The sequence below is a fragment of the Thalassophryne amazonica genome, chromosome 7 (assembly GCF_902500255.1).
Source record: "Thalassophryne amazonica chromosome 7, fThaAma1.1, whole genome shotgun sequence".
Taxonomy (NCBI): Eukaryota; Metazoa; Chordata; class Actinopteri; order Batrachoidiformes; family Batrachoididae; genus Thalassophryne; species Thalassophryne amazonica.
Window position 1 is genome coordinate 73,839,991 of NC_047109.1, and position 224,727 is coordinate 74,064,717.

Consider the following 224,727-nt stretch of genomic DNA (forward strand, 5'->3'; position numbering starts at 1 on the left):
TGTTGTAATATGCCGAGTACCTCAAAACATTTTGGGCATGCACAATATTTTCGACATATACCAGCATATATCTCATACGTTCCGCACATGTGGGAAATAAGTTGTAGGTAAGTTATGCGATTGTTGACACACATTTCTTGTAAGTTACTTATAAGTCAAAATACGTCCAATGATTGGCTCAACGCTGCAGTCCTCATGCAAACAGACTCTTTCAAATATTAAACAATTCACACACAGAGTAAATATAAAGTCTTAGTCTTACCTGTTCATTTCAGTCAGCTTCATCACCACAGCCTGACAAAATCTTAGTCACATAAAGAGTCCTTATTATGGAAAACATCATCTATAAATACTTCAGTTCCTTGTCATGGCATTTTGCATTTTGCCACTCATGCCTTCATAGCGGAGTTGCACAGAAAATAATTATCTTTCAACAAAATAGATCAAATCTATGCTTGAATCTCCGATGAGCCTTCTGGCAAATTGTAGCTGAACTTTCAAGTATTACTTTTTTGTAAATGAAAGCGTTCTCTTTACCACTTCATCATGAAGCTGTATAACTGGTGATGCAAAATTCAAAACTTGCACTATGCACAATTTCTTCAGTCACAGAAGTCTAACTTCTTCAGGGTTGTCTGGGTGTCTTGGTGGCTTTCCTCTGTAATCTCCTTCTTATGCAGTCACTCACTTTTTGAGAACTGTCTACTCAACACATATTTAATATAGAGTACCATACTGTTTGTGTTTCTTCATAATTCGAGTAAATAAAGTCCAATACATACAGTGTCTTGGGAATGTTCATGTGTCTATCGCCTGACTTGTCCAAAGAAAACTGGATGTAAAAGTTTTGGTTTACATGTGCTACACTAAAGGGGCACTTACTTATTCACACCATCATTTTGCCTTTTAGATTTTTATTTATTTTAATTCATGATGTAGGGATTACTTTTCACTGCTAGTTTAAAGGGTGTAATTTTAGAAATTTTAATATAAAGCCTGAATTTTTTTATTTGTTTTTTGATGTCCTAAAAAATTCTAACATGTGAAAGCTCAAGGGGGCAAACACTTTTTCACTCCACTGTATATATACACATATAAAACTTACAGGAGTCTAATGGATTTAAATAAGCACGAGTGATATTTGTTTTACTTGTTTTATTTTTACAAAAACAACCTGATATTAACAACTTGATATTAATTAACTCTGATCATCATCAATGTACTATATACTGACATTTGTGCATTTTACAAGCAATATATTTGTAAGTATTTATAGAAACAAATAACCAAGACAATACTGATCATCATAGCGAAAGGTACAGAATATCTACAAAAAGATTATTGTAAAACATTTGATATAGCACATCATAACCATTAAACAGTAATGATCATATGGTAACAATAAAGGCTAATTAAATGGAAAATCAGTTTCATATCAATTGAATGTGAAATCCTAAGAGAGAGATTTAATGATACATTTCAAATACAAAGTGTCCCACTTGTTCTGTACAAGTGTAAACTACATTTTGCTATACCAGGCTTATCAACATTCCAACATGATTGAACTCAGTTTTAAACTTCCAGCTCTGATTTCAAAGCAGCAAATACAAAAGAGGGGAAAATCTATCCAAGCTTGCTGTGGTGTGCTACTGAAAATGTCTTTCTTGGTTCTGGGAGATGCTATGTTCTGTAGAATCCTTTTGGCTTTGGGCTGAAAGAAAATATCACATTTCCATTTGAGTTGAGTTTTGACAACAAAAGAATCACAAAAAGCAAAATCACAGTAGACCAAAGCTAAAAACACACCAGATGTATACAATACTGTAAAAACAATGTACAAAAAGAAAAAAGGTTGACAAAACTTAAAAATGCAGCCATCAACCCCCACCCCTGCCACATTTCTCCATGTAATGTGGAGTTGCGTCAGGAAGGGCATCCAGTGTAAAACTTGTGCCAATTCAACATGCAGATCCACCTCAGATTTGCTGTGGTGACCCTGAGTGCAAAGAAGGGAGCAGCCGAAGGGTCTTACTTTTACTGCACAGACCTCACTTGACTTGAAGACAGGGGCGTAGGTTTGCATATGGACCATAGGGACAAGTCACAACCAATATTTTGGGATGGCAAAATAGTCCCTACCAATATTTAGCATTTTTTTATATATATCAAAATCATTCACTATTTTTTTGCGAACTCGATACTATAATTTTAGTCGTCACGTTTTGTGTTTTCGACGTGCCAGAGTGACAGGGTTACCCATGTTGCAATTTCATTGGCTCACGTTCTTCTCACATGGACGTAAACAAAGCGCATCTTGTGGCAGGCAGTACTTAATTTGTAAAGTGGGAGGTCCCGGAGCACAGAGGATGGGTGGCTCCGGTGCAGTGTTGCCAGATGTACGATAATTATCGTATTTGTACGATAGTTTTGCCCTCTGTACGATGTACGATCAATAATGGGAAAAAATCCAATATGTACGATAATTTCAGTTGGTTGCCCAAACACGCATCTCTCTCTGACACCCAAGAATCATTTTGCAGGCGTTGCACTCAGGCGGCATCAAAGACACAACAGACACAGGGCTGCTGCTGGCTTTGGGCGACCGGGACAAAGTCATTTGAAAGCCCGCCCCCTCTCTATACAAGTTCCCATCCAATCTGTGCCGTGACAGGAAGATTCCCCAACCAACATCTTTTTTTTTTTTCGAAACTTTATTTCAACAAATGCAATAACAAACGAACAAAACACAAGAGCAAAGAGATATACAAGAAAAATAAAAAAAAAAGGTTCAAGTTCCTTATGGAGGTGTCAACATTTTTTCTGTGTTCAACAAAATCTGCACAAGTGGCCATGGCAACGGATGACGACAGCGACCTCGAGGTTGAATTCGACTCTTTCTAGTCTGGTAATTAACACGTTTGTGTCCCTTCACAGAAAAAAAAATCTTTCTAGTCTGGTAGTGCATTTGCTTGTGCATTTGTGTTCTTTCTGTGCCATAGTTTCCCCATTACTATAATTACTGTTTAAAAATGTGACAAAATTCTTTGTAAATTAAAAAAAAAAAACGCAAATATAGCTACGTTGTATGCGTTTTGTTTGTGTACGATAATTTCTCCCAAAATACGATAATGGTGAGGTTTTGGTACGATAGTTTCATATTTCATATCTGGCAACACTGCTCCGGTGCAGAAAAACAAGAAGGGCGGGGCTTGCGAACAATACTGTGCGCCACACTTAAAATAAACTGCACACCCACACAAACACATCTTCACAAATGACTCTAACACCCTGCCTTTTCCTCAAAAATTACTACATTTATGTTTGCTGTCTGTCTCTGTACTTTTCTGTCAGTTTTGCGCTCTTTTTCATACTTTTACCTCGCTTCAAAAGTCACCGAACGCACTTTACCGTAATATATGCAACATATAGCACACTGTTGGAAAGCACGGGTTCTTGGCTTGCTGTCAGTGTTGAAATTTTTCAGAGTGAGGGCTTACATGAGAACTTACGGTAATGAGAATCAGCGGCGCACTAGTGTGAAACTTCCGTGTTTTTCCTCTGCGTTATGACCTCACAGGCTTACGTTTACCGCAATACACCATATATGTTATTGGAAATCCCTTTTTTTTTCTTTCTTTTTTTTGGCAAATTAGGTTGCCAGATACTTACAACTGCATTATTGATGAAGAGAATAAATTATACATCTTGGTTGCAAAAACTTTTTTTTTTGTTAGCTCCACAAGTATTTTTTTGTTGTTGTCTTGTTCTCTCAGGTGTAGGCCTATAGAATAGATTCGTGATTTTGGGTGCAATTTTGTTATTTAAGCTATTTGTTTGTTTGCCTACACACTTAATATTGTAAATAAAGTGTTAAATTATTCAGCATTATGTCGTCATATGTTATGTATTATGCTGTACTTGTGCGTCTAATGGTATGAGTGGGTTAGGGGGTGGTGGTGGGCAGGGGGGCCGGGGGGGTGGGGGTGGTATTGTCCCTACCAAAGCTGAGACCAAACCTACGCCCTTGCTTGAAGATACTAGATGATTTAAATTACCAGATTTAATGATATGTTACAATCATCCATCGTGAATGAATTATTTTAGTTCAAATCAAAACTTCATGTTCTGTTTTTCTTGGAATGAATTTACTGAATTGTTGGTGTTACAATATAATATATGATGTTTGGAGTTTGAATGTTCTCCCCATGTTTGCGTGGGTCCCCTCAGGGTGCTCCGGCTTCCTCCCACATCCAAAGACATGCAGGTTAGGTGGACTGGAAACTTTAAATTGTCAGTAGGTGTGAATGTATTTGTTTGTCTGTATGTGGCCTTGCGACAGACTGGCGTCAGACTGCTGAGATAGGCTCAACTGCCCAGCACGCCCGTCTGTCGCATACAATGTCAGCCCAGTCTCACGGTTCATTTCATCCCCCCGTCATGAAATGAGCCACATTTTCGTGATGTGGTTTTTTGGTTATTTTACTTTTTCTAACCCTACCCCTTCCCCTAACCATAAACTAACCCTCTCCCTACCCCTAACCATAACCCCCACAGACCGCCTGGCATCACCCCCGCATTTCGTGATACCATTAAGAAATGAATTTGTGCTCTCGTCACGAAAACGTGGCGCTTCTTGCGACTGTATCATAAACCAAAAGATTAATTTACATTTCATGAAATGATGTGAGATCGGGCTGATAATATAATTTACACACACACACACACACTCATCTTCAATCGCTTATCCAAGATCAGGTCACAGGGGGCTGGAACCTATCCCAGTGGTCATAGGCTCCAGTTCCCTCCAGGTCCTGCAGCTTCATCCCACTTCCAAAGACATCCAAGTTAGGTGAACTGGAAATTTTAAATTGTGCGAGTGTGATTGAGTTTGTCTGTCTCCATGAGGCTCTGCGATAGACTGGCTTCCTGTCCAGGGTGTACCCAGCCCCTTGCTCTATGACTGCTGGGTTAGGCTCCAGCAAACTCCAGCAAACTCATTACTAACCCTACTCCTACCCCAACCCTAACCTTAACCATAACCTAACCCTACTCCTTCCCCTAACCCTAACCATAACCATCCTGACCCCCCGGTGCATATTTAATTACGTGCACCTGTCATGGAATGAATTAGAATGAATTCATGCTGCCATGATGAAAATTTTGCACTTTTCTTGACAATATAATGAACCAATAGATAAATGTATATTTCATGTTGCTGAATCACAACAAGCCGTGAGACTGGGTTGACTATAATATGGGCTGTGTGGTGGCCAAGCAGTCAGTGAGCTTGCTTTAAAATCAGATAGTTCCACTTCAAGATCACCTGTGTCCATTCTCCCTGTAATGTGGAGTTGTGTCAGGAAGGGCACCTGGTGTCAGACTTGTGCCAAATTAACATGTATATCCATGTCAGCTTTGCTGTGGCAGTGAAAGAAGGGAGAAGCCGAGAGAACCTAAGGGCCCCTTCACACATAGTGCGAAGTTTGGACAAAGTGCACACTTAGTGTGCATGATGCAGGAATTGTGTGCAAACCGTGTAATGTCGTCCCTGCCTCCAATGCCTCTGTTCCACATGACGCGGTGTCCTGCGGCGTCCACAAGACACGCGTGTGCGGCAAGTTGGAGACACGCCAGCAGATGTGGACATGAATGAGACGAGCAAACTGCTTCTCATTCATGTCATTTCATGACTGTATGTCTGTGACCATGGGTCATTTACAGAGAAACAGACAGATCATATTTGTATTGCTTGCTTGTTAAATGCAGCGTTTTTATATGGTGTGTGATTTAAATTTTTTTGTAATACTTCCATGTCCTTCCTGATATGAGGCAGATTCCCGCAGCTTTCAAAGAACAGCTCTGTAGCTCAGTGGTAAAGTTGCTGACTGGCAAACAGAGCTTTGAAAGGTGTGAGTTTGAGTCAGGGGCGTGGTGTGTTTTTTTTATTCTTTTTTTATATTAATTCCACATAAGCGGCGCGATGTGCCGCAGCTGGCACTGTGTGTTCTGGCCCGAAAGACACCGGCACGTGCACAAACCTTCGCACCGGGTTTGGGCATGCCAGCCGATCAGCGTGATGGTTCGTGGTGCGCTCATTTCAAACTGTTTTGCTGTTCGTCCAAACGCCGTCCAAACTTTGCACTATGTGTGAAGGCGCCCTAAATTTTGTGTTGGTTAAACTCAATATATCAATTTGAATAAATCTGTGGTCCTTAAATTTCAAAAAGTCTGTGGAGCTGGATGCTTTAAATGTTTGAAGTTTTCTGTACTTTTTATTGTATAGATTATGGTTATATTCATAGGTCGGCAATCCCAGTTTCAGTGAGTAAAAGTCCTATCTTGTATTGCTTCTTCCTGTGCATCTAAAACAGACCTTCCAGAAATTTGTGGAATTAATTCAACAACAGGACTGGAACCCTCCCCCTTCAGTGCATCTATGAGCAGTGTGTCTATAGGCAAGCACAGAAAATACTCCGTGATCCGTCTCACATCCTCCATCAGGAGTATGAACTTTTACCATTTGGTAGACGACAGAGTCCCCACGTGCAAACTGAACAATAAGACCTCAATTAGACTCCTGAATGCTACAGGAGTTATCCAGGAGCAGCATTAGGGGCTTTGTGCACAGACATATATATGTGTGTGTATATATATATATATATATATATATATATATATATATATATATATACATATATATATATATATATATATATATATATATTTCCTTCTGTGTTCGGTTTATGATGTTCTGCCAACCCCATCAGTTTGGTGGAGAGTCCCAACTGCAAGCTCTGTGGGAAGCCAGCAACCTGGAGCATGTCCTCTCATCTTGCCAATCAAGCTTGGCCGATGGAAAATTCCGGTGGCGTCATGATAAGATTCTGTCGCAGTTGGCAGATGGGGTTGAGCAGTTGAGCTCTGCTTTATCAATTTTGTCAGGTCAGGCGAGGCAGCTGCCGCAGGACGTAGGAACAGAGGCATTTTGGCCTCAGCAAAGGACTGGGAGATGCAGGCAGACCTGAGGAAGCAGCTCAAATTCCCAGAGGAGATAGCCCTAAAGCACTAAACAGGTAGTACTCATAGAGCTGACCGTACCCTGGGAAGAGAGGATTGAAGAGGCACATGAGCGCAAGAAGGGGAAATATCAAGGCCTGATACATGACTGCCAGCAAAACGGGTGGAAGGCCTGGAACCTTCCAGTAGAGGTTGGCTGTAGGGGTTTTGCTGGGCAGTCACTTTGGAGGATGCTGGGGCAGTTGGGAATTGAAGGGGTGGCTAGGAAGCGCTTGATAGGCAACATCACTAGGCAGGCAGAGGCAGCATCCAGATGGATTTGGATTCATAGGGATGTGAGGTGGCAGAGCCAGGCTGTGGAAGGATCAATGGTAGAGCGTTGAGTGGCGGTCAGCGGGAGTAGATTCAAGACGCTGGATTTGCTGTCAGGCCCTCCCGATGTGTCATGGGCTTAATTTGACGAAACATCAAAAGAAGGGAGGGTGCCCATCTGATGACCTGCGGTAGCCACTCAACTCCTGTCATGTGCTGGTGCCTGAAAAGATGGAAGGTGAGGAGAGAGCGATGCCACTGGCCCACAGATGGTGCAGGGCAGAGTACCTGTAAAGGTGGGCCAGTTGCGATAACCCTATCGTATTTTCTATATATATATATATATATATATATATATATACTGTATATGCCTGTGTGTGTATGTGCACATGTACAAGTAAGGTGAGTATTTTAACTTTTTATCTGTTTTAATCTGGTTTTTATCTGTTTTATTATGCTGTTTTAATTGTATATTATATTATGGGTAACATGTAATATGCTGATGAATTTTCCATAGGCATGCAAGCAGTGTACTGTTTGTTGTTGTATTTATTGATTTTTGAGACAGAAATGTTTGCAGAGCACCTGGAATCAAAGACAAATTTCCCCTTGAGGACAATAAAGTGTATCGTATCGTATACATAGAGAGACATATAGATATGTTGGTTGAATTATTTGTTGAATAAATTGATGAAGTCCTGACATCACAAATTTCTGAAGGAACTGAAACTGGTAGGACGTTTACTCAAATAATTTGGGACTGCCCACCTCTGGTTAGATGTACAAATAACAGCGTTTTCTCCTCTATTTGAGTGTTTGCACTCATTAAATCAGTCCAGGAAATGGCTGATACCTACTGTTTGCATTGGCAGAGTCGACGCCTGGGGTGTTTCATCTTCTGCTGAAGAAAGAAGGTGACCGGAGAGATTAGTCTTAATAATGTCACAGCAATAATGCAGTGTGAACTGATGGGAAAACTCTTCACATGTACCTGTCTGTGTCGGCAGATAAGGATGACAGCGAGGATGAGGAGAAGAATGACGATAACCGTGACACCGCAGATGGTCACCAGGAGCCACACACTGTGCCTGGGTTCTGTGTTCAGCACAGATACAGACATCAAACCATAATGTCAAACACACCATCCAAAAAACAGGTTTCTGTTAAACACTGTGGCCACAAGGTCATGCTCGTATCACACTTCCTGCTCTCTTGTCATTTCCTGCACTCACTGATTCTCAGAGTTGTCACGGCTGATGTCAACTGTGCACTGCTCTGCCACAGCTCACACCTCCACTTCCCGCTTTCTCCTCTACTCACTTCCGGGATCGTGAGACGGTCGGGGTGAGGAGCAGATGCCAGAGCCGATGGGGACGACGTCGCCGGTGGGAACCATTTAACGTGCAGTTGAGGAGGCAGGGTGTGGCTGAGGCTGCAAGTCAGATTAACTGGCTGACCTTCTGTGATCTCTGTGCCTGCAGAGGAGACGACTGGACAAACATGCAAAGATCAGCAGAGAGAATCAGTGCAGAGAATATGAAAATGGTTGAGAAAGGTTATGTTTTTGACAAGATACAGAGTTGAACAAAGTTTTCAGTGGTACTCTTAACATAAGATTAAAACTGAAGAGGCACCACAACAGTGCCTTCAAATCAGTGCCCTCAAATCCTACTTCTGAGCCCCATGTGCTTTTTAAACAATGCATATTTGCAATTTCAAAAGAAAACTAATAGATAAATTTGAACATTGCTCATGATGGGCAACCAAACGTATCCCAGTTTTTTAAAAGTCAAACAGACATACTGTAATGTGACGTGTCTCCAAATGAAATGAGATTTTGTACAGTATTTATTGGCTAATTTGATTTGACCATTTGATGATGGTCAGGACTTTACCAGCATGTGCACAAACATTCCATTACATGGTGGACAAACAATTTGTCATGAATTTGTCTCACTCCATCTCACTCCTATTATGACCAAATTCAGACCAGAATCACAGCAATGTGGGAAATGTCTAATGGAGATTTTATGACATAAGGGCTTCACTGATCTGCCAGATTCCTTTGATTAAATTAATTAATAAGCAGTCTCATCAGAGTGGTGAATACATAAAGAAATATTTTACTATTTTCTGAGTGACAGGGAGCAAAATAAAAATATAAAAATAAATTGTTTTTTGCATATATCTGGTATTTTTGCATGAGCACAACATTTTTCACTTCAGTGTTACTTCAGATACGGTTAAATAAATAAATCATAATAACATTCCTTTTGATCAGTTTTTGAATAATGGAAATATAATTTTGCTTAGTGAAAAATGGTAAAGGTGCAAAACTTCAAACACACACACACACACACACACACACACACACACACACACACACACACACACACACACACACATAGGTCCACTGTTCAGGTCCACCGAGCCTGACCAGCATCTGCACCAAAGGGATGACAAAAAAGGTAACAAAGCAAAAAAAAAATATATATAAGCCAAAGCCCACAAACAATGACAGGAATAAGCCGTCTACAGGTCACAGTGCAGGCTGCATGAAATGAGCCCAGAATCCACACACCATGACAAACAAACTGAAACCAACAAACCAAAACAAATAGTGAACAGTCCTCATGATCCTGACCTTTAATCATGAGTGTTGACTTTTTATCCTAATCTTTGGTCCTGATTTTTTGACTGTTGATGTTGTTAGATATATTTGTGTGTTTAATTATTGTTTTCTTTATTTGTTTTGTTTATTTGTTTTGGTATTAAAGTAGTTATTTTACGTAGGAGTGTGTCCTTAGTTTCATATACTTTTCTCTGCTATCTGTTGGAATGTGCATGTCGAACTGGATTTAAACAGTTTTACCACTTAGGACAAAGAGATTCAGATTACATTATAAATCATACATGTCCCATTATCACGCGGGTCAGTGGCAGGGGGTGGGACCTCCCTCGAATGCCCATGGTCCGCCTTTGTTACGCCCATGGAGTGTTTTATAAAACTGTTTGTATCCATTGTTCTTGGTTCTGAATGGATGGATCTCATGCATGAGAGAAACTCTTCAGAAGCCAGGCCTGATTTCCATTGTGACTTTGAATAAATTTAAAAGTGCGGAATAGTTTGAGTTTATAGCCAGGGGAAAAACAATCCTCATCACTGAACTTTGACAAGTCAACTCAAGTCTGGGAGCATGCACTGGTGCCGCAGTTTACCACATCCAAAACACCATAGATTCATATCAGTTCAGGACCCGGAGCGGTTCTTAAGTGTCCAGTCCCACATCTCTAAAATAACCATCTATCTGCTGAAGCTGTCCATGGCCTAGCCCCAACTCCTCTGGAGGAATTTATTAGACATAGAGATCCTAACCTCAGGACTCGGTCTGCTTCTAGAGGGGACTGTGAGGTGCCCCTCAGACGAACTGCCACAGGACAAAACACCATCTCTGTGAAGGGTTGTACAAACTGGAACAGCCTTCCAACAAGGATACGAGACAGTCCCACCCTGAGTGCTTTTAAAAATGAGCTTAAAAAATGGCTCAAAAACAATCAAACCTGTCAACACAGGTGAGATGTATTGTACATAATGTCATGTTTTGTTTTAATTTATTTATTGTAATCGTTTGTTGTTGTTGTGTCTGAGGACTACAGATGGAAAGTAGCTTTTAGCTAAATCTAGCATATTTACACTAAGGCATGAAAATGTATAAAGTGTTCATTAATGTGCATCATCAAATAAACAAAGAAAAAGCCAGGTAAACTTGGACCATGACTAATCTTTGGTAATGCTGTTGACTTTTAATCCTGGAAAATCCCTGAATCCAGTCTTTGGTCTGGATCTGCACCAAAATCTAATGGGGTCTACCTTGGCCTATGTCCCACCCCGCCAGCAAGTTGCATTAAAATCATTTGTGTGATCACATAACCTCCTGACTGCAACAACACACAGGGAGCAATGCCTTATAGACCCAAAGGAGCCCCAAAATACAAGACATCCAGAGTCCATGCAACATAGGGACCCAAAAATGGGAGGAAGACCCCCCCCACCCACACACACACACAGCTGTACTCAGAGCCTGATCCAAACCATGAATGGTGAGACCCAGTGAATAGACAAAAAGTGCACACCCACAACTAAATCACCCAGCTGTGACCCTCCACAGTCCCAAACGTTTCTAAGCACCGTGGTTAAATAAGAGTTAAAATAAAAATGTGAAATAGTGTGAAAACATGAATCCTCTGAACACAGAATCCAATTAACATTATTGTGTGGCTACACTTGTCTGGCAAAGGCAAGATTCATTATACTTTATTAAAACTAGTAGAGCATGAAAAGCATATTATCTGCCAAATTAGAAACATGTTACTCCAGGGACACCTCCCAATAAACTCTGCAGCAGAGACACAGCACAACAGACAGAAACAGAGAGGCGGCAAAAAGATAGAGATCTGTTCTGAAGGACCACCAAATGGTCCTGTAGAGTGCAGGTACAGGTGCTCAGACACTCACTGACATTTGAAGCTTCCCTAAACTATATCAAAATGAACAAAGATCTATTTCTATGTGTTGACCCAGATTTGACCTAGAAAAACTAGGCCAAGTCAGAGCTTCTGAACTCAAGAGGGTTGTGAGATGAACTCCTATCCCAAATGAGTTGTATCCATGAGGATTTGGAGTTGAGTCGTTGCACAGTGATGGCCATGGATGGATGGACACAGTGACAGACACACAGAAAGAATCCATTCCAAACTGTGTGCAGCTTATTAAGAATGACATTTATGAAGGAGCAAAGGAACCAAACAAGAGCTCGGAAAATAAGTGAGGAAGGTAAAAATATACAAATGCACCTACAGAAGACACTCTTTGACTTACTTTGGAGCATCTCGAGCTGTATGGTCCTGTTAATGGACAGACCATTTTCAAAGTCCAGGCTGCACACGTACTCTCCTTTGTCAGCTTCTGTTGCTTTCCATTTAGTCAAAGTCAGATTTCCTTTCTTGAGGTCTGATGTACGTAGCCCTCGGTTTTGCTCTGGAGTCCAGGTGAGATCCTTCAGGGAGAAAGAGAAGAGGATCTCTGCACCATTAGAAAGGCTCTTTGTTCCTGTGAGGACGCTGGCTCTTCCTGCGGGTTCTGGGAGGAAGAGCCAGCGTCCTCCTTGGAGGTCTCTGGCTTTAAGCTGTTCCCAGGAGATGTAAGCAGGAATAGAACATGGAATGCTGAAGGATGATGACTGCGATGTATACTGATGGCCTGAAGGATGTGGGGAGAGGTCTGAGCACAGAGAAATGACAAAGTTAGCATCTGAGTGAGAGCACTGCACTGCTTCTAAAGCGCAACAGTAACTCACCTATAACCGTAACAGAAGTTTTGGCGCTGGTTTGACTACCACCTTTCACAACACAGGTCCACACCCCACTGTCCCCACCTGTGGCTGTCACAGTCACTTGTTTGTTTTTTACTTCTCCTCGAGGATTCACCCAGTGTATTTCAGGAGCCTTAAATTCAGGAGGAGCGTCTGTGTTGCAGGACAAAGACACAGATTCCCCCAGCAGCAGGACAGGACCTGGAGTCACACTCACTGCAAAGTAATGAAGAACCTCTCAAGCTGGGATGCATTGACACCATAAAGCAGATCAATATCAGAGATCAGATTGATCAGAAAAGTTTTTCATGTACAGAAGTTATACAGCCTGTATAAAATTATTTCTTACCACCTGCAAAGTGAATGAGGTGCAGTCGATGTCCAGACTCTGTGTCCACATGTGTTTCTGTGTGTGTGTGTGTGTGTGTGTGTGTGTGTGTGTGTGTGTGTGTGTGTGTGTGTGTGTGTGTGTGTGTGTGTGTGTGTGTGTGTGTGTGTCTGTGTCTGTGTCTGTGTGTGTGTGTGTGTGTGCATGTGGGAGAAACCAAAAGAGAGAAATATTGAGAGAGAGCTTAATTTAACTTTTAAAATTTGTAACTTAAGGACCTTTGAACTTTCCTGGACCATATTTTTTCAGGTACAGAATTTTCCAAAATTCCTCAGTTGCATTTGCATATAGAGGTCACAGTTCAAAGTCGGGGGTGGTGTAGACGTACTTCTAAATTGTAAATTCTGCAGTATTAACACTGCAGTGTGAGCATATATTTCATTTAAAATATTGTGAATTCACCTATGTCACAATGCAAATGAACTCTGTCATTGTTTTGAATGGAATATATGCTCACAGTACATTGGAAATTTAATCTCACAGAATTTACTGTGCACAAATATGATGAATCATCCAGATGTTCCGGCTTCTTCTCGCTTCTAAAGACATGCAGGTTAGGTAAACTGAAAACTCTAAATTGCCCGTAGGTGTAAGTGAGCATGTCTGTCCATATAATAATAATAATAATAATAATAATAATAATATTGTTGTTGTTACCAACAAAACATTTGCTTTTTTTCTTACCGGTAATTTGGGATAGTCTGTATGTGGTGATGGAGAAATCTTTCCCAAACTTCATCAGTTTACAAATGAATATTCCAAAGTCTGTCTCTTCAATGGCTTTGATGGTCAGTGAGTAGTCAGACAAGGACACCCTGCTGCGCCATTTGTCTGAAAGAAAACGTTAAATCACAGTGGTTGTTACCATGGACACATCTGTTTCACTGGGTCACTGTCCAAATGTCTTACCTTGATTTACTGTCATGACAAATGTATTGTAGTAGATCAGCAGCGTGTTTAAGTCTGTGTGGTACCAGTACACATAAGTGCTGCTCCTGTCAGCCCCTGCTGTTGTCTTAAAGAAAGTAGCCGTCCCCCCCACCTGAGCATATATCACCTCATCAGCAGCTTCTAAGAAAGACAGAGGACAGGTGTTTTGTCTCAGCGACGCAATGTCCATTATTATAACATGATGTGCAGTGAGTGCGTCCTACCTGTTACTGAGAGGAGCACAGCAGCGATGATGATGATGTTGGGGGTCTGAAATAACTTATTCATCTTGGTGACATCTCTAAAAATAACAACAAAAAAATATTACAATAAAAAAAAAATGATGCATGCTAAAGTGCCAGTTTATTATACGGCAGTGTGCACAATCGTCAGGCACTCTAGAAATTTGCTGAGTTGGATAGTTTACCTCCTGAAATGTTCAAATATTTCTATTCCATCAAAAATCTATTGTTTTTTCATTTTCATTACAAAAACCGCACGATCATCAAATTAGACATCTTGTTATCATTTAATAATAACTACACCAACAACAAAATATTTTGTGCAAGTAGATGTACTGCTTAACATTATTTTGTGAAAACCTGATTAAATACAACTTGATTTTCTTATAAATTGGAGGAAGTGGAGATTTAACTACCTAAAATAAATGAATGAATAAATTTATTTTGGAAAATAAAAAGTGGTCATATATTGTCAGTGGTTAATTTTTTGTAGCTGCTGTGTGATTTTTTTTTTTTTTTAACTATCATTGCCGGATGACATAATTTGTTGTGAATGTATAAATATGCATTTTAAAGTCGATTTCGAGTGTGTGCTAAACACGAGCCAATACATTTAGTAATTTCACTGAAAACCTTGACGACCAACAATAAACCCTACATTTATAAAGACTGTATCATTTGTTGTTGTGTCTCTTTATTTGTTTGTTTTTCATTGTGTTTAGTTTATGTTAAATTGAAAGATCTACCTATGTTGTTTCGTACCTACATGATAGTAAATATTAGAAACACTTCGCAATGGATGATTTTATAACAGCCCAGTCTCACGGCAGTTCATGATGGCATTATGAAAAGTAAATTAATCTATGGGTTTGTGATACTGTCACTAAAATGGGCCGCTTTTCATGATGGAGACAGGAATTCATGTCGTGACGGGGGCACGAAAATGCAGGGTAACTGGAGGGGTTATGGTTAGGGTTTGGGGAAGTGAGACACTTATGTTATGGTTATGGTTAGCGTTAGGAGAAGGGGGAAGATTATAAAGAGTAAAATAAAAATAAAAAATGGGGCCCCAAAAAATGGGGCCCCAAAAATGGGACGCTTTTTGTGATGGGGACACGGAAAAAGGGAGAGTATGAACAAAACATAAAAAACCTTCACTTGTAAATGTTTTATTGTAGATATATGATGTATGCATATTTTTATACAGTATATTTGTAAGTGAATGTTGTAAAGTGATATGTCAAAACCTATTTGAGCATGATATTGATAAATTTAGCAAAAATCAGTTTTTACTTGAAAACCAGTCTTCATTTCTTTTCAATTTTGAGTTCCGCTGTGATAGAGTCAGAAGCTTCGTTGGGCTTTGTGGTGGTCTCAGATTGAGAGAGATTTGTGAAGATAAAAGAGTTGAGACAGCAGAGAGTAGGCGGCCTGCGGTGGGCTTTTGGATGAGAAGAGACAAGATGCGTATGCTGGGTTTGTGGTGGGCCTTGATTTAGGTAAAGTGCAGATTGTCATCCCGATCCTCCCCTCCTGTGCCTCTCACACCCCCTCTCTTCCTCCTGTGTTCCACGAAACACGGATCTCTGGGCGCTTACAGAGAGAGAAGAGGAGACCACAGTCTGTGCCAGCACACTGACACTGTGGTTTAAGGGCGACGTCTCACTCCCTCATCTTTCTCTTACTCCTGCTGCTTGAGCTGTGATGTGTGTTTGCCATAAAAGAAAAAACAAAACAGCTACACTAAGATTTTTTACGGTTCTTCTTACATTCACTCAAACGCTGTCAGATCTGAATTTGGATTCAAACTGCAGCTCTACTTTCAGATTTGATTGGTTGAGGAAGAATAAGACAAAACATCAAGAATAATTCAGAAGACGTGAGGATGAAGTCTGATCATGTTTTATTAAGTCTGTCTCAAGGACAAAGCAAAAAGGAGCCTCAATGGACTAGTGTCATAAAAGTTTTTTGTTTGTTTGTTTTTGTTTTTAGGACATATTTGACATTAATGTAAAATAAAATCTTTCATAATTGATGCAGAACACTTGTCAGCAATGTTATTTCATGTTTTAGATGAAAATGGCGATACTTTAAAATACGGGTACATTAATTACAATTATTTGATACAGCAATAATCAGTAAGTAACAGTTTATTAAGCGTTACGTCCGTCTACTGATCATTTAATAATGGTGTTCACTATCTTTATAAATGATTAAATATGAGTTAATACCTGAGTTAACATAAACACCACTAATAAATCATTAAGAAACACTGAAATCTTAGATCACTATTAGTTCATGCTTATTACTGTGTTACTAAAATTACCATTTATAAGTTATTAATAAATGTATTAACTCTTAATTAGCTATTAGCTATTGCTTATTACTGCATTAACTAACATGAACACTATTAATAAATGATTAACATACCAGTAAGTTGACTCTTAATTCATTGTTAGTTGATGTTTATTACTGCATGAATTAATATCAATTGATGTACCCTTTTTGTAAATTGGTACCTGAAGACACCTTGAAATAGAGAAGTTGTTTCTGTTTTCAGTAAATTTACATTTACAAAGCAACATATAAAATAATACAGACAGGAAACCTACAGTGGCACTCAGTAGAGCACCAAGGCACAGTAGATCCTTCAATCATCGCAAATGAAGAAGTAAAATGGCCCGAGCATAATCGGTCACTTTCACTGACAAAGTCAAAGTTTTTTTTTTACCGCTGTTATTTTCTTCCTCACACTTATATTAACAGATTTCTGGATCCACCTCTTTGTCCAGATCTGTTCCAAGGGTTTTTCGTTTTGTCCCTGGACCGTGACGCACTTCTTTGCTGATTGTCTATTGATGCTCTCAGTTGACCGGCTCAGAGATATCTAGAAGATTCCTCACCAACATCCAGACTTCTTTTTTAGTCTACAAGATGTTTCATCATTCAAGTAACTTCTTCAACTGAAGTTTTTTTTTTTTTTTAAACTGAAGTTTTCATCAGTCTTCCAGATTCCTCTGAATGGCTTAAAAATCACTTTAGTCATTTCATTTACTGCTAACATGCAAACATACAAACCAACAAACAAACACAGGCAACAATGTAATGTAATAATAGTTTTAAACGAAATACATTTGCAAAATATTTTGACAAATATATTTTTATGCATTTGTGTTATTCTTAACCAGAAACAAACAATATCTTCAACAGTATTTATCATAATTACAATTTGTAACAATGTATAGTACTGTATATGTTTTCAAGCAATTAACTGTCGCTGATTATCCTGTTTTTATATTTAAACAGAAGAAGCCATCCTATACAGACCCTGAGGACCATTGAGTCAGTACTTAACCGCAAATACCATAGCATGAAGCGGATAAAAGACTCCAGTCCATCAAGTACATAAATATAAATATATTATCAGTATATACGTAATGCTCACATTTTAATTTTGGGGAGGTCTTGTTGTAGTTAATAAACTTTTTATAATATTTTTGTGATTGAATAATCATCAATACTATCTTTGCGTTGTCATGTACTGATAACTACATCGACAAAAAAATCCATTGTTATTGTTCTTTTATTATTTTTATTTTGTTCTTTTTTAATTCCAAAATGAGACTTGACCGTGTTAATGTCTTGACAGCTCTTTAATGGAATTTAATTATTTATTGGAATAGAAATGGGCATTATAAACTGGGTTTTCTATTGCTGATGTCACTGACAAAGGAAATAGAAAAAAGAATCACCACCTGGTTGCGTTTTTGTCCAATTCTGTGGTGCCTAAAGATTCTGCACATGACTTAATATCTGTTAATGTTGTAGATTTTTGGGGGGTGGACACTTATTTTTATTTGGTATTAAAATGTCAATATTGTCATTAAATTAATCTGTCCTGTCATCATACGTCACAAACTGTTTAGGTTGTTTAAAAAAAGAAAAGAAAAGAAATGTTCCAAAACAAATATTTCAAATTTATGGTCATTTATGTATTAAATTGCAACAAGGCAACTTCGGTCACATTTCACATTGGATCTGGTGGAAAAGAAAAAAAAAAGGTACATTAACGAAAATCACTGAACTTAACAGGAGGTGAATGTAGATTGAAAATGGATGTTCAAAACATTACACCCGTGGACGTAACCCAGGAACTCACACACACAACACCATCATGAAATTAAACTGAACTGTATCTAATATTTATGATCATAAACATAGTTTATATCTTACCCCGTTTCAGCGGTAAATAATGTTGAAACCATTTAACATATTGTGAAGAGCTTCACACTTTTGATATATTTCAACATTTGCATAATACAAAAATATTTTCAAGCAGTACTGTTTCACTTTTGTTAGAAGAATATAAGTCAAGTCCACATTCTTTTATTGTGTAAATTCAATGTGCAGTGCATCGATCAGTCAATGTGTACGTGCGTTATAATCAAGCACAAAGGAAGGAATAAATTAAACATGAAGTTAAAGTCTTATACTGTAAGTGGTGTATGGCATTATGACCTTTGGCTTTGCTGGGCATCCTGCTTGTTGTCCAAAGAAAAAAGTCCACATAATACTTACAAGTACTGATGACTGGTGACTGATCTTCTGCAGTGATCTGGAGTTGTGTTGAAATGAAGAACCCTGATCAAACAAAACCCTCTTTTTTTAGTGTTGTGTCTCCTCCCTCACAGGTGATTGGTCTGCAAAAACAGTACATAGATATTAATCAACCCTAAAAAGCAGAATAATGACCTGCGAATGGCTGTCACACAGGAAGATCGTCACACACGGGAGTTTTTCTAAACTTCAGTGGCATAAGACTGTTTGTCCTAATAACATAATACGTCTTTGGATTAACACATATATGATATTGTGCAAATAAAATTAAGCCATGATTACAAAAAAATCTATAAAACAAAGACGCTGCAAAAATAATGAAAAATTTGTCAATATTAATTAATTTGTGACAAAAAGTTCTAAGCAAAAATAATCAGCTTGCATTAAAATGAAAGTCTTTGGTGGCTTATCTCGAGTGAACATCATGTTGATTTATTCATTATTCATTAGTTAATATTCTCAATGTTTTCTGTCTGTACAGAATTGACCTTGAAAGTAATTGGGATTTTATTATTATGATTTTTTTTTAACAGTGAGAAATCTTTTGATCTGTTATTCCCATACTAATGTAAGGGGAACAAAAAAGAAAAGCATTTTTATGTATAGCAGCAGATGGGTGCTTAAAACGTTCACTGAGTTTTACATAGCGATTGAGAAACATAGGTTTAATTATGTGCCATTTTAGGCAGAAGCAAGCATGTATGTTGTTTCTGAATTTTTTACAAAATGTAAATAAATTAAGAGTCTTAACTGCCTAACAATAATTTGATTCACTGCCATCTAAGTCACACATTCTGTGAAGCGTCTCGTTGGATTCATTATCTATCTTTAGCACATTCCAAACAGCACGCCTGTGGCTTTTTTTTTTTAATTTATTGTAATTGCTCTGATGATTTTCCCCAGTCACATAAACACATTTAGCTGCACAATTAGTGCATCAGGATTCAAGCTATGAACTGGTGCACCAAACCAGGTGATAAATGCAAATTAAAATGAAACATTTGCTCGGAAGCAACCCTTAAATAAAGTGTTAACAAGAAAAAAACAAGTAAGTCAACAAACGTATGCGCACAGAATATATATATATATATATATATATATATATATATATATTATATATATATATATATATATATATATATATATATATATATATATATATATATATATATATATATATATAAATAAGCAGAATGCATTTCATCTTTTGACAATTACCGAAGCTTGCCAGGTTTTGTGTCCAGATCAAATTTGTTTCTTCAATGAATAAATTGTGTTGTTGCATTTGTATTAATGGTGAATTCTTTAGTAATTTTTAGATCAATGTGTCTGCATGATAGCCTCCAAGCATCTGAGACAGAATTAAAGATCACCAAAAGACAAATAGTGATTAAAGAATTGTGCAAGTCATTTAACGGCACATTGTATAAATTCTCTGGCAAACAAAACAAATCACCAATCAACAGATTTCATCTAAATATATAATTGACAGCTAAAAAAGTGTGTTTCTGCCCCATATTAAGTTATTTTCATGTTTTTATATTAGGCGTCAAGAGTGTTTCAGCAAACTTTGCAGCATAAAATTAATTCTGCTGGAACAACATTTGGTTCCACACCAAATACAGAAAAATGGTAAATGGACTGTATTTATATACTGTAGCTCAGTGTGAAATTGACTCCATCACTGTGCTAAATGAAGTAGTTCAACTCTAATAAGACTCATTTATCCTACGATAGAGTTGATTTTGCTCTTTGAGAGTGTTTATGCGACTATTTGAAATGAGGCCAAAGACTAAATTTGAACTGTGTACATAACAGACGGTGCTGTAATCTGCACTAACCGGTAAAGAGACTGCATTTTTTACATTTTTACAATGTCACCTCGCATTCTCACACAGGCACACACACACATGCGCGCACACACACCGATGACGGGCTGCTGTCCAGCAAGGCTCGCAATTGCACACTGGGAGCAACTTGGAGACTGAGAACCATGTCAAAGGTCTGACGGGGAGCTGACACGAGGATCCTCTGTTCACAAGCCCACCAACATCTCCTCCTCAACACGTCTGTCAGCCAGCGACATATGAATTTAACCAAATTCTGGGTTTCAGTTCTAACTAATGAGACATAATCGATCAAAGAAGCTGATTAATATAAACTGGGCCGCATTCTGTAATTTTAAAATGTGATTCCAAAAAAACACAGTTGCAGGTTTCATCTGTCAACTAAGGGACATACGTATTTGATTTGATACATAGAAATATATTTGCAAAACATGAATATGTTTGTTAAATGATTCACTCACTCACAAATTATGTGGTTCTAATAAAACACAAGACAAACTGATTGTAGTCAGTACGATAGGCCATGATTTAACAGCACTCATTCAACTATTCTTTTTTTTTGTTATTGTAACACAAATATGAACTAAACTGATTGTTATTATTGTTGCAGTCTAACATCAACTGCATATATTTTTATGCAGTTTAGAGAAGGATTTATGTTTGGTTAATCATCTGTTACACTCCGCACGATTCCAGTTCACACTCTTACTGTATATTAACACAATGTACACCTGCAGGGAGCCAAACATCTGCTCGTGCTTATCTCTGCCCTTAACCTGCGGCCATGCCTGCACTCAATATGACAGAAAAACAGCATCTGTGCATCTCTTTTCTGAGTTTGTATCAGATGTGATCCTTACAGTATTGTAAGGAATGCTTGTATCATATACACACACACAAACACACACACAAAGCTTCAGGTGTATAACTGTACATTTTACAGAAATCCTAAAAAACGACGGCACTGAAATAACAGCCACAGTCATCACCAGTTCAACGTTTTTGATTCGTCCCCTTAAAACATTAAAAAAAATGATTTTCACACGTCCTCTAACTCCTTGTACACTGAAAAAAATTATACTTTGGATCAACTTAAAAAAAATTGATGTCATTTGTTACAGCTAATTTTTTTTAGTTTCTCACAATGTATATTTATGATTTTGTTATGTGATTCCAGCAGATTTAAACTGGGAACCACAATTTTCCATTAGACCAATGTAAATAAGTACTTTGAATGAAGTGCACTGTGTTTCACTTTTTTCAGTGTAGGTGACAGTAAATGAAAACATTTCGAGAGCTGAGCTCAGTAGTTTGGCGGTTAAAATAAAGTTGTTAAAACATTGATTACTCGTGGACATTTTCCCCGTGTTTAACTAACAGCTACACGGATCCACCAAGGCCTCAAAAAGCACAAACACACTGCTGAGGTGGTTTAGAGACACGAACCACAACAAGGACAAACAAACATGTCGTACTCGTCTCATGTGTCTCTCTGAGGTTTTTCACTTCTCTGCTCGCCGCTGAAGGCCTCACACCTGCTCCTCTCTGAGCTCATAATGAGACCGTAGTTTTGCTCTACAGAACAAAACGGATGCAAGACGACAGAAACCTTCACTGTTGGGCTCCTGCTGGATGGAGATCTGGAGACAAACGGTCCAATTTGATGTTTTTGGTGACTGGAAAACACCTGAAAGTGAGGACTCCCTCATTAGTCAGTGCACCACATCATGTCATGACTGAAAAAGAAAATCAAAAAGTGTGGGCCAAAAGGAAGATTGTTGGGTGATTCACTTTTTCACATACATCTCCTGCTTCCTCTCACTTCGCCCTCCGTTCTCTCCTACAGAGGGTTTCCCTCTTCGCCCTGCTGCCTCCATTTCAGTTCTCTCTTTGCACCGTTCATGTGAATTTTACGTGATTTAAGTGAATAAGGTCTCAAACACTCTGGAGGATGTTTGAGGCCATGCAAAGATGAGAAGTAAGTGATTGTGTAAGCATGCGCACGGCTACCTACGGCTGCTCTGACGTTTCACAAATCTACTAAATGTCAGTGGAAAAGCGACGTTCTGCTCAGTGACAGAAAGCATTTTGGTCTGTTACGAGTGGAACTTCATTCAAGTAGGTTTGAAACCTCACAGTTGTAACAGAGCAGATAAGACGTTTTTGTCTCTATCTCTCCCACTCACTACTTCACCGCCATCATGTGCCCGCTGACGTCCTCTTACTGTAATGGCTGTAGGCTGCTGCAGAATCACGTCACCAGAATGGAAAGTTTTGGTGTTTTGCAGCTGTTAGCACAGATTTCTAGGTAAGAATGACCGGCAAATATAAATAAATCGTGAACTGCAAACTGAAGATGAATATGCGATCATCTCCCATGTATTGGAACAGTAAATCCCATTTGTTTGTGTTCGCTACACATTGAAGAAATGAATATGAGAAGAGACTTTAGAATGTTTGTTTTTATTTATGGGTATTTAGACGTACACTCTAGAAAGGAATACACTGGCTCAACTTAATAAATTAAGATAATAATTTGCATGGATCATTTTAAGTAAGTCCAACTCAGCCAGTGACTGAGTAAATGCTATGAGACATTTATAGTCGGACTACCTCAAGCATAGCAAAGTACAGTGGGGAAAAAAGTATTTAGTGAGTCCCTGATTGTGCAAGTTCTCCTACTTAGAAAGATGAGAGAGGTCTGTAATTTTCAACATAGGTACACTTCAACTGTGAGAGACAAATGAGAAAAAAAAAATCCAGGAAATCACATTGTAGGATTTTAAAAGAATTTATTTGTAAATTATAGTGGAAAATACGTATTTGGTCAATAACAAAAGTTCAACTCAATACTTTGTAACATAATCTTTGTTGGAAATGACAGAGGTCAAATGTTTCCTGTAAGTCTTCACCAGGTTTGCACACACTGTAGCTGGTATTTTGGCCCATTCCTCCATGCAGATCTCCTCTAGAGCAGTGATGTTTTGGGGCTGTCGCTGGGCAACATGGACTTTCAACTCCCTCCACAAATTTTCTATGGGGTTGAGGTCTGGAGACTGGCTTGGCCACTCCAGGACCTTGAAATGCTTTTTACGGGGCCACTCCTTCATTGCCCGAGCGGTGTGTTTGAGATTATTGTCATGCTGGAAGACTCAGCCACGTTGCATCTTTAATGCTCTCACTGAAGGAAGGAGGTTTTGGCTTAAAATCTCATGATACATGGCCCCGTTCATTCTTTCCTTAACACAGATCAGTCAGCCCAGTCTCATGTTTTTTTTTTTGTTTTTTTTTTGTGCTCCCGTGACGAACTGAGCCAAATTTTCATGACAGAGCTTTTTAAACTCACGATTCCTAACTCTACTCCCACCCCCAACCCTAACCTTAACCATAATCTAATCTTACTCCTTCCCCCCACCCTAACCATAACCACCCCAACCCCCTGCTTCACTTTTAATTTCGTGCAGCCATCACAGAATGAATGAGAATGAATTCATGATGCAGTGACGAAAATGAGGCGCTTTTCATCACAATATCATCAACCAATAGATTAATATATATTTCGTGCTGCTGAAGCACGACTTGCCGTGAGACCAGGTTGGATTAGTCATCCTGTCCCCTTTGCAGAAAAACAGCCCCAAAGCATGATGTTTCCATCCCCATGCTTCACAGTAGGTATGGTGTTCTTGGGATGCAACTCAGCATTCGTCTTCCTCCAAACACGACTAGTTGAGTTTTTACCAAAATGTTCTATTTTGGTTTCATCTGACCACATGATATTCTCCCAGTCCTCTTCTGGATCATCCATATGCTCTCTGGCAAACTTCAGACAGGCCTGGACACATACTGGCTTAAGCAGGGGGACACACCTGGCATTGCAGGATTTGAGTCCTTCTCTGTATAGTGTGTAGCTTTTGTTACTTTGGTCCCAGCTGTCTGCAGGTCATTCATCAGGTCCCTCTGTGTAGTTCTGGGATTTTTGTTTACCGTTCCCATGGGATGACGTCTTGCGTGGAGCCCCAGATTGAGGGAGATTATCAATGGTCTTGTATGTCTTCCATTTTCTTATAATTGCTCCCAGAGTTAGTTTATTCACACCAACCTGCTTGACTAGATTCAGTCTTCCCAGCCTGGTGCACATCTACAGTTTTCTTCCTGGTGTCCTTTGACAGCTCTTTGGTCTTGGCCGTGGCTGACTTTGGAGTCTGACTGTTTGAGGCTGTGGATAGGTGTCTTTTATACAGATAACGAGTTCCAACAGGTGCCATTAATACAGGTAACAGGTGGAGGACAGAAGAGCTTCTTAAAGAGGAAGTTACAGGTCTGTGAGAGCCAGAAATCTTGCTTGTTTGTGGGTGACCAAATACTTATTTTCCGCCATAATTTACAAATAAACAGTGTGATTACAGTGTGATTTTCTGGATTTTTTTCTCATTTTGTCTCTCATAGTTGAAGTGTACCTATGTTGAAAATTACAGACCTCTCTCATCTTCCCAAGTAGGAGAACTTGCACAATCAGGGGCTGACTAAATACTTTTTGGCCCCACTGTATTTTGTTCAGAAATTCAGTATTCTTGATTTGCTTTGTCCTCCACAAGGTTAAGTTGAACCGACTATATTAAAGTGTTTAAGTGTTATTTAGTCATCAAATTATTTTGTTTAAGTTATTTTAACTTCTTTATTTTGTTTCCATTCTACTCAAAAATGTCCATTAATAGGAGAATCTGAGAATCTGTAAGTTATTTCACTGCGGTCAGAATAAACAGCATGTTGCAATTCTAGATTTATAATCAAACGTTTATTTTAAAAACAGTGTCCACCTATTGACTTTTCTACTAACATCTTGTCATAAGTTGTCAGCTTACTAAAATATGCACACATTCTTTAGGGCCCCTTCACACATAAAACGAAGTTGGGCGAAAGAAGCAAAAACCGGCTGAAAATCCGCAAACAAAAAAACAAAATGGGGAACCGCAAAACATTCCACCTGCTGTCAGGAGGACGCGTGTGCACGATACAGCAGCGCCGGTTTCAGTGTGAGCAGCTGGAACGTGTGGCATCACATTGCGCCGCTGCTGTGGAGGAAAAAAATTAAAACCATACACCATAAAAAACTCCACAATTTCTAATATTTTATCTCTCTTATGGAGCGGACGATACAAGTATGATCCTTCTGTTCCTGTGTATCTGACCCATGGTCATAAGACGCACAGTCATGAAATGACATGAATGAAGCAGTGCACTCTTATCATGTCCACATCTGCTGGACCGACATGTCCAACCGGCCCCGCATGTCCAGCGAGCAGTGCGCAAGGACAGACATTGCATCATATGGACCATAGCTTACGTGGGTGACGTGACATTTAGATTGCCAGCTGAGTGTTCACATGATCAGATGGTCCTTTTCATCTGGCACAGTCTTCTGATGTGCATACTGACCATTGCAAAGGTGATATATGTTTTCATGTATTTCCACATGTGGACAGCAAGCACACACATGTGCCTCATGGTGTAGAGTTGTAAGGTTGTGTCCTTCATAACGCGGTACATATTCTCAGCTGTGACTTGCGGGTCCAGAGATCTCAACAACAGCAGCTGTTTGCGGACACACCCACCTGTTCGATCAGCCCACAGAACAAAGTGTCACTCTCTGTTTTTTGTTCTGTGATTATTTATTTTAGATATTTGTTATGTAATTGTGTATGTAGTTATTGTAGTTTTTATTTATATACCTGTCATGGCTGTGTTCTGTCTGTTTTTAATTTAACACTTCATGTGCACTGAGCCGTCATTTCCAGCTGTCAGTGAGTGCCTGGCCGGCGATCAGCTGAGAGGCACCTTGCTCATACATGGTTGGATGGTCCCCATGTGATCTTGTCTGTACATAAATATCAGCATGTCATGCAAGTGTGCCCCCCCACCCCACAAGCTACATGTGTTGCAGGGGAGACGTGACACACATGCAGGCTACATGTGTGTGTGAGCGGAGGAAGCGGGGGAGAGCGCAATAAACACGCATGCCACATGTGTGAGGGGAGCTGACACACTGGTGTGTGTTGCTTAGTTATGCCACACTTGTGTTGCACTTAGACAATTTTCACAGACAGCTTGAATGTGGTCATCTGCACTCTACTCTCATGCCGGGAGCATGACTAGCCTCGCCTAAGTGCAGAGCAAGAGGGGTTGGATGTTCGTGTGTGGCACCTGGAATTTGGCCGACACCTACAAAGAGGGGGGTCGAATGGGCACTTGCAGGGCACTCTGTCTTTCGGCCGCTGGTGTGCGTGAATGGTTGTGGCGACAGCTGTACGAGGCGTTTGAGGTGGCTATAATTTTTCACAAGTGGCATGCGATTCCTCCTTCGTGTGCCAGTCAGCTTCAGTCGTGTATGTGTGAAGGGGCCCTAATAATTGAATATTTATTTTCATGCAGAAAATGCTCCACAATTTACGCCAGACGTACTAACCCAATGAAGCATTTTTTTAGACTGTCTATGTGTTAAACAACAGTGGCGTGTTGTGTGGGCCGCTGAAGAGGAGGTACTGCTGGCCCACCACCACCAGAGGGCACCCTGCCTGGAGTGCAGGCTCCAGGCACCAGAGGGCGCTGCCGCCTCACAGGAGCAGCCAGAGTGACAGCTGCCGCTCATCATCTTTGACAGCTGTCACCATTCGTCGGATCAGTGTCGGTATATCAGCCAGACGACATCTCCACCTCTTTGCCGAGATATCGTTCGACCCAGAAGGTAACATATCCAGCCAGCGAATTATTCTTTGACTAGAAAATACTTTTTGCCTTTGTACAGAGAGAAGAACAGCAGGAGATTGCTACACGGATAAGTACTTACATTCCTGCAGTGTTTTTCCTGACTAGAGGTGGAGGTGGTGTTTCACCCCACGTGTTGCTGGGTGCAGACGCACCCACATCTGACTGTTTCTATTCCTCGCCAGCAGTACCGGATCCGACAAGCGGAGGCAGTGGCCACCTGGAGTTCGGGACTTGGCGGCTCCAGTATTCCCGGGGTTCGGTGGCGGAGGAAATCGTGTGGTTCCGGTTCGGCTTGGACAGACGTCTCCTACCTTCGAGCCTGCCCACACGACACCGTTGTGATTGACTTATCGCTACAATTATTATTATTGGTTGTGATTGTTGTGCTTGTTTCACAACAGTAAAGTGTTGATATTTGACTTCCTCCATTGTCCGTTCATTTACGCCCCCTGTTGTGGGTCCGTGTCCCTACACTTTCACAAACAGGATATCTCGGCCAACGTCATGGATCCCGAGGGGCGTCAACCGGCTGTTGAACGGCCAATGGAAGACCAGGGCGCGCAGGCGTCCGCCGGAGGGGTGATCGGTGAGTTGCAGCGGATCCTCACCGCTTTCACGACTCGGTTGGATTTGATGACAGAGCAGAACGTCCTCCTGAACCGCAGGGTGGAGGCTCTCGCCGCGCAGGTGGAAGCGCACCCTCCGGGCGCCGCTGCGGCTCTCCCTCCCGTCGACCCTGCGCGTAACAGCGACGTTCCACTGGTCGTTCAACGACCCCTCCCACCTTCCCCGGAAGCATACATAAGCCCCCCAGAGCCGTACGGAGGCTGTGTGGAGACGTGCGCGGATTGGGCTACAGCGCTCTGGGAGCAAAATTCACGGCTCCTTCAGACATGTGATGGGTTTGTGAGGGAGTTCAGAACAGTGTTCGATCACCCAAATAGAGGAGAGACCGCTTCAGCCGTGCTGCTGTCAATGAGACAGGGGCGCCGGAGCGCAGCTGCCTATGCAGTCGACTTCCGCATCGCGGCTGCGAGGTCAGGCTGGAATAGCACTGCCCTCCGCGCCGCCTTTGTAAACGGACTGTCATTGGTTCTAAAGGAGCACCTGGTGGCTAAGGACGAACCGCGGGATTTAGATGGGCTTATCCATCTCGTCATACGATTGGACAATCGGTTGGAAGAACGCCATCGGGAATGAGACGAAGGGCGTGGCCGGGCACGCGCCGTCCCTCTCCCTTCCGGTTCCGATCGCGCTCCGCCCTCCCCACGCTCCACGGTCCTTGCGCCCCATGTGGTTACAGCTCCCCCTGCTGACGAAGCTATGGACACGAGCAGGGCCACATTTAGAGCACCAAATAGACAGAGGAGGCTGGACCACGGGGCGTGTTTTGTTTGTGGCTCGATAGAGCATCAATTGAGAGACTGCCCCGAGCGGTTAAACACCAACGCCCGCCCCTAGAGACTGGGCTAGGGGTGGGCCGAGACATTCACGTGGGACACACCCACATTGCCACTCGACTCCCAGTTACAATCCTTTATGAGGATTTAACCCTGAAGGCCCCAGCACTGGTGGACACGGGCTCTGAAGGGAATCTGTTAGACAGCAGATGGGCCAGGGAGATAGGGTTCCCTCTGGTGGCGCTTACCTCGCCTGTGCAGGTGCGGGCACTAGATGGCTCCCTACTCCCTCCAATCACTCACAAGACACCACCAGTAACCCTGGTGGTGTCGGGAAATCACCGGGAGGAGATCGAGTTTTTTGTGACTCCAGCCACCTCCCGTGTGGTTTTAGGATTTCCCTGGATGTTGAAACACAACCCCCGGATCGATTGGCCGTCCGGGGTAGTGGTTCAGTGGAGCGAGACCTGCCATCGGGTATGTTTAGGTTCCTCGGTTCCTCCCGGTTCCCAGGCCAGGGAGGAGGTCAGAGCCCCGCCCAATCTAGGGGCGGTGCCGGTGCAGTACCATGACCTTGCGGAGGTGTTTAGCAAGGACCGGGCGCTCACCCTTCCCCCGCACCGCCCGTATGATTGTGCCATTGATTTGGCTCCGGGCGTTGAGTTCCCGTCCAGTAGACTGTACAACCTCTCACAACCCGAGCGCGAATCAATGGAGACCTACATCCGGGACTCTTTGGCTGCCGGGTTGATCCGGAATTCCACCTCCCCGATGGGTGCGGGTTTCGTTTTTGTGGGGAAAAAGGATGGCGGGCTACGTCCATGCATCGATTACAGGGGGCTGAACGAGATCACGGTTCGTAACCGATACCCCTTACCCTTGTTGGATTCTGTGTTCACGCCCCTGCATGGAGCCAAAATATTCACCAAGCTTGATCTGAGGAATGCGTATCACCTGGTTCGGATCCGGAAGGGAGACGAGTGGAAGACGGCATTTAACACCCCATTAGGTCACTTTGAGTACCTGGTCATGCCGTTCGGTCTTACAAACGCTCCTGCGACGTTCCAAGCATTGGTTAATGACGTCTTGCGGGACTTCCTGCACCGATTCGTCTTCGTATATCTGGACGATATACTCATCTTTTCTCCGGATCCTGAGACCCATGTCCGGCATGTACGTCAGGTCCTGCAGCGGTTGTTGGAGAACCGGCTGTTTGTGAAGGGCGAGAAGTGCGAGTTTCACCGCACTTCTTTGTCCTTCCTGGGATTTATCATTTCCCCTAACTCCGTCGCTCCTGATCCGGCCAAGGTTGCGGCGGTGAGAGACTGGCCCCAACCCACTAGCCGTAGGAAGCTGCAACAGTTCCTCGGCTTGCTAATTTCTACAGGAGGTTCATTAAGGGCTATAGTCAGGTAGCTAGCCCCCTGACAGCCCTGACCTCACCAAAAGTCCCCTTCACCTGGTCGGATCGTTGCGATGCCGCGTTCAAGGAGTTGAAACGGCGCTTCTCGTCTGCACCTGTTCTGGTGCAGCCCGATCCTAGTCGCCAGTTGGTGGTTGAAGTGGACGCCTCTGACTCAGGGATAGGAGCTGTGCTCTCCCAGAGCGGGAAGACCGATAAGGTCCTTCACCCGTGTGCCTATTTTTCCCGCAGGTTGACCCCGGCCGAACGGAACTATGACGTCGGCAATCGAGAACTCCTTGCGGTGAAAGAGGCCCTTGAAGAGTGGAGACATCTGTTGGAGGGAACGTCCGTGCCATTCACGGTTTTCACTGACCACCGGAACCTGGAGTATATCAGGACCGCCAAGCGGCTGAACCCCAGGCAAGCCCGCTGGTCACTGTTCTTCGGCCGTTTTGACTTTCGGATCACCTACCGTCCCGGGACCAAAAACCAGAAATCGGATGCTTTGTCCCGGGTACATGAAGATGAAGTCAAGGCGGAGTTGTCGGATCCACCGGAACCCATCATCCCGGAGTCCACTATCGTGGCCACCCTCACCTGGGACGTAGAGAGAACCGTCCGGGAGGCCCTGGCATGAAGCCCGGACCCCGGAACGGGGCCGAAGAACAAACTCTACATCTCACCAGAGGCTAGGGCTGCAGTCCTGGACTTCTGTCACGGCTCTAAGCTCTCCTGTCATCCAGGGGTGTGAAGAACCGTGGCAGTTGTCCGGCAGCGCTTCTGGTGGGCGTCCCTAGAGGCCGACGTCCGGGATTACATCCAGGCCTGCACCATCTGCGCCAGGGGCAAGGCGGACCATCGCAGGGCTTCGGGACTACTCCAGCCGCTGCCTGTGCCTCATCGCCCCTGGTCCCACATCGGCCTGGATTTTGTCACGGGCCTCCCGCCGTCCCAGGGCAACACCGTCATCCTCACGATAGTGGACTGATTCTCCAAGGCGGCCCACTTCGTGGCCCTCCCGAAGCTCCCGACGGCCCAGGAGACAGCGGACATCCTGGTCCACCACGTTGTCCGGCTGCATGGGATCCCAACAGACATCGTCTCCGATCGCGGTCCCCAGTTCTCCTCGCAGGTCTGGAGGAGCTTCTGCCGGGAACTGGGGGCCACGGTGAGTCTCTCATCCGGGTACCATCCCCAGACCAACGGGCAAGCAGAACGGGCCAATCAAGAGGTGGAGCAAGCCCTGCGTTGCGTGACAGCCGCGCACCCGGCGGCCTGGAGCACCCATCTGGCCTGGATCGAGTATGCCCACAACAGCCAGGTGTCTGCAGCCACCGGCCTCTCCCCTTTCGAGGTGTGTCTAGGGTACCAGCCTCCTTTGTTTCCGGTGGTTGAGGGAGAGGTCGGTGTGCCCTCGGTCCAGGCCCACCTACGGAAGTGCCGTCGGGTGTGGCGTGCCGTCCGTTCTGCCTTGCTGAGGGCCCGGATGAGGACAAAGGCCCATGCAGACCGTCGGCGGGCCCCGGCCCCTACGTACCGGCCAGGGCAGGCAGTGTGGTTGTCTACAAAGGACATACCCCTACAAGTGGACTCCCCTAAGCTGCAGGACCGGTATATCGGTCTGTTCAAAATCGTCAAGGTACGCAGTCCAGCCGCAGTGAGGCTTCAGCTCCCAGCCTCACTGCGGATCCATTCAGTTTTCCACGTGTCCAGGATCAAGCCCCATCAGACCTCACCCCTCTGTGCTCCAGGTCCGGCACCACCTCCTGCCCGGATCATCGATGGCGAGCCGGCTTGGACTGTGCGCCGGCTCTTGGATGTCCGTAGGATGGGCCGTGGCTTCCAATATTTGGTGGACTGGGAGGGGTACGGACCTGAAGAACACTCCTGGGTGAAGAGGAGCTTCATCCTGGACCCGGCCCTCCTGGCCGATTTCTACCGCCGCCACCCGGACAAGCCTGGTCGGGCGCCAGGAGGCGCCCGTTGAGGGGGGGGTCCTGTTGTGTGGGCCGCTGAAGAGGAGGTACTGCTGGCCCACCACCACCAGAGGGCACCCTGCCTGGAGTGCGGGCTCCAGGCACCAGAGGGCGCTGCCGCCTCACAGGAGCAGCCAGAGTGACAGCTGCCGCTCATCATCTTTGACAGCTGTCACCATTCGTCGGATCAGTGTCGGTATATCAGCCAGACGACATCTCCACCTCTTTGCCGAGATATCATTCGACCCAGAAGGTAACATATCCAGCCAGCGAATTATTCTTTGACTAGAAAATACTTTTTGCCTTTGTACAGAGAGAAGAACAGCAGGAGATTGCTACACGGATAAGTACTTACATTCCTGCAGTGTTTTTCCTGACTAGAGGTGGAGGTGGTGTTTCACCCCACGTGTTGCTGGGTGCAGACGCACCCACATCTGACTGTTTCTGTTCCTCGCCAGCAGTACCGGATCCGACAAGCGGAGGCAGTGGCCACCTGGAGTTCGGGACTTGGCGGCTCCAGTATTCCCGGGGTTCGGTGGCGGAGGAAATCGTGTGGTTCCGGTTCGGCTTGGACGGACGTCTCCTACCTTCGAGCCTGCCCACACGACACCGTTGTGATTGACTTATCGCTACAATTATTATTATTGGTTGTGATTGTTGTGCTTGTTTCACAACAGTAAAGTGTTGATATTTGACTTCCTCCATTGTCCGTTCATTTACGCCCCCTGTTGTGGGTCCGTGTCCCTACACTTTCACAACAGTGGCGTATTGGTTAGCACTGTCACCTCACATCGTGAAGGTCCTGGGTTTGCTTTTAACTATGTTCTTTCTGTGTGGAGTTTGCATGTGCTCCTTGTGTTCACGTTTGTTCCCTCTGGGTGCTCCAGTTTCCTCCCACTTCCAAAGATGTGCAGGTGTGAGCATGTGTTTGTCTGTCCATATGTGTTGGCCCTGTGATGGACCGGCGGCCTGTCCAGGGTGTACCTCGCCTTTCACCCAACGATCGCTGGGATAGGCACCAGCCACCCTCATGACCATTAACTAAAATAAGCAGGTACTGACAATGAATGAATGTGGTGAAGAACTGGGCACCTGCCTTTTTTGAGCTTTGGGTTTCCCCTGCAAAGACCGTAAGTGTTGTTGAATGGTATAAACCACATGAAGATAAAAAAGCTGTTTATGGGAGAAAAGCGAGCCTTTTTGAGGCTAATAAAATATGGAAAATCAATCAGGGGCATTGCACAAACACTGGGCATAACCAATGCATCAAGTTGGAATGTCCTTAAAACCAAACGGCTGGTGCATATTTCATTATGGAGTCATGAGGTTGCTGGACAGAAATGTTCAGCCCAGTCTCAGTTTTTTTTTGTGCTCCTGCAGGAAATGATTCCAATTTTTGTGAGAAGGTTTTTTTTTTAAACTCACTATTACTAACCCTACCCTTAACCCCAACCATAACCTTAACAATAGCCTAACCCACTCCTTCCCCCAAACCTAACCATGTCCCCCTCAGACCCACCGCATCACTTTTAATTTCATACAGCTGTCACGTAATGTATTAGAATAAATTTGTGCTCCCATTACAAACATTTTGCACTTTTTGTGACAATATCACAAACCAATAGATTAATGTATATTTTGTGCTGCTGAATTACGACTTGCTGTGAGACCAGGTTGGAAATGTTTGGTGATGGTGATACCTTTGAGCAAAGGTCCAAGTCTTTGGGGTCCTGCCTTACAATTTGGAAGTGAGGCCTGGATCCGAACCAAAGACCTAAAGTCATGACTGGATACACTTGGTCTCTCATTAAGGTTCCTTGGATACTGCTGGGATGACTTTGTGTCAAAGTAGCAGTTATTTTGGAAGACTAAGATGAGGTGTACTGTTCGCATTGTGAGGGCGTGTCAGCTATGATATTATAGCAACATGGCACATTCCCCTGCACATGATCCAAGTGTTGAGGACCTCAGCAACTGGAAAAGGACAAGGGGATGATCATATCATGTGTTTCTGGCAAATAGACAGCATGATCATCCCAACTCACGTCAGTTCTGTGGTGTGGTGGATGCTGTGATGCACAGCGCTAATGCATACACCCAGAACTGACCTGACTTGGTGTATCCTGAGATGGAGCATATTGACCAGGGACACCAACAACAGATGATAGAAACATTGTGACAGCTGTGAAGAAAACCTCAAAACAACAGTTAGTGTTGCCACCAAAGGAAGTGAAGGTGTAACAATCTGCTTTGAGAAAAAAACTCAAGAGCAGAAATTTAAAAGATACAAAAAACTCAGTAAGTGTCAGAAAGCCTCATTGGAATTTACAAAAACCTACAGATGAGCCACAACAGTTCTGAGACGAGGTTTTAAGGGACCATAAAGACGACCATATGGTGAGACCATCAACAGAGTGTTCAGATTCATCTGCTCATGATCCAAAACACACAAGCTGATGTGTGAAACATGGTGGAGGTTTCATCACAGCTTTGGTTTGAATGCCTATACAATCCTTCTGGAGTAGACACCCTAATCTTTATTGATGAAGTAACTCATGATGGAAGAAGTAGAATGAATTTACCTGTCTACAGGAACATTTTCAGAGAAATGCACTGAATAATTTGGAGGAACTTCATCGTACATCATGACCCAATACAACCTTCTCAAAAAAGAAAACTGAGACATTCTTGACTGGCCGAGTCAGTCAGATGTTCTTAACTCCAGTGAGCATTTCATCTTCTGAAGAGGACACAGAAGGCAGAAACCTCAAGAATCAAACAATAACTGATACAAACTGCTGGAAAAGCAGAACAAAAGAAGAACTTGATAATTTGGTGACATCAGTGATGCAACTATTGCAATGATGTGATATAGACCTAATAAGAAAGTCCTTCAGCTTATTTTTTCCACTCAGGTTCACCACAGCAAGATGGACGTACACGATGATTTGGCACAAGGTTTACGCCAAATGCCCTTTCTGGTGCAACTCCACGTTACATGAAGAATGGGTAAGGGGTGGACCTAATATTAAGTGTCTTTCTTTAAGATTTATCTGTTCCAGTATTTTTTCTCTTTTCAAACTTGGGTGGTGCGATAAAAAAATCTGCTATATGTTATTTGTAATTTAATGCAGCTACATGTAAAAACAGGAACTAAAAGCTGACATTTTAAACTCTCTTCTCTTATTGACTTAAAACTCAGTTGTCTCCAGCATTTAAGAAAAGGAAAAAAAAACTGGTCTTGTTGTTCCAATACGGAGGAACAATACGGAGGCTGTACGTGTCGTATGTTCATTATTCCTGTGAAAGGGAAGTTTTGAACTAGTGACCTGGCAGAATTATTTTCATATAAGAACCTGCATCGTGGTTCAACAGCTGACACAGCAGATTTGTTGTAAAAGTTCCTATAAAGATCAGTCTGAGTTTAATGATGAAACTAGTTTACAGTGGAAAAACTGCTTCAGTGTCACAACACGTAAATTATACACAATGGTAAGAAGTGTGTTCCTGGAAACAAGTGGTCAAATTTGAAGCACAACAAAAAATTCATCTGTTTCATGTTGGAACAATTATATATATATATATATATATATATATATATATATATGTGTGTGTGTGTGTATGTATGTATGTATGTCATCATCCCCAATATAATAGCTGAATAAAATATTGAAAGAAAATGCATTTATTGAAAAACAAACTAAAAAAAAAAAGCTTCAAAATGGAAAAATTCAGGGACCGCCTCTGTGAATAATCAAGAAAACCAGGTTCTTCATCCAAATTATATCCCAGAATAGAAATTTAATCTCAGTCACTTTCAGAATTGAGGCAGTGACCCACTTCTGAGTCACGGCAGAGGTTAACTGGGTCATGGAAGAAGTTCTCTAAAGGTCACCAATTTAAAAATAAATAAATAAGTAGAAACAGTAACTGCTGTAAAATATTTATTTTTGTTCAGTGTAACGCAATAAAAATATTCAATGATCCGAGGTTCATTTTAAAGTGCAGTCATGCTCAGAATTACTAGTAAGTTCCTTCAGTTGCTCCCGTGTTTCACTCGGGGTCACCACTGCAGATCTGAGGTGGACCTGCATGTTGATTTCGCACAAATTTTACACTAGATGCCCTTCCTACAACTCTACATTACATACAGAATAGGCAGGAGTGGGATTTTTTTATTTATTTATATTTTTTTAGTTTTTAAGGACAATTGTACATACAATTTATAGTGTATTCCATTCATCCACACATAACATCCATTTTTTCCAAATACAAACAAAACAAGATAAAAATAAAACAACATGTAGCTGAACTATATGGGGGAATACAGATTTATATAAAATCAGATCTTATTGACTTTACAGCCGCTAACCATCCCCTCCATATTTTCTCAAATTTTTCTTCCTCAAATCTCAAATAATATGTCAATTTCTCCATACAGTATATACTGTGCAACACCTCTATCCAATTTTCAAATTTCGGCGCCTCTTCCTTCCTCCACATTTTGGTGATCCCCCTTTTCCCTGCTAAAAGCATGATTCTGAACATCTTATTGTTGAGATAATTCTTATTATTTGCCTCAGGTTTTCCCAAATAGAATACCTCAAAAGTAAAAGGGAGGTCAGCCCTCAATACTTTATCTATACATTTTTTTAATTCGACCCAATAACTTTGTATTACCGGACAAGACCAAAAGACATGTACATGATGTGCCATTTCTTCCCCACATTTTCTCCAACAACTTGTGTCTAGATATTTTGTCTATGCCGGAGTTCTAAAGAATCGTACAATATTTTTCCATCCATGCTCAGGCAGGAGTGGGATTTAAACCTGGAACCTTCTGCACTAGAAACAAGCACCCGAAGCACTTGGCCACCACCCTCAGCGCTATATTTTAAATACATATTTAAAAGCATGTTCACAAATAAATGCAAACCAGTCAGTTTCTGTGAGCAAAATATTTTAAAAAAATGTCCAAATATATTGAAGAGAAATAACTAAACAAAATACTTTCATAAACTGAACTAAGGTAATAATTCAACATGGCCAGTGTAGCTCAAAGCAAAAAACACAGCAAAACTCTGAAATAAAAACAGAATAAAGTGATTAAAATAAAATTCCTCAGTGCAGAGAGAAAAGCAAAAAACATTCAGGAATAACAAAAGCACACGTTAATGATTCAAGTGTTAGAAAGAATTTTAGATACACTCTAAATTTCCTAAATCCTCAATGTACCCCGCGACAGGTGTTAAATCAACAGAGCAAATCGAAGCAGGAACCACACATCTGCGACTGCTGGGAGTTCCTGCTACTTTAGTCCCTAATTACCTACAGGTAACTACCCTAATTACAGTATTCCCTGAAAACTCCCTTCTGTCTGATCATTTCTTAATAACATTAACATTTACTCTGAGGACTACCCAGCAGTGGGGAATAAGTTTCATTACACTAGAAGTCTTTCAGAAAGCGCTGTAACTAGGTTTAAGGATATGATTCCTTCTTTATGTTCTCTAATGCCATATACCAACACAGTGCAGAGTAGCTACCTAAACTCTGTAAGTGAGATAAGAGTATCTTGTCAATAGTTTTACATCCTCATTGAAGACAACTTTGGATGCTGTAGCTCCTCTGAAAAAGAGAGCTTTAAATCAGAAGTGCCTGACTCCGTGGTATAACTCACAAAGTCGCAGCTTAAAGCAGATCTTCTTATGACATCAGACAGTGGACTCATCTCTGTGCTTGTTCTGTTAGACCTCAGTGCTGCTTTTGATACTGTTGACCATAAAATTTTATTACAGAGATTAGAGCATGCCATAGGTATTAAAGGCACTGCGCTGCGGTGGTTTGAATCATATTTATCTAATAGATTACAATTTGTTCATGTAAATGGGGAATCTTCTTCCCCCGCTAAGGTTAATTATGGAGTTCCACAAGGTTCTGTGCTAGGACGAATTTTATTCACTTTATACATGCTTCCCTTAGGCAGTATTATTAGACGGCATTGCTTAAATTTTCATTGTTACGCAGATGATACCCAGCTTTATCTATCCATGAAGCCAGAGGACACGCACCAATTAGCTAAACTGCAGGATTGTCTTACAGACATAAAGACATGGATGACCTCTAATTTCCTGCTTTTAAACTCAGATAAAACTGAAGTTATTGTACTTGGCCCCACAAATCTTAGAAACATGGTGTCTAACCAGATCCTTACTCTGGATGGCATTACCCTGACCTCTAGTAATACTGTGAGAAATCTTGGAGTCATTTTTGATCAGGATATGTCATTCAAAGCGCATATTAAACAAATATGTAGGACTGCTTTTTTGCATTTACGCAATATCTCTAAAATCAGAAAGGTCTTGTCTCAGAGTGATGCTGAAAAACTAATTCATGCATTTATTTCCTCTAGGCTGGACTATTGTAATTCATTATTATCAGGTTGTCCTAAAAGTTCCCTGAAAAGCCTTCAGTTAATTCAAAATGCTGCAGCTAGAGTACTAACGGGGACTAGAAGGAGAGAGCATATCTCACCCATATTGGCCTCTCTTCATTGGCTTCCTGTTAATTCTAGAATAGAATTTAAAATTCTTCTTCTTACTTATAAGGTTTTGAATAATCAGGTCCCATCTTATCTTAGGGACCTCATAGTACCATATCACCCCAATAGAGCGCTTCGCTCTCAGACTGCAGGCAAATATGTAGGACTGCTTTTTTGCATTTACGCAATATCTCTAAAATTAGAAAGGTCTTGTCTCAGAGTGATGCTGAAAAACTAATTCATGCATTTATTTCCTCTAGGCTGGACTATTGTAATTCATTATTATCAGGTTGTCCTAAAAGTTCCCTGAAAAGCCTTCAGTTAATTGAAAATGCTGCAGCTAGAGTACTAACGGGGACTAGAAGGAGAGAGCATATCTCACCCATATTGGCCTCTCTTCATTGGCTTCCTGTTAATTCTAGAATAGAATTTAAAATTCTTCTTCTTACTTATAAGGTTTTGAATAATCAGGTCCCATCTTATCTTAGGGACCTCATAGTACCATATCACCCCAATAGAGCGCTTCGCTCTCAGACTGCAGGCTTACTTGTAGTTCCTAGGGTTTGTAAGAGTAGAATGGGAGGCAGAGCCTTCAGCTTTCAGGCTCCTCTCCTGTGGAACCAGCTCCCAATTCAGATCAGGGAGACAGACACCCTCTCTACTTTTAAGATTAGGCTTAAAACTTTCCTTTTTGCTAAAGCTTATAGTTAGGGCTGGATCAGGTGACCCTGAACCATCCCTTAGTTATGCTGCTATAGACTTAGACTGCTGGGGGGTTCCCATGATGCACTGAGTGTTTCTTTCTCCTTTTGCTCTGTATGCACCACTCTGCATTTAATCATTAGTGATTGATCTCTGCTCCCCTCCACAGCATGTCTTTTTCCTGGTTCTCTCCCTCAGCTCCGACCAGTCCTAGCAGAAGACTGCCCCTCCCTGAGCCTGGTTCTGCTGGAGGTTTCTTCCTGTTAAAAGGGAGTTTTTCCTTCCCACTGTCACCAAGTGCTTGCTCACAGGGGGTCGTTTTGACCGTTGGGGTTTTTACGTAATTATTGTATGGCTTTGCCTTACAATATAAAGCGCCTTGGGGCAACTGTTTGTTGTGATTTGGCGCTATATAAATAAAATTGATTGATTGATTGATTACCTCCACAATATAGTTTATAAGTGTTTGTTACCTTTGGGTGTTTATTGGTTTTTCTGTCAGCAGGATTGCAAACAAACTAACAAGTTCATATTGATAAAACTACAGTACACGGCGCACGGGGCAAGGAAGAATATAGTCTAGGATGCCCCCCCCAACCCTGGTCATGGGGGAGTCGTAGGCTCTTTCCGGCTTTGCGTGATGGGATTCAGTTAAAGTACAGGCCTGATGGGCCTCAGACCTTCTTTCTTTAACATTGCAAAATAGCACAAATTATTTACACACACACAAAATTATCAGAAAATGTGAAATGGATTTGTCTGTGTGGGGGAGAAAAACAACCTGTAGAACAGGTTCCAGTCCCCCATGATCCTTGACTTGAATAAGTGGGTTTAGATAGTAAATTGACGGATGGATACATGAAAAACATCTGACACAATTATAGTGATAACTTCTGTGAATCTGATCTCTACTACTGTCCTTCTAGTTACCTATGGTAACTTTTAAATAAAAACAACTACAAATTATTTGCCAGTAGATATTTCGCCATTGGACTTCTTTCAAAGGTATTATGATGTGGCAGCGCTGGATGATTTCCAGACCAGAGTAACATTAGAAAAACTGAGACTGTAGCTGCAATAAAGAGTGACACAACTTTCTATAGATGTACATTTACTGCAAAACCCATTAAGTTATTTTAACTAACAAAAAAAAAAAAAAAAAAGAAAAAGAAAAAAACCCTGAAATTGATTATATGCAAAAATTTCTGTGGCACCGACTAATTTTTAAAATTTACTTTATAAAGACTGCTCTTTTAACTAAAAATTATTAGCTGGGGTCACTTAAAAATGTTTCATATCTAATCAGTTTAAACATTTAAAAAAAAATCTAAATTAACTCCAGTTTTATACTGTATTTAGTTTTTTTGTACGCACTGGCAGTTTGACACAAGAGGACACACCAGAACACATAGAAGCAAGTGAGGAAATGCAGACGTGTCACAAACATGTACATGATCAGACAACAGGGTTCAACTACATTTCTTTTTTTTCCTTCATTTAATTTAATTTTACTGTTGCATTTTGGATCTGATATAATCATCAGGTTCCTTTTAGATTAATGCACATCCAGTTGAGACAGGATTTCTACCCGTTTGAAGATTGTTCATTCACAGTCTTTCATCACGCTATGCGTCTCTGCGATGCCACAGACACTCAGCACAGAGGAGAAGCGATCATTAGACATCGACGTATGAATTGAGAAACTGTGGGCCCTTTCCTGGAAATCCATAATGCACAAACTGTTCATTCAGGATGCGTCCACTCCACTTGGCAATTAGCTCTTTAGAGTGCACGTAATCTGAGTGCAAAGTATAATACTACACACAAAGGGATAGAATTTATTTACTTAATTGGTTATGGGCATAACATGACATAAGCCCATCAGAGTGTCATCCCCTCCAAGACACAGCACTCTTCTATTTGGACAGTGGACTGAAGTTACACATCTGCACCAACACATCACAGCACGCCACCAAAGCTACCTGAGGTGAAGCAGTGAAGTGAGGTTTGCATTTTTTGATTACTTTTTACATTTTTCATTTAATAGTTGTTTTCAGTTCAGTTTCATTGTGTATACAAGCAGGGTGGAGGTGTGCTGTAAACCCACTTAAGTATGATACATTAGAATATTGTGTCTTTTAAATAACAGAACAGCTCTGCACTTGACTTTAGACAAGGTTTTTGTTGGTCTATGAGGTAATCACTTTCTGCAGTTCACCAGAACTGTAACTGTTCACCCCTCATTATTTTAGACCTACATGGGCACACAAATGAGTACAATTATACTCAGTATTTTAAAGCTGTGGTCACTGGGCATAAAACTGACAACTGTGTTGGGCACACACTAATGATTACACATGTATTGTACTGCTTTGCACCAGATAGAACATAGGGCTCTTTGTCTGAAACATGCAAAGTGGACTAATATGGAAATACTGTGACAAAAATACATGGACATGCCTAGTGACCAACTGTTATGGGTTTTTCAGCAACCAGTGCTGATGTAAATTTTTATGCAAGTTTTTTTTTTTATATGATACAGTACAACAACAATAATAAAGGACACTCAAAATAGCTACACGTAAACAATTAATACTGCTATTGTCTGCATTGTCTCTGTTCAAGTCTTAATATTTTCTGTTAGGTAACATTAAATTTAGCATTGGCACATTTCCCTCTGTTTTAAAGCACCTGTGTGCATGCAAACTGACACGGGGAAGTCCGAGCACGGTTTCAGAGAAGCCTCACTGACACTCCTTTCTGTCAAATATGACTACAGATTATGGCTGATTATCTCAAAAATGTGTTTAACTGGGTATCCAATTCAATACGTATTGGCTACAAAACTTAACATCAGTTTTTAAGACACCCGGTGACCCATAAAAGGTGCATAATATGACCCATTCTATTTCTTTGCTGGATTGTGGAAAATTTTATAACAAAGCTATTTTCCCCACTTTGAGTTCACATCGCTTACACGTTTCTGCAGGACAGCATGAAGATCAACGTAATGTACACATTTCTATATTTTTCTCTGACATTCACCAACTGATTTTGTCTCCTGGTTTTCTGCACTGTTTAAATAATACCTGCGTGGAAACACATGAAGGTGGGACACACAGCTGTTCAACCATCTCTGTTTCACTTTGAATGACAGCGTGTGTTCATTTAGTGTGTCACACATAGACAGACAATGAAAAAGAGAAGAGTAATGTGGGCCTGAAGCCATGAAAAGGGAATCCCGATGTCTCATATGAAAACACCCCAAGTGCACCAAAGACTTATATTGTCACAAAAGAGTGTAGGAAACAGTTTGGTGACAAAAAACAAAAAAAACAAAGAAAACGAAAACGTTGCACCTGGATTCTAATTGTGACAGGCTGTGCACAAGTGAACCCAGATAAAGAGAAATGTTTATATGACTAAACTGCATAGAGCATTAATGTGCACTGAAACATTTCATATTTGTCACTGTGGCACATTGGATTTGAAATAAAACAATAACTTTGAACTTTAACAGTATAGCTTTAAGTGTAATTAGTACTTGTTTACTTCCACACTAGAACAACAGTAAAGGATGTTTTCTTCTTTTTTTTGTATTTTGTAAAGTTTTAGAGCAACAGACCCTTAACAGACACAGCACAAGCAAAATCCACCTGCGAGTGGATTTCACATCATAAGGACAGAACCAATCCTGGTGCAGTACAGGACTGGAAGGGGGTTCCCAAGGAACGCTCCGAATAACTGCTGCCTGGCTGTGAAGCAAATATAAAATATAACTAGCATGTTACCCGTGGGGATCCGCTGGCTCTAGATTGGTTAACGTTTATAAAAGAGGTAGCAGATATTTATCAAGGGTGGTAATAAATTACGTTAAGTTTCTATAATGATATGGAATGGTAGTGTGAGTCCAGAAAGTAATTATCAACATCCATTGTTCACTGTTGTTACATAATATCTGTAATTTCTTAAAAAAATATTAATCCTATCAATGTTCCATTTTGGTGGCGTTCATCCTTGACCCAAAATGCATAAGCATACCAAACGGCAAATGTCGGCTCTCCCCTGTTTCTCCATATTTGAAGCCAAAAACACGCATGCATACAGCGGCTACTTGGTTATTAATATATAAATAACTTTATTTGGGTTCATCTAATTGGTGCTATTAATTTTTTTCCAGAACAGATCATGTCTTCTGCACGTATGTCTGTAAATTGCAAACGGCAAAAGTATAAATGGGTACATAAAGTAAAGTAGGCACGAAAACCAAAAACAGATTTCTGTGAAGAAGCTCACAAAATATTATTCCAGTGGTAGTAAAATATTTGTGAAGAAATACCTGAATCATCAAAAGACTCAACCACTGTAAATCTGACAGCTTGAGACATGTATTAGAAACAACAAACATGTAATTATTGCCCCTTCAAGACATCAGCGCTTTATGAGTTGCACTTATGAAGTCAGTATCACTGAGCATGATACATCCATTAAATACAAAATTCCAATGATTTTTACTTGACAATGTCAAACCAGAATTATTTTCCTTCATTCCAGATCTTCATATAGTGAACTACATTGTTGTGAAGTTTCACTGAATTCCATAAAGCACTTTATTGGTTTTGCGCTTATGAAGTCAGTATCATCGAGCATGATACTTATTCCCTTGATGATGTCAAACCAGAATTATTTTCCTTCATCTACATCTTCATATGGTGTATCACCATTGTGCAAAGTTTGAGCAGGCATTGTGCTTACAAGATTCATGGACAGACTGGGTGATTCTGGCATACCCCGCCAATTTTTGCTTACGGGCGATATAAAAACGTTTTGTGCTCACAGTACAATATTAAATAAAGTCACAGCTTGGTGCAACTGTTCTACTTATAAATATGGCCATGTCAAGATTAGCTGTTGTAGTACATACGAGTACCACACAGACTAACTGATATCTTGTATACTATATCCATTCTACTGCATATATTAACACACTACTATTTTGACTAAGATGAGCTAAACTATTCTGTGTTCTGAAAAATAGTTATATTATTGTTACATTATATATTACTTTAGATTTTTGTTTGCAATAATTCAACTCCGACAGTCCACGTTAGCCATGGTGCAACGCAAGGATCCATATTAGGACAGATATCATATACTTTGGATACCACATCTCCTTCCATTGTTATGTGTCTCTGCATTTACACAGATCCTTAATAATGTTGGTTAATTTTACATTTAATACTGTTATATTTAAAAGACTTGTCTCATTCTCGTATCTGCAAATCTAAAGCTGGCTGTCAGAAATTTGTTAGTTAATGTAAATATTAGAATGGTATGTCCCTGAGGGTGACAATTACATTTTTAAAATATTCAAATCATATTCCTGACACCTTAGAAATTTTTTTTAAAAATACTTGACTGTAGCAACTTCCTGAAATGAGCTTTTGTGACCCAACATGGGACTTTTAACATAATTAAAAAAAAAAAAAAAAAAATGTCATAAGCACCTCAGTGCTTCTGCAGAATTATATCTCTCCATTGGTACTGTATGTCAATTAAAGACCAAATCTGAAATTTCCAAACGTTAACAGAGGGGATTAAGGGGTTGTATCTCATAATTAAAGCACTATAGCGTTTTCAAATGAGTAAAAATCTTATATTTTGCAGGTTCACAGCTCAATACCTGATTTTGCATCAGCTAAAACTTAAATATGGATTATTATTATAATCAATTAACAATGAACTAATCAACATGAGGTTCTTGTAAAACTAGGGGATAGTTCACCCAAACATAATTCAGTTTAAAAACTAAAGGCTGGCCACATCAGATATATAATGCTTTGCACTCTTCCTATATTATTTATATTTGGTATATTTCAGCACTTAGATTTTCATTTCATATTTTTTGCTTTGACGTTTGCTGTTTTTGCACAATACCGTATATATGTCAGTAAAAATGTTTAGTGTCTGAAAACATGAACAAGATGAACAATTGTAATAGGTTTTGTAAAAATCTTTTAAAGGACAATATGGTTTCTGCTGTATTTACTTATACAAATAGCAAATTATATGGTACAAAGTATTTGTTTGAATTTATTGAACTTAGTGTAGGTTTAGAAGACATTTTTATTATTTATTTTGAAAAGTCTTGTCAATGATGTATGTGTGTTTCTCAACAGAAAATAGTTTAAAATTTTATTTGGATAAAGTTTATTAATGCTTCAGTAATTACAGTGTAACAGTCAGATGTATCGCTAAGCAACAGTTGACACAAACCATGAATAAGAAGGGCTTATTAATAAACATACATTGTAACATACATGTTTTATACAAAAAAGTTTCATTGCAAATAAGATCTGTAGAAAATCTCCAACTTGCACAATCAGACATAACATTTTAAAATTTTCCTCAAAGCTGGTGTCAAAAGCAGAACAAAACAAAAATTATCTCCTACTAAGTCTGACAAAGTCTACAAAGACAAGTCGAGACAAAAACGATGAAGATACAACAACGTTAAGGCGATAAAACAGAAAATAATTCAACAAAGTTCAACTTTGTCCACGTCGTACGTTTTTAGTGTCGGAGCAAGTTTTAAAGCGAGGCCTCACTTGTTGTTTTGCATCACTTTACTTCCATCTTTGCTAAAGTTACAGGACATTTGTCAAGATTTTTATAAAAATATTTCAGATTTAACAGTGAGATCTGAAATCAGCAGCTGTCATTGTGTGCAATACTCACGCGTGCTGTGATGTGCTCAGTGCAGCGATCAGTTCTGCTCTGACATTTGGTGGCTTGTGTGCACATGACTCTCTGAGACGCACACACACACACACACACGATGACACCATGATGTGAAGTGCTGGAGCTCAGTATAAACAAATGAAATACACAATGAGTGTAGAAGTTTTGTATTTTTTGTCTTTCTGTTGCAAACACAAAAAGAATAATTTTTGAATTTGCCTGACAGCTCGGGCTGAAACTGTGCCGTTGGTGGTCTGTGTGTCAGCAGAACGTTACTGCAGGTGTGTCAGTGTGAGCTGCACTGTCCTCCACACCTGCACTCAACTGCACCAATTTGGAGGAAAACATAACTTCATCTCCTGATGCACTCAAAGTCAACAAAGACAAAAACAATTGTGGAAACATACAGAAATATGTTTTATTTGTAAAATACAGGAAAAGTGAAATTATATGAAAATCATATGAATAGAAGTAAACAGTGAACATGTGGTTATTACACTGACAAACTGCTCAGTGGTTAATTGTAAGCTAAGCACAGACGTGTTTGCACTCTCTACTTGGTGCAAAAGCTCAAAGTGTCCACACGATTGCATCTCATTCATTTTTCTGCAGGATTAATCATTTTCATTCATGTCATTTCCACCCCGGCCTCCGTTCATCTTTATTGCTATCTGCTGCTCTTCTCTCTCTCTCTCCATCTATTTCTTTGCCTCCATCTCTTTCAGTTCACACCATTAGGGGGGGTTGTGGCTTCTCTCCGCGCCGCCCTTGGTACCGCGGTGCAGTGGCAGCTGTCGGGCTGCGATAAAGAAAGCAAGAGGAGACGTTTTCACACCAATTACAGCACAATAATTAAGTGCTGGATGAAAGGCAGCGTGAGTGTGAAGGTCAAACTGCCATTAATGTGCTGCAGCCAAAAGAGTCTGACAGAGAAAACATCTGGAAAGTGAAAAACGTGTAGAGAGGAGAAAGATAATAGATACCATTTTATTCATGAGCACAGGAAGGATTCCAAAAGTAAGACTGTGTGTGTGGATACTGTACAACTGGCATTATTATTAAAAACAAATTAATTATGCATATTAATCTTGTAATGTATTTGCGTTTATCAAGGTAACATGAAGAAAAAACCCCACAGTGAGGAATAAAAAGTTACCTGTCCAAATTTGGTTAAATATTAACTATAAAACTGAACTAAGTTTGAGATGCATTTCAAAATAAAAGCACATCTTGTGACATATTGAGAAGTTTGTGTTTTGGGGAATTTTTATCTATTTTTGTAACACACAAGTGGACGTTACAAAGAAACAGCACCCATTTAATATATAAGGATGACCGCGCGTGCGTGTAAATGGATTGCATTTATATAGCGCTTTTCCATCTGCATCAGGCGCTCAAAGTGCTTTACAAATAATGCCTCACATTCACCCCGATGTCAGTGTGCTGCCACACAAGGCGCTCACTTCACACCAGGAGCAATAGGGGATTAAAGACCTTGCCCAAGGGCCTTTAGTGATTTTCCAGTCAGGCTGGGATTTGAAGCGAGGATCTTCTGGTCTCAAGCCCAACGCCTTAAACCACTAGACTATCACCTCCCCCATGTGTGTGTGTGTGTGTGTGTTTGCTATGCACAGCCACATAGATTAAGCAATTGACACCAAACTTGCTATGGTGACTGGGGGCATCAAAGGGGAGGTCACTGGGGCCCTTAGGTTGAAAGCATACATAAGCTGCCTAGTTATGCTTCGTTGCAGCCTACATGCCCCAAAACTCAATAACTAAACATCCTGAGTCTGGGGAGCAATGTGAGCAGATCCAGTTCGTTGGGGATGGTGGATCACCTGAGCCGGAGGCTCATATTGCTCCCCAGACGATGGGTGTTTTGTTTTTTATACCTTGACCATTACTGCATTTTTACAAAAATGATACATTAAACAAGATTGGGCATCCATTTTGTGTGAAACTATTGTCCTTCTGTCAACAAAGATGGCCCGAAGGAAAGTAGTTCGGCACAATGTGGATCCACTACAAAGGATCCGGGGGTACTGGATCCATTTGTAAACCCATGGATCCACATCCGGTTAAAGTATAATGTACTGGATCTCGGCTGGCCATTAAGGAAATGGCGGCACGTGTGATTGAAGCCAACATATTAACAGGACATACTAAGGGTGAAGATATGTTTATTCCAAGGATTCCCCATCACCCCAACCCTTCCAGTTCAAACAGCTCCAGTTTCCTCTGCAACGTGTTTTGCAATCGCAGGGACAGTCACTTAAAGTTGGTTGGCCTAAATCTGCAGACACCATGCTTCCCACACAGTGAGTTATATGTAGGATGCTCCCGAGTTGGTCACCCTGACAGACTTTTCATTTGTGCACCTGAAGGTCACACTAAGGATATTATATATCCCGGAGCATTGCAGTGATATGACATGCTATTACTGTTTTATCATCATTCACTTGAGTCTCATGAATGTCACAAATGGCTCTATGAAATTTAATGACGACAACATACACACAATGCAGCTTACTACACCTTAATTAAAGTGACATGAAGTGTACAATGACATGGATAAAATTCTTCTCTATTACTCGTGCGTAAAACAGGTAACTCAGCTAATATACGTTTGACGCAGAGTCATGTAAATATTTTTTTGGTTGATCCAGTGTTTCCATAACATATGGTTTGTTATGGTTTCTTGACATTTGATCAATTCTGCCAAAATTCAACCAATTTAACCTGGACTACGGTGCATCTGGAAAGTATTCACAGCGCTTCACTTTTTTCATATTTTGTTATGTTACAGTCTTATTCCAAAATGGAGTAAATTCACTTTTTCTCTCAAAAATTCTACTCACAACACTCCATAATGACAACAGAATTTTTTTTTATTTTTGCAAATTAAAAAACAAAAACAAAACAAAAAAAACAAATGAAATAACATGTACATACGTATTCACACCCTTTGCTCAATACTTTGAGATGCACCTTTGGCAGCAAGCTTGGTGCACCTATCTTTAGCAGGTTTGCCCATTCCTCTTTAATTCTTTCCCTCAAAATTCTACTCACAACACCCCATAATGACAACATGAAAAGTTTTTTGAAATGTTTGCAAATTTACTAAAAAACTAAACAAAACTAAGAAATCACAGGTACATAAGTATTTACACCCTTTTCTGAATACTTTGTTCATGCACCTTTGGCAGCAATTACAGGATCAAGTCTTCTTGAATATGATGCCACAAGCTTGGTGCACCTATTTTCGGGCAGTTTTGCTCATTCCTCTTTGCAGCACCTCGCAAGCTCCATCAGGTTGGATGGGGAGCATCTGTGCGCAGTCATTTTCAGATCTCTTCAGAAATGTTCAATCAGGTTCAGGTCTGGGCTCTGGCTGGGCCACTGAAGGACATTCACAGAGTAGTCTTGAAGCCACTCCTTTGATATCTTGGCTGTGTGCTTAGGGTCATTGTTCTGCTGAAAAATGAACCGTCGCCCCAGTCTGACGTCAAGAGCGCTCTGGAGCAGGTTTTCATCCAGGATGTCTCTGTACATTGCTGCATTCATCTTTCCCTCAATCCTGACTAGTCTCCCAGTTCCTGCCGCTGAAAAACATCCCCCCAGCATGATGCTGTCACCACCATGCTTTACTGTAGAGATGGTGCCTGGTTTCCTCCAAAATCAACACTTGGCATTCACTCCAAATAATTCAGTCTTTGTCTCATCAGACCAGAGAATTTTGTTTCTAGTAGTTTGAGAGTCCTTCAGGCACCTTTTGGCAAACTCCAGGTGGGCTACCATGTGCCTTTTACTAAGGAATGGCCTGATTGATGGATTGCTGTAGAGATGGTTGTCCTTCTGGAAGGTTCTACTCTCTCCAGAGGAACGCTGGAGCTCTGACAGAGTGACATTCGGGTTGCTCATCTCCCTGACTAAGGCCCTTCTCCCCCAATCAGTCAGTTTAAAGGGGCAGCCAGCTCTAGGAAGAGTCCTGGTGGAGCTGAACTTCTTCCATTTACAGATGATGGAGGCCCTTGTGCTTATTGGGACCTTCAAAGCAGTAGAAAGGTTTCTGTACCCTTCCACAGATTTGTGCCTCAAGACAATCCTGTCTCAGAGGTTGAAAGACAATTCCTTTGACTTCATGCTTGGATTGTGCTCTAACATGCACTGTCAACCATGAGACCTTATATGTAGACTGGTGTGTGACTTTCCAAATCATGTCCAATCAACTGACTTTAGCCCAGGTGGACTCCAATTAAGCTGTAGAAACATCGCAAGGATGCACCTGAGCTCAATTTTGAGCTTCATGGCAAAGGCTGTGAATAATTATGTACATTATGAACATTAACATTGTAATTACGTACATTAGTTTTTTATTTTTCCTAAATTTGCAAAAATCAAAAACAAAAAAAAAAAATCCACATTGTCCTTATTGGGTGTTGTGTGTAGAATTTTGAGGAAAAAAAATGGATTTCATCTATTTTGGAATAAGGCTGTAACATTACATTTCAATTTATTTTCATTTATATAGTGACAAATCACAACAAAGTTGCCTCAAGGTGCTTCACACAAAAAAAAAGTGGAAAAAATGAAGCGCTATGAATACTTTCTGGATGCACCGCGCCAAGCTTATGGCATCATATTCAAGAAAAATTGAGACTGTAATTAAAAAAAAGTATTGTGCAAAGGATGTGAATACTTACGTACATGTGATTTCTTCATTTTTTAAAAAATAAATTTGCTAAAATTTCAATAAATGCTTTTTTATGTTGTCATTATGGGGTGTGGTGTGGTGAGTAGAATTTTAAGGGAAAAAATTAATTTATTCTATTTTGGAATAAGGCTGTGTTGACCCCCAAAATGTGAATTTGCTGCAAATCATGAACTATCCTTGAAACATTAATAAATTTGTTGCAAACCATGAATAAAATATCCCACAGAATGTCAGTGCAGGTCTCGTAAAACGTGAATATCATTCATATATATTTTCTTTACGTTTAAGTAGTTTATGGATGTCAGTTTACCGATCAATTACTTCAGGAAATCTTGATCGCAAGCCCTATCTCTGCAACAATATTCTATCTTTGGAGGAGGGGGGGGTCACTATACCTCATGAGGTGGGGGGGGGTCAAGTCCCAAGCGGACTCACGCTTCTGGTATCAAGTGCCCGGCCCCGCTGGGCGTAATCCACTCCAGGGACAGTGACAGGTGAGGAGTTTGACTGGGGCGGTACACCTGTGAAATGGTAATGTGTGCGAGTTAGGTTAAGTGAGGATGCGCTGTCACGATCCCACAGATAGCTTTGCACCATTGGCTCCTCAGCCAAGCACATATGGTACACCAAATGTGAAGAAATTCATGTTTTGCAAGATGTGCATTCACGTTTCAGGAGATATTTTTCAGTATTCATGTTTTCTAATTCATGTTTTGTGGATAATTTGTTTTGGGGGTTAACAAGTTATGACATAACAAAATGTGGAAAAAGTGAAGCACTATGAATACTTTATGGATGCACTGTACTTGATATGTTTTCTTATCATAACTACATGGTACACCCTAAGACACACAAACCACAGTCCATCATCACCAGTTACACAGCTTCATGGTGAAGTGAGAATGAAAAGAATTTTCTTAAAAAGATGTGAAATTTTAGCTATAGTTTTCAAGAAGACACACTGAAAGCTTGTGCCTAGATTTGATCTGTTTTCTTGTATAAAATTTCTTGTCTGCTCCAATCCATCATGAAACTGAGTGGTGCTGCCTCATACAAAAGTTACGCTATGCAAAGGTTTCCTAGTCACAGCCACAGAAGGCTATACAGTGCTTTGCAAAAGTATTCACCCCACCCCCCTTGGGTTTTTACTCATTTTAACAAATCATGTCCAATTAACTGAATTTACCCTAGGGGGACTCTCCTATTAAGCTGTAGAAACATCTCAAGGATGATCAGTAGAAACAGGATGCACATGAGCTCAATTTTGAGCTTAATGGCAAAGCCTGTGAATACTTACGTACATGTGATTTCTTTGTTTTTATTATTAGTTTTATATATAAATTTGCAAACATCTCAAAAAACTTTTTTCACATTGTCATTATGGGGTATTGTGTATGGAATTTAGAGGAAGAAATGAATTTCATCCATTTTGGAACAAGGCTGCAACATAAAATGTGGAAAAGTGAAGCGCTGTGAATACTTTCTGGATGTACTGCAAAACAGAACACTTCCACTATATTAATTATTAATATTAATCCATATTGACTTCAAACTGCTTGATTAAAACAGTTATGACCTCAAGTATAACCCCTCAATGCCACCCAAGGTCAAGTGTCAAATTGCTTAAATATAACTATATAACTATACATGTATCTTTAGCCAGTTCATTGAAATAGTCATTCTAGATATCCCCTATACTGTATGTATAGTCAGGAAGAGCATGGTAATAATTTCCTTCGGGATCAATAAAGTTGATCTTATCTTACCTCAAATGTGTATGAGACTGTCTGATAGGGTGATGAGTGTAGAGTTGGAAATTGAAGGGGTGATGATGAATATCATCAGTGCATATGCCCCACAGGTAGGTTGTGAGATAAAGGAGAACCATTTGTGGAGTGAGTTAGATGAGGTGATGGAGAGTGTGCCGAAGCATGAAATAATGGAAATAGGATTGGACTTCAATGGGCATGTTGGCGTAGGGAAGAGAGGTGATGAGGAAGTAATGAGTACATATGGTATCAAGGACAGGAATGTGGAAGGGCAGATGGTAGCTGATTTTGCAAAAAGGATGGAAATGGCTGTGGTGAATACCTACTTTAGGAAAAGGGAGGAGCACAGGGTGACCTTTAAGAGTGGAGGAAGGTGCACACAGGTGGAATACATTCTTCATAGGAGATGCAAGCTCAAAGAAATTGGAGACTGTAAGGTGGGGGCAGGGGACAGTGTAGCGAGACAACATAGGATGGTGGTTTGTAGGATGACTTTAGAGGTGGCGGAAGAGTCAGATCTCAACAAAGGATCAGATGGTGGATGTTTTGAAGGAGGAAGGTGAGCAGGTGAGAGAGGCACTGGATGGAGGGGAAGCAATTGTGGCCAACTGGAAAAGTACTGCAGATGTAGCCATGGAGACAGCTAGGAAGGTACTGGGTGTGACATCTGGATAGTGGAAGGAAGACAAGGAGACTTGGTGGTGGATTAAAGATGTTCAGGAAAACATGAGGATGAAGTTAGGAGTACCAGGAGATGTGGTGTAAGGCAAAAATAGAAGTGGCAAAACCCAATACCCTGTCACACATAGCCGGAATCACGCAGAATGGTGCTGAAATTATGAATGATGAAAATGAGAGAGAGAAAAGGCTGGAAAAGGCCACTGGTGGTTGGCTCTCACTGCGGTATTGTATCACTTCCTGTTCCGGAGCACAGCGGTGTTTTTCTGTATCTGTTAGCTGTTTAATCTGCGCAGTTAGATTGATCTAGTTATCTAGATTACGATTTGTTTCCCAGTGTAATCTTTACGTGCCTTAACTAAAGCACTCCTTCTGCTGAATCACCTCTAAATTATTTACACATTATTCACTTTGCGTGTTTTTAGGAATCCGCTAGCTTAGCGTAGCTACTAGCTCTTAGCCGATTTAGCATGGCGGCTTCTCCTGTCTCTCCCGCACTTTTCTGCTCTGGGTGTGAAATGTTTAGTTATTCCTCGGCCTCCTTTAGCAGTAACGGTACTTGTAATAAGTGTAGCTTATTCGTAGCTTTGGAGGCCAGGCTGGGCGAATTGGAGACTCGGCTCCGCACCGTGGAAAATTCTACAGCTAGCCAGGCCCCTGTAGTCGGTGCGGACCAAGGTAGCTTAGCCGCCGTTAGTTACCCCCTGGCAGATCCCGAGCAGCCGGGAAAGCAGGCTGACTGGGTGACTGTGAGGAGGAAGCGTAGCCCTAAACAGAAGCCCCGTGTACACCGCCAACCCGTTCACATCTCTAACCGTTTTTCCCCACTCGACGACACACCCGCCGAGGATCAAACTCTGGTTATTGGCGACTCTGTTTTGCGAAATGTGAAGTTAGCGACACCAGCAACCATAGTCAATTGTCTTCCGGGGGCCAGAGCAGACGACATTGAAGGTAATTTGAAACTGCTGGCTAAGGCTAAGCGTAAATTTGGTAAGATTGTAATTCACGTCGGCAGTAATGATACCCGGTTACGCCAATCGGAGGTCACTAAAATTAACATTAAATCGGTATGTAACTTTGCAAAAACAATGTCAGACTCTGTAGTTTTCTCTGGGCCCCTCCCCAATCGGACCGGGAGTGACATGTTTAGCCGCATGTTCTCCTTGAATTGCTGGCTGTCTGAGTGGTGTCCAAAAAATGAGGTGGGCTTCATAGATAATTGGCAAAGCTTCTGGGGAAAACCTGGTCTTGTTAGGAGAGACGGCATCCATCCCACTTTGGATGGAGCAGCTCTCATTTCTAGAAATCTGGCCAATTTTCTTAAATCCTCCAAACCGTGACTATCCAGGGTTGGGACCAGGAAGCAGAGTTGTAGTCTTACACACCTCTCTGCAGCTTCTCTCCCCCTGCCATCCCCTCATTACCCCATCCCCGTAGAGACGGTGCCTGCTCCCAGACCACCAATAACCAGCAAAAATCTATTTAAGCATAAAAATTCAAAAAGAAAAAATAATATAGCACCTTCAACTGCATCACAGACTAAAACAGTTAAATGTGGTCTATTAAACATTAGGTCTCTCTCTTCTAAGTCCCTGTTGGTAAATGATATAATAATTGATCAACATATTGATTTATTCTGCCTTACAGAAACCTGGTTACAGCAGGATGAATATGTTAGTTTAAATGAGTCAACACCCCCGAGTCACACTAACTGTCAGAATGCTCGTAGCACGGGCCGGGGCGGAGGATTAGCAGCAATCTTCCATTCCAGCTTATTAATTAATCAAAAACCCAGACAGAGCTTTAATTCATTTGAAAGCTTGACTCTTAGTCTTGTCCATCCAAATTGGAAGTCCCAAAAAACAGTTTTATTTGTTATTATCTATCGTCCACCTGGTCGTTACTGTGAGTTTCTCTGTGAATTTTCAGACCTTTTGTCTGACTTAGTGCTTAGCTCAGATAAGATAATTATAGTGGGCGATTTTAACATCCACACAGATGCTGAGAATGACAGCCTCAACACTGCATTTAATCTATTATTAGACTCTATTGGCTTTGCTCAAAAAGTAAATGAGTCCACCCACCACTTTAATCATATCTTAGATCTTGTTCTGACTTATGGTATGGAAATAGAAGACTTAACAGTATTCCCTGAAAACTCCCTTCTGTCTGATCATTTCTTAATAACATTTACATTTACTCTGATGGACTACCCAGCAGTGGGGAATAAGTTTCATTACACTAGAAGTCTTTCAGAAAGCGCTGTAACTAGGTTTAAAGATATGATTCCTTCTTTATGTTCTCTAATGCCATATACCAACACAGTGCAGAGTAGCTACCTAAACTCTGTAAGTGAGATAGAGTATCTCGTCAATAGTTTTACATCCTCATTGAAGACAACTTTGGATGCTGTAGCTCCTCTAAAAAAGAGAGCTTTAAATCAGAAGTGCCTGACTCCGTGGTATAACTCACAAACTCGTAGCTTAAAGCAGATAACCCGTAAGTTGGAGAGGAAATGGCGTCTCACTAATTTAGAAGATCTTCACTTAGCCTGGAAAAAGAGTCTGTTGCTCTATAAAAAAGCCCTCCGTAAAGCTAGGACATCTATCTACTCATCACTAATTGAAGAAAATAAGAACAACCCCAGGTTTCTTTTCAGCACTGTAGCCAGGCTGACAAAGAGTCAGAGCTCTATTGAGCTGAGTATTCCATTAACTTTAACTAGTAATGACTTCATGACTTTCTTTGCTAACAAAATTTTAACTATTAGAGAAAAAATTACTCATAACCATCCCAAAGACGTATCGTTATCTTTGGCTGCTTTCAGTGATGCCGGTATTTGGTTAGACTCTTTCTCTCCGATTGTTCTGTCTGAGTTATTTTCATTAGTTACTTCATCCAAACCATCAACATGTTTATTAGACCCCATTCCTACCAGGCTGCTCAAGGAAGCCCTACCATTATTTAATGCTTCGATCTTAAATATGATCAATCTATCTTTGTTAGTTGGCTATGTACCACAGGCTTTTAAGGTGGCAGTAATTAAACCATTACTTAAAAAGCCATCACTTGACCCAGCTATCTTAGCTAATTATAGGCCAATCTCCAACCTTCCTTTTCTCTCAAAAATTCTTGAAAGGGTAGTTGTAAAACAGCTAACTGATCATCTGCAGAGGAATGGTCTATTTGAAGAGTTTCAGTCAGGTTTTAGAATTCATCATAGTACAGAAACAGCATTAGTGAAGGTTACAAATGATCTTCTTATGGCCTCGGACAGTGGACTCATCTCTGTGCTTGTTCTGTTAGACCTCAGTGCTGCTTTTGATACTGTTGACCATAAAATTTTATTACAGAGATTAGAGCATGCCATAGGTATTAAAGGCACTGCGCTGCGGTGGTTTGAATCATATTTGTCTAATAGATTACAATTTGTTCATGTAAATGGGGAATCTTCTTCACAGACTAAAGTTAATTATGGAGTTCCACAAGGTTCTGTGCTAGGACCAATTTTATTCACTTAATACATGCTTCCCTTAGGCAGTATTATTAGACGGTATTGCTTAAATTTTCATTGTTACGCAGATGATACCCAGCTTTATCTATCCATGAAGCCAGAGGACACACACCAATTAGCTAAACTGCAGGATTGTCTTACAGACATAAAGACATGGATGACCTCTAATTTCCTGCTTTTAAACTCAGATAAAACTGAAGTTATTGTACTTGGCCCCACAAATCTTAGAAACATGGTGTCTAACCAGATCCTTACTCTGGATGGCATTACCCTGACCTCTAGTAATACTGTGAGAAATCTTGGAGTCATTTTTGATCAGGATATGTCATTCAAAGCGCATATTAAACAAATATGTAGGACTGCTTTTTTGCATTTACGCAATATCTCTAAAATCAGAAAGGTCTTGTCTCAGAGTGATGCTGAAAAACTAATTCATGTATTTATTTCCTCTAGGCTGGACTATTGTAATTCATTATTATCAGGTTGTCCTAAAAGTTTCCTAAAAAGCCTTCAGTTAATTCAAAATGCTGCAGCTAGAGTACTGACGGGGACTAGAAGGAGAGAGCATATCTCACCCATATTGGCCTCTCTTCATTGGCTTCCTGTTAATTCTAGAATAGAATTTAAAATTCTTCTTCTTACTTATAAGGTTTTGAATAATCAGGTCCCATCTTATCTTAGGGACCTCGTAGTACCATATCACCCCAATAGAGCGCTTCGCTCTCAGACTGCAGGCTTACTTGTAGTTCCTAGGGTTTGTAAGAGTAGAATGGGAGGCAGAGCCTTCAGCTTTCAGGCTCCTCTCCTGTGGAACCAGCTCCCAATTCAGATCAGGGAGACAGACACCCTCTCTACTTTTAAGATTAGGCTTAAAACTTTCCTTTTTGCTAAAGCTTATAGTTAGGGCTGGATCAGGTGACCCTGAACCATCCCTTAGTTATGCTGCTATAGACGTAGACTGCTGGGGGGTTCCCATGATGCACTGTTTCTTTCTCTTTTTGCTCTGTATGCACCACTCTGCATTTAATCATTAGTGATCGATCTCTGCTCCCCTCCACAGCATGTCTTTTTCCTGGTTCTCTCCCTCAGCCCCAACCAGTCCCAGCAGAAGACTGCCCCTCCCTGAGCCTGGTTCTGCTGGAGGTTTCTTCCTGTTAAAAGGGAGTTTTTCCTTCCCACTGTAGCCAAGTGCTTGCTCACAGGGGGTCGTTTTGACCGTTGGGGTTTTACATAATTATTGTATGGCCTTGCCTTACAATATAAAGCGCCTTGGGGCAACTGTTTGTTGTGATTTGGCGCTATATAAAAAAATTGATTGAATTGATTGATGATGCAGAGAGAGTAAATCAGGAAGTGCAAGAGATTAGTAAGGATGAAATGAGGGTATCTATGAAGTGGATGAAGAGTGGAAAGGCAGTTGTTCCAGATGACATTCCAGGGAAAGCATGGAAATGTCTAGGAGAGATGACAGTGGAGTTCCTAACCACAGTGTTTAATATAATCTTGGAAAGTAAGAGGATGCCTGAGGAGTGGAAAGGAAATGTGCAGGTTCCTATTTTTAAGAACAAAGGTGATGTGCAGAGCTGCAATAAATACAGGGGCATAACGTTGATCACCCATAGCATGAAGTTATGGGAAAGAGTAGTAGAAGCTAGGCTTAGAAAACAGGTGAAGATCTGTGAGCAGCAATATGGTTTCATGTCAAGAAAGAGCACTACAGATGCAATGTTTGCTCTGGGAATACTGATGGAAAAGTTTAGAGAAGCCCAGAAGGAGTTACATTGTGTGTTTGTGGATTTAGAGAGAGCTTATGACAGAGTGCCAAGAAAAGAGTTGTAGTATTGTATGAGGAAGTCTGGAGTGGCATAGATGGATGTGAGGGTAGTGCAGGACATGCACAAGGATAGTGTGACAGCGGTGAGATGCGCTGTAGAAATTAAAGACTCATTCAAGGTGGAGGTGGGAATACAACAAGGATCATCTCTGAGTCCTTTCTTGTTTGCAATGATAATGGAGAGGTTGATGGTTGTGATTCTCTTGAGACATGACGAGGATGGACAGGATTAGGAACGAACAAATAAGAGTGACAGCTCAGGTGGGACAGTATGGAGACAAAGTCAGAGAGGCAAGATTGAGATGGTTTGGACATGTGCAGAGGAGGAACCCAGGGTATATCAGGAAAAGGATGTTGAGGATGGAGCCACCAGGCAGGAGGAGAAGAGCGAGCCCAAAGAGGAAATTTATGGCTGTGGTGAGGGAGGACATGCAGGTGGTTAGTGTGACAGAGGAAGATATAGAGGACAGGGTGAGATGGAAACGCCTGACCTGCTGTGGCGACCCCTAACGTGAGCAGCAGAAAGAAGAAGTATGTACAGTCAGCACTGGGTTCAAATATAGACACTGACCTTTAATCTAGACTTTGTTCCCACATGAACAGATGGATCAACAAGAAGCCCCCCCCCCCCCCCCCCCACATGCACATACAAATGCATTGATGTGCTACTGCACGAGAGTGGGGGAAAATGAGTGTTCTCTGCTTAACTGATGACTGGGGCTTTTGTGAAGGGTTGTGGAAATTCTGAGTTGGATTACAACAGATGAAATGTAAAGAAACAAAAATACACCATTTCATAATATGCAGGGGGATTAAAAAAAGTGGATGGGGGCTTTAACCCCCTTGTTCCTATGCCCATGTTTTGAGGACACAGAATTGAGCTAGGAGCCTTTACCGGGCACACTGGCAGTACTGTCTGGGTTGCGGCAGTTGCATCTTCTGGAATCGTCTCTGTTGCAGAAAACAGTTCAAATTAATAGATTAATTTTCTTGACCAGTGCACCATCCTTCACCACACCTTTTTACAAAACAGCTTTTATTTCTTACCTTCTGCTTTCTCATCCTCTTGTACAATACAATAACACAGACCATCAGCAGAACCAGAACCAGGACACAAGCACCCAGTACGACCCAGATCCACCAGCTGAGGCCCAGCAGTGGCGGCAGAGGAGCATTCGGGGACTGAGGATCAGTACCTGGTTGAGCCGTGAAAACAGTCCACGAATAATAAATCAAGGCCAAGAATCATTTCAGGTTTTATGCATCATTATTTGGTGTCTGCAAACATATGAGCAATACACACAATTATGGCAGGCTGACTCAGCTTGGACGTCTGTTTTTTTGTGTAAAGGGGGTGTAGATGGGATTGTAGACTCTGAAAGAAAATACACACCTCATATCAGAAAAGGGGTGAAAAAACCCTCAATCACTGCTGTATGATGAGATGTATCATTGTATAATGTGTGGCACCTTCAACACGGACATTCAGGTTTCTCCTGTACACCTTGTCTTCGTAGGAGAACTTGCACACCCAGTTTCCCTTATCTGAATGGGTGACAGACTGGAGTTGAACTGTCTGTGGCCCTCCTGGACTTCCATCTGGTCTCTCCCACTCCACTGTAATGTCCGGGCTGAGCCCTTTGACCTGGCACTGGAGCGTCGCCGCACTGCCCAGCTGGAGGTCAGCGGAGGGGCTGACTGACGCTAATCCCAAGAGAGAATCAAACTTCAGTCACAGTAACAAATCAGCTTTTCTCCATTTTAAATTTAATTGTCACCATTTGTTATTTTCAAATACCTGTTTTTTTATTCTAATTGGCAGTGAAATGGGCAAAATCATTCTGCAATACCTTCCCACAAGTACAGCAATATTATACTGTTTTTGTTAATAAAACTTTTTATTGTATCATAGTATACTGCAGCAATAATAAGGATTATTTTTAGCTGCAGCTATGAGATGCTCATTGGACCCTCTATATCATACATGTAATAACGATTCCACTCTGACCAATCAGTAGAAAAGTGTTTTGTCTAGACTGGTTTAGCATCTCACATCAAGTCAACCTGAGCTGGGGTTGAACAGGTCTTGGATCAGATGGGAGAGAAATCTCTAAATAAGCCTCTTTTGTGATCCCTATGATGCCCACATTTCAACTAGCTGCAGCAGACAGATGGTTATTTTTGGGATGTTGGGATGCACGGTTGTCTGCCTGGGTGGTTGTCATCCAGGACTCAGGGTGGTTCTGTAATGTGGTGGATGTGGCAACACATGGCATCAGCGCATGCGCCCAGACCTGACCAGACAGCCCTCCAACAGAATGAAATTTTTGTTGTTGTTACTGACAGGATCCCTATGACGCCCTCTCTGCATGTTTCACTCCCATCCTGCTCAATGCCATTGTTATGCCTCAGTGAACAGTCAGAGAAGCTTAATCATGGAGCTCCATTTTCTGCAAAGACACCATCTACTCCAAAAGAAGTACTTCTGACACTACATGCTCATGCTGGTGGGATGCAGCAGACTATAAACTGGATATTCCATTTATTCCAACAAGATGATGATGGAAAATTCTGTCACCGCTGGCTCTGAAAGCAGCAGCCAGACACCATGATGGTACAGTGCATCCGTAAAGTCTTCACAGCACCTCACTTTTTCCACATTTTGTTTTGTTACAGCCTTATTCCAAAATGGAGTAAATTAATTTTTTTCTCTCAAAATTTTACTCACAACACCCCATAATGACAACATGAAATGTGTTTTTGAAATGTTTGCAAATTTACTAAAAACAAAACAAACAAAACTAAGAAATCATATATACATAATCATTCACACCCTTTTCTCAATACTTTGTTGATGCACCTTTGGCAAGTCTTCTTGAATACGATGCCACAAGCTTGGTGCACCTATTTTTTGGGCAGTTTTGCTCATTCCTCTTTGCAGCACATCTCAAGTTCCATCAGGTTGGATGGGAAGCGTCGGTGCACAGCCATTTTCAGATCTCTTCAGAGATGTTTAATCACATTCAGATCTGGGCTCTGGTTGGGACACTCAAGGACATTCACAGAGTTGTCCTGAAGCCACTTCTTTGATATTTTAGCTGTGTGGTTTGGGTCAGTGTCCTGCTGAAAGATGAACCATCGCCCCAGTCTGAGGTCAAGAGCGCACTGGAGCAGGTTTTCATCCAGGATGTCTCTGTACATTGCTGCATTCATCTTTCCCTCAATCCTGACTAGTCTCCCAGTTCCTGCTGCTGAAAAAAATGATGCTGTCACCATCATGCTTCACTGTAGGGATGGTGTGCCTGGTTTTGTCCAAAATAAACACTTGGCATTCACTCCAAAGAATTCAATCTTTGTCTCATCAGACCAGAGAATTTTGTTTCTTATGATCTGAGAGTCCATCAGGTGCCTTTTGGCAAACTCCAGGTGGGCTGCCATGTGTCTTTTACTAAGGAGTGGCTTCTATCTGGCCACTCTACCATACAGGGCTGATTGGTGGATTGCTGCAGAGATGGTTGTCCTTCTGGAAGGTTCTCTTCTCTCCAGAGAGGAATGCTGGAGCTCTGGCAAAGTGAGCATTGGGTTCTTGGTCACCTCCCTGACTAAGGCCTTCCCCGATCACTCAGTTTAGACAAGCAGCCAGCTCTAGAAGAGTCCTGATGGATCCAAATGTCTTCCATTTATGGATGATGGAGGCCACTGTGCTTTTTGGGACCTTCAAAGCAGCAGAAATGTTTCTGTACCCTTCCACAGATTTGTGCCTCAAGATAATCCTGTCTCTAAGGTCTGCAGACAATTCCTTTGACTTCATGCTTGGTTTGTGCTCTGAGATGCACTGTGTGACCTTATATGTAGACAGGTGTGTGCCTTTACACATCATTTCCAAGCAACTGAATTTACTCCAGGTGGACTCCAATTAAGCTGTTGAAACATCTCAAGAATGATCAGTGTCAACAGGATGCACCTGAGCTCAATTTTGAGCTTCCTGGCGAAGTCTGTGAATACTTATGTACATGTGACTTCTTAGTTTTTTATTTTTAAAATACCTTTTTCACATTATGGGGTAGAATTTTATGGGGGGAGTGGGTGGAGAATTTCATCTATTTCATAATAAGGCTACAACATAAAATGTGGAGACAGTAAAGCGCTGTGAAGACTGCCCCTCCCTGAGCCTGGTTCTGCTGGAGGTTTCTTCCTGTTAAAAGGGAGTTTTTCCTTCCCACTGTAGCCAAGTGCTTGCTCACAGGGGGTCGTTTTGACCGTTGGGGTTTTACATAATTATTGTATGGCCTTGCCTTACAATATAAAGCGCCTTGGGGCAACTGTTTGTTGTGATTTGGCGCTATATAAAAAAAAAATTGATTGATTGATTGATTGAATACTTTCTGGATGCACTGAACGTGCCTTGGAAGTTAATTTTCAACATTTTCCAACCAGGACAAATTGGAATAGGGTTTACCTGGACATATAATTGTTGCATGCAAGGCAGCAAATATAGATTCAAAACCATCAGCTGGAAAACCATTTTGTGCATGCAGTGCTAAAGTGGAGGTGTTTGTGATTTCTTTCCTCCTCCATGATAGAAACGTGGATCTCAAAAGAGTCTAATCATTGTATGTCAGTAAAATATAAGCGAGCCGTTAGAAAAGTATGTGATTCCACAAATACAGATTACTAACATTCGAGGAACCTGTTCTGACTATGAGAAAACTTATGTAATTTAGTCTTTTGTCTGTTTTTGGAAAAAAGTGTCACATTAAAATGGAAATATAGTGAACAATCTACATTGCAGAAATGAATGTGTTCCCTGAGAAAAAAAATAAAATGAATAAAAATGACTAATTGGCTCAGAAATATGACCACCTGCTCTTTATTATGTTAAGACTTCAGGAACAATTAATTGGTGTGTGTGTGTGTAGGCTCTGACTTGAGACCACAATAAGTGTGTGGCGGTGAGATGTCCCATCAGCAACGCAGATGAACGCTCCAGCATCGTCCTCAGTCACAGCAGAGATCTCCAGATTTATACCTTTCAACTTTGACCTTTCTGCTATTTTAGCACCACCTGAGAACACAAGCAATGCAGTTACTAAAAGTTTTAACTTCCTAAAAACTTGACATACACAGTTGACCCTCTGAAGCCTCTTGTACCTTTGCGAGGGAGGCCATTCCACTCTGTAATAATAACCACTTCATCTCTGTCCATCCATTTTAGTCTGTTGGAGGGGGTACCGCCACACTTGATGGTGACACGCATACCTGGTTCAGTCAGAAACACTTCGCCTGCAGCACAAAGTGCACTAAGCACTTAAAAGACAATAAAGAATAATTAGACTCAGCAGCATGCATTCTGTGCTTTTATGGACACAGAGTTGATCAGCATTTGTAACGAGGAAGGTGGAAATATCACGATAGTGTTCATTATTAAACGATATTGTCACTTACAGTGATGTTTCACAAGTGTATTAACTCACCCAGCCCAAAGCACACAATGGTCTTCATTTTGAAGGATCTGAGGGGTGACACATAAATCATCTTTATCTCAGGCTGCTTTTCTGCAAAGGGGACAGGACAACTGCACCGTATTGAAGGGAGGATGGATGGGGTCATGTATTGTGAGATTTTGGAAACAACCTCCTTCCCTCAGTAAGAGCATTGAAGATGGGTCATGGCTGGGTCTTCCAGCATGACAATGACCCCAAACACACAGCCAGGGCAACTGAGGGTCTCCGTAAGAAGCATTTCAAGGTTCTGGAGTGGCCTGGCCAATCTCCAGACCTGAACTCAATAGAAAATCTTTGGAGGGAGCTGAAACTCGAACCCTGAAAGATCTGGAGATCTGTATGGAGAAGTGGACCAAAATCCCTTCTGCAGTGTGTGAAAACTTGGTCAAGAACTACAGGAAATGTCTGACCTCTGTAATTGCAAACAAATGTTTCTGTACCAAATATTAAGGTCTGTTTTTCTATTGTATTAAATACTTATTACATGTAATAAAATGCAAATTAATTATTTAAAAATCATACAATGTGACTTTGATTTTTATATATATATATATATTCTGTCTCTCACAGTTGAAGTGTACCTACGATAAAAATATAGACCTCTCCATTCTTTCTATGTGGGAAAACTTGCAAAATCAACAGCAGATCAAGTACTTATTTACCTCACGGTAATCCAGAACATGCGGTTTCTGTTTCAAACATTTTATCCTTTACCACCACGGCTTCCTTCCTCTGCTTCTCATACCAAAATATATAAAAACATAATTTATTTAAGGTCATAAAATAAAACGTAAGCCAATAAGCTCAGTGTGTGGTTTTACATTCTTTTGGAAAATTAACCAGCAATGCTCCCCAAAGCAGAACGAACATATTTCTAAAAGGGTGGTGGGGGGGGGGGGGGAAAGTTTATACAAATTAAATCATTTAAACATCATTCAATCCATTTTTACAAAAATCAGGATCAATTTCTTCAAATTTTAATACTTAAAATTTGATTCCACATTTATTAAAAGAACAAACTGTTTTTGTGTTGACAACTTTTCAAGCTCATAAAATTGAGCAACCTGTCGATATTAGTGTTTTATGATTAATCTCAATTTGTTTTCTTAAGTGATGAATTTAAGTCAACATTCAACATCATAAATTATCTTTAAGCCTTTTAGTCTAAACTGGTTAGATTATTGAAATAATTGCCATTTTATTTTTGAGAAAATCAGGCCCCTACATAAAAAGTCTTTATATTTCATGATTTCAAAATAATGTAAAAACAGCTTCAATAACAAATTTAAATTCATTTTTAAGCCAAAGAATAAATGTTACATTTGTTGCAGCCATACTTCGTGTGAATTATATCACACACGCTTGGCTTCTTTGCAATGTTCAACTAAAACTTTTAAATACATCTAACAAATCCTTACATTTGATTTGTTTAGCATTAAATCTTACCTGAATATAGAAGTAATGCAGTGTAGGATGTAGCATTAATGAAGGCCAAAATCTGTTCCTCAATCTTTTTTACTTCTTCAAAAAATAAGTGCACAAGGATGCAGAATGTGCCGAATGCGGAAGACGTAAAAAGACACCCCAGCTCTTTGTGGGTTTGCATGTCGTGCTCGAGCTTTCTTGCAAACTAGGCCTGGGATTCCACACAGTGCAGCTTTTAGCTGAAACCGAATCAAGTTCAGCTTCCTCAAAATGTATTTACAAATAATCCAAAGCACCACTTGTTGACAGAGTGATGATTTGTTATTTCCCCTCAAAGTGTTTGATCAGACAGAAGGACTCGTTAAAAACGGACTGACAGTTACTGCAATGTGATTAAACAAAAAATAGCAGAATAACACAATGACAAATATTTTATTTGTCACAGCAGAAACAATTTTTGGAAAAAAAAAAAGGAAAAAGAAAAAAGATCAAGTTGGTTATGCTTAAACTGTGAACAAAATACTATTTTAAACCTATTTATAAATGGTTGTTTTAAAGACATTTGCCATAAACTGGTGTCTGGCTGAAGGGTTGTCATAAAAGTGTCCAAAAACAGGCAGCAGCTAGAATCAACATGTTTCTACACAAAGTGAAAGTATCCACTGGTGGTGAGAGAAATTAACACTGACACAATAAACATCACCGACTACTGGAGGACAAACCTGTCAGTGAGCCAACAAAAGTCCTGTTCCATGAAGCAGGTTTATTGAATCATTTGGTTAAATTTGCTGAGGAAAATCCATAAAATGTCATAGCATAGTCCAGATTTTTTCTGTTCAACAAAGTGGTCATGTTAAACTTGCTTATTTGAAGAAGTCCATGTGTATAATTCAGGGAGGATTAAGAAACACCTCTCAAAACCGTATCTTTACATTTGCACTTAGTTTAACTATCTGAATACACGAGCTGTCAGAGGCATATCTACAGTTTTGTTTTATATAATTTTCAGTTGTGAAGCACTGTGGGGGAATTTGCAGTATCTTGTTGGATTGTGACTGTAAAAGTGTTGTAGGTTTATGAGAGCGTCCACATTCTCCTCCTCAGTTTCATTCAGCCACTCTTCTGTAGAAGTAGATGTAGCCCAGGTCTTTGGGAGGTTTTTCTGAAGCACACACCTTCTGATCATTGAATATGACCCACCTGAAAACACACACACACACTTCATAAGAACTCAGCCAGCCACACAATCATGGTTTCATTCTGTATTCAAACACAGCAATATTTTAAATGACAGGCTCTTAACATAAAATCACACCCACAGCACAGTAAATAAAGTGAAACTTGAGGTTATCAAACCATAAACAGCATAACATGACTTTATGAGTGAGTGCACCTTAATATGATTAAATTTGAGTAATGACTTCCTTTTAAAGTGATCAGTTCTACATGGACTTCGCTCCTTCACAGCAGCAGCTCCGGCAAACCTGGAAAATAACGCCCTCTGCTGGCATGCAATGACTGAGCTTAATTGGACTAAGTGGTTGAAGATGAGTGTTTCTCTGCCTGACCAGCAAGCTGACCTGAGAAGCTTGGGTCTGCTCTGAACAGAACTAGTAAATGTTGAGGTGTGCCTACAGAAGGGGCAGTGCAAGGAAATACAGAATTTTTTGGTGTCATTTCAAATGACACGGTATGTCATGTATGACTGAATTTCATGAATATTAGCAGCTATTGCAGAAGGAATTCTTTGCTCTTCCAAATTAAACAATTCTTTAAATGATGAAAAACTTGGAGTTACCTGGACTAGGAACCAAGAATTTTTAATCTCTTTTTTTTTTCCTCTCTTGCTCTCTCTCAGTTACAGTGTGGAGGACTTAGAGTCTGCACCAGCAACTAGCAGACAATGTATAGGGAATAGACATGTGAACCTGACAATTCGATACGCATCTCGATACACTACCAGCGATATGATACATAGCAACACTGACGATACGATGTAATACGATGCACCCCTGTTCCCAATTCGATGTGATTTGCTATGTAATTGATGACGATTCAAGTCTTCACAATGCGATACGACGCGATTTGGTGCAATACGATGCAATTCAACATGATGCAAAGAAATTACAACCCCTGGCAAAAAATATGGAATCACCGGCCTCGGAGGATGTTCATTCAGTTGTTTAATTTTGTAGAAAAAAAAAAGCAGATCACAGACATGACACAAAACTAAAGTCATTTCAAATGGCAACTTTCTGGCTTTAAGAAACACTAAAGAAATCAAGAAAAAAAAATTGTGGCAGTCAGTAACGGTTACTTTTTTAGACCAAGCAGAGGGAAAAAAATATGGACTCACTCAATTCTGAGGAATAAATTATGGAATCACCCTGTAAATTTTCATCCCCAAAACTAACACCTGCATCAAATCAGATCTGCTCGTTAGTCTGCATCTAAAAAGGAGTGATCACACCTCGGAGAGCTGTTGCACCAAGTGGACTGACATGAATCATGGCTCCAACACGAGAGATGTCAACTGAATTGAATTAAAAGAGGGTAAATCATCACGCAATATTGCAAAAGATGTTGGTTGTTCACAGTCAGCTGTGTCTAAACTCTGGACCAAATACAAACAACATGGGAAGGTTGTTAAAGGCAAACATACTGGTAGACCAAGGAAGACATCAAAGCGTCAAGACAGAAAACTTAAAGCAATATGTCTCAAAAATCGAAAATGCACAACAAATGAGGAACGAATGGGAGGAAACTGGAGTCAACGTCTGTGACCGAACTGTAAGAAACCGCCTAAAGGAAATGGGATTTACATACAGAAAAGCTAAACGAAAGTCATCATTAACACCTAAACAGAAAAAAACAAGGTTACAATGGGCTAAGGAAAAGCAATCGTGGACTGTGGATGAAAGTCATATTCAGTGATGAATCTCAAATCTGCATTGGGCAAGGTGATGATGCTGGAACTTTTGTTTGGTGCCGTTCCAATGAGATTTGTAAAGATGACTGCCTGAAGAGAACATGCAAATTTCCACAGTCATTGATGATATGGGGCTGCATGTCAGGTAAAGGCACTGGGGAGATGGCTGTTATTACATCATCGATAAATGCACAAGTTTACGTTGATATTTTGGACACTTTTCTTATCCCATCAATTGAAAGGATGTTTGGGGATGATGAAATCATTTTTCAAGATGATAATGCATCTTGCCATAGAGCAAAAACTGTGAAAACATTCCTTGCAAAAAGACACATAGGGTCAGTGTCATGGCCTGCAAATAGTCCGGATCTAATCCAATTGAAAATCTTTGGTGGAAGTTGAAGAAAATGGTCCATGACAAGGCTCCAACCTGCAAAGCTGATCTGGCAACAGCAATCAGAGAAAGTTGGAGCCAGATTGATGAAGAGTACTGTTTGTCACTCATTAAGTCCATGCCTCAGAGACTGCAAGCTGTTATAAAAACCAGAGGTGGTGCAACAAAATACTAGTGATGTGTTGGAGCGTTGTTTTTCATGATTCCACAATTTATTCCTCAGAATTGAGTGAGTCCATATTTTTTTTCCTCTGCTTGGTCTAAAAAAGTAACCGTTACTGACTGCCACAATTTTTTTTCCTGATTTCTTATAGTGTTTCTTAAAGGCAGAAAGTTGCCATTTGAAATGACTTTAGTTTTGTGTCATGTCTGTGATCTGCTTTTTTTCTACAAAATTAAACAACTGAATGAACATCGTCCGAGGCCGGTGATTCCATAATTTTTGCCAGGGGTTGTATACCCAAAATTTAAATAGAAAATAAGAAGCTGCAATTCAGTATGGTACTATGGTATTCTTCTTCTTCTGATTCTGCTAGAAGCAGAGGATTTGTTTTACTCCTTATAAGCAGCAAATTTACCAGATTCAACATTATGGAACAGGAATCAGTTCCCTCATATGTGGAACCTGCTTCATCACACTGTCAGACCTTAAACACTAAGACAACATCACTGTCAAAGTGAGTCACTCACTGAAAGAGTAACATGGCAAAAGTAATTTGAGATACTTTTCTCACCAGAGATTTGCTGGAGGTTTACAATCTGAGGAATATCCAAGTGGAGCAGCAGTGGCCGTATGGTTTAGTAGTATGGCATTCTTTACAAACGACCTGCGAATTGTGAATTTTTCCATCTTTTTTAAAAACAGCCAAAACATCTCCAAATGGCTGATTTAAATCTTTTAGGTGCATCAAAAGTCTCCAACCGCTCGCGGACCTCCATGTTTGTTGTGGTAGAAATGTGCTTTCAGGCTTTTCAGTCCATGTTCAAAACAAAAGATGAAGCAGGGATGGTGCAATTCAATGTGCTTTGGGGGAAAAAAGAAAAAGAAAAAATCAATGCAAGCACACACCAAGCTATGTGATCACGATTTCACCCATCAATTGAATTGATGCAGTGAATGAATCGATATACTCGCATCGCGCACGTTTGTATCTAGATACCGATTCGTACTGATTAATCTCCACATGCCTAATAGGGAAGTAACCACTGATTACACCCCCCCCCCCCCCCCGCTCAAAACACACACACACACACACACACACACACACACACACACACACACACACACACACACACACACACACACACACACACACACACACACACACACACACACACACACACACACACAGAGAGATTCCTCTGGCCACTCTGCAAAAATGCTAAAGATGGAATAAGCATGTTACGGCAGTGCAACATGGCAGCCTCCATGAGGTATCCCGCTCTGATAAGCTTATGAAAACAAGCCCTCGACCCCCCCACCCCACCTCCAAGCCCAACACACACTTTGTTGCAGGTACAACCCTAAATCAGTAAAGGTTGACATCAAGTTTGACTTGTATTTCATTGCAGAGAGTATGAACCAAAGATACTTCATGTTTTGTAAATGAAATTTGTTTATATGCCACTTTTTATGGCCAAAGTGCTTTATAGTGAAGCCTCACATTCACCCACTGACACACTAACGTCAAGTGCTGCCATGCAAGGTGCTCACTACACACTAGGAGCAATATGGGGTCTAAGGACCTTTTTCTGAGTTATCACAATCTGAGGTTCACCGCTTTAACAATCACCTCCCTCCTGTTGGTAGTGACATTTAAAAAAAAAAAAATAAATAAATGATGCAAATATTGATTGTAATCATGAAATGTTTAAAAACAATGTTCCCCAAAGAAAGATAGGAAGAGACTGGCATATTTTGCCTCTACAGTGCATAACATAATTTAATGATTCAAGGAATGTGGAGGAATTTCAGTGCATAAAGGGCAAGGATCCGAGACTGAACGGAAAACCTGATACCAAAGAAGGCACTGCATCAAGAACAGTCATTTATCAAAAGCTAAGATAACTACGTGAGTAAGGAATTGTGATTGTTTTGAGGAAGCTCTGTCAAGCACTACAATACTGACTTACACTCACAAATGACAACGTTATTGTGAAAAAAAGAATCCTTATGTTAACCATGTCCAGATGTAGCGTCGACTTTTCTGGGTTTGGAGCCATCCGAGTTGGACTAACCCACAGTGGAAATGTGTATTGTCGTCAGACTAATAAGGTTTCCAGACCTTTTTTTTCTCTTCTTCTTCTTTTTGGGTGGGGGGAGAGAACAAAAGACACCGTGTGTTCTAGATCAAAGTCAAAAGGGCCAACCAGACTTGTCAGCAACAAGTCCAAAAACCAGTGTGTCATGGTATGGGGTTGTGTCAGCACCCTAGACAAAAGTCATTTACAGATCTGTGATGGGACAATTAATACAGAAGAGTACAAATTTGGTTTTTGAGTAACATATGCTGCCATCAAGATGACATTTTTTTCCAGTGGGATCCATGCATTTTTCAACAACACAATGCAAACCTACATTCTGCACACATTACAAAGGCATGGCTGTGGAAGAAAAAGAGTTCAGGTACTGCACGGCCCTGCCTGCAGGTCTGACCTGTCTCCAACAAAGAATGTGTGGAGAATTTTGAAAAGAAAAATGTAACAATGACCCTGTACTGTTGCTCTCCTGAAGACATGTTTGCAGGAAGAACATGACAAAATAACACCTGAAGCATGACATCACTTGGTATCTACAATGTCAAAACATTTTTAAGTGTTGTGAGAAGGAATGGCAACATTATAAAGTGGTCAATGCTTTTGTGTCCAAATGTTTTTGCTGTGCTGCAGGTCTGAAATGCAAGAATAGATATTAAATGAAGGAATAAGTATGTACACGCACGCACGTACGCACACCACTGAAGGTCTGCCACCCAGGCACTAAAAGCACAGTACAAAATGTGTAACTTTTAAATGTAATATCCTTTGCCTTGCATTACTGCTCTTGTTGTGCAACATTTGCTCTAGATATTTATTCTATCCACTGGATATTTATTCTGTTTATATTAGATATCAAATTGTGTTTTTTTAATTTACTTTTTTAAACACTTTAGCTATTTTACTGTGCTGACTCTGACCTAAATAACACATTTCATCGTATGTATTGCATGTTTTGGAATGACAGTAAAACTAACCGAGTGGGTGAACTGATTGAGGACACGCACCACTCTTCAGGTTCCAAAACAAATGAGAATCAATGAATTAAAAATGCACCAATGAGACTATAGCAACCGTATTTTCCCACAAACAGCCCGTATGGATACAGATCAACTCAAAGGCAGTTTGACAACATCTTAAAGCACAAACCTCTCCTACATATTCTGACAGAGTCTGCATCATATCCACTAAACCATAAAACCCCAGAGTCAATGGTGGACACTGTAACCTTAAGTGGTGCACCTTGTCCTTTATTCAAGGTGGGGACTAAAGGTGCACATGTGTACTTATGATATGATATGACTTATGATGACTATGAATTACTTCATGCTTTAAAGGTGTGACACAATTGTAAAGATTCTGAACAGTGTACATGCAGCAGAATACTTACTGCTGGTCCTTCTTGATGTGACAGACATAGTGGCCACACATTGTGCTCGTTCCCATGTGACTGATGAATGCAAACAGCTCATACTCTGGATTAAAAAAAATACATATTTACATATTAATAATACCTCATTAAATTATGAAGATGGGGGTAAGGGAAAAAAACAAAAACCTTTTTGGCTGCTTCCATTTGTTAAAAGGAATCAAATTATGTCATGTGGAAAAGTATCTGTCATTATTCCTACTCATCCCATTCTCCTACACCAGGACTCACTGCCTGATCCATCCCTGACACGTGGCCCGGGCGGAGCCTCCCGCCCCCCCTCACTCTCTGCAGCTGAGCGGCCTCCTTCAGACACATCCATGGACTCCAAGTCATCGAGGTGTGAGAAGATCCAGTCAACTGCCCGATCCAAGACATTACTCTGAAGAAAAAAAAAAAAGCCACATGGCTAATGTTATTTATTGAGACGTAGGCTGAGAAAACAAAAAACTGACGGCTGACACAATGCTAAGGCTCCGGGTTCAAATCCCACCCCTGCCACATTTCTCCATGTAATGTGGAGTTGCGTCAGGAAGGGCATCCGGCGTAAAACCTGTGCCAATTCAACATGCAGATCCAACTTGGATTTGCTGTGGCGACCCCGAGTGCAAACAAGGGAGCAGCCGAAGGGACTTACTTTTATGGCTAATGTTATTTATTGAGACGTAGGCTGTGAGAAAACGAAAAAAACTGACTGCTGACACAATGCTAACTAACGTTACATTTCCTACTAATACTGCTAGTTTTGCTTTGAAACATTGTGATAAGTGTAGGTACCCTTAAAAATCCTTAAGCCATTTATGTGACAGCATTACTTTAAACATTATTTGAGTCATAGGTTTGGTGCATCACAACACACTTATATTTATAATAAAAAGTGCCTGTCAACAATAAACAGTTCACTCACCTTCTGCAATTCTGCGTAATGACTCCACCCACAACAAGTAGAAAATATCATTAAGTGCAGTCAGATAAATGCTTGTGTCCATAAAGAATTCATGATCTAACTGAAGCCATCAGTATACCTGAAAACCAGCTGTAGCTCTCTCACAATACAAGCCCAAAAACTTTCATCTCAGCTGGAGGGTATTAATTGTGAAGCAATTCTTACAAGGAAGCTGAAGTAATTTATTTTCTCACAAACATTAAAACAATGGTGCCTGCCAGCACTACACCTCAATTGCTGGGTGGCAGAATTTATGTGGTGTTAGCAAGACCGTTTCGCTTGTGACCTTGACCTCATGTTTCAAGGTTACCCATTTTCAAATTTGACCGGGATCTCGACCTGATACACCTTTCCTGTAAATCTGGTGACTAGGTCTCTCCATTTCTCTCCACTCTGCCAGCCACCGGGGTGACAGTAATACCCATTCAGCATATTTCAAGCTTAAGAGTAAAAAGCAAGGATATAACAAGAATCTAACATCAATCGAGCTTCTCCATCTACATGAATGCAGATTTGTACAGGAAACAGGTGAAGTTCAGAGATGTTTGTCTTTCTTGGTTGTACGTGTCCACTGGGTTTAAGCATTTATTGTACAGATAACTACAGACTACATGCCTTGGAAAACAAATTGCTACTGTTGCTTTCTTTAAACTTTAAATTTATAGAGGATGACAAGATGAAAAATGAAAACCCCACCTCAATACTGTGACACTGGAACCATAATTTTTTTTTTTTTTTTTTTACAATGTTGTTTTGGCATGCAGGATTCAGAATGCTGCAGACTGACATCAAGGAGCCTCTGCATAGTTTACACGCACATACAAGCAAGTAAAGATCTGCCTTTGCTGGTGCTTTGTGGGACAACTGCACTCTAAGCATTTAGTACCCTTTTGTTGAGGTATTAAAAACTGAGTGTGGGTTAAATCACTCCAAATTCAAAGTGGACTCTTCTGCCTCCATCTCCACAGCTACACTTTGAAATTATTGGGCTGTGAAATTAATCAAATTCCTCTGTCTCAGTGGGATAAGTCAGAATCTAACCGTGGCTCGAAGTGCTTTGGTAGCCTGGTCTCGACTGAATCCCATGGAGACGATGGTTGCCAAGTGATCCTCAGACAGGCTCTCTGTGGGTGTGGTCCCTGGACCAGAGCTGCAGCCTGGCAACACTAGCGGTGCTGCAAAGTCTGCAGCCAATAAAAAAAAAAAATGTAGAGAACAACAGATAAAATGACAAAAGCAAACAGACTGAGTGATAATTAGTTCAATGGTATATTTAGATTGCTCTAATCACCTGGGTCATCCATATGGCTCATTATCCAGTTCATGGCAGCGTCAATTCCAGTGTTCCCAGTGTAATACACTGCTTTCCTGCAGGCTTCCAATGGAAATCCCATCTCACATACCTGGGACACAGTGGAGTCATCAAGGACTGGAGCTGAGTCAAAAGGGGAAAGAGCTGAATTAATTGAATATATTCCATAGAAAGGATACTTCATGGAGATTTTTTGTTTGCTTGGTTTTTTCTATTATATATATATAGGTATAGGGGTGGTAGCCAAGCGGTTTTGTGCACTTGATTTCATTGCTGAAGGTTCCCCGTTCAAACCCCACCGCTGCCACATTTCTCCATGTAATGTGGAGTTGGTTTGTATGCCACGTTATTGATCATTCATCCCATTTGCCATTGTGTTCCATTTAGCGTGCTATTTTGGTTCCATATGTTTTGTATCACTGCACACACACACCAGTGGTGACAGCGCTTAGTTTACAAACAAACATGATGGGATTCGTTTCGGTGACTGAAGATGATTGTAATGAGCTTATGGATGGTGGTCATTCTCCAAGCATACACAAAAAAATTAAATAAAATTCAGTATTGAAGTAGAAACACTGTCTGATGAAGCGGTCGACAAATTTCTGTCACAATTTTTCGCTGGACTGAAGAAAGCAGATGGTAGTCTGTACACAAAGTAGTCAAAGACGGCATCAGCTATGGACTACATTGTCAGAATTGTTTTTGAACTATCTGACTGTTTTTGCAAGTTGATTTAAAACATTTTGAATCAAATTGCTATTTAAAGTTCGCCTTTAACTGTTTGGAACCACAACCAAAATGTAAGTCCCTTTTCTCTTGTTTATACATTAATAAAATATCAAATAACAAGGACCTATTTTAGGCATTATATAAAGCAAACAATGAATGTTTTTCATTTGTGCAATGGAAAGAATATTTCATGAGGTGAAAGATGAAATGTTCCATTCAAGGGTATGCCTCGTTGAATGGAACATTTCTTGTGTCATCCATGCACACACACTTTTACTATATAGATGACTTACCGCGCCCCTGCTGGAATAGCGTGTGAGTCCAAAACATAATAATCAATGTCCTTTGTTCAGTGTTGTTAGCTAGTATCTGGAGTTTCGCCAAAAATATTAGTCCTATCAACATTCCATTGAGGCGCATACCAAACAGCAAATGTCAGATCTCTCTGGTTGTCCATAATCGAAGTTATACTCACGTACGCAGAACTTTCTGTCTTTTCTGCATTCTGCTGTAAGCAGGTGCTTTTATTTTTACACACCCTCAGAGATCATGAAAGAAGAAGATGTCCAGGCCCGCTTGAAGTTCACCAGTGACCATCTGGATGATCCAGAGGAGGCATGGGAGAAGGTCATGTGGTCAGATGAGACCAGAATAGAGCTTTTTGGAATCAACTCCACTTACCATGTTTAGAGGATGAAAACAACCCCAAGAAAGCCATCCCAACCGTGAAGCATGGGGGTGGAAACATCATACTCTGGGGGTGCTCTTCTGCAAACGGAACAGGACGACTGCACCATATTGAAGGGAGGATGGATGGCTTCATGTATTGTGAGATTTTGGCAAACAACCTCCTTCCCTCAGTAAGAGCATTGAAGATGGGTCATGGCTGGGTCTTCCGGCATCACAATGATCCCAAACACACAGCCAGGGTAACTAAGGAGGGGCTCCGTAAGAAGCATTTCAAGGTCCTAGAGTGGCCTGGCCAGTCTCCAGACCTAAACGCAATAGAAAATCTTTGGAGGGAGCTGAAACTCCAAACCTGAAAGATCTAGAGAAGATCTGTATGGATGAGTGGACCAAAATCCCTTCTGCAGTGTGTGAAAACCTGGTGAAAAACTACAGGAAACGTTTGACCTCTGTAATTGCAAACAAAGGCTACTGTACCAAATATTAACATTAATTTTCACAGGTGTTCAAATACTTATTTGCAGCAGTAACAAACAAATAAATTATTTTAAAAAAATCATACATTGTGATTTCCGGATTTTTGTTTTAGATTATGTCTCTCACAGTGGGCATGCACCTAAGATGAAAATTTCAGAGACCTCCATGATTTCTAAGTGGGAGAACTTGCAAAATCGCAGGGTGTTCAAATACTTATTTTCCTCACTGTGTATATATATATATATATATATATTAAAAGTAAGTCCCTTTGGCTGCTCCCTTGTTTTCACTTAGGGTTGCCACAGCAGATTCAAGGTGGACCTGCATGTTTTACGCCAATGCCCTTCCTGAAGCAACTCCACATTACATGAAGAAATGTGGCAGGGGTGGAGTTGAACTGGGAACCTTCCATACCAAAACCCAGTGCACTAACCAAGTCCCTGTCATTTGTCCACCACCCCTGCATACATAAACACATAAAGGCATCAAAATCATATTTGAAATTCTAACAAAACATAAAAAACCCAACATCATGCAAAAGGAAAGATAACAAGGCAACGTAAAAAACAGGGAAAAACAGTAAAGTCAAAAAGGAGGAAACAAAGGCAGCCAATTAAGAGACCCCGAGGAAGTAGAAGAGCAGAAACGTCAGACAGACTGACACAGCAGTGGAGAGTAGAGTGAGTCGTCGTCCTCGTTGCCATGGGAACCCAGGATACCTTTAACCTCTACATCTGGGGTCATGAGTGGGGGTGGTGCCACCTCTGGAAGGAGCTCCTCCCCTGGCTGCTGGCCCGTTGCACGTAGCGCACTCAAATCCAGAGTATCGGGAACATCAATGCTCACGTCTACATGCAGGGGAGGAAAATCACAGCATTTAAGGAAGATTAAGAAAGTTTTTTATTATTTATGTTTTCCCATTTCTATGAGTACATTAAGTATTTCATATACTGTCAGGATTTTAAGTATTTTAACTGTAACTCAGTCCTTGTCAATTTGCCTCTGTTCACCACCACACATGAGTTGAAATGAAACAATGTATTTTAGTATTGTGAACTGGACCAGACGTCCTTGCTCAAGCACTCGGCTGACTTATCACGTGAGTTACTGAACCGACTCGAGCAAGAGGGGGATTGCATGTGCCAGTACATATGCCTGAAAGTAGCCCACACACAATGCATTATGGGATAGTCTGTATGCCTATAGCTGGCATCTATGGCTGTAAACAAGGAGGGATGCAGTACTTTTAAGCTAATTCTGGACCCAGAAGAGGTACCTGGAGCTGTCATTAACTCACCATTCGAGGCAGCAATAGTAGCGGAACGAAAAACATGGTTAATGTGCAGAATTGCAAGTTTAAAAGGCAAGGAAAAGAATCTGATAGAGGCGTAAGTTCCGACTAACTGGCTTCGATGAGTTATTACCTTGTGAGCAATGGGGTCAATTGTACATATTTAGAGGTTATATATCAAATGTTCAGAAAATTCTGGAGGGATATACGAAGTTACGTGTCAAATGGCGGCTGCAATTTTTCCGCATGGACAAATCTACTATACTGGTGGTTTTTACGCAAGTGGTTTGAGTGAAAAAAATCATTGGTGTGTCCAACATGCAAGTTTTCTGGCTGCTACAAGACTCTGTGGGTTGATGTTGGTTTGAACTTACTAAACTTTCTCTTATTTCCAGTCCTTCCAGTATTGTGAATCCACTTGTTTATAAGCTTTGCATTCTTAGGAAAACACAGAAGTTCATATGTTGATCCTCAAGATTGTTACTGAAGCATCCAGGGACACAACAAGTAATCCCTGGCATTCTGAGCCTTTTGTTTACTTTCTGACAAGTGTCTGTGCATCTGCAGCAGACACACATTTCCCACAATCACCTGCGCAACCAAAATCCATTATGGCGTGTATGCAATTCCCCTATTAATGCATATACAGTGGACAACCTGACAGTCCTTGAGACAGCCTGAATTGTCAGGTGTTGTGTCATACTGTGGGGGATACAATGTCTGAAACCACTAACAAATATCCCATATTATTATACATCTGACTGAAATCCTTTGTTTTGATTGGCTGATTTGCATGTAATAATTGCAATACTTTTCGCAATAAATCATCCGAAGTTAACAATAGCCACATTATTGACTGATTCGACAATAAAACAGATTATTTACATGGGCTATAATTACTTATGCAACCCATCATCTTGGCTTTGATATTTTTATTTAATTTACATCAAGTAGTGAAGATGTGCTTTCAGTTTAAGGAGGAAAATGTAAAAAATAATAATAATAATTAATACAGAGAAAGCTGAATTACTTTTTGTGTTCAGCATGGCATAAACAAATTAAAATGTGTAAGAGCCCAAAGGGGGTGAATACTTTTGCAAGGCACTGTATAGCCTTCTGTGGCTGTGACTGAGGAACCTTTGCATAGCGCAACTTTTTATGAGGCACCAGCACTCAGTTTCATGACGGATCGGAACAGACAAGGAATTTCATACAAAAAAACAGATCAAATCTAGGGTCAACCCTCCAGTGTGTCTTCTCGAAAACTATAGATAAAATTTCATATAGCTAAATTCTATAGCTAAAATTCTTTTTGCTCTCACTTCACCATGAAGCTGTGTAACTGGTGATAGACTGTGGTTTGTGTGTTTTAGGGGGTACCAGGTAGAGTCATGATAAACATATATCAATTATGCATCCAGAAAGTATTCACAGCTTTTCACTTCCTCCACATTTTTTGTTACAGCCTTATTCCAAAACTGAGTAAATTCATTGTTTCCCTCACAGCTGTACTCACAACACCCCATAATGACAACATAAAAAGTTATATTTTTATTTTTGCTAATTTGCAAAAAATAAAAAATAATAAAAAAAACCTAAGAAATCACATGCTTATAAGTATTCACAGCCTTTGCTCAAGACTTTGTTGATGCACCTTTGGCAGCAATTACAGCCTCAAGTCTTCTTGTATATGATGCTACAAGGTGCATCTATCTTTGGGCAGTTTTGTCAATTTCTCTTTGCAGCACCTTTCAAGCTCCATCTGATTGGATGGGGAACATGGGTGCACACAGTCATTTTCAGATCTCTCCAGAGATGTTCAATTGGATTCAGGTCTTGGCTCTGGCTGGACCACTCAAGGACATTCACAGAGTTGTCCTGAATCCACTCCTTTGGTATCTTGGCTGTGTGCTTAGGGTCACTGTCCTGCTGAAAAATGAATCGTCACCCCAGTCTGAGGCCAAGAGCACTCTGTAGGAGGTTTTCATCTAGGATGTCTCTGCACATTGCTGCATTCATCTTTCCCTCAATCCTGAGTAGTCTCCCAGTTCTGCTGATAAACATCCCCAGAGCATGATGTTGCCACCACTATGCTTCACTGTGGGGACGGTGCCTGGTTTCTTTCAAACATGACACTTGGCATTCACACCAAAGAGTTCAATATTTGTCTCATCAGGCCAGAGAATTTTGTTTTTCATGGCCTGAGAGTCCTCCAGGTGCCTTTTGGCAAACTCCACTAGTGGCTTCCATCTGGCCACTCTACCATACAGGCCTGATTGGTGAATTGCTGCAGAGATTGTTGTCCTTCTAGACCAGGGCTATTCAACTATATTTTTCCGGGGGCCAAATTTGTCAGAATACTATGATCTGTGGGCCGGACATTCTTGTGACCTGTACTATTACTCTCGGATGTACAACTGAGACAAATACGACTGCATTTCTTTTTCCCTTTTTATTTAACAGAACATCAAAAGTGTGGGAAAGTACAGCAGGCTGTCATTAAGATCACATGCCAAAGTCTATTTTTTTTTTAATAAAAGCAGTCAGCTTTTCAGCCACATCAGCCACTGTTTTATCATCCCCTGAAGACTCAGATTAAGACCATTCAAATGATGCATGATATCACTTAAAAAGCACATTTCTGAGTCAAATTTCTTATCCAGCATTTTTGTCAGAAATGTTTCAGCCTTCTTGTGCTTGCATTCACATAGAAAGGTTATAATTTCCTCCCTCAGTTCACAGACCACCTGACGTGTAAAAGTAGGTCAGAGTGCTCAGCTGACATATCAGCAAGTAGTCTGCAAAACAACCTGTGTTGAAGACTGGATGTTGCTCTGATAAAGTTCACTGCAGCAATCACAGAGTCCATGGTACTTTTCAACTCACCACTAAGCTGAGAGCAGAGGACACTCTGATAAACGAGACAGTGGAGAGATTGTAGTTTTGGTGCAACAGCAGACAGTCGTGCAGACAGTCCTTTGACCCTTCCTGCCATCGAGGAAGCTCCATCTGTAACCAGCAGGTTAACACGCTCCAGGTCCAGTCCATTTTTAAAAAAAGCAATAATCTTTTGGAAAATTATTTCCCATGTTGTTTGTCCTTCCAGTGGAATTAGGCCCAACTGATCCTCCTTGAAACAGTCACCGTTGAAAAACCGCACATACAAAGTTGAGCTGTACTGGAGCTGTCAGTTGACTCATCCACAGCCAACAACATGAATTCAGCTTTCTTCAACTGACTTAGAAGAGTCTCGAAAACGTCTGTGGCTAAAACATCCAGCCGTTTTGCAGCTGTTGTATCTGACAGAGGGACTGACTTGATTGAAGACATTACCTGCTGTTTTAGCTTGTCGTCCGCTACCACCTTGTCGACGGCAGCTAAGATATATTCTTTCACTGATTTGGAGTCAGTGAACGGCATTTTCTTTTTAGCAAGAACCCGCAACATGCAGGGATGCTGCTGTTATTTTCTGTTGCAGAGTGCAGCTACGGGAGAAGATTGCAGTGCTTAGCTTGTAGTTCATATTAAGTCCTTTTATTTTTATTTGATGAGCATCAGAACCCGGTGAATATTCATTGTCAAAACGGGAGTGAATCGTAATGAAGTGCCATCGCACGTTATATTCCTTATTCACCACGCAACAGTTACAACACAGCAGGCACATAGGATTGCCTTCGGCATTTTCTACATGCACATATTTACCAGGCCAGTCATTATTAATTCTTCTATTTTCGTTGTCAACTTTACATCTATTCTCCTTTGAATGCGCCCGGCCGTTGTCTTCTTCGTTCGAGTTTATTGGCGGTTTGCAAACCAATACGGTACATTACCGCCACCAACTGTTGAAGTGCCTGCAATGCCTTCACATGAGGTGGGGCTGTTTGGAAACAGTGCTGATGTGCCGTAAAGGATTCAACGTGCCACAAAGTGTCGTAAAATTCTGAAAATTGGCAAATGCGCTTTGTAGCGGCTTTTGATCGTGTATTTATTAATATTTATGGGTAAATGGGTCGTGGGCCAGTCCAAATTTATTAAAGGGCCTGTACTGTTGAATAGCCCTGTTCTAGACGGTTCTCATTTCTCCACAGAGGAATGCTGGAGCTCTGACAGAGTGATCATTGGGGTCCTGGTCACCTCCCTGACTAAGGCCCCTAACCCTGATCACTCAGTTTAGATGGGCGGCCAGCTCCAGAAAAAGTCCTGTGGATCCGAACTTCTTCTATTTATGGGTGATGGAAGTCACTGTGTTCATTGAGACAATCAAAGCTGCAGAAATGTTTCTGTACCCTTACCCAGATTTGTGCCTTAAGATAATCCTGTCTTGGAGGTCTACAGACAATTCCTTTGACTTCATGCTTGGTTTGTGCTCGGACATACACTGTCAACTATGGGACCTTATATACAGACAGGTGAGTGCCTTTCCAAATCATGCCCAATCAACTGAATTTACCCCGTACAAACATCACAAGGATGATCAGTGGAAATAGGATGCACCTGAGCTACATTTTGGGCTTCATGGCAAAGGCTGTGAATACTTATGTACATGTTATTTCTTAGTTTTTTTTATTTTTAATAAATTTGCAAACATATTTAAAAAATTGCTTTTTTCGCATTGTCATTATGTGGTATTGTGTGTAGAATTTTGAGGGGAAAAATGAATTTCATCCATTTTGGAATAAGGCTGTAACATAACAAAATGTGGGAAAAGTGAAGCACTGTGAATACTTTCTAGATGCACTATAAATGCAGCAAATTTTGTACCAGCACTTTTTTCTTTTTTAAACTCACCCAGTTTTTTTGGAACCCAGTCAAGACCAAAGGTGAACTTCTTAATCTGGATAACCAGGTGATCAGGGAAGGAGGCAAAGCGAGTTGTCCTGACAAACAAGTCCAAGGTCAACATTAATCAATGGTTAGTTCTAATGACTGACTTAAAGGACATGTCACACATTATTTAACGTCCCGGTTAGCAACACATTAAAGTATTCATGATTGCAAGTCTATTCGCGCACATGCGGGAATAATTAGTGGTCGCTGATGTATTTTGTTGTTAATTATCCCTCTCGCTCAGCAAGTCAGCAGATACATTTCTAGAAGAGGTCTTACTCTGCAATTCTCGCTGTGTGACGTACATTTTAGCAAATGCAGAAACAACCCAATTGCTGACAGACAAAGTGACACGAACGCTGCTACATCTGATAACAAAGCTTCTGAGTTTTCATTCAAAAGTGATGGCTCAGATTTATCAGATATGGTTGGGAACGTCGCCCTGACATCTGGCAGCAAATTTGATGATGATGTTGAGGGAGCTGCAGCAGGGTCTGATGAAATACTGCCCTACCATTTGCAGCCAGAGGTCCAGTAGTGGGGTGCTGCTGATGATTGTGTGGGAAATACAAAATGGTGAGAAATCACTGATAATTAACTTTATGTAACTGTACTGTTTAGGCATACAGTATACTAACAGCAGATACAAATGAGGACAAAATTATTGGCCCCTGAGAAAGGTAATGTTTTAATTTCATTTAAGGTTGTCCAAAATTTCCTAAGTGATTTTTTTTTATTATTATTATTTTATAAACACAGCAAGGACATTTCAACACATTTCTAAAGTTTTACTTTGGATGCTTACAGCTGTTGCAGTGCTCATACAGAAACACTTTCACAAAAAGCAAAAAACTTCAGGGTCAAAATTAATAATTGTTTTTATACTGTGTGTACATTGGATGATAGCACTCAGTTATAGTTGATTTTACAAGCTTTGACAGTGACTGTGCCAGTCGAGACCTCATTGATGGCATGTTGCTGGACATTGTTCTCTGGCTGGTGATCACGCACCATCTGGGCATGACGGTGCCTTTTGGGACCTCTTTGATGCTGTGGACCTGGACATGATTCACCAGCAGGCAAATGTGCATGATCCAAGCATGACGACTTCTTTGATGGTGTGGACTTTACATATTTAATCTTGGAACTCATTCTTTCCTTTTGTATTTTGTTCTCCTCAGTGGAGTTGGTAGGCTTTGTTTTTATTTTGAGTCTGTCAGATATTGGATCTTGTGTGTGGAGCCTGCTGTCTATACCAGAGCAGCACGCTGTTATAACTCAGATCTTGCTCTCACCATGAAGGTGCACGCAGAACTCTCCACTGTTTTTCAGGCTCCCTGATTACATATATGTATTTCTTAGATTTTTCACAGTTATATCAATGGCAACACATAAGCATGCACAAAACTGAGCCTCTAGCAGACTTTTAACAGGCTGCATTCATGACAAATGGATGTGCACGCGCACTAAGTCTTCTCACAGTGGAGAGCAGCTGCTGCTTTTACAGTGACTGCATCAAAATGAACAGTTATCACTTAAAAACGAGATCATAATATGACATCACACTTGTGTAAACTTTGCAATTAATTTGCGTCTCCATTCTTAATGTTAGCAGCTACATTCCATTCAACAGCGTGCTGGGACATTTCCTCAAAGCTACGTAGACGCTGTCGGAATCATGAGTACTTTGTTTTCGGCAGTCTCTATAGCTGTTTTTTGCAAATACCGTATACTTTGAGACCGGTCGCAGAAGCACACAAAGTAATCCCGGTGTATCATCGGATGGTCACTCACAACCTAAATCTAAGTTGTTATGATTTCTGTGCAACATGTCCTTTAAATGTCTGTCAGACTGCATCTTTCCTCACTTGGTAGCAGTAGTCTTTGTCTGCACAGCCGAGCTCCAGAAGTCTGTGAGCACCTCTGGCTCACTGAGAGCTGCCATGCAAGCTGCAAAGGGGATTTTGGCACGCACTGTAGGGGCAGGGCCTGCAGCCAAGTCTGCTTCTTCCCGCCTGCGCTCTGCCTCTTGGAGCTCCTCTGTTAGAGAAAGACACAGGTGAAATAAACATGTTTTCACAATCTGAAAAAAGCTATGGGGACAAAAACCTGTTCTGAACCTTTTAAAACAATATAAATAAACAGAAAAAGCAGACATTCAAACATGCAAGATGCATGTACCATTTCCTAAGGACTTCCTCCCTGTTTCATTAAGTACCTCATCATAGCAGGTATCCCATCTGCCTCTCACCTTTGTTGGTGGCCTGGTCCATGGGTACAGGCAGCTGAACAATATAATCCACACGCTGTGTATACTTGGCCTTCTGTGACTGTTGACATACAATCTTCTCTTCCACCAAAAATCGAAAAGCTTCAGATGGGTTGGGCCCAGACCGACAGTTCCTCTGCAAGGTAAAGGAAACAGTGAGATAAAGGCAGTTTGGGGTGGACTAAAGATGTGTGAGATCAAGCTCACAAAATGGTTGGTACTAAGCCATACTAGCTGCTTGCATGCATTATATATCAGTGATAGTAAACCACACCTGAATTATCAAACTGGTTAAGTCCTGTACATGTAACATGGCAAATGAGATGTATTAAAAAAATGCATCAGAGAGCTGATGCATACCATGCACATTGAGACATAAATTAATATTATGAATTATGAGCACATATTGTCCCCAATCCATGCATATATATATATATATATATATATATATATATATACACACACACACACACAGTAGTGTTCAGAATAATAGTAGTGCTATGTGACTAAAACGATTAATCCAGGTTTTGAGTATATTTCTGATTGTTACATGGGAAACAAGGTACCAGTAGATTCAGTAGATTCTCGCAAATCCAACAAGACCAAGCATTCATGATATGCACACTCTTAAGGCTATGAAATTGGGCTATTAGTAAAAAAAGTAGAAAAGGGGGTGTTCACAATAATAGTAGCATCTGCTGTTGACGCTACAAACTCAAAACTATTATGTTCAAACTGCTTTTTTACCAATCCTGTGAATCACTAAACTAGTATTTGGTTGTATAACCACAGTTTTTCATGATTTCTTCACATCTGCGAGGCATTAATTTTGTTGGTTTGGAACCAAGATTTTGCTCGTTTACTAGTGTGCTTGGGGTCATTGTCTTGTTGAAACACCCACTTCAAGGGCATGACCTCTTCAAGTATTTTGACATATCCAAACTGATCCATGATACCTGGTATGCGATATATAGGCCCAACGCCATAGTAGGAAAAACATGCCCATATCATGATGCTTGCACCACGCTTCACTGTCTTCACTGTGAACTGTGGCTTGAATTCAGAGTTTGGAGGTCTTCTCACAAACTGTCTGCGGCCCTTGGACCCAAAAACAACAATTTTACTCTCATCAGTCCACAAAATATTCCTCCATTTCTCTTTAGGCCAGTTGATGTGTTCTTTGGCAAATTGTAACCTCTTCTGCACGTCTTTTATTTAACAGAGGGACTTTGCGGGGGATTCTTGCACATAAATTAGCTTCACACAGGTGTCTTCTAACTGTCACAGCACTTACAGGTAACTCCAGACTGTCTTTGATCATTCTGGAGCTGATCAATGGGTGAGCATTTGCCATCCTGGTTATTCTTTTCTCCGTTTTGATGGTTGTTTTCCATTTTCTTCCATGAGTCTCTGGTGTTTTTGTCCATTTTAAAGCACTGGAGATCATTGTAGATGAACAGCCTATACTTTTTTGCACCTGCGTATAGGTTTTCCCCTCTCCAATCAACTTTTTAATCAAACTACACTGTTCTTCTGAACAATGTCTTGAATGTCCTATTTTCCTCAGGCTTTCAAAGAGAAAAGCATGTTCAACAGGTGCTGGCTTCATCCTTAAATAGGGGACACCTGATTCACACCTGTTTGTTCCACAGTCTCAGTCTGGGGACTGAGATGGCCATTCCATAACTTGTACTTGTTCCTCTGCATGAATGTCTTAGTAGATTTTGAGCAGTGTTCAGGATCGTTGTCTTGTTGAAAGATCCAGCCCTTCTGCAACTTCAACTTTGTCACTGATTTATGAAAACTGTTCTCAAGAATCTGCTGATATTGACTGGAATCCATGTGACCCTCAACTTTAACAAGATTCCCAGTACCTGCACTGGCCACACAGCTACACAGCATGATAGAGCTGCCTCCAAATTTTACTGCAGGTAGCAAGTGTTTTTCTTGGAATGCTGTGTTCTTTTTCAGCCATGCATAAAGCCCCTTGTTATGCCCAAATAACTCAATTTTAGTTTCATCAGTCCACAGCACCTTATTCCAAAATGAAGCTGGCTTGTCCAAATGTGCTTTAGTATACCTCAAGTGACTCTGTTTGTGGTGTGTACGCAAAAAAAGGCTTCCTCTGCATTACAACATCATACAGCATCTCTTCGTGCAAAGTGCACTGTATAGATGCACAGAGACACTATCTGCAGCAAGATCATGTTGTAGGGCTTTGGAGTAGGTCTGTGGGTTGACTATGACTGTTCTCACCATCTGCTTTAGCTTATCTGAAATATTTCTTGGCTTGTCACTTTGGGCCTTAACTAGTACTGTGCCTGCAGTCTTCCATTTCCTCACTGTGTTCTTCACAGTGGAAACGGACAGCTGAAATCGCTGAGACAGCTTTTTGTATCCTTCCCCTAAACCATGATGTTGAACAATCTTTGTTTTCAGGTCATTTGAGAGTTGTTTAGAGGCTCCCATGTTGCCACCCATTAGAAGAGATGCAAAGAGGGGAAACATTTGCAAATGGCCACCTTAAATACCCTTTTTCATGATTGGATTCACCTGTGTTAGGAGGTCAAGGGTCAATGAGCTTACCAAACCAATTGTATTCCAATAATTAGTGCTAAATGTACTCAAATCAATACAATGACAAGGGTGCCCAAATTTATGTACCTGCCCAATTTTGTTTAAATAATTATTACACTTCCTGTAAATACTAGAAACTTCATTTCACTTCTCAAATATCAGTGTGTTTGTCTGCTATAGGATATATTTAACTGAAATTTCTGATCCAGACAACCAATTATTTCTAAAAAGGAAAATCATGAAAATAAGGAGTGCCCAAGCGTTTGCATACAACTGTGTGTGTGTATATACATATACATACATACATATACATACATATATATACATATACATATATATATATATATATATATATACATATATATATATATACATATATATATATATATATATATATATATACACATACATATATATACATATATATATATATATATATATACACATATATATATATACATATATATACATATATATATATATATACACACACACACACACACACACACATATATATGAGCAAAATGAGCTTTTGATTAAAAAGACAGCAACAAGTCTAATTGTCTCTGCTTTAAGATGTCGGACCAGAATCCTCTTCCTTCATACAGATCTGTACATGGTGTGCGAACACGTGTAAAGTTTCTTTGACAGACAGGAAGAGGGTGATTCCAATGCCACCCTCCAAGTTTTTTTGTTTGTTTGTTTTAGGGGACTAATACATAGAAAGGCTGCAGCATCACCTCCACCATGTTTATGAAGTGCAATAAAAACTCCTGAGCATCCTGTTGTCGATTTGTGGAGAACTCTGGGTGGCCACGCCCAACAAGAGCTTTGAACATTCGTGGTGCAATTCCAATTTGGTCTCCCTGGAAGCAAATCAAGAACAATGAGACTTCGTTGCAGAGTAAATCAAAAATGCTGGTAAAGACGAAAATTTATGAAACCACTGGTTCTTACCCGAGGTTCACTTGCACCATTTTCATCTCCGGGGTCTGGTGCTGGTTTAGAATATTCTCCTGACAACAGACCATAGCCAAGTTTTGCTCTGTGATAAACACACCAGATGTCAAGGATTTTTTTTAACGAATAATTTGAGATGGATCAAAGAACAAAAATGAAAACCAGAAACATATTTTTTATGTTCTGGAAGAGAAACATGCATTTTAAATAATGGTAAGTGGTTAATAATTGATGAATGAATGATTTTTTTTTTTCCACTTTATTTTTCCTTCCAATAGCCTGATGCAAAGTTCACTGCCCATCTTCCTCTAAAAGGCATGCATGTCGTTCTTTGAATGGCAGATGATCTACCAGTGGCAGGTGATAAAATTAAAATGTGATGTGGTCTCCCCATTTCCAACAAAATATCATGTTGTCTGACTGAAAGGCTAACATGCAAAGAGAAATAATGTAAACAGTTTGGTAGCTCCAGTTAGGCACAAAAAATAATAATAATAAAAAAAAAAGGGTTCCAGCATAGCCTAGCTTGTCAGCTGTGGAATTAGTGACAGAGTAGAATATAGCCTGTAGCAAGGTACACATTATTATATCACACAGCCCTAGGTCAGATCTGGGAGCATGTGCCAGTACCATGTATCACCACAGCCACCACTCCACAGAACAACCTGGGGTCCTAGATGACAACCGCCCAGGATGCAAGTCTGATTCATAAAGCACATTTAAACACAGCTTCTACTGACCAAAGTGGTGTATAAGAAACAGAAAAATAGTAAAACATCTAAAAACATAAAATGGATCATAAACATAATAACAATACTAAAAAAAACTAGAGACATTTGTCACGAAATACCCCACACACAGTAATATTTTCCATGTAAAGTCAATCAATCAATCAATTTTTTTTTATATAGCGCCAAATCACAACAAACAGTTGCCCCAAGGCGCTTTATATTGTAAGGCAAGGCCATACAATAATTATGTAAAACCCCAACGGTCAAAACGACCCCCTGTGAGCAAGCACTTGGCTACAGTGGGAAGGAAAAACTCCCTTTTAACAGGAAGAAACCTCCAGCAGAACCAGGCTCAGGGAGGGGCAGTCTTCTGCTGGGACTGGTTGGGGCTGAGGGAGAGAACCAGGAAAAAGACATGCTGTGGAGGGGAGCAGAGATCGATCACTAATGATTAAATGCAGAGTGGTGCATACAGAGCAAAAAGAGAAAGAAACAGTGCATCATGGGAACCCCCCAGCAGTCTACGTCTATAGCAGCATAACTAAGGGATGGTTCAGGGTCACCTGATCCAGCCCTAACTATAAGCTTTAGCAAAAAGGAAAGTTTTAAGCCTAATCTTAAAAGTAGAGAGGGTGTCTGTCTCCCTGATCTGAATTGGGAGCTGGTTCCACAGGAGAGGAGCCTGAAAGCTGAAGGCTCTGCCTCCCATTCTACTCTTACAAACCCTAGGAACTACAAGTAAGCCTGCAGTCTGAGAGCGAAGCGCTCTATTGGGGTGATATGGTACTACGAGGTCCCTAAGATAAGATGGGACCTGATTATTCAAAACCTTATAAGTAAGAAGAAGAATTTTAAATTCTATTCTAGAATTAACAGGAAGCCAATGAAGAGAGGCCAATATAGGTGAGATATGCTCTCTCCTTCTAGTCCCCGTCAGTACTCTAGCTGCAGCATTTTGAATTAACTGAAGGCTTTTTAGGGAACTTTTAGGACAACCTGATAATAATGAATTACAATAGTCCAGCCTAGAGGAAATAAATGCATGAATTAGTTTTTCAGCATCACTCTGAGACAAGACCTTTCTGATTTTAGAGATATTGCGTAAATGCAAAAAAGCAGTCCTACATATTTGTTTAATATGCGCTTTGAATGACATATCCTGATCAAAAATGACTCCAAGATTTCTCACAGTATTACTAGAGGTCAGGGTAATGCCATCCAGAGTAAGGATCTGGTTAGACACCATGTTTCTAAGATTTGTGGGGCCAAGTACAATAACTTCAGTTTTATCTGAGTTTAAAAGCAGGAAATTAGAGGTCATCCATGTCTTTATGTCTGTAAGACAATCCTGCAGTTTAGCTAATTGGTGTGTGTCCTCTGGCTTCATGGATAGATAAAGCTGGGTATCATCTGCGTAACAATGAAAATTTAAGCAATACCGTCTAATAATACTGCCTAAGGGAAGCATATATAAAGTGAATAAAATTGGTCCTAGCACAGAACCTTGTGGAACTCCATAATTAACTTTAGTCTGTGAAGAAGATTCCCCATTTACATGAACAAATTGTAATCTATTAGACAAGTATGATTCAAACCACCGCAGCGCAGTGCCTTTAATACCTATGGCATGCTCTAATCTCTGTAATAAAATTTTATGGTCAACAGTATCAAAAGCAGCACTGAGGTCTAACAGAACAAGCACAGAGATGAGTCCACTGTCCAAGGCCATAAGAAGATCATTTGTAACCTTCACTAATGCTGTTTCTGTACTATGATGAATTCTAAAACCTGACTGAAACTCTTCAAATAGACCATTCCTCTGCAGATGATCAGTTAGCTGTTTTACAACTACCCTTTCAAGAATTTTTGAGAGAAAAGGAAGGTTGGAGATTGGCCTATAATTAGCTAAGATAGCTGGGTCAAGTGATGGCTTTTTAAGTAATGGTTTAATTACTGCCACCTTAAAAGCCTGTGGTACATAGCCAACTAACAAAGATAGATTGATCATATTTAAGATCGAAGCATTAAATAATGGTAGGGCTTCCTTGAGCAGCCTGGTAGGAATGGGGTCTAATAAACATGTTGATGGTTTGGATGAAGTAACTAATGAAAATAACTCAGACAGAACAATCGGAGAGAAAGAGTCTAACCAAATACCGGCATCACTGAAAGCAGCCAAAGATAACGATACGTCTTTGGGATGGTTATGAGTAATTTTTTCTCTAATAGTTAAAATTTTGTTAGCAAAGAAAGTCATGAAGTCATTACTAGTTAAAGTTAATGGAATACTCAGCTCAATAGAGCTCTGACTCTTTGTCAGCCTGGCTACAGTGCTGAAAAGAAACCTGGGGTTGTTCTTATTTTCTTCAATTAGTGATGAGTAGAAAGATGTCCTAGCTTTACGGAGGGCTTTTTTATAGAGCAACAGACTCTTTTTCCAGGCTAAGTGAAGATCTTCTAAATTAGTGAGACGCCATTTCCTCTCCAACTTACGGGTTATCTGCTTTAAGCTACGAGTTTGTGAGTTATACCACGGAGTCAGACACTTCTGATTTAAAGCTCTCTTTTTCAGAGGAGCTACAGCATCCAAAGTTGTCTTCAATGAGGATGTAAAACTATTGACGAGATACTCTATCTCCCTTACAGAGTTTAGGTAGCTACTCTGCACTGTGTTGTTATATGGCATTAGAGAACATAAAGAAGGAATCATATCCTTAAACCTAGTTACAGCGCTTTCTGAAAGACTTCTAGTGTAATGAAACTTATTCCCTACTGCTGGGTAGTCCATCAGAGTAAATGTAAATGTTATTAAGAAATGATCAGACAGAAGGGAGTTTTCAGGGAATACTGTTAAGTCTTCTATTTCCATACCATAAGTCAGAACAAGATCTAAGATATGATTAAAGTGGTGGGTGGACTCATTTACTTTTTGAGCAAAGCCAATAGAGTCTAATAATAGATTAAATGCAGTGTTGAGGCTGTCATTCTCAGCATCTGTGTGGATGTTAAAATCGCCCACTATAATTATCTTATCTGAGCTAAGCACTAAGTCAGACAAAAGGTCTGAAAATTCACAGAGAAACTCACAGTAACGACCAGGTGGACGATAGATAATAACAAATAAAACTGGTTTTTGGGACTTCCAATTTGGATGGACAAGACTAAGAGACAAGCTTTCAAATGAATTAAAGCTCTGTCTGGGTTTTTGATTAATTAATAAGCTGGAATGGAAGATTGCTGCTAATCCTCCGCCCCGGCCCGTGCTACGAGCATTCTGACAGTTAGTGTGACTCGGGGGTGTTGACTCATTTAAACTAACATATTCATCCTGCTGTAACCAGGTTTCTGTTAGGCAGAATAAATCAATATGTTGATCAATTATTATATCATTTACCAACAGGGACTTAGAAGAGAGAGACCTAATGTTTAATAGACCACATTTAACTGTTTTAGTCTGTGGTGCAGTTGAAGGTACTATATTATTTTTTCTTTTTGAATTTTTATGCTTAAATAGATTTTTGCTGGTTATTGGTAGTCTGGGAGCAGGCACCGTCTCTACGGGGATGGGGTAATGAGGGGATGGCAGGGGGAGAGAAGCTGCAGAGAGGTGTGTAAGACTACAACTCTGCTTCCTGGTCCCAACCCTGGATAGTCACGGTTTGGAGGATTTAAGAAAATTGGCCAGATTTCTAGAAATGAGAGCTGCTCCATCCAAAGTGGGATGGATGCCGTCTCTCCTAACAAGACCAGGTTTTCCCCAGAAGCTTTGCCAATTATCTATGAAGCCCACCTCATTTTTTGGACACCACTCAGACAGCCAGCAATTCAAGGAGAACATGCGGCTAAACATGTCACTCCCGGTCCGATTGGGGAGGGGCCCAGAGAAAACTACAGAGTCCGACATTGTTTTTGCAAAGTTACACACCGATTTAATGTTAATTTTAGTGACCTCCGATTGGCGTAACCGGGTGTCATTACTGCCGACGTGAATTACAATCTTACCAAATTTACGCTTAGCCTTAGCCAGCAGTTTCAAAGTGCAGTAATATGTGCATGTGTATTTGGTTGAACCCTCAAACACCCTCATGTGTTTGATGTAAACTGTGATACACACTGGAAAAATTGGAGATCTATTTCATTCCTCCTGACCGCCAGAGGGCGGTGCTTTAGCACCTGGATAACTACATGTGTGCAAGCACAGAGAGGTCGAGAATATATACCAACAAAGTCACACCATTGGATGTGACCTGGGTGACGTCACTGGTTGTCTTTATATGCCAGATGCACCCAGCGCTCGCTTCTTTTCTACATTCTCGCATTCTTAGAGGTTGAGAACGCATTTAACTGCGATTGCTGCTCTCACTTGTAGCCTCGCAACCCACCTTCGGTTGGAGTTACGTGCACTGCACACGTCCTCCAGAGGCTGCGAGACACGGCTTCACCGTTTTTTGTATTCTTTGACTGACGCCTGTCGTGAGTACACCTTCCTAAACGCCGGGTGCGCGCCTTTGCTGCTGCCCTGCTGGGTATTTTCCTCTGTGCACATTAGCTGTGTTCACGCTCCGTGCCTCGTGTCAAGTCTGCGGCTGTGAGCGCTTCACGCTCCGTGCCTCGTGTCAAGTCTACGGCTGTGAGCGCTTCACGCTCCATGCCTCGTGTCAAGTCTACGGCTGTGAGCACTTCACGCTCCGTGCCTCGTGTTAGCATTACGCTGAGAGTGATTCACGCTCCGTGCCCTGTGTTACTATTTACACTGCGTGTGATTCACGCTTTGTCTTTCTATCTGTAACCGTCAGGGCTTGCGCTAGCAATCTGCACGCAGTTCACAATGTTGACAGGGCCTTTGTTGCATGGCTGTAATACCTGTTTGGCTCCTTTGAGCCCAGGTGATGGACATATGTTTTGCCCCTCGTGTCTTGGGATCGGACACCTGAGGGAAGCCCTGACTGGCGATGCCTGCCTTAATTGTGCCGGCATGCCACTGGCAGAGAGGTCTGATAGACTTGTGGCATTGGAAAGTGGGATGTCTAGTGCGACTTTGGCCTCCAGCCCCAGGAAGGAACCAAAGCACCATAAATGCCCACATGCAGGAGCCCCTTCTGCTAAGAAGGTTACTCATGACCATGCTTTGGCTGAAAAGGTCGAAATGTTGACTTCTGAGTTTGCTCAGATTAAGTCCTTGCTGCTGAATCTACAGCCTAGGGATGCTGTGACAGTTCCTGTTGTCCCTAATGAGGCTGATCAGACCGATGTAGTTACTCAGCAGGAGGAAGATGTCATGTCTATTGCTGCGACTGGTTCCTTGTACATAACAAGTGATAGTAGAAAAGCTTGAATCTTCAACTGGACTGGGTTGCTTGATGCGAGGACATTTCGCTTCAAATCGCAGAAGCTTCCTCAGCTAAAATTCTTGCTCTGGTGGTCTGACGTCTGTCTTGACTCTTGTAGAGAAGAATAATCAAGAAGTCACAAAAGCTGAGATAGCACAGATTCCATCACGTACAATTTGGTCAAGCACCTCAAGTGGATTTTGGCTCCTCTAGTGGGTAACTCAGAACACCATGTGGAGAACACACAATTTTGTGAACAAGATCAAGGACCTGCAGTTGGAGGCAGATGAAACAATCGTGTCATTTGATGTGACTTCGTTGTTCACCTGCATCCCCACCGCTGAGGCCGTCTCAGCTGTGAGGCAGAGACTGCTGGAGGATGTGTCTCTACTTGAAAGGACCAAACTCACACCAGACCACATCTGCCAACTCTTGGAGATCTGTCTTAACACCACGTATTTCCTGTTTAGGGGGAATTACTACAGGCAGATTCATGGTTGTGCGATGGGGTCTCCGGTATCCCCCATTGTGGCCAATCTGTACATGGAGCGAGTGGAGAAGACAGCCTTGACATCTTTCACGGGCATCTCTCCCAGTCACTGGTTCAGATATGTTGATGACACATGGGTTAAAATCAAGCAACAGGAAGTTGAGGACTTTACAGAACACATCAACTCGGTGGACGCCAATATCAAGTTCACACGTGAGGATGCCAGAAACAACCATTTAGCCTTCTTGGACTGTGATGTTACGATTGGAGAGAACAGGCAGCTCCAGACAGGGGTTTACAGAAAACCAACTCACACTGACCAATATCTGCTCTTTGGCTCAAACCACCCCCTTGAACACAAGCTCGGGGTAATCAGGACGCTTCAACATAGAGCCCTACAGGTGCCCACAACTGCAGAGGGAAGGGCTAAAGAACAACAACTTGTCCGGAAAGCCCTCACAGTATGTGGGTACCCACGATGGTCCCTGGACAAAGTGCAGAAGTCCCAGAGAACAAAGAGACCAGATAGACAGGAGACGGAGACAAGAAGAAGAGTGTCTCTCCCTTATTTAGCAGGAGTAGAGGAAAAACTACAGAGGATCTTCAGACAGCACAAAATCCCAGTTTACTTTAAACCGGTTAACACCTTGAGACAGAAATTAGTTCACCCTAAGGACAGGATCCCTAGTTACAAACAGAGCAATGTAGTGTATTCTATCAGATGTCAGGAAAACTGTAACGGACACTACATAGGTGAGACTAAGCAACCTTTACACAAAAGGCTATACCAGCACCGCAGAGAGGGCGCCAGTGGACCTCAGTCTGCAGTTCATCTCCACCTTAAAGACACTAACCACATGTTTGAGGACAAGGAAGTTAAAATATTAGCCAGAGAGAAGAAATGGTTTGAGAGAGGGGTCAAGGAGGCATTCTTTGTGAAACGTTTGAAACCCAGCCTTAACCGGGGAGGGGGTCTGAGACACGTTTTATCCCCTGTTTACAATGGGGTACTCTGATCAAAGCAGTTTCAGTCTTTTGTTCATGGAAATCAGTCATTCACGTCATCAGCAGAGTCGTCAAGGGAGCCATCAGGAGAGGGACAGCTGCCCTGTCATTAGGAGGGTGCTAATTAGAGCACAATAGGTGCTAATTAGAGCTATTGTTTAGTCAGTAGCCTATAGCAGTCTGCCTCTCGGTGGGAGGGGTCTGGTTAGGTTTAAAACTCCAGCTTTTGTGACTTCTTGATTATTCTTCTCTACAAGAGTCAAGACAGAAGTCAGACCACCAGAGCAAGAATTTTAGCTGAGGAAGCTTCTGCGATTTGAAGCGAAATGTCCTTGCGTCAAGCAACCCAGTCCAGTTGAAGATTCAAGCTTCTCTACTATGGAAACCACCTGGACAACTGAGAGCCTACACACAAACATAACAAGTGATATAAACTGTGTGGAGGATCAGGATGAAAGGGGTCTCTCTCCAAGCCATTCATTAGTGGGCTCTCATACCTCTGAGGCAGAATCCCTGCCGCAAACCGGACCTGGACTATCCTTTGTCAAGCAAGCTGTTCAGTTGGCTTTATCCAGGCTTGGGGTCGATAATCCCCCTGCGGAAACCACTGCTTCAAGTGCCTTTTTCAAAGTCACTCAGAAGCCTGAGTTCAATGTTCCAGTTTCGCAACCATATATGGAGAAGCTCCACCGATGTTGGGCAGACCCCAAATCATTGACCCATCTATCGCAGGAATGCAGAGCCCTTAGCTCTATGTGTGATTCGGCGCAGTATGGTCTGAACCGTATGCCGCCATTGACAGCATTATTGCGAACCTGGTTGTGGCTCCGGCTGATGCTGCTCGGCTGGACGCCCACTGCCTACGACCTCAGTGTAGGGTCACTGATGACCTCCTCACCAAAAGCTATGACATAGCTGCTTGCATTGGTCGCCTAGGCAACTCACTGTCCCATTTAGCCCTTGCCCTCTCAAAGTCTTTGAGGGAGGCAGAGGTTGATGATGCTACTCAAAGTCTTAGACTGCCCCTCCCTGAGCCTGGTTCTGCTGGAGGTTTCTTCCTGTTAAAAGGGAGTTTTTCCTTCCCACTGTAGCCAAGTGCTTGCTCACAGGGGGTCGTTTTGACCGTTGGGGTTTTACATAATTATTGTATGGCCTTGCCTTACAATATAAAGCGCCTTGGGGCAACTGTTTGTTGTGATTTGGCGCTATATAAAAAAATTGATTGATTGATTGATAGTGATGCCTCACTCCAAACCTTTGCTTATACGTCCAGAGAGCTTGGCAGACTGATGTCAACCATTACTATCACTAGACATCAGGTGTGGCTTGCGCAGTCCCCCCTGTACGAATCCTGCAGAGGCACACTCCATTCACTGCCGGTTCTTCCAGGCCAAGTATTTGGACCTGGAACCCAACAAACTTTGGAGCGTGCTGTTGAGGCTAGTAAATCTCGGCGACAGTTTGTTGACCTACACCAGTCTTCCAGGCGTCAGCCAGTCAGACATGCTACAGCTTTTCACTCTACACCAGGCTCCCGCCTACTCCCAGAGCTGCATGTGCTTTCGCAGTTTTGGGCCAGCTCTCCCAGCGGCCTGCCTTTCGGGAGCCTATGGACAGACCCCCGAGAACTGAACGGTTTCATAGAGCTTCCAGTACCCGCGCCCAGAGGTCCTCAGGGATACGAGGCAGAGGTGGTCGGGTCTGACTGCCAACGTTTGGCTCTCAGCCGTTTTTCACGAAATCATCTCAGTCACTGGGAGGCTCAAGTTCAAGACCCATGGGTCATTTCAACCTTGTTCGAGGGTTACAGAATTCAGTTAAGATGTCATCCTCCAAAGTTCAGTGGGGTGAGAATGACTGTTGTTTCCGACTCTGTGCAGTTTGCTGCCCTACAGCGGGAGATTTTGGAACACCTGGAGAAGGGGGCCATAGAGCCAGTTCACAGTTCAGACCAGCTCAGGGGTTCTATTCAAATTACTTCCTTGTTCCAAAGAAGGATGGCGGCTTTCGTCCTATCCTCGATCTCCGACATCTGAATCATTATCTCAAGGTGCTGCAGTTTCACATGCTCCGCACAGTAGACATCCTTCAAGCTATCACACCAGGAGACTGGTTCACAAGTGTCGACTTAAAGGACGCCTATTTCCATGTGCCAGTGGCGCCTCATCACAGGCAGTTTCTCCGCTTTGCTTTCGAGGGTCAGGCATACCAATTCAGGGTGCTTCCTTTCGGCCTCTCTCTCGCCCCTCGTACATTTACCAGATGTATGGCTGCTGCATTAGCCCAACTGCAAGCTCTTGGATTAAGAATCCTGCCCTACTTAGACGATTGGCTTGTCTGCTCTGACTCAGGAGCAGGCACACAACGACACAGCTCTTCTACTGAACCATGTCTTTCAGTTAGGACTCACAGTGAACTTTGCAAAGAGTTCTCTTGTTCCCAGTCAACAAACGACCTTCATCGGCATTGCCATCAACTCCCTGACTATGACTGCATCGCTATCCCCGCAGAGAGTGAAGGATGTAATTTGTCTCGTCTCACACATTCAACAGGCTGTGACGCTGCCTTTTGGTCTGCTGCTCCGGTTGATGGGCAAATTACACTGCAATGTCGCTAGCGGTACCTTTGGGACTTCTGTTCTTGCATCCCCTACAGATATGGATCAACAACCTAGGCCTCAACTCAAAGTTGCATCAGCACAGGCTTGTACGACTCCCCAACCAATGCCTTCTGCACCTCAGACCCTAGGGGAAGGTGGACTTCATCTGCAAGGGTGTCCCTCTAGGCTCCGTCCCTTCTCGTTGAGAGGTGGATGTTACAGATGCATCACTCAAAGGTTGGGGGGCCGTGTGGAATCACAGGATGGTGAGGGGTGTCTGGAGTCCTCAGGAGAGACTTCAACACATAAACATGCTGGAGCTTCGCGCTGTGCGACTGGCTCTCAAGCATTTCCTCCCGGCCCAGAGACGAAGACATGTTCTTGTCCGGTCGGACAACACGTCCACAGTCTATCACATAAACCATCAGGGGGCACCAGGTCTAATCACTCATTGGCAGAAACTCGGAGGCTTCTCTTATGGGTGGTGCCTCACCTTCAAAGTGTCAGAGCAGTTCATCTGCCCGGCATACAGAACAGCACTGCAGATTTACTCTCCAGACAGAAACCACCACAGGGAGAGTGGAGACTGAACCCAATTGTGGTCAAGATGAAAGTGCTGATCTTAAATGGGTGTCAGACTGCCTTTCTACTTGCACTATCTTTGGCTAAGCGGGTGGGAGAGCTCCATGCCCTATCAGTCGCTGAGGACTGTTTGCGATGGAATTCTGACGGGACGGATCTGGGGTTATGCTGTGGCCTAATCAGTCCTTTTTACCCAAGAGAATTTCAACCTTTCATATTAACCAGCCAGTTTCCTTGGCTGTGTATGCCCTGCATTCTGATCAAGGATTATCTGTTTCAGGTTCCCTGTGTCCTGTCCGAATGTTGAAGCAGTACATTAGTGCGACTGCTGGGATCCGGAAAACGGATGCCCTGTTTGTGTGTTACGGTGATCACAAAAGAGGCTGTGCTGTCTCAAAGCAGCAACTCTCACATTGGTTCGTGGATGCCATTTTACAAGTATACAGGTCACCAGAGGGGTGTCCACCTCCTGGGCTGCACTGAGAGGTGTCCCTTTGAGTGATATTTGTGCTGCTGCTACGTGGGCTTCGTCCTGTACCTTTGCCCGCTATTACAGACTGAATGTGGCTGCTCCTCCTGCGGTGACTTCGGCGGGGTTGTCTGCCTCCACTCTCCATTGCTGATGCGAAGTGAGTGTGACTCTTCGTGACCTTGTTGGTATTAAGTCATCCAGGTGCTAAAGCACCGCCCTCTGGCAGTCAGGAGGAATGAAACAGAATGAAAGTTACAAATGTAACTGGTTCTATGAATTCCGGATGACCGCCAGAGTTGCTTGTCACTCAGAGTCCTGCGAGTTTAGCATGGCGGCTTCTTGTGTCTCTCCCGCACTTTTCGGCTCTGGGTGTGAAATGTTTAGTTATTAGCTTATTCGTAGCTTTGGAGGCCAGGCTGGGCGAATTGGAGACTCGGCTCTGCACCGTGGAAAATTCTACAGCTAGCCAGGCCCCTGTAGTCGGTGCGGACCAAGGTAGCTTAGCCGCCGTTAGTTTCCCTCTGGCAGATCCCGAGCAGCCGGGAAAGCAGGCTGACTGGGTGACTGTGAGGAGGAAGCGTAGCCCTAAACAGAAGCCCCGTGTACACCGCCAACCCGTTCACAACCCGCCAACCCGTTTTTCCCCACTCGGCGACACACCCGCCGAGGATCAAACTCTGGTTATTGGTGACTCTGTTTTGAGAAATGTGAAGTTAGTGACACCAGCAACCATAGTCAACTGTCTTCCGGGGGCCAGAGCAGGCAACACTGAAGTAAAATTGAAACTGCTGGCTAAGGCTAAGCGTAAACTTGGTAAGATTGTAATTCACGTCGGCAGTAATGACACCCGGTTACGCCAATCGGAGGTCACTAAAATTAACATTGAATCGGTGTGTAACTTTGCAAAAACAATGTCGGACTCTGTAGTGTTCTCTGGGCCCCCCCCCAATCGGACCAGGAGTGACATGTTTAGCCGCATGTTCTCCTTGAATTGCTGGCTGTCTGAGTGGTGTCCAAAAAATTAGGTGGGCTTCATAGATAATTGGCAAAGCTTCTGGGGAAAACCTGGTCTTGTTAGGAGAGACGGCATCCATCCCACTTTGGATGGAGCAGCTCTCATTTCTAGAAATCTTCTTAGAAATTTTCTTAAATCCTCCAAACTGTGACTATCCAGGGTTGGGACCAGGAAGCAGAGTTGTAGTCTTACACACCTCTCTGCAGCTTCTCTCCCCCTGCCATCCCCTCATTACCCCATCCCCGTAGAGATGGTGCCTGCTCCCAGACCACCAACAACCAGCAAAAATCTATTTAAGCATAAAAATTCAAAAAGAAAAAATAATATAGCACCTTCAACTGCACCACAGACTAAAACAGTTAAATGTGGTCTATTAAACATTAGGTCTCTCTCTTCTAAGTCCCTGTTAGTAAATGATATAATAATTGATCAACATATTGATTTATTCTGCCTTACAGAAACCTGGTTACAGCAGGATGAATATGTTAGTTTAAATGAGTCAACACCCCGAGTCACACTAACTGCCAGAACGCTCGTAGCACGGGCCGAGGCGGAGGATTAGCAGCAATCTTCCATTCCAGCTTATTAATTAATCAAAAACCCAGACAGAGCTTTAATTCATTTGAAAGCTTGACTCTTAGTATTGTCCATCCAAATTGGAAGTCCCAAAAACCAGTTTTATTTGTTGTTATCTATCGTCCTCCTGGTCGTTACTGAGTTTCTCTGTGAACTTTCAGAACTTTTGTCTGACTTAGTGCTTAGCTCAGATAAGATAATTATAGTGGGCGATTTTAACATCCACACAGATGCTGAGAATGACAGCCTCAACACTGCATTTAATCTATTATTAGACTCAATTGGCTTTGCTCAAAATGTAAATGAATCCACCCACCATTTTAATCATATCTTAGATCTTGTTCTGACTTATGGTATGGAAATTGAAGACTTAACAGTATTCCCTGAAAACTCCCTTCTGTCTGATCATTTCTTAATAACATTTACATTTACTCTGATGGACTACCCAGCAGTGGGGAATAAGTTTCATTACACTAGAAGTCTTTCAGAAAGCGCTGTAACTAGGTTTAAGGATATGATTCCTTCTTTATGTTCTCTAATGCCATATACCAACACAGTGCAGAGTAGCTACCTAAACTCTGTAAGTGAGATAGAGTATCTCGTCAATAGTTTTACATCCTCATTGAAGACAACTTTGGATGCTGTAGCTCCTCTGAAAAAGAGAGCTTTAAATCAGAAGTGCCTGACTCCGTGGTATAACTCACAAACAGCTTAAAGCAGATAACCCGTAAGTTGGAGAGGAAATGGCGTCTCATTAATTTAGAAGATCTTCACTTAGCCTGGAAAAAGAGTCTGTTGCTCTATAAAAAAGCCCTCCGTAAAGCTAGGACATCTTACTACTCATCACTAATTGAAGAAAATAAGAACCCCAGGTTTCTTTTCAGCACTGTAGCCAGGCTGACAAAGAGTCAGAGCTCTATTGAGCCGAGTATTCCTTTAACTTTAACTAGTAATGACTTCATGACTTTCTTTGCTAATAAAATTTTAACTATTAGAGAAAAAATTACTCATAACCATCCCAAAGACGTATCGTTATCTTTGGCTGCTTTCAGTGATGCCGGTATTTGGTTAGACTCTTTCTCTCAGATTGTTCTGAGTTATTTTCATTAGTTACTTCATCCAAACCATCAACATGTCTATTAGACCCCATTCCTACCAGGCTGCTCAAGGAAGCCCTACCATTAATTAATGCTTCGATCTTAAATATGATCAATCTATCTTTATTAGTTGGCTATGTACCACAGGCTTTTAAGGTGGCAGTAATTAAACCATTACTTAAAAAGCCATCACTTGACCCAGCTATCTTAGTTAATTATAGGCCAATCTCCAACCTTCCTTTTCTCTCAAAAATTCTTGAAAGGGTAGTTGTAAAACAGCTAACTGATCATCTGCAGAGGAATGGTCTATTTGAAGAGTTTCAGTCAGGTTTTAGAATTCATCATAGTACAGAAACAGCATTAGTGAAGGTTACAAATGATCTTCTTATGGCCTCAGACAGTGGACTCATCTCTGTGCTTGTTCTGTTAGACCTCAGTGCTGCTTTTGATACTGTTGACCATAAAATTTTATTACAGAGATTAGAGCATGCCATAGGTATTAAAGGCACTGTGGTGGTTTGAATCATATTTATCTAATACATTACAATTTGTTCATGTAAATGGGGAATCTTCTTCACAGACTAAGGTTAATTATGGAGTTCCACAAGGTTCTGTGCTAGGACCAATTTTATTCACTTTATACATGCTTCCCTTAGGCAGTATTATTAGACGGCATTGCTTAAATTTTCATTGTTACGCAGATGATACCCAGCTTTATCTATCCATGAAGCCAGAGGACACACACCAATTAGCTAAACTGCAGGATTGTCTTACAGACATAAAGACATGGATGACCTCTAATTTCCTGATTTTAAACTCAGATAAAACTGAAGTTATTGCACTTGGCCCCACAAATCTTAGAAACATGGTGTCTAACCAGATCCTTACTCTGGATGGCATTACCCTGACCTCTAGTAATACTGTGAGAAATCTTGGAGTCATTTTTGATCAGGATATGTCATTCAAAGCGCATATTAAACAAATATGTAGGACTGCTTTTTTGCATTTACGCAATATCTCTAAAATTAGAAAGGTCTTGTCTCAGAGTGATGCTGAAAAACTAATTCATGCATTTATTTCCTCTAGGCTGGACTATTGTAATTCATTATTATCAGGTTGTCCTAAAAGTTCCCTGAAAAGCCTTCAGTTAATTCAAAATGCTGCAGCTAGAGTACTAATGGGGACTAGAAGGAGAGAGCATATCTCACCCATATTGGCCTCTCTTCATTGGCTTCCTGTTAATTCTAGAATAGAATTTAAAATTCTTCTTCTTACTTATAAGGTTTTGAATAATCAGGTCCCATCTTATCTTAGGGACCTCATAGTACCATATCACCCCAATAGAGCGCTTCGCTCTCAGACTGCAGGCTTACTTGTAGTTCCTAGGGTTTGTAAGAGTAGAATGGGGGGCAGAGCCTTCAGCTTTCAGGCTCCTCTCCTGTGGAACCAGCTCCCAATTCGGGGAGACAGACACCCTCTCTACTTTTAAGATTAGGCTTAAAACTTTCCTTTTTGCTAAAGCTTATAGTTAGGGCTGGATCAGGTGACCCTGAACCATCCCTTAGTTATGCTGCTATAGACTTAGACTGCTGGGGGGTTCCCATGATGCACCCAGTGTTTCTTTCTCTTTTTGCTCTGTATGCACCACTCTGCATTTAATCATTAGTGACTGATCTCTGCTCCCCTCCACAGCATGTCTTTTTCTTGGTTCTCTCCCTCAGCCCCAACCAGTCCCAGCAGAAGACTGCCCCTCCCTGAGCCTGGTTCTGCTGGAGGTTTCTTCCTGTTAAAAGGGAGTTTTTCCTTCCCACTGTCGCCAAGTGCTTGCTCACAGGGGGTCGTTTTGACCATTGGGGTTTTTACGTAATTATTGTATGGCCTTGCCTTACAATATAAAGCGCCTTGGGGCAACTGTTTGTTGTGATTTGGCGCTATATAAATAAAATTGATTGATTGATTGACTGGTAAAAAAAAAAAATCTTGAATAATCCCGAATAGTGCCGAACATGTCCCCACAGTGAACACAGCTTTTGATTTGATCCCACAACGCACCACGCAGGTGGATCAAAACAAACATAGCGTTAGTTCAGTCGAGTCGATGATCATGGCATCCAGGAAAAAAGTTGTGCAAGGAAAATTGGGGGCTTATTTCAGCAAGAAACGGTGAGTGGTTTATAGTTTTCAGTGTGTTTGAAAGGCATTCTATGATGACTGAAATTACATTTTTACGGTGGTTTTCCTACCATACATGTCAACCTATACGGATTGTCTGAAAATTATACAGATTTTTCAGAGTTTCAGAGTCATACGGACGTACAAATAAAGTCTTACGAATAGTCAGGGTTTGGTCTGCAGTGGGTCTGTAATCAACAGTTTCTGCAGCGCAACTCCATTTTGAAGCGTGAACCATTGAAGCAATGCTTTGATCCACTAGCTCGTTGGTTCTTTGACTCGCTGCCCTTCAGAAATAGCAAATCCGCTTCTTAACCCCTCTCAAAGCCTTTAAAATACCGTGAGTCACTTTTGTGCGGATTGAAGTCACTAACTGGGACTCTTGTCTTGATGCAGTCAAGAAACGAGAATCGTCCTCCGGTCCGTTGGCACAGCTCCAAACGCTGCGCGGCTCTTTGCTGAGACAGAGTCCGGTCGGTATTAATAACTTCAAAATGAATTGCCGCTTTAAATAAAATGACACCTCTTACAAACGTAATACAGACGTGCAGCACAGCAGCTGCAAGAGCTCAGCTCAGATATATGAAAAGACATTCATGCCAATAATGTCTGAAAGGAAATGCTTTTTACAAAAACTACAGATTTTGTTTATTCCTATTTATGTCCAGAGATCAAGGATCCACCATGTCCATTTTGTTATAGTGTTGTTTTTTAGGACATCATATTTATACAAATAAGAAGTGTTCACTATGGTCCATGAAGTATAATAAATATATTAAAAGTGTATGTTGAACATGAATAAAAGGATGAAGATTACTGAATAACAAGACGCGTACGATTTTTATTTTATCAATGGGCAAAAATGCATCTGTCAGATTTTCACTCTGGATCCAGCCCTGTGTCACCTCTCTGTTTGAGCCGTGACCGCGGCACATGAAGAAGACTTTTGCCTGAGGACATGAGGGACATGAGGCTGCTGGATGGACAAGGTCAGAAATACAGTCAGGGCCCAGCCCATGAAGAGCCTTAAAAAATGAATAAAACGTTAAACGGAATTCTAAAAATAACAGGGAGCCAGTGTAAAGAGAAACTATCTCCACCTTCCCACAGATTCTATCTCTCTGCTGCAGCCAGGTGAAACATGGGCATCCTCTTGGCCTTCTCCAGCAGCTGTGATCATCAACACTGAGGCACCTATGTGCTGGATCATACAGCAAGAAATGTGCCACATGGCCAAAACAACACAACTGACACTCCCCAACAATCCAAGTGATATGACTCATTTGAATCTCCCAAAGTAACCTTCTTTTGACAAAGACTGCAGCAGTACACGAGGATCTTCGGAGGAGACGGACTGCCACAGACAACTATTAATAGCCTTTCACTGATTTGTGTCCAAGTCTCACAACCATACAGTAAGACAGGAAGCATCAGGACCCTTTAGACTTTGGGTCTACTGCAAAGAGAGAAACATCTCGATCTGTCAACCTCATTACTTCATAAACTCTTCCCAAGCGTTTCCCAATCTCAAATTCAGACGATCCAGAGAAATGAGCTAAAGTTAATATATAGTTATATAGTTATTCAACACTTTTGTCGCATACAGATATATTTCTGATGGATGAGCCCAGGAAGTCAATGAAATCGTAGATCTCAGTCTTGATCCAGGATAATCACAAACCCAGACAGTACTCGGTCAGCCTTACACGGAACATTATTATCTGGTATTTTATTTGGTTGTAGCCTGTTGTGTAATTTTGTGGTGCTGGCACTCTGGCGTTGCCGTCCTGGTTGTCCTTCAGGTTATCTGTCAAGCAGCAAAATCTCTGTCTCTGAATATTGACAGTTCTGTGTTGTGGTTTTGTTTTATTTGTTAGTATGGCCGCAAGAATCAGTCACTCCACTGACTCTGGTCAGCTTGAAGGTTCTTCCTATGAACAAAAAAATGCTGAAGGGAGTTCTTCCTAACCACAATCCCTAATGTTCTTGCTCATGGGGTGGGTAAGGTTATAACCTTGCTCGTGTGTATCACCATGAGGCAATTTCTGGTGTGATTTGGTGATGCATAAATAAACTGAATTGAAGGTGGAACCTGCTAAAAATCCAAGAAAACAACAGTTTCACATAGGAACGATTAATTTAGTTGTTACACATTTTTGTCTGAAATGTCATCAGCAAGGACAAAGTCTCCTGTGGGAATACAAAGATTTGTGTTCCTTAAAAAAAGCAACAGCAACAAAAAGCCCTGCTTCAAAAAAGGCCACTACACATAGCTTTCAGTTGAAAATTTATGCTTACATACAAGTGTGAATTTAAGCACTGCATTAGTCTCCCTTTCGCCTCACACACACACACACACACACACACACACACACACACACACACACACACACACACACACAGCAAGACTTATTTGAAGATTATATGGACGTTAGAAGACAATACTCACACTTGAGTTTTGAAGTCCTGGGTGGGGTCACTAGGAGCTTCATCAAATATTTTGTCTATATCAGAAACATACCTGAAATGCATTAAAAAAAAGTGTATGAATCATTAACTGGAACAACAACAACAAAAAATCACCTCAAAAATTCTCTTTTTTTAGATGCATATTAAAAAAATAAAAATTAAAAAAATTAAAAATATCCACACAACACCAAAAGGATGTCAGTTAAAATCCTGCTGCAAGGAAGCCAAACTTCATAGAAGCATGTTCACTGCAGTGTATAGTAAGGAATATGTTTTTGTAAAGATTGGTATCAGCTATTTTTACCTTTGAAAAATCTGCATCATCCCAGCAGCCATTTCTAAAAGCATAAAACCATATTTTATATTTGCTGCAATATTTATGTAGTGCTGTAAAAAAAAAAAAAAATCCATGAGTGCAGCAGGATCCAAGATGTTAACTTTTCTTCCCCCTTTTCCTTTCAGGTAAGTACAGAGCAAACCAGCATAAGGCAGCAGATTCTGTGTGCAGCATGTGTGGGGGAGCTGTGTTTCAGCTATTTTTTCCATACTCCTCTTTTTCTCATCTTATGTGGCAGTATAATGAACTTTTACATTTATTTTGAAAGCTGTTTTTTTGACTGAGCATTTAAATTGGACTTTATAGTGTGTGTCTGTGTGCTCGTGTATTATCCAGATATGTCACACACAGCTCTGTGAGCATTCGGTAAATCTGCAGAGCAAGCTTTCTTGGTACAGCAGTCATGTGACTTTTTCAATTGCTGACATTTTTTATTTTTTTTTTTACTGTTTTTGTATTCACTGCCACTTCTTTGCCAATCATAGAAAGTTAGTAAAATGAGAAATTATTTAATGTAATGTGAAAATGACTTGTTTACATTTCTCTTCTGCCTGCGCATGACAGACATGAATGAGCACAGAGCGGCACACATTTCTTCAGATAAAACTGACCACAGCGGTACAGATAATCAGAGCTGTCTGCAGTGACTGTGGGCAGAGCAGTGGAATTTCTGTGCACACTCCACCTGAGTCAATTCACACATGGTCGAGATCGATACATCACTTGAGCACTGGCTCAATCCTCCCACAAACCCAAGGATTTTCACAGATTCACAACGAAATGAAACACCTGTATGCCCCGCCAAACACTTAAATTCTAGGGTTTATTAATGTCACCTTTGAATCTTTTATCTTCAGTGACCAAGCGCCAAAAGACTAACCCTAACACTTGGCTTGACACAACAACTGATGGCACATAGCAGGAAGATCACAGCAGCAAATCATTTCTTGAAAACAATCTGAAAGTTGCCAATGCACACAACTGTAGTAGATGAGACTCCTGCTGGCCATGGGCATAATTTGTAAACGCTGCCTGAATGCTCACTGTAAAATTCATGTGAAAAAAATAGTCACAAAAATTGCAAGAGTGTGAAATTATTAAAAGCACAAGGTCTGTACGGGAAAATATCATCCCGAGGTGTTGACAGTATTGGCCTCGCTAAGGGCCCCTTCAAACACCACAAATGAAGCCAAATGGCACACGGAGGAGGAATCGCATGCCATTTGTGAAAAATCGGAGCCGCCTCTAACACCTCATACACCTGCCGCCACAACCATTTGCGCACACCAGCGGCTGAAAGACAGAGTGCCCTGTGTAAGTGCCTATTCCAGGGGTGGGCAACTTGTTCTAGAAAGAGCCAAGAGGGTGCAGGTTTTCTTTGCAGCCACTGACTCCACCAGGTGATTTCAGTGATTAATATCACTTTGAGTAGATGGAATCAGTTAATCACTGAAATCACCTGGTGGAGTCAGTGGCTGCAAAGAAAACCTGCACCCTCTTGGCCCTTTCTGGAACATGTTGCCCACCCCTGGCCTATTCGAACCCTCTCTAGGCAGGTATCGGTCAAATTCCAGGTGTCACACACGAACATCCAATACCACTCACAGAGCACTTATGAAATGTGGGGCCATTCGCACAGCCAGCACAAAAATAGAGACCACACAACCACTTTCGAGCTGGCTGTGAAATTTGTCTAACTGCCTCACAAGTGTGGCGCTGCCAAGCAACACACACGTGGTGTGCCACAGTGTCGGCTCCCCCCTCAACACGTGGTGTGTGTGTGTTTGCGTCTCGCGCTCTCCCCCCGCAACACATATGGTGTGTGTTTCGCGGTCCACCCCAATACATGTGGTGTGCGGGGGGGAGCACACTTGCATGAAATGCTGATATGTATGTACAGATGGGAACTGGCCAGCCACATCTGAGCACACACAGCACGGCAAGGTGCCTCTCAGCTGATCGCTGACTAGAGACTCTCTGACAGCTGGATATGACGGCTCATTGCACACGACCTGTTACATTAAAAACACAGAGACCACTGCCAGGATAGGTATAGGTACTACAATAACTACATACACAATTACATGCTAAATAACTCAAATGAATGACCACATAACACAGAAACAGAGAGTGACACATTGGTCTGTGCGCTGAAGGGACAGGGGGCATGTCTGCCAACAGCAGCAGCTGTTGAGATCTCTGGTCCTGGACATCACAGCTGGAGAACACATACCGTGTTCCGAAAGACATGACCTTACAACTGTCCACCGTGACGCGCATGTGTGTGCCTGCTGTCCTCATGTGGAAATACATAAAAACATATATCGCTTTGAAGACGGGCTGGAGTGAGCGCACGGAGCACACACTGACAGGCTGTCCCAGGTGAAACAGACCGTCAGATCATGTGAACATGCAGCAGGCGATATGAATGTCACATCACCAACCTGAACTATGTTCCACATGACGTGGGCCCAACCCTACACGCACGTCCTGTGAGCGGCACGCCGCATGACAGACACCATGAATTCAAGTGGGAGAGTTTGTATGATGAGCACTCTGTGAAAAAGTGGGTACTGACTTGCTCTGGAAGTCAGGAATCGTGAAGAGCACTTGCATGACAGAATTGAGGTAGCAGCTGTTGCCCAGGTTCTTCATGCCTGTCAGGCCAAGGCCAAATAGAGGCCGTAATGTGGTTCCTGATTCCTGGATCACCTCCCACTCCCCCACACGCTGGTTCACAGCAATTTCCAACTCTGTCATTGTCCGTTCAGTCTGAAAGGTTGCAAAAAAACAAAACAAGTGAATAGTCAGAGAAGGAAACTAGTAAACAAATTTAATTAGGGCAGCCTTCACTCTACAGCTGTGTCCCAATTCAGGGACTGCACCCTTCCAAGGGCCGTCAGCCGCATATGTCACAGTGGTGCGACTAGGGTCTCTTTTCAAAGGCTCCTTGACATGCAGCCCCCCCCCCTCCACCGAAATGAAGGAAACACCAGGTATATTCTTCGTGGCACAAACAATCTCATGAGTCACTGCATGATTTCCGTCCCCTCCAGAAAACAAAATCATTGATAACATTAAAAAGGGTGTGTTGAAGTGGGAGCCTTGGGCTTATATGTATCATTTGAAGTAAGTAATGTTTGTAAATTAAATAAGTACTAAAAAAATGATTACTAAGCTGCGGGCTATGAACACTATACCAGCTTGTGTTGTGCAGCTGAAACGGTTGCCAAGCAACAGGAGGTCGGGGCAGGAACGGCTGATGACGCAAAAGCACAATGCACCATGGACTAGAACGTCTCATTCCAGAATGATTTGTTCCAGCCTCCGCGGTCTAGGAAGGCTTGATCTTCGTAGGACACAGCATTCTAAAGGTGTAGCCCCTGAACTGGGACACTGTACAGGTTTTGAAAGTGATGAGCTCAATGTAATACTGACACCAAGCAATAACTGGCTGGATGTCTGCCAACATGAAGAATCCAATATTTATGGCCAAGTCTGTCATTTTGATACTGTATAGAAAGCTGAGCTGTACTTATCTCTTCAGGAACATTAGATGCGCTATACAGAAAATTAATAGGAAACACTGACTTATTTGACATCTGCAATGGCCAGTTAGTAAAATAAAACGTTTCCCTACTTCTAGTTTGATTAAAATAAAAAAATAATTCACAGCAGAAAGCAGAGTGTAGGGGACCTTACCTTCTCCATAGTCATCATGTCGATGCCAAAGTGAGCTAGATGCTCTGGTAATTTGGAATCCAGTACCATGTCATCCTCATCATAGGAATAGACATCTGGACAATTAAGGGAACAGAAGCAGTTAGTATCACATTTACATGCACACTGTATGTAAGTAAAAAAAAAAAAAAAATCACAAGCACAGACTAAGGATGTGCCTCCAATAAATGTGAAAAGTCAGTGGGCAAAAATCCTCTCCACCCATCTCTTTGTATTATCTTTTCCACTGTTGCCCAGTCAAATGAAAGGCATCAGAGGGCTGATGCAAACTGTGCCCTCTACAAAATATATCCATGTCTGATAGTTCCTGTTAGTAGTGCCTGCAAACATTTGACTGTGCAGTGTTTTGATTACAAAAACCTGTGGTGATCATTTGTTTCTCAGAATCCTCCCACTTTTTGTTGAACAGTAACACAACTAACAGTTTATTATTCTCTCAGTCCCAAACTGGACAATTATAATAAATAAGCAGGGGCCATGGACAGCGGATCACGCTGCTTTTACTTCTCCTGTGTTAGCACACAGCAGCCTTGTCAAATCTGCTGTCTGATGCTGCTCTGGTTTCACATGGCTTTATATGTATATTAAAAAGAAAAAAATAAAGGAAACGTCATTGTCCTCTTTGATATTTCCAAGTTCTACATGACGGTCAGTAAACATCCAATAGCCACTGTCACGTTTGTGTTGCTTGATTCTATCATTTGTCCTTCACCAGTCAATAAGTAGGTAACACTGCTAACATGAACCACTGGTAGTCGTTTCAAAACCTGTTTCCATGTAACAGCTCTCTCACTGAGATTGAACAGAAGAGCCCACCATTGTCATCTGAAGGTGTGTTCTCTGACTCTTCAGGGTCATACTTCTCCAAAATCAGATATACTTTTGCAGCTTCTCCAAAAGACTTGTAGGCTCCAGTGTTCCACTGCAGTGAACACCCCTTACAATGCAGGGCTGTGAAATGAAATTTGTGAAATACGAGGAAAATTTGCAGGGGGTCTGGGGGCCGCAACCCCCCCCCCCAGGAGCCGGGGTCTAGGGCCTTGTGGGGCCCCAGAAACCAAATTAAATTTTCATCTACTGATACATTTTCAACATCTCCTGGAAGAACAAATCTGACAATTAGTGTTTATTTAAATGATCCTAGATTCAACCTTTCATTTGAACCATCAATCATGTTGAAATAACAGAATATGACGTGGAAGTAGGACCTGGAATGATTTTCCTTATAATTGTAAACCAAATTATCCATTAACTCAGAACAATTAAACTATGTGAAATTCATGAAGACTGAAAAGACTGTTAAAGTATTTCAAAAGCCACAGCTAAAGCTTGTAGAATATTTTAAAATCAGGGTAAAATATCAATAACATACCTTATAGCAAAGAGCCACACATTCTTGTGTAAATTCCTGTAAATCCCCTCAAAGCCACAATGTCTTTTTTCCCATGAAAAAGTCTACATTAATAAAAACTAACACAATGTCTTTTTTTTTAAATGAAAGAAAGTCTAGATTAATGAAAGAAAAAAAGGTACATAATCTTTTCCGAAATCCCGTTTGAACAGCACAATGTTTATTTTCCAGAGAGAGAAAAAAATTCTTACCAGTTTGCTTTTCCCGTTTATCTTTCAGGTGTGTTCATGAAGCCAGCAACAATTCCATGGACTCTTGTCCTTATCAGACTTTTTCAAACCATCTTTCTCGCCATCTTCGATCTGTCTGATGTCGCTCTGTGACACAGACATGCTGCAAAATTCTTCTTTTAAAAACTTGAAAGTTCTAAAAATTTGCTGTCCACATGCTACGTTTAGCTAAGCTTTGCACAGGAGCCACACAGTGTCACCGCAGCAACCAACCACTCCCGCTTTACGACAACTGTCGTAACAGCCAGGCTTTGAGTGGCGTTTATTCTCCTCGAAACTCCGCGGATCCAAGGAAACTGATATGTATCTGTAACACACAGATCAGTGTTCGCAGACTATGATGTCGTAAAAAAAAAAAAGAACGCTTTGCGATAAGCATTTTAAAAACTCAGTAACGATCACAATTAAAGAGTACAACACTAACACCCCCGCCCCCTCCCCATAATGAAATCTGTGGAATCCCGCAGATCCGCGGAGTTTTCACAGCCCTGCAATGAGAATTTTTTTCAGCTGTGGGGCCGTCATATTCCTGAAATTTTTGCGCTCCTCCATGATGACAGACTTGGGAGATAACGCATGTGAAAGTAACAGTAAAGAAACACTATAATAATTACAAAATAAACCACATTAGCAAGGTGCTGCTGAGTGAAAATTGTCACTGTATGCTCCCATAGGTGTATTGATCATCTTAAAAAAATAAAAACAAAACACGGATGGAGACAACATAATGGTTGATTTTTCCGTTATGCGGTAGAGAGAATTGGTTGCAAAAATATAGCCGAAAATTGTGTTTTTGGCACCATGCTTTTGTTGACCATGACGTTTATTAGATCCTACCCAACAGTTAATCATCTTGAGATATCTGCCCAAGTAATATTTCCACCAAGTTTGATGAAAATCTGTCCAGCTGTGTTTTAGTTATGTTGTTCAAAGACAGACACACACACACACACACACACACACACACACACACACACACACACACACACACACACACACACACACACACACACACACACAGATTACAATACTCTGCTTCACCAGCACACAGGGTAAATATGGTTAAGCCAGCTCTTACCTGCTCCATCAGGGGTGATAGTACCCAGTTTAACAGCAAGAGGATATCCTGTCTCTTGGAAGTGGAGAAGGGCATGGTTGTTACCCCCAGAGCCATCAAAATATCTACGACCACACAGCACTTTTCCATCTGTCAGATTCATCCACAGATTCTCTTGAAGGTCACAGACCTCACACCGCCAGCCACTACGTTGATAGAAATTATATAGTAAATATCTCTCCAACAAACATATAGTACGTCTGGAATGTATTCACAGCATTTCAACTTTTCCACATTTGCTATCTTGCAACCTTATTCCAAAATGGAGTAAATTATTTTTCCCCTCCAAATTCTACTCACAGCACCCCATAATGACAACATGAAAAAAGTTTTTTTTTTTATTTGTTTCAATTATTTTAAAAATAACAAGTGAAACAAGTGAAAACAAGCAACTGTACATTAGTATTCACAGCCATTGCTCAATACTTTGTTGACACACCTTTGGCATCAATTACAGCCTCAAGTCTTCTTGCCCATCATTCTTTGCAGCACCTCTCGAGCTCCATCAGGTTGTATGGGGAGTGACAGCCATTTTCAGATCTCTCCTAAGATGTTACTCGGATTCAGATCTGGGCTCTGGTTGGGCCACTCAAGGACATTCACGGAGATGTCCTGAAGCTACTCCTTTGATATTTTGGCTGTGTGCTTAGGGTCACTGTCCTGCTGAAAGTTGACTTGTTTCTGTAGTCTGAGGTCAAGAACACTGGAGCAGGTTTTCATCCTGGATGTCTCTGTACATTGCTGCATTCATCTTTCCCTCAATCCTGACTAGTCTAACAGTTCCTGCCACTGAAAAACATGCCCACAACATGATGCTACCACCACCATGCTTCACTGAAGGGATGGTGCCTGGTTTTCTCTAAACATGACACCAAAGAGTTCAATCTTTGTCTCATCAGACCAGAGAATTGAGAATCTTGTTTCTTATGATCTGAGAGTCCTTCAGGTGCCTTTTGCAAACTCCAGATGGGCTGCCATGTACCTTTTACTAAGAAGTAGCTTCCGTCTGGCCACATTTTATGATTGTATGCTGTACATGTTAGGTGTCCAAATGATTGAATGAAATGTTTGTTTGTGTGTCGGTTTGTGCGTAAAACAGGAACCTGCTGTAAAACAGTGTTACTGAGTCAGGCCTGGGGTAATGTGCAATTGTGCTTTTTAACCTTTTCCTGTATAAATAAATGAAATGAAATTAAATGAAACGTTATCATACAGGCCTGAAAAGTGGATTGCTGCAGAGATGCTTGTCCTTCTGGATGGTTCTCTTCTCTCCACAGAGGAATGCTGAAACTCTGACAGAGTGACCATTGGGTTCTTGGTCACCTCCCTGACGAAGGCCCTTCTCCCCCGATCGCTAAGTTTAGGCATGCGGCCAGCTCTTGGAAGAGTCCTGGCAGATCCAAACTTCTTTCATTTACGGATGATGGAGACCACTGTGCTCATTGGGACCTTAAAAGCAGCAGAAATGTTTCTGTACCCTTCCCCAGATTTGTGCCTCGAGGCAATCCTGTCTCGGAGGTCTACAGACAATTCCTTTGACTTCATGCTTGGTTTTTACCGTCAACTGTCAACTGTGAAACCTTATATGTAGACAGGTGTGTGCCTTTTCAATTCATGTCCAATCAACTCAATTTACCCCAGGTGGACTCCAATTAAGCTGTAGAAACACCTCAAGGATGATCAATGGAAACAGGATGCACCTGAGCTCAATTTTGAGCTTCATGGCAAAGGCTGTGCATAACTATGTACATACAGTTTTTTTGTTTGTTTTTTTACTTTTAATACATTTGCAAAAAAGAAAAAAACTTTTTTCATGTTGTCATTACGGGGTGCTGTGAGCAGAAATTTGAGGGGGAAAAAATTTAATTAAATTACTCCATTTAGAATAAGGCTGTAACATAGCAACCTGATTTTCAACCTGACTTAGACCAAATGTGGCACACACTTAGATGGATTCCAGAATTGCTATAGCAAGGTCGGGCAAAGGTCAATCATTTGGATGAAGGTCACAGTCATTGGGGTAAAATTCCAGATTGTATAGTCCTTACTGTCTTCATTTCCTACAGGTATTATGGGTAGTCAAGTAAAAACAAAATTTCAATTATGTCACTTTGAAGATGTCACACTGAAATAATTTTCCTTCATACACACCATGTAGTGTGCTACTATTTTATGAAATTTCATTCAATTCCACCTAATGGTTTTGGAAGCGTTGTGCTTAATGGACCCATGCACAGAAAGACAGACAGGGTGATTCTTATGTACCCCTGTAACCAAAATGGGGGGTTTTACACACTTTTCCCTATTCAACTGAATGAGAAGGCGTGTCCAAACTTTTGACTGGTACTGTATGATGACCAACATTTAAATTTTAAACATCCCATGTCAGTGACATACTGGAAGTCAGGTGCTGGGTTTTATACATTTTCACTGAAATACAGGATGGTTATGTTTATAATATCCACTGCATAGACGGTAATATCAATGGACAGCCATATTGCTAAATCTCACCTGGGTGGGATCTTGACACCATTGTCCAGTTGTTTAAGATCAGCGGCATGCCGTGACTCCTGTCTGACCTCTCCATCCCACTGCTGAACTTGGAGGGTATGAGACACTGAGTCTGCTGACATGATGCCGGCCATGGATAAAGAGACCTTGAGGACAGGCACAGACAAGATTTTTAATATTTGGGTGCTATCTCATCTGCAAAAAAGAAAGAGACCTGCACAGTGTGACGTTTGGTAACGTCACACTTTCTTTTGGTGCTGCATTAAAGGTTTGCTTGGGAGCTGACTGGCTGTGCGGGTCTCTTTCTTTTTTGCTTTTGATGCTATTTTTTGACCCTGCACGCCAATACAGTTTGTGATGTGCGTGTCATTTCATGATTTTTTGCTATCTCATCTGGAGCACCAAATCATGTAGTATTAAACAAATTAAGAGCCAATACCAACCAAGCTTGCCTCCAGGTAAGGTAATGCAATTGAGGTGAGGGCCTCTGATCTGTGATAGCTACTAATGGTATTCTGATACCCAAGTCAATTACCGTATTTTCCGGACTATAAGTCGCACCGGAGTATAAGACGCACCAGCCACTTTATCCATTATAAAGAAAAATAAACCATATATAAGTCGCACTGGACTATAAGTCACATGGACATACAGGTATGTTAACTTAACATGAAAAGTTCAGATGATAATATTGTGACGGCTACCATTTTCGGATGCATATTTCACCAGTCGGAACTTGTAATCTGCAGAGTATGATTTTCTTTTTGGTGGCATTTTTTTTGGGCCTTCTCCGTTGTCTTAAGTTATCAGTAGTGTTGAAATTTTTATTTTTCTATGGTAGTCAGAAGTCACAGGAACAGTCACACAAGCCTTGAGTGCCCTCTCGTGAGCTGCATTTTACCTACTGATATGTTTGTATTTTGCAGACCACACTGCGAGCTGAACCATAACCTGCACCATCGCTGAACGGTTCTTTTCTATCATATTACCCGCTGTGGACCATAGTACACACCAGGTGTCAGCTGCCGATGTTCGTGCAGCACCTACCTGCGCAGCTCATGACCTCCCCGTGGTGTTGACGCCAGCTCCTTCCAAGTGCAGATGCTAATCCTCCGCCATCGCTCACCCAGTGCTCCCACGCAGCTCTCAGAGTCAACTTAAACACTCTGCTCACACTGATATCCAAGGGTTGAAGCTTGTTGTGTGTTGGGGGGGCGTGGCTGGATGTTTTGGTGTTCTTTTCTTTTCTTTGCTCTCCAGGTGGCATGAGGGCTGATTTGTCTGTGAAGAAGGTGCTGGCTGAAGAGTCTTCACCCTCATCAACATCATGGAAAGCACCTGTGATTGGTGCTCACGTGCAACCTGGACGACTTGCAGCTGAAGCAGATAATTGGATGGCGTTCTGCATTTAAGTCATGTGTGATTTGAGCAGAACTGCCGGGAACTCGACCTTGTGACATTCGTTTGTGAGACGCTGAGGACCGCGCCTGGGTTTTGACACATCGAGCCCGTGAAGCAGGGAGGGGTGAGGACACATGCTGTCAGCACACACTAAAGGTAATTAAGTGTTTAAGTAATTGTTGATAGTAACTTGGTGTTTTGTTACACAGTATATTGGAATTGTGAAGAGAATTGTGCAGTTTGCTTCTCACTGCTGTGGCGTGAAGGATAAGTGATCCTCCACTTGTTGTGAGAAGCTGCTCATTTGCATAAAGTAAAAAAAGGACACTGACCTGAGTGTGTTGCTGATAGCGTGTGTTTATTGGAAGATATAGTTGTATCTGTTGACTTACCTCACCTTCTCTTTGCTTCACAGAGAATCAGTTTGTCGTGTCCACCTGGGGGGTGTTTGGCGGTGGTAGGAAGTCCAGGAGCGCCGGCTTTAATCCTTGCGGGCGCTGGAGAGCGAGCCACGAATCACTCCACCAGAGGGACGTTGTTTTTATGTTTTTACACTTTTAAGCACAGGTGAATAATAAATAGTTTCTGTTTGGAACCGCTTTCTGGTTATTTTTAGCGCTGGGTCCTGTCTGACGCAGGTCCGCTCCTCAACCCGCGTCGACACATAAAGCTGTTTTGTTAGCCCTCCGGGAATAACAGCAAGCACTGTGTTCGTCTGCTTCACACGCTGTTTCACAATCATTGTCTGGGTGAGGTGAGGAATACGTGTGCAATGTTCTGTTCTCTGATTGGTTATTGCGACCAGCGTGACCTATAGGGCGGCCGCCATACTACAGTGCCCATGATGCACTGCATTTCCGTTTCCGGTGGACATTTTAAAACATAGAGCGACTCTGTCACGTAAAATTGATTTATTACGGTATATTTTTCATTTATAAGTCGCTCTGGAGTATAGGTCGCACCCCCGGCCAAAACATGTAAAAAAGTGTGACTTATAGTCCGAAAAATTCGGTACATTAAAAGGCAGTAAATACCATTCTGACAAACCTAACAAATAGCAGGAGACCCTCCTGTCCTGTGCACCAACAGCATTTCCTGTATATTTGTTTTGTGAATTGTTCTGTAATTTATGTTTGTAGCATGGCCCAAGCAGAGGGTCACCCATTTGAGTCTGGTCTGCTTGAGGTTTCTTCCTCAGAGGGAGTTTTTCCTTACCACTGCTGCTCTTGGGGTCAGTAAGGTTAGACCTTACTTGTGTGTAGCACCTTGAGGCAACTCTTATGATTTGGCGCTATATAAATGAAAATAAATTGAAAATTGAAATTGAAATAAAAATCCACAAAGTCTCACCCGCTCTCTCACAACATCAGGCATGGTAGCAAGGTCCTCTGATGTCACTTCCTGCCTGTCAGGAAAAATGACAACCTTCACATCTTCTTCATACTGGTCCTGTTCCACATCAAAACCTCCTTCAATCCCTGAACAGACCAACAAGAGAGGGGACAGACACATAAATGCCCCACACAACACACCTGTAGCAGAAAACTGTGAAAAAATGCTAAGAACTCACCTATAGCCAATCTGGTAGGCTTTTTCTTTGGTGGATGTCCAGATCCAGAGTTATTGTCATCTTCCTTCTAACAGAATCACATACAGAATCTCTCATATAGAATATCTATATGCAGGATATGGCAATGACCATTGTTTTAATGGAAAAGAAATACAGCAGGATAAAATTTCCATTTAATTTGCCACTGATGGTCACCTTGCCCTTGCGAGAGCGAGTAATGTGCAGATAAGGTCTCTGACCAGTCCTAGTATGGTGGCGGTCCACATATTGACTCCCAAAGCCCAGGAAACTGTTCATGCAAATATACAGACCTCCATCACTCTCCTGGATTTAACAAGAAACAAAAAAAGGGGACACAAATCACATTAATATTATATTTTATCACTATCTTTCTAAAACAACATTAATGCTGTGTTTACACATAATGACAGCACGTCACGAATGCCACAAATGATACATTCTTGGCCACTGATCACGCATGTGATGATTTGGGGCAAAGGCATCAAGTGTCCTCAGGAACTGCTGCAACCTGTTACCACGCGTTACGATTAATGGCACGTGTTGCTGGAGAATTATCAGGGACCATTACGCACAGTCAAGAATAATGTTCCGCACTGTTGCGCGCTATCGCACGTAACAGCGCATCGTTAAGTTCTGTCACATTGTGAATGAGGTGAATTGTCTCCACACATGCCCATATTCATCCATCAGCTGCTGAACAATTCAGATCGCTCCAGTTTGTTCCTCAAAATCTACACCAGAAGAACTTTGTGACTGCATGCTTAGTTGGGCTCTGTGCCATGGAGTGGCACAGAGAGGAGGAGGAGACGGAGAGAGCCAAATGTGTGGCTCCACGTGGCTCTCGTCTCACTCGTTTTCCCAAACATCAGGCACATGCAGCAGGTGGAACACGTACAGGAGCGCATTGAGGAGCATTGTAACGAGGCTTTTAGCCCACTTGGCGTTACCGTCCTTCTTCAGTATACTGCAGCAATAAAACTGAATGCGGTGCAGCAGGGTTTAATTTTGCGCACGTCAGAGAAGAAAGCTGTCACGCTCTATTAAGGATCACCACTCATCAAGACGGATCAACACACTCAGTTGCGACCTCCACAACATGAGGCAAAATGAGGGCGGTGCATGACATTCGTGGAAGATTTTTTAACAGCCAAAAACATGCTCCACGAAAATCACACACCAACATGCACTATTCAGATGCGTTGTCACATTAAGAATGTCAGGAATGTGCCAAGAATGACATTTGTAACGCATCTTGCCTATGTGAAAATGCAACTTAAGAAGTTAACTTGAAGGTTTGTTTTAAAATAAACTTTATTAGTAACAAAAATGGCAAGACATAGCACAATTACAACAAGTGCAGATCATATATTTACAACCTAATTCAAAAATAGCAAAATCTGAAATCCAATAATAACAATTAATAAACAAGTCTCTGGGTGCTCTATTCATGATTGTGTCATTGGGCATTTTCACAGGGATGGTTACAAAAAAAATCCTACTTCTGTTATTAACCAAATGTTCTGGAAAAGACATTTCTTTGAACAAATTTAATCTTGGAGTATCACAAGTGGAAGTCAAATCAAAAGCCAATGTGTGTCCCACTCCCAAACCTCCATGTGCATGCAGAGGACTACATGAACATGATTACCCTCTCTTGGCCCTTACTTTTACAACATGTGATTGTTTAAGAAAGATCAGATTTTAACAGAAAATAATAGTACTAATATTGGTACATGCCTGCTTAGGTTTGTGCTGTCTGCTCAGTGATGAGCCTTCCGATAGTTTTTAATGATACTCTGAAACGATAATATGGGGCATAGCTGACTTGCAAAAATGTCTTTCACCTGCTAACATGGTCACTGCTCTGGAAAGGACAACATTGCAACCATTCCTGGGAAAATTCCCAGAAACACTATGTAATAAAAGGTAAACCATGAGTGTGACTGGGGAACTACAGTAGAGCACTAAAATTCTCAAACGACATTTTGTTTAATCTTAAAATTGCATAATGACATTATTACGCATATGTTTTTGCATTTTAGAATGACTTGCAGCGTACACTCACCGCCCACTTTGTTACAGCTGTTCAATCGCTTGTTAATACAAATAACTAATCAGCCAAACACATGGCAGCAACTCGATGCATTCTGGCATCTAGACATGGTGAAGATGACTTGCTGAAGTTCAAACTGAGCATCAGAACGGGGAAGAAAGCAGATTTAAGTGACTTTGAATGCAGCATGGTTGTTGGTGCCAGATGGGCTGGTCTGAGTATTTCAGAAACTGCTGATCTACTGGGATTTTCACACACAACCGTCTCTAGGGTTTATAGAGAAAGGTCAGAGCAAGAGAAGATATCCAGTGAGCAGAAGTTGTGTGGAAGAAATTGCCTCGTCAATATCAGAGGTCAGAGGAAAATGGCCAGATTGGTTGAATGGACGACTGTGTGATGCTTGGTTAGTGTGGACCAACATCTCAGAGGAATGTTTCCAACACCTTGTTGAATTTATGCCACGAAGAATTAGGCACTTCTGAAGGCAAAAGGGGGTTCAACCCGGTACTAGCTAGGCGTACCGAATAAAGTGGTCAGTGGGTGTATATTACTGGTGATATTATTACATTTCTGTTAGGATGAATTACCATGGCCCAAATCTGCAGTGAACAAACTTCCCTGGTGTGAACTCCTAAACCCTTAATTGGACAGCATAGTTTTATATGGACTGGTGGAGTCATGTAATTTTACTGAAGGTTAGCTGTAATATTTATGGCCAATATGCATGAGATAAGAAATCTTGATAGAAATGACAGATGAACCATACTGACCTACATCAGGGCCCTAATGAAGGATAATTTGGTCGCAACACGTTGGCTCAGGTTATTTTAGTCTTTTTGCCATGCTTAATTAAAGGCCTCTTAATATTTTACTTTTTTTTAGCATTTCAAAATATTTGTCTGAACCCAACCTGACAGGACCTGTCGGGCCAGAGTGGGGTATCCACACTCTGAGTATCAAGGATGTGCTAATTAAGAATAGCGCACATGCTGAGCCACTGCATGACGAAGTAGGGTGGCCAGGTCCTTTCTTTGCTGTCTTTATACCCACTCAGTAACTGGAATCAGTCAAGTGACCCCTTTTCCTGCTAGGTGAGCAGGACAGAGGCATCATGTGCCAATCTCAGCCGGGCCACCTTCCATACAGAAGGCCAGTGCTCTGCCTACTAAAACACTCCTTTAAAGTGCCCCTGAAAGCTGCTTTTAATAACAAAGCAGCTACTGATACGGTACTTTATTCCGCCACTTCGTACAGCATCCAATAAGAAACCAAGATAAAAACTAAAAAGTCATCATAGTGCTGAAACTGTACAAGAGGCAAATGACAAATTTAAAGCTCAAAATTTGGACATAGGCTTAGGATTGTGCTTGACCTGTGATGTTGTGTAGTTGAAATAACAATGAATGCTGTACAAATAGCAATTTTGCAGTTCCTGCACTCTACCTTATCGATAGTAAAGGCCATAAAAAGGTACTGTGTTGATATCAGCTATTCTGACCCAATATTACTTGGTACTGGAAATGGCACCCCACTCTACTACTGGGTAATCAGGAGAGAACATTAGGTGCCAGTTCCAGTCGGGACTTGAACTGGCAACCCTCTGCATAGAAGGCCAGTGCTCTCTAATCAGCAGGTAACCAGATTGTTTTGAGTGTTAAAACTTGGTTATACTGCTATGTGGCAAATCACATCAGTTAATAGTCAAATCAGCCTCTTGTTTGTCAGCTCTGCCTCGATTTAATATCTCAGTCGATCAGCACTGTCCAAACATGAAACACTAAAACGTGTAATGAAAGCTCTGTAGCCAGGTAAACGGCAAAGTTAGTGTGGCATCTACTTTGACAGCAGCTAACTAGCTCACATGCTACGCAGTTTCCATTACAGTGCATTATTAGCTTAGCCTAATGTTAGCTTGCTAGTTATCTGTAAGTGGAGACTTGAGAAAGCCAGTGAGATAAAGAACAACAACACTGACAAAGTGTGACTTTAACCCCAATCGAGATGAAGTGGAAAGGACTGGAAAAAAAAATGTAAGCAAACTGTTAATTTTGATATACAGAAAGGAAGATAGCTTACAGGCGAGGAAAATGACAAAGCGCATTCGTCTTTGTGAACGCGATCTCCAGGCTTTGGGACCCGAATTGTGGACAAAGCCGACATCAAAACTTCACCAACATCCGCCATGACAACTTAGCTTGTCGCACTTTTCTGCAGAACACTTGTTCCTCTGAGTTTTGGAGCCCCGGCTTTGGATTCCCCTGCTCGGTAGAGTCTCTGTCTGGAGCCGTGTGGACTGATGTTACCTCACGACGCTGAAGTTGGTTTTCGAACTACAGCTTCCGAGTCAGCAGTTAAGGGGGAAGAAAAATCCACTGACTGCTGAGATTCTCCTTTGTTTTTTGTTTGTTGTTTGTTTAGGGTTTGTTTGTTATTTTGTTTGTGGTGGTGGTGGTGGGGGGGGGGGGCTTCTTGTTTTTTTTTCATAGACTGTAAATTATGGGGAGTAAACAACACTTACAATCCTGTCTCAGTGTATCATGTCCATCCCACAGGGTGATAACTGTAGCCAGGTGGGAGTATAGCAGATAAGTGCCAAAAAATAAAAGTCAAAGGAATAGTAATATAAATGGTGTGGTTGGAGGGAGCTTAAAGAGACCTTCAAAATGTTTTTTAAATATTTGTTCTATGTCAAATATGAAGAAAGTTATGAGCATTTGAGGTTTGGAAGATCTTGGTAATTTACATATTTGTTCTTAAAGTTAAAACAATAGAAAGCTGTGATCAGTTTCCCATAATTTACATTTCAAAATGATGGTACTCTGTCATACCTATTTTATTATCTCATTTAAATGTGTGATTTGCAATGATCCACCGTTTAGTTTTCTGACTAATTTCCACTGTAAAAAACAAACAAAAAAAAAAAAACAGCAATTTTAGCAAGTCCGCCATCTTACCGACTTGATATCGGTTGTGGAGAATCATGAAAATATACATGTGAAGCCTTCGATCACTACCAAACTTTGCAGAAAGGCAGATAATTACATGAATTAAATGTTCTATATGATTTGAAAACCAGTCTTACTCACCTTCAAGGCGAATTTCTTTGACTTTTTTGATGCAAAATTTCAATCACAGAATTTCTAACTTCTACTCATCACAGGAATGGCATTTGAAAATGAAGTTACAGGGGGATTTCAACTACATCATCAAATAGGGGGATTCCTGATTGCCAAAAAAAAAATAAACACATTCTACAAAGTGTGAACTCAGCACTACTGCCTGGAAAGTCTCTCAGGCCAGATACAGTTGATACTTGAAACAAATATGTAGGACTGCTTTTTTGCATTTACGCAATATCTCTAAAATCAGAAAGGTCTTGTCTCAGAGTGATGCTGAAAAACTAATTCATGCATTTATTTCCTCTAGGCTGGACTATTGTAATTCATTATTATCAGGTTGTCCTAAAAGTTCCCTAAAAAGCCTTCAGTTAATTCAAAATGCTGCAGCTAGAGTGCTGACGGGGACTAGAAGGAGAGAGCATATCTCACCCATATTGGCCTCTCTTCATTGGCTTCCTGTTAATTCTAGAATAGAATTTAAAATTATTCTTCTTACTTATAAGGTTTTGAATAATCAGGTCCCATCTTATCTTAGGGACCTCGTAGTACCATATCACCCCAATAGAGCGCTTCGCTCTCAGACTGCAGGCTTACTTGTAGTTCCTAGGGTTTGTAAGAGTAGAATGGGAGGCAGAGCCTTCAGCTTTCAGGCTCCTCTCCTGTGGAACCAGCTCCCAATTCAGATCAGGGAGACAGACACCCTCTCTACTTTTAAGATTAGGCTTAAAACTTTCCTTTTTGCTAAAGCTTATAGTTAGGGCTGGATCAGGTGACCCTAAACCATCCCTTAGTTATGCTGCTATAGACTTAGACTGCTGGGGGGTTCCTATGATGCACTGTTTCTTTCTCTTTTTGCTCTGTATGCACCACTCTGCATTTAATCATTAGTGATCGATCTCTGCTCCCCTCCACAGCATGTCTTTTTCCTGGTTCTCTCCCTCAGCCCCAACCAGTCCCAGCAGAAGACTGCCCCTCCCTGAGCCTGGTTCTGCTGGAGGTTTCTTCCTGTTAAAAGGGAGTTTTTCCTTCCCACTGTAGCCAAGTGCTTGCTCACAGGGGGTTGTTTTGACCGTTGGGGTTTTACATAATTGTTGTATGGCCTTGCCTTGCAATATGGAGCGCCTTGGGGCAGCTGTTTGTTGTGATTTGGCGCTATATTAAAAAAAAATTGATTGATTGATTGATTGATACATCTACAGCAGCAGACGCCATATGTAGGTCATACGTGCATACCTATATAGAGGGGTCAAAATGTAAAAATTGTCCAATCATATTGACAATATACCACATTATTTGTCTGATCATAAAGATTCCAAAGAGTTATAGTTTGGATTATATATGACTGAATCGTATGGAGGTATGGGGGGGAAACAGCAATAATGGCGACAAAGGTCTGTTTCAGTTTGTACATGGGGTCAAAAGTTAAATATGGTCCAATTTTAGTTAAAACTGATGTGTATTGTTGGTTGAACCGATAGGGTTTGAAAAAAGGAATAATTTACTTTGGAGACCAAGCATTTAACACAATAGTATTTCTCACAAAGGCCATGGTGAAGGTTTTGGAAGACGTCACCTAAATGACAGTGGCAGAAGCAGTGACAGTTTGACTATGGCAATTTTGAGGAAAAGTCCAACTGAAACAAAATATTTTTAAAGGACTAATTAGAAGAGTGGGTGAGGCAGTGGTGTTGTGTTAGCACTCTTGCCTCACAGCAGGAGAGTCTCAGGTTTGCTTATGACCTAGTCCTTACTGTGTGAAGGTTGCATTTTTTTTCCCTATGTTTTTAAGGGTCAATGAAATGTCCCTTTCCTACATTTTCACAAATAGAATAAAATCTGAAGTCATATTTTAAACAATATTTTTCATCTCTGGAATAATCTGGACCAGATTTGACAAATTATTTGGACGTGCAGGACAATGACAGATGTGAAAAATGTAGTGAAAAGACATTTTCCTTTGTTGTATTTTTCACAAAAAGAAAAAAGCTTTTACACGTACAAAACTGAAAGTGCATTTCAGACCATGGAAAGGCTTAAATTAACATTCCCAACACGTTTTCAGAACTAAAGGTACAAAAAACAAAACAAAAACCCCATGGAAAATCCTTGTCTCAGCAATGTCAGTGGATTGCCCCTTAACGCTCCCTTTAACTTTCGAATCGGAAGCCAACTTCAGAGTCACCGCCAGACACCGGGGCTTCAAAACCAATTCGTTTATGAAGCAGTGTGTTGAGCATGGTGCCGAAATGTGGTTCGTGCTGGGTGTTGCTTCATTGAAGAGGTGGTTAATGTTTTGAAAAATAACACAGTTAAGATGCTTTGGGATTAAAATCACAACGTGTCATTTGTTTACAGTCTGACCCAGATTTTACCATGTTAATTTTTTTTTAATCTTTATATTGGTTCCAGGATTTTGTCCCAACTTTTAAACATTTTAAATGAAACATGTTTTTCATGTCTGCAGAAAATGCCTGAATTTTTTCCTTGTCTTAATAAAAATATGACATGAATCTCTTATGGACTATAATGTAAAGTATACTATATAAATTAGAGAGAGAGAGAGAGAGAGAGAGAAACGTGCGTGTTTTGAAAATGCAATTGATATAATAAGAATAATAATTAGAAGAATCTCAACCTAAATAACTAAAATAGCATTTCTCAAAAATAACGGAGGAATAAATTTGGCACAAGGTGTGCGGGTAAAGTTTTTATACATTTCTAAATGTATTTTCTGTCTCTAGTGTGCTTAGAATGAATTTTAAATATCCGATATGCTTGATTGCATTAATTGTTTTATTATCTTGATTGATTGAGTGAATTCATTTACTACAATTCAATACACAGATCACAGCATGTGCATCAAACAATACATGGATAACACATTTAAGTGAAAACACTTTTCCATTGTGGTTAACACATAAAACAAAAACTCAAACCATATACAATGTCAGAATACGTGATGAATGAACAATACATATGGCAATGTTTATAAAAAATGTAAAATAAGTTAGCAGCACAATCACATAGCTAAGAAATAAGATAAAAATTTGGTGTACTACCAAAAATGGAATAAAGCTGTAAAAACAATTAAAAAAAAAAATACATGTTAATAAATGTAAATAGCTGCTAAACAGTGCTTAAAAATCTTATATGTTCTTATTCACGTCATTAAATTTTAATTATTTTGAAAAAGCTAATTTCTGTTGATTGTTGATCTATTTCTCGACTAATTCTGCGCGCGCGCGCGCGCACACACACACACACACACACACACACACACACACACACACACACACACACACACACACACACACACACACACAAAATGAATCAAGATGTAACTTCTTGAATAAACTACGAGATGCCAACCCACCGATTAGATTAGATAGGGATTAGATCTTCCTGAAACCGCATCGTGGCAAATACTTTACAAAAATACGAAATCGAAATGCAGCCTAATAATCACGAAATGGGGGTAAAAAGTACGAAATGGAGCAGACTGACTCCAAATATGATTAAATATCATTCACTTAATTACTTTTATTTAATTTTTTTTTAGGCGAAATGGGGATAAAAGGTAACAAAATGGAGCAGACTGACTCCAAATATGACTAAATATGATTCAATATAATTATTACTTTTCTTTATTTTTAAGCGAAATATGGAGCGAAATGGGGACTGATAATAACGAAACAGGGGTTAAACGTAGCGAAATGGAGCAGACTGACTCCAAATATGATTCAGTTAAGGACTTTTATTAATTTTTTAGCGAAATGGGATGAAATAGGGACTGACAATCACGAATTGGGGGTAAAACGTAACGAAAATGGAGCAGACTGACCCATTGACTGAAGTTTCATCTCTTGAACGCCAGATGGCGCACCTGTCCCTACTACATGTACTGAGCGCATCTCACAAAAAAAAAAAAAAAAAAACCCGAAACCTAAACAATTAAATAAAAGGAGTTATTTGGAGTCAGTCTGGTTCACTCTGCTCCATTTCGTTAGATTTCACCCCCATTTCGCCCCATTTCGTATTTTAGTATGGCCCTGAGAAAGCTACCAAAACGTCACCAAAATTTACTGAACTCTTCTTTCACTCAAGGACAGTCTCGCCACAGTTTTCGTCATAATCCTCACACCACTTTTTATAGCGTCATAAATCATAGACTTTGTATTTATAACGGTAACTTTTGTTTCCCGTATTTTTGTGGTTGAAAAGGAAAACGCGGATTACCGTAAAGTTGAGTGTAAGGCCACACTCAAAATCTTAAGGGCGGCTTCTCGGTTCCCTAAATGCTTCCGAAGTCCCTCCTCTTCTTCCAGTCCTCCTGTACTTAGCTTCGGGCTCGGATCATGGCGAGGCTCATGGTCCATTTCTCTGTATACGTGGCGTGGCGTGTGGTGATTTTGACACTGTTTCGTTTGGCCTCGAGCAGCAGCGAGCGCGCTCTTCTGCAGCCGTATGATTTTTTGTATTACAGTGGGGTTCGAGCATATTTCAGCCAGGACTGGGAGAAGGCTGAAGAGCTGCTGGAGAAATCCATCTTCACCAAAGATTCCGTGTTCAGAGTCCGTGCACAGTGTCACGATCAGTGCGTGGCAGCGGGTCGAGAGGCGCTCAGTCACCTGGGTAAGTTTATAAAATAAAATAAAATAAAAAGACCGGAGAATCTGCGGAGTTTTTGATGTGCTACATCTGAGGACTGGGACTGTTAATGCCGATTTATAATCAAACAAATCGTTTATAAAATGTCAAAAGCAGTGGCGGCGCCAAGGGGGGCTGAAGCCCACCCAATAATGAGCCAAGTCCCCCCTCAGCTCCCCCCAATCATTCTGCCAATAATGTGGATAGCGACTGACATATTTGTGGATCTCAACTGCACTTTTGTGCTGAGAATGTCTCAATATTCCGTAACTGAGCAAAGTGATGAATGTGTGTGTTCGGTGATCCACCAATGCTGAATCCCTTCACAAACAGAATTTTCAGTTTTGCAAATAAACATTTATTTGTAAAAACCCACACACATGTTACAAATCAGAAATTTGTGTTTGTGGATCACAAAGCAGGTATACAAATCAGAGGATATTTGTAAATCACTCTCTGTGCATTTGCAGGGGTGGTAGCCAAGTGGTTAATGCGATTGGTTTCAGTTCAGAAGGTTCCGGGTTCAAATCCCACCCCTGCCACATTTCTCCATGTAATGTGGAGTTGCGTCAGGAATCGCATCCGGCGTAAAACTTGTGCCAATTCAACATGCAGATCCACCTTGGATTTGCTGTGGCGACCCCAAGTGCAAACAAGGGAGCAGCCGAAGGGACTTACTTTACTCTCTGTGCATTTGCAAGTATTAATGAGACAAATTTAACTCCATACTCCAAAAAATGAGGTTTCCTAAATATTTATTATGGCCACTCTTAAGACTTCACTTATCTTTATTTATGCCTATGTGCAAGTTTACTGAACTTGCAATCATTCTAAGTGATGTGTGTGTGCATTGATACCACATTTTAGAAGAGCACGGGTGACTAAAGCATATACCTTGGTAGTTATAAAGCAATTTACTATATATTGTTCATTTCGATGACATTTTGTGGAGCCCCTCCAACTTTTACCCCAGCCCCCCCCCCCCAGCAAAATTTTCCTGGCGCCGCTACTGGTCAATGAAATCGTGTATGACTTGGTTGCAGTGCCCTTGCCATTACGTTGTGTGTTTATAATGACAGAGTTTATACATTTATAGTTCCATGATGCATTTATACTACACACATAAAAAAAACAGCTCCAAAGACATTGTCCACTTACTTTTGCTCCCTAAAAACAGGCGACTGCACACAAAAAATGGTGGAATTCTTATAAAATTCACATAGTTGCACAAACAGGTTTGCACTCCATACTCAGATTAGTCAGTCAGCTAAAATAAATGTTGTCTATCTAACTGTAAAAAAAAAAACTCTTACATTATAAATTATAGGTTTTATTTGTTTATTGTCTCATCCAAGTGGCACCTGCAGAGGAAAGACAGAGGTTTATATGATCACACTTTTCTGGATATATTCCCAGAGCTGTTTGTAGGATTGTCAACAGAACTGAAGATGCTAATTGTGCACGGTTTGCCACACACCCATGATATGGGTTCAGGATCTGGAAAACCTGGAAATCCGAGGCTTGAAATGTGCATTTTTCTGTATTGTAGCACAGAGTATGTCTTTCTGAGATTAACATTGATGGCGGAGACACTGGTGGACTCCCTTCCTCATGCTACAGTGTGTCCTAACATTAAAATGCCACTGCATATTCTATTTGTTTTGCCTGCATCCAGCACCTCTTTGCAGCAGCATAGTCACACAGCGACATATAGGCCTTGCAATGATGCTAATTCACTGAGATAGCAGCGTTGATATAGGCTACATCATCAGCACAGCCTATGTCAGACACCACCCTAGAAGGCTGACTTTGGTCAGCGTCTTGGATGATGGCGCCAGCAATGACCAAAGATAAGATCAACTTTATTTATCCTTTATCAAGTCTGTGTTGCACCATGTTGACCACACATAATGAGTTGCTTCTATTTAGCAGTCATTTTTGCACTTTGCTGCAGTGGAGAGAGAGAGACAAGTGGGTAACAGCAGGGTAACTCACATTCTAATCCAGTTACATTTTTTCCATGAATCTGATTGGTTAAGCGTGTGAGATTTCAGACAGTATAATATCGGGGTAAGGGTGGGAAAATATTTGACCATTTTACATTTGGATGTATTATTCTATTCCCTGACCGTTGTTCTTATGAGATGTCATTCCTGTCCTCCACACAACTGTGCATGCACACGCATGTGCAATATTGTCGGGACGCTGAGCTGTCGATTTATGCGACGAGACTCACAATTCGACAGAACACTGGCTGTGCATGATGTTAGCTGTTAGCTGAGAGCGAGAGAAAGTTGTGTACCAGCACCGCCGCCTAAATGGATGAATTTAAGCTACCATATGAAAGTACTGATGTGGATTCTGATACAGAATTACCGTTTCACATTTGATGGCTTTTCACGTTTGATGGATTACTCCACGCCCTGACCGCTGTTTCGGTTCAATGATAAGCCTCGCTGACTGAATTACATACAGAAAAATAAACCTTGCAATTGATGGAACTGAATTAGAATGGGAATAACCCTGTTGTGTCTGATGATTTGCGGACATTCATGCTGCTACACGGTCGCAAATAGCCATTTTAAAATTCCGTTTTAAAACTTTTTACTGGCTCCGCGTTAAAGATCTATTTGCGACTGTATAAGCAGCATGAACGTCCGCAAATCATCAGACACAACAGGGTTATTCCCTAAAAGTAGTGAACACATTTCAATGAAAATTGGTGAGCAGATAGATAGTGTTCCAGGAAAATAGTAATTCAGTTTTGGAAGTGATACGGAATGTGTTCTGGAAGTGAAATCCAGAAGAATGTTTGGCACATAGCAACATTTCCTCAAAAAACTGTGAGAGGTTGTTGATCAAATTTGGTCATGGTAAATGGACTGCATTTATATAGCGCTTTTCCATCTGCATCAGAAGCTCAAAGCGCTTTACAGATATGCCTCAAATTGTTCAGTGTTATTTCTATGTTTTCTTACATACAATCTACTCTGTTTAGTGATTCAGATATGTAAGTGTGTTGTAAATACTAGTAGAAATGAAATTGATTAGTATTGTGTAGAGAACGGTGAAGTGTTCTGTGGTAGATGAATGTGTGTGTTATGATCTGATTGTGAGTGACTGTGATATGGTTGGACTTTGCCTGTGACAGTGATTTATTGTGGGAGAGGAGTTTTAGAATATTGCATTATTACATTGTTAATTTATTTGATGTGCCCAGGGACTGTGGATGGAAACTAGGTATTTAGCTATAATCTGGTGCAGCTCATCTCTGTCTCTTAGAGCTTAATGATGCTGTACATTGTCCTTCAAATAAACTAATAAACTAACATTCACACACACACACACACACACCAGTGTCGGGGTGCTGCCATGCAAGGTACTCATTACACACTGGGAGCAACTAGGGATTAAGGACCTTGCCCAAGGGCCCCTAGTGATTTTCCAGTGTGGCTGGATCACCAGTGCTTAACCACTAGACCATCACCTCCCTTGAGGTGATAGTGTGCAGATGGATGTTCTAGGAAATGAGGAATTTTATTTTGAATTTGAAACAGAACATGCTGACATCCTAGAGCAGGAGAGAATCATGAAACATCAATGCCAGAACAAGCTGCCACCTGTAGTAACATTCATTAAGGAGGGAACAATGCCACCAGGGCAAGTCTTCTGCAGTCAGCCCAAGCATGTAAGCTTAGAGTAGACCTGAAGAGGGCATTCCAGCTGTCGTCCACACCACTTTAAGACCTGATGCATCCTATTCTCCACTGAAGGAAAAAAGATCATCCTGGCAGAGCTCACTGTGCCGTAGGAAGAAGGGTGTGAGGAGGCATTTGAGAGGAAATCTGAGCACTACAAAGACCTGGTGCAGGACTGCAAGGACAAAGGGTGGTAGACATGGTTGTACCTGCAGGCTGAGGTAGGATGCAGAGGCTTCCCAGCTTCCCAACTTCCCTGGAAGTTATTGACAGCTGCAGGTTTGACGGAGAGTGAGAGAAAGAAGGCAGTATGAAGACTTGGGGAGGTAGTACAGAGCGCCTCTTATTGGATATGGAGCAGGACAGAGGAGTTGAGCTGCACCCAGGAGGGAGTGAGTAGAGGCTGGACACCATTACTGACTCGCAAACAGGAGAGTGTTATGATTAAAGGTCGAAACATTTTATGACTGTTGGTAACCATCTGATGACACAACCTTCTGGCTAAAGGCTCCAGCCATTACATAATGACTGAAGGAGAAGCATCCTTGGATGTACATATGTGGACCCAGAAGACGTTTTAAGCATTCGGGAACATTTATGGCCTTATGCGTTCTCTGAATGCCTTATTCTTATTTCATGCCTGTGCTGCACAAAGACCTATAGACTGACGTTTAAAAGCCTGTCTCTTTTGGTCGGAGGAGGCAAAAATGATTGGTGTTATTACTTTGAGTGTGTGCTGTCTGTGTGCACATTACACTTATTAAATAATTGTCATAATCACCAGAGTAGTATAAGTAGCTTGTACACACATGAGTTGCCATAATACACACACACTCATATCACTCATAATGACCCATCTCTCTCTCTCTCTCTGATTTGTCTCTCTCTCTCTGGTCAGACTCTGCTGAGGGTCACCTGTGGGACCTCTGGGCTTTGGACTGGGTGCAGCAGAAAGCTGAATGCTTGAAGTTCTGCATGGGGCGGTTCATCACACATCTAGGACAGCTTCCAGTGTCTGTGGACATAGAATATGAATTCGGTACTCGCAACCCCTACAACTTTCTACAGATCACATACTACAAAGTAAGCATCTCTGTACACAGCCATAAAAGTCTGCATGAGGTACTAGTGCCTGTTCTTTTCACATTGCACACTGTGATTTATTACTGCTGACACACTGTCATATTGTCACGTATAATAGAAACATTCCTGTCTCCCTTTGACATGCTGTGCTGACTTTCTCCTTCCTTCACATCAGTTGGAAAAGATGCAGAAGGCGGCAGCGGCAGCTCACACCTACTTTGTAGCCAATCCGAGTCACCTGGAGATGAGGAACAACATAGAGAAGTACAGACGGATGAAAGGCATGACAGATGAGGCGTTCCAGGACAGAGAGATTGACAAGGAGAAACACTGGGTGAGGAGAAAAGGATGGTTGGTCTGGAAAAGAGAATGGGGTGGGGTTGTTATAGCAGTAGCTAATGTTCTGCTGTTGTAATCAGATGAACGCTATAGGAACAAGGCCTCCAGGAGATGGCAATGCTGTCCCACTGCCATCTAATTTTCTTGACTTCTCTCGATGTCATCATGTGACATCACTGATGTCAGAGGTGTGATTCGTGTGTTAGCACTAGGAATGCAGAGGTGTATCCATGTTTTAGTATCTCATGTAATTTCTGAGGTATGGTCATTATTAAGCTTTAGAAGGTGACCTCTTATTTGACCTTGGCCTTAGACCTATGACCTTGACATGACCTGTGTTGTGAGAGGACAGTCCACTGAGTTTATGCATCAAATTTGATTAAAATTGCTGTTTGTGTTTTGAAGATATCGCCGCAGGCAGACAGATGTGACTATTACAATAAATATTTCTTTTATTGTTTCATTTATAGTACATATAAGCAGTTAAATAATTAGAAAAGTGTTTTTGTAGTCACATTTGGAGTAAGTTAATGTTAACTAATGACATAATTTCCATTGACAAAGAGCGTCATTATGCTGACAAACCTCCACAGATCCTTCAGAGGTAAGGAAGCAAGAAGTAAAGACTGCAGCAGTGAAAATGTACAACATCCGGTGATTTCTATGGTCCTAGATTTTTACCACAAAGTATTAAACATGACACCCCCCCCCCCCCCCCCCCAAAAAAAAAAAAGGGTGACAGTTTATTATTTTTCGGTTAATTCTTTGGAGAGGTGAGCCTTACAGAAGCGGCCTTGTGACTGAAGATTTGCAGATTTGACTTTTGAGCATGTGCCAGATTTAAAGTGTGTACAAATACAGCTTATTGACTTAATTTGTTTATTCAGTTAAGTTTGAGTCTTCAAAATGAGGAGGTACCTCTGGAATACGAGTTGGACTACCAACATGTAGGACCACGGTTTGTGTGCGTGCTTCAGGTAGGACCACGGTTTGAGTGCGTGCTTCAGGTAGGACCAGGGTTTGTGTGCGTGCTTCAGGTAGGACCACGGTTTGAGTGCGTGCTTCAGGTAGGACCACGGTTTGAGTGCGTGCTTCAGGTAGGACCACGGTTTGAGTGCGTGCTTCAGGTAGGACCACGGTTTGAGTGCGTGCTTCAGGTAGGACCAGGGTTTGAGTGTGTGCTTCAGGTAGGACCACGGTTTGAGTGTGTGCTTCAGGCTACCCATGTGTCCTTGGACAGGACACTTTGATCTGCTTTCCCCCAGTTCACCCAGCTGAAAATGGGTACTGACCTTGACTGGTGTAGTAACCAATTATTATTAATTATTAATTACCAGTAATTCAAAACCATTTGAATAAGTATGCTTAATTTAAACCTGAACATATACACTGTGAGCTCATGCATTGTCAGTGCCCAAATATTTGTACTCCAGAAAGAAGCCAGCTTGAGTTGGAATGCACCGTTTTTGGTTGTTTATTTTATTTTTTATTTTTTTGCTGTACTGTGGCAGAACTAACTGCTATTACACCTGTACTATTTCTTACTTCTATTTTTCTGAACAAACACCAGTGCAACCCCAGCTGTGTTTTGAATTTATCTTCTTCTTTCCCCTCTCGTGCCATCAAACAGGTTCTGTATGACTCTGCACTGCACGATGAGGCTTCCTCTGATTGGCCGCGTGCAACTGAGAAATGGAAAGCGTGTGTGAATGAAACACTGCGGCAGATAGAGGAGTGCAGGGTGCAGTGTGAGGTAGTGCCCCAGCGCCTGCCCGAGGACAGAGGGGTAGGCACTGCCAGTGGCGTTTTCGAGAAGGCTGCAGGTAAAAAGTCAAATTAAAGACAGATGCCTGACTGATTCGCTCTGACCTGAGCAATGAACGTTACTTCCTGTCTAGCTCTTTCCTTGTCCCTGCTCTCATGTAAGCAGTCCTGTGTGACTCAGATCGCTACACGACCTGGAAGGATTTCTGCTCAGGAGGACTTCTTGATTACACAGCTGGAGCATCTGCACATTGCACAGTTTAAAGGTCAGGGCTGAACAGCAGCACTTTCTATGTAATCCGTCACACCTACAGTCTCCTCCAAAAGTATTGGAACAACAACGTTTATTCAGTTGTTTTTTCTAGACACTGAAGATATTTGGATTTGAGATTAGAATGAATGATAAATGTTATGTTAACCTACTTAGAAGATAGCGTCTCTTCTGTCAGTCCACCCAGTTTGGGTGTAAGAAAACCTATTGGAACACATACAGGGATAGACAGTATTTTAAAGCATGGGCATCAAACCCCTAAATTTGCCAGCCAAAGTATATTTTTGGAAATGTAAATGTATGTAAAAAAAATAATGCAGGAAAAAACAACTTTATAGAACTTCTTTCTTTCCTTGATCATTAGCACTTTGATTGAGCTTGGTAAACCCATACTTGTGTAGCCTTGGTACATCAGTAGCTACTAGGTAGCCTGCAATTTCAATTCAGATTTAGTTTATATAGCGCCAAATCACATCAAAGCTGCCTCAAGGTGCTTCATACAAGTAAGGTCCAACCTTAGCAACCCCTAGAGCAAGCACACAGGTGACAGTGGTAAAGAAAAAACTCCATCTGATGATAGTGAGGAAGAAACCTCAAGCAGACCAGACCCAAAGGGGTGACCCATTGCTTAGGCCATTCTAACAATTACTAGATTTCAGTATTCACACAGAACTGTTTGCTGGCAGTTATGTTACCGTACTGTTTGCTGTTTTTGTATGATTTTCATGTAAACAATGTGATGGGTTGGAGTGTTTTTGGAACTATTAACCCTCTGGTGTCCGAGGGCATTTTTTCAACAGTTCACTCGCCTGGCATAAATGTTTTATTATTGCTGTTAACAGCTCTCCCTGCATCCCACAATCAAGTTTTATGTCTCTTTTTTTCAGGACAACCTGTTCTTTCATAATACAGTATATATGCTTTTGTTGTGTTTTATAAGTATAATAAAGTTTTACAATCAGAAATAACAATGGAAAAAGTAAAGCAAAGGAAAAAGTAAAGCGGAAAATAATTTTCCACACACATTTATTCAAAACACAGCAAACTATAATAAACAACTGTTTTGACACTTTATAAAGGTAATTTGAGGTCTTGTGTGAAAGACTGTACAACAAAAAAGTTCAAACAATAAACACAAATGCACATTTTGAACAATATATGCAAAATGGTTTATGCGTTTTGATTGTCTTCAGCTGTCTACTATTACACAAAGGTCACGTCACAAATTTCTATTTCTACAGTGTTTTGGAGTCTTCTGTCTGACTGTGCAAGCAACTTTCATTTCACACTTTGGCTCCTTACAGTCTGAGGAGCGGCCCCTCTCCCTCACCCCATTGATATGTAAACAGTGCTTTACGCCGCAGAGGGAGAGAGCCTCAGAGTAATCCAGTAACATTCAAATGCAAACTAGTGGAGCAATCCTGATAGTTACACACTCTTTGTTTGAGCACGTGAGATTGTCATGCGAGTCTCTCCATCTGCTTTCACTTTCGCTGTGTGTAATGGCGCAGGGAGCATTGGAGGAGTTAGGGGGCTATTCAAACGGGCCAACTAGTAAGATATCACTCCTGAAAACGATCCTTGGTTCATCACGTGAGGTAAATCTGCCCTACAATTGGATTTTGGAAAACCATGTGATGGTGAACCAATTCCGATTGGACACTCACATTCCACACGTTATCACACAGCTTCTAAGATGGTTGACGGTGGATCAAAAATCTGCGGCGTTAACTTTTCAGCAAAAAAACAGTTTCTGTCTCATATCACTAAAAAGTTATTTATAACTGATAAGTGATTTGGTTGTAGCTTGACCTTATAGTTCAGTTAGCAAAGTCTTCTTCAGTCTTTGGATTGTGATACCTTCACCCCCTCCTTGTGGAGGTCATTGGTGATGTCACTGAGCATGGTTTTTGGGGTTTTTCTTTACTGCTCTCACACGGATCCGTCATCGCCTGTCATTGTTTTCCTTGATCAACCCTGAGTCACGGGCAAGGTACTGTCCCAAATGAAATATTTGTAGTATCTTTAGATCCTGTTCACAAGTGGGGGGTAAGTTAGACCATGAGGTCGATAGACTCATGGTGAAGAGGGGGCTGGAGCTGAAAGGCAAAGCTCTCAGTTTGCCAGTTGATTTACACTTCTATCATCACCTATAGTTATGGGCTTTGGGTGGTGATGGAAAGATCAAGGTCACACATACAAGCGCCACTTCAAGGGTATATGGACATATGCTCAGGGACAGGGTGAGAAGCTTAAATATCTTAGAAGGATTCTTAGTAGAAACACTGCTTGTCACATTGAACAGGGAGCCAACTGAGGTGGTTCGGGCATCAGATGAGGATCCCCCGGTTGTCTCCCAAGGGGGAGATCTTTCAGGCATGTCCTACTGGGATGAAGACCCAGACTACGTTTGAGGTATGCATGTCCCAGCTGTCTTGGGAACATTGATTGATCCCCCCGGAAGGGGTTAGAGGGCCTGGCCAAGTATAGGGAAGCACAGGATGAGTTGCGTAGTCTGCTGCCACCATAACCCAGACACAGATAAGCGGCAGTAAATGAACACAGTTTCTGTCTGTTTTATCTTGTTTTTTGGAATACTCCAAATTGTTTTATTGGCAATGCCCAGTGTTTGTGCAATGCCTTTGATTGATTATTATTTGTATTTTTTCATGTTTTCTCACCTCGCTGGTCTTCATGTTGGCTTATGATTTTTAACACCTTAAGCCAGAGGTTAAAACCAAGAACAGACATTCAGAGCTGCTTTATGTTTAAACTGTAACTCAGACAAGACACACCTGGGTCACCAGAAACACCTGTCAGTCACGTCTTCAAAAAAAAAAAAAGGGTGGTCTGAAACACAGGTAGATGTAAAAACTATGAAATATAAAATCTGACTTCTTTTCATATTCAATTTATAAATATTTATGTACACACCATTTTGTTCTCAATTTCAGTAAATAGAAAGTCGCCGTTTGGGTTCCATTATATCCATTAAAACCAAATGGCTGCAGTGTATAGCAAAAACAAATGATTTTGACTCGCCGTTCCAATACTGTCAGTGAGGACTGCTTAATAGTCTGGCGGCTAAGGGACAAATTTTAGGGGAATCATGCACTTTTATACAAAAGCGCCAGAACTTTATCAGAGGTACTTTATAGTGTCCTGAAGTATATAAGATCGGGAGACATTGAATCCATAAACGTCTACACTCTAAAAACTTGGGTTTACGAGAATAACTATTTTCAGCCTTCTACAGCATATAATTCATGACAAACTCTTATCCAAATGTCTTTTTAAGTTCATAATATAAACTTGGAGGTTATGAAAAATGTATTAAGGCTAAGTAGGGATGCTTCGAATGTACTTCAGTGTGCTTACACTTTTAGAAAAAGTGTTAATCTCGGGAAAGTGACTAAATATTGTCTAACTCATTGTGAATATCAGTATACTTATGCAATATAGCTGTTTGCGAGCATAGGGCAAAGGAAATATGCTACTCATGCACTGTAACATATTTACACTCAGTGTAAACACAACAGTGTTTGAACGGAAAGAAATGCTTTTTTAATTACAAGAAATCAATTTTGTTTTTGTGGCCATAGCCATTATTATTATTATTGTTGTTGTTGTTATCATTATTATTTTATGTTATTGGTATTAAGACGATTATCACCATATTTTTTTAACTGAAAACATTGTAAATACCTGGTTGGCAAACTTCCTAGATATGCACAAATGTTTCATGAATATTTTTAATGAACTACTCTCTACAGCTTTCATGCTAGGAAGATCACAGTGACCTAATTTATGTCTCAGAGGTAGAGGCCTGTTAAAGATCCCTACAGGCCTGAAATGAGTCCTGTACCTCTTTCCATTTTGAAACATACCAGCCTGCTAATGTATAAGGATGTACGACGACGTATGACGCCGCACGACGGACGATACATGATCACATAAGCTCAGTATAGCTTTGCACTAGTTGCAGTAGCCATTCTCTACAGCTTAACAATGTCCAATCTTGATCACTGGCCCCCTACATAATAACCATATGATCGTATTGTCATATGAATAGCAAAATATACACTGTATTATAACTATGCAAACACCCTTTTAAAAAAAGCAGGATACAGGGCTAAAATCAAATGTCTCCCACTTTGACATGACTTAATATAACCAAAAGCGTCTCTGGACAAAGTTTGGCACTTTTGTAAAAAAGTGCACGATTCTATCCCTTAACTGCTGGGCTATAATAGGTGGTCAGATGCTTCCTGTAAAAAAATAAATAAATTGCATCATGTTTGCACGGAATTCAGTTTGCAGTTTCAAGTTGAACTTTTCCTCCACATTTTGCATACGGGCATACTCACAGCTGGCGATATTAGCGGAGCAGTGCAGACGCTTCGCTCTCTCCTCTTGTTCTACCCCTCTGATGCAGACTCCTTAGACAACCTGCAGCTCTACTATGAAACACTAGGTGGAGACAAAGACACACAGCCTGTGCAGGTACCACACAGTAGAAATTATATTATGCCACCACTGATCATCTAAGTACCTTTTTTTAAATTCATATAATCTGTCCAGACGTCCGGGAAAGTCATCAGTCACAGTCTTCAATGATATTTCTGGGTGTTTGTCACACAGGAGATCGTCGAATATGTTCACTGTGCTTTGCAGGAAAAGAAGCTTATCTATTTTGGTGTGGAGCACCTTGACTTCAGTTTCACCGACCCTGTAAGTTCTGACCTCATTCATTCATTTTGTGAAACTGCTTAGCCCTGTTAAGGGGGTAGGGGACTGGCTCAGGATACGCAATATTTTCTTGAATGAGGGAACAATTGTAAATAGTTTGTTGTTTTCTATGTAGGATCTTTGGACTCCAGAGGATGTTGTACCTGAATCACTGAGAGAGGCCTGGAGGTGAGATAGAAGAAAGTCATTCAGAAGCTCGAATACTCTCAGAGAATGCATACCACCACCATGGCTTAACAGTTCTTTGTTTACATCTGTTGACTTTTTCCTTTGTCGCTGTCATTTTCAGTCTGAGAGGGTTATTCTGTGATCTCTTCTCTAACATTCTTACCTTTGATTGCGATTGCTCACCTTTCTCTCTGTTAGTTGACCTGTGAGCCTGATCTTTGACGCTGAGATTTGATCTGATTTCTGGCATTTCATCCAAAATTTCAATCCTGGTCACTCAGACTTTATCCTGATCTATGATACTGAGTGTCGATATTTGATCTTTCATTCTGGTTATTCATTTTTTTTATCTTTGCTAAGGAGGTTATGCTTTTGTTTTTGTTTTTCTGTGTACATGTCTCTCTTTGACCCTGTTATTAGAATTGCTGATTACTTCAGCAATTGGGATCAAACGTCAGGATCACCCTCTTGATTCTCACTGCTTTGATTCTGATCAAGAATAAAGATCAAAGGCCAGATCCACTCTAACATTTAATCACTCTTCTTGGACTCGAGGCCTCCCTGTGGAGGATCCTTGAGTACTGCTGGAATGTCTTTGTGCAGTTACTTAGGGAGACTCAGATGAGGAGTATTACTTAAGTCTGAATGAATGAATGAATGATGATTTATTGGCATTACACAAGTGCAACGAAATTATCTTCACACCCAATTACCTCAGACAAAAATACAATTAATCCACAATTAATACTAGTTAAACGTAATAATGGCACACATCAGAATTAAAACTGCACATATACATTTGATTGTTTTTGTGCGCTAAGCTCGAAACAGTCTGTCAACTGAATTGAGGCAAAGTGAGTGTAGGCCGCAGCAGAAATACAGCGCAGCCGAGCTTGGGGGGTAGTGGGGACTGCTGCAGGTGGCGCGCGGCCTCCCGGAGGGGGAAAGAGGAATGGCAAGTTCGGAGGTCGGGGGGGGACAGAAACACAAGGGGGGAGGAGGGGGTGGGGGGAGCTTGTGTCCATGTGTGCTGTTGTGTAGAGTCTGTGGGGGGGGGGCAGATGAGAAATGGAGCCGTGTGCGTCACCAGGGCCGTTAAAATCTTCTGGAGGAAATCTCCATCTCTGCAGCTCTGTAACTACACGGAGTCCTCTGTGTCACTTCAAACCCTCTCCTAGCCTCTCTCTGTAGCCTGACGTTCACCTCCCCAAAATTAAAACTGCACGTCGACGTGACAGAGACCTCAAGGGTTGTAATTTAATTATTTTTCTGGTTTCACTCCTTCCTCTCCTGTCATATTTAAAAGTTTTTGCAGTGTACACGGCAGTTACATTTCAATCATGGATCAAATAGAGGAACTTTTAGCTGAAAAGTCTACGAATATGACCAACTTTACAACATGGAGTCGAAAAACTACAAAGATGATCAAGTGACTCGCAGTTCATGGAGGGAAATTGCATGTGATGTTGGTTTGGAGCTTGATAATTGTATAAAGAAGTGGAGCTCGTCGAGGAACAAATTAGTCCAGAAAAAGGAAAAAAAAACTACCAGGAACAGTTGCAGTGCAGGTCGAAAGAAAGTCCCTGCTTGTTCTCCATGTCGCGCCCCCTACTATTCTGGTGGTAAATTGCATTACGACACCCACCGGCCCGACTGAGAATTTCGAAAGGGTCAAGCCCACGTCGACATCATTGCTTGTCCACAGAGTTAGGAAAGCATTAGGCTTTACAACCCCAATTCCTATGAAGTTGGAACGTTGTGTAAAATGTAAATAAAAACAGAATAAAATGATTTGCAAATCCTCTTCAACCTATATTCAGTTGAATACACCACAAAGACAAGATATTTAATATTCAAACTGATAGACTTTATTGTTTTTGTACAAATATTTGCTCATTTTGAAATAGATGTCTGCAACATGTTTCAAAAAAGCTGGTACAGTGGTATGTTTACCACTGTGTTACATCACCTTTCCTTCTAACAACACTCAATAAGCATTTGGGAACTGAGGACACTAATTGTGAGTGTCATGATTGGGTATAAAAGGAGCATCCCGAAAAGGCTCAGCCATTCACAAGCAAAGATGGGGTGGAGGATCACCTCTTTATGACAACTGTGAAAAAATAGTCCAAAGTTTAAGAACAATGTTTATCAATGTTCAGTTGCAAGGAATTTAGGGATTTCATAATCTACAGTCCATAATAGAATCAGAAGATTCAGAGAATCTGGAGAACTTTCTACACGTAAGCGGCAAGGCCGAAAACCAACATCGAATGCCTGTGACCTTCGATCCCTCAGGCGGCACTGCATTAAAAACCAACATCCTTGTGTAAAGGATCTTCCTGTGTGGGCTCAGGAACACTTCAGAAAATCATTGTCAGTTAACACAGTTAGTCGCTACAGCTACAAGTGCAAGTTAAAACTCTACCATACAAAACGAAAGCCATACATTAACAACATCCAGAAATGCTGCCGCCTTCTCTGGGCCCGAGTTCATTTGAAATGGACAGACGCAAAGTGGAAAAGTGTGCTGTGATCTGATGAGTCCACATTTCAAATTGTTTTTGGAAATCATGGATGTCTTGTCCTCCGGACAAAAGAGGAAAAAGACCATCCAGACTGTTACCAGTGCAAAGTTCAAAAGCCAGCATCTGTGATGGTATGGGGGTGTGTTAGTGTCCATGGCATGGGCAACTTACACATATGTGATGGCACCATCAATGCTGAAAGGTACATCCAGGTTTTGGAGCAACACATGCTGCCATCCAAGCAACGTCTTTTTCAGGGACGTCCCTGCTTATTTCAGCAAGACAATGCCAAGCCACATTCTGCTTGTGTTACAACAGCGTGGCTTCATAGTAAAAGAGTATAGGTACTAGAATGGCCTGTCTGCAGTCCAGACCTGTCACCCATTGAAAATGTGTGGCGCATTATGAAGTGCAAAATACGACCACGGAGACCCCGGACTGTTGAACAGCTGAAATCGTACATCAAGCAAGAATGGGAAAGAATTCCACCTGCAAAACTTCAGCAATTAGTGTCCTCAGTTCCCAAACGCTTATTGAGTGTTGTTAGAAGGAAAGGTGATGTAACACAGTGGTAAACATACCACTGTCCCAGCTTTTTTAAACGTGTTGCAGGCATCCATTTCAAAATGAGCAAATATTTGTACAAAAACAATAACGTTTATCAGTTTGAACATTAAATATCTTGTCTTTGTGGTGTATTCAATTGAATATAGGTTGAAGAGGATTTCCAAATCATTGTATTGTCATCCGTGGGGAGCTTGGAGTAGAGTCGCTGCTCCTTCTCGTTGAAAGGAGCGAGCTGAGATGGTTCGGGCATCTGGTCGCCCCCGCGACCCGAACCCGGAAACGCGGTTGAAGATGAGTGATGAGTGTATTCTGTTTTTATTTACATTTTACACATCGTCTCAACTTCATTGGAATTGGGGTTGTACATAGTGAGGGTCCTTCAAACGTGTGCTGTGTTTCTCTATGTGTGCTCAAGCATACAGGTGCCTCCAGTGTTGAGGGCCCTAGTGGCTGGAGAAGGCCAAGGGGACACATTTCACCTGACTGCAGCAGGTAGATGGTTACTTTGGAGAGATGGGAATGGACTGACTGTCTGCCTGGGTGGTTGCTATCCAAGACCCAAGGCAGTTCCATAGTGTGGTCGACTTGGCAACATGCTGTCCCAGTGCATGCTCCTTGACCTGCCCTGAGCTTTGACAGAACGTATAGACAGACAGCAGTGAAAGCATCGACTCTTTGGCAGAGATAGCAAGAGTGTTTCTAAGAGTGAAACAAAAGTCATCTTCTGATATTTTGCTCTTCACTTGCAGAGCAGAAAAAGAGAAAATGAATGAGAAAATGAAAGAGGGAGAGAAGGAGGAGGAAGTGGATGACAGTGGATTTTTTCCTGGTGAGAAAATGCTATATTTCAGTTTGTCAAATAATTGCTAACATCTAATCTCTTTCAGTTTAGATTGAAGCCATTTATCATTTCGGCACCTCTAATTGGACCTTTCTGCAGGAGGACACATTCCTCAGGTGGGTGTGACCATTACCATGGACGACAGCATTCTGAATGGAACCAATCGTGTAGTACTTGACGGCGTCATGACTCAGAAGGAGTGTGACACAATACTGCAGTTAACCACAGTAAGTTTTAACTGCTAGCAATACTGTACATGACGTCTCGAGTATGCAACAACATTCATGTCCTGTTTTGTGTTTTCTTTCATCGCTGACAGGCTGCTTTGTCTGCCGGTGATGGTTACCGTGGGCGACAGTCTCCTCACACACCTCATGAGACTTTTGAAGGTCTGACTGTTCTCAGGGCCGCCAAGGTGAGTGAGCAGGAGAACCACGTCATGAGCATAGCGCTTGATGGAGCACATGTTTTCCTCATGTTTGAGTACATCATCTGAAGCTGCCACATGCGCAACGACGCCGTTCCTTCTATTGCAGCTGGCTCAGGATGGTATGGTGAACCAATCAGATGCCAGACTGCTGCATGAGTTGGGCGAGAGAGTGACAGTCTTACTGCACTCATACTTCAATAGCCCATCAGGACTCTTCGTGTCTTTCACACACCTGGTCTGCCGCAGTGCTATCGCAGGTAAATATTTATGCACATCTCTCCAGAGGCAGATTCTGTTATTGGCTGGAGGAAGTGGAATAGATCTGTCTCTGTGAGGAATGTCTCCCACCATAAAAGACATTTTGTCATCATGCTTACATTTCCGTGTGTGTAGAGACATCCTTTTGAACCCAGTGATACATTTTTATACCTTGGCTCAACCTCAATCATCACGGCTCAGTCATTTCAGTGTGTTTCCATGAACAAGAAGATAATATGTAACAGTTCTGTCCTCAGTCTGCCTCTGCATCTCTGCAGGATGTTACCCACACAAAAATGCAAAAAAAAAAAACAAAACAAAAAAATCTTTGCTTTAATATGTTAATGTTTGATTTTTTCTGAGCAATCAGGAGACCAAGAAGGAAGGCTGGACCTGTCTCACCCTGTCCACAGTGGACAACTGTCTTCTTGAGCCGGATGCCAAGCAGTGCTGGAAAGAACCACCAGCTTTCATACACAGAGACCTCAGGTGGAACACATCATCTTATGCAGTAGTTAATACTGTGTTTAAGGTCATGCACTTGTTTGAGATCATTTAAACTTGATTCCAAAAGCTACATGATACTTAAAACCTTTTAGTCAAGCGTTACTATGCTTTTGTGCCCTCTCCTTCAGACATCATAAATAATAATCGTGGCCCTGCACATTGGTCAGTCTGGCACCCCAGGGTGTGGGACTGACCTCAGAATGCCCTGCCTGTTGTATCAGTGACTCGAAGTCCTACTTCTTCGGGACCTAATCGGAAGTGAACATGGACACCGATAGATTAAAGACCCAAGATGGACTGCGTTGTAATTCAGTTAAGGACTCTGTTTTTGTTGCTCTTCTGTTTGAAAAATCTATAAAAACCTTGGAACTGTCAGAATGGCCTAAACAATGGGTGAGTTTGCTCTGCTGAAGGTTGTAACGCGTTCACACTTTTGATGAGGGTTTGCTGTAAGAAAATTTTCCATCATGTGCTGTACTCTTTCCATACCTCAATGATTGATTTAACTGAACTCTCATGGATATGTAACACTTCAAATCAACTGTCTTTTTGTTTTTTTTGTTTGTTTGTTTTTTCATGGTTGATTGTGATGTTCGTATTTGCGTTGCAGTGCCGTTCTTTACCTGAATGATGACTTTGAGGGTGGAGAGTTGTTTTTCACAACCAGGGATGCCAAGACAGTAACAGTGAGCCATTTTAAACCTTGATCACTGATATTGTCGGCGGTTGTGTCATTTAATTATCTTTTTTAAGCATGCAGAACAATAACTGTGTGACCCCGTGTCCTCTACAGGCACGAGTAAAACCCAGCTGTGGTCGATTGGTTGGGTTCTCCTCAGGTCCAGTAAATCCTCACGGTGTTACTGCAGTGACCCGTGGACGGAGGTGTGCGCTGGCCCTCTGGTTCACCAAAGAGAAGCTCTACCGGGACATGGTAGGAATTATATCAGCACACACTGACCCTGCAGACAGGTAGTGGGCTGGAAGCCTGCAGGTGCATGCTTCTGCTTGTCACAACACCGGTGTTGGGTAACAAGCCCGGCTACAGACAGAGAGACATGCAAATCTGATGATGCGTTGTCATTTATAATGCCTCAGATCATGTCAAGAGTCCTTTAGCTTCATATTTCACATAGTGTGCATCTGGAATGTATTCACAGCGCTTCACTTTTTCCACATTTTGTTGTTACAACCTTATTCTAAAATGGAGTAAATTCTTTTTTCCCTCAAATTCTACACACAACACCCCACAATGACAACATGAAAAAGGTTTTGTTGAAATTTGTGCAGATTTATTAATAACAAGTTAACAAATCACATGTACTTACAGTGAGGAAAATAAGTATTTGAACACCCTGCGGTTTTGCAAGTTCTCCCACTTAGAAATCATGGAGGGGTCTGAAATTTTCATCTTAGGTGCATGTCCACTGTGAGAGACATAATCAAAAAAAAAAAAAAAACAAATCCTGAAATCACAATGTATGATTTTTTTAATAATTTATTTGTATGTTACTGCTGCAAATAAGTATTTGAACACCTACCAACCAGCAAGAATTCTGGCTCACACAGACCTGTTAATTTTTCTTTAAGAAGTCGTCTTATTCTGCGCCAGACACTGGTGAGGCGTACTGATGTTTCCAGAAGCCTTTAATTATGTTCACCTTTCAACATTATTTGAACATAATTTACTTTGCTGTTGGTTCTTCAGAAACACCGTAAGAACTAAAAAGACAGAGAAAATACATAAAAATAAGTACCAACACAAAAAACAACATAATTTACAAACATCCATTCGGCTGCATTAAACCTTTGCCTAAGTCACGTGTAGCCTTTAATAACCACGTCTGCTAAAGCTAGGAAGGCTAACATGACTAAAACTTGGAGAGGCTAATTTCAGCTTAACCTTTAGCTTCACATATTTAAACACATTACTGCAGTAGTATCACCAAAACACATCTAAATTGATGTAGAAGAATTTAAACCAACAGATACCTTGTTCCCATTCTAGCCAGGTGCTTAATTTCCACAACAGAAGCCTTACACGTAACAAAACCACCATTAAACTTTACTTTGTTCCGTGAAGATGTCAAGTTGCAGTTAGATGAGCAAAGGCCCCTATCACTGGAAGTACTTCAAAATAAAAGCATCAAACAATGAACTGCCTTTAACACAGTAAAAACAAAGAAGTGTTTTTACGTAAAAAACAGACCTTCATAGGAGTCATTTACACTCCCACCAGTCATGAGTAAATAATGTAACTGCAGACAGTTTACATTATGCGCGAATGACTTCAAACTAAAATGACTTCCTTACTTGCTAAATGACGACAACAACTATTAACAGTAGAGAGTGAGCAGATTTAGTCAGCCTCCAGCAGCACGACCAACTTTTGGATTGGCTACTCGACTTCAGACATCTTGTAAAGACGTTCTCCCTTCTTGCCAAGCCTCTTGTCACCAAGACAGATCTTCACTCTTCTCACAAGTCCATCTTTGTCTGTAGTAGCTTCTGAGACTCTGCCCATCCTCCATTCATTCCTGTGCACATCCTCTTCTTTCAAAATTACAGTGTCTCCTTCTTTGAGAGTCCTTATTGGTTTATGCCATCGCTGTCTGAGAACAATGTTGGCAAGGTATTCCTTACGCCATCGACTCCAAAACTGTTCTGCTAGGTACTGAACATGTCGCCATCTTTTTCTGCCATACATGTCTTCTCTGACAAACTCACCCGGAGGAGGTAAGGTCTTGGTGGATTTTAGAGTCAGAAGATGGTTGGGTGTGAGTGGTTCAAGGCTGTTGGGATCACTGAGATTGTCGACGGTCAGTGGACGACCATTGACAATCGCCATAGCTTCATAGAAAAATGCTCGTAATGAAGCATCATTTAGCCTGCCAGAGGAAAGGGCAAGTGTGGACCTTAGGATGCTTCTCACTGTCCTAATCTGTCTTTCCCACACCCCTCCAATGTGGCTTGTCAGCCAGAAATGTAGTCAGTCTGTCTGCATCAAGTTCCTTTAAAGCCTCTTTAAGCTCATTTCTTGCTCCAATGAAGTTGATGCCTTGATCAGACTTGATTTGGCGAACAGCTCCACGAATGGCAATGAAACATCGAAGGCCATTGATGAGAGAGTCTGTGGACATGTCGGTGAGCATCTCAATATGAATGGCATGTGAGCTAAAGCAGGTGAAAAGAAGGCTGTAACGCTTGTTCTCCTTTCTTCCTTGTTTGGTAACGAATGGACCGATACAGTCCATACTACAGAATGTAAAGGGAGGTGAAGTTTCAACACGTTCATGAGGTAGATCAGCCATCCTTTGCTCCTGTGTTGGATTCCTGTGCCGCCTGCAGATGATGCATTGGTGAATGTATGATGCTACTGCGTGGTTAAGTCCTGGAATCCAGTAGCCATTGGACCATATTTCATTGATGGTTATGGCTTTACCTTGATGCTTCATCCTTTCGTGGAAATGAGGAATCACCATCTTTGTGCTGTGATGATTCTTAGGGATGATTGCCTGGGTGCTTGATGCCATTGGAAAGAGAAGAGTGGCACAGTCTTCCTCCCACCCTGAGAACCCCATTTTCATCAAGAAAGGCATTGAAAGAATATAGCTGATTGTGAGATGGTAGTGGAAGTCCTTTGCTCAACAAACTCAACTCTTCTTGATATACAATTTTCTGTAGATCTTTGATGATGCATCGTTCTGCCCTTTCACGTTCTGCAACAGTGGTGAGGCTGTTTGACTTGTTTTTGCTGACGCGCCTCAGAAGACGTCCCACAGCTTGAGTAGCCTGCAACCAAGATGAGAATTTGGACAGGTGATCAATGAGACTTGCTGTTAAAGATTTTGTATATATGTTATCACTGTTAAACGTTTGTACATTTGTCTTCTTTCTCATGAGAACGGTGTTGTGCTGTTTTGCACTTCACCCTGAGAACGTACGTGTTATTCAACCTTGTTTAGCTTTGTCTTCTTTCTCATGAGAACGGTGTTGTGCTGTTTTGCACTTCACCCTGAGAACGTACGTGTTATTCTACCTTGTTTAGCTTTGTCTTCTTTCTCATGAGAACGGAGATGTGCTGTTTTGCACCTGTCTTAATGCAATCCTGAGAATTCAATTTTTGTTTTGACGTTTGTGATGTGGTGTTTAGTGTGAAGGAGTGTGGAAGACAGGACACTTCAGGCAGATGCAGAACAGCTGATACCTGCAACAGACGAACAAGATGTGCTGACCTGAAGTGTTCTTCCTTACAGCTGCGCTTATTGACGTATGCGTTTATGTTATGGGAAGAAACTTGTCTTGCGTCATTACCCCCACCCTTAGGACAAGTTTCTTGTTTATGTGATGAGGGCGTCTCTTAATAAAAAGAGCGGAAAAGCAGGCCAGACTTTAGTGTAGCCTTGGTGTACAGCCTGGCCGCACTCCGCGCGTAATATTTGACTTTCTGTCTCACTGGTGTTTCTTGACTCTGTTTGTCTTGTTAAAGGTTTTAAGAATGTTTGGAGGAGAAAATACCCAACACTTGCTTGTTCCTTTGAGCTGCTTATGAGCACTACAGCACTTCTGACCTCTGGATCTCCAACTGATAACTCTGGAACTTCATCTGCTGGAAGTTTGATTTCCTTGTTCCATAAGAATGTGGGTCCAATGAGCCAGGTGGATTAAAGAAGCTCACTGGACGTCAAGCCTCGAGAAGCATGGTCAGCAGGATTCTTGTTGGTGGGGACATATCGGGTGTGGGGCCGAGCTAAGATGAATCTTCTGGACACGGTTGGCTACAAAGGTGTGAAATCGCCATGCATCATTCCTAAGGTAACCTAAGACCACTTTAGAATCAGTCCAGAAGAACTCCTCAGCAACAAAACATCCAAGCTCCTCTTTGAGCATGCTGCTCATCTTTGCTGAGACAACTGCAGCCTTTAATTCCAATCTTGGAATAGTTGTGACTTTAGTGGGTGATACACAATATAGGGCACAGTAACTAGGGCACAGTGAATATCTCCATCTTCATTTTGCAGTCTCAGGTATGAACATTGACCATAACCCTTCAAGCTTGCGTCTGAAAAATGATGCAGCTCAGACTTTATGATCCTTCCAAATCCAGTAGGCGAGTAAGTGTGGCGTATGGTGACATTCTCCAAGTGAGCTAAATCAGTTTTCCACTGCTCCCATTTTGGACAAAGCTCATCTGGTAGAGGGTCATCCCAGTCTGTGCCACGCCTACACATCTCCTGGAGGATGATCTTCCCTTTAAGTAGAACTGGGGCCAGAAATCCAAGAGGATCATACTGGGAGGCAACTGTGGACAAAATATCACGGCGTGTCATAAACTGATCCTTAAGACTGACGTTTATCCAGAAATGGTCATGTTCCACATCCCACCGGATCCCAAGAGCTCTCTCAAGTGGCAGATTGTCAAATGAGAGGCCCATGTTATTTACATTGGTTGCTTGTTCAGAGGGTGGTATGCTTGCCAGGACATTTCTGTCATTTGAGACAAATTTGTGGAGTCGGAGACCACCCATTGCACAGAGTTCACGTGATCAGACCTGCTTTGACTTATGAAAGAAGCTGCGGATCCATAAACAGACTTTGCATGCTCATGATTAAGCAGTTCGTGAAGGTAGTGTCTTTCCTCCTCCTCATTAAACTCCTCTTCCAGATCTATAGTTCAGCTATGAGCAATGCTGATTATTTCCTTGGTCACTGATTCACAAGTATCTACTCATCTCCTTATGTCAGTAGAGGGAGTGACAAGGTCTCGAATTTCATAATACATGTTCATTATATTTTCCATAACCTTTTTAAGGTCTTCAATGAGAGTCCAGAGCTGACTTTCAGGCATGTATGTCTTCAACTGATCTCTTGTTTTGCGTACTTGGAGCTTCCATTTGTCATACATAGAAAGCAATCGTTTCTCCCTTTTTGTGGCTTCTTCACATTGGAGTGCACGCATCTTCTCAGTGGGAATGCGCACACGTTCAGACCGTCTGGGACCGACAGGTAGATTGATGTCCTTTTGAAGTTTGCCTTGAACATCAGACACCTCTTTTTCCTTTTGTTGGGGCTCACTTTGGAGATCATGACCATCATGCTGGACAGAAGCTGCCCACTCCTCCACACTACTTGATTTTGACATTATCACAGTCTATATCAGGCCTGTTGCTTGAACTGCCACAGTCAATCATGCGATGAGGTGCTCAAACCGGTACTGCTTAATGAAACTCCCTGGACAGCACGTGGCAATGCAGCAGTGGGAACAGCACCTTCCACATCATGAAGACTCTCTGTCCTGGCCCGTCATGAAGGCAGCAAGCTGTCAAATCGATGAGGGCCAAGTTCTTACTGTAGCTAAACCCTGGCCAGACACTGGTGAGGCGTACTGATGTTTCCAGAAGCCTTTAATTATGTTCACCTTTCAACATTATTTGAACATAATTTACTTTGCTGTTGGTTCTTCAGAAACACCGTAAGAACTAAAAAGACAGAGAAAATACATAAAAATAAGTACCAACACAAAAAAACAACATAATTTACAAACATTCATTCGGCTGCATTAAACCTTTGCCTAAGTCACGTGTAGCCTTTAATAACCACGTCTGCTAAAGCTAGGAAGGCTAACATGACTAAAACTTGGAGAGGCTAATTTCAGCTTAACCTTTACCTTCACGTATTTAAACACATTCCTGCAGTAATATCACCAAAACACATCTAAATTGATGTAGAAGAATTTAAACCAAAAGATACCTTGTTCCCATTCTAGCCAGGTGCTTAATTTCCACAACAGAAGCCTTACACGTAACAAAACCACCATTAAACTTTACTTTGTTCTGTGAAGATGTCAAGTTGCAGTTAGATGAGCAAAGGCCCCTATCACTGGAAGTACTTCAAAATAAAAACATCAAGCAATGAACTGCCTTTAACACAGTAAAAACGAAGTGTTTTTACGTAAAAAAAAACAGACCTTCATAGGAGTCATTTACTCTTTACCTGTAATAATTGCACCTGTTTGAACTTGTTACCTGTATAAAAGACACCTGTTCACACACTCAGTCAATCACACTCCAACCTGTCCACCATAGCCAAGACCAAAGAGCTGTCTAAGGACACCAGGGACAAAACTGTAGACCTGCACAAGGCTGGGATGGACTACAGGACAACAGGCAGCAGCTTGGTAGAAGACAACAACTGTAATGATTATTTATTAAAAAGTGAAAGAAACACAAGATGACTGTCAATCTCCCTCGGTCTGGGATTCCATGCAAGATCTCACTTTGTGGGGTAAGGATGATTCTGAGAAAGCTCAGAACTACACAGGAGGACCTGGTCAATGACCTGAAGAGAGCTGGGACCACAGTCACAAAGATTACATTAATAACACATGATGCTGTCATGGTTTGAAATCCTGCAGGGCAGCAAGGTCCCCCTGTTGAAGCCAGCACATGTCCAGGCCCGTTTGAAGTTCACCAGTGACCATCTGGATGATCCAGAGGAGGCATGGGAGAAGGTCATGTGGTCAGATGAGACCAGAATAGAGCTTTTTGGAATTAACTCCACTTACCATGTTTAGAAGATTAGAACAACTCCAAGAAAACCATCCCAACTGTGAAGCCTGGGGGCGGAAACATCATACGCTGGGGGTGCTCTTCTGCAAAGGGGACAGGGCAACTGCACCGTATTGAAGGGAGGATGGATGGGGTCATGTATTGCGAGATTTTGGCAAACAACCTCCTTCCGTCAGTAAAAGCATTGAAGATGGGTCATGGCTGGGTCTTCCAGCATGACAATGACCCCAAACACACAGCCAGGGCAACTAAGGAGGGGCTCCGTAAGAAGCATTTCAAGGTCCTGGAGTGGCCTGGCCAGTCTCCAGACCTGAATTGGAAGAGAAGATCTGTATGGAGGAGTGGACCAAAATCCCTGCTGCAGTGTGTGCAAACCTGGTGAAAAACTACAGGAAACGTATGACCTCTATAATTGCAAACAAAGGCTACTGTACCAAATACTAACATTGATTTTCACAGGTGTTCAAGTACTTATTTGCAGCAGTAACATACATATAAATTATTAAAAAATCATACATTGTGATTTCCAGATTATTATTATTTTTTTAAGATTATATCTCTCACAGTGGACATGCACCTAAGATGAAAATTTCAGACCCCTCCATGATTTCTAAGTGGGAGAACTTGCAAAACCGCAGGATGTTCAAATACTTATTTTCCTCACTGTAAGTATTCACAGCATTTGCTCAATACTTTGTTGATGCACCTTTGGCAGCATTTACAGCATCAAGTCTTCATGAATATGATGCCACAAGCTTGGTGCACCTATATGTGGGCAGTTTATCCCATTTCTCTTTGCAGCACCACTCAGGTTCCATCAGGTTGGATGGGGAGCGTCGGTGCACAGCCATTTTCAGATCTCTCCAGAGATGTTCAATCAGATTCAGGTCTGGGCTCTGGCTGGGCCACTCAAGGACATTCACTGAGTTGTCCTGAACCCATTCCTTTGATATCTTGGCTGTGTGCCTAGGGTCATTGTCCTACAGAAAGATGAACCATCATCCCAGTCTGAGGTTAAGAGCGCTCTGGAGCAGGTTTTCATCCAGGATGTCTCTGTACATTGCTGCTTTCATCTTTCCCTCAATCCTAATTCTTGACTAGTCTCCCAGTTCCTGCTGCTGAAAAACATCCCCACAGCATGATGCTGCCACCACCATGCTTCACTGTAGGGGTGCTGCCTGGCATTCTTGCCAGTTCAATCTTTGTCTCATCAGACCAGAGAATTTGTTTCTCATGGTCTGAGAGGCCTTCAGGTCCCTTCTGGCAAACTCCAGGCAGGCTGCCATGTGCCTTTTACTAAGGAGTGTCTTCTATCTGGCCACTCTACCATACAGGCCTGATTGGTGGATTGCTGCAGAGATGGTTGTCCTTCTGGAAGGTTGTCCTCTCTCCACAGAGGAATGCTGGAGCTCTGACAGAGTGACCATCAGGTTATTGGTTTCTTCCTTGACTACGGCCCTTCTCCCAGGATAATTCACTTTAGAGGGATGGCCAGCTCTAGGAAGAGTCCTGGTAGATCTGAATTTCATTCATTTACAGATGATGGAGGCCACTGTGCTCATTGGGACCTGTTTCTGTCCCCTTCCCCAGATTTGTGCCTCAAAACAATCCTGTCTCTGAGGCCTACAGACAATTTCTTTGACTTCATGCTTGGTTTGTGCTCTGACGTGCACAGTCAACTGTGGGACCATTTATGTAGACAGGTGTGTGCCTTTCTAAATCATGTGAAGTCAACTGAATGTTCCCCAGGTGGACTCCAGTTAAGTTGTAGAAACATCTCAAGGATGATCAGTGGAAACATGATGCACGTGAGCTCAATTTTGAGCTTTGTGGCATTCGTGGTATTTTTAATAAATTTGCAAACATCTAAAAAAAACATTGTCATTATAGGGTGTTGTGTGTAGAATTTTTAGGATAGTGTCTGTGCACCAACGCTTCCATCCAACCTGATGGAGCTTGTGAGATGCTGCAAAGAGGAAAGGGTAAAACTACGAGATCGCGGGTACAAGCAGCTGAAATGGGTTTCCTCAGGGGGGCGGTTGGTGTCTCCCTTAGAGATAAGGTGAGAAGCTCGGTCATCTGAGAGACGCTTGGAGTAGACCTGCTGCTCCTTGACGTTGAAAGTTAGCCAGCTGAGGTGGTTCGGGCATCTTGTTAATATGCCCCCTGGTTGCCTCCCTAAGGAGGTGTTCCAGGCACACCTGGCTAGGAGAAGACCCCGGGGATGACCCAGGACTAGGTGGAGAGATTATATCTCCACGCTGGCCTGAGAACGCCTCGGGATCCCCCAGACAGAGGTGGTTAATGTGGCCCGGGAAAGAGGAGTTTGGGGTCCCCTGCTGGAGCTGTTGCCTCCACGACCTGAACCCGGATAAGCGGTTGAAGATGAGTAAGTGATTGAGGCTTTTTATTTATTAATAATTTAGTATATTATATTTATTTTAATTATGTTTGTTTTAACATTGGCAGCATGGTGGATTAGTGGTTAGCACTATTGCCTCACAGCGAGAAGGTCATGGGTTCAATTCCCACTTGTGGCCTTTTTGTGTGGAGTTTGCATGTTCTCCCCGTGTTTGCATGGGTTTCCTCCAGGTGCTCCGGTTTCCTCCCACATCCAAAGACATGCGGGTTAGGTGGACTGAAATCTTTAGATTGTCCTTAAGTGTGCGAGTGGGTGTGAGTGTGTTTGTTTGTGTGTTTGTGGCCCTGTGACAGACTGGCATCCTGTCCTGGGTGTACCTTGCCTCACGCTGTATGACTGCTGGGATAGGCTCCAGCCCCCCGCAACCCTTAATTGAGCTAAGCGGTTGAAGATGAGTGTGTGTGTGTGTGTGTGTGTGTTTTAACATTGCCTTTTCTGGAATGGGGAAGGTTTATGTGCATCCGACTGAGCTGTTTTCTAGTACTGACTCAAGCAGTTCTCTGACCTGAGTCAACCAACTTTGCACAAAAATAATAATAAAAAAAAAATACATAGTGCATATTCTTTCACCTGTCCATTTGTGCACGCTCCTGAGAATGTTATGCTGTGTCTCAGAAACTGCTTTTGGTCTCAAATTATTTGCGAGATAAAACATTATATTAACGCTAATGCAGCCTTTCTCAAAGAGAGGTCTGTGGACCACTTGTGGTCTGTGAGCAACCACTAAGGATCCTTGAGTGACCCCTAGTGGCCTGTGAGTATATTGGTAAAATATCACATTTTAAATTGATATCACATTCTAACTTAAAGTGTTTCTGAAACTGTTTAAGAACGACTTCGTCATCGAATATATATGTATTGTCTTTATTATTTCTCCTATGTAAATCCAATGTTTACTCCTATGTTTTTGGATATTTGGAGAGTTATGTGGTATGGGAGAGTTTATTTTTGTTTGTTTTTTACCTTTTTGGTTATTGGAGAAACACTGCTGTAATTGGAAACTTTGTTAGAATTGTTACTGTGGTAATGGTCAGAAAGAACAGTCAGACCATGACTCATATCTCAGTGACTAATGAAGCCAGAGAGCAGATTCTGATCTTAAATTACTGAAACTCTAAGAATTTTCCTGTACATCATTGGAAAAGCCTAATTTGGCCTTTGACCCCTCCTTCTGAAATAACCCCATACCCTTTTTCAGTAACTGATCAAAAAGACTGGTGGGGCAACAGTAGGACAGACCATCTTCCTTTTCTGTTTTTTTGATGGACAATCCTCTTTCCTGTAGGAGCGAGAGGAGGCTGAGACCATGTGGGCTACAGATGGACAGAGTGTGGTTAAAAAAGAGGAGGAGTCAAAGGAGGGAGGCAACACTCCTCCTCGCAACGCTCGGAGCCACGTATTAAAGGAGAGGAGCAGAGGGACAGGCAGGGTGATGGGGGGAAAAGATGAGCTGTGATGGCTCCACGAGCTTCCACAAACTGGCACATTTAAACCGGAGTGTCCATTCGAACTGAGCAGACCGCCATCCAGCAACTTGACTGAGGTGTCGTTCAGCCAAACATGTCCGCTCCACCTTTTCTAAGATTATTTTGTGGCAAATCTGTGACGGGAAAATGGAAAGCAAGAAGCAGCCAAAGGTATTATAGCTGGGGAATCGAACCTGAGGCACCGCCAACTCCAGCTTGGTGTGTGCGGACGGCAACAGAAATACCCGTGACTGCTGGTACGGCATGGGCGGTGTGTGCCAAATACACAGAAAGCGTTATAGAGGACAAAAGATGTGGAAAAATAAAAGTGCGGTTGTGTAATTTATTACAGACGACTTCACATCCTCTGTGGCTGCCTGCTGAGTAAAATCAAATAAAAAAATATCCTCCTCAGTCTGTGTGTCTTTTACAAGCAGAATTAAACAGCAGTGATTGTTGAAGAAGTCACGTGAGCACAACAGAAGCACAGAGAGAGAGCGAGAGAGAGAGAGGATAGAAATAGAGAGATTACTGTTAATCCCTCATAAATGAGTGCATTTGTTTATGAAGCTTAAAAAGAATCTTCCATTTAGAATATGGAATCATAATCCACCCAGATCATTTAATCATTCACATCCAGTCCAGTGCATCAACCACTTTGACTTATCCTTCCCATCACAAACCAGCATCTTCTCTCACCCCCCTCCCCCCCCAAACCGCCTCATTTGGTCTCAAGAATTTGAAAGTCTAGTACTGTTTATGGTACTCCTGTGTTAAAATAATCCCTCAGCCAGCCTGTTTAATGGATCGTCAGTTTTGACCTTTTCCCTTCCTCACACACTGACATCATGTGATACCCTAAAACTCTGCCTTCATCTTCTGATAACTGTGTTTTGTCTGCGCAGCACAACTCAGCCAGTCAACTCAACACTAAGCCTCACGACTGTTTGCTGCTCCAGGTGTTGGGTCTCCTGAGAGCAGAAAGCAGTGGGACAGTGTTGTCCTGTACTTGTAACTGCCCTGTATGTCTGAAGTGCTGTCTTCAGGTAGCTTTACTTAACTTTCCGCCTCTTTGCCTCCTTTCAGCCCAAATGTTGTGCCAATGACACTGCTGATTATCCTGGTAAGGTGGATCAGTGAATCGATGTCTCGTTTACTCTTGACATGAAGATCAGTTGATATGTACAGGAGGTGGCTGATGGTCCCCCACACCTGAACCGGTATCTTCATCCAGACTTTGCAATGATCTGACTGAGGGGGCTCAGACATATGTGCAACAGTAGCGGGGATGGAGCATTGCTTTGGTATATGCCACACCAGTTTGTCTCCGGTATTGTTATGCACAGCCTCATGGTGTTCCTGAGGAAGCCTATCAATGCCTTGTTGATTTTGTGTGGAGCCAAGCACTTTAGTATCGATGCGTGGCGCATTGAGTCATAAGCTTTCTTCTCAGTCCAGGCTATGCTGCATTCTCCAGTTGGTCTGTCTGGTCATAAGAGTCCTAGTTGATTGCTCTGTCGACCAGCAGCTGCTGTTTTGATCCTTTAGTGTTGTTTCCAATGGCCTTCTGAGCTTCACTCACGTATTGACTCATGTGCCTGCTCATCTTGGTTGCAGTGATGTTGGTTGTTGGACAGCAGTTTGATGATGATGGGGATCCTTCATGATCAGTATTGTCCTGCCACCTGTTTGCCAGCCATGGCGGCACCTTGATATTAACGGCTATTTCATATAACATCAGGGAATGACACTACACACTGCTCCACTTTATCAGTTCAGCATCTTCTTGACTATTTCACCAATACTGTAAATAGGGAAAAAAAAAAAAAAAATCCTCATTTTCTGTCTCTCTCCTGACCCGGTGTGCCTGTCTGCTCACACGGATGTTTTTTAAAGGTGATTTTAGTTGAACACTCTGTCTCACTGCCTGCATTTCCCCAACTCTATTTGTACTAAATCCAGCTCAGACAAAATGGCCAGTATGCATCTGTCATTACTTTGCTTGAGTGAACAAAAGTCAGCACTTTTACTGATCCACAGAATTAACTCAGTAAGTAGGCCAATGCACACCAACATGTGTATGTATATATTTAGACACCATGGCTCTGTTAATGATTTACGGGTATGGAAATGACATCAGTCACACACTGAGCTTAGCAGTCACCAATTTTGAAAACAGCTGAACACAGACTGAAGACCTGGGACTGATGTGTGACATAGCACAATCATCAAAACACCAAGTGAGGGAAGATCTTGTTAAATGTTAATTTCCCCTGTGACATTCCAGAAAGCTACACAATCTGTGCCAAGAAGCATTGAAGATATTCTTGTGACCCAACATACAGATCAAATTGACTCAGTGACCATCAAAGGAAGAAAAAGTGAAGATAATACAAAACCTGGGACATGTAGAACATTGTTCATCTGTCTGTCCTTTCATTTCATTTTACACGTGAATGTGCAAAATGAAGGAAAAGAGTGAAGTGATAGGGTGACGGGTAATATTGGGATTGGGCCTTGAACTGGATCCTTTGGAAACTGCAAAAAGTCTTTGGTCTGAGTTCACAAACTGAGCACTTCTATATATACGTAAAAGTCCACTATCTTCCCATGAAAACATAAGCAGCAATAGTAATATGATATCCAGCAATTTGCAACCCCCAAATTTTTGAATACACAAGGAGCATTGAGCCAATTTCACCATGATTACCAAATCCATGGGGACCAAAACAATTCTTATAATCTACCCTCTTGTCAATGTCAGGACCTGAAGACCCCAATGCATGAATGACAGTTCTCAAAAAAAGGTTTTTTTATTTGTAGCCAAAGGGAGTAAAGACATGCTGAAAACAACAGTCACAGATACACACTGTCATTGTGTGGGTCAAATAACAACACTGGAAATCAATGTCAGTAGCAACAGTGTCCAGTACACCAGGCAAACTGAAAGTGGAGTTTCAGAACCAAAGTCAGAGTACAAGAGGTCACTCAGTGGGACTACAAGCTTTCAGTGTGTACAGCACAGAGAAATCCAGGTCACTAGCAGAGGTCAAATAACAAAAGCATCTCACAAAAATGACTAATCCAAAACAGCAGGCTGAGCTGTGGATCAAAACCAAAAGTCACAGAAGGTAAAAACGAAATGCAAGAAAGCAGGGCAGTACCTAACAAATCTGGCAGAAAACTAGGGGGTGAATGTACTATTTAAGACACCAACCACTTAACCCAAAGAGGAGGATGCACGGAGACACGAGGAGTGAAGAAGTGAACAGAATCAAGTTGGCAGCGGGTTACCTAGGTGAGAAACACGGTGGAATGGAAATTGTGAGCAGAAGGGGGGAAAGATGAAGGCGTGAGTGAGATGTGATGTGAACACGCGTGCTTCACTGCGCATGCGTCATCAATTCAACTTCAATTTATTTTCACTTATATAGTGTCAAATCACAACAGAGTTGCCTCAAGGCGCTTCACACAAGTAAGGTCTAACCTTACTAACCTCCAGAGCAGCCGTGGTAAGGAAAAACTCCCTCTGAGGAAGAAACCTCAAGCAGACCAGACTCAAAGTGGTGACCCTCTGCTTGGGCCATGCTACAAACATAAATTGGAGAACAATTCACAAAACGAACGTACAGGAAATGCAGTTGGTGCACAGGACAGGAGAGTCTCCAGCGCAAATACCGCACCCACCCCCTGGAGTCATCCACTGTTGTGCAGTGGATGACTCCAGGGGCCATCCAAGGGCTGCTGTTCCATGACCCGGTCATTACTGGAGGCAGTGCGATAGAACAGATAGTCTTTCAAATACCTTGGTGTCTATGTGGACTATCTTCTCAAGTGGAATGTGCATGTGGATTTCATGTGCCGCAAACTGTCCCAGAGGCTTCATTTTTTAAGAAGACTCAGACTGTTAGTGTGAGCTCAACAATATTAGCTTCTTTTTACAATGCTGTGCTGGAGAGCCTAATAAGATATGGCATGGTAGCCTGGTTTGGGTCTCTTACTGTTCAGAGCAAATCCAAAATTGAGAAACTAGTTTGATACCCCATGAAAATTATTGGCAAGACAGAGTATCCCTCTTTAAAAACTATTTTCGAAACCTCGGTCCTGGCGCAAGCAAAAACATTCTTAAGGAGCCTTCCACATGCTTTTCAGTGAATATGAGCTCTTGCCATCAGGGAAACAGTATCGAGCTGTCAGGTATAAGAGTAACAGATTTAAAAAATCTTTTGTTCCTTTGTCTATTACTCTTTTGAATAAATCTGGATAATACCTGCAGATGCATTACTGGATGTTGAGAGGTCTCACTGAAGACTATGTAATTTTAACTGACTGTTTCCTGTGTGGGCAGCACGGTGGCTTAGTGGTTAGCACTGTTGCCTCACAGCGAGAAGGTCATGGGTTCAATTCCCGTGGCCTTTCTGTGTGGAGTTTGCATGTTCTCCCAGTGTTTGCGTGGGTTTCCTCCGGGTGCTCTGGTTTCCTCCCACATCCAAAGACATGCGGGATAGGTGGATTGGACTCTTTAAAAAATTGTGTGTGGGTGTGTCTGTGTTTGTTTATCTATTTGTGGCCCTGCGACAGACTGGTGTCCTGTCCTGGGTGTACCCCGCCTCGTGCTCTATGACTGCTGGGAATAGGCTCCAGCCCCCCGCGACCCTTAATTGGACTAAGCGGTGGAAGATGAATGAATGAATGTTTCCTGTGTTCCCGTATTGTATATGATGTTGTTTTTTGTTGTTGTTGTTGTATGATTGTATGTGGTTTTACTATTTAATGTAGAATTTAAAATAGCTGCTTAACAGACCATGGTAAAATGCCAGGAAACAAAGTGACTCTCTAGAAGTGTGAAGCAGTGCCAATTAACAGGAAAGCTCAAGACTTTTGATTTTAAAATATTTCCTTTCAAATTATGTAAACAAAAGTTCAAGTATTCAGGATTATGGATCTCCTGCAAATTTGAAGAATTCAAAATAGCTGCAAATCTAAGAACTGTCAAAAATTATTAAGGTATTTATACAAGCAACAGTGGATTTATTGGCCTTGGGAATGTTCATGAACCCATCGCTTTATTTGTCTAAAGAAAACTGGTTGTGAAAGTGATGATTTTCTGTAAAATCAACAAAGTGTGCTCATAACTCGTGTACATTTTTGTCTGTATTTTTTTATTGAACTACATGAAATTTAAAGGAGGGTTAAGACTGGGAGTGAACTACCAGTATAGCCTGTGGTTCAAATCAAGGTGCATTCTATGAAGATCTGGCTTTTCGAGATTGTCTAGCTGTGGAGCATCTTTCCATTGTGCCATTACGAGCTTATATTCGTAGCTTATACTGCCCCTACCCCCTGTTACCTAGCAACCTTGACAGCTGCACATGACAACTTAGCTTAGCGGATGTAAACTGTAGTTTAGTAAGAATTTTTCAATATTTATTTAAACTGTACTTCTATATAATACTTATTTATAACTGTACATATGGAGCCTGAAATTGTCCCTTTTTTCTGAATTTATCAACCATTTAGTGTTAAGACAAATTGCTCAGTGACTCGGGATTGTTTGGGCCCAAAGGGATACATCTATTTTGTCCTTTTATTTTTGGGGGGGACAGAAGGCTGTATTCAGCCACCACATTCCAGGGAGCCTTTGAAATGAGACAGGCTAGGCACACCTTGCCACGATGACACATCAACAAATGCAGTCTTTTGAAGGATGCAACCTCTGAATTGAGATCCAGCTTATGTCCTTGAATAAGAGACGTTATCTGCATTGTCTCAGTCCACCCAGCTATAGTAAATGGTTGCCAGCCTTGGCTTGGGAAGTAACCTGTGATGGACCAGTGTTTTGTACAGGGGAGTCACAAACTTTCATCTGATTTATGCTACATTGTTTGGGGATAAGCATGGGGCCTCAGGGCCTGCATTAACACCTTTTGTTGTTGTTGTTGTAGTACAATAACTTTGGATATTTGATTAAACATTCTGGTTATATGAATGGATTAATTATAATTTATTTCTGAGCATGTTTTTTGTGATGTTATACAACTGGAGACCCCTGAGCAGAGAACAACTTAAAACTCTCTTTATTTACAGCAGTTCAACTGTGGAAAAACTGGAGATGTGGTCAGTAACACAGGCGTGGGTCTGATACACAGTTAATCAGTTCAATCAACAACAGTGTCCATGAGGGCTGCAGTGAAAGAAGAGTCCAATAACATTAGCAGAAGGTCAATAAATGGGAATCAAACATACCATGTAGGAAGTCCAATAGATGGCAGGCCTAACTCAGAAAAAAACAGGCAGTCATGGGGTCGGTAACTGGAGAGTCAAACACTGGAAACCGAATATAAGAAAGGAGCATATTTTTGTGATGTTATTTTACAGCTGGAGACCCCTGAGCAGAGAACGACAACTTCAACATACTGTCTTTATTTACAGCAGTTCAACTGTGGAAAAACTGGAGATGTGGTCAGTAACACAGGTGTGGGTTTGGAAATAGAACATAAGAAAGGTGATACATGGATGAGAGAATCTAGCACAAGAGTGAGGGAATTATGATGGTTAATTAGTGCAGAATCCAGTTAATATGGACATAAGTGTAACCAAGTCATATGTCTTTGTGACTCCAAGTGCAATTCAAACAGCAAGCCTACATGCTTATCTTCAAATGATTTGTAATAAAAAAAGAATGTCAGCTGCCCACCACAGGGAAATTAAAGGACACTTCCATTTCAGTGGCACCAGTAGAAATGGAAGAACCTTGTTTATTCTCTTGATCCAGATACAAATGTGATCTTACTCTTCTGACTAAACTAGAGGTCACCAACACTGCTCCTGGGGATGACCTGTCCTACACGTTTTCCAACTCTCCCTGTTCCACCCACTGCTAATTAACTAACTAAGTCAGGTGTGACCAGCCAATCAAGAGCTAGGAAATGCCGGACTTGACTTAATCAGCTGTGGATGCAGCAGGTAGACGTGGAAATCATGCAGGGCAGCTGATGTCCCGGAGCAGGGTCGGCGAAGAAGAAGATTCACTTTTTTAGGTAACATTCATGTGCTCAAAATCCCGAAGGGTGAAATGAAAAGCTTATGCAGAGGAACAGGGTTTGAGTGTGTGTTACAGGCTGGGGTGGGTGAGGAGGGGTGCAGTCAGATGACCACAGAGAGGCACTGGAGTGAAACAAAAAGTCATTTTGGGCTGTTCGAGTGTCCTTGTGCTGTGTCTGGAGCCCAGCTGTAGCTGTCACAGTACTGTCGTATCTCCCTCGGATTGCCGCTGCACCCTGTCTGATCTCTGCTCCACCAATCTCCCTCGACGTTCACACACTTTCTAATATTAGCTTCATTCCAGGTTTGCAAAACAGAAATCCTCCTGACAGTCAAAGATCTTTTGAAGACTACCTCACTCACTCAGCACCATAAAAAGATATGTTCCCTTCTCCTCTGTTTTCACCCCTCCTCTCTGGGATTTCCAGCTCTTAGGCTTTTTTGATTTGGATTCAACCAAGCCCACATGTTTTGACCCCATAATCATACTCTGCACCTTCTTTGATCCCTCCTCCCCATCCCTGCTCTCCCTTTTTGTCTTTGTCTCTTTCTGTCTGTCCCAGGGTTTATCCCGTCATCAGTGATCTCCCTTCATCCCTCCAATCCTCATCTGTTCATCACAGGAGCACTGACAGAGGACCGTCTCGCTGTGCGTGACACCTAAAGTGAATGAGTGACAGAAAGTGTACTCACAGGGGCGATAAACCCATGAGTGGACTGCTGGAGGAAGCATGACCACGATCTGACCAAAATCTCCAGAGGACTGTCCAAAATCGGTGAGTGTTAGTGTTTGTATTTTATATTTTATATTTTGTTCTGTGTGCTGTAACTCAGCACTTGAGAGATCGAACAGTTCAAGGTTAAAATATGTCTCACATTTTTAAAAATCAAGAATTCCTGGAGCTTTGGTCATTTTGAGGTCAGCACAAAAAGATCTTATCCATTAATTTTCAGATTTTCTTAAATGTTGCACTCTTATGCATGAAGTGTAGTGCTGTGCAAAAGTCTTAAGCACCCCAATGGTTAAATGGTATAAATGTGTGTTTTTTATTCATTCTTTATAGCATCAGTCAAACACCAAATTTGAAATTTCCAACTGACAAGTTTCCACCATTTTATTGACAAAACAGCTAATCAATGAATCAAAAAACATAATAAATAATAATGAACATAGTCATTATTTCCCAACCTACAGACTTTTCAAATAAAGAAAAATATATTTCCCGCCTGATTCAACACTCCACAAAGACAAAAAACAGGTGAAAATCAATGCATAACAAACACACATAATGCACATATTGTCAACATCATGTTCATGTTTAAATTATGGTGTATTTCACCTAAAAGAATTTATTTTACAAAGCAAAACGTAATCGAATAAGAGGCTTGTTTATTCTTTAATCCTAAATTATTTTATAATTACAAGTTGTTTTTTTTATCATTTTTGCAGCATCTTTGTTTCTTTGTTTTTTTAGTCACGAGACAACGGAGATCATAGAGTGCATGTAGCACATTAAGATCAGGGGATGACATCAACTGTTTTGTTTACTTTAGGACGCGTTTTTTTTTTTTTTTTGTCTGTTGTTTCATCGACGTTTATGGCTGTTTAATTGATTAAATTATGGATGATGACAATTGGGACAAAAAGACATCAATTACAAAAAAATCTGTTTATAAAAGGCAGTAGAACTTGATACATATATTTCTTCCTGCTTCTTTTTTGAACTATTTGTTTTGGTGAATGTTTGCTGCTATCTGTCTGTCTTTTTCATATTGTTAGAAATACAGTTGTGCTCAAAATTTTACATACCCTGGCAGAATTTTTTTTTTTTTTTTTTTTGGCCATTTTTCAGAGAATATGAATGACAACACAAAAACTTTTTTTTCACTCACAGTTAGTGGCTGGGTGAAGCCATTTATTGTCAAACAACTGTGTTTCCTCTTTTTAAATTAGAATGACAACAGAAACTAAGCATATGACCCTGATCCAAAGTTTACATACTCCTGTTCTTAATACCATGTGTTGCCCCCTTTAACATCAATGACAGCTTGGAGTCTTTTGTGGTAGTTGTGGACGAGGCTCTCTAATGGTAAAACTGCCACTGAATATGTTTTGGACTTTATTTACATCAGTTACAAAGAATCCTCCTCTATACCACTTCATCATGAAGATGGATAACTGGTGATATAAAATGCAAAGCTTGCACTGTGCACAATTTCTCCAGTCACAGCCACGTAACCCTATAACTTCTTCTGGGTTGTCTGGGTGTCTTGGTGGCTTTCCTCACTCTTCTCCTTCTTGCACAGTCACTCAGTTTTTGAGAACTGTCTACTCCATGTTGATTTACCATAGAGTGCCATACTGTTTGTATTTCTTCATAATTCAATCAATCAATCAATTTTTTTATATAGCGCCAAATCACAACAAACAGTTGCCCCAAGGCGCTTTATATTGTAAGGCAAGGCCATACAATAATTATGTAAAACCCCAACGGTCAAAACGACCCCCTGTGAGCAAGCACTTGGCTACAGTGGGAAGGAAAAACTCCCTTTTAACAGGAAGAAACCTCCAGCAGAACCAGGCTCAGGGAGGGGCAGTCTTCTGCTGGGACTGGTTGGGGCTGAGGGAGAGAACCAGGAAAAAGACATGCTGTGGAGGGGAGCAGAGATCGATCACTAATGATTAAATGCAGAGTGGTGCATACAGAGCAAAAAGAGACAGAAACAGTGCATCATGGGAACCCCCCAGCAGTCTACGTCTATAGCAGCATAACTAAGGGATGGTTCAGGGTCACCTGATCCAGCCCTAACTATAAGCTTTAGCAAAAAGGAAAGTTTTAAGCCTAATCTTAAAAGTAGAGAGAGTGTCTGTCTCCCTGATCTGAATTGGGAGCTGGTTCCACAGGAGAGGAGCCTGAAAGCTGAAGGCTCTGCCTCCCATTCTACTCTTACAAACCCTAGGAACTACAAGTAAGCCTGCAGTCTGAGAGCGAAGCGCTCTATTGGGGTGATATGGTACTACGAGGTCCCTAAGATAAGATGGGACCTGATTATTCAAAACCTTATAAGTAAGAAGAAGAATTTTAAATTCTATTCTAGAATTAACAGGAAGCCAATGAAGAGAGGCCAATATGGGTGAGATATGCTCTCTCCTTCTAGTCCCCGTCAGTACTCTAGCTGCAGCATTTTGAATTAACTGAAGGCTTTTTAGGGAACTTTTAGGACAACCTGATAATAATGAATTACAATAGTCCAGCCTAGAGGAAATAAATGCATGAATTAGTTTTTCAGCATCACTCTGAGACAAGACCTTTCTGATTTTAGAGATATTGCGTAAATGCAAAAAAGCAGTCCTACATATTTGTTTAATATGCGCTTTGAATGACATATCCTGATCAAAAATGACTCCAAGATTTCTCACAGTATTACTAGAGGTCAGGGTAATGCCATCCAGAGTAAGGATCTGGTTAGACACCATGTTTCTAAGATTTGTGGGGCCAAGTACAATAACTTCAGTTTTATCTGAGTTTAAATAAAGTCTGAAACATATTCAGTGGCAGTTTTACCATCAGAGAGCCTGGTCCACAACTACCACAAAAGACTCCAAGCTGTCAGTGATGTTAAAGGGGGCAATACATGTTATTAAGAACAGGGGTATGTAAACTTTTGATCAGGGTCATTTGGGTAGTTTGTGTTGTCATTATGATTTAAAAAGAGTAAACCTGGTTGTTTGACAATAAATGGCTTCACCCAACTTCTTACCGTGAGTGGAAAAAAGTTTTTGTGTAGTCATTCATATTCTCTGAAAAATGGCCACAAAAATTCCGCCAGGTTATGTAAACTTTTGAGCACAACTGTACATCTGTCACGAAATCACTGTGATGATTTTGACACAATATACTGACATACCGTAATTTGAAAATATGAAAAATACTCTGCAGATGCACAGTAAACCTTGCAGAATAAAACAGACTGCTGGGACTACATTTGATCCAACTCTAAACAGAGTTAAATAAACTCTTTTATCGTTATATGTGTGATGTAATTAAATGGTAAATGGACTGCATTTATATAGCACTTTTCCATCTGCATCAGACACTCAAAGTGCTTTACAATGATGCCTCACATTCACCCCAATGTCAGGGTGCTGCCACACACGACGCTCATTACACACCGAGAGGTTTTCTGATCAGACTGGGATTTGAACCAAGGATCCTCTGGTCTCAAGCCCAACAGCTTAACCACTAGAGCATCACCTCCCCTAATTAGTGTAATGGCAAAAGATTAAAGCAATCATAGTGTTTAATAATCACAATTATAATGTTAAATCAGTTGTATCATAGTGTTAAATCAACTCCACATCAGCATTAAACTCAATTATGGTGTTAATTCACCTATATCATTGTGTTAAATCAACTGTATCATAGTGTTAAATAAAGTCTACAGTGTTGTATGTAGTAGTGTTAGTGTAATGGAAAATGACTAAAGCTATCATAGTTTAACAAATTCAATTATAGTGTTAAATTACCTGTATCATAGTGTTAAAGCAACTCTATCATACTATTAAATAAACTTTATAGTGTTATGTAGTAGTGTTAGTGTAATGGCAAATGACTAAAGCAATCATAGTGTTAAAAAAATCAATTATGGTGTTAAACCACCTGTATCTTAGTGTTAAATGAACTCCAAGAAGAAGTGTTAAACTCAATTCTAGTGTTAAGTCACCTCTATCATAGTAATATGTCACCTATATCATTGTGTTAAATCAACACTATCATCATGTTAAATCAACTCTATAGTGTTATGTAGTAGTATTAGTGTAATGACAAATGACTGAAGCAAGAAGTGTTAAACTCAATTCTAGTGTTGTCACCTCTATCATAGTGTTATGTCACGTATATCACTGTGTTAAATCAACGCTACCATAGTGTTAAATAAACTCTATAGTGTTATGTAGTAATGTAATGACAAATGACTAAAGCAATCATAGTGTTAAACAAATTCAATTATAGTTTTAAATGACCTCTATCATAGTGTTATGTCATCTATATCATTGTGTTAAATCAACTCTATCATCATGTTAAATCAACTCTATAGTGTTATGTAGTAGTATTAGTGTAATGACAAATGACTGAAGCAAGAAGTGTTAAACTCAATTCTAGTGTTGTCACCTCTATCATAGTGTTATGTCACGTATATCACTGTGTTAAATCAACGCTACCATAGTGTTAAATAAACTCTATAGTGTTATGTAGTAATGTAATGACAAATGACTAAAGCAATCATAGTGTTAAACAAATTCAATTATAGTTTTAAATGACCTCTATCATAGTGTTATGTCATCTATATCATTGTGTTAAATCAACTCTATCATCATGTTAAATCAACTCTATAGTGTTATGTAGTAGTATTAGTGTAATGACAAATGACTGAAGCAATCATAGTGCTAAACAAATTCAATTATAATGCTAAATCATCTGTATCATAGTGTTAAATCAACTCCAAGAAGAAGTGTTAAACTCAGTTCTAGTGTTAAGTCACCTCTATCATAGTGTTAAATCAGCTCTATTGTAGTGTTAAATCTCCTGCATCATAGTAATAATTCAAGTTTTTCAACTCATAAGAATCATTTCTGCTACAGCTGAGTTACTTTAACACTATAATAGAGTTGATTTAACTCTGTTTGGAGTGGGACCACATGTAGTTGTAGCAGAATCAGTTTTACTTTGCAAAATTTTCTGTGTGCCATTTAAAATTATCGTGATAGATTAAATGCTTTGTCTCTAGCTGTTTTTTTTTCTTGTGAACCTGTGAAACATCGTGTGATTTGTAAACAACAGCAGTATTTTCAACTGTGCACCACAAAAATAATCATTTTTTGTTCTCATGTGGGACAAAGATTTTCTCTTGTAACTGAGAGTAACAGCTGAAGTAAAGACACCGATCAGACAGGTCAGACTTCGCCTGCCCCTCCCTCCCTTGAACTAACCCGCTGCCCCCCATCCCTTTCTCCATCTCTTATCCCGATGCAAAGAGCAGTCAGTAATCGGATGAGAGCAGATTTGATTCAGAAGGCTTCCCTTAAAATCTCAGGCTGTAGGATTTAGAACTCACTCACTCTGCCTGGCCTTTGACCCTTTACCCTCTCTCTGGCTTTGTTAATGCACTTGATGATCCGGTAACCCTGAGCAGTCATTCCATCTCAAGGAACAATGGCAGGGATTGGGTAAAAGAAAGCCAAAAGGGTAATATCACATATACAAGTACTCATTATGCTCGTTACGGACACCGCGTGCCTTCTGGAATAAAGCCCTCAACTCCACGAACAAAAGTAGTTAAAGTCACAGCCATAAAAGGCAGAGTGATGACTTCATTTTGACACATTTCAGACATCACGGGGAAATGATGGAGCCTTTAATGGCAAATGATTAAAGGAAATTTCCCTTGTTTAGTCACTCCCTCCTTCACTCCCTTCTCTCTTTTTCACTTCAAGCAAATTAGAAGCAAATCCACTCAGTCATGTGTTTTTCACAGAAACTCATTCAAATAGTGGAAGGAAGAGACGGATCGCTGCAGGAACACACACGGCACAGCTCCTTCTGTCAGTTCTCAAGGTAAGAACAAAAAACCCAACAACAAAATAACGTGACAGGAGGTGATTTGTGGCGTCTGCTCGAGTGCTGCTGTTGTTGATCATCTTCATTTTCAGCAGCTGTTTACAGGTTGCAACTCTTGACTTTTTCACTTGATCACATTTGTCACGCCGCACGCATTTGTCCATTAGGCGATTGGGTTTTGCTGCTAAACAAAGCTTGTTTAATCACGACCTCGCTGAAATCAGCAGTAATTAAGTGAGAGCTCAGTGGGGTGTTGAATGGTTTTTGTTGTGTGGACCTGACAGCAGCCTTACCGCCGGCGAGCAGGTGCTCGTAGTGACACACTGATGCCGTTGTTACAGGATTGTCTGGTTCGTGTGTACATTCTGGGCGAGGATGAGTGTGTGTATGTGTGTGTGTGTGTGTGTTCTCTCACATCACTCCAAAGAACAAATACATTTGGTGTCGGTGCCACGCCGGAATATGCATGGCGTGCTGATGCGCCTGCGTGAGAGCAGGTGGACGTGCACACCCCTAAGGTTTCTGTGTATGTGTGCATTCGTGTGTGTTTTTGAACATTTGCAAAGTAGTTGAGGTGCAGTTTGACTTGCAAAACAGCACTTGTGGACTGATAGCAGGTACAATTCCAAGTTGTTGCTGCAGGCTGGAAACTGAGAGGAGGTTTTCTAGCTGCTTCTCTTCATCTTTGCTTCAGGTTTATCAGTTTTCCTGTCACCTCTGTCTCCGTGTCCATTGGTAACGGCGTCTACCAACCAGAGCCATGGGTGAAATGGAGCAATTACGTAAAGAAGCGGACAGCCTGAAAGACCAGATCACGGTCAGGCCTCCCCTAACAAGTGCAACCAGCCATAATACACGAGTCACATGACTAAGATGCTACATTACACTCCGATCGCTTGATCTGACCCCATGTGACCTTCTGCTCCTCAGGCAGCCCGAAAGGCAGTGCAAGACACCACCCTGCAGGAAGCAGCAGCTGGGGTCGCAGTAGTGGGACGTATTCAGATGAAGACCAGGAAAACACTAAGAGGTCACCTCGCCAAGATCTATGCTATGCACTGGGGCACCGACTCCAAGTAAATAAACAGAAAGTGTACACGGATTAATGGAGCATCTGGCATTTTTAGGTCACAGCCAAGAATTAATGGGGTTCCATTAAATTTTCCACAAATTTAAAGTAAGGAGAGGCCAAAAAAGTGCAGAGGGAATTCTGAATTAGATGGACACACACACACACACACACACACACACACACACACACACACACACACACACACACACACACACACACACACACACACATTAAAAGACAGATGCACCAATGTAACATCTTGTAGATCTCTTTTCCGTGACTTTTTTTTTTTTTTTTTTTTGCTATCAATCATGGCCAATGTCACCCTGCCAGGTTGTGTGTCAGCGCATCACAGGATGGAAAGCTCATCGTGTGGGATAGCATTACAACCAACAAGGTAAGCGGGGGTGAAAAGAAGCCAAACACAATGAAACATGGACAAGCAAGAAGCTTTAAAGGGGTCATTTTGTGCAAAATTGCTTAGTACATCTACCAATATTTCAAATTTCATGTTAAACTTGATTAAATTCCCACAGTTCACTGGGTGTGTTTGGTATGTACAACCCCAATTCCAGTGAAGTTGGGACGTTGTGTAAAATGTAAATAAAAACAGAATACAATGATTAGCAAATCCTCTTCAATGTATATTCAATTGAATACTGTTGGGAAAGTGTAGTGACACGGACCCACACCAGGGGGCGCAAATGAACGGTCAATAGATGAGCCAAAAAGTAACAATTTAATGTTGTGAAATGTGCACAACGAAATACAGACAATCTCAGAATATAATTACAGTCAAATCACAAAGGTGACGTGTGGGCAGGCTCGAGGATAGAAGACGTCTGTCCTGAGAAGAGCCGGAACCACACAATTTCCGCCGCCACCGAACCTGGTGAATACTGGAGCCGCCAAGTTGCAAATTCCCAGGTGATCACCGTCCCCGACTGTCGGATCTGGTACTGCTGGCGAGAACAAAGACAGTCAAGTGTAGGTGTGTGCACACCCAGTAACAACAACGGTGGGAATGCCACCTCCACCTCTCACTCAATACGCTGATGAATGTACAGTGATCCCTCAGAGGAAAAGAGTGCTGTCCTGCACTCACTCAGCCTCCACAGGAAGAGGGACCGGTACTCCTGCAAACACTCACAATATACAGCTTATAAGTAACACAAATGGCTGAGGATATTACCTCCAATGAAGTACGATATCTCGGCAACGAGGTGGAGATGACGTCTGGTTTTTATGGAGTGAGATGATGTTGAGTAGATGGGTGACAGCTGTCAAGAGATAATGAGTGACAGCTGTCACCCCCGGCTGTGTCCGTGGCGGCAGCGCCCTCTCGTGCCTGAAGCCCGCACTTCAGGCAGGGCGCCCACTGGTGGTGGGCCAGCAGTACCTCCTCTTCTGGCGGCCCACACACACAACAGGACCCCCCCCTCAACGGGCGCCTCTTGGACCAGGCTTGTTCGGGTGACGGTGGTAGAAGTCGACCAGGAGGGCCGGATCCAGGATGAAGCTCCTCTTCACCCAGGAGCGTTCTTCGGGTCCATACCCCTCCCAGTCCACCAAGTACTGGAACCCCCGGCCCATCCGACGGACGTCCAGGAGCCGGCGCACCGTCCAAGCCGGCTCCCCGTCGATGATCCGAGCAGGAGGCAGCGCCGGTCCGGGAGCACAGAGGGGTGAGGTGTGGTGAGGCTTGATTCGTGGCACGTGAAAAACCGGATGGTTCCGCAGTGAAGCCGGGAGTTGGAGCTTCACTGCGGCAGGACTGAGGACTTTGAGGATCTTGAATGGTCCGATATATCTGTCCTGAAGTTTCGGGGAGTCCACCTGGAGGGGGATGTCCTTTGTGGAAAGCCACACCTCCTGCCCGGGCTGGTAAGCAGGGGCCGGGGATCGCCGGCGGTCTGCATGGGTCTTCGCCCTCGTCCGGGCCTTCAACAAGGCAGAACGGGCGGAGCGCCACACCCGACGGCACTTCCGCAGGTGGGCCTGGACCGAGGGCACACCGACCTCTCCCTCCACCACGGGAAACAACGGGGGCTGATACCCCAAACACACCTCAAATGGGGAGAGGCCGGTGGCAGAGGACACCTGGCTGTTATGCGCATACTCGATCCAGGCCAGATGTTTACTCCAGGCCGTCGGGTGTGCGGACGTCACACAGCGTAGAGCTTGCTCCAATTCCTGATTGGCCCGTTCTGCCTGTCCATTGGTCTGCGGATGATACCCGGACGAGAGGCTCACAGTAGCCCCCAGTTCCCGGCAGAAGCTCCTCCAGATGTGTGAGGAGAACTGGGGACCATGATCTGAGACGATGTCGGTGGGTATCCCATGCAGACGGACGACGTGGTGGACCAGGAGGTCTGCTGTCTCCTGGGCTGTTGGGAGCTTCGGGAGGGCCATGAAGTGGGCCACCTTGGAGAATCGGTCCACTATCGTGAAGATGGTGGTGTTGCCCTGGGACGGCGGGAGGCCCGTGACGAAATCCAGGCCGATGTGGGACCAGGGGCGATGAGGCACAGGTAATGGCTGGAGAAGTCCTTGGGACCTTTTATGGTCTGCCGTGCCCCTGGCACAGGTGGTGCAGGCCTGGATGTACTCCCGGACGTCGGCCTCCATAGACGCCCACCAGAAGCGCTGCCGGACAACTGCCACGGTCCTTTGCACCCCTGGATGACAGGAGAGCTTGGAACCATGACAGAAGTCCAAGACTGCAGCTCTGGTCTCTGGTGGGACGTACAACCGGTTCTTCGGACCTGTTCCTGGGTCCGGGTTCCGTGCCAGGGCCTCCCGGACGATCTTCTCCACGTCCCAGGTGAGGGTGGCCACGATAGTGGACTCAGGCAGGATGGGCTCCGGTGGATCCGACAGTGCAGTCTTGACCTCCTCTTCGTGTACCCGGGACAAGGCATCCGACCTCTGGTTCTTGGTCCCGGGGCGATAGGTGATCCGGAAGTCAAAACGCCCGAAGAACAGTGACCAGTGGGCTTGCCTGGGGTTCAGCCGCTTGGCGGTCCTGATATACTCCAGGTTCCAATGGTCAGTGAAAACCGTGAACGGCACAGACACTCCCTCCAACAGATGTCTCCACTCCTCAAGGGCCTCTTTCACCGCCAGAAGTTCCCGATTGCCGACGTCATAGTTCCGTTCAGCCGGGGTCAACCTGCGTGAAAAGTAGGCACACGGGTGAAGAACCTTATCGGTCTCTCCGCTCTGGGATAGCACGGCTCCTATCCCTGAGTCAGAGGCGTCCACTTCAACCACGAACTGGCGGCTAGGGTCGGGCTGCACCAAAACTGGCGCAGTAGAGAACCGTCGTTTCAACTCCTTGAACGCGGCTTCGCACCGATCCGACCAGGTGAAGGGGACTTTTGGAGAGGTCAGGGCTGTCAGGGGGCTAACTACCTGACTGTAGCCCTTAATGCACCTCCTATAGAAATTAGCGAAGCCGAGGAACTGTTGCAGCTTCCTACGGCTTGTTGGTTGGGGCCAATCTCTCACCACCGCAACCTTGGCCGGATCAGGGGCGACGGAGTTAGAGGAGATAATAAACCCCAGGAAGGACAAAGACGTGCGGTGAAACTCGCACTTCTCGCCCTTCACAAACAGTTGGTTCTCTAATAACCGCTGCAGGACCTGACGTACATGCTGGACATGGGTCTCAGGATCCGGAGAAAAGATGAGAATATCGTCCAGATATACGAAGACGAATCGGTGCAGGAAGTCCTGCAAGACGTCGTTAACCAAGGCTTGGAACGTCGCGGGGGCGTTGGTGAGGCCGAACGGCATGACCAGGTACTCAAAGTGACCTAACGGGGTGTTAAATGTCGTCTTCCATTCGTCTCCCTTCCGGATCCGAACCAGGTGATACGCATTTCTAAGATCCAGCTTAGTAAAGATTTTGGCTCCATGCAGGGGGGTGAACACGGAATCCAACAATGGCAACAGGTATCGGTTGCGAACCGTAATCTCATTCAGCCCCCTGTAATCAATGCATGGACGGAGTCCGCCATCTTTCTTGCCCACAAAAAAGAAACCTGCCCCCATCGGGGAGGTGGAGTTCCGGATCAGCCCGGCAGCTAATGAGTCCCGGATGTAGGTCTCCATTGATTCGCGCTCAGGTCGTGAGAGGTTGAACTCAGCGCCTGGAACCAAATCAATAGCACAATCGTACGGATGGTGCGGGGGAAGGGTGAGTGCCAGATCCTTGCTGAAGACGTCAGCAAGATCGTGGTACTCAACCGGCACTGCCGTCAGATTGGGAGGGACTTTGACCTCCTCCTTAGCCTGTAAACCGGGAGGAACCGAGGATCCTAAACACACCCAATGGCAGGTTTCGCTCCACTGAACCACCACCCCAGACGGCCAATCAATCCGGGGATTGTGCTTCAACATCCATGGGAAGCCCAAAATCACACGAGAGGTAGAAGGAGTTACAAAAAACTCAATCTCCTCCCGATGGTTTCCAGACACCACCAGAGTTACTGGTTGTGTCTTGTGTGTGATTAAAGGGAGGAGGGTGCCATCTAGTGCCCGCACCTGCAATGGCGAAGGAAGCGCCACCAGAGGGAGCCCTACCTCCCTTGCTCATCTGCTGTCTAGCAAATTCCCTTCTGACCCCGTGTCCACCAGTGCTGGGGCTTGAAGGGTTAAATCCCCGCTCAGGATTGTAACTGGGAGTCGTGTGGCAATCTGTGTGTGTCTCACGTGAATGTTTTGACCCCCCCTTAGCCCAATCTCTGAGGGCGGTTGTTGTTGTGGCCGTTTGGGGCAGTTTTTCTGTGTGTGCTCCTTTGAGCTGCAGAGAAAACACTCCCCGTGGATCAGCCTCCTCATTTTGGACCTGTGCGTTTCCCTAACAACGTCAGCAGGGGGAGCTGTTGCCCCACAGAGCGCTGCGGCTGTGGAGCGTGGGGAGGGCGGCCCCTTTTCGAACCCGGAAGGGAGAGGGACGGCGCGTATCCGGCCACGTCCTTCGCCTCGCTCCCGACGGTGTTCCTCCAACCGATTGTCTAACCGTATAATGAGATCGATAAGCCCATCTAAATCCCGCGGTTCCTCCTTAGCTACCAGATGCTCCTTCAGGACCAACGACAGTCCGTTTATGAAGGCGGCGCGGAGCGCAACGTTATTCCAGCCGGACCTCGCAGCCGCGATGCGGAAGTCGACTGCATATTCGGCTGCACACCGGCGCCCCTGTCGCATTGACAGCAGCATTGTTGAAGCGGTCTCTCCTCTGTTAGGGTGATTAAACACTGTTCTGAACTCCCCCACAAACCCAGTGTATGCTGATAACAACCGTGAGTTCTGTTCCCAGAGCGCCGTAGCCCAGGCGCGTGCCTTACCCCGAAGCAGAGCAATCACATAAGCTATTTTACTAGCATCTGACACGTACATGACGGGACGTTGTGCGAAGACGAGCGAACACTGCATGAGAAAGTCCGCGCACGTCTCCACACAACCTCCGTACGGCTCAGGAGGGCTTATGTATGCTTCAGGGGATGGTGGGAGGGGTTGTTGAACCACCACTGGAACGTTCATATCCTGCACAGGGTCGGCAGGAGGAGGAGCTGCAGCAGCGCCCTGAGCGCTCGCCGCCACCTGCGCGGAGAGAGCCTCCACCCTGCGGTTCAGGAGGATGTTTTGCTTGGTCATTTGATCCAACCGAGCCGTAAAGGCGGTGAGAATGTGCTGCAGCTCACCAATCACGCCTCCTGCAGACGCCTGCGCTCCCTGCTCTCCCATTGGTCATTCAACAGCCGGGTGACGCCCCTCGGAGTCCATGACGCTGGCCGAGATATCCTGTTGGGAAAGTGTAGTGACACGGACCCACAACAGGGGGCGCAAATGAACGGTCAATAGATGAGCCAAAAAGTAACAATTTAATGTTGTGAAATGTGCACAACGAAATACAGACAATCTCAGAATATAATTACAGTCAAATCACAAAGGTGACGTGTGGGCAGGCTCGAGGATAGAAGACGTCAGTCCTGAGAAGAGCCGGAACCACACGATTTCCGCCGCCACCGAACCTGGTGAATACTGGAGCCGCCAAGTCCCGAATTCCCAGGTGATCACCGTCCCCGACTGTCGGATCTGGTACTGCTGGCGAGAACAAAGACAGTCAAGTGTAGGTGTGTGCACACCCAGTAACAACAACGGTGGGAATGCCACCTCCACCTCTCACTCAATACGCTGATGAATGTACAGTGATCCCTCAGAGGAAAAGAGTGCCGTCCTGCACTCACTCAGCCTCCACAGGAAGAGGGACCGGTACTCCTGCAAACACTCACAATATACAGCTTATAAGTAACACAAATGGCTGAGGATATTACCTCCAATGAAGTACGATATCTCGGCAACGAGGTGGAGATGACATCTGGTTTTTATGGAGTGAGATGATGTTGAGTAGATGGGTGACAGCTGTCAAGAGATAATGAGTGACAGCTGTCACCCCCGGCTGTGTCCGTGGCGGCAGTGCCCTCTCGTGCCTGAAGCCCGCACTTCAGGCAGGGCGCCCACTGGTGGTGGGCCAGCAGTACCTCCTCTTCTGGCGGCCCACACACACAACAAATACATCACAAAGACAAGATATTTAATGTTCAAACTGATAAACTTAATTTTTTTTTTGTGCAAATATTTGCTCATTTTGAAATGGATGCCTGCAACACGTTTCAAAAAAGCTGGGACAGTGGTATGTTTACCACTGTGTTACATCACCTTTCCTTCTAACAACACTCAATAAGCATTCGGGAACTGAGGACATTAATTGTTGAAGCTTTGTAGGTGGAATTCTTTCCCATTCTTGCTTGATGTACGATCAGTTGTTCAACAGTCCGGGGTCTCCGTTGTTGTATTTTGCGCTTCATAATGTGCCACACATTTTCAATGGGCGACAGGTCTGGACTGCAGGCAGGCCAGTCTAGTACCTGCACTCTTTTACTATGAAGCCACGCTGTTGTAACACGTGTGGAATGTGGCTTGGCATTGTCTTGCTGAAATAAGCAGGGACATCCCTGAAAAAGACATTGCTTGAATTGCAGCATATGTTGCTCCAAAACCTGGATGTACCTTTCAGCATTGATGGTGCCATCACAGATGTGTAAGTTGCCCATGCCATGGGCACAAACACACCCTCATACCATCACAGATGCTGGCTTTTGAACTTTGTGCTGGTAACAGTGTGGATGGTTTTTTGTCCTCTTTTTGTCCGGAGGACACGACGTCCATGATTTCCAAAAATAATTTGAAATGTGGACTCATCAGACCACAGCACACTTTTCCACTTTGCTTCTGTCCATTTCAAATGAGCTTGGGCCCAGAGAAGGCGGCAGCATTTCTGGATGTTGTTGATGTATGACTTTCACTTTGCATGGTAGAGTTTTAACTTGCACTTGTAGATGTAGCGACGAACTGTGTTAACTGACAATGATTTTATGAAGTGTTCCTGAGCCCACGCGGTAAGATCCTTTACACAATGATGTCGGTTGTTAATGCCGCCTGAGGGATCGAAGGTCACAGGCATTCCTTGTTGGTTTTCGGCCTTGCCGCTTACATGTAGAAAGTTCTCCAGATTCTCTGAATCTTCTGATTATATTATGGACTGTAGATGATGGAATCCCTAAATTCCTTGCAATTGAACGTTGAGAAACATTGTTTTTAAACTGTTGGACTATTTTTTCATGCAGTTGTTCACAAAGTGGTTATCCTCGCCCTATCTTTGCTTGTGAACGGCTGAGCCTTTTGGGGATGCTCCTTTCATACCCAATCATGACACTCACCTGTTTCCAATTAACCTGTTCACCTGTGGAATGTTCCAAACAGGTGTTCTTTGAGCATTCATCAACTTTACCAGTCTTTTGTTGCCACTGTCCCAGCTTTTTTTGAAACGTGTTGCAGGCATCCATTTCAAAATGAGCAAATATTTGCACAAGAGCAAAAAAGTCTATCAGTTTGAACATTAAATATCTTGTCTTTGTGGTGTTTTCAACTGAATATAGGTTGAAGAGGATTTGCAGATCATTGTATTCTGTTTTTATTTACATTTCACACAACGTCCCAACTTCATTGGAATTGGGGCTGTAGAAAGTGTCCTGTTTTAAACAAATTTCAGACCTGATACTTTATTTTAAACTTCAGTGACATATGTCAGGGAAGTTCATGTGGAAATGATTGTGTTTGCTGTGAGACACACCCACTGAGCTTGTTTTGAGTTTGTGGAACACACTTGCAAGATCTATGGGAAAGACAGCAGAGATCCTTCCTCCCCTTTCATTGGGTGGCATGGTTAGTTTCCATTAAAGCAACAGGCACACAGATGAGTTGTTTCTTAGACATTTTTTCTTTTTATGGACACATCACCTTGGTGCAAACCTGACCAACTGATTTTGGAGACACAGATTGACCCATATTAGCCTGCTAAAAAAAATTGTCTGACAAATAGCAGCACCCTTGGTGGCCACCAGACCTAGGCCTACAAAATGAAAGAAACTGACAAACAAGGTCATTTCAAGTGGAACTTCAACCACACCTTCTACTAAACTCCATTATCAATATTTATGATCTGTGTTTGCTGGACATGTTAACCCAAACATGTCCAACAAGTGGTTTTTGGGTATTACATAAGCAAATCAAAGTTATTTTTTCTATTGGGTTATAAATGATAGCTAACAAAAGTTTTTTTTTTTTTTATAATTTCATCCTCATTATATGCCCCTTTAATGTGGAGGTATAAAAGATTACAACATTTATTGTTTTTGAGTTCTGGTGTTAACAAACAGAAGGGGGTGGATTAATATGTTTTATTTACTGCATTTTACAGGGTACAGTAGTGTTCAGAATAATAGTAGTGCTATGTGACTAAAAAGATTAATCCAGGTTTTGAGTATATTTCTTATTGTTACATGGGAAACAAGGTACCAGTACATTCAGTAGATTCTCACAAATCCAACAAGACCAAGCATTCACAATATGCACACTCTTAAGGCTATGAAATTAGGCTATTAGTAAAAAAAAAGTAGAAAGGGGGTGTTCACAATAATAGCAGCATCTGCTGTTGATGCGACAAACTCAAAACTATTATGTTCAAACTGCTTTTTTAGCAATCCTGTGAATCACTAAACTAGTATTTAGTTGTATAACCACAGTTTTTCATGATTTCTTCACATCTGCGAGGCATTATTTTGTTGGTTTGGACCAAGATTTTGCTCATTTACTAGTGCACTTGGGGTCATTGTCTTGTTGAAACATCCATTTCAAGGGCATGTCCTCTTCAGCATAAGGCAACATGACCTCCTCAAGTATTTTGACATATCCAAACTGATCCATGATACCTGGTATGTGATATATAGGCCCAACACCATAGTAGGAGAAACATGCCCATATCATGATGTTTGCACTGTTGAGAAAGTGTAATGACACAGACCCACAGCAGGGGGCGTAAATGAACGGACAATAGATGAGCCAAAATACAACACTTTACTGTTGTGAAATGTGCACAACGAGAATACAGACAAACACAGAATTTGGGTTACAATCAAAATATACAAGGTGACGTGTGGGCAGGCTCGAGGATAGGAGACGTCCGTCCCGAGAAGAACCGGATCCCACACGATTTCCACTGCCACCGAACCCGAAGGATACTGGAGCCGCCAAGTCCTGAGTCCCCAGGTGGTCACCGTCTCCAACTGTCGGATCTGGTACTGCTGGCAGGAAGCAGAGGAACAGATATAATGAGTGTGTGAAAACACACCCAGTAAACAGTCAGCTTGGAACAATGGTTTCTGTTAAGGTGGGAAAGACACCTCCACCTTCGAAACAAGTACACAGTACGTGCAGAGCCTGAAGAATTACTTATCAGGATTAGATTACGTGCGTTCGGCACAATAACGGCTGAGAGTTTTACCTCGTAGGTACACGATATCTCGGCGACGAGGTGGAGATGTCATCCAGCTTTTGTAGTGTGGGTGATGAATTGGTGATTGGTGACAGCTGTCGTAGTTGATGAGTGACAGCTGTCACTCCCGGCTGTTCCTGTGAGGTGGCAGCGCCCTCTCGTGCCTGAAGCCTGCACTTCAGGCAGGGCACCCTTTGGTAGTGGACCAGCAGTACCTCCTCCTCAGCAGCCCACACAACAGGACCCCCCCCTCAACGGGCGCCTCCTGGCACCCGACCAGGCTTGTCGGGATGGCGGTGGTAGAAATTGGCCAGGAGGGCCGGGCCCAGGATGAAGCTCCTCTTCACCCAGGAGCATTCTTCAGGTCCATATCCCTCCCAGTCCACCAAGTACTGGAAACCCCGGCCCTTCCGGCGGACGTCCAGGAGCCGATGCACAGTCCAAGCCGGCTCCCCGTCGATGATCTGGGCAGGAGGCGGAGCCGGTTCGGGAGCACAGAGGGGTGAGGTGTGATATGGTTTCACTCTGGAGACATGAAAAACCGGGTGGATCCGCAGTGAAGCTGGGAGCTGGAGCTTCACTGTGGCAGGACTGATGACTTTGAGGATCTTAAACGGTCCAATGTATCTGTCTTTGAGTTTCGGGGAGTCCACTTGTAGAGGAACATCTTTCATGGAAAGCCATACCTCCTGCCCGGGCTGGTATGCAGGGGCCGGGGAATGCCGGCGATCTGCATGGGCTTTGGCCCTCAACCGGGCTTTCAACAAGGCAGAACGGGCGGTGCGCCACACCCGATAGCATCTCCGCAGGTGGGCCTGGACCGAGGCACACCGACCTCTCCCTCCACAACGGGAAACAATCGGGGCTGGTACCCCAGACACACCTCAAATGGGGAGAGGCCGGTGGCAGAGGACACCTGGCTGTTATGCGCATACTCGATCCAGGCCAGATGTTCACTCCAGGCCGTCGGGTGCGCGGACGTCACACAACGCAGGGTTTGCTCCAGTTCTTGATTGGCCCGTTCTGCCTGTCCGTTGGTCTGTGGGTGATACCCAGACGAGAGGCTCACGGTGGCCCCCAGTTCCCTGCAGAAACTCCACCAGACTTGAGAGGAGAACTGGGGACCTCGATCTGAGACGATGTCTGCAGGTATCCCATGCCGACGCACGACGTGGTGGACCAGGAGGTCTGCTGTCTCCTGGGCCGTAGGGAGCTTCGGGAGGGCCACGAAGTGGGCCGCCTTGGAGAACCGGTCCACTATCGTGAGGATGGTAGTCATGTCCCGGGACGGCGGGAGGCCCGTGACGAAGTCCAGGCCGATGTGGGACCAGGGGCGATGGGGCACAGGTAACGGCTGGAGGAGTCCCTGTGCCCGTTGATGGTCAGCTTTACCCCTGGCGCAGGTGGTACAGGCCTGGACATAGTCCCGGACGTCGGCTTCCATGGACGCCCACCAGAAGCGCTGCCGGACCACTGTCACGGTCCTTCGCACCCCTGGATGACAGGAGAGTTTGGAACGGTGACAGAAGTCCAGTATGGCAGCTCTGGCCTCTGGTGGGACGTAGAGGCGGTTCTTCGGTCCGTTACCTGGGTCCGGGTTCCATGCCAGGGCCTCCCGGACGGTCTTCTCCATGTCCCAGGTGAGGGTGGCCACGATAGTGGACTCAGGTAGGATGGATTCCGGTGGATCCGACAGCTCAGTTTTGACTTCGACTTCGTGAACCCGGGACAGGGCATCCGATCTTTGGTTCTTTGTCCCAGGGCGGTAGGTGATCCGGAAGTCAAAACGCCCGAAGAACAATGACCAGCGGGCTTGCCTGGGGTTCAGCCGCTTGGCGGTCCTGATATACTCCAGGTTCCGGTGGTCTGTGAAAACCGTAAATGGTACCGCGGTTCCCTCTAACAGATGTCTCCACTCCTCAAGAGCCTCTTTCACCGCGAGGAGTTCCCGATTGCCCACGTCATAGTTCCGCTCAGCTGGGGTCAACCTGCATGAAAAATAGGCACAAGGATGGAGAATCTGATCGGACTCCCCGCTCTGGGACAGCACGGCTCCTATCCCTGAGTCCGAGGCATCCACTTCTACCACAAACTGGCGTTTCAACTCCCTAAACGTGGCCTCGCACCAATCCGACCAGGCAAATGGTACTTTGGGAGAGTTCAGAGCTGTCAGGGGGCTAACTACCTGACTATAGCCCTTAATGAACCTCCTGTAGAAATTTGCAAAGCCGAGGAACTGTTGCAGCTTCCTACGGCTTGTCGGTTGGGGCCAATCTCTCACCGCCGCAACCTTGGCCGGATCTGGGGCAAAGGAGTTGGAGGAGATGATAAACCCCAGGAAGGACAAAGAAGTGCGGTGGAACTCGCACTTCTCGCCCTTCACAAACATCCGGTTCTCCAACAACCGCTGCAGGACCTGACGTACATGCTGGACATGGGTCTCAGGATCTGGGGAAAAGATGAGAATATCGTCTAGGTATACGAAGACGAATCGGTGCAGGACGTCCCGCAAGATGTCATTTACCAAAGCGTGAAACGTCGTGGGGCAGTTGGTGAGGCCGAACGGCATGACCAGGTAGTCAAAGTGACCTAATGGGGTGTTAAATGCTGTCTTCCACTCGTCTCCCTTCCGGATCCGAACCAGGTGGTACGCATTCCTAAGATTGAGTTTTGTGAATATTTGGGCTCCATGCAGGGGCGTAAACACCGAATCTAACAGGGGTAGAGGGTACCGGTTGCGATCCGTGATCTCGTTCAGTCCCCTGTAGTCAATGCATGGATGGAAGCCACCGTCTTTCTTGCCCACAAAAAAGAAACCTGCACCCATCGGGGAGGTGGAGTTCCGGATCAGCCCGGCAGCTAACGAGTCCCGGATGTAGGTCTCCATTGATTCGCGTTCCGGACGTGAGAGGTTGTACAGCCGGCTGGACTGGTACTCAACGCCCGGGATCAGATCAATGGCGCAATCGTACGGACGGTGTGGGGGAAGAGTGAGTGCCAGATCTTTGCTGAAGACGTCAGCGAGATCGTGGTACTCCTCAGGCACCGCCGCAAGTTTGGGGGGACTTTAACCTCCTCGTTAGCGGTCAAACCGGGTGGAACCGAGGATCCTATACATTCCCGGTGACAGATTTCGCTCCACTCAGCCACAACCCCAGACGGCCAATCAATCCGGGAATTGTGTTTAATCATCCATGGGAAGCCCAAAATCACGCGGGAGGTAGAAGGAGTCACATAAAACTCAATCTCCTCCCGATGATTCCCAGACACCACCAGAGTAACTGGTAGTGTCTTGTGTGTAATTAAGGGAAGAAGGGTGCCATCTAGTGCCCGCACCTTCAATGGGGAAGGAAGCGCCACCAGAGGGAGCCCAACCTCCCTTGCCCATCTGCTGTCCAGCAGATTCCCTTCTGACCCCGTGTCCACCAGTGCAGGGGCCTGAAGGGTTAGATCCCCACTCAGGATCGTAACTGGGAGCCGTGCAGAAAGACGGGTTTGTCCCACGTGAATTTCTTGACCCACCCTTAGCCCAGTTTCTAAGAGCGGGCATTGGTGTTTAACCGTTTGGCACACGGAGCGCTGAGGCAGTGGAGCGTGGGGAGGGCGGAACCTTTTCGGACCCGGAAGGGAGAGGGACGGCGCGTACCCAGCCACGTCCTTCGTCTCGCTCCCGACGGCGTTCCTCTAGCCGATTGTCTAATCGTATGACCAGATCAATAAGCCCATCTAAATCCCGCGGCTCATCCTTAGCCACCAGATGCTCCTTCAGGACTGACGACAGTCCGTTTACGAAGGCGGCGCGGAGTGCAGCGGTATTCCAGCCAGACCTTGCAGCCGCGATGTGGAAGTTGACCGCATACTCAGCTGCACTCCAACGTCCCTGTCTCATTGACAGCAGCGCTGTTGAAGCAGTCTCGCCTCTGTTTGAGTGATCAAATACTGTTCTGAACTCCCTCACAAACCTAGAATACATCAATAGGAGCCGTGAGTTCTGTTCCCACAGCGCCGTAGCCCAGGCACGTGCCTCACCTCGAAGCAAATTAATTACATAAGCCACCCGACTGGAGTCTGATGCGTACATCACGGGACGCTGTGCAAAGACGAGCGAACACTGCATTAAAAAGTCCGCACACGTCTCCACACAGCCCCCGTACGGTTCCGGGGGGCTTATGAATGCTTCAGGGGATGGTGGGGGAGTTCGTTGAACGACCAAAGGAACGTCTGTATTCGGCACCAGGACAGCAGGAGGAGAAGCTGCAGCTGCGCCCTGTGCACGCGCTTCCACCTGCGCGGTGAGAGCCTCCATCCTGCGATTGAGTATTACATTCTGCTCGGTCATGAAATCTAATCGAGCAGTGAAGGCGGTGAGGATTTGCTGCAACTCACCTACCACGCCTCCTGCTGATGCCTGTGCACCCTGCTCTTCCATTGGTCGTTCACTCGATGGTTGCCGCCCCTTGGAATCCATGACGATTGGCCGAGATATCCTGTTGAGAAAGTGTCATGACACAGACCCACAACAGGGGGCGGAAATGAACGGACAATAGATGAGCCAAAATACAACACTTTACTGTTGTGAAATGTGCACAACGAGAATACAGACAAACACAGAATTTGGGTTACAATCAAAATATACAAGGTGACGTGTGGGCAGGCTCGAGGATAGGAGACGTCCGTCCCGAGAAGAACCGGATCCCACACGATTTCCATTGCCACCGAACCCGAAGGATACTGGAGCCGCCAAGTCCTGAGTCCCCAGGTGGTCACCGTCTCCAACTGTCGGATCTGGTACTGCTGGCAGGAAGCAGAGGAACAGATATAATGAGTGTGAGAAAACACACCCAGTAAACAGTCAGCTTGGAACAATGGTTTCTGTTAAGGTGGGAAAGACACCTCCACCTTCGAAACAAGTACACAGTACGTGCAGAGCCTGAAGAATTACTTTTCAGGTTTGGTGTGAGGAGTGAAGAGCGTTGACTCCTCCACAATCCGCAAACCCCAGCTCTGGCTGAGAGTAATCAACAAGTAAGTCTGCAAAAGTTTCAAACACAGATTACGTGTGTTCGGCACAATAACGGCTGAGAGTTTTACCTCGTAGGTAGACGATATCTCGGCGACGAGGTGGAGATGTTGTCCGGCTTTTGTAGTGTGGGTGATGACCTGGTGATTGGTGACATCTGTCGTAGTTGATGAGTGACAGCTGTCACTCCCGGCTGTTCCTGTGAGGCGGCAGCGCCCTCTCGTGCCTGAAGCCCGCACTTCAGGCAGGGCGCCCTTTGGTAGTGGGCCAGCAGTACCTCCTCTTCAGCGGCCCACACAACATGCACCACCATGCTTCACTATCTTCACTGTGAACTGTGGCTTGAATTCAGAGTTTGGGGGTCATCTCACAAACTGTCTGCAGCCCTTGGACCCAAAAAGAACAATTTTACTCTCATCACTCCACAAAATATTCCTCCATTTCTCTTTAGGCCAGTTGATGTGTTCTTTGGAAAATTGTAACCTCTTCTGCACGTCTTTTATTTAACAGAGGGACTTTGCGGGGGATTCTTGCAAATAAATTAGCTTCAGACAGGCGTCTTCTAACTGTCACAGCACTTATAGGTAACTCCAGACTGTCTTTGATCATCCTGGAGCTGATCAATGGGTGAGCCTTTGCCATTCTGGTTATTCTTCTATCCATTTTGATGGTTGTTTTCCGTTTTCTTCCACAGGTCTTACTTGTAGTTCCTAGGGTTTGTAAGAGTAGAATGGGAGGCAGAGCCTTCAGCTTTCAGGCTCCTCTCCTGTGGAACCAGCTCCCAATTCGGATCAGGGAGACAGACACCCTCTCTACTTTTAAGATTAGGCTTAAAACTTTCCTTTTTGCTAAAGCATATAGTTAGGGCTGGATCAGGTGACCATGAACCATCCCTTAGTTATGCTGCTATAGACTTAGACTGCTGGGGGGTTCCCATGATGCACTGAGTGTTTCTTTCTCTTTTTGCTCTGTATGCACCACTCTGCATTTAATCATTAGTGATTGATCTCTGCTCCCCTCCACAGCATGTCTTTTTCTTGGTTCTCTCCCTCAGCCCCAACCAGTCCCAGCAGAAGACTGCCCCTCCCTGAGCCTGGTTCTGCTGGAGGTTTCTTCCTGTTAAAAGGGAGTTTTTCCTTCCCACTGTCGCCAAGTGCTTGCTCACAGGGGGTCGTTTTGACCGTTGGGGTTTTTACGTAATTATTGTATGGCCTTGCCTTACAATATAAAGCGTCTTGGGGCAACTGTTTGTTGTGATTTGGCGCTATATAAATAAAATTGATGTTGATGACGTCTGTTTTTTTGTTTTTTTGTTTTTTGTTTTTTTTTTTGGCCATTTTAAAGCATTGGAGATCATTGTAGATGAACAGCCTATAATTTTTTGCACCTGCGTATAAGTTTTCCCCTCTCCAATCAACTTTTTAATCAAACTATACTGTTCTTCTGAACAATGTCTTGAACGTCTCATTTTCCTCAGGCTTTCAAAGAGAAAAGCATGTTCAACAGGTGCTGGCTTCATCCTTAAATAGGGGACACCTGATTCACACCTGTTTGTTCCACAAAATTGACGAGCTCACTGACTGAATGCCACACTACTATTATTGTGAACACCCCCTTTTCTACTTTTTTTTACTAATAGCCCAATTTCATATCCTTAACAGTGTGCATATCATGAATGCTTGGTCTTGTTGGATTTGTGAGAATCTGCTGAATCTACTGGTACCTTGTTTCCTATGTAACAATAAGAAATATACTCAAAACCTGGATTAATCTTTTTAGTCACATAGCGCTACTATTATTCTGAACACTACTGAATATGCTAAAGACTTACCAAAAGAGAGGAATATGATACTGATAATTTTTGGATGTGCAATATTTCATCAGAACCTGAGACACGATAGGGCTGGACACAAATATTGGACTCAAACACAGGAGATCGGTGTTGAGAGTTCTTTACTGAGAAAATGTGAGTGGTTTGGTACACAAACAAAGCATGAGGCAAGAGGCAGAGACCAAAAAACAGGCAAGGGGTTCAAAAACACAGCAAGGCAGTCGAGACAAAAAAAACTCAGAGGACAGGCTGGAAGCAAAGGTAACAAGGTGGGGTAAAAGGAGGAAAGAGAAAATTAAATTCAGAGAGTAATGAGCCGTGATGAGGTACAAGTGTGAAGGGAAGCTCCAGAGTGCCGCGTGGAAAGCAGAAGGGAACCACTCACCACCAAACACCCAGGTCACAGACAAGAAAAAGCAGTAACCAAAAATCCCAAACAGAAAACTAACAAAGACATCATACAAATACATCAAAAATACACATCCTGACAACAGAAATACCAATCCTGACATATTTAAAGTCTTAAGACTGATTTCAGACTGAAAACGTAATGAGCATTTAACACCAAAACCTCACATTATACATCCTCCCTCAGATATACATCAAAAAACCCAAATAAATCCTCCCTTCTAATGCAACATATATTCATTTTTATGTGACCAACCAGCCTTACATGTGCCACTAGGTGAATGCCATCCCTCTCAAGTCTTCATGGGTGATGACTTGTGCCTACGCACCTTCGGGGAACCTCGTGGCTTGTGGCGGTCTGGACAACATGTGCTCCATTTATAACCTCAAAGGCAAAGATGGGAATGTCAAAGTCATGCGTGAGCTGGCTGCACACACAGGTTGGAAGCAGTAGTTTGGAGATCATGTTATTTAATCATGCTGTATGTGTGGTTTCATTTATGGTGTTCTTTTGGTCCAGGTTACCTGTCCTGCTGTCGTTTCCTCAGTGACAGTGAGATCATCACCAGCTCTGGAGACTGCACTTGGTACAATAAGTGACTGGACTATAGAGTATCTGTGCTTTGATAAATCCTGCTTTGGGATGTTATCACGCTTGCATTTTTCTCCTTCCAGCGTTCTATGGGACATTGAGACAGGCACTCAGAAGACAGTCTTTGCAGGACATCAGGGAGACTGCATGTCATTGGCCGTGTCCCCAGACTTCAAGATGTTCATCTCAGGGGCGTGTGACTTCACAGCAAAGCTGTGGGACATCAGAGAGGGCACGTGCAGACAGACCTTCGGAGGCCACGAGAGCGACATCAATTCAATTGGGGTGAGAAGATGAGGAGGCTGCCCTTGTTGTACACGCAGCTGTGAGCATTTTCCTTGAACTTTGTAGATACTAATGTCCCTCATTTCCCCTGTGACAGTTCTTTCCCAATGGTCATGCGGTGATAACGGGATCGGATGATGCCACCTGTAAGATGTATGACCTGCGAGCTGACCAGGAGCTCATCACCTACCAGGACTCCAGCATCATGTGTGGGGTGACCTCACTCGCCCCCTCCCTGTCTGGACGCCTGATACTGGCTGGTTATGACGATTTCAATGTCAACATTTGGGATTCGCTTAAAGCTGAGAGAGTGGGTGAGTACGGGTGGAAAATTTAGAATCTGCTTGAAGAGGTCAAACTGGGAGAAATCTGTTCTACCATTTACATTTAAATGTGATTTGAAGTTTCATGTTAACCATTCTTAAAGTCCTCCAATTTTGCAGTTGTGCATGTCAAAATTCCCTCCAACTAAAAGCAAAATTTAGGCTTATGATTTTTTATCACAGAAGTACTTTTCTTTCTGATAAACATGGCAAAATCTGAGTCCATGTTACAGACTGTAATGCACAGCCAGCCTCATGTTACGGCTCTACCTTATGTCCAGAGATGGTGAGTCTTGTAATGGAAAACTCTCAAATTATCCTGGAGAAGGACAACTGTCTGTGGGATTCAGTGGGGGAATGGGACATGAAGTCGCCATGTCAGTGAGATGAGGTACTGTGGGCCATTCACTGCAGCGTATCCATTCCAGATTCAATACATTACTACAGTACAAGTCTAGACATGTTGGGGATACAGTGGGGATTCCGTGGCCGCTACGGTAACCATGAAGGCTCAACAGGAACCCTGAACATGAGACAGCTAATGGGGCTCTGGTGAAGATGAGGTTATAGCTTGTAAACCAACAGCTGTGAAGACATATGAAGACGACAGCAGATCTTCAGACCCCGATCATCTGGGATTTCCAAACCATCGGACCAGGGTAAGGATCTGTCAAGGACCATGTGTTTGCTGGCCTACAGTGACATCCCCACTTTAAATGAACCCACATACAGGTGTCTGTAGATTGACACCAGGATGTAGATATCCTGTCTGGGAATCAATCAAGAGACGACCTTCATCGCCACCAAGGGATTGCCACTACAAGCCCAGATATCTCATTTGCTGGCCTAGCTCTTCCAAGGTCTTACCCACACTGGATTTATGGTCAAATCAATTTATCAAGTACCTCGTTGTACCATGTTGTACCAACTCCAATCTATGGATCTCATTTTTGGTGTAGGTTGTTTCTTCTAGACCTAAAAATGTGTTTCTTTTCAGCTCAGTGCCTATGGGGGTATTTCTTGTCTTCAAAACCTTTGCTCTGTTTGTAAGACATCAGGAGGGCATTTTGCATCATTTAGATCATGGATTAAGCCATGATTTTCCTGTTATCCTGAATTTACTCATGACTTAGTTTCATGAAAGCAGTGGGACATGAGTTACAGTGCTTTCAAAAATATTCAGCACCTTGAGATTTTACACATTTTAATTTGTTTATGTAATTTCAAATGCAAAAAATAATTCAGGCTTCTTGATATTAAAATTTCTAAAATTATCCCCCTTAAAGTTAAGATCACAGCAAATCTCTACAACTTGATATAAATTAAATAAAAATAACAAAGTCAAGGTGATAGGTTGCATAAATAATGGTCTCCTTTGGTATAACACATGTAAATAATCAGTTTCCTTGCCAGTTTTTTTCAGACAAGTCAAGGGATGGATACATGTACATTTCCAAGTCATTGAATATGTCTTGGACTTAATTTGCATCAGTCTTTAAGAAATACAAACAGTGTAGTACTGTATGGTAATTCATTCTGGAGGAGGCAATTCTCAAAAACTAAGTGACTGTGCAGGATGGAGATAAGTGAGGAAAGCCATCAAAACACCCAGACAACCCAGAAGAAGTTGTAGGCTCCTGTGGCTGTCATTGAAGAAATTGTGTACAGGGAAAGTATGCTTCTCCATTTGAAACTGGAGTTACGTCTGAAAGGGCATGCAATGTAAAACTTGTGCCAATCCATTGTGGATCTCTGTGCTAGATCTGCTATGCTGACCCTGTACAAACAGGAGCACACAAGCATCAACATACATATTTTAGTTGACCCAGGGAGGGTTTGATTCAGAGAATGAAATGAAAACTTCATCTTCACCAACAAAGCTATCACCTACCACCTATCCTGGATTCCAGAGAACTGTTATACCCCCGTCACACTACAGGCAGAAGGAGGCTGAATCTAGTCCGAATGAAAATTCAACCCACGTTCAGGAGGTGTCGAGGTGCATTTGCGGCCGTCGGACAGCATTCTGATTGCAGTTTAAACAGTTGGGCACAGTCGGGCACAGTCTTGTGGCTGCCTTGAATGTTTTGCACATGTTCAAAACATTTGTGGCGCAGTCGAAGTGGAAAAACTATTGAACAGGAGTCGATCTGCCGTCTGATCACAATCTGACTTTATTGTAAACAATCTGGCAGCATGAAAATGACATTTGTGACATACTGATCACGTTCGGGGGGATGTTCAGCATGGTTCCACCATAGCCCAATGTCCCAATTGCATCTGAATGCACCATGAGCGGCGCGCACCTGGAGTCTTGCTGGATTACATTTCTTCCACCTGTAATTGGACCTCACTTGTGCGGCAATGTAAGTGCATTTGTTATATTCTCAATGCATTTTGACAGCTGTCTGGGTAATCCTAATGTGTTCCACCAACATTTGTATTGCGTTCGGAGGCTCATGCGCACGGCATGTGCACAAATCAGTCGGGCGTGTGTGAGCACAGTCTGGGTATTCGGACAGATGTCCTCCGCAATTCTTATTCCCCCTAGATGTGGCAGGAATCCTGTTTTTTTTTTTTACAGTCTGCCTGATTCAGCTTGGTTTGTGCTCATTCGTACTAAGTGTGATGAGGGTCTTAGGGCATGACTAAAGCTGCCTGAAGAAAAGACAGCTAGATATTATTACTACTGCTGCTACTATGCTACTGTTACTTGCAAACATGAAGAGGTAAAAAGAAAAGTATGACACCAACCATTTGGTACATGTGCCGATGATGATACAGCACAAAAGTGTCTCTCCCCTTAACTACCATTACTACTACTATTACTACTGCTACTACTAAACTGCTCAATAGCCTATGTCACTCCCCGTATGTCAACGTATATGTGTGCCATGTTTGGCTCAATTCCAAGGTACCGTTTGGACAGGAAAGGACATATACACACATACAGTTGTCTTGATTCATTGATTCAGAGAATGAAATGAAAACTTCAACTTCACCAACAAAGCTATCACCTCCCACCTATCCCGGATTCCAGACAACTGCTAGGGTGAGACTAAAGCTGCCTCAAGAAGAGACAGTTGCTATTGCTATTATTACTACTAATACTACTGGTACTACTACTGTTACTTGCAAAAATGAAGTGGTAAAACGTTCAAAGGAAAAAGAAGAGAATAGAGAAGTACCACTAACCTTTCAGCACATTTGGTGATGATGATGCAGCAGCACAAAAATTGTCTCTCCCCTTAACTTCTCCTATCAAAGTGCTCAATAGCCTATGTCATTCCCCATATGTCAAACTATATGTGTGCCAAGTTTGGGTCAATTCTGAGGTGTTGTTTGGACAGGAGAGGGACATATACACACCCACACACATAGAGTTGTCTCTTAGTATATAGATTAGCAATGTTGTTTTGCAGTTGTAATAAATCTTCATGGTAAACATTCTGGGTAACAAATTACCTTTCACTGTTCACTCCACTTCTCACCATTAATTTGTGAAAATGATAAGTAAGATCCTTGAATGGTATAATCACAGTTATTTCATTTAGATGCTGACGTTAAGGTCCTTGTAGTTGCTGTTGCTCACTGGGTGTACAGTAGGTGGTCCATGGTTTGTTGAAGTAAGCATTAAACTTGGTTTTATTCAGATTACCTGCGCCTGGCTTGATTGAGACATGCTTCTTGAGCTTGGTTTGTCCAAAGTGAAACATGTTAAGCCAGGATACGCTGATTAGACTAAGTCAAGATATGCTTTGTTTGTTATTCTGAATTTCTTAATTCTGCTTTTGTGAAATACCCCTCTGGGGACTAAATATTAGCTTGTTGAGAAGTTTCAACAAGCTAATATTTTCTCAAGAAATGCCTTAAGGTGTGTTCATGTAACTGCAGTGTTGCGCTCTTTCCTTTACCATCCCAGAACTGTTGGTGGTGCCATAAAACATTCCTATAGCTTTCTGTAAGTTAATAGCTATAGCATTAGCATTAGCTATAAGTCATTAGCTTGACTACATTAACTGCACTTTTAAAAATACAACTATTTTTCTGTTAAACCTGTCAACTACATCTGATAGCTGACACTACCCTATTTTTTTTTTTTTTTTATTGTGGTTTGTTTGGTTTTGTTGTTGTTGTGTGTTTTTCTTTTGTTGTTGTTGTTGTTTTTTGGTAGGGGGGAAAATTATTGTTCCACAATTCTGGAAATGTTGTTAGTTTCTCTGGCATTTTGAATGTAGTCATCATGTTACTCTACACTGACTGGCTGTGCATACAAAGGACAGTGGAAGGACTGCATTTCTACTCAAAGTGCTTTACAGTGATGCCTTAGATGTATTTCCCCAGCCAAGGCTGGTACCCATTTTTACAGCTGAGTGGACTGAAACAATGGAGAGACTTTGTAAACTGTTGTGGCTGTGTATTATGTGGGTCTTTTTATTTGCTAATAGAACAAAAGTTTATGTTAAAAAAAAATACTTTTATTGGGGATCAACAGCAGTTGCCACTACGTTAACTTAATGTCAGTTCTGTCAGTACACTCATACTAGTGTACTACACAGTTGGGAAAAATGTAGTACACACAATCAGTTGGGTGGCTGAATACTCTGTATGGATTGAGTATAGGGTTGCCAACCGTCCCTTGAAAAACAGAATCGTCCCTTATTTGGAAATAAAAGTGTGCGTTTCGTATTGACCTGAAACGGGACGCAGTTTGTCCCGTATTTCTGTGAGAATCAAAAAGTCTGTAAAATGTCAATGGAATTGACTTGCGCTTTATATGGAAACTTACGGTAAATTTGATCCCAGCCTCTCTCCTGCTCTTCACCAATGAGCTGACAGACACGAGTTGACATACAGAATCACTCTTATCTCATTGGTTGAGGGACATCTGCTCGCCAGAAGATCCCGGACGAGAATCATGAGCGGACGACCTTAGCAGCGTGGCTGATACTGGCACTGCAGACACGCCTACGAACAGCAATGTCTGTAACTGTTACATTGTTTTGGATGATATTTTTTATGTTAATTTATACACTTTTAACTTAAGCAATAACACGACAGAGATTTATTTTTAAAGAAATTTTTTTTATATATTTTGAAGCAGGACAGGATGGTCATATTGAAATTGTGAGTGAAAGTTTATTTTGCACTAAAAATAAATTGCCAAATAATTTGTTTTCCGCATGTTCATATCATAACAAATGCATGTGTGCATCTACTTAAATTCATGGTCAAGTCAATAGTCAAATGGTTAAAAATCATTTCACACACACGCTGGGAAGGGTGAAGGCAAAGGTCAGTTGGCCGGTCCATGGAAATAGAGACTGGAATGGACGTCACGTGACTAGCGGCGTGCTGCACGGCGGCCGTTACTGAAGGTGGAGAGAGACCTTGATCCTGTTAAACAGAAGCGATATGAGGAGAAAAAAGGCAGCCAGTGCTTCATCATCAATTGCATGAACCACGAAAACAAATTCTCCAATACTAAAAGGAACTGTACAAGAGCCTTAATGTAATTATGTAAAACAAATGTCTATTTTAAAGTCGTTATGCTGCAATTTAATGTCAATATACTGAGACTATAACTCAACGCCATAAGTTCTTTTCATTAAGCTGCGTTCACATGCGGAAACAAAAATGTTTAAATATATTTATGTCTATACATATACTTGCAGCTGTTGTTTAATATGATATGTACATGTGGTAACAGGAGGCATTTAAATTTTAACAGTGTGGTTGGAGGGGATGGAGGAGGTACTTTTTACCCTGACTGAGGGTCAAAAGTCATAAATTCTGAATGGCTTTATATCTACTTGTAATAAAATGTTAGTAAAAATCATATATATGTTGTTGTCATTAAAAGACTAGCAGTAATATTACAGTGGAAAAAGCAGCAAGATAAATGAGCACAATGGCAAGGCATACTTCAGATTAATATTTTAATACATAAGGATTTTTTTATCCAGACATGTATGGGTTCATTAGAACTTTTAATTAGCATGAATACAACTTACAAGCGTCATTTATAAAAATCCATCGAGAATTATGATGACGGGAAAAAAAAATCACAGTAAATGAACAGAATGGAATATTTTCCACAAATTTCCACACTTTACATAAAACATTTTTTTCTACCTAGACATGTATGGGTTCATTAGAAAGAGCAATTAAAGGGCTTTAAAACAAGCCTACTTTTATTAAAATCTGTTAACAAATAGCGACAAAGTGAGAAAAGCAGCACAGTTTGTTGTAATTTCCCCAGATTTCTGCATTTTACATAAACTTTTTTTTTTTTCACCCACACTTACATAGGTGCATTGGAAAGAGCTTTCAAAGGGCTTTGAAACAAGCCTACATTTATTAAAATCCATTAAGAAATACTGACGCTAGTGCAATCAGTTTATTATTGATGAGCTGCACATTTCCACCCTTAGTAATGGCGCCTTCCTGTCCTGAGTGACGCTAATAGATAGAGGCGCGCATTTCCATGGGCCGGTCAGCCCTGCCAGTGAGGTGTCCCTTATTTATTTTTCAGAGAGTTGGCAACCCTAATTGAGTAGCATACCAAAGATACCTGGATGATCGACTTCCTCCATAGTGTGCAAGCTAGCTTCAAGACGCTATCCCATGATGCAGCTGGAACCTGGTAACCGAAGAAAAACAGCTTCCAAAATATGCATTCAAGAACTGTATAAAATAAAGTCTGCCACTGCAAAATAGACATTTTTGCAGCATATGTGGGCATGTCCATATGTGTCATCTGTGAACATTGGGATCAACGGACAGGTGAGATGGTGGTGCCGTAGTGAAACTGAATTGTGTCCTATTCAATTACTTCTAGTGCATGCTACAGTAACAGTTGTATAATATGTACTAACCAGTGTTAAATGCATACTAAATGTTTTAACAAAGGGTGTGTGTGAGTGTGTGTGTGAGAGAGAGAGAGAGAGGCCATTGATTATTCTTTTATTATGAATGAGAGTGAATGCTGATATGTTACTGGAGATGAGGCTCTCAAAAATGTTATTCAGGCTTGCAATGTATTAAAATTTTTACAATTGTGTGCCAAAAAATTGAACAAATAATAATAATATAATAATAACTGTTATTATTACATACAGTATATTTATGTGCAGCTGATCTGCTCTGTGTCATTCTGATTCCATCACATCTCAGAAGCTGAGCAGTGTGGGACCTGGTTAGTACTTGGATAGGAGACCTCTTTGGAACACCAGCGGCTGTGTGTGTTTCTCCAGGTTACACTGGAGTTGCGTCAGGAAGGGCATCGGGCGTAAAACTTGTGCCAAATACCAATGTGTTTCTGGCTGTATCCGTGTTCATTTCCCACTAGCTTTTACAAAATATATGAGCCAGATAGAGACCAGCCAGTGACATCACGGCGCATCTCTATTGGCTGTCACCGCGTCCTTCCCATAATTCCTCACACAAGTCTGGGGAAGCTCTGCGTGATCTATGACGTCACTGTCATTGACTGTGTGGGTCTCAACTGTTGCTGCCGTAAGTAATTCAAGTCTGTCTGTTCTTTTGACATTTTACCCTTCAGGGAATCTTTTTAGAATTTTATCTAGATAATGTGAATTTTGATAATATTGGCAATGACACAATATAAAATCCCTATTTAAAGACTAACAAAATAGTGGTGCCAAAGAAAATTCTTGTTGTGTCTTAAGCTTAGTAGCCCTATAAATCTAAATGAATGTAATGTCACATTTTGATGAAATCACTGATTTGGATTTTTGTAGTGTTTGCCACAGCCACCAGATGGTGGATTTTCTGAAATATTTAATAGACAGATAGTGACTGTGTGTTACAAAAGCACGGCAATTGTTCTCCAAAGATGGCAGACAGAAATATCAAGGAAAGGAGCTCAATGTCCGCCCTACTGTTTGTTTTTTTAATGTTGAATGTGTTCAAGTATAGACTTCAATGACATATGTCACAGAGCCAAACAAACCATTTCAAACCTAAATTTTGCTTGTAGCAGAGGAATTTCGACATGCACAGGCATGGAACTGTGGTATTTTGAGGATATTTAAGAAGAAATGCAAAAGGTATTTTGCTGTAAAAATAGATGAAGACCAATATTGCACAATATGACCCCTTTAATAATTTGATGTTAAAAGAAACCTCACTTTCCTAATGATATTTCAGCTATGAGTAATTGCATTTGTACGGTACATGCGGAAAGTATTCACAACACTTCACTTTTTCCACATTTTATGTTACAGCCTTATTCCAAAATAGAGCAAATTCATTTTTTTCTACCAAAATTCTACTCACAACACCCCATAATGACAACATGAACTTTTTTTTTTTTTTTTTTTTTGCAAATTTATTTTAAAAAAGGGGGAAAAAGAAATCACATGTACATAAGTATTCACATGCTTTGCTCAATACTTTGTTGATGCTGTTTTGGCAGCAATTACAGCCTCAAGTCTTCTTGAATATGATGCCACCAGTGGCGGTGCCAAGAGGGGGGCTTGGGGGGCTTAAGCACCCCCAAAAATGAGCCAAGATCCCCTCAGCCCCCGCAATAATTCTGCCAATAATGTGAATAGCAACTGACATATTTGTGGATCTCAACTGTAGTTTTGTGCTGAGAATGTCTCAATATTGCATAACTGAGCAAAGTGATGAATGTGTGTGTTCAGTGATCCACCAATGCTGAATCACTCTTCACAAATAGAATTTTCAGTTTTGCAAATAATCATTTATTTGTAAAAACCCACACACAAGTTACAAATCAGAAATTTGTGTTTGTGGATCACAAAGCAGGTGTACAAATCAAAGGATATTTGTAAATCACCCTCTGTGCATTTGCAAGTATTAATGAGACAAATTTAACTCCACACTCCAAAAATTTAGGTTTCGTAAATATTTATTATGGCCACTCTTAAAACTTCACTTATCTTTATAATTTTATTACTGGTAAATTTTAGAATTGATTTAGATGAGATATACTTATTATCTCACAGGAATATATCACAATTATCTGGGAACTACTTTTTGCGCAGGAATTCATAAAGCATGTCAGCCACAGCCGTGCACTAACACAGAATATACAGAAGCTGTATATCATTGCTCGGCAATCATTCTAAGTGATGTGTGTGTGCATTGATACCACATTTTAGAGGAGCACAGGTGACTAAAGCATATACCTTGGTATTTATAAAGCAATTTACTATATAATATTCAATTCAACGACATTTTGTGGAGCCCCCCCAACTTTTACCCCAGCCCTCCCTCAGCTCCCCCAACAAAAATTTCCTGGCGCCGCCACAGGCTTGGTGCGCCTATCTTTGGATAGTTTTACCCATTCATCTTTGCAGCACCTCTCAAGCTCCATCAGGTTGGATGGGGAGCGTCGGTGCACAGCCATTTTCTGATCTCTCCTGAGATGTTCAATTGGCTTCAGGTCTGGGCTCTGGCTGGACCACTCACAGAGTTGTCCTGAAGCCACCCCTTAGGTATCTTGTCTGTGTGCTTAGGGGTCATTGTCCTGCTGAAACATGAACCGTCGCCTCATGCAAGAGCACTCTGGAGCAGGTTTTCATCCAGGATGTCTCTGTACATTGCTGCATTCATCTTTCCCTCAATCCTGACTAGTCTCCCAGTTCCTGCTGCTGAAAAACATCCCCACAGCATGATGCTGCCACCACCATGTGTCACTGTAGGGATGGTGCCTGGTTTTCTCCCAACATGATGTCTGGCATTCATGCCAAAGAGTTCAAGCTTTGTCTCATCAGACCAGAGAATTTTGTTTCTCATGGTCTGAGAGTCCTTCAGGTGCCTTTTGGCAAACTCCAGGTGGGCTGCCATGTGCCTTTTACTAAGGAGTGACTTCTGTTCTGTCTGGCCACTCTACCATACAGGCCTGACTGGTGGATTGCGACAGAGGTGGTTCTCCTTCTGGAACATCCTCCTCTCTCCACAGAGGAATGCTGGAGCTCTGACAGAGTAACATTAGGTTCTTGGTCACCTCCCTGACTAAGGCCCTTCTCCCCCGATCTTTCAGTTTAGATAGGTGGCCAGCTGTCTGAAGAGTCCTGGTAGATCCGATCTTCTTTCATTTACAGATGATGGAGGCCACTGTGCTCACTGGGACCTTCAAATTTGCAGAAATGTTTCTGTACCCTTCCCCAGATTTGTACCTTGAGACAATCCTGTCTCAGAGGTCTACAGACAATTTCTTTGACTTCATGCTTGGTGTGTGCTCTGACATGCACTGTCAACTGTGGGACCTTGTATGTAGACAGGCATGTGCCTTTCCAAATCATGTCCAATTAACTAAATTTACCCCAGGTGGACTCCAGTTAAGCTGTAGAAACATCTAAAGGATGATCAGTGGAAACTGGATACACCTGAGCTCAATTTTGAGCTTCATGGCAAAGGCTGTGAATACTTATGTAAATGTTTTTTTTTCTCTTTTTTTTTTAAATAAATTGTCAAAAATCTAAAAAAAAACTTTTTTCACATTGTCATTATGGGGTATTCAAATCAATTTTATTTATATAGCGCCAAATCACACCAAACAGTTGCCCCAAGGCGCTTTATATTGTAAGGCAAAAGCCATACAGTAATTACAGAAAAACCCCAACGGTCAAAACGACCCCCTATGAGCAAGCACTTGGCGACAGTGGGAAGGAAAAACTCCCTTTTAACAGGAAGAAACCTCCAGCAGAACCAGGCTCAGGGAGGCGCAGTCTTCTGCTGGGACTGGTTGGGGCTGAGGGAGAGAATCAGGAAAAAGACATGCTGTGGAAGAGAGCAGAGATCAATCACCAATGATTAAATGCAGAGTGGTGCATACAGAGCAAAAAGAGGTGAATAAAAAGAAACACTGGGTGCATCATGGGAACCCCCCAGCAGTTTAAGTCTATAGCAGCATAAGTAAGGGATGGTTCAGGGTCGCCTGATCCAGCCCTAACTATAAGCTTTAGCAAAAAGGAAAGTTTTAAGCTTAATCTTAAAAGTAGAGAGGGTGTCTGTCTCCCTGATCTGAATTGGGAGCTGGTTCCACAGGAGAGGAGCCTGAAAGCTGAAGGCTCTGCCTCCCATTCTACTCTTACAAACCCTAGGAACTACAAGTAAGCCTGCAGTCTGAGAGCAAAGCGCTCTATTGGGGTGATATGGTACTATGAGGTCCCTAAGAAAAGATGGGACCTGATTATTCAAAACCTTATAAGTAAGAAGAAGAATTTTAAATTCTATTCTGGAATTAACAGGGAGCCAATGAAGAGAAGCCAATATGGGTGAAATATGCTCTCTCCTTCTAGTCCCTGTCAGTACTCTAGCTGCAGCATTTTGAATTAACTGAAGGCTTTTCAGGGAACTTTTAGGACAACCTGATAATAATGAATAGTCTAATAATGAATAGTCTAGCCTAGAATAAATAAATGCATGAATTAGCTTTTCAGCATCACTCTCAGACAAGACCTTTCTCATTTTAGAGATATTGCGCAAATGCAAAAAAGCAGTCCTACATATTTGCTTAATATGCGCACTGAAGGACATATCCTGATAAAAAATGACTCCAAGATTTCTCACAGTATTACTGGAGGTCAGGGTAATGCCATCCAGAGTAAGGATCTGGTTAGACACCATGTTTCTAAGATTTGTGGGGCCAAGTACAATAACTTCAGTTTTATCTGAATTTAAAAGCAGGACATTAGAGGTCATCCACGTCTTTATGTCTGAAAGACATTCCTGCAGTTTAACTAATTGGTGTGTGTCCTCTGGCTTCATGGATAGATAAAGCTGGGTATCATCTGCGTAACAATGAAAATTTAAGCAATGCTTTCTAATAATACTGCCTAAGGGAAGCATGTATAAAGTGAATAAAATCGTTCCTAGCACAGAACCTTGTGGAACTCCATAATTAACCTTAGTCCGTGAAGAAGACTCCCCATTTACATGAACAAATTGTAATCTATTAGATAAATATTATTCAAACCACTGCAACGCAGTGCCTTTAATACCTATGGCATGCTCTAATCTCTGTAATAAAATTTTATGGTCAACAGTATCAAAAGCTGCACTGAGGTCTAACAGGACGAGCACAGAGATGAGTCCACTGTCTGAGGCCATAAGAAGATCATTTGTAACCTTCACTAATGCTGTTTCTGTACTATGATGAATTCTGAAACCTGACTTCTCTAATAGCTAACATTTTATTTGCAAAGAAAGTCATGAAGTCATTACTAGTTAAAGTTAAAGGAATACTCGGCTCAATAGAGCTCTGACTCTTTGTCAGCCTGGCTACAGTGCTGAAAAGAAACCTGGGGTTGTTCTTATTTTCTTCAATTAGTGATGAATAGTAAGATGCCCTAGCTTTACGGAGGGCTTTTTTTTATAGAGCAACAGACTCTTTTTCCAGGCTAAATGAAGACCTTCTAAATTAGTGAGACGCCATTTCCTCTCCAGCTTACGGGTTATCTGCTTTAAGCTGTGAGTTTGTGGGTTATACCACGGAGTCAGGCACTTCTCATTTAAGGCTCTCTTTTTCAGAGGAGCTACAGTATCCAAAGTTGTGCTCAATGAGGATATAAAGCAATTGACGAGATACTCTATCTCACTTACAGAGTTTAGGTAGCTACTCTGCACTGTGTTGGTATATGGCATTAGAGAACATAAAGAAGGAATCATATCCTTAAACCTAGTTTAAACCCAGAAAGACTTCTACCGTAATGAAACTTATTCCCCACTGCTGGGTAGTCCATTAAAGTAAATGTAAATGTTATTAAGAAATGATCAGACAAAAAGGGTTTTTCAGGGAATACTGTTAAGTCTTCAATTTCTATGCCATATGTCCGAACAAGATCTAAAGTGTGGTTAAAGTGGTGGGTGGACTCATTTACATTTTGAGCGAAGCCAACTGAGTCTAATAATAGATTAAATGCAGTGTTGAGGCTGTCATTCTCAGCATCTGTGTGGATGTTAAAATCACCCACTATAATTATCTTATCTGAGCTAAGCACTAAGTCAGACAAAAGGTCTGAAAAATCACAAAGAAACTCACAGTAATGACCAGGTGGACGATAGATAATAACAAATAAAACTGGTTTTTGAGACTTCCAATTTGGATGGACAAGACTAAGAGTCAAACTTTCAAATGAATTAAAGCTCTGTCTGGGTCTTTGATTAATTAATAAACTGGAGTGGAAGATTTCTGCTAATCCTCCGTCTCGGCCCGTGCTACAAGCGTTCTGACAGTTAGTGTGACTCGGGGGTGTTGACTCATTTAAACTAACATATTCATCCTGCTGTAACCAGGTTTCTGTAAGGCAGAATAAATCAATATGTTGATCAATTATTATATCATTTACTAACAGGTACTTAGAAGAGAGAGACCTAATATTTAATAAACCACATTTAACTGTTTTAGTCTGTGGTGCAGTTGAAGGTGCTATATTATTTTTTCTTTTTGAATTTTTATGCTTAAATAGATTTTTACTGGTTATTGGTGGTCTGGGAGCAGGCACCGTCTCTACGGGGATGGGGTAATGAGGGGATGGCAGGGGGAGAGAAGCTGCAGAGAGGTGTGTAAGACTACAACTCTGCTTCCTGGTCCCAACCCTGGATAGTCACGGTTTGGAGGATTTAAGAAAATTGGCCAGATTTCTAGAAATGAGAGCTGCTCCATCCAAAGTGGGATGGATGCCGTCTCTCCTAACAAGACCAGGTTTTCCCCAGAAGCTTTGCCAATTATCTATGAAGCCCACCTCGTTTTTTGGACACCACTCAGGCAGCCAGCAATTCAAGGAGAACATGCGGCTAAACATGTCACTCCCGGTCTGATTGGGGAGGGGCCCAGAGAAAACTAGAGTCCGACATTGTTATTGTGTGTAGAACTTTGAGGGAACAAAATGAATTTCATGTGGAAGAAGTGAAGCGCTGTGAATACTTTCCGGATGCACTGTATCTCCAGTGGTATCATTAATATTTTTCATTTGCTCTATTTTAGGGGTCCTGGCTGGACATGACAACAGAGTGAGTTGCATTGGTGTATCCTCAGACGGAATGGCATGTTGCACAGGATCCTGGGACAGCTTCCTCAAGATCTGGAACTGACCAGCAGGCACAAAGGGAACAGGAGCGCTGTGTTGGTATCAGCCTGTGAAAAAGAGTTAGACAAAAAGAGAGGGGAGCTTTTGAACTTTAGGAGAGCTACAGAGTCTCATAGGGTGAGAAGAAGGTATTTTCACTGTGCCAATTCCTGTTGAACAATAAGGAGAGGAGGTCATAGGAAGGTCAATTTCTCTCACTTGTCTTCTCACTTTATGAGAAATTTGGAGTTGACAGACCAGGGGGGGGGGGGTCAAGTAAAGATCATTCCTGTTAGTTAATTATCCTGCTGAAATGGTAACACATGCACATTTATCATTTATAACAGACATCTAACGTGAACGTTTGCCAAATTAAAATAGTACCTGGGACAAGATGAAATCAGATTCATCTGCATAAGTTCACACCAGCTGTTTTATATCTAAGCACAATATGGAGAATATGAACCTTTGCATTTGGTTTCAAACTGTTTGTAGTTTTTCTAGATACCTTAGATGTGTATAAACACTTTTTGTTGGGTTCTGTCATTAAAGCTACAGTGTGTAGGATTTAGTGTTCTCTAGTGGTGATATTATAGATCGCTTTATACTATCACAGATCACACTTTTGTTTCCCTTCATGTTTTCATTTCTTTGGTGATGGGGGTTCGTGCTCCCTTGCCTTCTCTTGTGATAAGCCACTATGATCCTCCATTTCACAAAAATGAGCGTTCTCAAACTTGTTAGCCAACAATCGCAACCAGTATAGAGGGGACCAACCACTGACTCCTCTTCTTTTTTCTTCAACGTCCAGCCATGTTGCAAAATACGAAAGACAGTGTATGTCCCTTTGGGATACTGTATCTACATGGCGGCCTCCATAAGGGGGCCTGCCCCCATTTAGACACAAACAGGTCATTCTAAGCTCATGAAAACACATTGATTTGTTGTTGCAGGTAATTATAGCCTAATGAAGAGATAGTTATGTGCTATTTGCTTGTGCTATATTCAATTTGTACTCATAAACGCCCCCAAATCCTCCACACTGCAGCTTTAGTCAAAAAGGAGTTGTAGTTTGCAGGTGTCTAAATTGGTGATTGGTGTGTTTTCTGTGTGACTGATGGACAATGTTTAAGGGGTTTTGGGGTTTGATGAAGAAAATGCTTTAATAGACTTTAAAATACCAGAAATTAAAACAGTTTTTGTGGTTCAGGGAGCATAAAAAGCAGAATGTAGGCAGTTTGTAGCGGAAGACTTTTTGTGCGAGTGCTGTATGGAACAAAAACATAAATTAATCACCACAACAGTCTTTACATCACGTGTTGAGCTCCAGGCCCTCAAAGAACTTTTGATCAAGGTTGTGGACCAAAACACATGAATAATTTCTGTGGCCTGTGAGTATACACATATTTTTTTATTATCCTTCAACACGGGGGAACTGGCGGCAGGTCACAGACAAAATACCTACCAAAACCACCAAACAAGCAAAAGCAAACAGCAAAACCACTTTCCTTCACTTTATGTGTGCTGTCAGTTCCTTTTAGCTAGTCGGCTCCTTTGACTCCTGAACTGTAGGGTTGCAGTCTTTTCACTAAATTTCACAATAAAGTATGTATTTAATTATCATTTGTGGCTCAGTTTTAATTCATCCCATTCAATCCACTCATATCTTCCTCTCTGCCGTCTCTCTCTCAGTCCTGTTGTTTTGTTGCATGACATCTGATCAAAACATGCATTAATTATGAGAAAAACGTGCATTTAGCACATTGAACAATCCAGTTAACTACATTTGATGAAATGCAATTTAGTTCATTTTCATGGCCATCAGTGCAAGTGATGAGCCCTGATCTACAGGATAACAAAGTTACTGTAGTCATTTATGTACATACCACAAAAAAAAAGTTTTTTCCAATACTTAATCTCTGGGAAAAGTGAAGCAACAGTCCTGTTCTGCGAGATCACGTCATTAATAAATGTGGGATCAACATTGGAAATGTGAAACAATGAGTGTCGTCTCTCCGGAATCTAGTAATCATGTTAGAAACAGGTGAGTAGTTGACCCTGCCAAACTGGGTTGGGTGGGTCTGCCCGAGGGGTGTCCCAGTCAATATATCATTGTACACCAGCCCATGTCATTTTAAATAATACCATGTGTGCTGAAAGTGCTCGTGCACAGCCTGTTTTGAAAAACACTGCAATAAATTTCAATAACAATCAAAGAATACTTTGGTTGATTTACTGCAATTTGGTTATTCATTGGAGTCTTCTGCTTAGCAGGGGTAGTGGCCAATAAGGGGTTAAATGTGCTTGTTTCCAGTGTGGAAGGGTCAAGGCCATCCTTGCCTGGTGTGGTTGCATGTGGAGTTGGGTCAGGAACGGCAGCCGGCATAAACTTGTGCCAAATTTACCTGTAGATCCACTCAGGATCTGCTGTGGTAACCCTGAGTGGAAACAAGGTCGAAGCTGAACTGTCTTCTGCTTATACAGTTGAAAGCAAAAGTTTGGGCACCCTGATGACGTCCATGATTTTCCTTTATAAATCATCGGTTGTTTGGATCAGCAATTTCAGTTAAATATATCATATAGCAAACAAACAGTGATATTTGAAAAGTGAAATGGAGTTTATAGGATTTACAGAAAGTGTCCAATAATTCTTTAAACAAAATTAGGCAGGTGCATAAATTTGAGCACCCCAACAGAAAAAAAAAAAATACATCAATATTTAGCAGATCCTCCGTTTGCCTCTAAACACTTCCTATAGCTTCCATTGAGAGTCTGGACTCTGTTTGGAGCTCATCTCGACGGGTACTAGTTCATTTCGATGTGACCAAGGACACCGGGTCCTGTCAAAATGAACTTGTACCAAAATATAAAACCAGCAATTATGAAGCGGAGTTATCAGTCAGGAAACCAGAAAAGAAAGAAGAGGAAGGAAAAAAAAAAAAAAAAGGACAGTGGTGATAATTTACATTGGATAAATCAGCCGCTGGACATGTCAACAAAATATGTTTATGTTAGCTGCCTTTCTGGCTGTGTTATATTAACAGTGTTGCATCTTCATAAATGTACACCCGCTTACTGAATCCCCCCCCAAAAATAATCTACTGAACCATGTTGACAACTTCATTGGTAACCTTCACATGTACACTTGGCAACTCAGTGGTCTCACATTGCCCTCTGCTAAACTCTTATGAGCATAGCACTCAAGGCCTCTTATGTAGACATACATAGTGTCTATGATACAATACCTAAACGTTTGTCATGAAATATTTTAATAAAGCTTTGCATTGAAGAGGCCAGCAGGCCTGTGTAAAAAAAAAAAAAAAAAAAAAAAAAAAAAGTCAAATTATCTCCTCCTCCTGAAAACAGGCTGGAATTATTTCCTTTGTGCACATCTACATATGATGTTGCTACTATGAAGTTTCATTGAAACAGGTGTCACAGACCGAACAGTCACCATCAGTCGTGGTTCACAGATTACCACCTTGTTTCTGCTTAAAACTGCACTCCAGTCATCTGTCTCAGTGACAGATATTTGAAGCTTTTGTACAACGATTTCTACATAAACTTAGGCTGGCTATGTATAATGACAATAAAGGCACTTTACTAAGCCACCATGATGCCGTTTCCTCTAAATTCTTAAAATGACTAGATAATGCCCATTTCTGACTAGTTGAAAAAAGGAAATAAACTACTAGTATATGAACTTTATGCAGTACTAGACATGCTGAGCAGATACAGCCGATACAGATAACACTAAGTTACTAAAGCAATCATTCCTGCAGTTCCCTAATGGTCCCTGCAGCAATTTAATCAGTACGCACACTATGGTTAGTCCACTGGTTTCCAGAGCAGAAGGTTCCTGGTTCAAGACCACTCCTGGCCATGCTCCATGTAGAATTGTATCAGAAAGGGGCATCCAGTGCAAGATGTGCCAAATCAACATGTCAGATGACTGAAGATTAACTAGTGGCATGTTAGCTTTGTCAGATAACTCTTCCTTTTACGTACATTTTAAAGATCACAAAATTGTAGAAGGAAAAAAATAAAATGAAGCCAAGATTTCTTATTGCCCTTTTATCGCCCAACTGGGGGTACTTTCACAGCCCATATTTTGGGAACCACTGTTCTAATACACTAATTTGTACAGCATCCTGGTACAAGCAGTTTTAGTACATTTATTCTGCAAGGCTTCTTGTAGTGTGTCTCTCTCACACACACACTAATTAAAAGCCTGACTGCATGTAGTTCATAAATTGCAGTAATGAGACATACAGCAAGTTCAGGTACGACAGCCATTTCAATTACAATCAGCATGTTTATTGTTGAAGTCAGTTTAATTACAGACTGCAGGGGGTGGGCTTAAAGAAAAAAGAAGCCTCAGTCCCACTTCAGTAAGAGGAAAAAAAGCAAGACAAACACTAAAAACCAGATGACAGTTACATATTTATAAAATAAAAACTTGAGGGCAGTTTATTTAGCTGTACATAAAAGTTGGCCTTTAAGAAATAAAAGCTGTTTCTGTACATATCACTGTAATGGATCAGATATTCTCCTTATCCAGAGCCACTGTCAATACTCTGTGATCCATCCGTCCAAGCTTCTGCCTGTCTGGGGTTGAAGACTTCAGCTTCATCTGAAATGCGCAGAAGAAAGAACAGAAAGTTACGTCTGGACAACCATCCTACACTGGAATTCAGGGACGTAGCACCAAATTCTGGGCCCTAGGTACTAGCCATATTGAAGACCCCCCCCGTTATGTTTTTTTTTTTTTTTTTTTTTTAACACTCAACAAAAATATAAACGCAACACTTTTGGTTTTGCTCCCATTTGGTATGAGATGAACTCAAAGATCTAAAACTTTTTCCACATACACAATATCACCATTTCCCTCAAATATTGTTCACAAACCAGTCTAAATCTGTGATAGTGAGCACTTCTTTGCTGAGATAATCCATCCCACCTCACAGGTGTGCCATATCAAGATGCTGATTAGTGCACAGGTGTGCCTTAGACCGCCCACAATAAAAGGCCACTCTGAAAGGTGCAGTTTTATCAGCACAATGCCACAGATGTCGCAAGATTTGAAGGAGCATGCAGTTGGCATGCTGACAGCAGGAATGTCAACCAGAGCTGTTGCTCATGTATTGAATGTTCATTTCTCTACCATAAGCCGTCTCCAAAGGCGTTTCAGAGAATTTGGCAGTACATCCAACCAGCCTCACAACCTCAGACCACATGTAACCACACCAGTCCAGGACCTCCACATCCAGCATGTTCACCTCCAAGATCGTCTGAGACCAGCCACTCGGACAGCTGTTGAAACAATTGGTTTGCATAACCAAAGAATTTCTGCATAAACTGTCAGAAAGCATCACAGGGAAGCTCATCTGCATGCTTGTCGTCCTCATCGGGGTCTCGACCTGACTCCAGTTCGTTGTCGTAACCGACTTGAGTGGGCAAATGCTCACATTCGCTGGCATTTGGCACATTGGAGAGGTGTTCTCTTCACGAATGAATCCCAGTTCACACTGTCCAGGGCAGATGGCAGACAGTGTGTGTGGCGTCGTGTGGGTGAGCGGTTTTCTGATCTTAAAGTTGTGGATCGAGTGGCCCATGGTAGCGGTGGGGTTATGGTATGGGCAGGCGTCTGTTATGGACGAAGAACACAGGTGCATTTTATTGATGGCATTTTGAATGCACAGAGATACCGTGACGAGATCCTGAGGCCCACTGTTGTGCCATACATCCAAGAACATCACCTCATGTTGCAGCAGGATAATGCACGGCCCCATGTTGCAAGGATCTGTACACAATTCTTGGAAGCTGAAAATGTCCCAGTTCTTGCATGGCCGGCATACTCACCGGACATGTCACCCATTGAGCATGTTTGGGATGCTCTGGACCGGTGTGTACGACAGCGCGTACCAGTTCCTGCCAATATCCAGCAATTTCGCACAGCCATTGAAGAGGAGTGGACCAACATTCCACAGGTCACAATTGACAACCTGATCAACTCTATGCAAAGGAGATGTGTTGCACTGCATGAGGCAAATGGTGGTCACACCAGATACTGACTGGTATCCCCCCCTCAATAAAACAAAACTGCACCTTTCAGAGTGGCCTTTTATTGTGGGCAGTCTAAGGCACACCTGTGCACTAATCATGGTCTCTAATCAGCATCATGATATGGCACACCTGTGAGGTGGGATGGATTATCTCAGCAAAGGAGAAGTGCTCACTATCACAGATTTAGACTGGTTTGTGAACAATATTTGAGGGAAATGGTGATATTGTGTATGTGGAAAAAGTTTTAGATCTGAGTTCATCTCATACAAAATGGGAGCAAAACCAAAAGTGTTGCGTTTATATTTTTGTTGAGTATTAACGCAAACACCAAATTTCTAATGTGTAGTGAAACCAGGTCTAAACTAGAAGCACTCAGAGTGCAAACCTCCGCCAAGGCCATGGGGTCACTGACGCCATAACATCTACACACAGTGGAATCACTGAACCTAAAAAAAAAAAGTCTACAATGACGTTTGCTCAGTAGTAAAAAAAAAAAAAAAAAAAAAAAAGTTTAATCTGCCGTGACTGGATAGCATGTATCCTTAGCGTTTGGCATCACAGTTTATTGCAACTTGCACCTTTCCCAGAAGCTACTGTCATCTGAGCACTGATATTAATATTGCATGTGCTTATAGACAAACACAAATAAAAGACAATTCAATTTATTATTCAACTAAACTGCAAATATATGAATTTTTTTTAACATTTATGAAACACTTCTCTAAACAAGGCCATAGGGTCACTGACCCTAAAGAGATTCCCTCCTTGGCACAGTGATCTATTTCTTTTTGTCTCTAAAATTGTATAAAATAATCATTAGATTATTAATATATAAACAAAAATAAAAGAAATATTCCAATTTGAAAACAAATGCACCCGAACGTGATAACAGCTGCAACTGCTTAATGCCAACATTGAAAATGCCATAGAAATGCTAACGCGTTAGCATCTGGATCCGGATCATGATCCGGATCACCACTAAAATTTAATCACTTGTACCTCTCGTCATTTCCAACCACTCCACAAAATTTCTATAAACAGAAATAAATTTAAGAAATATTACAATTTGAAAACAAATGCACCCGAACGTGATGACAGCTGCAACTGCTTAATGCTAACTTTTAACATTGAAAATGCCATAGACATGCTAACACATTAGCATCGGGATCCGGATCACCACTAAACTTTAATCACTTGTTCCTCGTCATTTCCAACCACTCCACAAAATTTCATCAAAATCCGTTCAAAACTGAGTTTCCTGCTGACAAACAGAGAGACAAACATGACCGAAAACATAACCTCCTTGGCGGAGGTAATAATGTATACCTTAGATCACACCTGGGAGTCAGAACCCTTTTTAAAGTTGGGGGAGCAATATTGAGTTGCACCAAATAGTGCAATTTGGTCCCCCAGACCCCCCAACTCAATATAGCTAGCTTTCAAGCTCACCTCTCCAAATAATTTGGTTAGCAGCTGCTTTCCCTCATTTAGTTCTCTTTCTGGCCTTTTTTTCTCTTTTATGAAATACGGACTTTGATTTTTAGGAAAGACTTTATTTCAGCCTAAACACTAGGGCTGCAACTAACGATTTTACTAATCAGTTCAGTCGATTTTTTTGATTAATCGTTTGTTTTACTTACATGTGAGTTTTGCCATTATTTCTTTGAGTTATTATTAAAAGGCCTTTGTCACACAACATCAACGTTTGACCTTTTGCACATACATACCCGACACACCACAAAGAGATTTCCATCAGGTTTAGATGCCTACAGCAACTATCTCAACCACTGACAACATATTACAGCAAGAGTCCACAAATTTTTTTTATTTATTTTAAAGGCCTGATGAAAGTGTAATGTTATATTTAATAAGATATTTTCATGAAAAAAAGACAAATGTGCAGTTTACTGCATTTTATTTTTTTCTTGTGTAAAAACACAGCTTAGATGTGGTTTGACGGAAACAAATTGTCATTAAACTTAATAAAACAGGGATGAAGTGGAGGTTTAAGAGTCACTAGGTGTTCACAGGAAAGTTATTTCTATGTTTTATGTTCATTGTTAATTGGTTTAATCTTTTCTGTTTTGTTTTATCAGATTTTTTGTCAGTTTCTCTAATACTGTATTGTGGCATTATTAGTTATTATTACTATTATTGATATATAAATACATCCATCCATTTTCTTCCGCTTTATCCGGAGTCGGGTCGCGGGGGCAGCAGCTCAAGCAAAGCCGCCCAAACCTCACGATCCACATACACCTCCTCCAGCTCCACCAGGGGAACCCCAAGGCGTTCCCAAGCCAGCCGAGAGATGTAGTCCCTCCAGCGTGTCCTGGGTCTTCCCCGGGGCCTCCTCCCAGTGGGAGGTGCCCGGAACACCTCTCCAGCGAGGCGTCCAGGGGGCATCCGGAAAAGATGCCCGAGCCACCTCAACTGACTCCTTTCGATGTGGAGGAGCAGCGGCTTGACTCCGAGCTCCTCACCCTATCTCTAAGGGAGCGCCCAGCCACCCTGCGGAAGAAACTCATCTCAGCCGCTTGTACTCGCGATCTCATTCTTTCGGTCATGAGCCAAATCTCATAACGTAGATCGATCGGTAAAGCGAGAGCTTTGCCCCCCTACTCAGCTCTCTTCACCACGACGGTCCGATACAGCGACTGCATCACTGCGGATGCTGCACCGATCCGTCTATCGATCTCACGCTCCATCCGTCCCTCACTCATGAGCAAGACCCCGAGATACTTAAACTCCTCCACTTGAGGCAAGGACACTCCGACCTGAAAAGGGCAAAGCACCTTTTTCCGGTCGAGAACCATGGACTCGGATTTGGAGGTGCTGATTTTCATCCCGGACGCTTCACACTCAGCTGCAAACCGCCCCAGTGCACACTGAAGGTCCTGATTTGACGAAGCCAACAGAACCACATCGTCCGCAAACAGAAGAGACGAGATTCTGTGGTTCCCAAACCAGACCCCCTCTACACCCTGGCTGCGCCTAGAAATTCTGTCCATAAAAATAATGAACAGAACCGGTGACAAAGGGCAGCCCTGGCGGAGGCCAACGTGCACTGGAAACAGGTTTGACTTACTACCGGCAATGCGAACCAAGCTCCTGCTGCGGTTTTATGTCATACAACAAGCAATGATTAAATTGGTGTAGTTGCACACAAAAGTAAGCAAGCGTTCCTTCAACCAGGATAACAACCGCCTCACTCAAAAACCAAGTCTGCTCTCAAGCATTTCATATCTGGGGCCCAACATTTGAAGTGTCTCAATCAAGATCATGGTACAGCTAAGTGTTTGAATGGACTCAATACACAAAAAACACACACACACACACACACACGACGATCCAGTGCATACAAATCCCATTTTGTTCTGAGCCCACAGCCAGAAAGTCTGAAAGAACAGCAAGATGCTCATGTGAATGGAAGGTTGCAGGTACAAATCCCAATCCAGACAGCATGGGGAAGAAGGGGAAACCATCAATACCCATTCAGACTGGGGTTGACAATTGGACTCGAGTCAGATTACTTGCTAGCTGGAAGTGTTCAAACCAATTTCAAATCCAGCTCCTATCCCACACACGCTTTCAAACTCAACCCAGCATGCGCACATATAAACCATCAGTGGTCGTTATAGCAGAATTCCTGTCATCATGACAATTTACTTCACTGAAAGAGTGTGTTTTGCACAGCGCTATATTAAACGGGAAACCCTGGCTCTGATGGCAGCTTATAAATTTAACTTTGGAAAGTTAGATACCAAACAAAAACAAATGCAAAAACTTGTTTTTGCTTCCATTTTTCATCAGCTGAACTCAAAGACCTAAAGCATTTTCCATTATACACAAGACCCATTTCTCAAATACTGTTCACAAATCTGTGTTAGTGAGCACTTCTTTGCTGAGATAATCCATCCCACCTCACAGGTGTGGCATATCAAGATACTAATTAGACAGCATGATTATTGTACAGGTGTGCCTCAGGCTGGCCACAATAAAAGGCCACTCTGAAATGTGCAGTTTTGCTTTATTGGGGAGCCTGGGGGTCAGATATCCATCCAGTATCTGGTGGGACCAACATTTGCCTCACGCAGTGCAACACATCTCCTTCGCACAGAGTTGATTAGCAGCCAGACGCCATTGAATGTGAGCATTTGCCCACTCAAGTCAGTTATGATGAACTGCAGTCAGAGCAAGACTCCGATGAGGACAACGAGCATTCAGATGAGCTTCCCTGAGACGCTTTGGTTCTGCAAACCGATTGCTGCAGCAGCTGTCCAGGTGGCTGGTCTCAGACAATCTTGGAGGTGAAGGTTCTGGGCTGGTGTAGTAGCACGTGGTCTGTGGTTATCAGACCGGTTGGATATACTGCCAAGTTCTCTGAAATGCTTTTTGAGACAGCTTACGGTAGAGAAATGAACATTCAAGTTACAAGCAACAGCTCTGGTGGACTTTCCTGCAGTCAGCATGCCAATTGCGAGCTCCCTCAAACCTTGCGACATTGTGCTGTGTGATAAAAATGAACATTTCAGAGTGGCCTTTTATTGTGGCCTGCCTAAGGCACACCTGTGCAATAATCATGCTGTCTAATCAGCATCTTGATATGCCACACCTGTGAGGTGGGATGGATTATCTGGACAACGGAAAAGAAGAAGCTTGCCAACACAGATTTGTGAACAATACTTGAGAAATGGGTCTTTTGTATATATAAAAATGTTTTAGATCTATGAGTTCAGCTCAAGAAAAATGGGAGCAAAAACAAGACAAGACTTATTTCAGCAGCCAAGCAGTCATTTGAATAAGAGTCAGGAATACATACTGCATCCAGATCATCCTAAAATAAATACGTAAAGAATAAAAATAAATAAAAAAAAGGCTGAAATGCTTCCTAAAAAACACTGCACCCACCTGACCCCTTATGAAAGCCAAGCCACACCACCTGCAAAAATTGTGCGATTCATGACCCAAAGCGTTTAAGTCAAAGTGTACTTTGTCAAAAATCTATGTAACAGTGTTAGCACAGAAGATTGAAATTGCGTTTGACCAGTCTCCAATGTGCTGTTAAACTAAACATAGATAAGACTGAAACACACACACACGTGTAGTAAAAAACATACTGATACATGAATTTACATTTCTCTGACATTTCACTCACAACCACACACACGCGCAGTAAAAAAGACTACCATACTGATATAGACATGTACAATAAATACACACAAATTCACACAGCAGCAGAAGTACAATCAGTGGACATACAGGTTATGTGCAATAGTGTAGATGCAGTATGTAAGGTGCGAAGAGTAAAGTGCAAGTGACATGGTGAAATGAAGTGTTCATGGAATGTTCTTCAGTGTCTTTGAAATGTTCATGTTTTCTTCAGTGTGTTGATGAGTCTGATGGCTTGTGGAAAGAAGCCGTTTCCCAGTCTGCTTGTGCGGCACCGCATGCTGCAGTAGCGCTTCCCTGATGGTAGTAGGGAGAACAGTTTGTGTGCTGGGTGAGTGGGGTCTTTGATGATGTTCATGCTCTCTTGGAACAGTGTGAAGTGTACAGGTCCTGAATGGCTGGTAGGGGTGATCTGATGATCTTTTCTGCAGTCCTCACCACCCTCTGTAGTGCCTTCTTTGCAGCTAAACAGCTGCTGTGCCAGACAGAGAGGCTGCTGGTCAGGATGCTCTCAATGGCACCCCTGTAGAAGGTGGTGAGTGCAGATGTGGGGAGGTCAGCTCTTCTCATCCTCTGCAGGAAGTGGAATCGTGTCTGTGCTTTTTTGACCAGGGAGGTGGTGTTTGTGGTCCATGTGAGGTCATCTGTGATGTGCACTCCAAGGAACTTTGTGCTTTTCACAGACTCCACAGCACTGCCATTGATGATAAGTGGGATGTGTGTTGGTTGTTCTTTCCTGAAGTCCACAGTTATTTCTTTTGTGTTGATGTTGAGTAGCAGGTTGTTCTACACACCAGTTGAGTTGGTGTACCTCTCTGTACGCCGAGTCGTCATCTCTAATGACGCCCACCACTGTTGTGTCATCGGCAAATTTGATGCGATTCGTTGCAAATCTGGCACAGCAATCATGGGTCATCAGTGTGAACAGCAGAGGAGATAGCACACATCCTTGCGGCACCCCGGTGTTTATGATGGTGGTCGCTGAGGAGTTGTTGCCGACTGTCTGCGGGCTGTTTGTGAGGAAGTCCAGCAGCCAAGTGTTGATGCCTATTGCACTCAGCTTGTCTACCAGATGTTGGGGGATGACAGTGTTGAACGCGGAACTGAAGTCGATAAACAGCATCCGTGCTTGACTTTTTGTTTTCCAGATGAGCCAGGCAGAGGTGGAGTGCTGTTGCTATGGCGTCATCAGTGGAGCACTTGGGGCAGCAGGCAAATTGATATGGGTCCAGGGTAGTGGGGAGGGTGGATGTTATGCAAGCCTTTACCAGTCTTTCAAAGCACTTCATCATGATGGGAGTGAGTGCTATGGGTCTGTAATCATTTAGTGATGATGCTGGTGACTTCTTTGGTAGCGGTACAATGGTGGTAGCTTTGAAGCTTGCTTGTATGGTGGCTTTGTTCAGAGAGATGTTGTAAATGTCTGAGGATGTCAGTGAGTGAGTCTGCACAGTCTCTGAGCACACGCCCGGGTATGCTGTCTGGACCTGCAGCTTTTCTGGGGTTCACCTTGAGTAGGGTCATCCTCACGTCCGCTGGGTCCAGTTGAAGTGTTATGTTGTCTGGGCTGACGGGGGCTTTTGTAGGTGTTGTGTTATTTTCTTCAAACCGGCTGAAGAAGGTGTTGAGTTGAGGAAGTCTGTTGTCCTTGCACGGTGGGGGGGCTGGCTTGTAGTCAGTGACTGACTGGATGCCTTGCCACAGCCGTCTTGGGTCTTTTGTGTCTGAAGTGGGAGTTGATTTTCTGTCCATAGGCACGCTTGACTGCTCTCACACCCCGGTGCAGGTCGGCCCTGGGTGACTTGAGGGCCTCCTTGTCCCCAGACTTGAAAGCAGTGTTGCGTGCTCTCAGGAGCTCACGTACCTCCCTGGTGAACCAGGGTTTTTCGTTTGCTCTTACTGTAATGTTCTTGGTGATGGTTACATCTTCCATGCATTTTGTTATGTATCCAATTACTGAGTCTGTGTATTCGGTGAGGTTGACGTGCTGACGTTTAGGAGTCGTAGTGGCTATCAGCTCCAGTCCCGTATCATAGATGCGATGGAATGCAAATGTATGTGGAAATCTGGCTGTCATCTACAACCTGCCACTGCAGATGACTGAAACACTGCTATAATGACACGCAGCAGATCAATCACACTCACTAGTGCCCCATGGGCACCATCTAGCCTGCTGTCTGCCATTTAGAGAGCCTGTAATACATCTCAATTATCACTTTTTGACCCACCCAACTTGCAATTTTATTATTTTTCCCTCAACCAAGCTTACCCACACATCGCTAAAACTTGTTGTAACTGAAAGCTGGGACCATGTTAATGAGAGTGTTTAAATCCAGCGAAAACAGACACCTAGTGTGTATGTAATTAGATAATTCTCTAGCTTTTTCTGTCACTTTATCATTTTATCACGGGTCACTTTAGACAATGTACTTTGGTTTTAACTGCACTCCTCCCACTGCAGTTTTTTTTTCTGTTGCACACAGCCTTTCATATGTCATTTTTTTTATCTTATATTTTGTCTTATTTTGGCACATATTGTATATTTTATCTTAGCATTTTATACTGCACCATTATATCGAAGCAAATTCCTAGTCTGTGAATCAGGTTCATTGGCAATGGCAATAAACTTCTTCTGATTCTGAAAATTTTGCCTGTTCTGGTTTATGACTAACATCTGACACCCACCTGGATAGAGGTTTGTTTTATGCATCTAACCACTTGGACTGTTGGGAATTCTTTTAAAGTGAGGGGGGGGGGGGGGGGGGCTATTCCCAATTACTTTTCTCATAGTAACAAATTCCATAAATGAGTGAGCCTGTATAAAAGACCCAAGTGTTTGAGTGGGAGCATAACACTGAAATTAATAAAAGATTCAAAAGGACACAAGATCATTTTCCACCACACTTCTCTAAACTCATGTTGTGTAGTTTCCTATAAACGGGACTTGCAAAGAGTTTGCCAACTTTTTGCTAACTGATGGTTTAGATTCCCAGCCCTCACCATCTTCACAGCCAGGAAATGAGTCCTCTGTAACCAACTGGAAGCTCATGTCTCTCAGACTGTGATGCTACACATACAGAAAAGGCTATCACCCAAGTAAAATTTGAGATCCCAGCTCTGTTACATTTCTTGGAATACATCACCACACTGGCATTGCTGGCTGCATCAGTGCAACATTTCACATTAGAAGTGAAAACTGAGAACATGGTGCACACATGCATGTTGACTGTACCTGTGGACGTTGCTCCCTGGGAGAGTTGGTCTCTTTAAGGATCTGCAGTGGAGAACGGACTTCAGATAGTGGTGCACCTAGAAAAAGGAGGAAAGTTTTAAATCCAGCAATATCTCCTCAGAGACTTTAAGAAACCAGAATTCATACACACCTTTCTGCTTTAATTTTGCAGGCTGTCCCTTGTTCTCGTTGGAAGCATTTTTAACAGCAACATGGACAGCAAGAGGAGAGGAGCCTCCTTTCCCACTGTGAGCTTGCATACCTCTTGCCCTTAACCCACTTGAACCAAAGCCTTTTGCCAGCCACTGTGGCTGGAACACCAACTGACTGGGGCTCTTTGAGTCAATGGTGAGGCAGCGGACTCCAGTACTTGGCTGCAGCTGTTCTAGGTTGGGGACTGATGAATGCAAAGATTCCACACCAACTGCTGGATCTTCATCTCCAAATGGTGACATTTTCACTGCATCCTCTGCCTGTGCAGGAGAGGTTCCAGTTGCACAGTCAGCTGTAGGTGAGAGAGGAGACTGAATAGGGGCTGTAGTGGACAGGCTGTCAGAGTGGAGAGAAACTGGGGCACATGACTGATCCACACAGTCATCAAGTGGTTCCACTTCATCAGGCAATGGGGCTGGAGCAAGGTGCACCTCAGCAAAGACCTGGGATGAAGGTGTTCCCTCATGGCAAGTTATTAAACTCATGCTCAGTCTTTTGTGGAGTGGTGACTCTGTTGCCTCTTCAGCAGCCTCCACTGAAACATCCATTTCTCCCTGAGCCAGTGGATCTTCAAGAAGCACAAAGGGGCTCGAGTTGCCTACTGCCCGGAGAGGCGTTGACACAGGGGTGGCCAGAAGGTTGGCATGCTCCGCAAGGGAACTCAAAGCACGGGATGGTGGCTGAACCAGAAGGGGCTCAGTGGATGGCATCTCCTCAACCCTGAAGACAACCTCCTCCTCCCCAACATTGTCTTGTGTGTGAGCAGGCGCTTTGTCCTCAGCCTCACTGTGGAAGCGCACACCGAGCCGGCGAGCAAAGGAGTCCACCGTCGCTGTGGGACACAAACATTTTAAGCAGTTTATAAAGCTTCATGCAGAGAAAAAGGTAGAAAAAAAACAAAATAAAAAAACAAACAAAAAACACCATTTTAGTTCACTACCTCTCACAATTTCTCTGACAGGGGTGCGTGTAATCCCGACAGTAGGTGAGCGAGGATCACTGGACGCCAGACTCTCATTTTTTAAACCAGATGTTTTGGACACAAGCCCAACCTAGAAGCAAGTACACATTTAACTTCATATATGTTAAACTGCTGATAAGAGCGGTCATACCTGAATGGGTGTACGGTCGATGCCCGCTGAAGGAGAGCGTGGATCCATCAGCCGATCCACAGGACTGGTTTTCATCATCTGGTTTTGTTTCATTGATGAAGAGGACGTAGTCATCTTACTCTCACTAGATCCCATGTTTATTTGACGGGTGTCAGGTATACTAATATCTGAAGGTCGCACAAACAGTTATCCGTGATTACAGTTTGAAGTGACGTCAGTTGTTTGCAAGCTAGCAACAAGCTAACTTAGTCAAACTAGTTTGTCGCGTTAGTGAAGTCGCCGTTTTATAACGAGTTTAATATTGTGACCTCAGTAACAACAACAAAACCTGTATTTAATGATACACCGCCAAATTATTTCTGACTTACCATAAACCATACGACGAAAGTGTGAATATCCTCAGATGCATTTAAAAGTCACACGAGAAACGCGACTTCACAAACATTTAAACAGCAATGCAGCGTGCATGTTTTTAAATTATCCAATCAGTGAGCGCGTCGCCCCTCCTCTCGCCGCTTTGATTGGCTTAGAGAACAGCGTTCAAGAAGTGGGCGTGTTCGGATTCTGATATATTTGAAAGTTGAAACGTTTATTACGTTTATGTCAAATGTCTGTTCAACCGTAGAGGTTTATTCGTTAGTAACTTTTTAAATGTCAGCCATCTGTTAATCTGCAGCCGTTTCATTTTGAGGCTGCGGACGTCGCGCGCACGCACGCACGCACACGCACACACACAGTTTAGCATGTTAGCAATTCACATACAGAAATCATGGAGTCCAGACAATAAATACTGCCAGAAAGTAGCAGAGGTGGGACGAAGTCACTGTCAAGTCTCAAGTCATAATGACCACCAATTGTTTGTAAGCAGACTTCGGACTTGACTTAGAACTTGCAGATTGATGACTTGAGAATGACTTGACAGTGATTTCGTCCCACCTCTGGAAAGTAGTCTTAAATTTAATCATAAAATTGAGTTGGCAAACTGACATAAGAAAAAAAAAAAAAACCTGCTTTGCCAAGCCCAACCTCATCTTGTTCTAGGTGTTCTACAACAGAAAATGCAATCATTTCATATTTGCAAAGCTGTGTGCACATTTACAGATCTGTACAGAGTCTGAAAAAATTTTTGCATGTCTGCAATAATTTTGCGACAATAACAGCCCCATAGTTATCACATACACGACGTTTGACACTCCTTTCCCTGGTAGCCACAAGAACTGAAACACATCCAAAGTTGAAGGTGGTCGAGGTTTTAGTGAGTGCGCACTAAGTTTCACCTTGGTACACAATCTTTGTAAAGATAGCACATACACTGTTTCAGAGTCCTCCTTGGGCCACAATTACAACACTCCTGACAGCAAACTTCCTTAGTGAGGTGACCTTAGAGGGTGGTGCAGAAAAAATACCTCCTGACACTGTCATAATTTCTACAAATGTGGCAATTTTCTAAAGATTTTTTTTTTTGGCCTGGGATGGGATACCACAGACTTCACTTTTTACTGTGAAAAGCATTTTCAAAACATCCACTTTTTTTCCCCTCACTTTTTTTGAGTAATTAGTATGTTTGATCAAAACCCCTCATTACTGCATCACCATTCTTATTTCTCTTGTTTTCCATCAGTTTCTCGATTATGTCAGTTATCCTGGTAGACTCGGAGGAGCGTGGAGGACACAGGTTGTCCATCCTTTGTGAAATTAGCCGGGAACCTGGAAAGTACTGTCTGAGGTACTTGAGTGCAGTTTGAGCAGTGCGGGGGTGCACCATCCTGCTGAAACACAGCTGTGATCAGCCTCTTTCTTCCTCCTTAAGACTGGAATGAAGCCTTTCCTTAGCATCTCAATGTACTGTTCAGAGTCAACTGTCACCTGGTGACCTTTGTCATCTGCAAAAAGTATGGACCAAAGATACCTCCATGTCCTATTGCACACCACACAGCTGACTTTTCTAAGCTTGCACATGCTCATGAGGCTGCACTGAAGAGAACATTCAAGAGTTGGCGGTTGTTCTCAACCTATTCGCTGATACTCTGGCAAAATTCGTATAGTTGATTCTTGTTGTCCTGACTTTTAGCCTGAAGAATCTGCACTTTGTATAGAGACAGTTTCAGGTCACTATGAGTGACTTATCACAGAAGGACCTGGAATCCCCACTTCTTGTGTCAGATGTCTGATGGTCTTTCATGGAGACTGTTCCAAATGATCAAACATTCTGAACACATGCTGGTGTCAGATGTGCACCACTGTAGGTCTTGTTGTTTGCCACACTACCAGTGTGTCTGTATCAGGCTGTTGGTGTTGTGATGTGGGATTTTCTTCCCTGGGAATTCATGAGGAAATTGCCTCTAGCTGAGAACAACTGATTTTGTTGCAAAGTAAAGTTAAATGATTTGGTTCACTCCTCAACTGAAAACTAATACTCAGTGTCCATCTTGGTGTCAGATGAAACTTGTAGATGTCCTCTATGGCTCACTGGAAAATGAAAAGAAAATGTTAATTTCTCTGGAAAATATAATTGTTTTAAAAGAATTGAAGTCTGCCCAGTGACAAACTCGTCCAATCAGGACACCTTTCACCCCAATACGCAAAGTCTTTGAAAAAAGATTGCGTGCACATCGATCACACAGATACACACACGGAGTCAAACAGTGGCTAAATCTGCAGATTTAAAAATAAAAACATACATTACAGGATTAGAGCACTATATACGACTACGTGTTCTATTTTATTCTCTTTCCACATCACAGGATGTCGTCTAATTTCCCCAATGACAACAGAAAACAAAAACTGTTTGGAATCAAAGCTTTAATGCTGAATATTATATTAAACATTGCAGTCAGGATACAACTAGCCTGAAAACAATTACAGTGCAACAGTTATTTTACAATACACATTATGTCATATTATTTTACAACAAAGCAAATTGTTTTCAAAGAGCAATATGAAAAAAGAGCAAAAAAAAGGAAGAGCCCAGAGAAATCAGTGATATTACAACTATATCATCCCATGCACAATTTATGCCTCCAAACCACCTCACGTCAGTAACAGTCCCGCTGGTTGTCAGTTCATTCAACAACTGATAACTGATTACTGTACAAATTAAATAAGAGAGACAAAAAAAAAAGCAGACATTGTAGCACATCTGATGCAGAGGAGCTCTGGACCAGCCTAATTCTTCTTCTCTCTTCTTGAGAGTACTTTTCACAAAGAGTAGTGCTCTTTTATTGTCACTGAAATACTGTACCTTAAATCTACATGAGGGTAGTGCGTTTTCTCCAACTGACTACTGAAGAAAGGCTGGGAGAGCACTGAGCGGCCAATCAAAACACAACTATCCCCGGGTGATCAATAAAATATAGATCTGCTCATTCTTCTTCATTTACTTCACTGCAAACAAATTTCAAATCAAATTTGCCTCTTCATTAAAACAGTTGTCTAGATGTTTCTGTGTAGGCTCTGTTGTCCAGGTGGTTTCCATAGTAGAGAAGCTTGAATCTTCGACTGGACTGGGTTGCTTGACGGGAGGACGTTTCGCTTCAAATCGCAGAAGCTTCCTCAGCTAAAATTCTTGCTCTGGTGGTCTGACTTCTGTCTTGACTCTTGTAGAGAAGAATAATTCTTCTCTACAATTCA

At 42.2% G+C, this 224,727-nt stretch overlaps 6 protein-coding genes and 1 long non-coding RNA gene across 13 annotated transcripts; 3 read left to right on the plus strand and 4 right to left on the minus strand.

The window, feature by feature from the left end:
- Positions 1 to 1,146: 1,146 nt before the first annotated feature.
- Positions 1,147 to 46,316, minus strand: LOC117514154. 2 transcript variants are annotated; one of them, XM_034174467.1, is made up of 11 exons: positions 46,253 to 46,316; positions 18,840 to 18,961; positions 14,244 to 14,320; positions 13,999 to 14,160; positions 13,774 to 13,920; positions 12,687 to 12,917; positions 12,209 to 12,610; positions 8,562 to 8,819; positions 8,321 to 8,424; positions 8,187 to 8,227; positions 1,147 to 1,711 (listed from the first exon to the last, which is right to left on the minus strand). In XM_034174467.1, exons 3-11 carry the CDS (start codon positions 14,305 to 14,307, stop codon positions 1,681 to 1,683), a joined length of 1,440 nt encoding a protein of 479 aa, XP_034030358.1. In that variant the 5' UTR covers positions 14,308 to 14,320; positions 18,840 to 18,961; positions 46,253 to 46,316; the 3' UTR covers positions 1,147 to 1,680. The 2 variants fall into 2 exon arrangements, with proteins under 2 accessions (XP_034030358.1, XP_034030357.1); XM_034174466.1 differs by having other exon boundaries at positions 8,187 to 8,230.
- A 400-nt stretch (positions 46,317 to 46,716) lies between these two features.
- Positions 46,717 to 66,306, minus strand: LOC117514155 (MAM domain-containing glycosylphosphatidylinositol anchor protein 2-like). The gene is made up of 9 exons (XM_034174468.1): positions 65,721 to 66,306; positions 64,245 to 64,282; positions 63,922 to 64,077; positions 63,698 to 63,835; positions 60,241 to 60,474; positions 60,074 to 60,145; positions 59,818 to 59,966; positions 59,666 to 59,721; positions 46,717 to 47,054 (listed from the first exon to the last, which is right to left on the minus strand). The coding sequence occupies exons 2-9, from the start codon at positions 64,270 to 64,272 to the stop codon at positions 46,982 to 46,984; spliced, it is 906 nt and encodes a 301-aa protein (XP_034030359.1). The 5' UTR covers positions 64,273 to 64,282; positions 65,721 to 66,306; the 3' UTR covers positions 46,717 to 46,981.
- A 141-nt stretch (positions 66,307 to 66,447) lies between these two features.
- On the minus strand, positions 66,448 to 124,035 carry usp5 (ubiquitin specific peptidase 5 (isopeptidase T)). 5 transcript variants are annotated; one of them, XM_034174464.1, is made up of 20 exons: positions 123,792 to 124,035; positions 119,837 to 119,965; positions 119,642 to 119,705; positions 119,422 to 119,549; positions 116,671 to 116,816; positions 114,121 to 114,305; positions 111,363 to 111,457; positions 110,239 to 110,432; positions 107,304 to 107,375; positions 88,783 to 88,870; positions 88,566 to 88,691; positions 85,231 to 85,384; positions 84,848 to 85,019; positions 82,941 to 83,029; positions 77,581 to 77,709; positions 74,945 to 75,088; positions 74,695 to 74,837; positions 72,939 to 73,089; positions 72,669 to 72,753; positions 66,448 to 66,899 (listed from the first exon to the last, which is right to left on the minus strand). In XM_034174464.1, exons 1-20 carry the CDS (start codon positions 123,897 to 123,899, stop codon positions 66,806 to 66,808), a joined length of 2,496 nt encoding a protein of 831 aa, XP_034030355.1. In that variant the 5' UTR covers positions 123,900 to 124,035; the 3' UTR covers positions 66,448 to 66,805. The 5 variants fall into 5 exon arrangements, with proteins under 5 accessions (XP_034030355.1, XP_034030353.1, XP_034030354.1 ...); XM_034174462.1 differs by having other exon boundaries at positions 77,524 to 77,709; XM_034174463.1 differs by having other exon boundaries at positions 119,642 to 119,708.
- LOC117514157 lies at positions 81,932 to 91,912 on the plus strand. The gene is made up of 3 exons (XR_004561819.1): positions 81,932 to 82,081; positions 87,451 to 87,455; positions 91,901 to 91,912. It is a non-coding gene; the product is annotated as an uncharacterized LOC117514157 (long non-coding RNA).
- A 5,113-nt stretch (positions 124,036 to 129,148) lies between the features above and the next one.
- Positions 129,149 to 158,557, plus strand: p3h3 (prolyl 3-hydroxylase 3). Its single transcript, XM_034174469.1, is given in 17 exon segments — positions 129,149 to 129,466; positions 134,078 to 134,262; positions 134,438 to 134,596; positions 136,232 to 136,424; positions 136,500 to 136,631; positions 141,006 to 141,139; positions 141,278 to 141,367; positions 141,501 to 141,553; positions 145,398 to 145,477; positions 145,589 to 145,716; positions 145,809 to 145,904; positions 146,026 to 146,176; positions 146,548 to 146,588; positions 146,590 to 146,666; positions 147,295 to 147,370; positions 147,478 to 147,618; positions 157,960 to 158,557. Coding segments are annotated over 17 exon segments (2,184 nt in total). The 5' UTR covers positions 129,149 to 129,189; the 3' UTR covers positions 158,131 to 158,557.
- A 6,752-nt stretch (positions 158,558 to 165,309) lies between these two features.
- gnb3a (guanine nucleotide binding protein (G protein), beta polypeptide 3a) lies at positions 165,310 to 206,922 on the plus strand. Of its 2 annotated transcripts, none has more exons than XM_034174471.1 (9): positions 165,310 to 165,960; positions 172,496 to 172,618; positions 172,732 to 172,877; positions 173,207 to 173,270; positions 190,314 to 190,476; positions 190,557 to 190,623; positions 190,712 to 190,913; positions 191,011 to 191,227; positions 205,221 to 206,922. In XM_034174471.1, exons 2-9 carry the CDS (start codon positions 172,562 to 172,564, stop codon positions 205,325 to 205,327), a joined length of 1,023 nt encoding a protein of 340 aa, XP_034030362.1. In that variant the 5' UTR covers positions 165,310 to 165,960; positions 172,496 to 172,561; the 3' UTR covers positions 205,328 to 206,922. The 2 variants fall into 2 exon arrangements, with proteins under 2 accessions (XP_034030362.1, XP_034030361.1); XM_034174470.1 differs by lacking the exon at positions 165,310 to 165,960 and adding an exon at positions 171,600 to 171,798.
- Positions 206,923 to 209,597: 2,675 nt separating this feature from the next.
- cdca3 (cell division cycle associated 3) lies at positions 209,598 to 221,547 on the minus strand. The gene is made up of 6 exons (XM_034174472.1): positions 221,466 to 221,547; positions 221,098 to 221,264; positions 220,926 to 221,037; positions 219,924 to 220,817; positions 219,773 to 219,849; positions 209,598 to 209,935 (listed from the first exon to the last, which is right to left on the minus strand). Exons 1-6 carry the CDS (start codon positions 221,473 to 221,475, stop codon positions 209,843 to 209,845), a joined length of 1,353 nt encoding a protein of 450 aa, XP_034030363.1. The 5' UTR covers positions 221,476 to 221,547; the 3' UTR covers positions 209,598 to 209,842.
- Between the last annotated feature and the right edge of the window lie 3,180 nt (positions 221,548 to 224,727).

What these genes read in the sequence shown, in the direction of transcription:
- LOC117514154 (XM_034174466.1), bottom strand. Translation starts at nt 14,307, where the DNA reads ATGAATAAGTTATTTCAGACCCCCAACATCATCATCATCGCTGCTGTG. An exon ending in TGTCATGACAGTAAATCAAG is followed by an intron (nt 13,921 to 13,998) that starts GTAAGACATTTG and finishes GTTTTCTTTCAG; the next exon opens with ACAAATGGCGCAGCAGGGTG. An exon ending in CGTGACAACTCTGAGAATCA is followed by an intron (nt 8,425 to 8,561) that starts GTGAGTGCAGGA and finishes TGCTGAACACAG; the next exon opens with AACCCAGGCACAGTGTGTGG.
- LOC117514155 (XM_034174468.1), bottom strand. Translation starts at nt 64,272, where the DNA reads ATGAAGACCATTGTGTGCTTTGGGCTGG. An exon ending in CATTGTGTGCTTTGGGCTGG is followed by an intron (nt 64,078 to 64,244) that starts GTGAGTTAATAC and finishes TTGTCTTTTAAG; the next exon opens with TGCTTAGTGCACTTTGTGCT. An exon ending in AGAGGATGAGAAAGCAGAAG is followed by an intron (nt 59,722 to 59,817) that starts GTAAGAAATAAA and finishes TTTCTGCAACAG; the next exon opens with AGACGATTCCAGAAGATGCA.
- usp5 (XM_034174461.1), bottom strand. Translation starts at nt 123,899, where the DNA reads ATGGCGGATGTTGGTGAAGTTTTGATGTCGGCTTTGTCCACAATTCGG. An exon ending in ATTCCTGACTTCCAGAGCAA is followed by an intron (nt 107,376 to 110,238) that starts GTCAGTACCCAC and finishes AATGCATTTCAG; the next exon opens with GTATGTTTCTGATATAGACA. An exon ending in ACAAAGACTACTGCTACCAA is followed by an intron (nt 83,030 to 84,847) that starts GTGAGGAAAGAT and finishes CTTGTTTGTCAG; the next exon opens with GACAACTCGCTTTGCCTCCT.
- gnb3a (XM_034174471.1), top strand. Translation starts at nt 172,562, where the DNA reads ATGGGTGAAATGGAGCAATTACGTAAAGAAGCGGACAGCCTGAAAGAC. An exon ending in TGAGCTGGCTGCACACACAG is followed by an intron (nt 190,477 to 190,556) that starts GTTGGAAGCAGT and finishes CTTTTGGTCCAG; the next exon opens with GTTACCTGTCCTGCTGTCGT. An exon ending in GCGACATCAATTCAATTGGG is followed by an intron (nt 190,914 to 191,010) that starts GTGAGAAGATGA and finishes CCCCTGTGACAG; the next exon opens with TTCTTTCCCAATGGTCATGC.
- cdca3 (XM_034174472.1), bottom strand. An exon ending in TCGACCGTACACCCATTCAG is followed by an intron (nt 221,038 to 221,097) that starts GTATGACCGCTC and finishes ACTTGCTTCTAG; the next exon opens with GTTGGGCTTGTGTCCAAAAC. An exon ending in TGTCAGAGAAATTGTGAGAG is followed by an intron (nt 220,818 to 220,925) that starts GTAGTGAACTAA and finishes TGTGTCCCACAG; the next exon opens with CGACGGTGGACTCCTTTGCT.